The sequence below is a fragment of the Rhipicephalus microplus genome, chromosome 6 (genome assembly GCF_043290135.1).
Source record: "Rhipicephalus microplus isolate Deutch F79 chromosome 6, USDA_Rmic, whole genome shotgun sequence".
Lineage (NCBI taxonomy): Eukaryota > Metazoa > Arthropoda > Arachnida > Ixodida > Ixodidae > Rhipicephalus > Rhipicephalus microplus.
In genome coordinates this window covers 69,354,271-69,642,628 of record NC_134705.1, presented here as the reverse complement: position 1 = coordinate 69,642,628, position 288,358 = coordinate 69,354,271, and the positions used below count along the sequence as shown (strand labels likewise).

The following is a 288,358-nucleotide window of genomic DNA, read 5'->3' as shown; positions in this document are numbered from 1 at the left end:
CCGACCCACAACATGCTCACGCTGGTGTGTTAAAAACATATCACTGGATCCGCCAGCGTTACTACTGGCGTGGTATGTACACTTTTGTACAAAAATACATTCGGTCTTGTTCATTATGCCAACGACGAAAGACAGCTGCCCATTCACCCGGATCATTACAGCCTCTACCGTGTCCGGCGCGCCCTTTCGACCGCATTGGTATCAATCTATATGGTCCCCTTCCTTACACTGCCACTGGAAATCGATAGATCATTGTCGCTGTCGACCATCTGATGAGGTATGCTGAAACAGCTCCACTACCTACGGCAGGTGCACGTGACGTAGCCAATTTCGTTTTGCGACGCTTCGTACTGCGTCACGGGGCACCAAGTGAACTACTAAGTGATCGAGGGCGTGTCTTTTTATCCAAAGCTGTACAACTTCTTCAGGCATGCCGCACGGTGCATCGCACCTCTACAGCCTACCACCCGCAGACCAACGGTCTAACTGAGCGCTTCAACCAAACGCTAGGAGACATGCTCGCCATGTATGTCAATTCTGACCAATCAAACTGGGATGTCATTCTCCCATTTGTGACCTATGCGTACAACACCACGACGCAGTCAACGACAGGCTTCTCGCCTTTCTTTCTTCTATATGGGCGTGAGCCATGCTCCACCCTTGACACCATTTTGCCGTATCGTCCCGACGTCTCAGAGTTCAGCCCTCTTTCTGAAATTTTGCACCACGCTGAAGAGTGTCGTCAGTTGGCCCGATCATTCACCTCGGACAAGCAAGCATTCGAAAAAGACCGCCACGACCGCGACCAGCAAGTCGAGACTTTTGCCGTGGGCTCACTTGTCTGGCTCCGACTGCCCTTCCACTCCCCAGGTCTGTCCGCTAAGTTTGCCCCCAAGTTTCACGGTCCTTATCGCGTCGTCGAACGTCGATCTCCTGTCACATACGTGATCGAGCCGGGCACTCCATCTACAGACAGGCGATGCCTTGGTCGTGAGACTGTCCACGTGAGTCGTCTCAAGCCATATCACGACCCACTCGTAATCTCGTCACCTTGACTTGCCAGGATGGCTCGTCTTCGTCGCCGGGGTATTGTAGAGAGGAAGAAGAATATGTGCCGCAGTGGGTCACGCCTTTAGCAAGAGGAGCCGAGCGCGAGCTGTTCCCCCGAGCGTTGTGTTTCCTGCGTCGGTTGCTGCCGCCCGCTTTCCACATCAATAGACCTGATGTGCAAGTACTACTTGTGCCAATAAACCCCGTTTCACACGAATAATCCCAACAACAACGTCTTCTCCTCGCTAGAGAGCCAAGGAGGCAGCAAAGTCCACAAGGTTCCTAAATGAGACCTCCCACCTAGGGTGGAGGTGGAACCTACACCGCTACACCATTTAAAAAAATGAACGTTTGTTCCTCCTCCTCCACCGTTCTGATTTACCCTTCCGTTTCTGTAATCATACTTTTTAACTAAAGGCTCTCCCAATAAAAAAAAACTTCGGCAAATCCCACGTACTTGGGCATTGACGCTATGCGAAGCATGCGGAGGAAAAGTGACCGTGTTGCAATTTTTTTATTGAGCGACACGTTATGAAATGACACTAAATATATGTACAAATGTTGCACGCACAGACATATGTTGAAGAGTTGCAGATGTTTATATAACCAATTGTTTGCACTTGCGCAATGAAGTCAACTGGAACATGCGTATTAGCAGCAGCAGATGCTGACATGCAGCTCTGATGCTGGCGAGAATGCTGGCCCTGGACACTGCTACAGAAATCAACTTCGGCGCATGGCAAATAACCACAATTAACGTTAACTCGACGTTACGGCTGTATCAAAGGAGTACATATGTAATGTTTATAAAACTGGGTAGACAGCACTGCAACCACTATTGTCGTTTAATGAATATTAGCGTCTATTTGAAAAGCAGTTCCAAAACCTGGCGTAGCTCTGTGGTAGAATGTTTCAGTTCCACGCAGAATGCTTGAGTTCGACTCGTGCTGGGACCCTGAAATTTAATATTTGCATTTGTCGAGAGATCAACGCTGCCTATGTGTGGTTTTTCTTAACACTGACATTTATTCTATGCCATCATTGGGTCGACGCTGCCAATGTCGGGTTTTGCTTAACGCTCACGCGTTAAAATATCCCTTGTGTGTTCTCGTCGTTCCTGGGTAGATCCTAATGCTAATCACCTACTGCACACACCCGCACACCAGCGGCACATACCCGTGGGTATGTGCCACTGTATGGCGAGAAGTTTTTGACGACGTGCGCGACGGGATTGTGACATTATTCATGCATTTACCAGCGCGTCATACTCGTTAAAACATCTTACCCTCCCATGCTGATTTTGGTTCACGCCAAGTAAAGGGGGTGGCCATGAGAGCACCGAAACGTAAGCGGCTAGATAGATAGATAGATAGATAGATAGATAGATAGATAGATAGATAGATAGATAGATAGATAGATAGATAGATAGATAGATAGATAGATAGATAGATAGATAGATAGATAGATAGATAGATAGATAGATAGATAGATAGATAGATAGATAGATAGATAGATAGATAGATACGCTCAATGTTGCCGAAGTTCGCTAAGAAATGCTTCGCATTTAATAAGCCTTTCCTTTCAAATCACACCACACTTCAGATGAGCTTACTCCGTGATCAGTGGTGGTTTGCGCGAACCACTTCTTCCTTTCTGGATATAATCGATTGCGCGCGCAGGCCCCCTTGTGGCGAATCTAAAGTGAACTACTGCTGCATCAGCAATCACAGTAACGCTAATATTTGCTGCGTTATAGCTGGCCAGGAAAACACGTTTCTGGCGACGGGAGTTTGACATTGAGTGGTCTGTTTTTCCCATTGCGCCTACGTTTCTTTTGCCGAATCAACGTGCCGTTACTGCGTGGCGAAATGAAAGCGCCTCAGAGAAATGTTCAGCGCCATAGCCTCTTCATTTCGTCGTATTTATGCAACTATTGCTATAAATACCCTTTATATATATATATATATATATATATATATATATATATATATATATATATTTGTTTATTTAGATATGCATTTATGCATTATGTACTACGGTGCCAGTCAACGCATCAATATTCAGTGCATTCATGACTCGATTTATGGAACAGTAGTTTACATAAATTGCTTCATTTTGTTGTTGCTATAGCCTTTCTTTTGATTTATCGTAGGAAATCGTCAGATATGAGCGGGATATGAGGGTTTCGGTCTTACAATGAAAGTGCTGGTTTTCAGAAACGGTCTGACAAACAAATCGTCTCATGCTCTGTGCATGTGGGATCTTACAAACAAAAAAGTCGACGTGGTCAAAACCTAATGAGATCTCTGGACAAAAGTCTCTCATGTGAAATTAAGACACGAGAATTATCGCCTTAAGCAAGCACGTGTGTAACGCACTGTACATATTTACAATAATTGATACAGCCTGTGACATTTGAATAAGTACTGCAGCTGCAGTTTGCGACTCTTTTTTAGATCGCATTCAGCGATATGAAAAGTTAAACTGCATGTAGTTGTATAGCCTAGCACACGACCAGCACTAAATACAAATTTTGGGCACTCCTCAAGTGGTTCACATGCGTTTGATATAGTGTGAATAAGAGTGGAACTCTTGAGTAGGTGCATTTTCTTATCTGATACAACATATCTTTGCGCAGGCTAAGAAAACAAAGAATACCCACAGCATGGCACTTCCTTTCATCTGAATGCTTTTCCCGGAAACAAATCGTTTATCAACACTGCATTAAGATTTTTGTTGGGTAGATTAACTATCTTTTGTATTCAATATATTGTTGCGTGGTTAAAACATTGAGTGAACCGCAAGTCACAGTACAGCTCACACACGAACGTCAAATTCTTCCCTTCTTTCTACCTACATGCCTTTCTGGCTATCTCCGACTACGCAGTGTTAATGTACATGAAACTACGCAACACAACTTCGGCGGCAAAAGCTCCAATCCAGCGCATCTACAGAACCGCCGTAGAAGGAGGCTGGTAAGACTTGAGCCTTGAGACGAAGATGACGTCACGGGAAAGGAGAGATAACGGGGTTGTGGAGTTGTTCGGGACATTCTTGTGCCTAAAGTCTGTGACCGGTACAAACACGCAGTATAGGTCCTGGAATTGAGAAAGCTTCTCAAATAGTCCGGCACATCACGATGGGGACGAGAGAAGCAGCTAGTTTCTAGTCGTCGTCATTAATCTAGGATAGCACATTGTCAATCCGCTCAGGAATGTTGATCACGTTTTTTACAGGTGTATGTCACGCTACGGAAAAAACACTACCATCATGATGAACACTCAAAATTGCGAAGTCATTAGCAGTTCTTGTGAAATCTTTAGGCACTTCACCATGCACGTTCCCCTTAGTTAGCAATATAATGCTGCCGGCTTTTTTATTGCGTCGATTCACATAATGTGGAACATAATCACATAATTGCGGCACTTCAATGTTGCAATACTACGTTTCGTACGGCGGTACGATATGAAATGCAAAACCAAAAGAAGACAGCAGCATGTTCTAATTGTGTCTTCATTCTTTGTGAATAGCAGGTTCAAATACAAGAAACGCGTGCATATAAAATTCTCTTGAGACAAAGTATTTTGCGAACGCCGCTAGGTGTGAATAGTCTATCAGTAGTGTGTCAAAGCTGCAATAGGGGCGATGTCTGATTCACAGGTGAAACACATGCATATTTTCAAGGTATATAATGACACATATGCTAAGTACACGTGAGCTGACACCTTTCCCACGCAAAATGTTGCCGTCTCGTGTCCATACGTACTTCCACTGCCTTTCTTTCTTGCAGCTGGCCTGCAGAGGTTCTTTGGTGTGGGGCACAAGTGCTCACTAATGGAAGTGGAAGTGCAACCAACGTGAGCCAGATCAGTGAAAAAGGCTCGCGCTATCCGCACCTCTTCATTCATCCCATATTACGGCAAGGTGCCTTTTTGGCGTTGCATAAGTGGTTGCCAGACTGCCGCTTAATCTGACTGCGAATTTTTTTTTCTGTATTTGTGGCTTCTCCGTGAGAATTTGGTGCCATCCGCGGTGCATTTCGCGAACGAGCGACGCTGGCCGTTTTAATTAACGGAATGAACCGCGCCTAGCAGTAGTCAAGCGTGGCGCTGCTGCGCAGTTAAGAGGCCAATTCAATTAACGGAATGAACCGCGCCTAGCAGAAGTCGAGCGTGGCAGTGCTGTGCAATTAAGAGGTTGTTTTAATTAACGGAATGAACCACGCCTAGCAGAAGTCTAGGCGCGTTCTCTTGCTGTGTGCACAGCTGTGCGATTAAGATATCGGGTCTCAGTATTAGGAATGACGGGGAAAACTGAATGGAGTCGCAGGAGTTGATGTGCTGCCCCCCTCCCTCCTTACTTCATTTCGTTAATTAAATTGGCCTCCTAATTGCACGGCAGCGCCACACTCTACTTCTGCTAGGCTTGGTTCACTTCGTTTTTTAAAACGGAATTAAAATGGCCTCTTAATTGCACGGCAGCACCACGCTCGACTTCTGCTAGGCTCGCTTCATTTCGTTAATTAAAACGGCCAGCGTCGCTCATGCACTCGCAAAATGAACCCGGATGGCACCAAACTCTTACGGAGAAGCCACAACTACACAAGAAAATTTTTTAGCCAAATTTAGCGGCAGTCTGGCAACAACCACCCTAAAGTCTGACAACTGACTTATGCAACGCCAAAAGGAACCTTGCCCATATTACTTCGTACGCAAAGGAAACTGAACGACAGCATTCGAACATCCACAATACTGTCGCGCTACACAGTGGCAACCATGAACGTCATTGCCACAAACGGGTTCACCTACAAGACTGTCGAGCTTCTCTAAGGCTGCTGAAAAATTTTCATTTTCTACAAGTGGTATACCTTTATTTTCGATGCATTTGTTTCTCGAATACCGTTCTTGGGTCGTCGCCCTCTCTTCTAAGTCACCCATCTGCAGTCCTAGTTCTCGACATCTGGTTGCCACAGAAGTATTTCCCTTCTTTAGAGAGGTGTTTTCGTTTTCAGTTGTCGAATAGCGTGTCGCTATACCATCAAAGATAATACTGAAACAGTCAGTAAACTGTTTAATATCTTTGAATTTTTTCGGAATTCTGTTCGATGGTGGTTTGCGTGTCACGCATTTTTTGTCGAATATTTCTAATGAACTTTGTAATTTCGAAGGCGCCTTCTTGTCTGGCAGTAGCGGCTGAGAAAAAGTTCAAGCAGGGGATATATAACTTTGCAAAGACCTGGGTTACGCTGAGGGTATGTAACGTTGCCGGTGCCGCCACCATGGCTGCCAAAATGCCAATCAGTTTAAAGATGCAGTTCTTTCAAAGTGAGAAGGTGTGCTGCTTCGAGGTCACGGGGAGTGACGGCACTCAGAAAGCTACTCCAACGGCACTAAATTTTGCCAAAACAACGAGAATGGTATCATGTGGCAAAGCGGGAAAGATTCCGTACAGAGGCATTCCTGATACTTTCAAGTGGTGGCCATAAGTCTCCGCTCGGGGAAACAGGCAAAAACCTACCTGTACGATGGTCATAGTAAATGTCTGTACCACCGCCGCGGCAGAATCTGGAACTATAGAAACTATATAAAACCCTAAGACTAGTCATCTTATTGTTATATTTTTTACGGTCAAAAGGATACTGAAAAAATAGTAGTGTTACTTCTCTATGCTCAGCAGGTCGTGGGATCAAATCCCGGCTGCGGCGGCTGCATTTTTGATGGAGGCGGAAACGCCGTAGGCCCGTGTGCTCAGATTTGGGTGCACGTTAAAGAACCGCAGGTCTTTCAAATATCCGGAGCCCTCCACTACGGCGTCTCTCATAATCATATGGTGGTTTTGGGACGTTAAACCCCACAAATCATTTAATCTCTTAGCTCAAGGCAGTGTGTCATTCTTGTGGTTATAATAAATACAAATAAACTGAACTACGTGTGTTCCAGTGACATGCTGAAGGCTGCGGGATAAGTATAGACGCAGCGCCTATCGTAAACTAGGATGATTAGATATCGTTTTCATTGTACGGGCTCTGTAGGCTTTTTTTGTCTACTTCCTCTTAGGCACGGCTTTGAGCTCTTTTGTAGTAGAGTACCAAGTACTATAAATTGTTAACCACTCTTTCTAAACACACAGGACGGCGTCAACAGAGCCTCATCAAGTGTGAGGCCCTCAGGCCGGTGATATGCCCTACTATTGCCACGTTCCATTTCCCAAGTTTTTGTTATCATCCCAAAACACCACACGATTCTCAGCGCAAACCGCGCCTGCAGTTTTCTAGAAGGTTCCGGACTGTAGTAGATCATTTCGATAAGATCACACCCACTGTGCGAACAGTACAGATTGTTCTAGAACCTACGCCACCGCCAGCGATAACGCTAGAACATTCGACGGTAAAAGTATAAATGCCGACGCGCTTCGCCGCCTGTCAGTTGTTGATCGAAGGCCGACGCTCCGTTCGCCGCTATCAGTCCGAGACTGCTATCTGTGCGAGACTGCTGCTGTAATTGGACTTTCAGTTTACCGGGCACAGGTTCGCCCAAATAAACAGTTAAATCCTAACACGAAGTCTCCTGTCTTCGGCCACGTCACGACCCCGTGACACTATTGTAGAGTATCTTACTCTAAATTGTTCCCCAATTTTTCTGAACACACAGCTCTCCCATAGTATAGAGTACCAAATACTCTAAATAGTTCAGTATTTTTGCTACACACATTGTGACAATGAAGCAATTGCATTTGTCTATCTTTTCTCACGGCCTCATTGAGTGTGAAGCCAGCGAAACAACTTTATGCTCTCGCGTCGTAGACTACCTAGTACTCTCAATCGGTAACCAGTTTTCGTAAGCAGACTATACACCGTTGCTTTAACGTTAACAATAGATCAATTATTAGTAAGGTGTGGCGTTGGGAACGCTTTTTGCTCTACCGTAGTAGAGTTCAAAGTACTCTAATTTGTTCATTAGTTTTTCTAAACACATGAATTGTTGCTTTCACGTTATCAATATTACATGTCATACCAGGACACCTCTGATATGTACGTTCCACCCTTGGCTTTGATCATCGTCCTCTCGTCCCTGTTCATCTACTAGAGAGAGAAATAAATAAAAGGAAAAGACAAGGAGGTTAACCTAGACTAACTGGTTTGCTACCCTGTACGGGGGTGGGGAAAAGAGTCGGAAAGAAGATAGATATAGAGAGATATAAAATAAATTAGAAAAAAAACCACACACGCACACATTCAGGAAGTTCCGATCACAGTCGTTTGGACAGGCGGGTTGAACGCAAGAAGCGCAGGAGTGCCTTCACAGCCTTCTTCTGCGACATAAAGTCCTGTCGGCAGCGCAGGATTCTTTCTTCCGAAAGAGGCTGGTTGTCCAGTTCATCTAGTGCCTTGCAGAGTGACTGTCTCTGCGAGCAGTATTGTGGGCATTCACACAGAATATGCCAAGTTGTTTCATCACTGCCACAATGGTCGCATGCAGCAGTGTCTGCCATTCATATGCGGAACGCGTACGCATTGGTAAAAGCGACGCCCAACCATAATCTGCGCAGCATAGTAGCGTCTCATCGGCGTAATTACGGAGGAATTCGAAGACTGAGAGTTGGGTCTAAAGTACCTAACCATGCATGGATAAAATGTGACTCGTTTCATTGTGACGGGGTGCACTTGCGAGCAAGCATGCGGAGTTTCCGTGCAGCGTGAGTTCTGGAAAGCGGAATTGATATTTCATCGCTTTTAGTATGGGCAGAACGGGCAGCTCGATCGGCCCGTTCATTGCCAATTATTCCACAATGACTTGGAAGCCATTGAAAGGCTATTTTATGACCTTTCTCACTGAATTGGTGAGTCTTTTCTGCAATCTCAAATACCAGCTGTTCGTATGGGCCATGGCGTAAAAGTGATAGAAGGGATTGCAGTGCCACCTTTGAGTCACTGAAAATTGTCAATTTTTGTGGCTGTTGATCGCTGATGAATTGCAATGCGGCACGAAGAGCTGTGAGCTCTGCTCCCGTTGATGTCGTAAGGTGGGAGGTCTTGAATTTTCTTGTCGTGTCCTTTATCGGCATAACAAATGATGCCGTTGAACTCTTCTGTAAAACAGAGCCGTCGGTGTATACGTGTATACATCCTTGATACGTCTCGTATAACAAGAGATAACAAGAGCGGAGCAAGCTGTCTAAGAGCAGGTGACGACATATCTGCTTTTTTCTGGATGCCAGCTCTGGATGCCTGATGTTAGCCTGAGTCAGGCACCAAGGAGGAGTCGAAGGCCTGGCGGCGGGTGTGAAGCATGTTGGCAAAAAATCGCGATATGTGGTGACCGTTTGGCAAAATGAGAAAGTGGTCTGTCTGCTGGTAAAGAAGCTAGGTGGTGGCAGGGTGTCCGAGCAATATGCCTTATATGTGTCCTGAGTGCATCAACGTCAATATGTGTCGTGATGAGCTGGTCACCGGCGATAGCTATAGTAGCCATTGTCGACGCACTACGTGGCAAGCCGTTGCAAATCCGGAGTGCCTGGGACTGAACACTCTGTAGCGTTCGAAGGCTTGTTTTGCTTGCATTGTTCAATGCCGGTAAACTGTACCGCAGGAAACCAAGAAAAAGTACTCCGTACAGCTGTAGCATTGCACTGGGAGACATTCCCCAAGTATTCCCTGCAAAGAATTTCAGTATATTACAGATGTTCATTAACCGTTTCTTCATGTACGAAACGTGATCGCTCCATGATAGATTCCTGTCAATTATGACGACCAAAAACTTGTGCGATCGAACGTATGGTACAGTTTGACCATTGATGCTTATAGTGTACTTATCCATAGGCTTTCGTGTAAAAGCTACGAGAGCGCATTTCTCGGAACAAATTTCCAAGCCTCGATTTCGGCGGTAGCGTAGTGTTTCAGTGGCAGCTTTTTGAATTCTCCCTCGTAACTGCAGGCGTGTTACAGCCGCTGCCCAAAGGCAAATATCTTCTGCGTACATTGATAGCCTGACCGTGCTTGGCAGATGCTCAGTGAGAGCAATTAACGTAAGATTGAACAACACAGGGCTGAGTACGCCACCCTGGGGGACGCCACGGTGGCTGTAATGTGGAGAGGTTGGACCGTCTTCAGTGCTCACAAAGAAGGATCGCATTCGCAAATAACTACGTATCCAGCGATACATCCGACCACCTACTCCTATATCTTCGAGAGCGGTGAGAACAGCTTCATGTGTAACGTTGTCATACGCCCCTTTGACGTCTAGGAACAAAGATGCGCAGAGACGCTTACGGCCTTTCTCGTGTTGGACATAAGTGACCAGGTCGACTACGTTGTCAATCGGTGCTCGACCACGCCGAAAACCTGCCAAGGCATCTGGGTAGATGTTATTACACTCCAAGAACCACTCCAGGCGTCCCAGGATCATCTTCTCCATAACTTTGCCTGCACAACTGGCCAATGTGATCGAACGATAAGATGAGAGCTCCAACGGTGACTTGCCTGGCTTCAGAAGTGGAACTAGGCGACTTGTCTTCCAGCTTGTCGGGAGCGTTCCATCTTGCCAGGATTTGTTGTACAGCTCCAAAAGGAGGATTCTCGCGCGTTCACCCAGATGACGCAAGGCCCTATAAGAAATTCTATCGGGCCCTGGTGCCGACGTGCGTCCACACAAAGCTAGTGCTGCTCTGAGCTTAACGATGGAAAAAGGCATATCCATGCTGGAATCGAGTGTTTGTGGACAGTTAGTCGAAGGCAATAGGCTTTTGGGCACTGCGACTGGCCCAGATACTCTGGCACAGAAGTCTTCTGCCGCGTCAATGCCGCGTCTCTGTTCAGAAAGTTCGAGAGCCCTGAATGGTGACCACTGAGTGGGTTTTGTGCGGAGACCTCGTACCGTCTTCCAGAATTGGGATAAAGGTTCTCGTGGGTCAATTGACTCACAAAAAGCAGTCCAACGTTGTGACTCGAGTTCATTTATCCGGCGCTGAATCTTCTTTTGTATACGTCGAGCAATCCGTAAGTCTTCTAATACCCCCGTGCGTCGGTATCTTCGTTCAGCACGCCGTCGGATTGCTTGAAGTCGTTCTAGCTCGATGTCCAATTCCGTTACTTTGGGAAAGCAGGTGAGGGTACACGTAGTATCGTGTATTGTGCTTTTAATTATCTCCTCTATGTCGAGGGATATGTCTGCTTCACATTGCTCTTCCATGCGAGACTGCAATTTCAACCAGTTCACTCTCTTCGATTTTGACAATCCTTCGATTTTGACGTAAGTGGGAATGTGGTCACTTCCATGCGTTTCTAAGTCTGGAAACCACTCAGCATGCCTGACGAGGCCTCGGGAGACAAAGGCCAGGTCAAGGCAGCTGCTATGCCGTGAACCACGTAGGAACGTTGGACTGCCATCATTCAGCAAGAAAAGTTGGTTGTCGGAGGCGAAGGTCCCCAACTTTCTCCCTTTAACATTGGTTTTCGAACTTCCCCAGATTCTATGATGGGCGTTGAAGTCGCCAATTTTAATGCATGGGTGAGAAGTTGCTGACAGGATACCTTGTAGTCTTGTATGGTCGAAACGGCTTGACGGAGAGAGGTAGGCACCCACAACCGTGATGGTGTCTCCTTTTCACTGTTATACTTACATATTGATTGTCGTCGTGGGGTGACACCGGATGATGAATGTAGGTGAGGTCGCGGCGAATGAACATCAGAACTTTGCTATTATCCGCAGTTGTAGACGACATGAATGACTCATAACCAGAAAGTCTGATTTCTTTCTGCAAATTTGGCTCGCAGATGACAATGATGGGGAACCTATTGCTGTACACGAACCGACGGAAATCGGTGATGCGTGACCTCAGTCTCCGAGCATTCCATTGAATAATCGCTGCCTTTCGGACCTCTTTTCTGAAAGACAGTGGTTGGTGAGCCATTATTTACTCAAGCGCTGCGAGTACTGGACTCAAAGCGTCCAGTAATTGCAATGCACTTCTTGCTGATGGTGTGTGCATGTTGCTTAACAACAAGCGGATGGCGTTAATTAAGGGTCGCAAAAGAGCTATCACTTGCTGATCTGTGTTCCGCAAGTCCTCCATTGCAGCAGCTTGCTCTGAAGAAGACGGCTTCGGCTGCGGCTCTTCTGAGCGTTGTGTACGCGTAAGTGGAGGCCACTCTTCTGTAGAGACTGGTCTGCCCTTTAGCTCTTTTCTACCGTCTGTGTTTGCCGTGCTGTAAACTGCAGCTGGCGATCTTTCCTGATGCGTCAACTTATTGTCTGAAGTTGGCGCTGTCCGACGGGAAGAGCTTCGACGGTGACGTTGTCTTCGCCGGATTTTCTCAGCAGCTTCTTTGTGGGTTGAGCTTTCTCGTACAATTCGCTTCAAAATAGAAAATTATTTCTTTATGTGCGGACATTCTTTCGAAGAAGCCTTGTGAGCACCCTGACAGTTAGGACACTTCAGTGTGGTAGCGCTACAGTTGTCTTCCGCGTGTGGTTTAGCGCACCGGGGGCACGCTGCGGAGTTCCTGCAAACACCCTTTACATGGCCGATCTTCTGACAATTGAAGCATTGCAGGGGTTTAGGAATGAACGGTCGAACTTGTTGACGAAAGTGGCCAACCTTCACGTATGCGGGAAGACAGTCGCCTTTGAACGTTACTCTCACACAGCGTGTGTTACCAAGCCGTCCAACGCTGACAATGACGTTGTCTTGACTCGCTGGTTTTATAAGTTTTGGAAGGTCTGCGTTTGGGATTTCCGTGTTTATGTCGTAAATGACTCCTGATGTGGTGGCACCATCGGCTGGTATGATGGACATAACTGCAATGTTTCCCAGTTGTGTTACTTGTTGCAGCGTGCTGAGCGCACTCGGGTGCAGCACATCGACAGCCAGGATGTTTCTTCTTGTATTAAGCCGTACGTCTTTAATCTCGTTCGGCACAGTGTTCTCAAAATAGAGCGAAAGCGCTTCCCTGTTCAGAACACGCAGACTTTCGGTAGCGTTCTTTGGCACAAACAGGATGGAATGGGGCCATCGCTGGGGCGCCGTTTTCACGGTGACTGTACTTGACACCGGTGATGAATTGATGATCCGTCGCTTGGCCTTGCGGTGCAGGACAGGTTGAAAGCCGTCGCCTGAGCACTCGTCGCAAGATGCGGAGTACAGCTCAGTGTCATCGCTCTCATTGGATGTGTTTCCTCGCTTCCTCGGGGTAGTGGCCGCGGTCGAACCGGAGTCGGACGTCAGCTCGTGAGGTTCTACATTCATTACCGCAACGTACGGGGCAATACACCCTACAACTGCAGCGAAATGTCCAGAAAAGCACCGAGACGAGCGAGATGTGTTCTACAAAGAATCACTTCGTCTTCCTCCCTGTTCATCCACTAAACTTGCGTCATTGCGATAGGCTTAAAACGTAGTCGCACCAACACTTATCAGTTAAGCGAGTGTGCGGTGCGCCGTCACGTTAATGATCACGTGGATTAAAACTTTATTTCTCTCAAAATAGGGCAACTAATCTAAAGGTTGGTCACGCTCAGTAGAGATGGTCGGCTGGGATCCCTCTGGAATTCTTGCAGCATCCAGTGCGCGTGAGGTTACCCGGCGTTGTTGTGCCCTCTCGGTGGTGCTTTAGGAGCTGGCCGATACTGCGACCAAGTTGTGCATCAGCCTGCGTGCGGTCATACCAAGTTTTCTGATGCGAGCTTGGCAGAGAGAGGGGCGAGAATGAGTTGAGCTCTCCATTACTCTCTCGTTTCTGCCGGCGGCAGCGTAAAGTTGTAGGCGATACCCCTGTGCATTGCCTGAAATACTGAGCTATGCGAGGCATCGGTTCTAAAATGAAAGCACTTTATAGGGCCACAATTGTCTTTCATGCGCTGTCTGAAGCTGCATGGTCATGTTGTGGCCAGCACAGACCTAAAACAAGGCTCACAATACTGGAAACTACTGCAATATAAGCTAACCAGGTTTAGAATGTTATGAACTGCAAAAATAAGAAAAAGTTCAGTACTATATTTTGCCTAAGCTTATTAAAAGCTCCTCTGAAATGGCTATCTGACACCCGATCTGTGCACTAAAAAACACCCCTACCACTGCAAGCGCTCGATTGTCAAGGCGATCACTGGGCTTCACATACCAAGCACTTCCTCAGGCCATACTGTGGTGGACCTGCGTTATTGGGAAGCAGAAGTTGTTTTATAATTTGTCGAAACTGCGTGGGTAGTGAGTACTGACATTACTATCGACTACGTCGTCATTTTTCCACGGTTGAAAAGGCAGGAGCAAACGGATCCGCAAACGAAAATTCGGTCTCGTCTCACCCTTGCGCGCCAGAGAGAGTGTCAGCTCCCTCTCCCAGGCAACAGGTACAACCATCTACTAAGTCATTCCAGGTTCCGGAATACCTAGAAGTGTGGCAGCTTGGGCTAGTTGGTATGGCATGACAATAGTTATAGCGCGAGAACAAAACGACGACACAGAGTGTGATCTTTCGTGTCCTCCTTGTCTCTGTGTCTTCGTTTTATTCTCGCGCTATAACTATCATCGTCCGGAATACCGTCTACGCAGCCTGCACCGCTGTGGTGATGGCTTCTCTGCATTTTTTTAGTCTGCACTGCTCATTTACCGTACTGTTTGACATTAGTAAAACAGGTACTCATCAAGCGTTTGAGATTCCTCCACGTCTGAAATGTCATCGTTCTGCTCGGCGTACGGCTGTGTGAACATCAGCAGCCATGGCGATTCCGTATTTCACCGCTTCCCAAAGGAGAAGAGGCTTGCCGCAAAGTGAGTTGCAGCCGTGAATAGAAAGAACTTTGTGCCCACGGTGCACAACACAATCTGTTACAACCAAGTTCGGGACGCGGACTATCAGCGGAGCTTCTCGACACTGATATCTATTGGAATTCTGGTGACTGGCGCCTTTACATCAGTGTTCTTGCACAGATCCGCGTCACTACGGCCGAGAGCAGCTTTCGCCAAAAGAAGGAAAACTGGGGTAGGTTATCGAAGGTGTTGACTTCTAATAAGCGATGCCTGCTGAATTGCGTTGAATACTTGTGCAACTCATTCACACTTATGCTTCTAGTTAATTTGTACCGCGAACGTGCGTCTCATGCTAGCGAGCGATTTTTATCGCCATCGTCTTATGAGGAATTGCAGTCGCTTCTGGGCTATCATTGATCCTCTTGCTACCTTCTCTGCGTTCTTCTGATATCTTTACTTACTGATTCATTCCTCAGCACCAAAGGCGCCGAGATGACGGGGGGAAGGGCAGATATCAGCACCACTGTATTGATTTTTTTTTGAAATTTGTGTCTCTATTTTGTCTCTATATATATATTACAATATACACCCTGTCGAGTTTTCCTCTTTCCGGTGCTGGTTTGGTGAACATGCTACTTCCCACACGATATATCTGCGGCTATGATGACGTCGCAAGCTTCATCTCAATAGTATCGGCCGCATTTCAGTTTGGCGAAGTGCACACAAAAGCCTCGTGTGCATTGGTTTGGTGGAAAGTACAGCCTCTCGCAATAAGTTTTCTTCACTGAGCGCAAATTTTGCAGATAAACCTATTTGTGTAAAATAACGGTGAAGTGGTGTACTGTACAGACTGTTAGGCTACTTTCGGGGTACGTCAACAGGAGAATTAAAGTCTGCCTTGTTTACTGAAGCTATATTTAAACTATGTACATAGCACTGAGTTGAAATTTCGTGTTTCGTTACTGCAGGTTCCGGATGAAGCACTGGGAACCAGCCACAATATCACAGAGCATGCAATCGATGTCATTAACAACACTGCTGAGGATGAGGCCTCTTTTACTAAACCAGACGTGATTCAGCATGTGCTATCTCCTGCTGTACTTGACCCCTTGGAGAGCACCGTGGCATACAATGATACTAAGTTCGCAGGCAAGGCTACTGACGTACTGGTGCAGACAAGAAACAAATCTGCGCAAGCTAGCTTCAGAACAAGTGTCGCATCACACTCCATGCAATCTCAGTCCCTTTGCACTGCTCTTGGTATGTTACATATGCAGGTGATTCGTTGCAAAGCTCTCAACATTTTGCAGTGAGCAAATGCATGTGTAAGAGCACAATGCTTACGTGTGTGATATGTGTGGGCACACAGCGTACATTCTGTTGTAATTTCCAGTTTTAAAGCATGGTCCTTTGTTATGCCTGATTGCCTAAAATTTATTTGATTGCCTGAAGGGATGAAAACTGCGTGACCAAGCAAAATCACTGAAGCCGACATTTCAACAAGCGATTGATTGATATGTGGAGTTTAACGTACCGAAACAGCCCTATAGGTATGAAAGACGCGACATTTGAGCAAGCGGTCTTGTCGACTACAAGGCTGCTAGTCAAAACAGTCAAGCTATGAAGCAACGACACCCCTTGTTCAAAAGGTTTCCATCTCCCCAAGCTTCCATGTTCCTTTCAACTGTTGCCTTTTTTGCATTTCATCGCTTCAGTTAGTCTTGCCACGTTGTTACATGTATTCAGAACTTTCTTCGAGTGCAAGTTGGCAGCCCCATCAAAGAAGTAGTGACAGAAGCGCAAATGGCATCGCCAGTCCACTGTGGTTGTAATCATCAAATTATGATTGACGAAGCTGCACTTATATAACACAGTGATGATGATTACAGCCCCGTTTAATACCAGCATGACGAGTACGCGAATATTTTCACAGTACCTTTCTGGGTGGATTACGCGCATCACTCATTGTTCCTTATAATTATTGACAATTACTCTGTGCGCCAATGTTAAAAGCGACAGAAAAGAAGTTTGCTTCGTTGACTTTTCGTGTAAGCTTTTTCGCGTTGTCTACGGTCTCTGCAGGAACACCAATCCGAATTTACGATCAGCCAGCACAGAGCAGTCTCAAAGCAATCGAGTGTTTTTGTGCAAGATGAGCACTTGAGAAAGCTCCTTGCTGTTTGCCACACATGCCTAACCTCTTGCAAGCAGTAGGGCATCGATCTCAGTAGAATAGTTGTAAACGTATACACGAAATGTTTTTCTTGGCACCATTTGGCAGAACCAAGATGCATATCGGCAGCAATCTTTGTTGAACGTAAAGCTGTGTGTCGTCTTGTTTTCAGTGAACAACCCAACATCTTGTTTGAGAATGCTGACCTCCATTGGTGTTCGAGTTGTGAGTGAACTTCTTTCACGCTTCAGAAAAGGTGTTGACGGCCAGCAAATGTCTACGTAAGCAAACTGTGCTACTGTTGATCTAGTTTCTTGAAAGATAAATACACAATCTATTGTAGGTATAGGTTTGGACAGCTCAGCAGCAACTCTTGCTCCAGCGAATTCGTGGAACGCCTCTTACTCTGGCTGGGGGTGGATGAGCATATTCCTCAAGATAAAGTGTCAAGTTTGGCACATACACACTGCTCAACATGGAGAAGAAGAGATCACTCATTTTTAAGGGGTGCAGGTTCGCCGAAACTGTACCAAGTTTGTGTCTTAGAAAAAGCCAGAAAAAATCTGCCTGTTGTACAGACAAACTAATGTTTTAAACGCTGCTGCTTAAAGCTTCAAGTTCACAGCCTAAAGTATTATCCTGTACTTCAGGAAACTCATATTGACACTACTGCAGCAGTTATATAACATTATTATAAACATTAACACAATTTAAGAGTAAATGTACGAAATGAGATACCACAGAGAAAATTATCGCTGAAAGCTGTTAATAATTTTCATAATTGTGGAACAAATGATAAACGAGTGAGGTTATTATGACGAGAGCTCACCAGTCAACATGTGAAAAGTAATTTGGCAAAATATGTTATTGCTTGCCATAGAAAACAAATTAGGAGCACATATTAGGTACAAATATTCCGCTCTATATATCAAACGCTCAGCCCAGCACCCCAAGCATAACACATACGAGACTATACCAACTAAACCCTCAACTCGAACTTCGACCTCCATCCAGGCTTCGTCAACGTGAAGCTTCGCTTCTTTGCCATCTTTGGTTGGGGGTTGCCTTCACAAAAGCATATAGAACCCTTATCGGATTTACCGACAATGCGGAATGCGACCTCTGCTGCACCAAAAAAGACATCGACCATCTGATATGTCATTGCCCTCGATTTGCCTCTGAAAGACAGAAGCTTTCGGACGCATTGCGACGATCGGCCACTCTCTGTGCAGTTGCTACTGAAACACCGTCATCGCTTTTAGTCGGCTCAAAAAACAATCAAAGCTGTCTTGTGCTTTTTGAGGACTACAGGCCTACGTGACCATCTTTAACTTTTGTGTAGTGCCACCATTGCATACGCGCCAGCCGATTGACTGACAATCCTCTTTTTCTTTTTCTCTTTCTTTCTCTCCTCTTTCCTCTCTCTCTCATCTTCATGCCCCCTTCCCATTTCCTCAGCGTAGGGTAGCAAACCGGGCATGTGCCTGGTTAACCTCCCTGCCTTCCCTCTTGTTGTTCATCCCCCCAGCACCTTACACGTGATGAAGCTATTACCACAGGCCATAGCCACATGACTTGTAATGTGCCAAAGAATATGATAATTGCTGAACATATTCAGAGGTACATCAATGTGATAGCACTCTTGTGCAAGAAAGTTGTGCTTGAGTGTCAGGTACAAATCTTGTCATAATTCATGTATTATTGAATTCTAGTTCTTCGGCATGCACTATTCCATTTCCACTCAAATGAAGTGTTAGACTGCTGCCGCATGAAGCTGCAAGGTTTAAAAATGGGCCGTATCCTTCCTTGACTGCTGAGACGTCATCATTGCCACCATCGTGACAGACCGACATGCACAGATCATTTTTTTTTGAAAAAGAGAGGCCTGGCATCACCCATGAATGAGATGCCTAGGTCGACTGGCAGATCATGGGAGAGGCCTTTGTCTGGCAGTGGACGTAGTTAGGATGATGATGATTATGATGATGATGGTGGTGGTGGTGGTGGTGGTGGTGGTGGTGGTGATGATGATGATGTGGAAACGAAAGAAGGCCTGTACGGATGTTACTCATATAGTAACAATAGGGTGTATTATCTCTTTTTATAATTGTGACATCTTGCATATGCTGCACAATGGCGATAGTTGTACCTGCTATCATACACAAGCATGCGAGCATTTTACGTTATACAATTATTTTCTTTCGAATAAACATAGCAGTAAAACTGTTGAAGATCACTTCCTAAAAAACCAGCAATGTTTAGCAAAGGGAAGAAGTTTCATGCACCATTCTGCAGAATGTAGCTGCAAAAAAACCTGAATGAATTTATCTCAAAGCTTAAAAACTCAAAGCAAGTTTATCCAACTGTGAAGCACTCATTATAACACATAATGCGTTTATTCATGTCGTGAGCCTTTACCTGTGTGCAAAGTGAAAAGCAAGCTCATCATTCCTAATCTCGCATGTCAGTGTCATCACATAAGTTCATTCTTTGCAAGCTAGAGACAATAAGTACCACAAATTTGAGAAACAATAGTCACAATAGCATAGTGCAGATCACGAGCTGTTTTGTACGTGTTATAAACGCTCCAGATGCGGGTAGGTTTTGTCCGTGTAATTATCATAAGCGAATTGGGGTTCTGTCGGTGGTCTTTTTAAAAACTTTTTGAAGTAAGCAAGCTCCATAAATAAAAACGTACCACCATATAGCTACTTTTTAAAAGTTAAATTCAAGAACGGTGCCTGTTTTCGGTACCAACTGTTCGCGTGTATTACCACAAATGCCTCTTGTAAAATTTTTATAGATATGGTTCATTATACCCGCATGATCAGTTCCTTGCGAAAACCGCACTAGAATGTCAAGGAACCTACCAGAATACTTCAGAATCTTCAGATAGGCTCGAGGGCGAAAACACGAACAGTGGAATTTGTTGAGGAAGTTATGCGGCCACCAGCGCTAACGGTTAAATGTGAATGCCCCATGCATAAATGCCAACGTGCCTTACCGCAGATCATATAAAGTTCGCCGCTATCAGCGTATGGCATGGATTGCTTGGAGATCGACTTGTCGCTTCCCAGGTGCTAATTCGCCCAAACAAAAATCTTCGGCTGGAATTCATTGATCGATGCGTTCGTGAAATGGTGACCTCGTGACAATGCACACATGTCATTGTGAGGTATAGACAACCACATTGAGAGCAACACAAAATACTTAGTGTTAACTATGAGACCAGGAGTACAATGTCACACGGAATCACCTTCCAGACTTATTGAAATGAAGCGTAAGCGCACTCTGCTAATGATCTGCGGTGCAGCTGTAAGGCTTGCGCTGTATGTTCACTGAGCAGCCTATCTCGCGTTCACATATGATTTGTTCTTCCACGCGCGTGTTTGTGGCTCCACGCCCCTTCTAACTGCCGCTTTATTTACAGCTGCCTTGCATTTTAGCTATACATTCACCTCTATAGTATCAGTTCGGAGCAACCTCGGTTCGAAGCCGTGGTCTTCGCAAACTTGGAGCCACCGGACTCGTCACACGATTATTTTTACATGATTAATATAGTTTCATAGAATGTTGCAGTGTTGAAAATATACAATTTGGTTTGATTTCATTAATCTTTGACAGCTTTCGGCTATCACATAGCAGCCCGTGTACAGCGCCTTAGAACGTTTAAAATTTGCGCTAAACACACGTTTTCACTAAACAAATTTTATTAAAGCAAAATTACCGTGTGGTGCCTCGTGGAAAGCGAAACATTGCTGTTGGTGTCCCGTGACATCGGGGACTATTGCCTAGAAAAGGTGACGACAAAGGTACGCAAGATCACGTCGCAGGTCTCCAAAAACTTGACACGCCATCGTCACGTAACGTCGTATCATGGCGTCATCACATCGCATCGTACATTGGTCCAAAATGCTGTGATCTCAAAGGCAGGGCGAAACCAGCCCGAGTGCCTCAGTTCTTGGAGCCAGTGCAAAAGCTCGTTTGGGGCAGAAAGCCTTCATAGGAACAAGCGTGTTTGTGTTAGTAGGAGGAAGTTTGTATTTAGGCTATTCCACCACCAAAGGTGGCGGGTCAGAACCAATACACCAAGGCTTCTACTTATTCTGGGACACTAAGGCTGTGTTCCAATACTCAACGTAGACGGCTGAATAGACAACTAAATGGACGGTGGTCATCTTAAGTCCCATCCTAAATCTCACGCAGCCGGCAAGGTAGACAGGTTCATGAAGAGTGCATCGTAGACAAATACGATGCAGGCTACTTTGCTGTTTAAACAAGTTGGCGGCTAAGCGAATCAATAACTAAACTTTCAAACTTAGAAATCGGATCTTACCGGTATGATCGTCCGCACACAAGGAGACGCTCCTTCAGACGCTTGATGTGAGTAACGTTTATTTTTTTTTACATTTTGGTGCGGGGGCTGCATATGTCATTCACTCGGTTGTCTGAACAGTGATTTCATAGGGAAACGGGATGATTTTCGACAATTGCCCACATTTCTAAATTGCGCGAGCATATTGCCACAAGGCAGTAGTGGGATTGGGGCATAAAGCGGTAGAGGGTCTCTGGCTGAAAAAAGAAGACTACGAAGTGGATAGAGACTGGTTTCAGCCCGCCAGTGCGCCAGGCATTGTCATAGCGTGTAATCGTTGTAAATATCTGTAAATATACGTTTTCTTGTAAGATTATTGGTGGACGTGCGGGGTACGCCTACCTGGCTTTTCCGGCAAACCAACACGGAACTTCGGAGTGGTCGCCACCTTCATTTTCCTGCAATGGCTCAACAGGCCCACCCACAAGAGCAACAGCAGCCGCAGCTGCAGCAGCAGCAGCACCAGCACCAGCACCAGCAGCACCAGCACCAGCAGCAGCAGCACCAGCTGCCTCCTCTGATTCTCCTGCCTCCACGAGACCCCGGAACCTTCTCGGGCACAGGCAAGGACAAGGTGAATGTTGAAGATTGGGTCGCTTTGTACGAGCGCGTGAGCGAATACTATAGGTGGGACCCTACGTTGATGCTGGCCAACGTTGTATTTTACTTGCGGGATACGGCGCTCACCTGGTATGAGACGCATGAGTCGGAGTTGACCAGCTGGCACGTTTGCAAATCGAAGCTTCTCGAGTTATTCAGCAGGCCATTTGGGCGACAGCAGGCCGCGAGGAAAGACCTGGAATGTCGCGTGCAGACATCGACAGAATCATATGTATCCTACATACAGGACGTATTGGGCCTCTGTCGAAAGGTGGACGAGAACATGAGCGAAACTGACAAAATCGCTCACATATTGAAGGGAATTGCCGATGACGCCTTCAATTTGTTCATCGTTAAAGATTGCGCCACCGTCGACGCGGTTGTGAAGGAGTGTCAGCGCTTTGAGCACGCCAAGAACCGTTGCATAACCCGCCAGTTTGCGCGTCTGCCTAATACTGCAGCCACTTCGACCTGTGAAGACAGCCCCAACTTCACGCAAGCTACATCGTCCGAAAATGTCACCCGAATCGTTCGTCGTGAACTCGAAGCAATGGCTCCTGCAGCCATCGCCTGTGACGGTCCTCAAGACAACGCATCCACCGTCTCCCTCATCCAAGCCGTCGTTCGCCAAGAAATAGCAAATCTCGGCATCACACCTGTTTGCGCCGTTCGCACCACCGAGAGCTCGGCTTCTGTTAACCAGATTCCGGTGTACCCTTCACGCTACACTTCCCGCTACCGGAACCCTGCTGAATGGAGAACGTCGGATGATAGACCGATCTGCTTTCACTGCTCTCGCGCCGGCCACATTGCACGCTACTGTCGCAATCGTTGGTCATCCAATTCATCTTGGAACACTGGGACATGGCGTCGCTTTGAAGGCAGTTCTCGCCGCTTTTCCACTCCGTACGATCTACAGCCTGCTCCTACTAACGTTCAGGGCCGAAGGTTCAGCCGGTCACCATCACCCCAAGGCCGCCGATCTCTCTCGCCGATGATTTCTCGATCCAGGTCCCCTGCACGACCTGGGCCCTCAACCTCGGGAAACTAGACCATGCAGCTCCCGGAGGTGACGCTGCATTAACGACCCATTCTGCAAATCTTCTGTTGACGATTCCTACACGCCGCAATATTTTGGACCTTTTGGTGGATGACGTTACCGTTACAGCCCTCATAGACACTGGTGCACAAATTTCAGTCATGAGCGCTGCTCTCTGTATTAAACTGCGGAAAGTGATCACGCCGCCTATTAAGTGTGCAGTAATGCTTGCCGATGGGAGCACATCTGCCGTTCTCGGCATGTGTACCTCTCACGTGTGTATTGCTGGGCGCCAGACCGTCGTATTGTTCACCGTGCTTGAGCAGTGCCCACATGACGTGATTCTTGGCCTCCACTTTCTCTCTGCGCACTCCGCCCTTATCGACTGCTCGACGGGTCTTCTTCAGTTGGAACTGCCTTTTGACGCCGCTGTTGCCCATGACGCTCAAAGTCGCCTTTGTGCCACCGAGTTCCTGCATCTTCCGCCGCAAGCCGCGACTTACGTGCAGCTCGTGTGTGATCCGCCTGTGCGCGATGGTGAATATGTCGTTTCACCTATTACCGACGTTGTGCTAAAGCACTCCATTGCTGTCCCGCACACCGTGGTGAGAGTATGCCACAATCAAACCCATCTGTCTCTTTTGAACTTTGGTTTATCCACGCATGTGCTGCCTGCTGGTATTAAACTAGGCGTCATGTCGTCGTTGCAAGAGTTTGATATTTCTGAACTGTCGGCTCAGCAACCTACTCCGCACGTCAACTTGCTCACTGCGCCCAACCTGTCAAGCATTGACATTGCCAAAATGATAGCGCCAGATCTTTCGCCCTCCGAAGCACAAGACCTCCACCGTCTGTTGACATCCTATGCGGACATATTCGATCTTGACAACCGCCCTTTAGGCCAGACATCAGTTGTGACCCATCACATCAACACCGGCGATGCCAACCCAATTCATCGCCGCCCTTACCGCGTCTCCGCTGCCGAATGCTCTGTCATCCAGAAAGAGGTCGAGAAAATGCTCGCCAAAGGCGTCGTCGAACACTCATCTAGTCCTTGGGCATCCCCGGTCGTGCTTGTCAAGAAGAAGGACAACACATGGCGGTTTTGCGTCGACTATAGACATCTCAACAAGGTCACTAAGAAGGACGTTTACCCTTTACCAAGAATAAATGACGCCCTTGACTGCCTTCATGGCGCAAAGTTTTTCTCGTCCATTGACCTTCGATCTGGTTATTGGCAGATCGCTGTTGACCCACGGGACCGAGAAAAAACAGCATTTGTAACCCCCGATGGGTTATACCAATTTAAAGTAATGCCGTTTGGGCTTTGTAATGCGCCGGCCACATTTGAGCGCATGATGGACTCCCTTCTGCGCGGCTTCAAATGGTCCACTTGCTTATGCTACTTAGATGATATAATTGTTTTTTCACCGACGTTCGCAAGCCATCTAGAGCGACTGTCCAGTATTCTCCAAGTATTTCGCAACGCTGGTCTCCAGCTGAACTCCTCCAAATGCCGTTTCGGCCGTCGCGAAATAACTGTACTTGGTCACCTTGTTAACGCATCTGGGGTACAGCCCAATCCGGACAAAATTCGCGCATTGACTCAATTTCCCGTGCCCTCTTCTCATAAGGATGTCCGGAGATTCCTTGGTTTGTGCTCCTATTTCCGCTGCTTCATCCGAAATTTCGCCGATATTGCGCGGCCTCTCACCGAGTTTCTTAAAAAATACGTCCCATTTACTTGGAATTCGCCTCAGAGTGCTGCATTTTCGGCGCTCATTGCAGCCCTCACGACTACGCCAATATTAGCCCACTTCGATCAGACTGCCCCGACAGAAGTTCGTACGGACGCGAGTGGCCACGGAATTGGTGCTGTTTTAGCTCAGCGTCAGCATGGACGTGACTGTGTCATTGCCTACGCCAGCCGCCTTTTATCCCCTGCCGAGAGGAACTATTCCATCACCGAAAGAGAGTGTCTTGCTCTTGTTTGGGCTGTCGCTAAATTTCGCCCGTACCTCTTCGGCCGCAGTTTTACTGTTGTAACTGATCATCATGCACTCTGCTGGCTTTCCTCGCTAAAGGATCCCACGGGACGTCTCGGTCGTTGGTCTCTACGCCTCCAAGAATACACCTTCTTGGTCGTCTATAAATCTGGTCACCTCCATCAAGACGCCGACTGCCTGTCACGGTATCCAGTGGATCCACCAGACGCCACAGAGAGAGCTACGGAGGCTTGCGTCTTATCAATATCAGACTTTCTTGATATCGCTTCTGAGCAACGCCGCGACCCGGATTTACTTCCCATCATAGAAAGCCTGAGTTCCGCTACTCCACCCACTTCCCTGAACTTGTATTTCCTTCATGAAGGAGTTCTCTACCGCCACAACATGCGCCCTAATGGTCCTGACCGCCTTCTCGTCGTGCCTTCCCATCTGCGTGTAGATGTTCTCCGACAGCTTCACGATGAACCTGCCGCTGGTCACCTGGGAGTCACCCGCACTTATGATCGCGTCCGGCGCCGTTTCTTCTGGCCACGCCTATATCGCTCTGTGCAAAAGTATGTCACCAGCTGCGACCTTTGTCAACGTCGAAAACGACCAACATCGCTTCCAGCTGGCCTTCTTAACCCTATTGAGATCCCTGTTGAACCATTCTACCGCGTAGGGCTCGACCTTCTCGGGCCATTTCCCACTTCTGCATCCGGGAACAAATGGGTTGCCATGGCGACCGACTACGCGACACGTTACGCGATCGCCCGCGCTCTTCCAACCAGCTGCGCTACCGATGTCGCCAACTTTCTGCTACATGACATCATATTGCATCCCGGCGCTCCTCGACAGCTCGTTACTGATCAAGGCCGATACTTTTTATCTCGCGTCGTCCAGGATATCGTACGTTCCTGTTCCACAACCACAAGTTCACAACGGCATACCATCCACAAACTAATGGACTTACAGAGCGCCTGAATCGCACTATCACGGACATGTTGTCAATGTATGTTTCTCCAGACCACCGTGACTGGGACGCAACGTTACCCTACGTCACCTTCGCTTACAACTCCTCCAGACATGACACCGCAGGCTATTCCCCGTTCTACCTTCTTTATGGACGGGAACCCTCTCTGCCTCTTGATACACTCCTTCCCGCTGGTTCAAGCTCCCCTGTCACATACGTCCGCGATGCCATAGAGCGAGCCGACGCAGCACGACAGATTGCCCGAGAACTACTCATGCTTTCTCAAGCCTCTCAGAAAGATCGATACGATCGTCACCACCACGAAGTTTCGTATGCACCAGGTTCTCTCGTACTCTTGTGGACCCCATGTCGTCACATCGGCCTCTCAGAAAAACTTTTATTTCGCTATGACGGACCATACAAAGTCCTTCGCAAGATCACCAACCTCACCTACGAGATACAGCGAGTTGTCGACGAAGCGCACTCAATGCCACCACCATCCACTGTTGTGCACGTCGTCAGACTGAAGCCTTATGTGTCACCCAACACTCCCCTTTCGTGACAAGCGCCGGGTCGGCGCTTTAACGCCGCAGGGTAGTGCCACAAGGCAGTAGTGGGATTGGGGCATAAAGCGGTAGAGGGTCCCTGGCTGAAAGAAGAAGACTACGAAGTGGATAGAGACTGGTTCCAGCCCGCCAGTGCGCCAGGCATTGTCATCGCGTGTAATCGTTGTAAATATCTGTAAATATACGTTTTCTTGTAAGAATATTTTTGAAGCCCAAACACGTGCTCTGGGTGATATCAGAAAAAAAGAGAACGAAGTTTGGCTAGGATCATTATTACCCGGAACCTTCCAGAGCGCGAATGAAAGACACAGTACGACTCGAGTGATAATAGAGAGTTTTAGTACTGCGGAATGGTGCTACGTACGCATCACGCAAGCCCCTTGCGTAACGTGGCGTCGTTTGCCACTAATCGGCTTTTAGTACGCCGTAGTACCCGCGTATGTAACGAGCGTGAAGCGTGTTGCGTCATCTGGTATATCAAAATAGAAGTACTTGTTGTTGACAGCCAATGTGAGCCAATCCAAGTGTTATAATCAGATTATGGCCATATTTTAAGCCACAGAGCCGGTCGGTGCTTGCCTTCGATGCCGCCATTTTGCAAAACGAAGTCTCGCGCTGTCGCGAACTTGTTCGAGAGCGGCGCGATCACCTCATACGTACGCACGCACGCATCTCATGCGTGCGTACGTAGCAGCTGCGCACGTAACACGATACGTGCGCGTTGCGGTCTGCGCATGCGCACTACGCAGAACGTGGCGTCCTTACGTACGCAACGCCACCACGTACGCAGCGTACGCAGTACTAAAACTCTCTATTTAGACCAGCTTTTACTGTATTAAATTTATAAATTATATTTGATTTAGGCTGTTCACGTTTCCTTGTACTGAAGAAACCGCTTTGTAAAAGTGTACTCTTGATGGAATCAAATGAGTGGTTTCCGGAGTTGATATGCCGAGACAAAGGCTGTTCCGCAAGCGAATGAACATGTGAACGCTGGGTATTGAAGTGGATGCAGAAGACCATGTCAGTTTGTCTTATGTATTCCGCACACGAGGAGTTTTATTACATTAGAGCTCTCGCAGTTGAGGTTTGAGTGAATGAAGTACTTGAAACTGCATTCTGTGCTTTCAGCAACATTCGTTGCATTTATGTGTTTAATCCCCATGCAGAGGGCCTTCCCGCATGGAAACAAGTTTGGTTCTTACACCTCAGCATATGCCTGGGGCACCATAGAGATATACTAATATGTCCACTTGCCATTTTTTAATTATTTTTATGTATTTTTTCCAGCAGAACTCCTCTTGATGTCTATATATATGCATGGGTTCTTTGGCCACTCGTTTTTGTGTGCACCTTTTTTCTCTATTCTTTTTTGAACAAAATACAAGTGTTACGCGTTCGTGTGACAGTGGGCACGTGTTCGTGTGACCAATTATCAGTATGAACCCTGCACCCCTTCAACTTTTACAAAAAAATTTTCTCTCTCTTTCTCTCTCTCTCTCTCTCTCAGCTCGGCAACGACATAAAAGCCTATAGAAGCCTAGTAAATTGTGTCTGATAAAGATCGGTCTTTGATCGAAACGTCACAAATAAACATAGTTTTTTCCTATTTTTACAGCAACCAACGCCACACTCCTCTTCACAGTCGCTATATATATATATATATATATATATTGTGAGCATTGTTTATGCGTTCCATCTTTTTATCTGTACATACTCATCATCACTATTCAAGCTTAGGTTGTGGGGCACATACTCGAGTCAGTAAAGAAGAGTCTTGAGGGTACTGGACGCCATCTTACAAGTGGTGGAGAGTTCTGCCCGATTCCTGCGTCCTCTCGTGCTCTCGGACAACCCCAGCGTCTTCTATAACACATCCCTGGAGCTCCGTTCAGGCCGCCGATTAAACGACCTGGGTTCGGTAATGTCGCAAGCCGACCAGCCCTGCGCAACAGCTGCGCCACCGCTCCCCCCGCCAAGAAACCCTTCTCACCTGTACACCAGCCCTCAAAAGGATCGTCCGTTGTTCGCAGGGTTCCGGGTGAGGACGTGGAAGACTGGCTCGAGGAGTATGACCGCGTGAGTGCCATCAACAACTGGGATGAGCCGGCGAAACTCACCCACGTTGCATTCTACTTGAGCGGCGTCGCAAAAACCTGGTTTTTAAACCACGCTACAGGTTTTTTGACATGACCCGCCTTTACGCGCCAGCTCCGCCAGATTTTCGCCAACCCGTCGGTGCGCTCGGATATCGCCAAGAAAAGGCTTGGTGCACGTGTTCAACGCCCCGGCGAGTCTTACACTTCTTACATTGAAGATGTTCTCGCCCTTTGCCGCCGCATCGACAACCATATGGCGGAAAACGACCATGTGCGCCACCTGCTAAAAGGCATTGCGACTGTCGCTTTTAATGCGCTTGTGGTGCAGGATCCCCAGACCGTAGCCGATGTTGTAGCTACCTGTCAGCGCCTCGAGGAGCTTCAAACCACTCGGGTGCAACCTGATATGCCTGATCTCAGCTCGAGTCATGACACAACAGAGCTGCGTGCATTGATCCGCTCTATCATCCGTGAGGAACTTCATGCACAGGCTTCACCTCACCCCCTTGATATCCGAACGACGCCACCTGCTACTAGTTTACGCGACGTCGTGAGGGAGGAACTGGCATTGATCACAGGCACACCAGTTCCGAGCTCGCATCCCGTGCCCGTGCCAAGTTATGCTCACGTTGCTGCAACGACGCCTGCACCCCACCAAAGCCTGGCATCGATGACTGTCACACCTGTTCCGAGCTCATATCCTATGGCCATGCCAACTTATGCTCAAGTTGCTGCTAGGACACCTGCACCCCAGCAAAGCCCAATGCAGCTACCAGCGGCCGAATCGCATGCATGGTTCGCTCAACCCACTCGCACCACGACCATCTTCTCAGCCTTACAACGACTGGCGCACTTCGCGGCCGACTTGCTTCTATTGCGGCATCCATGGTCACATTTCAAAGTTTTGCCGATGCCGTCAGCGAGACGAAAGACGAAGCTAAGATAACTTTGAACGGGACGACTTCTACCCCACTGGACCACCCTATCGCCGACTGTATCAGAACAGCACACGTCGGTCGAAGTCTCCGCCGAATTTTGGCTCAGTTGGCAGTTCCCGTTTTTCACGTTGTCGCTCACCTTCACCGATGCGGCGTTCCTCTTCTCCTCTCCGACCTTCTACTTCAATTCCTGACCGCCAACTGGAAAACTAAACAGTGCAGCTTCGGGAGGGAAAGCTGCATATTTCGAACTGCGTCAAACTCCTCCGGACCACCCATCGAATGTTTTATTAGTGTACGTTGAAGGTATACAGGCAGAGGCACTGGTAGACACAGGCGCATCACTTTCCGTAATTCGTGCAGACTTTTGTGCCCGCTTGAAAAACGTTATAACGCCATACGATGGCCCTCCCCTTCGTTGCGAAGATGGAGTCCCTATTCAGCCTTCAAGTGTTTGCACAGTCCACGTTTTCATAGACGGCATCCTTCACCACATTCAGTTTCTTGTACTTCCTTGGTGCACTTGCACAGTAATTTTAAGATGGGACTTTCTTTCTTCGGCATCAGCTTTCATATCGTGTCGTCAGCGAGTAATTGAAATGTCAGCTACTGAGAGTTCATCCGATGTCGATCCATACAGCTTCCGTTTCGTTGCTGCCGCTGATTGTTTCATTTCGCCAGGAGATGAACAAATTCTCACGATCACTTCGGATACTATAGTTAACGGTGGCGTGTTCATAGCCCCATCTGTTCGCTCGAAACCTGCGGGGCTTACCATAACACCCGGCCTTGTGCGGTTTAACGACTGTAAAGCATTGGTCACCGCCTTGAACCCAACTTCATTGCCAGTGATGCTGCCCCAAAGCACTGCTGTGAGCTGCTTCGCTGACAGCGAGCCTTTCTCGCTGGTTCCCCTTCACACAGAATCAATGCCTTTGTCTGCTACAACTGATATGAAGGCTACCACTGTTGCTTTAAATGACACCATAAGTCATCACCTCACTGCCGAGCACAAGAGAGACCTCTTAGACCTTCTCCAAAAGCACAGCCTTTTGTTTGACGTGCATTCCAAAGTTCTAGGATGCACCTCCGTTCCAGAGCACAGCATCGAAACCGAAGGCAGCTCCATTGTACGCCGCCGCCCATACCGTCTGTCTTCGGCGGAACGGCAAATCATTGAGGAAAACGTCACCGACATGCTCAAACGGGATATTATTCGACCTTCATCCAGCTCTTGGTCGTCTTCTGTGGTGTTGGTCCGGAAAAAGGAAGGCTCTGTCCGCTTATGTGTTGATTATAGAGCACTCAATGAGATCACGAAAAAAGACGTATATCCGTTGCCACGCATAGATGATGCCCTGGACTCCCCACAAGGCGCAGAATATTTCTCCAGCCTCGACCTCCGATCCGGGTATTGGCAAATATTTATGCGCGCAGAAGACAAGGAGAAACAGCGTTTGCGACGCCTGACGGGCTTTATGAATTTAACCTCATGACTTTTGGCTTATACAACGCTCCAGCAACATTCGAGCGCGTGATAGATACCGTCTTACGTGGTCACAAATGGAAAACCTGTTTATGTTACTTAGACAACATCGTAATTTATTCTTCTACTTTTCCTCAGCACCTTAAGCGTTTGGACGAAGTTCTAACGTGCATTTCGAACGCTGGTCTACAGCTCAATACAAAGAAGTGCCACTTCGCCAGCACAAGCATCAAAGTATTGGGTCACCTTGTCAGCAAAGATGGCGTTCGACCCGACCCCGACAAGGTTGCTGTCGTAATTAGTTTTCCACGTCCGGGCAATCAAAAACAACTGCGAAGTTTCGTGGGCCTGGCGTCTTCCTTCCGCCGCTTCATCCGTCACTATGCTGCCATTGCGGGGCCGTTACACAAGATTCTGACGTCAGGAACGGCTTTCACGTGGACTGACGAGTGCGAGTGTGCTTTCTAAGCCCTTAAGCGTGCTCTGACATCAGACCCCATCCTCCGTCACTTCGATGAGAGTGCACCCACTTTCCTGCACACAGATGCCAGTGGCCTCGGAATCGGTGCTGTCCTCATCCAGCGCGATGAAACATCACGTGAGCGAGTAGCCGCGTAGGCCAGCCGCGCACTAACACCTGCGGAGCAGAACTACTCGATAACAGAGCAGGAATGTCTCGCTGTCGTTTGGGTCATCCAGAAATTTCAACCTTATCTCTATGAACGCCACTTCCTTGTGATCACGGACCACCATGCCCTATGCTGGTTATCCTCGCTGAAGAATTTGTCTGGGCGCCTCGGTCGCTGGATACTGCGTTTGCAAGAGTACATCTTTGACGTTGTGTACAGGTCTGGAAAACAGCATCAGGATGCTGACGCTCTCTCTGGCTGCCCTCTGCCACTTTCATCTCCAACCACGAATCCTCAATGCCCCTCAGGTGATCAAGCGGCTTCCTCTTCACCCACGTTATCACCCCTGGCAGTTGCTGGGTCACTATCTTTAAACAGCAGCGCTCAGTTTGCCGCGTGCCAACGGGACGACCCCTACTGTAACCGCATCATCGGATACTTGAATGGCTCGTCTTCTCCACCTAATGCCAGACTACGTCGTCAGCTACGGCAGTTCAAGCTAGAGAACAACGTCCTGCAGCGCTATACTTACAATGCGGATGGGCATCGGTGGTTGCCAGTACTTCCCCGTTCGCTGCGAAAACAAGTTCTCGAAGCATTGCACGACGACCCATCAGCTGGACACTTAGGATTCCAAAAGACCTACAACCGCGTTACGAGCCGTTTCTTCTGGCCTAGTCTTTCTACCTTTATGGCTAATTATGTCGCTTCTTGCACACTTTGTCAACGCCGGAAACGACCAACTTCAGCTCCTGCTGGCCTCTTACAACCTATTCCATGTCCCGATACACCTTTTGTCGTTGTCGGAATAGACCTCGTCGGGCCACTTCCCGTAACGCCAGCGGGCCACCGCTGGATCGCCACAGCTGTCTACCACCTCACACGATACGCGGAGATTGCTTCTCTACTAACTAGCTCTGCATCAGACGTTGCCGCCTTCTTTTTAGAAGCCATTGTGTTGCGTCATGGTGCACCTCGCGCGTTGTTGAGTGACCGGGGCAAGGCCTTCCTGTCCACAATTCTCGATGAAATCCTAGAAACTTGTGGCACAGCTCATAAGAACACATCCGCTTACCACCCGCAGACAAATGGCCTGACAGAGCGATTCCACCGGACTCTAATCGACATGATATCCATGTACATTGGACCGAACCACGATAACTGGGACAAAATCTTGCCGTTCGTTATATTTGCACACAACACCGCTGTTCAACGAACCACCGGGTATTCACCTTTCTTCCTCGTCTATGGTCCTGCACCGACATTCACCATTGACACCTCTTTCTTCAACGTAATGACAAAAACGTTCACGACTACGCCAGAACATTTCGTTTTCAGGCTCGCTGAGGCACGGCAACGTGCTTAACTCAACGCGGAGGCCAGTCAACAAGACCGCAAGCACCGCTATGACAGCTTTCGTCGAGACGTCACTTTCCGTCCTGGAGATGAAGTATTACTTTGGACGCCTGTTCGCACTCCAGGATTGTGTGAAAAGTTTTAGTCACGCTTTCTCGAACCTTACGTGTTTTCTGAACCGACATCTCCTGTCAATTACCTTGTCACTCCGGTCGAGGGTTCTTCGGACCGTCTTTACCGTGCCTTCGAGATAGTCCACGTTTCACGTCTTAAACCCTTTGTTCGCCGTACATTTTCCGTCCAAGTCTCGGCCGGGCCGGCCGCTCAAGTGCGCGGGGAAAATAAGTGTGAGCATTGTTTATGCGTCCCATCTTTTTATCTGTACATACTCATCATCACTAGTCAAGCTTAGGTTGTGGGGCACATACTCGAGTCAATAAAGAAGAGTCTTGAGGGTACTGGACGCCATCTTACAGTGTATATATATATATATATGTATATATATATATATATATATATATATATATATATATATATATATATATGGAGCCATCTATATCCGGGTGCTCTCGTGATCACACCCTACACTTGGTGTGAACAAAAATAAGTATAGGAGGGTAAGATGGTGTCACGAATATGAGCATGACAAGAATATAGCCGCAATCCTGTCGCGTGCGTCATCAAATCCTTTTCGCCACACGTGTGGCACGTACCGCGGGCGGGTATGTGGCACATGTGATAGACAGTTTATATCTACTCAGGAACAGCAAGAACAGGCATAAATATTTTTAACGGGTGAGCGTTAAGAAAAAACTGACATCCGCAACGTCGATTCAACGAATGCAAAAAAAAACAAATGTCAGAGTCGCAGAAGGAATCGAACCTCAGCATTGCACGTAGCAATCGAGTATTTTACATCGAGCAACACACCTTCTCGGAATTTTTCTTTTCAAATAAACCCTAATGCTTGAGAAAGATCAATTGCGGTTGAAGTGCTGGATATGCAATCTTATAAACATTACATGATTGCTTCTATGATACAGCACTCGTGTCACGTTAACATCAGTTTTAGTTTGGTGCCATCCACTGAAGTTATGTGCAGCAGTGTCGAGAGCTACTACCCTTGCGAGCACCAGCGCTTCATATCAGTGCACTGCGTCTAGTGTTGCTAATATCTATGTAGCTGCTAGCATTGTTACGTAAATGTAAACAACTGGTTATATAAAACTTATGCGGCTGTTTAACGTCTGTGTGTGCATTTGCATATATTTTAGAGCATCTTTGTAACGTTTCACTCAATAAAAAATCACAACACGATCCCCTTCCATCTGCATGCTTTGCATGACATCCCCAAGGTGCGGGACATCTCCCGAATTTCCTTTTTTCAAGGGGACGCCTAAGGGGCCTGCGTTCAAACTCTTTTGATTACGCGCCCATCTCACTGCTTGTGTGGCGCCTACATGACACAATTGTCATGTGTCCCCGCGTAAGCTAAAGTCTTAATCCTTGTAGTAAATCATTTTGTACGTTTCCAAGCTTCACCTAGAAATGATGCAAGTTTGGTGGCATTGGAACAGAAATTCATAGAGCATAGGCACGAAAAATTCTTCATTTTTATAATACTGTAAGATTGGTAAGTTGCTAACAATGCTAACTCCAGTACGAATTCTAAACGCTTTGTTTTGCTTTCGTTTCGCCCATTATAAACATTGCCTTCTCTGGAAATATTCGTCCCACCGCCATTTCCTAAATTTTTTGCAAACTAAAATGTTGCTATTTTTTAAGCTTTCAATTGAGGAACGAGCGTCTGCACCACATCTTCTGTCAGTCAGAGGGGATCCCTTTTATTGCATAACTCAAGCATAGTTTTAAACAAACGCCTCAAGATCAGTAGCAAATACATGATGGCAGTACGGTCAGCTAAATAGTTTCAATCAATCAATAATCAATGAGTGAGTCAATCAACCAAACAATAAATGAATAAATCAATAGGAACAATATTTCCACTAAATTCACGTTGACTCTCTTACGACTTAAGCGAATTGTTGGGAAGCGTTTGCGACCTATCATTTCTTGTGAGATATCCGCGTTTGCTGCTGCGATGCTACACACACGTGTTCACTGAGCAGCGATCCTGATGCGTGCGCACATGTGATTGTGGCGTCACATGTGTTCTCACAACCATTTTGTTCACCGCTGCTTTGACGCTCTCCGTAATCTCTCGCTGCGATGGGGCACGTAGTACCAGGCATGGTAGCAAGTGGCAACAAACTTGACGTCCGTGATTTTCTGGTGCCATGCAGGTCTCGCCAACGGTACCCGGTCCTCAAACTACTCCGACGGTCTCACAGTTTCTTCACTCTTTCTTCAGTCGTACACATTCTTCCGTTTCTTCATTCTTTCACTCGCAATCTCTTAACTCGGAAGAGTCGATCTATAGGCGTTTTTTAGGGGCAAAGCTTTTTATAGCGACACCCGTTCGTCCCTCGTAGCCATTGTATTGTGTAACAAGTATAACATTTTCACCTCCAAGGTGGTGCCGGTGAGAGATTTCTTCCGTGCGTTGTTGAACAATAAAAAATAGTGCTTAATGTACATGCAAATGGCTGCTAATGCAGAATGAAAGACGGGAGCATTCGGCTTTTAGTTAACGCGCACGCTGTGATCCCCAGTAGCAGTCATTTGGCGTGTACATTGAGCACTATCTGACAAGAAAGGGTTGCTACGTTATACTCGCTGGGTGTAACCTCCTTTGTTTTACAAAGGTTTAGCGAGCATTGAGCAGCAGTGCCATGAATACAATGAACTAGTATATACCATGAACTCGAGGTGGTTAAAGGTGGGAAGTAGATACGAAGCGCGAGCCGTAAGAAAGTAAAAGCCGAATTCTCCTGCCTCTCATTTCCCATTAGCTGCCATTGTCATGTACATTGAACACTATCTAACAGGGAAAGGTTTCTACGTTATACTTGCTGGGCGTAACCTCCTTGGGTTTAGAAAGGTTTAGGCAGCGTTGGGCCGCAGTGCCATGAATACAGTGAACTAGTATATACCATGAACTCGATGTGGTTAAAGGTGGGAAGTAGACCTGTAAGAAAGTGTGCGTGTGCCACCTCTCGTTTAGTCCTTGGAATGTCCGCTGGATGGCGGAGCTTCTATATGGGGAATATAGCATGAAAAGATGCGAGATTGTGGTACTTGGAGTGTTGAATAGGTGGACGAACAAACACACAGACAGATGCATAGATGGACGCATGAACGGACGCAGGGGCGGATGCATCGACGAACGCAGGGAACAGACGCACGCATGGACGGGTTGATGGACGCATGGAAGGTCACACAGATGGACGCATGGACGGACGGAAGCAAGAAGGAATGGACGGACGAATGCTTCGCCCCACTCTCCATCATTCACTCCGTGGATATGCTGCCATTTTTTTTTCCTTTTTGCGGCGCCTGCACCGGGTTCATTTTTTTACATGCCTATTTTCTTTATTTTCTTTTGAATACCATCTCACGACCACTATAAGGAGCTCAGCCGTGTCATCTTAACCAGCAGACAGCAATTAGCTTATTTTTCTTTTCCTTTAAAGAGAACCTCTACTGTACCCTTGATTATATCCCTAGAAACCGTTGCTGATTTAGGTCTTGGTCTTATGCATGCTGGGAATCTCTATTTTTTAGTAGCTTTTACATTAAAAGGGTCTCTGCAAATTACGTTGCGTTACTTTCTATAACCAATATGTTGTGCATTCTTCAAGTTTTAAACAAACGAAAACGGATCAATTTGTGCATGCAGCAGTGACATTTTGGATGCTGCTAGAAAAGACATAGTCGGAGTACATTCTTAGCGCTTTGATAGCATAAAAATCGAGTTGCACAAGTGCACTTATTTGTCTTCATATTTAGGTTGATCCAACGAGACGGCTTTATGCTCTCCCGTAGTAGAATACTAACTACTCTAAATCGTTAACCCTTTTTTCTGAATAAAATCATTTACCCACGTGACCCATTCCCTGTAGCTTCAGTTGTGAGTTATATGCATTTGTTATTCTGTTCATCTGATTTCTGCTGTTTGCTGTATGTGACAATTAGTTTTTGTGTTGTGGTGATGTTATGTACAATTGTGAAAATGTGAATGTATTCCTGAGTACTGATTCGTCCCGTATAACCTATGCTCTATACATAATATAAATACATTTTTCTTAACACTCATTTTCCAATCGCTGTGCACGTATAGAAATGCGAAGCATCAAATTTTTAGTTTGGACAAAGCTTTCGTTTCGCCTGACCTAGAGGCGCTTGACTCCGATGATTGCATTGCCCAAGGCATAAAGTTGAACGTTCTCTTTCTAAAATGCATAAAACGCGGACGCATTTATATGTGCGTACTCTAGGAAGCGCGCTCACGGTGACCTAGAATAGGTCATCACACTCACGACCAAACTTGTCAATGGCAAAACATTCCATTTCAAAATGTTTTCAAAGGTCGCAGGTACTCTGTCTCTCAGCGACAAGCTATCTTTTTGTTTGTTTTACTTTCGTCTCATTCATGAATACCACAAGTTAGTTTTTCAATATTTTTTTCGCATTACTGCCTGTTAGTTCTCATTTCTATTTTGTCTCTAACAAATGGAATCCCGCCCTTGAAATTTTCTCATCGTGCCTTGCAAATTATCAGTCACTTATTACAGTGCTCAATTAAAGGGCGCTTTTTGGGTCCTCGTGTTTCAGATGAGTAGGCGAATACTCCAACTAATTTGCGCGTACTCGTTTTTGCGAGCTTGGAAACGTGAGGAAGCATGAGCGCTTCCAGCACTTGGTCTTTGCCGCCTCTCAGGCGTCTCAGCACGGAGTTGTCGGGAAAACCCTTGTGCATATCGTGACCTACTACGCTTTGTGAGGCATTGGTTTTAAGTGCAGAACACGTAAGGGACGTAATTTGTCTTCCATTCATTTCGTGTGACATGATCACAATTACAATAAAGTGCTGAATAGACGCCATAGCCCCATGACAAGGCTAGGTACGTGTGAATCCTTATTAAAACTTGTGGACAGACTCCAATGCATTTTATAATTAACATGCGCCACTGTCTCGCCGATCGACCAAATGATCATCTCTCCCTTAGCCGGCTCTGCATCAGTGCCAACATGGCAGGCGAGGAGCTGCATCACTACGCTCTGCATGTAATGGAAAAAGAAGGTGACGTGACTCGCTGTGGATGACACTTATGTCCACTGCCGTAACAAGCAGGAAATCATTAATGCCCAGCAAAAGGTAGCGCAGATGCCGCACACTGAGTTTGTTTATTTGCCTAACAACGACCGATTGAGCACGGGTAACCATCCATACTGACCTCAAACTTTGGCCTCATCTGCACTTTAGTTTAAAAAGTCGCAGCTTTGCCACATACGAGAAGCAGTGAACGTGATAGCAATAAATTGGAAGGTCACGCGCCGAATGGAAAGCAGATTAAAACGTGCCCCGCATTTCTCACGCACAAATGACGCACGAAACGTACTCATAGGTGCATATGCACGCGAATAAGCGTCTCAGTTGTTACTTCGCTGTGTCTAAAAAGCGCGCACTTTTCGCAAACGGAGACTGCAATGATTGCAGTGACCTTTGTGCGCCCAGCAACTACAACAGAATTGTTCCAGGTAAAGCCCGAGGCAAGCCAAGACGTGCAATCTTCCTTTCTTCCCCACCACGAGATAAGGGCGCACGAAGGAGCGTCGCTCGCCTCCTTTAAGTGGGCAAAAGTACGCGTGGGAGATTAGAGTGCGCGCCACCGCGCGATGGTGCGACGCGCGCTCATTGCGCCATCTTGCTAATAATGCTTAAAACAGCATAGTCCCCCCCCCCGAGATGCCCGTGAGCAGCGCTAAGTGGTAGATATAAACAGCTTGCCGTTTGAACGGTGAAGGACGTTCTCCTCGGTGGCTCAGTGATTACGCATCGCACTCATGATTGAGAGGACCCAAGTTAGATCCCGCACGCCGGAGTCTTTTTCTGCTTATTTTTTCTTTCTTGCATTTTCATATATATATATATATATATATATATATATATATATATATATAGATATAGATATGTATACATACGTGGTGAGTGAGGTTCGGTGAGTGACGCTATATAATTCCTATCGCAATAACAGCACCGTGGGAACTTTATGAACGGGAATCGCTGGGTGCTCGTGAGATGCGTTTTGTCAGTGGTGAAGCTATCATACGTTTCGTGAAACGAAATTCACATTCTGTAAACCTTGAAGCTGGTGTCGAGAGTGTTTCAAGAAAGCTTCTTCAGGCGCACAGAAAAGAAATAACAAGTGATAAAATGTCGTATCTTCCACTAGTGAAGCAAGGCTTGAAATAACGGTAAAGCAGGGCAGCTTTCCATGTTCCTCTTTTTTTTACGCGTTTCCTCTAGTTTCTAGTCTGTCTTTCTCTTTGCTTTCCTTCTTTTTTGTCTTAGTTTTTTTTACAATAATTCTTTGTATCTATCTCTGTTTATACTTCTCTCTTTCTTCACTTTTCTTTTTTTCTGTACTCCTAGCCGGATCTTACCTCTTTCTTTAGCTTTCTTTACTTATTTCTTCCTCTTTTACTGTTTCTATATCGTTGTGTTGCGATATGTGGCTTTCACTCGCTTTTGACCAGTTTTTTCTCTTTTTCTCTCTGCCGATTTCTTTCTGAGATTTTCTTGTTTATTTTTCCTCTTGCCTAATTTTTTCTTTGTGCCTCATTCTATTTACCTGCCTCTGTTTGTTCGTACGCTTTATTATAACGGGTGATTTTCTGTATTTTCCTGTCTTACTCTCTGTCTATTTTTTACAACCTTTCTTTTTACAATTTTTTCGCATTTTTCCTCGCTATTTCTGTTTCCTTATATCTGTTTATTTCTCTTTTTATCTCTCTTTGCTCATTCTAACCCGACAACCTGAGTTGTTGCATCTCCCATGCCAGACAAATATGCGCAGTAGGTGATCATGCGCAGGGAACACGCCTTCATAGAGCTAAGAAAACGGTGGAGATGACGAAGAACCCGCAGGTCGTGGGATGAAACCCCGGCTGCGGCGGCTGCATTTCCTATGGAGGCTGAAATTTTGTAGGCCCGTGTGCTCAGATATGGGTGCACGTTAGAGAACCCCGGGTGGTCAAAATTTCTGGAGCCCTCCACTATGGCGTCTCTCATACTGATATGGTGGTTTTCGGGCGTTTAACCCCACATATTAATCGAGATGATGAAGAGAGCGCGTTCCGACTGAGTCATTGCTTTGCACGCGCTTGAAAGATAGATGCCATTCATGATGACGTGACGACATAATCAAAATTATAACGGTTCTGAAAAGAACCTACCATAACCTCCTCATCCAATGACCTACTGTGGCTTCTCCTCCACCACCAATAAGTTCTAACCGATATTTATTTAGACACGAAGACGCCATATGTGCGGTCGCTTCACTCATGAAATGTTTACTGTGCATGCTTACAAACTGGGCAATCAGTGTCTATCCTATTTCTATAGCTGTGCTTTTTCTCTCTCTCCTTCTTTTCGAGCTAACCATCCCAGGCTTCGTTAAACGCTCACAAAAACTGGGCGACCCAGGAAAAACACTTAAGATCACGCAAACATTTTTTGTACTAGTGTGATGAATATGCTTTCAGACATAAAATAAACAGAGTTAAAAAAGGTGACACACGCAATGGGGACAAGGGCGTAACAAAAGCTAGCCAGCGTCGTCTTTTGTTCCCGTCTTCGTGCGCTTGGCGGTTTCATAATGTCCATGTACTAACTACCAAGAACCTGGCCACGCAAACCCGATATGCTTACCTCAGGCAGTTTCGTAAATGGTGCTCTAGTAAAATGAACATTGATCAGTCGCAGGATCAGAACGGTTACCCTTACAATGTCCGATGCTACAGTTGCACAGTTTGCACACACAGGCCGCTTGTGAAATGAGGTGGCCTGTATAACCAGAAATTGTAGTGGTCCCACACATTTCTTTGTATAGGCATGTTACTGTGCATGTAGCTATGCTCTCTTTCTTTTTTTCTTCGCTTTCCGCTTTTCTCTAACTCTGTCTTTTTTTCTCAATTTTTTCGCTATCTCTGTTTTTGTCATTCTCTCGCGCATATTAACGGTATCATATTGTCTACAAATGCTTATTCGGCGAGTGTGTCTAGATAGACGAGTGGCTATGAGGATCAGCTCAAAACCATGGGTACCCAAGCTCGAATACCGTCTCTCAAAGCAACGCTGTCTCTTGTCATTTATTTCTTATTGTCCTTTTTGTCCTTTCTCTTCTCCATTCCTCCTTCTATACTTCCTCCTGTGTGTTTTTAAGCGACGCATAGTGGCACCATCATCAAGTGACCTTTGCGCATATGATACAGGCCAACTCATCACCTTAACAGCTTCACTGTATTAAAAACATATGTTTATGAAATATTTCCTTGCAGTTATACCATTGATGCACGGGCATGTAGTACTGCAATCACCTGAAGTTCCCGTTTGCAACGCTGCATTGCTTATATATATGGTGAACAGCGATGCCGACGTTCAGGCCAGCTGAATTGCCTAGTCTTCGAGTTCGAAGTTATGCCGAGCGTCGCCCCAACGCGTCTCAAAGAAATCCGTGTTGTTCTTAATGAAAAGCCACGTAGTGTGTGGGCATTTCCTTAGAATATGTGTCGCACGAGCGTATTCGGGTTTATACGGGATACAGCCTATGACTGTGGTAGATGTCGTTGAAATGCACTGGGTTTCTAAAAATTCGCGTTTGTAGACGTCTCTAGTCTCCTTCTTGTGACCTATCTACTTTATTAAGGGGCTGTGGGTGTATTCGTTTTTTTTCCTTTAGCGTGCTGAAATGTTGTGTAAGGTGAGAATTTTATCCTTATCATCCTCAGTTGTATCGGTCCCACTGGGGTCATGAGATGGGGTGTTCCCAGCCACGGGTGGCGAATTTCCGCGTAGCAACGTTAGCCTTCTCATTTAGGTTCAGGAAGAGGGTTTTCCGGTCTTCTTCACCTTCTCCCATGTGCGTCTGGATCCATTAGAATTACCCAGCTTTAAAGACCCCGTTCTTCAAGTCTCCTGCCTCTCTGTCTACGGTCCTGGTGACTTCACTAGATAACAACCTTCTTGTTGGTTTCGAATTGCCCGTTTAGAGTCGCTAGGAATTCGAGACTTTGTGACATGTCCTGAGTATGGCTACTACTTCGCCACTTCCTCCACGGCTTCTCAGTGCCTGGTTTTTTCTGAGGTGGTCGATCATATCATTCCGTTTCGTGCCGATCACCATGGTCGTAAAAGCTTCCTTGCCGGCGCCCCTCACCGTATCCTCTAGTAAGGAGTTTTCATTCTTGACCTTGTTTTTATAACTGATTTCTTGCGGCATTTCCTTCTTGACACGTTTTGGATCGGGTGCATGGTTTTAAATGCGAATCATTTATTAGCGAACTTCAGTCACTTTGAGCGTATCTATCTAGCCGCTTACGTTTGGGTGCTCTCTTGGTCACCACCTTGACTTGGCGTGTGCCAAAATTAGCATTGGAGGGTAACATGGTTTCACGAATATGGCGTGCTGGTCAAGACATGGATATATATCACAATGCCATCACGTACGTCGTCAAGCACTCCCCGCCAGACAGTGGCACATACCCATGGGCGAGTATGTGCCGCTGGTATGTGGGTATGTGCCACAGGCGATTGACACTTAGTATCTACCCAGGAACGAAGCGAACACACTTGGACAACTTTAACGCGTGAGCGTTAAGCAATACCAGACATCGGTGGCGTTGATCCAACGAAGGCATAGAATAAATGTCAGTGTTAAGGAAAACCTCAAATAGGCAGCGTTGAGCCCCCAACGAATGCAAATAATAAATTTCAAGGTCCCAGCGGGAATCGAACCCACAAATTCTGCGCGGCAGCCAAGCATTCTACCACAGAGCTTTGCCAGGTCTCTTAACAACTTTTCAAAACGACTCTAATCTTCGTGAAACGTCATTAGTGGTTGCAGTGCTGGCTACCCAATTTTATAAACATTACATATGTACTCCTTTGATACAGCCGTCACGTCGGGTTAGCGTCAATTGTGGTTAGGTGCCATACGCTGAAGTTGAGTCGTGTAGCAGTGTCCAGGGACAGCATCTACGCGAGCATCAGCGCTTCATATCAGCTTCTGGTGTTGCTAATACGCATGTTCCAGTTGACAACGTTGCGGAAGTGCAAACAACGGGTTATATAAACATCTGCATCTTCTCAGCATATGTCTGTGCGTGCAACATGTGGGCATATATTTAGCGTCATTTCATAACGTGTCAATCAATAAAAGAATTACAACACGGTTACCATCCCTGCACATGCTTCGCAAAACGTCAATTTCCAGGTACGTGGGATCTGTCGAATTTGTTTTGGAACATATCAGTGACAATTTTGCTCATACACGTGAATGCAGAGCTTCCGTGAGCCCCTCATTCTGTGGTAGTTTATGTACAAATGTATGTGGTTACGCGGTTCGACATGGTGTGGCCACCCAACTGTAGCAATCTTTCGTTGTTGGTGTACGTTGGAAGACCAAGGGCTCATTTGTAGGCCACCTTTGTGACTGCATCTATGCTTTTCCGCTTTGTTACAATGGACGAAGGCCGGTATACGTACGTGATATGGCTTATTAGCCAACATTGAGCGCAAATAAAACGTTTTTTTCCTTGATGAAGTTCATGCTATTGGTGAAGCTTTGGATCAATGTCATCACTACCATGACATTGCTATATAATTTCGTCCATCGTCTCATCGTTAGAACATTTGGCCTGGAGGCAAAGCTCTATAGGATTCGTATATGTCACGCAATCAAGATCATCATTCCACTCTTGGGGGTCAGGGCCCTTCTTTTGATGTGAAAGTCGGAGGTTCTCTTGGCTGGCCTCCCAGCTTCCTGTATCGGCACAGAAAGAGCTCCAACTACTCGCTAGAGCCCTATAGCCTCATGTAAGGTACTTCGCTTTCTACTACCTCGGCCACCTCCTCGAGTCTTGCCTTCATTTGCCTACCGTTGTTGTTCTATCTATACCCCTACGTCTGGGTGCCCTCGTGATAAACCCTTTGACTTCATGTAAACAAAAATTTGTTCGGGAGGATAAGGTGGTTTGGCGAATATCACTCGCTGATCATGACATGGACAATGCACGATCCCGTCGCGTACTTTGCCTTATGCTAGAGGTGTTGCATATACTTGCGGGCGGGTAAGCGCCACAGAGGATGGACAGTTTATATTTGTCCAGAGACAGCGACGACAACATGGGTAATTTGGACGCGTGTGCGTTAAGAAAAGCTGATATCAGCGGTGTTTACCAGATGAATGAAAAGAATAAATGTCAGAATTCTAGCAGGAATCGAGCCCAAGCATACTGTGTGCAATGAGGTATTCCACCACAAAATAACTCATGGTCTGAGAACTACTTTTTAGACAGACTCCCAATGTTTATGGAAATGTCAATTGTGCTAGTAGGGTTCAATGTGCTATTTTATAAACATTTCATATGTACTCCCATGATGAAACCGTCATATCGGGTATTGTACTTAAGCGCAATTACACGCAGTTGATTTTTATAGCAGTGTGCATGACTACTATTCTCGCAAGTGGAAGCGCTATGCATTAGTGTACAGCTTCTGGTGCTGCTAATATCCACTTTGCTGCTGGCAGCATTACGCAAGTGTAAACAACTGGTTACATATAAGCTATGCGCCTGTTTAACAGGCGCTAAATGCAACTTTAAGTCGACGTTGATTGTTGAAACAGTGGTACAAAACCTTGTAGTGTTACTTTTGTGTCAAGGATGTGCTTATTTTGAAATAAAATCATGTTTAATGGCCCGCAACGGGGTAGCACACTTAAAATTACGTCCCTCAAAGGGAACGTGTCACGCCACTGTTGAATCGCACAACGTTGCCCGGCTTTACTGCATGGTCGCCGACATCAGTACCAGCCGAACAAAAGCAGAGGGAGCCATAGCAGCAAAGCAACACCATCCAATGAACTATATTCTGTCTTGGCCTTCAAGATAGCAGACCAGCTTGGTTCAACTGGGCCCCTCTAGATGGTACGATCTGTCCATTTGAAACATTCGAAAATTGAACTTTTGAGCCACTCGCGCCATTCTCCATGGTAACGTCCGGCGGTTCTTTTTTTCATGAATCAAACAGGAGCGAATAAGCAGAATTTTATTACATCTCTTGACGCGTGGAAGGTTCTTTATTTAGTGCAGCTAGTTGTATCACTAGTGCTTAAATGTAGGTGGTAAGACTGACGTACTCAGGATCGATTTGCGAGTGTTTTAGACACCATGCACGCGTTCTCGTGCATTCACTATAATTTCTCCGTAAGTAGGGCACTTCTGCTGAAAATATTGTCGTTTTAGACATTGCGATAAGACTGATATTTCATCATTATCATCATCATCATTAGCCTGACTACGTTCATTGCAGGACAAAGGCATCTGCCATGTTCCGCCAGTTAACCCGGTCTTGTGCTCTCTGCTGCCACTTTATACAAGCGAACCTCTTAATCTCATCTGCCCACCTAAAATTCTGTCTCCCCCTAACCAACTTGCGTTCTTTGGGAATCCAGTCAGTTACCTTTAATGACCAGTGCTCATCCTGCCTACGTGCTACATGCCCAGCCCATGTCTGTTTGCTCTTTTTTACTTCAACTGTGACATCCTTAACCCTTGTTTGTTCCCTGATCCACTCTGCTCTCTTCTTGTCTCTTAGGGTTACACCTCTCCTTTTTCTTTCCATCGCTAGCGGCGTCGTCCTCAATTTAAGCTAAACTCTTTTTGCAAGTATCCAGGTAAGCTTTCATAGGTAAGCTCCATGGGTAAGCTTTCAGTGTCACGTAAATTCTTACTTGACCTTAGTTTTAGATGTGAAGCACTTCTTAGCGAACTTCGGCGACTTTGAACGTATCCATCTATCTATCTTTCTATCTATCTATCTATCTATCTATTTATCTATCTATCTATCTATCTATCTATCTATCTATCTAATTAGCCACCTACGACTTTTAGCTTTCCCAGCTGTCTCGATAACGGTATCGATACCAAACTTGGTATGGAATATCATGACTGCACGACGACCATATTTGACTAGCTATAACATGAAAATCATGACATGTATCTCATGAATGTCATGATTTATATATCATGTTCCTGCAGCTCTTGCGGTGGTTTCGTTCACATTACATGTTGTAAGCTGGTATGCTATGACTTCATTGCATGGCGCCGGCAAGCGAAACACGCTAACATCAAAATCAAGACTCGCGTGTCGTGTAACAACATGACTACATACCATGCTTATGATGCGCTAGTGGTCGTTTCGCTACCTTCACTTACACCAAGTTTGGTCTTACGGAATGTTAATGAATGACGAAGGTATGGGACTGGTAAAAACATAATAAACATGAGATGCGTGCGATGTAACAATATGACTACATGCTACGCTCATGTTGCGCTCGCGGCCGTCACGCTAGCTTCACATTTACCAAATTCGATATTAGGGGACGCGAACGGACGACATAGGTAAATGACACATCCAAACATGATAACCACGACATGTGTGTTATGTAACAACATGCATACATGCCACACTCATGAAGCGCTCGCGGCTGTTTCGCTAGCTTCACATAGGCCAAATTAGGTATTACGTGACGCAAATGGATGACGAAGGTATGTGAAATATGCAAACATGATAATCAAGAGATGCGGGTCATGTGAGAACATGACTACATGCCACAGTCAAGACGCCAATACATTTCGACTTGACCCGGTGCGCGTGCGCGCCGGCGTTCGCTTCGTCGCGTCACGCTGGCATTGCCACGCCAGGCCCAGGCCCTACCATATACTCGCAGACGTGCGACCCACTGCGTTGCTTTGACGCGTGCGCGTTTCAGCGCTTGCGGCGTCCCTCCGTTACGAAAATAGGCAGATGCAGTGCTGTCTGGGTAACGCATTGGCACGAAACGCAGCCTGTCGCATTTCGCACCAGTTGCCGCCGGGTGGCGCAGACGGACGCTCATCGCGTCGGTCACGCCTTACGTCAGGTTATAGAGCGTTCGAGATTTGCTAACATAGCGTCGCTGTGCAGAGCGCGCCCGCGCGTCAGCGTTACGTGGGAGTATATTGGGGCCTTCATGAGGCGCTCGCTGTAGTTTTTCTGGCACCATATATACCAAACTTGGTGTTACGTGACGTCACTGGATGACGAAGTATATGACTGGTGCAACGATGATAATCCTGCCACGCGTGTCATGTAAGAACATGACGACATACCACGCTCATAGCGTGCTCGCGGCCATTTCGCTACCTCAACGTATACTAAATTTGGTATCACGTGACTACAATAGATGACGAAGGTAAACGACACATGCAAATATGATAATCATGACACAGGAGTCATGTACTGCATAATTTACTTCCACCTCGTTACATTGTGCTGATTTTGATGTGACATATCAACCTTTCTCATTCGTGCTTCGCATATCATCGATTCCTACTGTACGAGGGATCTGTCATTTTTTTCCTTTAACATGTTTCAGTGCGTGCATTTCTACATATCTTTATCGCCGCTGGGTAACGTATCGCTCAATAACAAATTACAACACAGTCACCTTTCGCACGCATGCTTCACATAACGTCAACTCCCAAGGTACAAGGTATTGGTGGAATTTTCTTTATTTATGTTAGTTGTATCTTTCTCAGTTTTTCTGTCAAAGACAAGACAATAATTTTTCAATCATATCCAACGACGTCGATGCAGACACCAGCGCCGGAAATTCTGCGAAACGGGCTTTTTGACGCTGTTGTGTTAAAACCAGGCGATGCACAGAGGAATTGCAATGCTTTCTTTAAGAAGAGGCTTTCAGAAGAAGGCAGAGGAGGGTTGACTAAGAAGAAAAAAAAATAAAAGCTGGCTCTCTCTTTCGAGTGCTTTTGGGTGAATGCGTAAAGCACACTCTCTCTTTTATTCACTTATGATATGGATTGTGGATGTGCAGACAAAAGAACATGATAAAAATTATAGAGAAAGAGCTGACTGCAATTATTTCCCCACAAACAACGGATATCTCGCCTCTTGATGACGAGCGGCTCTATATGCTGTTCTTAACTAGAACTATATATTTGCAATATTTTTACAATCCATAACACATTTATAATTTACAGGTTCATTTTTGAAGTCTTGATTGTGATTTACTGAAGGGGCCATGAAAAACAGTAAGCTAGAGTAGTTTACACATCCAACTGTGAAAATGATACTAAAAATGATTGATTGGAGATTTTTCGGCAAAATTGGAGTACATTGGCATGAAAAAAATAGGAATCAATTGCAAACACTGCATAGTCCCACAGTCAAAGACTAGTATTGGGGCCATTTACAAACAAGCCATTGCGAATTCTGTTCACCAGTGACATTTAAATAAAAAACGACATGATAAAAATTCATACTCAGAATTGAGAGGAGCCAAGTTCGATTCCGCAAGCCGGAGTCTTTTTCTAAGTTTATTCTTGCATTTTCATATATATAGATACGTATAAATATACGGTGAGTGACGCTGACGTCGATGCCGGTGGCACAATCTAGCCGAGGGTAACCATATAGTTGCTATCGTATTAAAAAGAATCCGAATACGGTGACTGGAAAGTCGCGTTAGGCACTAGCTTGTTCTCATTTGAAAGTTGCCTATCAATACTTGTGGTGCTTTGGCACACCAAGCCTAAGACTGGATATGTCCTGAGGCTAAATAAAACAAATGAAGCGATCTTATAATAATGCACGTTATAAAACAGCAACTTATTGTGTTAAATCAATAAATGAGTATACTTCCATTTTCAAGCCATGTAAGATATTCAAGATGCGTGCTGTTGTTGAAACGTTTGGACACAGCATCGTGCATAACACAGTGCAGCAGTCCAACTGATGTTAATCATAAAGGCTGAGAGATGTACAATATTAATATACTGCATTTTAAGGCCCGAGACTCTTTGCAGAAAAGGTTGTTATGAGGACAAACAGGTGGGCCTGAACTCTTGCTCGTCCACCAGAAATGTCTAGTCTTTCTGAAAAAGAAAGGCCTGAAATAAAGGAGTGTTAGGCTTCCTACATTTTTATAATGGAATGCACTGCATAAGACTAACTTAACTTCTCATACTGCGAACTTTAAAAAAAAGTCACAATAAAAACTCGAGATGCTGCCTTGTGAAATTTGCTACAAGTGCGCAACATACTTTCACTCCTTTAAAAAGTAGACACACGTAGCAACATTATACAGAAAGGCAGAACTCATTGACCATCTATGTTTTCCATTCCATGCTTGGATTCACAGCAGAAGAACAAGGTACGATGGCTCAAGTGCAATGTTACTTGTTGTATTCTTGAAGCAACACCTACAAGAGAATGATTCATCCTCAACATTTACTGCAAGCTAAACTAAATAGCTTATGTAAAAATTTGGAACAGATAAGAAAACATTTAAATATACACTTATCACGCATGCCACACTGCACAGTCTCGATTGTTTAAGGTAGGTCACCATCTTGCAAAACCCATTTTTCTGAAAAAGAACTATTTTTTTATTTAAAATATTCGCAATTCTAGCCTATTGAAGAACAATTAGGGAAAAATTGATAACGTAATCTTGAGCAGTTCGAAAGTTATGGCCATTTTTTCGACCCTCTTGGTTGCACTCGAAACCAAAACTCACTATTTTCAATTCTACAATGGCTGCCATATCATCACAGATGATTCTTTGTGTTCTTTATGGTTGGCTTAGAGCTTACATGTATCATATTGCCACACCTTCGACTGAAGCACCGAGTCGTTCAACCGCAATGTTCCCCTAAACAAACATTAGGATCAGGTGATTGAAAGTTATTTTGCATTATCAGTTCTGCTATAATTGTCGGCAAAGTATCCTCTCTAGATCCAATTACGTATAAGTTTAAGCTTTACACTTCACATATCACGAAAAAAAGTCACAATATCCATGGAATGGTGATGCGTGGGACGACTAAACTTTGAAGGTTTTTTTTTTGGTAAATCATGAATCTATCCGCCGGCTCCGTTCGTGCGTCTGTCTGTCTGTCTGTCTGTCTGTCTGTCTGTCTGTCTGTCTGTCTGTCTGTCTGTCTGTCTGTCTGTCTGTCTGTCTGTCTGTCTGTATATTCATCCGTCCGTTCATCGCTCCGTGTGTCCCTCGGTCCGTTCGTCCATCAGTCCGTGAGTTGTTCATCCATCCGTCCGTGTGTCTGTCTGTCTGTCTGTCTGTCTGTCTGTCTGTCTGTCTGTCTGTCTGTCTGTCTGTCTGTCTGTCTGTCTGTCTGTCTGTATATTCATCCGTCCGTCCATCGCTCCGTGTGTCCCTTTGTCCGTTCGTGCATCAGTACGTGTGTTGTTCATCCATCCGTCCGTGTTTCTGTCTGTCTGTCTATCCATCTTTTGTCTGTCTGTCTGTCTGTCTGTCCGTCCGTCCGTCCGTCCGTCTGTCTGTCTGTATATTCATCCGTCCGTCCATTGCTCCGTGTGTCTCTTTGTCCGTTCATGCATCAGTACGTGTGTTGTTCATCCGTCCGTCCGTGTGTCTGTCTGTCTGTCCATCCTTCTATTTGTCTGTCTATCTGTCTGTCTGTCGGTCCCTTTGTCCGTTCGTGCATCAGTACGTGTGTTGTTCATCCATCCGTCCGTGTGTCTGTCTGTCTGTCCATCCTTCTTTTTGTCTGTCTGTCTGTGTGTCTGTCTGTCTGTCTGTCTGTCTGTCTGTATATTCATCCGTCCGTCCATCACTCCGTGTGTCCCTTTGTCCGTTCGTGCATCAGTACGTGTGTTGTTCATCCGTCCGTCCGTTTGTCTGTCTGTCTGTCCATCCCTCTTTTTGTCTGCCTGTCTGTGTATCTGTCTGTCTGTCTGTCTGTCTGTATATTCATCCGTCTGTCCATCGCTCCGTGTGTCCCTTTGTCCATTCGTGCATCAGTACGTGTGTTGTTCATCGGTCCGTCCATGTGTCTGTCTCTCTGTCCATCCTTCTTTTTGTCTGTCTGTCTGTCTGTCTGTCTGTCTGTCTGTCTGTCTGTCTGTCTGTCTGTCTGTCTGTCTGTCTGTCTGTCTGTATATTCATCCGTCCGTCCATCGCTCCGTGTGTCCCTCGGTCCGTTCGTCCATCAGTCCGTGTGTTGTTCATCCGTCCATCCGTGTGTCTGCCTGTCTGTCCATTCTTCTTTTTGTCTGTCTGTCTGTCTGTCTGTCTGTCTGTCTGTCCGTCTGTCTGTCTGTCTATCCATCCATCTGTCCATCGCTCCGTGTGTCCCTCTGTCCGTTCGTCCATCAGTCCGTGTGTTGTTCATCCATCCGTCCGTCCGTCTGTCTGTCTATATATTCATCCGTCCGTCCATCGCTCCGTGTGTCCCTTTGTCCGTTCGTGCATCAGTACGTGTGTTGTTCATCGGTCCGTCCGTGTGTCTGTCTGTCTGTCCATCCTTCTTTTTGTCTGTCTGTCTGTCTGTCTGTCTGTCTGTCTGTCTATTCATTCGTCCGTCCATCGCTCCGTGTGTCCCTCGGTCCGTTCGTCCATCAGTCCGTGTGTTGTTCATCCGTCCGTCCGTGTGTCTGCCTGTCTGTCCGTCCGTCTTTATGTCTGTCCATCTGTATTTCTGTCATCTGTCTGTCTGTCTGCCTGTCTATCCGTCCGCCTGATGTCTGTTTGTGTCTGTCCGTCCATCCGTCTGTCCATTTAGCAAACACTTCAAGTACAGCCATCTCGCATCTTATCATATATTCACCATATACGAGTGCCACCATCCAGTGGATATTCCGAAGACTAGAACGAGAGGTGGCTACTTCATATAGGAGACGGACGGCCCAGGCCTTGAAGAGCTTCGCCCCTAAAAACAGTGTTCCGGCTCTTGATACGAGCGGTGGGTATTATTGTTTTAGGACGTAAAAACATTCATTGGGTACGACACCGCCACGTGATTATTTAATAATGTGATTGAATATTTGTATATAGGCGAATATGTACGCATATTCCACGCCTATACGTGGTGATTTCAGACATTAGGACATAAAACAGAATTTATGCGGCGTATGGATAGTGTTTTTCTATATATATTTTGTTGACTCGTGACCACGAAGAGCAATTGTAATGCTTCGCACAGTTCTTTAACGCATTTAGTTGCTTCCCTGCTTTGTCGACTTCACGTTCAGACAGCATACGAGTTTCCTATTGCTCAACCTACATTTGGGAATGAACAAAATGACAGATAGCCATGTAATAAATCGAACGCTGGTATTTCTTATCACGAAATACATAGTCCGACAATATCACCAGTCAATGAAAGTGAACGAGCAGGAAGAAAATCATTCAAGTGTTGCAATCCCACCGACGTTATGTTAGCTGCTTCAAAGCTCGACCGAAGTAGAATCGCTTGGCACGTATGTCATGGTACTATTACAAAATCTCACGTCTTCGTTGATACTGAAGAGTGAACCGTATTGCAATAGCAATCGTGGTTGCGCCATCGTTATTGTAGTACCTGCTAACTCCAAGTAGCCTCGAGTATGTGAATGGTTTTTTTCTCCCTATTCTATTGAGTGAAGGTGACGCTTTTGGCTACGGTCACCGCAATTGTCACGTTTATTAAGCAGCCATGTACATTATTTGGGACAATTTACCAGAGTGTATGTTTGAACAAGCTTTTCTAAAACCTTAAATTGAGCACAAATACAGGAAACAGTCATGCACACACACACACACACACACACACACACACACACACACACACACACACACACACACACACACACACAGGCATCAAACATGCACGTGTGGGCTCAAGTGTGTCATGTGCATGTGTTTGCGCCCAAATTAAAGATTTAGAAATTATCTACTAACTAGAGGAACAGCAAGTTATGTTCCAAGAAGTTCCTTCCATCTTAGCAGAGTGCGCGAAACAAATATTGAAGTACAGTAGGAAGACTCAAGGACACAGCGCACACCAGGCGTCTTGCTTTCCTACTTCATTCAAAAGGGTGTCTTTTTTTTATACTTCAATTTTTTTGCGCACTCAGTTAGGACGAATTACCAAATCGCCCAGCAGTCCGTGCTTCTGGCGTATTCCACAAAGATTCGCACTTATGGGCATACGTATATAGGTAGTCTATTATACTGCACAAGGATTATTTATCTGGGCCCTAACGTACTAAAACTACCATATAACTATGAAAGACGTCGTTAAGGAGGGCTCCGAAAATTTGACAACCTGGGGCTATTTGACGTGCACCCAAATCTCAGCACACGGGCCTACAGCATTTTTGTCTACATCGAAAATTCAGCCACCGCAGCCGGGATTCAATCCCGTGAACAGCGGGTCAGCAGCCGAGTAACTTAGCCACTAGATCACCGCAATGGGGCAAACCGCACAAGTATGGGCGAAAAAATAATTGCAGCCCCCACGTACAGTAGGAATCGACGATATGCGAAGCACGAATAAGAAATGTTCTTATGCCACATTAAAATCAGCACAACGTAACGAGGTGGAGGTAAATTATGCCGTACACGACTTCTGTGTCATCATTATCATGTTTGGATGTGTCGTTTACCTTCGTCATCTATTGGAGTCACGTGATACCAAATTTAGTATATGTTGAGGTAGCGAAATGGCCGCGAACACGCTATGAGCGTGGTATGCCGTCATGTTCTTACATGACACGCGTGCCAGGAATATCATGTTTGCACCAGTCATATACTTCGTCATCCAGTGCCGTCACGTAACACCAAGTTTGGTATAGGTGGGGCTAGCTAAACTGCTGCGAGCACATCATGAAGGCCCCAATATACTCCCACGTAACGCTGACGGGCGGGCACGCTCTGCACAGCGACGCTATGTTAGCGAAACTCGAGCGCTCTATAGTCTCACGTCAGGCGCGACCGACGCGGCGAGCGTCCGTTCGCGCCACCCGATGGCAACTGATGCGAAATGCAACATGCTGCATTTCGTGCCAATGCGTTACCCAGGCAGCACTGCGTCTGCCTATTTTCGTAACGGAGGGACGCCGCAAGCGCTGAAACGCGCATGCGTCAAAGTAACGCAGTGGGTCGCACGTCTGCGAGTATATGGCAGGGCCTGGGCCTGGCGTGGCAACGCCAGCGTGACGCGACGAAACGAACGCCGGCGCGCACGCGCACCGGGTCAAGTCGCAATGTATTGGCGCCTTGACTGTGGCATGTAGTCATGTTCTCACATGCCACGCATCTCCTGATGATCATGTTTGCATCTTTCACATACCTTCGCCATCCATTTGCGTCACGTAATACCTAATTTGGCCTATGTGAAGCTAGCGAAACAGCCGCGAGCGCTTCATGAGTGTGGCATGTATGCATGTTGTTACATAACACACATGTTGTGGTTATCATGTTTGGATGTGTTATTTACCTATGTCGTCCGTTCGCGTCCCTAATATCAAATTCCCTAATATCAAAATACCATGAGCGTAGCATGTAGTATATTATTGTTACATGGCACGCACCTCATGTTTATCATGTTTGCACCAATGCCATATCTTCGTGATTCATTAACATCCCGTAAGACCAAAGTTTGTGTAAGTGAAGCTAGCGAAACAACCACCAGCGCATCATGATCGTGCCATGTAGTCATGTTGTTACATGACACGCATGTCATGATTATTATGTTTGCATCAGTCATTCCTTCGCCATCCATACACGTACCGTAATACTTAATAGAGAGTTTTAGTGCTGCGTACGCTGCGTACGTGGCGGCGTTGCGTACGTAAGGACGCCACGTTCTGCATAGTGCGCCTGCGCAGACCACAGCGCGCACGTATCACATTACGTACGCAGCCGCTACTCATGCGTGCGTGCGTACGTATGAGGTGATCGCGCCGCTCTCGAACAAGTTCGCGACAGCGCGAGACTTCGTTTTGCAAAATGGTGACATCGAAGGCAAGCACCGACCGGCTCTGTGGCTTAAAATATGGCCATAATCTGGCTATAACTTAGAAGTGTGGCAGCTTGGGCTAGTTGGTATGGCAAGACGATAGTTATAGTGATAGTTATAGTTTTCGCGCTATAACTATCGTCTGGCTATAGCACTTGGATTGGCTCACATTGGCTGTCAACAGCACGTGCTTCTATTTTGATCTACCATATGTCGCAACACAATTCACGCTCGTTACGTACGCGGGTACAACGGCGTACTAAAAGCCGATTAGTGGCAAACGACGCCACGTAACGCAAGGCGCTTGCGTGATGCGTACGTAGCAACATTCCGCAGTACTAAAGCTCTCTAATTTCGTATATGTGACGCTAGCGAAACGGCCACGAGCGCATCATGAGCGTGGCTTGTATTCATGTTGTTACATGACACGCGTCATGATTTTCATGTTAGCGTGTGTCACTTGCGTTCGCCATGCAATCAGGCCACAGCATATCAGTTTTGCAACATTTAATGTGAACGAAACCACCGCAATAGGAGCAGAAGCATGACATGTAAATCATGACATCCATGACATATATCAGGATTTTTTGTTAAGACAACTCAAATATGGTCGACGTGCAGTCATGTTATTCCATACCAAGTTTGGTATCGATACCTTTACCCAAAGGGCTAGGAGAGCTAATAGATAGATAGATAGATAGATAGATAGATAGATAGATAGATAGATAGATAGATAGATAGATAGATAGATAGATAGATAGATAGATAGATAGATAGATAGATAGATAGATAGATAGATAGACAGACAGACAGACAGACAGACAGACAGACAGACAGACAGACAGACAGACAGACAGACAGACAGACAGACAGACAGATAGATAGATAGATAGATAGATAGATAGATAGATAGATAGATAGATAGATAGATAGATAGATAGATAGATAGATAGATAGATAGATAGATAGATAGATAGATAGATAGATAGATAGATAGATAGATACGCTCGAAGTCGCCGGAGGCCACCAAAAATGTTTCGCATTTAAAAATGGCAGCATATCCACGGTGTGAAGGATGGAGAGTGAGGCGAAGCATCCGTCCGTCCATTCGTTCTTGCTTCCGTCCGTCCATGCGTCCGTCTTTGTGGCCATCCGTGCATCCTTCCACCCGTCCATCCGTGCCTCTGTTCGTGCGTCCACACATCCATCCGTGCGTCCGTCTCTGCGTTCGTCCACGCATCCTCCTCTGCGTCCATCCATGCGTGCATCCGCGCGTGCAGCCATCCTTGCGTCCATCCATGCACCTGTCTCTGGGTCCGTTTGTCCATCTAGTCAACACTCCAAGTACCACCATCTCGCATCTCTTCATCATAGATTCCGCATATAGAAGCACCGCCATCCAGCGGACATTCCAAGGACTAAACGAGAGGTGGCACACGCCCACTTTCTTACAGCTTGCACTTCTTATCTACTTCCCACCTTTAACCACCTCGAGTTCATGGTATATATTAGTTCACTGTATTCATGGCACTGCGGCCCAACGCTCGCTAAACCTTTCTAAAACCAAAGATGTTACGCTCAGCGTGTACAACCTAGTAACCCTTTCTTGTCAGATAGTGCTCAATGTACATGTTAATGGCTGATAATTGGGATCGAGATACAGGAGAATTCGGCTTTTAGTTAACGCGCATGCTGCGAATTTTTTATTGTTCAACAACGCACAAAAGATATCTCCCACCGGCGCCACCTTGCAGCTCAAAGCGGAAGACTGGTTACGCACTACGACTGCAACGAGGGACGAGCGGGTGTCACTTTAAGTAGCTTCGCCCCTAAAAATGTCGAGGCACGCACAGCAAGAAGTACGATAGAGTGGAATGCCATGCTACTGTTGTTGTGGCTCACGTGGCTGAACAATGCATGCGATGAGCGTTACTTTCTGGAATGCGTCGAAGAAAAAAGAGCGAAGGAAAGAAGAGGCTCCGAGTGGTGACCGTATTTAATCTCCTGCAAGCCGTTTCGTGTAAACAGTACACCGTGCACTGGGCAATGTAACCTCTATTGTTACGTGAGGACGCTCGATATTGTAAACGGGTACTAAAGATTACTTCCGTAACATTTACTTTGAAAGTGAACTTGATCATGTTTAGTAGAGGTTAATTTTGTGAAGGTTACTAGATAACATATATTTTAATGGTATACAAATTTTTGAGACTGTGCTCCTTTTGTAAAAGTTACCATGCTTAGATTGTACTGTGCCCCGCGGAAATGGGGCAGAGTGGACGCTGACGCGTCCGCTTCTTTATCTCACGGTGGAGCCAATCATACGCCTTGCCTGGCTTTGGGCTTTCGACGAATTCATTCTGTTGTAATTACCGGGCACACAAAGGTCAGTGCCGTCGTTGCACAGTGTGCGTTTGCGAAAAGGGCACGCTTTTCAGTTACAGAAAAGTAACAACTGAGACGCTTTTTGGCATGTACTTGAGATTGGGTTTCGTGCGTCATTTGTGCGTGAGAAACGCGGGGAACGTTTAGATCTACGCAGACGACATCACGCTGGAGTCAACGGGAGGAAGTGACTGCCAGATCGAGGCAGCCCTGCAAGATACCATCGTCGCCATAGAAAAACTCCTACAACCATCCGGACTCAAATGTTCACCAACCAAGTCAGAACTGCTAGTGATCTCACAGCTACGTGTGCGACGCCCGAGAACGCCGCCTATCAACGTGGTAACCCAAGATTAAACGGCGATACCACACGTGCCGACGCTCATAGTTTTGGGTCTACACCTCCAGAATCTGAACCGCAACAGCGTGATGGTACAGATGCAAAGCTCTCGCTGGTCACCCGCTTACTCAAGAAGGTGGCCACGCGGTATGATAGAAGGGCATGAGAGAAAGTGGTCTACTACGACTCAGCCAGTAGGTTTCGGTCAGCCACATCTCTTACATAGCTTCGTTCCACGATTGGGACGCAGCGGAGAAGATCAAGATCGACGCGATGATCAGAAAGACGTACAAGACGGCCCTGGACCTACACCAATTCACCCCCCTCCAACACGGAACGCATGCTTGCGTTGGCAGTTCACAACACGATGGAAGAGGTCGAAGAAGCCCATGGTTCATTATCACCACCTGTCCCATAATAGTACGGGAAGAAAATACTACAATGCATCTGAATCAACGCGCCTGAGATGATCTCTGGGGTAGCAAAGAAGCTACCTCGGGACGTTCTCCAAAGACTGATGATACCACCCTTACTGAAGCACATGCACCCGCAAGTACACCAAGAAAGAAGAATGGCGAGAGCCACGGCCCCCACAAAGGGACATTCCGGCACTACGCGCCCGTATTACTTGGACGTGGCGAAGTACCCCCACTGGCTAAACATGCACGCATCAGCAGTAATCCTGCCAGACACTAAAGTGCTCACAACGTCGGGAAGCATACGATGCAAGACGCCCACGCACGTCGAAGAGTTTGCACTCGCACTTGTTCCAGCATTCCCGGGTAACTTCACGGTCCTCAGCGACTCGAAGCTTGCAATAGTCAACTTTGCAACAAACATCGTCCTTGGAACCACCGAAAGAGTACGCTTAAAGATAGCAAGTCCAGAAACCAACCTTACAATCAAATGGTTTCCTGCGCACACTGGGGAGCTGGACGAGGGCCCAAACCGCAAACAGGAGGCAGATACGGAGGCAGACGTGCTAACTAGCCACTTGTATTTGTCGACACATTCCTCGAATCACGAACGACCCTATGGTGAAGACGAAGGCTGTTTTATCACAGCCTACGGTGACGTTCTTAAGTTGTACAGAATGAGCAGACGCCTCTACCCACCACCTCACCGAGACCTACAACGCAGCGAAGCAGCCATATTATGGCAGTTGCAAGCACAAGCCATATGGATCCCCATCTGGACAAAGCTCGTCTGCCTGGTGGTATACTCCACAGATATATTCCAACACTGTAAGAAGGCGTGGGTTATACAAAGACACCTCCTCTGGAACTGTGCGACACCGCCGGATAACCAAGAAGAAGCAATGCCAACTGCCGCCAGCAGCAAAATCATGAACCAAAAGCCATGCAACCACAGAGACGTTGTCCAGCACGTGCTTGGCGTTCTGGAACGCAGGCGACCGAAAGCGGCCCCTTCAGGGGTTTGGCGTGAGTAGGTTGCCGCTCCGGGATGTCCGAGCCCGCTTGAGTCTTGCTTTACTTCTCCTACCTCTTCCCCTTTTTTGCCGGATCAACAGTAAAGTTGGTTCTCTCACTTACTCTATTTGCTTGCCTTTCTGCGTGTGACCTTCCAATTTGTTGCTATCGCGCTCATTGCTTCGCCTTCACGGCAAAGCTGAGATTTTCTTTGTCGCACGATGTCGCGCTTCGGCACTGGCAGTGGTGACATCCACGGCAATACTGTACATGATCGCACCTCACACCTCATGCCGCATGCTCGCCTCTCGTGATGGCCCAGGAGGACACCAGCGAAACTGTCACTCCCCTCCCCATCTCTTGCCTCAGAAGGCCGCTGCAGACGATAAAAAGGAAAGAATCACAGCATATCCATGGAGTGAATCATGAGTGGTACGAAGCGTCAATTCGTTCATATTTCTGTGTGTGCATTCGTCCGCCTGTCTGTTTGCCTGTCTGTCTGTTCATGCGTCCGTCCATTCGTTTGTCCGTCTATCTACCCTCCAGGTACCGCTATCTCACATTTTTTCATCATATATTCGCCATACAAGTACCGTCATCCAGCGGATATATTAAGGACTTAACAAGAGGTGGCTACTACTACAAACATGGAACTTGAGTCCCATGGCGTAAGGAGCTTCGCCCATAAAACAACTGCTCACACTGCACAACCACTCACTGGCCACCCCGTGTATCAAGGCACTGAATCACGCGTTAGGAATTCACGTCCTTACTTGGCTATCGCTGACAATGAAGGCAACGCTTCTTCTTCATTCAATAAAAAAGAATCATAAAGACGAAATAACAATTAGGCATTTCCAAACTATACCCAATTGCGCAACATTTTTTGAATAACTTGTCCGAGGAAGTAGTAAACTCTGGGTCTTTGCCTTCGTTTACAGAATATATTGTGAATAATACTTTTTCTTGGTGTATGTGGCCTGTATGTATGTGTATATGTGTGTATATATAAGTATAAATGTGTAGATGTGTGCATACTGCCGAGTGCTATGTCTTTCGACTTGTTATTTTCCTGTGTATTAGTTTTTCAGCTGTGCCAAGATATGCTGTGCATTTCTATTTACTTTCTGTTTATCTTTTTGTATTCACTCCTGCATGGGCACGTGAAACGCCTGCAGTGTCTGTGAATAAATATAATAAGTAAAAATAAATTCGCGCGATACCCCACCACTCTTAAGCGCATTTAATCGAGTTCCCCCAATGGAAAAAATGTGGGTGGCATTTTTTTTACGCGACAGCGAGCTCGGTTTTGGTGGAAGCATCCTTGACAGTGGGTAGAAATTCTAGATAAGTGCGAACAGAGAAGGGAGCTATAGGCGAGTTTGGCCTTAGAAGTTCGGGATGGTGGAAGCCGACGAATAAATAATTCAAAATGAGCATTTTGATCATTGCTTGTTAACTAGTGGTTTCGAATGGGTAAGCTGTGCGTATTGTTTTGACTATACTGGCACTCAAACTCTAATAATAAGAGCCCCTCGGTCCTTGCACAGGTCGGTCCAGAAGTGCTACCGGCACAAATGCTTGCGATAAATTGCTTAAGATATACGAGCAGAGCGAGGTGGCAGATTACGCGACCACAAAATAACCAAACTGATATGGAAAGTCATCGAAACACTACAGGCGTTCACCACGCGGTAGTCAAAACGGAGTGTGAAGTAGCGTTGGTAGTGCTACAGCAGATTACAGTACGGGTGAACATAATCACGTGCATTTACGGCCCCACATTCTTCGGGCATGTCAATGATTTTGGTCGTGACACGTTGACGAGGCAAGTTTCGTCGTTCCTTCATCGAGAATCGAGATCTCTGCGGGATTTCTAGCAGGAACAGTGGCTGATCGCCACCATTGTTCCACTTCACGGTGGTATGCGCCCGAAAACTATTGCCTCCCTTTCCTGTCATCTTGTCTCTCTTCCACACCAAAAGACTGCGGGTCGACGTTCTCGGCCTGTGACAGGCCTCTCTATAGAGCATTCAGCACAGGGTTCAACGGGCCTGTGTCGCCAAGACCCAAAACATTTCCTCCCGCAAGATTTTCTTATTGAATAAAATTTTATTTTACCATAAAATGAGCCTCTTATATTTATTATTTTTCAAACCGAAAGGTTTACTCACCTAGTTGAGCGAGTTTCGCTGTTAGTCACAGCGTGACCTTGAAGCGAAGAACCAGTACTGCGTGACAAGCCGCGCGAAATTAGTAGTGGAGTTGCAAATGTGCACGAGGCTACAGTAAACGCGTTGCCCGTTTTGTACAGGGCCGTCCACTTTTAGTACGAACACGGCACCTAGTGGCTTCCCTCCGAAGGGGCGCCAGCGCTAGCGGTGCGGCCGCGCATCGAAGCTGAGTAACACAGGCACACAAGAGCCTAGAGGCGAGGCTTCGTTTCGGTTAAAAGGATGGGAGCGCACCGTGCCTGTTTTTTCATGAAGCAAACTTAAAGCACCTGAGAAGCGCGAAAACAGAACGACGACAAAGGGACAAAAAGGAGACGAGTGCTATACTTCCAACTGAGTTTATTCACAGAGCGCGAAAACATATAGAGGAAACAGTAAACCATCGCAGAAAAATCATGTGGCACAAAAAGCGATGCATGAGTGAGGGACAAAACACGCAAGCAAAGAAAAAGGCAAAGAAGAATTCATAAGGAAACGAAACAGAAAATTAAAAATGATAGTACAAGTACTATAACCAGTTGCACGCACCAATACCTTCGAGATACCTTAGTTCCTTCTCGGACAGAGAAAGCCCCGCCGCGGTGGTCTGATGGCTAAGGTACTCGGCTGCTCACCCACAGGTCGCGGGATTGAATCCCGGCTGCGGCGGCTGCATTTTCAATGGAGGCAGAAATGTTGTAGGCCCGTGTGCTTAGATTTGGGTGCACGTTAAAGAACCCCAGGTAATCAAAATTTCTGCAGCCCTCCACTACGGCGTTTCTCATAATCATGTAATAGTTTGGGACGTTAAACCCCACATATCAGTCAATCAATCGGTCAGAGAAAGGCATGCTTGCTAATACATGACACCTGTTCACGTGATATCTGCGCGCCCTCAACGATAAGTCAAGTGCGCTCATCCCTGTGCTTATACAGCATCACTGTGTCCTTGATAAGGAGAACAGTTTCACTCAGTGCAGTGCTGAGCAAGAAAACCATCTTTCCCGTTTTAACTTAGCGTGTTCCCCCAGTCGATAGTTGAGACACCTTGCGGTTGTTCCAACAAAGCAGGCGCCACAGGAAAGGGCGGTCCTATAGACGACTCCCCGATAACATGCCACATATCTGTTCCTATGCTTAACTTTACATTGAGTTGATGATCGTCTCCTTGTTGTCCATTTGTTGTCGTTTTGTGTTCGCATTATATATACCGTCTAGTCATACCAACTAGCCCAAACTGCCACATTTCTAACGCACCTGAGAAACTATCAAACTTGCAGGAAAGCAGGCTTAGCTCAGCGCAACGTGTTATGTATAGTCACCATATGTGAGACGTGCGTGATCCCTCTTGTTTAAGTACCAGAATACCGGTTTAGTGTATACATTGTCGCAAACTCTTGAGTATTGGTTTTGCGTTGTTTTTGGTGCTTTAGTCCGTGAAATAATTTCGCCACTGAGCGGTGCTCTGAGAAGTTTCTATTACCTGGAAATATTCACCATGGCCTGAAATTACGTGCAGAATGGTTTTTGTGATTCGCCCGCAGTTAGACACGGCCGCGAAAAACTTGTATCTGCCGACTAATTTTAGCTGAGCTGTCGACCAGTAAGCCTCCGCAGCAGGGCATTCTGGCAGCTCTGCACACTATTCAAGTATTGAAATTCATAAATCTAAAGCATTTTGTTTTTGTCTGTTTTTTTCTGAAGCATTAGATTGCTGTACAGTTCAAAAAAAACGTAAAGAAAATTCGAGACAGTAGCATCCGAAGTTCATTGCTTGTGTTCTGCGTTTTCCAAAACTAGCAGCTATCAGTCATGAGTAGGACCCCCTCCAGCTTCAATAACCGCAATCATTCTATTGGGGATGCTGCTGTATAGGGACCGACAAATGTTGGTGTTGGCCTTGATTTGCTCCCACTCCTCCTGGGCAATGCCCAAAGTGCATCCGGTGAGACTTCACGAATTCGGCGGTGGGCCAGTGCAAACTTAATGTTTTCCCACACATTTTCAATGATGTTTAAGCCAGGTGACTGTGGAGGCCACTCAAAAACTGCCACGTCGTGACTCTTTAGATATGGAGCATTTTTAAATTATTTATAGGATAATGATCATGCTGGAGTATGAAATCTTTTTTCTGGAAATGGACCCCCAGCGAGATATGAGAGCAGCACATCGTCTAAGAGCCCACAGAGGGCGTCTGCCGTGAAACGACTTTCAATTCTGACAAGGAGCCCTAGTCTTTGAGCGGTAACACCGTGATGCAAGGCCAGCCGATCAAAATACTCTCAGTATAACAACATCTCGAGACTTGAGCTTATACCGCTTTTTGGTCAGGCAGACGGCAGAGGTAACTGGAGAAACATGTCATCACTGTATCCTTATCGCCAGGAGATTAGAATGTGTGATGAACATTCAAACCGCGACCGACCCATGCACTCAGGGTGATCTTGGAAGACCCGAGTGACGGAACAGTGCAACTTTTTGGTCGAGATTTTTTTTTTTCGTAAACGTGTACACACAATCAAAGTAAAAAAAAAGTGGCAGATCCCACGTACAGCGGGAATCGACGATATGCGAAGCACGAAGGAGGAAGGTTAATATGCCATTTTAATATCAGCACAACGTTACGGAGCGGAGGTAAATTATGCCGTACATGACTGCCATATCATGATTATCATATTTGGACTGGTCATTTACCTTCGTCTTCTATTCACGTCACCTAATACGAAACTTGGTATATGCTGAGCTAAAAAAAATGGCCGCGAGCGCACTGTGAGCGTAGCATGTAGTCATGTTTTACATCACACGTGATAACCATGTCTGGACGTATCGTTTACATTTGTCGTCCATTCCCCTCACTTAATACCAAATTCGGTATATGTGGAACTAGTGAAACGGCCACGAGCCCGCTATACGCGCAGAATGTCGTCACGCTTTACATAACGCGCATATAATGCATGATTATCATATTTGGGCGTGTCATTCACCTTCTTCGTCAATTCACATCACGTGATGAGTGAGTGAGTGAGAACAAGTTTATTATGGTCCAGTGCAGACTCTCAGGTTGCCACGCGTCACCCGGCTACTCCCACGTGGGGACCGGCAGGTCTAGCCTGACTGCCCTGTCGCGGGCACACTGGACGGCCAGGATTTGGTCCAGAAGTTCTGGGCTGTGCAGAAGCGCACCCACTCGGGTTTGCTATAAGTCAGTTGAAGCTACCCGCACTCCCAGAGCATGTGTGCCAATGTAGCGATCTGCCCGCAAGCGGCGCAGGTGGCATTGGGGAATTTGTGAGGATAAATTGTGTTGAGGTATGCTAACGACGGGTACGAATGGGTTTGAAGTAAGCGCAACGAGACGGCCTGTGCTCTATTGAGTTTTGATTGTGGAATTGGGAATGCCCGCCTCACCATGTAGTAATACTTGGTAATCTCGTTGCTTGTAGCAGGTGTGTCTTTATCTCCCGCATCGTCGGCACTAGAGCTGTCGCACAGGTCGAGAGCAGCGCAGTCAGTGAGCGCGCGCGATGCTGTGTGGGCCGACTCGTTTGGGTTTACGACGTTTACGGAGCCGACATGCGCGGGGAACCAATATAGGTGTGAGGGACAATCGTATCGCTGGTGCAGCTGTTCAACATCCTGGCTGCCTGTGTTGATATGCGGCCTTTTTGAAATGCTCTGACTGCGGGTTTGGAGTCCCTGTACACCTCTTCGCACCGGCTGTTTAGCAAAGCCAGTGCGATGGCCGCTTGTTCGGCCACCTGGGGGTTCGCGTTGCGTACCGTGGTGCAGTTCGCAGTCGAGCCCATCTGGTCCACGACCACCACTGCGAACTTTTTGTCGTATCGATATGCTTCAGCGTCAAAGAAACTTGCATTCTGTAAATCTGGAGCTAGCGAAACAGCCACGAGCGCATCATGAGCGTGGTACGTTGTCATGTTCTTACTTAGCACGTTTGTCATGATTATCATGCTTGCACCAGCCATATACCTTCGTCATCCATTTACGTCACATAACGCCAAAATTGGTACATGTCGAGCTAGTGAAACGGCCGCGAGCACATCATAAAGGGTCAAATCTACTCCACCGTAACGTTGACGTGCGTGCACGCTGGGCGCTGCGAAGCTATTCTAGCAAAACAAGGCACGACCGGCACGACCAGCATCCGTCGGCGCGGCCCGGCGGCAAACGGCGCGAAATGCAACATGCTGCATTTCGCGCCGGTAACAATACCCAGCTCTACCAAGACAGTACTGCACGGAGGAAGGAAAGGTAGGAGAGGGCATGCTCAGCCGGCGTGCCGCGTGAAAAGTGTGGCGGAAATGACATCACGGCGGCCATATTCACTGGGCACAATGGCGGCGTTGCTATAGTTACGTGCATAGAGTTTCTCAAAAGTGTATTGAGAAACTCTATGGTTACGTGTTGCGCAGTGGAGCTGGTCTAGCAGTGAGCGGCCGTGGCTGGCGGCGGCATGTGTGCCTCCCCAAATCTCGTGTTGAGCATCGGCGGACAATATTCGTGCTTTGCGCCGCGTTATTGGTTACGCATTGTTTACCTGGCAGTTACTGTACTCTTAGCCACGTTTACAAATCATTTTGTTCATCACGGTGTTTTAACAGTGCGTAGAACGAGTGCATATCCAAGTGTCGTGCGGCGGATGACGCGGATGAAGCAATTATAGTGTTCAGCGAAATTGCGTTGGGCACCATGACGAAGCTGAACGACGACGAACGCCTTGCAAGTCAGTGACGGTTGAGCCGTGCTCCTGCTTGTGACAACTGACGACGCTGTTGAGCCCAGCAAGACGTCATGAGGACCATGCGCACATACGTAGTTTCATCTTGTGTGTGTACAGTAACAACTTGCATGTGCGTATTAAAACACCTCTTCTGTTCCTCTTTGTACACTCTCCACCAGCATTGCATGTAATCTCAACGTAACAGCAACTGCGTTCAACTGTCACTTGCATCATGCTCAAAGTTACCACAGTCGCAGAATGCTGACGCCGGTGAGTTTTACGTGGAAGACGGACACAGTGGCCAGACGCTGCGTCGGCCGCGTGGCGGAATGCAACCGTAGAAGGCGCAAGACCGATCGTGTTGTCTGTATAGTTGCTGAATTAATAACGTGAAAACACTCGCCGTTGTCAGTGCATCTAGCGTTCTCTTGTACTTTCTTCGTTGTCGGTGAGCCGTTACTCCCTGTTATTACTCGGACGAAATGATTTCGCGGAAGGTGTCCCGCTGGCTCAGAGTGGTGAGCCCGTTTCATTAGTTTTGGATCGTCGCGAAACACGCACTGCACAGCCCATGTGCTTTTCGAGCCGGAGAGAGTCGCGCCTTCTGCTTTACATACGGATGTAAACAAGAGAGGAAAATTTGCCCAGTCAATATGGCCGAATTCCGGCTTCATCGCGGCTTCACAACGAGTGACGTCAGAGCCTCTCCTACCTTTCCTTCCTCCGTGCAGTACTGCGTCTGCCTATCTTCCCAATGAAGGGACACCGGGCGCGCTCAAACGCGCATAGCGCGGTGCGCGCCTGCGAGTTTATGGCAGGCAGATCGGAGCCTGGCGTGGTGCTGCCGGCGTGACGAGACGAAACGAACGCCGGCACGCACGCGCACTGGGTCACGTCGAAGTGTATTGGTGCCTTGCGTGTGGTATGTAGTAATGTTCTTACATCACACGCATCTCACGATAATCATGTTTGCATCCGTCACATACATTCGTCATTCATTCGCGTGACATTGTACCAATTTTGGCTTATGAGAATCTAGCAAAACGACCGCGAATGCATCATGAGTGTGGCATGTAGTCATGTTATTACATGACCCGTATGTCATGATTTTCATGTTTGGACGTGTCATTTACTTGTGTCGTCCGTTCGCGGAGAATTTGGTACATGTGAAGCTAGCGAAACGGCCACGAGTACATCATGAGCGTAGCATGTAGTCATGTTGTTACATTACACGCATCTCATGGATATCACGTTTGCCCCAGTCACATACTTTGTCATTCATTGGCGTCCAGTAATACCGAATTTGGTATAAGTGAAGCTAGCAAAATGGCCACGAACGCATCATGAGCGTGGGATGTAGTGATTTTGTTACATGACACGCATCTCATGATTATCATGTGTCCACCTGTCACATACTTTTTTCATCCATTCAGCTTTCTTAATACCAAATGTGATATATGCGAAGCTAGTGAAATGGCCGCAAGCACATCATAAGTGTGACATGTAGTCATGTTGTTGCATGAAACACATGTTACATGACAGGCATGTCATGATTTTCATGTTAGGGTGTGTCGCATGGGTTCGCTATGCAGTCATTTCATACCATACCAGTTTTACAACATGTCATGTGGACGAAACCACCGCAAGAGTAGCAAGACCACGAAATGTAAATCATGACATTCATGATATACGTGTCATGGTTTTCATGTTATGACAAGTCACTTATACTCGTCATACAGTCATGTTAAGCATACCAAGTTTGGTATCGATACCATTACCGAAACGGCCAGGAGAGCTAAAAGTCGTAAGTGGCTGGATAGATAGATAGATAGATAGATAGATAGATAGATAGATAGATAGATAGATAGATAGATAGATAGATAGATAGATAGATAGATAGATAGATAGACAGACAGATAGACAGACAGACAGACAGACAGACAGACAGACAGACAGACAGACAGACAGACAGACAGACAGATAGATAGATAGATAGATAGATAGATAGATAGATAGATAGATAGATAGATAGATAGATAGATAGATAGATAGATAGATAGATAGATAGATAGATAGATAGATAGATAGATAGATAGATAGATAGACAGACAGACAGACAGACAGACAGACAGACAGACAGACAGACAGACAGATAGATAGATAGATAGATAGATAGATAGATAGATAGATAGATAGATAGATAGATAGATAGATAGATAGATAGATAGATAGATAGATAGATAGATAGATAGATAGATAGATAGATAGATAGATAGATAGATAGATAGATAGATAGATACGCTCGAAGTCACGGAAGTTCCTTAAACAAATGCGTTGCATTTTATAAGAAAAAAAATTGGCAGATCCCACGTACAGTGGGAATCAATGATATGCGAAGGATAAATTAGAAATGTTGATATGCCACTTTAAAATCTCCACAACGTTACGAGGTGGAGGTAAACGATGCCGAACACGACTTCCGTGTCATGATTATCATATTTGTATGTGTCGTTTACCTTTGTCATCTATACACGTCACGTGATACCAAATTTTGTATATGTGCAGCTAGCGAAACGGCCGCGAGCACGCTATGAGTGTGGCATGTTTCCCTGTTCTTACATGACACGCGTGTCAGGATTATCATCTTTGCGCCAGTCATATATTGCGTCAGCCATTGACGTCCCATAACACAGAATTTGGTATATGTGGAGCTAGCAAAATGGCCGCAAGCGTATCATGAAGGATCCGATATAGTCCAATGTATAAATGTAGCATTGACGCGCGCGCACACTGGGCACAGCGACGCTACGTTAGCAAAACGCGAACATTCTTGAGTCTGACGCCTGGTACGACCAGCGTCCGTCGGCGCGGCCCGGCGGCAACCAGTGCGAAATGCGACATGATGCATTTCGCGCCGATGCCATAGTGTAACAATACTCTATGCCGATGCATTACCCAGACAACACTGCGTCTGCAATTTTTCGTGACGGAGGGACGCCAGCCGCTCTGAAACGCGCATGCGTAAAAGCAACGCAGCCCGGCGCGCGCCTGTGAGTATATGGCAGGACCACCGCCGGGTGTGGACACGTCGGCGTGACGCGACGAAATGAACGCCGGCGAGCAAGCGCGCCGCGTCATGTCGATATGCATTGGCGCCTTGACTGTACATGTAGTCATGTTCTCACATGACACGCATCTCTTGATTATCATGTTTGCACCAGTCACATACCTTCGTCATCCATTGGTGTCACGTAATACCAAATTTGGTATAGGTGAAGCTAGCGAAACGGGAGCGAGCGCATCAGGAGTGTGGCGTGTAGCCATGTTGGTAAATGACACGCATGTCGTGATTATCGTGTTTGGATGTGTCATTTACCTATGTCGTCTGTTCGCGTCACGTATTACTGATTTTAGTACATGTGAAGCTAGTGGAACGGCCGCGAGCGCATCATGAGCGTAGCATGTAGTCGTCTTGTTACTAGCCTGTCTGGATTATGTACATAATAAAGCTTTCTACTACTACTACTGCTACTACTACTACTACTACTACTAGTACTACTGTGACTACCACTACTACTACAACTACATGATACGCATCTCATGTTTATCATGTTTTCACCAGTATCATACCTTCGTCATCCATTCACGTACCGTAATACTAATTTTGGTATAAATGAAGCTAGCGAAACGGCCGCCAGCGCATCATGAGCGTGGCATGTAGTCATGTTGTTACATGAGACGCATGTCATGATTTTCTTGTTAGGGTCTATCGCTTATGTTTGCCATGCAATCATGTCATACCATATCAGTTTCGCAACATGTCATGTGAACGAAACCACCGCAAGAGCTGCAGGACCATGAAATGTAAATTATGACATTCATGACACACATGTCATAATTTTCATGTTTTGACCTAGTCAATATAAGGGGGTAGAAAAGAAAAGCTGCCGGAAGATGCAAGCCTCAAAAAATGACAAGCTCTTATCCATCAGTTAGGCATTTAAGTAGTGACCAGAGCATCACTACACGCGGGTTCGGAAGGGCAGGACTGTTTGAAAATAAGACCAGATGCTGTCCAGATGCTGCCTGCAATAAAATCTAACCTCAAGAAGCTTGGTTTGTCCCTTTTTGCTCGTCTTTGCTTTTCTTCGAGCGTAATATACAGGCTCGAGGAGGGGAAAGAGCGTGTTGGTTTAATATGATCAAGTGACTTTCTGATTCTTCGAATTATGCTAAGCACTTATAAGGTTTTTAAGCAGTCCATTGTACGGATTGGTTCGCAGGAAGTAAACTTGCTGCAGGAAATTATATTGTAACGCGGCCTGAAAGAGCGAGAAAGAAGAGGAGGCAGGACGCTCTCGAGCGATGGTGATTCGGCAGTGACGGTTCAGCGCTGGCATTTTCAGTGTAAGTGAACCCATCACATCCGTAACAGCTTCCCAAATTTGGACGTCTTCCGTCACGAGCAACAGCGTGACCCTTCGCTGAAACCAATGATCGATGTGGCTCTAGATCTAAACGCGCCCTGCCATTCGTGATTCATGACGCCCTACTATATCGCAAGACTGACTCCATCCATGGCGCCACACTACTCCTCGTCGTGCCAGAATGTCTGCGTCTTGCGCTATTCCAAGCCATGCACGATAACATCACATCTGGGCACCTTGGATTTGCCCAAACGCTTCATCGTATCCGACAACGTTTTTACTAGCCTCGACTCTGGAAGACCACAAAGCGCTACGTCGCAAGTTGTGATGTCTGCCAACGCCACAAACAACATACCACGCCATTGGCCAGCCCACTGCAACCGGTTAAGCCACCTACATCACCATTCGAAAATGTCGGCATAGATTTACTGGGTCCTTTCTCCAAGTCCACCACCGGCCACCACTGGATTATTGTGTGCGTTACCTGGCACGGTATACTGAAACGATGGCGGTTGCTTCAGCCACATCATCTGATGTGCCGTGGTTTCTTCTGCACTCAATTATACTCCGTCATGGGGCCCCTCGTGTGGTGCTAAGTGATCGCGGCCGTGAGTTTACCGCTGACGTTGTCGAAGAGTTGCTACGGCTTTTTGGATGCCAGTATCGGCTTTCCACGCCTTACCATCCTCAGACCAACGGCCTCACTGAGCGCACAAATCGTATCATCATCAACATGCTTTCAATGTACGTCGCAGCGGACGACAAGAACTGGGATTCCGTTCTACCATTTGTTACATACGCCTTTAATACCCCGAGACACGAGTTCACGTGTTATACGCCTTTCTTTTTTCTCTATGCTCGCCATCTCCAAAGTTTTCTGACACCATACTTCATTTTTCGACGAACGAAAACGCCAGTGTCGCGCAGACTTTATGTCGCGCCAAAGAAGCTCATCAACTTGCTCGGCATCGAACTCTTTCAGCCCACGCTCGCGCGAAAGACTCTTACGACGCAAAACAACCGCCCGTGACTTTCGCTCCGGGTGATTTGGTCTGGCTGTGGACGCCCGTTCAAAAGAAGGGACTTTGCCAGAAGCTTCTTTCCAAGTACTCAGGACAATTCGTCATTACTCAGTGGTTGAGTGATGTCACGTTGTTGCGAAGTGACAGCTCAGAACCGGCGTTCGCGTAAGACGCAAATTGTGCACAATGCCCGATTGAAACCCTACAACAACCGATCGTTTCTACTTGCTCAGCGAGTAGAACCGATCGTCTTGCCCGGAGGAAAATGTAACGCGGACTGAAAGGGCGAGAAAAAAGTGGAGGTAGGATGCTCTGGAGCCATCGATGGGGATTCGGCAGTGAAGGTTGATAACTGGAATTTTCAGTGTAAATAAACCCATCACATCCGTAACAATAATACGGACAAAAGCAATATAAAGGGTATGCGTAACAGGCTAGCGGAGATATGCGGTTTACCGAGAACATAGAAATTCATACAATAAAACCTAGATAGGAATCTGTCGCTAGTGTCTGCACGGTCTCCTTTAGCGGCGCTTGTACCCTCATGGGAATTGTGGGAAGTACAGGCCTGAGACTCGTGACGCTTGTTTGCTGAGTGTAAAACAAAGTGATCTAAAGTGATGTCTAATTGAAACTTGCTTCATTTTTTATTGTGAAGCCTTTCTGGGCAAACTTCGGTGACTTTGAGCACATCTATCAATTTATCTATCTATCTATCTAGCCGCCTATGACGTTTAGCTCTCCTGGCCGTTTGGATACCAAACTTGGTATGATATAGCATGACTGTATGATGAACATAACTGACTTGTCATAACAAGAAAATCATTACATGGATGTCATAAATGTCATGAATTACATGTCATGGTCTTGCTGCTGTTGCAGTGGTTTCATTCACACGATATGTTGCAAAAATGGTATGGTATGACATGATTGCATGGCGAGCACAAGCGACAGATCTTAACATCAAAATTATGACATGCGCATCTGTAACAGCATGACTACACGCCACACTCATGATGCGCTCGTGGCCGTTTCGCTGCTTTCACACATGCCAAAATTTGGTATTACGCAACGTGAATGAATGACGAAGGTATGTGAATGGTGCAGACATGATAATCATGAAATGCGTGTCACGTAACAACATGCATACTACATGCGACAGCCAAGGCGCCAATACACTTCGACGTGAGCCGGCACGCGTGCGCCCCGGCGTTCACTTTGTCGCGTTACGCCGGCGATGCCACGCCAGCCGCCGATATCCCCCTAGTAGAGATCAATGGATCTTCTCACTTACCTTTATTGTGGGTCTGCATGCCATATACTCGCAGGGGCGTTCTCAATGTCACCATCAGGGTCGGGATCAGCCTGGGCGGCACCCGAATGGCCAGCTGCAAGGCGTTCAGTTCAAGATCACGGCTTCACACCCGGGGAGGACGCCTGCAGTTGCATCGAAAGGCATCTGGGCTGAGCGAGTGCGCAACGGCGCGCCAGAGGTGATGACAGGTAAGCTGCCAGAGCATGATAGAATTGCGCAGCTAGAGCAAGAAAACGCGAGACTTACAAAATCGAATGAGAGGCTATCAGCTGAGTTAAAGGAAATAAAAATTCTTCTCACTAAGCTAACCAGCGCGCAATCTTCACAGCCAATGCCTCAGCCAGTTGATGTCCCTGTGGCTGAAAACGTGGGGGACTCGAGAACCACAAAAAAGAGGGCAGTCATGGCAGAACACGTGGAAGCCAACCAAACGACCATGTCAGATATGAAAGAGGTCTTTGACACGCTCAGCAAAGTAGTAGCTAATCTTAGCGAGCAGATGGGTAGGCTACAATCAAGCGTGGCGGCACTGGAAGAGCATATGACTTTGCGCATTACAAAGGTCGAAGCATACCTGCACAACACAGCAAGGCCTCCTCATGCACCAAACTCACCCCTTCGGCCACCAATACTAGTGGTACCAAACCTGTCGACAGGTGCAGCATCAGGCACTGGCCGCCCATGTAATAACCATGATGGCGGCGCTACGTGAAGCATTCCGTATCTGGCAATGGAACTGTAGAGCTTACCTTAAAAAAATGGTGACCCTACAGCAGCATATCAGGAGCAGCCAAGAAAATCCTCATATTATATTATTACAAGAGACCCTTTCACCGCAAACAACGTTGCCTGGATTCCGGCCTGTAATAAGGGACACTGAAAGGAGGGGGGTCTGCACCTTTGTATGCAACAAACTAACGCACGTTACCCACGACCTCAAGATAGAAGCAGGCCGGTTGGAACACGTTATGGTAGAGATCGTGCCAGGTACCAGCAAGCGTCAGAGCATTTTCATTCGTAATATATACAGCAGTCCAAAGGAACAAAAGCAAGGGTTCTAGACGGTTCTAAAGAAAGCTGTTAATATCGCCGGGGAATGTCCACTCGTCATAGCAGGTGATTTCAACGCCCCTCATCATACATGGGGTTACAAGTACAACACTGGGAAAAGAAATTGACTTTGGCAAAATGTCAGTGAACTTGACCTCACCCTAATCACAGACCCCAGCCTACCAACAAGGCTTGGTACATCTTGCTGCAGGGATTCCACCCCGGACCTTACATTTGTAAGGAACATCAAAAAGGCCCAGTGGATGAACCTTGCTGTAGACCTAGGGAGTGACCACTGTATTCTTGCCACTACCTTCTCCGTGGAGCGTAAAAAGCAGAGAGAATTCCACTTCACAGACTGGGATAAGTTCAGGAAGATAAGGACGGAAAGGGAACAAGATAGCCACAGACAAGGCTTGGAGCAGTGGGTCAAACAGATTAAAGATGACATCAAATCCGTCTCTTCCACCATTACCACAAATTTTCCGGTTGGAAAAATGGATAGCCGGCTCACTCATCTTCTTGAGGCAAAGCAAGCACTACTGAACCGTTAGAAGCGTCAGCGCCTGAACCGAAGACTGAGGAAGAAGATAGCTAAGGTAAACAGATCAGTCGAGGAACATTGTCCACAATATCGAGGCAGCAATGGGACAAAATCTGCTACTCCGTCGATGGTCAGATGCGCAATGGCAAGACATGGAATATGTTAAAGCATCTCCTCAACGAAAACACCACCAAAACAAATCAAAAGCATGTTATCGCTCGAATTTTGCATAAAGAGATAGGGCACACTACAGAACAGCAAGTTGTAAAGCGGCTCGTGCATAAGTACCTCCCAATCAAAAAAGGATTGGCACCACCAAGTAGACAGTACCAGGGTAGGCCCAATCCAGCTCTTGAGGGCGACATTAACATCGAGGAGATCAGAACAGCCTTGCATGATCTCAACGGCAGGTCGGCCCCTGGCCCGGACGGTATATCAAACAAGGCCCTTCGTAACCTTGATGACGATTCAATTGAAACCCTGAAGGATGTGATCAATGCAGCATGGAAAGAAGGCAGGGTGCCAGAGCAGTGGAACCTGGCCAGCACGATCCTTATTCCTAAGCCAGGAAAGCCCCCTAACTTGGACAACTTGAGGCCAATATCCTTGACATCATGTGTCGGCAAGGTTTCAGAACATGCCATACTGCACAGGATAAACAAGTACTTGGAAGATAACGGCATATATGCACACAATATGGTTGGATTCAGGGCAGGGCTATCTACACAAGATGCATTGAAGCTTATCAAACACCAGGTCATCGACAATGAAACCAGAGACGTAAGAGCCATTCTGTGCCTAGATCTAGAAAAAGCGTTTGACAACATCCACCACTCATTCATACTCGAAGCAATTTCCAAGCTTGGTCTGGGAAAGCCTTCTATGACTACGTATGGTCCTTTCTTACAGATCGAAAAGCCGTGATGAAGATTGCAGATATCGAGACAGCAGCAATCGAACTAGAAGCAAGGGGCACGCCGTAAGGGGCAGTGATTTCACCAATGCGGTTCAACATTGCCATGATTGGACTGTCAAAGAAATTATCGAGCATTGAAAGATTGAAGCACAGCATCTACGCAGATGACATTACTATCTGGTGCACAGGTGAAAGCGAAGGGTAGATTGACAGCGCTCTGCAAGAGGCGATTGATACCGTAGAAGAGTACCTTCGTCCTTCCGGGCTCAAGTGCTTCTCGAGTAAGTCAGAAGTTTTACTGTATAGGACTGCACGCCGGGGACCGAATCCCAGGGGATGGAAGCCGTCAAACCAGATAGACATCCCCCTCCGTACAAATCAAGGGGATGCCATCCAGAGGGTCGACTCTATCAAAGTCCTGGGCATGCTGATAGAGTCTACCGGCGCCAACAGCAAATCTATAGCCAAGTTAACTTGGAAAACAGACAGTGCGGAGCACCTCATACGCAGAGTGGCCAACAAAAGAAATGGGATCAAGGAAGACAACCTCATCAGGTTGATGCATGAGTTTGTTCTAAGCCACTTCACGTACGAGGCAGCAATGCACAACTGGTCAAGAGCAGAGTCCGAGACACTGAATGTGCTTCTCAGGAAAGTTATCAAGAAGGTCCTGAGCCTACCCATACATACCAGCACCGAGAGTCTGCTTGAGCTTGACATTCACAACACGCTCGAAGAAATAGCAGAAGCCCGAGAGAGAGCACAGTTTGCAAGGTTATCTACAACAAGGTCGGGGAGAATGATCCTGCAGGAGCTGGGCCAACACCCAATGGCAATCAGACGCAATTACAATGATATCCCCGAAAACATCAGGGCGAATATCACGGTGTCTGCTATACCAAGAAACATGCATCCAGAACACAACGTCGGAAGAAGAGTAGCGAGGGCCATGACTATACTTCGTCAAGTCTCAAACGAGGAACGAGGGGTCGTATTTGTTGACGCGGCTTTCTACGCCAATGGGAAAGCGTTTGTGGCAGTGGTGGTCGATGGGGCTGGCCATGTCGTCAACTCAGCGATGGTCAGGACAAAAGACCCAATCATTGCGGAACAGATGGCCATCGCCTTAGCCCTCAAGATGGAGATCATTGAAGTCGTCTACCGTGATTCCATGGCAGCACTACGGTCGTTCGCCAAGGGGACGGTCTCTGAACAAACGCTGAGAATACTGCAAGGCAAGAACATAACGCATCATCTTCTGAGTTGGTTCCCAGCTCACCTTGGGCAAATCAACGATTCCCCTCCCAATCTCAATGAAGCAGCACACGAGGCGGCGCGAGAACTCTCCAACCGCGCCTCCCCGGGGATGCGTTCTACCGGTGAAGGGGATAACCGGGAAATTCTTACAACATATAACGAGCTCACTAAACATTTCTACCTGTCTAGAAGGATTTTCCCTCCACCTCACAAAAATCTAACCCGGCCCCAAGCACTTACATTAAGGCTTTTGCAAACGCGGATGCACCCCACTTTGAAAATGTTACACATCATGTACCCTGGCCTATACCCAAGTAATTTTTGTCCACATTGTGGGGAAATAGCTTCATTAGGACACATGCTCTGGCAGTGCACCAAATTCGCTCATATATCGAACATCACCTCTGCCAGATGGGAGGCGGCAATCCGCAGCTCGTCCTTGGCAGATCAGCTCTGGGCTGTCCACCAAGCCCGCGAGGCGGCTGAGGAGCTTGGCATCTCAGTCCCCACTTGGGAGCTGCCCGCAACACAGTGATCTGTGTTTTGGAGGACCAAATAAAAGTTTATCCAATCCAATCCAATCGCAGGGAATCCAATCCAATCGCTGGATTTCATTCACCCAGCTGGGTGAATGAAAACGACTATTCTCTTCTGAGGTTCCAACAGTGATTGATTGCTTACTTGTTTGCTTGATTGACTGACTCGTCTTTACATATTTATTGCGTAACACGCGATAGGAGGTGAAAGGAAAGCCTATTCAAGAATTACCTGAAGTATATGCATTTGGTTCAGTTTGGATGTATACACTTTATTATGAATCATTCAAACACAACATGTAATTTTAATAATGTTTGGCGGAGCGATGAACGGGGTTATTTGACGGTGGTCCGTGATTTCTGGAGGCGCTGCGAATTACGAGGCGACAACGACACAGGGGCTGCAGGACTGGTGGTGCGCGCAGACTCACAATTACAGTTAATTCGTATCTTGTGAAGGCACGTGCCATATTTTTGCATTACCTTTGTTTTTTTTTTGCTTGTCTTTTCACTATGTCCCGCTCTTTAGCTCATTCATTCTATCTAATTGTTAAATAAAATTTGACACTTCACCAGATGCGAATGAACCAGTTGTGAGTATGCGCGCCGGCTGTCCTGTAGTCCTTGCCTCTTCCACGTCTCGTACACGATCCGCCACGCCAGAATAAATCATAAATCTGAATAAACCACCCAAAATCACATCCTTACTTCCTACCTTGCACAGAATGTTATGCATATGCATACATGTTATTCACAACAGCGTGACGCCCCAACACAACACTACATTACAACTTCAGCATTAAAATAGTATAATTTTATGTATACACTACAGTTACGCGCAAGTCAAATTGTTTACGATTGCGTCCATTTCGCATACACGTAAATTTATTACGAACCATTTGCCGACAGTAACCTGTAAGACAGTGTGGAAAACACCATGACCAGAGTATGAAGTTGGGCACGTTGGTAAAGCCTAACCGATCACATGGTGCAAATTTAATACCTCGCAAATAACAAGAGAAGCGACGCCCCGCCGTGGTGGTCTAGTGGCTAAGGTACTCGGCTGCTGATCCGCAGGTCGCAGGATCGAATCCTGGCTGCGGCGGCTGCATTCCCGATGTAGGCGTAAATGTTGTTGGCTCGTGTGCTCAGATTTGGGTGCACGTTAAAGAACCCCAGGTGGTCAAAATTTCCGGAGCCCTCCACTACGGTGTCTCTCACAATCATATGGTGGTTTTAGGACGTTATAGACCCCACATATCAATCAAATCAACAAGAGAAGGGACGAGGGGTGATGCACTCGTGTTTCTCCTTGCTCATGTCATGTGCCAATTTTCTGCGCTACGTGATCAGTTATCCGGAATAATCCGCGTTTCAATAGTGACCATTTTTGTATTTTTTGCACACTAATTCTTAAACCCACCCTCCTGATTTCCCCATCCGATTCTGAAATCATGCTCGTAAGCCAGGCTGTCCTAATTAGAAGAAGCTATCGTTTCAAATGACACCACATTGCATTTGAGCCTATAGCTGCTCGTCTTCTGTAGCAGCTCACGCGAACCACTTCTTCCTTTCCGGATTTCATTAATTGCGCGCGCAGAGCTCCCTGCGGTGAATCTAGAGGGAGTTGCTGCTGCGTCAGCCATGAGTCAGTAACGTTGTCTGCCGCGTGAGCTGGCCAGGGAAACACTCCTCTGGCGACGGGAGTTGGGGGTCTGCTTTTCACGTGGTGCCTTATTTAGTTTTGCCTAAGAAATGCCCAGTGATAGCGTGGCGAACTGGAAAAGCCACGGAGCAATGCATGTACACCGGCGTTGCCCCGCCTTTCATTTTGTTTGCTTGTCTTTATTTGTTTATTTATTTGTAGTTATTTCTTTTGTGCTCCTCGAAAACAAGCTCTATTACTAGCGAAGGCAACAACATTCAGTAAATTCTAGATTTAGGAGTTTATACTGTCACGCGGTCGTGACGCTGACGAAGGCAGAGATGGCTTGTCCGAAATGAAACTTTATTTGGCTGAACTTGTGGCCGGTGAACCGACAGTCAGATCACAACAATAAACACTGGCACTGAGAGCGGCGAATAGAGTGTCGGCCGTCGATCAACTGACAAGCGGTGACGCGCGTCGGCTTTTAAACATCTGCTTGCAAATAAGGCAGCGTTATCGCTAGTGGCTACGTAGGTTCCAGAAGAATCGGTAATGTTCACGTCGCGCACGTAATCTTGACAAAACGATGCACTAGGATTGAGAAGCTTCTAGAACACTAAGTCGCGGCTTGCGCCGCCAGTCTCTTACAGTCTCTGTGGGCGTCAACCGAAAAAAGCAAGAGCGAAAATAAGGAACGCTCGTGGCAAGGCCCTCTCTACTAAAGCATCTTTAGTGGCGCTGTATGAAAGTACTGGGCAAGGCTGTTACAATGTTGTCCGGCCTGTGCAGCGTTTTTACATAGACACCTTTGTCTGCCTTTTTTTATGGACAGAAATAAAGATTTGATCAGATTCGACAACGGGACGCCTTCTTTACGTCCACAGTCAGAATCAGCTAATGTTATCTGTTGCAAATGATTCTTTCATGACATATTTTGCCAGTGGTACTCTTCTGTGTCAGCTGCAGAACTTGTCACAAACACAATAAAACGGCGGAGATTAGCTCAATCGGCGCTAAGATTAATGTTGCGGCGTGAAACCGCCTGGTTAACAGTAAAGGAAAGTTACGAACGACAAGCCTTTCTATTACAGCGGGCCCCATCTGCACCAAAATTCCTTCGCTTTTGACGCACGCATCCAGAGGAGATCACACCACCTAAACCCCTCCAATATATACAAGTGCGAAATTAGCGCTCGTCATCTCGATTAATAAATAGGCGGCTCGGGTATACAGAGGCGCGTACTGCCGCCGCCCGAGCGACGGCAATCAACGCTCGATACGACCGCGCCAATACCAAGTACGCACTACACATAAAATGAAGGGAGCGGCAGACAAAGAGAAAACAAGCGGGAAACAAAATGAGGGGGGCTCTTGTCCCTGTTCGGGATGCAGACGACGCCACCATCAGAGAGTGGTTACGTCACCGGCGCCGGTGGCACGACGTCACAGACGTCCCGCGTGGCTAGCCCAACCGGTAGTCGAGTTGACTGGCCACGCGGTTTGAACGAGCCAATGAGCGCGCGCCCGTAGCAGACGGCGCCGCATTGAACGGGTGACGGCGACGGTGGCTCACCCACTTTTTCCCTATTGCACTGTTTGTTTTATCCCGTATCGACTGGCCGGCCCGAGAGTGCAGATGTTCGCTTTCGGGACAGTATGTGAAGCGTGTCCTTCGGGTCGCCACATCCCGAGGGTCGGTCGTGTTTGACCGTTGCACGGTTTGCCTGCCGCAAAAGTGACCCACGATGCCAGCTACGTTGAACGGTGCAGCCGCGACGTTATTCCTCCTAGCGTCGTTAACGGCGTGCTACTGCAAAGGTGAGGCGCGAGATTTCTCATTCTCGGGTCTCTGTGTCCTCGTCCGCTCAGCCCCGACTATAGCGGTTCGCCCCGCGTACGTCGAGCGCGCGCTGCCGCGACTGCGCCGGGGTCCCGCGATATGCGCTCTATAGCGCTGGGCATGCTTTCAATGAAGGGCGTGGACTCAGGCGGTGACAGCGCGAATGTGCGCCTAAGCGGTTGCGGGGGCCCTCTGTTTAGCATCGACGCCTCATCGAGTTTGTACGCCACGTTTACACGTTAATACATTTCACTCCACTCTGGCCCCACGAAGAAAGAAAACGAAAAGGCTGTGAGGTAATGAAGTTATTTGTTTTATTGCACACTGTCTATCTATATCAGTAACCAAATCTGTTTCTCAAGCTAAATAATACCTGGAATAATTCTAACTTGTCGAATAGGCTCCGAACAAAATTTTCGTGTTAAATATTTCCGTGCATAACAAAAACTATAGCCACAGAGTCACACTGTGACACACATCTGACAATGAAGTGCAAAAAATTATGTATCACTTACTCATTTGGAACTGTTAAATGTAATAATTTTTGTGGTTTGATAGCAAAAAACACGGAACTTTTAGATTTGGAACCTCCTTCGCTAGATAATTATTTCGCTATCATATTTATTGTTGCGAAAAAAAGAGGTTCTACCTGTGAACACGATTTTACTCACTAAACTGATTTTTTAATGAACCGCAAAGTTCTTCATTAGCTAATTGTTTCGTCAGGCACTTATGGGTAAAGCACCTTAGGGTTTAGGACTTTCGGCGTGCCATGTCGTCATCATGTTAGATCCTCAACAGTTATGCGCCACAAAAATCAGACTGATTCTACTACTCGCCACCTATACGCTAATAATTATTAAGGCAACAGTTTCCACAAAACGTGATTGATAGAAAAATCAAATAAGACTTAACTGCATCATTTGCAGATCTTTTTTTCTTACTTGATCTTAAAATAGATTTCCAATGCCAAGTTTTTTTTTCTTGTAAAGTATACTTCTTAGGATGCTCTGGTCTATAACATGAAGACAACTTGCGGCAATATCACTGATTGATGCTTGGTTGATATGTGGGGTTTAAGGTTTCAAAACCACCATATGATTATGAGAGATGCTGTAGTGGAGGGCTCCGGAAATTTTGACCACCTGGGGTTCTTTAACGTGCACCCAAATCTGAGCACACGGGCCTACAACGTTTCCGCCTCCATCGCAAATGCAACCGCCGCAGCCGGGATTCGATCCCACGACCTGCGGGTCAGCAGCCGAGTACCTTAGCAACTAGACCACCGCGGCGGGGCAGCGGCAATATCACTATTAATTATCAACGAAAAACTGAATGAGAAGAAAAAGAAGCACTTCAGGGTGAGCGACATACCAACGCAGTTCCCTGACGACGTCAGTAGAGCCAGAACACTCTTCCCTATTTGCCTGGATTAGGGCTTGGAACCACTAGGGCCTCGTCAAAGAAATGTATCCCAAAACATTGTGGCGAATTACCGTGGTCAGGTCCTTATTATTTTTCCTTCTTTTTCTTCTGTATCTCACTGCCCATAAGCCGTAATCCCGCTATGGGAAACACAACCGTACACTGCATGCGCCACCGCCCCCCAAGTTTCACGTTTAAAAAGCTGAAACACCCTTTGTTACAGCCTTCGCCCTTCTGTAATTTTCGCTAAACTCTTCCCCAATAAATCGTGACACAATAGTATCGCAAATAGTTCAACAGACAATGCCACTGGAGCCAATAAGGCGTCGACGAAGTCTCTCTCGTCATTGGGTTCTGACGAGAATAAATCCTTTTGTCGAAGTAATTGACTCCGGTGACATTCCTTGTTGAACCATTTCTTATCACTCCAATCATTCGTCTCCCATGGACGTTGGTCTTTTTTTTAGATCACTCTTATGCCAACTAAGACTGGGCTCTGTGCTGGTGCGTGAACAATTACACCATCAAGTGCGTGTGGACAGTTATAGTTGTGCACAGCTTCGGCTCCTGCGAAACACTTCAGACCTCAAAGTGCACTGTCCCGCATTCGCTACGCAGCGGGATTTGCTGATTAAGGAATATAATTTCCTGGGACCTAAGTGCATGGCCCTAGACGATTACCTCTTTCTGAGAACTTGGGCTACCCGATGCGACCAGGTCCATCGAGCTCTCCTTATTTTATGGACCCAACAGATATGGCCACCCGTTTGTAGTTGGATTTTCATTTTTTTGCTTATACTTGTCCAAGCCTTCGTCATTTTTTCTTTACTTCCCTCCCTTGTTTACTCTTCCTTCACTCTCATCTTCGTTTACTCTGTTTCTTCCCTCCTCCCTAAAGAGTGGGCAGGTGTTGTGCCCTTTCATGTGGCAGCTGCCAGCTTGCTCTCTCCCTTTTGCCTCGCCGCCCTTGTGTATCCGTGTATATAAATCAAAGGAATATTCACAGTAAGTATTCGCATCTAGCATTAGTAGACGACTTGCACTGATGGCACTCCAATAGCCAGGTCGGAGCACCAGTTTGTCGGCACGTGAACGTTGTGGTGTAACGTTAGTGTTATTAGTACACCGCACGCCGGTTCTATTGCTACAAATGCACAAAGGCCAAACGACGTTGCGGTTATGTTGTAATTACAATAATGCGGTCTAGTCTCTATGTGATTGTAGTGCTTTAACGTCATCTAAGCCACCGTGTTAGAGTCATGTTTTGCGTCCGTAACGTCACGTGCAAACTATCAATTGAGAGCAGTTACGATGTGCGTTCGCGAAATCAAAACATACATGTCACACATGATCCAAACCAGTATGTTATACATAATCAGCGGTGTTCTCCACGTCACACGTGATCGTGGGGAATGCGGTGGCAGTAAAAAAAGAAGTTCAATAAATGTTTGCTTTTATTGTTGGCAAAATAAGTCTGCATTCCAGCTTGCTAGCTGAGTATCTGGAACAGACGGAAATAACTGGCGCAGAGTGAATGAAATAATGAAATAAACATTTACAGTCCCGAAACAGTGTTCCTGAGCTCATCAGCTCGGGGTGACTTTAGGTGGGAAGGTTTCTCATTCCAGTAATCCTATGGCTGCAATCGCCCTCCGGGCCCTGGAGACGAGTCCTCGATTGTCGTCTACGTACCGTGCGGCTATTCTGGCCTCGGGATGGACACGTGCGCTCTTTGCGGACTTGGTACTACAATCTTCGTGGCGTCATGAGCACTCGAATATTAGGAGTGTCAGTGTGTCTGGCACGTCGCATGTTGGGCGTATAGCGTTGGGTGGATTTTATATGCAGTACGATGCTGAGTGTATACGTGTTACTTTGCAGTCTTCGAAATGTTGTGGCTTCTTCTTTTGTCAGCCTGGAGTGAGGTGACGGGTACACCCTGTGAGCTATGCGATAGAGTTCAAGTATGGCGTTATATATCGGTGTTACGGTCTCTACTTCTGCAGCAGCGCTAGCTAACGGCGGGTCGAGCGAAGCGCTGAGGGAGGGCCGGTTGACGTGAGTGTGGGCCGCCACGTGAGCCATTTCACTTTCCTCAAGCCCCTTGTGTCCTGGCACCCATCCAACGCAGGTGTGAGGAAGCGAAGTTTGGTCTTTCTTTGAATTTGGGGAGCTTCAGGGGATATTCCACCACTCGTGTAAGTGTCGACAGCGGATCGTGAATCTTTGAAGACTAGGATCGCGTTCGTACAAGTCGTAGTGGCAAAGGCAATCGCTGGTTCCTCCACAGCCTCGCAGCTCCGCACCCGGGCGGTGGCAGATGACAGCTCTTTTCTTTCTGTGTCGACCGCACTTATATCGTAGGCATTTTTTCGCGATTATTTAGCCGCATTGACGTGGAGAACGTCTGGGCCATCCTGGTGTCTTCTGTGGGTGGTGTCGACAAGAGTGATTTGTCTTTCACGGTGGTACTCGAGATGCAAATAACGCGGCACTTGGGTGATGCTGCATGATTCCAAGAGGTATGGCGGTGTTTTCTCTTAGCGGTCGGCCTCGCACATGTCGCGCTCGCCGTAGCCCAGAGGCTCAAGGACCGATCTGCCCGTCGACGTGATCAAGCTTCAATCTCTCGAGTTGGCTTGTCCATTGCGCTTCGACCAGCTCTTGCGAGGTGACGTGTATCCCCATTATGATGAGTGTGGTTGTAGACGCAATCAGAAGTAGCCCCGTGATGAGCTTGGTACCTTCGCGGAAGAGCACTTTCAGTTTGTAGATTTCAGATATCTTGAGATATCTACGAAACCCCGTAGATATCTACGTGGTTCCGTAGGGGATTCGGCTGGGTAGAAAAGCCTGCACAACTCTTACTGTATCGTGTTCCTTCACGCCACTGCGTCGGTTGGCGACTTTCCTTACGAGGTGCCCGAGCTGGAAGACCGTGCGTTGAAGTCTAGGAAGCGCGGCAGCTGCTGATCCGTCGTGGTGCAGGTGAAAGCTGAGTACTCGAAGTGAGGCGGCCTTCGAGATTTGAACCCCGTGTAGGGTGACGCATGGGTCTGGCGCTTCGCAGGTTGGACGTCCTTCTCGTGTGCCAGCCTGGAGTACCAGTACTTTCAATTTTTCATTGACCTCGACAGCTTCCTGAAGGCAGTTTTCTTGTTCTTGCTTCGCGTCCCCAGCGTAATATCGGCCGCGTAGGTGTCATGACGTAAGCCTTCTTTTTCAGAAGCTTGGGAAGCATAAGGAGCTCCACGGTGAATTGTAGTGGAGACACGACTGAGTCTTAAGGTGTGACCTTGTTCGGCAGCTCGAATTTTGTGCTCCCTATGTCGTATATCTTAACAATAGCCGTACCACTGGTGAGAAAGGTTCGAACATAGCCATAAATCTTGGAAGCGCAGAAGGTGTCGTCGAGATTTTGCAGGATTCATTTAGGGCTAACATTGTCGAATGCCCTCTTGACACCGATGGCAGCAACGAACGACTTGCTGTTCTAGCTCAGATCTTCCATGAGGAGTAGGAGGACGTCTTGTCTAGAAAGCCGCTGGCAAAATTCAAACACGGTGTCCTGGAAGTACCAGTTGTCCACGAGGGTCGACGTGAGCTGGTCATGGATCATACGTTCAAAAACTTGCCGACGCACGCAGTGAGTGAAATGTGTCTTAGGTTGTCAACATTTCATGACTTGAATCATGATAACCTCCGAATGCTTCCACGCGGCCGGAAGTTCTCCTTTGTCCCAGCAGTCATTGTAGTACCGTAGGAGGGCAGTGATAGCCTGATTAGGTAGCTGCCGGAGGTGGTGGTGCTCAGCGTACCTTGCAGCTTATCGCAGAAGTGGCACCAGTTGTGTCTCGATGGCGGTTCAGCATAGTGTTGCCACTGTCCTGTCAATAAGAAATTTTTTTCCTGAGTTTTTTGTTGAGTTTTTGCCTCTTCTATCTCTTCAGTAAAGCTCTTATGGCCTCCGAAAGGTGGCGTAAGTGGGAGTCTATTGCGGGATAGTATTCGGTAAGACGAATTACTTTGGCGCACCATTGGGCGATATCCAGAACCTTTGTGAGCCAAGCGTCAATGAGCGCTATTGCATCGTCATCGTCGAGCTCGTTTCTGGAGGTCTTCCAATCTGTCAGTCTTGCTGTGCCTGTTTTGGTGAGTCGTTTTTCATATTCAATTTTGAGCTAAATTATATTGTGATCACTACCAAGCGTATCGAGGAAACAGGTCTATCCCGCCTTTTTGACGTCTCGTGTGAAGGTCAGGTCGGGGTGGTACTTCTCGAGATGCTGTTTCGCCCTCTTGTGAACTGGAGCGGATAATTAAGTAATGTGAAGCCATGCTGCTAAGCGTAGTCGTGAACGCTCATGCCTTTCGTGGTGGTGAGCCCCAAGCAGTGTGAGGTGCACTGAAGTCTCCTACGACCACCAGCCCGTGACCTGTCGTGCGTTTCCTGAGTTCGCGGATGAAGTGATCTTTAGTGCAGCGGCGATGGCTTTCCGTGTATAATGGTGGTTCTTGGTGTCAGGGCGATAGTGTTGTATCCTGCGAGCCGTATTTCTTAAGTATTGTTCTCTTGCAAAGTGATGAGGTCGGGATGGTTTACGTTTATATATTCTTGTAGATTCACCAGCCGGGGTCTGTATGAACTACAGTTCCACTGCCAAGTGCGAAAAGTAGGTTGCGGTGTAGAAATAGTATGGTTAGACCATAATATTTCTTGTATGTTTTTCTTCTCACCATTGGTAGAGATTGACTGACAAAGTTTTATCCCTCTGTTAGCTTGGTTTCTTTCTGTCATGGCAGTCTTCAAGTTTCGCGTGACTAATGCAATTGTTATTGACATGAACCACGAAAATGGTTACCTGCGACTTGAGCTTGTTCATTTGGGCTGTATGAGTGTTCATCCTACGGCTGAGCGTCGTGAACGTCTCACTAATTTGGGCGGTAATGGGCTTCAACTTCGCCGTGACGAGTGCTTCGAGCGTCCACTCGACTGCTGCTGTGCTTTTTGGCTCTACTATCGCCATGAGCGGCCATCCTACAGGGTCGGTGACTATTGTTTCGATGGCAGAGAGTAATTAGCCCCCAAGACAGCTTCACTATCTCGTGTGGTGAGAAAATTGCAATATTTGTTTTGGTAACTGAAAGTAATGAGTAATCAAATTTTTATCGCTTACAGCCCACTTTTCAGTTTAAAGAATAAATGTTCATAAAACACACCAGCGGGTACCTTACGGTGGACGGAGCCCTGCAGCTGGCCGCAGGGGCGCAGAGATTGTCACCAAGGCTCTCAACTGCAGGCCCAAGGCAACGGAGCGGCTGCATAGCAAGCTCAAAAAGATTTCCCGCGCACAAATGCTCATGGTTTAAAGTGCGCTACCCATTACACAGAACACATCCATATGTTAAAGCTTCAATTACGCAAGCCAGTTTCAACATTCCGGTTATATTGTAGTAATTCACAATTCAAACTTCCCGAGTAAAATCAGAAATCGAAAAGTACGCACTAGGTGTTTGAAGTACTAATTAGAAGAAGGATATTGCTATCATGTTGAACTCCTAAAGGCGAAGGTTAAGAATCCGCCAATGTTTTACCTCCCATCTCGCCAGCTCTATTCATGTTCTTTACTGGTGTCACAACACTGCCACAGCAAGTGTCCGATGTTTAGGTAATTATGGCTTGTAAACGGTAACGCTGTGATATTACGAATAAAAAGCCGCCCGCAACTTCCGACCGGAGGGAACTCGAGGAAATGTGTCGCAGAAGAGAGGGGGGGGGGAGATGTATCATGTGAATGTTGTGTAATTGGGTATGGCTTGTGAATGTTTCATTCTTATTTCGCCTTTATTATTCATATTTGTTGAATGAAGGAGAAGCGCTGCCTTCAACTAGGGGTAGGACGTTGATGTTGTGTTGTGCCCCACTATAGTGGTTGAAGGTACTGTTGCTTTTATCGCATTTACTTGAGTCAAGAAAAGCGTCAAGAAAAGGGCAAGTAAAGACGCCCTTGACAAGCTTCCGAATGCGCGATTCAGTGCATACGTTATAGTGTTCATACCTACATATACTGGGTGGCCAGTAAACGATTGTGGAGCGCTAGCTGTCGTTTTTTTTTTTACTAACAGACGCTGTTTGTTTCGGCCTTCCGTGGTGAAAGAGGAGGAGGGGAGCAACAGTTTGCACGAGCATACGGCACGAAACCCTTGAAGCGAGCATGCGAGGCGGGCGGGGGAGCGGGAGGGGACAGTACCGCTGACGCCGAATCTGTGACATGGTGCGACTACGGAATGATCCGCATTGGAAAGCGACAATCGAACCTGGGACCCCTCACTCGTGAGTCAAACACGTTCACCACAAGCCATGAAAACACCAATTGACGAGCGAGGTTCTGGATGGCAAAAAAAAAGGGGGGGGGGGGGGGGACAGGGTGGATATTGATTACAAGCAAGAACGCCGTTCACGAGAAGTCCTTGGAAGTTCCATGTACGAATGTGATAGCGATCCGAGGTTTATTAATTGCGCCTTCTTTTCAGAATTTACTTTACTGTTTGCTCTTCAACTGCAAATACACAATTTTACATGATAATATTGGAAAAATAATGTGGGACTGTTGCTTCCACGCAAGCTAGTTTGGTTGTAAACAGAGACAGTGTTAATTATTTTGGTATGCTGGGCCGCGTCGGCTTATAATAATCTTCTAGTTCTTAATCTAGTTATTGAGAAGCTTGGAAGCCCGTAAAGAAGAGATTATATTATGGTGTAGTGTTGATCTTTAATACTCTTCAAAAATAAGAATTTTTTCCGAGGCTTTTACCACTAGCGTAACTAGTCGGATTTAGCTTTAAACCAGTAATTAGTAGTACAAATCTTTAAAAAGACATTACTTGGATATTGTTACGCCTTTCTTTATATTTTGCCCGCGGCTGCTCGAAGGCGTCACCTTATTAAATTTCTATGCATTATTAGTATATCCTTTGAACGATACTTGCAGAAATCGTGCTTCGTAGCAGCTCTCGTGGCGCAACTGATTCAGAGTCCACTTATGAATGTGAAGGTCGAGTTGTGAACGCAGGCGTTTTTGGCATAAATGGTTCCTCAAAAAATGCAATAAATGAAATATTAAGTCTGGGGGTTTTATTTCACAAAACCACGATTAGAATATGAGAGACTCCGTAGTCGAAGGCTCTGGAAATATTCGACCACCTGCGGTTCTTTAACGCGCACCCAAATCTAAGCACAAGGACCTGTAGCCTTTCGCCTTCATATATGCGGCCACTAAGGCCGGGATTGGGTCCCGCACCATAAACGTTAGAACGCCTTGTGGGTATGGCCTGTACATTAAACCTGTGATGCCTATGTTTAAGGTAATGGCTGAGGTACATCAGACAACGTGGATGGAATTGATTGTTTAGTTATGTAGTTAGTTAGTTAGTTAGTTAGTTAGTTAGTTAGTTAGTTAGTTAGTTAGTTAGTTAGTTAGTTAGTTAGATAGATAGATAGATAGATAGATAGATAGATAGATAGATAGATAGATAGATAGATAGATAGATAGATAGATAGATAGATAGATAGATAGATAGATAGATAGATAGATAGATAGATAGATAGATAGATAGATAGATAGATAGATAGATAGATAGATAGATAGATAGATAGATAGATAGATAGATAGTTACTAAGTTGGTAGTTACTAAGTTACTAAGATAGTTACTAAGTTACTCTGCTGGCAGAGCTTCCAAGAAAAGTCAAGATCGATTAATCACTACGGAAAAAACCTTGTCAGGCGGCTACGTTGTTCTTGTTGACGTAGTTGATATATAATCTATTTGTGTCAACTCTGTCAACTGTTGAAGTTTCGTTCATGTACCTATTTATCACGTGTTGTTTTCCATTTTTGATATGTAACTTGTCCTCCCCTCTGCAATGTGAAAACCCTGTCGGTAAAATAAATAAATAAAACCAAATGAATACAGCAGTGGGCGTTACGGAGCCGACAGGGACAGGTGATATTTGAGATGATAAGGAAATTTCGGATCAGATTACAAGCAAAAGGTGGAGCTGTGTGAGCCTCGTACTGTGTTGTAATGGTGATCGATTACGCTGTCAATGCACTTAGGGAGCGCTGCGAAAGACGGCAAAAACGTTAGGTGGCGCAACTAAATTATGAAACTTAGAGGGACACCTCGCAGCCAGCTCACATGAAAAATGCAAGTGGGGATCGATGGGACGAATCTATCTCCACTGGAGTACCAATACACTCTACCCATTACACGCATTACAACCTTCTTGACAACGGCATCCCCTGAAGCGCCGCGATCTTAACAAATTGAAAATATTCTTTTGTCGTATCCGCCAAGCCTCTTTTTTTGCATATAAACGTGCTTTCGCACTACTCGTCTTCTAAATATCACCATATTGTACAAAAGAGAAACAGAAAAGTCTACTTAAACTCGCAATACCAATAATAATACTGGATGATTCTTTGGGAACTTACGTATCTGATTGGGCTCTAGTTTTCTCACAAACTATCCCAATTCAGTGTGGTTCGCAGCAACGCAATTATAAAGGATGGTGGTTTAATTTCCCGTCCCATCGTTGATGTCCCACGCGGCTCAAGAAAGAATAAACAAGGAACAATTGAAAAATTAGGGGAACCTAAAGCTCCGTTTTTAAGAGTTGAACGTGACAGCGATATGCTGTTTCTAGTGCGTACTTCAAACACTTAGTGCATGAATCATCGAATTCGCTATGCCCCTACTGTACGTGTACCGGCTTCAAACCACGAATTCTTTATGATAATGGCATGTTCTGACACCCGCTGAAAATGGGCGTTTGTACCAAGCACTATTACCACAATATTTCATGTTGCGTTGTGAAGCATGTAAAAGGGGCACGTGTAATTGTAAAGCGTGATAGCTACTTTCACTGCGTTTCGAAATAGATGAACTTTTTGTCAGTTTTTTTCCCCGCGTGGCCGTGTGGTAGAACGTCCCTTTGCCACGCAAACGACCCGGGTTCGATGCCCTCTCAGACTGAAGCGACGCTGGTTGGCTCCCCACTGTTACCCAGGGCTTTTATCCTTTATTTTGTTTGCATCGTCCTCGATTGCTCGGTCACGCGTATAAGGTGATTTTTCGCTCACAACCAACGACGCCGGAATTTCTGTGAGACGAGCTCTTTAATGCTATCGCGCTAAAACGCGAAATGCTATACCAGGGATGGCTAGTCTGGCGCAGTAATGGGACAGCGTTGGCGACACACGGCGGCTGTGGAAGTTGCAAACGCTGGGTCAAATATTTTTCTCACAATTATGAAACTGCCAAATGACTCGAAAAAATAAAGCATAATCTCCACCCACAACTATGGTTCCCGTGTTAATGTTTGTAAAAGATATGCCACCTTTTAAATTACTCGTGTTGCCCTCGACACCAGAAAGCTGTCTTTCGCGTATAGTTTACTCGAGATCAGGGTACACTGGAAATCGCTCAACCTTTCGAGACAGGCGATCCGCGCCGGCTCGTTTTATTGTTTCATAAACACACATTTATCGACTCATAGCAGCGATCTCCTATTGTTACCTACTTGTATCTATCTACATACGATGCTGGCCGCTGAAAATTATGTCTTATTCATTGATGACAACTCCGAACACCCCTCTTTGTTACAAGCATCGTTTCATTCTTATCATGCGTCAATAAACAAAAGCTCTTGCATATTCATTGATTAGGGCATCCACTCTCTCTGTACGTACCGATCGAACTCTATGCGTTTAATCACCTCGTTACACGCATCTCTTTGTTGGCGTCTAGGGCACGAGTGAAGATTGCCTGAATTATTCCCCAATTTTACGCTTCAACCCACATTGTCATTATGACCCGGAAATATCTTTTCAGCCGGAACGATGCTCGTGAAAACAAATTTGAACGTGAAAGTCGGAGATGAGCTACAATCATCATCCTAAAGAGCCTCGCTTCGTTCTGTTTCTCATGTAATGACGGCCCATTTGCATAATAAAGTGATATGAATGTTTGGGGGTGTGCCTTTGCGGATGTTTCACACGAATAAGTAATTACGCTGTACAAAAGGCAGCGGGGCGCCATTCCTGCACGAGTATATTGCGTCGTGAGGGTGCCGACGATGGTAAACAGAGCAGAAAATCAGTTGGCACGATTTCAGGGGCCGACACACGAACCGCACAAACAAACTGTATCAACCAAGTGCAAAGTTAGGATAAAAACAATGATTGTGCTCTATGAAAAACATCAAGATGATGAAAAGTAATATTATAGAGACTGTATTTTTTAATGGTAGAATATGTGAAAAAACAGGTGGGTGCTTGAAAATGGTCCATTCTCTCGAGTTCACTTGCCCACAATTCTAAGAGTTAACATAGTTGAGAAGCACAGAGAAGAATATGATGACATGATCAACTTGTAAAGAAATAACAGATTCGAGTGATTTCGTCAGCAGCAAAGGAACGACAATAATATTATTTATTAATTAATCATTCGATCAATCATATATTAATTGTGCACTGGAACAACCATGAGGTCTTAGTGCAGACGCATGCGTAAATTAAATGATAAAAATAAACAATGCAATAAAGACATTCTCTAAAAAATCTAAGAAAAACACTGTAAACACAAGAAAAGCACAACATATCATCCCGTGAATTCTAGATTATACAGAATTAACAGGTCAGCGCGACTTCGTCGGCAGTGAAACGATAGTAATGATAATATTCTGACAGTGTTAGAGGAAGATCTATGGTTATTGATAGCAATACGGTGGTTGTAAATGCTTTTGAATTTTCGGGGGCTGGCTCAAAGGCGTCACAGCCACATTTGGCGGTGCCATTCCAGATCACAGATACATACTCAACTTGAGGAATACATATTGTGATGTACACTTTCTGGGAGGCTGTAGGAGAACTGAATTCTCAAAATATTTTGAAAACATAGCCGAGAAAACCGTGTGGCAGTACGCATACTGTGAGCAGAAAAATTAGGCACGCAATAAAAAAAAACACACACCAAGATCACTGAAATCCTAAACCTCAGTTAGCGACACGGTATTGACCAAGCATGAAAATGACACGATGGGTGTGTTTTTTAATATACTCATGAACTTGGTTTTTGAGGTATTCAGGGGAAGCTTATTGTTATAATAATAATAATAATAATAATATTAATAATAATAATAATAATAATATTAATTCGGCAGATCCCACGTACCTCGGAATCGACGTTATGCGAAACATGCGGAGGGAAGGTGACAGTGTTGCAACTTCTTTATTGAGCGACACATCATGGAATGACGCTAAATGTATGTACAAATGTTGCACGCACAGACATATATGAAGAGTTGCAGATGTTCGCAACCAGTTGTTTGCACTTGCGCAACGATGCCAACAGCCCCGCCACGGTGGTCTAGTGGCTAAGGTACTCGGCTGCTGACCCGCAGGGCGCGGGTTCGAATCCCGGCTGCGGCGGCTGCATTTCCGATGGAGGCGGAAATGTTGTAGGCCCGTGTGCTCAGATTTGGGTGCACGTTAAAGAACCCCAGGTGGTCTAAATTTCCGGAGCCCTCCACTACGGCGTCTCTCATAATCATATTGTGGTTTTGGGACGTTAAACCCCACATATCAATCAATCAATCAACGATGCCAACAGGAACATGCGTATTAGCAACACAAAAAGCTGATACGAAGCGCTGATGGTCGCGAGGATACTGGCCCTGGACACTGCTACATAAATCAGATTCAGCGCAGGACAAGTAACCACAATTGACGTTAACCCGACGTGACGGCTAGGAGTGCATATGCAGTGTTTAAAAACTTGGGTAGCCAGCACTGCAACCCCTATTGGTGTTTCACGAAGGTGACCGCCTATTTGAAAAAGTAGTTCCGAGACCTGGCGTAGCTCTATGGTAGAATGCTTGACTGCCACGCAGAATGCTTGGGTTCAATTCCTGCTGGGACCCTGTAATTTATTCATTGAATTTATCGGGTCGGCGCTGACGATATCGGGTAGTTCTTAGCGCTCACACGTTAAAATTGCCCACGTTTGTTCTTATCGTTCTCGGGTAGATATTGTGCGAGTCACTTGTGGCACATACTCGCATACCAGCGGCACATATCCGCCCATGGGTATGTGCCACTGTCGGGCCAGAAGTGTTTGACGACGTACGCGACTGAATTGTTACATTATTCATGTTTGAAGAGCGCATTATATTCGTCAAACCATCTCACCCTCCCATGCTGATTTTGGTTCGCGCCAAGTGAAGGGGGTGACGACGAGAGCACCCAAATGTAAGCGGATAGATAGATAGATAGATAGATAGATAGATAGATAGATAGATAGATAGATATGCTCAAAGTCGCCGAACTTCGCTAAGAAATGCTTCGCATTAATAATAATATTAACAAGAAGAAGAAAAATATTAACGCAGTCTTGTAACGAATGGTAGTGATTTGCCTTCATTAGATTTGTGGCGTTTAACGTCCCAAAACCACCATATGATTATGAGAGACGCCGTAGTGGACGGCTCCGGAAATTTCGACCACCTGGGGTTCTTTAACGTGCACCCAAATCTGAGTACACGGGCCTACAACATTTCCGCCTCCATCGGAAATGCAGCCGCCGCAGCCGGGATTTGAACCCGCGACCTGCGGGTCAGCAGCCAAGTACCTTAGCCACTAGACCACCGCGGCGGGGCGATTTGCCTTGAGGTCTTCGCACTGGCGCATCAGTTAGATATAGCATGCAGAATTCATAGTTCACAATTAGCTGCACAACATAGACAGCTCTAAAAAAACTTGGCAAATTAAACCTTAGCCAGCCGGAAATATAAAATCATAAACAATAGCGTATAGCAAAAGATCATTGACATTGGTAAAAAAACGGAGTCCTAAGAACGGTACATACCAACCGCATGAGTTATAGCGTGACAGCCATAAAAAGCGCGTGGAACGGCCCTAAGGGCCGTTCCACGCGCTTTTCGCACAGCTGCAACGGCTTTGCAATTAGAGACTTTGCAAGACTAGATATATAGATGGCACGTGCTATCTGCCAACGCACTTCTCGCGACCCCCGCCACACGCAAGCGGGGGACGAATAAGCCAATTGGTGACGCTCTTTCACCCCCTGCTTGGGAGCGGCAGGTGTGCCGGCACGTGCGTTGCGGCTGGGCGTCTAGCGCATGGAACGACCCTTAAAAGTCGTAACGCATTCCCTACATCCCTCTTTAAAGGGGCACTCCCCAGGTTTGACAATTTTAATCTGACAAGCTCAATGCGTAGACGAGGCGGTCATGATCACGTCTGCCAACATTTGCAACGCTACCCGCCGTGCAAATGGGTCAAATTTCAAGATAAACGCTGATCCTCCTCCCTTCTGCCATTGTGCGTCGAGAGAACGAGGGCATGACGTGCGCGTATGAATTACCCTACGTACACGGCAATGCAGTGACCTTGGTCCTCTACGCTGACGACTCTGCTCTGACGTTGCAGACAGTGGCATGTGAAATGGCGAAAATTATTTAACACGGTGTGTATGGAATTGGTTGCTTGAAGAGATTAATAAAGCTCTAGATAAATAATTAAACGCAATATGGAATGTGAGCGTCTCTTTGTCATTTTTCTCCCGTGAATTGCAACGAGATGCGGGACTAATGTGTCGGCGTTTCACATGCGTTCGTGTGCCCACGGTCAGTGCGTCTTTGCGTCTTTATCGGGTGATCTTGAGCGATGACAATGGTTTCAGCCGTTGAAGCACTGCGGGGTAATCCAAGGCATATCTTAAGTGCTTGGGCTTGGATGCTCTGAATTGAGCGCAGGTTGGTCTTGCCGGCGTTAGTTATTGCAGGTAAGTTGTATCGTAAGAATCCGATAAACAGCACTCTGTACAGTTGTAGCATGGATGGTAAGGGCACTCCCCGATTCTTTCCTGCAAGGAATTTGAACATGTGGCATGTTGCCATCAGCCGCTTCTTCACATAGTTCACTAGTGAAGTACACCACAGGTTTCTGTCTATTATGACTCCCAAGAACCTGTGGCTTCTGCTGAACCATATGTATTCTTCATTAATCGATATGCTGTAAGCAGACATTGGTTTCCGCGTGAATGCCCCGCCGCAGTGGTCTAGTGGCTAAGGTACTCGGCTGCTGACCCGCAGGGCGCGAGTTCAAATCCCGGCTGCGGCGGCTGCATTTCCGATGGAGGCGGAAATGTTGTAGGCCCGTGTACTCAGATTTGGGTGCACGTTAAAGAACCCCAGGTGGTCTAAATTTTCGGAGCCCTCCACTACGGCGTCTCTCATAATCATATAGTGGTTTTGGGACGTTAAACCCCACATATCTATCTATCTATCTATCTATCTATCTATCTATCTATCTATCTATCTATCTATCTATCTATCTATCTGTTTCCGCGTGAACGCTACTACTGCACATTTCCCGCACGACACCTCGAGGCCTTGTTTACGAACGTAGCATGACGTCGTTCTAGCAGCCTTCTGAATGCGGGCGCGAAGCTGAGGCCTTGTCACACCTGATGTCCAAATGCAGATGTCATCAGCGTAGACAGAAAGTTCTACCGTGCTAGCTAGGTGCCCGACTAATCAAATGAGAGTTAGATTGCAATGTGTAGGGCTTAGCACTCCTCTCTGAGGAACTCCTCGGCTGCTGTAATAATCAGGTGTTGGGCCATTTGCTGTCATCACGTAAAATGATCTCAGCTGTAAGTAGCTGTACACCCACATATATATCTTGCCACTAAGACCTACTGTTTCCAAAGCACTAAGGATGGCTTTATGGGTGACATTGTCGTAAGCCCCCTTAACGTCTAGAAACAGGGCGGCGCACAGTCTCTTGCAGTCTTTCTGGTGTTGAACATATTGCTACGGGGCGCCACAAATGAACATTCTAGAAAAGAGGACGATGTTTAGCGCGAGCTCGTGCAGACCGGGCTCCATATTGTATGCCTGCCTGTTTACCAGAAGTAAAGGCATTTTTCAGACGCCTTCTCCCCGTAACATTTTGGTGGAGAGTGCGGGTCTTCCCACAGTCAACACCACGACGATTCTACGCAGCGGACGTTCCTTGGCTGCCTGTGCCATGCCTGATCAAGACGAACACGAGGATTCTTCGGAGACTACCCCAACCGTGCTTCGTCCAACTACGCAGCAACCAACAGCACCGCATCCAGCTGCTACTAACCGCACCGTCGTCCTGACTCAACCGCCTGACCCAGGCACATTTTCGGGCAGTGACAGTACTGACGTGGAGGAATGGCTCCAGCTGTACGAAAGGGTGAGCGCTGTTTATCCGACGCTCATGTTGGCCAATATTATTTTCTACCTTGACGGTACAGCTAAAGTTTGGTTTTCCAACCACGAGGAAGATATCACGAGTTGGGACATCTGTAAGCAGAAACTCATCGATCTCTTCGGCAAGCCCATCGGGCGTCGTCGTGCTGCGCAGAAAGAACTAGCGTCCCGACTCCAGTCTGGCACCGAGTCGTACGTCACATACATACAGCATGTGCTCGCCCTCTGCCGGAAGGTTGATGACAAGATGCCGGAATCTGAAAAGGTCGCGCACATCCTCAAAGGAATCACCGATGACGCTTTCAATCTCCTCGTATATCGAAACTCATCGACCATAGACGACGTTATTAATGAATGCTGACGCTTCGAAGACGCGAAAAGTCGCCGTATCACTCCACACTTTTCGCGTCTTCCCAACACGGCTGCAACATCAACCTGCGAGGACGCCCGTTTGGCACCAGCCCCTGCTGCTTCCGACAATATCGTGCGCATCGTGCGCCACGAAATCGAGGCAGCATCTCCTCTGTCTGACCAAGTCCAGGCTCCTGACGACTCTCGCACCACGATTTCTTTAATCAAGAGTGTCGTACGCCAGGAACTCGCCAACGCCGGACTTCAGACGCTATGCCCCGTTAACCGACCTGACTACCGACTGCCCAGTACACCTAATATGTCCCGCGGACTGAACAACCGCCCACGTTACCGGAACCCGGCAGAATGGCGAACTTCCGATGACAGGCCGATCTGCTTCAACTGTGGACGAGTGGGCCATATTTTACGTCATTGCCGCACTTCCTGGGGTTGGTAGCCATGGTCGCATTATGCCAACACCCGACGCCCACCTGCTGGCTCTCGGATGCCGATCTACACGGCACAAGATGATGCTTCGCCATCCAGGCCCGCCCAACCAAGCCGCTCTCCGTCGCCCTCTGGACGCATGTCCCGCTCAACTAGCCGACGTCGCTCCCCCTCGCCCTCCTACCACCAGTCCTCGGAAAACTGACGGGCGCAGCTCCTAGAGGTGAGCCTGCTTCGACGACCCGACCCAAAATTCCTCTACACACGATACCCGGACACAACAACTTGAATAAAGTAAATGTTGACGGTACTTCTGTGGCAGCACTCATTGACACCGGCGCTCACATATCAGTCATGAACTCCAGCCTTTGTGCTCGACTCAAGAAAGTGCTCACTCCTGCTCCGATCACTCTTGTCCGAGTAGCTGATGGTGCAACACCAGCGGTAACCGGGATGTGTGCCACCCGTGTCACTGTTGCTGGACGTCATACCACTGTTCTGTTTTACGTACTGGACCACTGCCCACATGACATCATATTGGGACTCGATTTTCTGTCAGAGCATTCCGCCCTAATTGACTGTTCTGCTGGTGTTGTTCAGCTCGTCCTACCACACGCCGTTGACCCTCCTGATCTTGCGCCGCCAAAGCTATGCTCCGCCGACTTTGTCCGCCTATCTTGTCGAGCTGTGACGTATATCGACGTCTCTTCTGATCCACCTGTGGCTGACGGCGATTATGTCATTTCACCTAATCCTACAGTACTCTGTTCGCTCAATGTTGCGTTCCCCCACACCATCATCACAATGAAGAACAACGTGGCATGTCTCCCTATTGTGAATTTCGGACTTTGCTCTGAAGTGCTGCCACGAGGAATATCCCTTGCAACCCTTGCCCCGGCCGGCGACTACGACATATCGGCCTTAATAGAGGATACACCGTCATCTGCAAGTATTCAGTCGCGCAGTACACTAGACTGCATAACTGGAATGATTGCCTCTGATCTCCCGGCCGAGCATGTGTCTGCGCTTCGTGGCCTTCTTGCGTCGTATCAAGACGTCTTTGATCTCTGCGACCGACCCCTAGGTCAAACGACCGTCGTAAAACATCGGATCAACACCGGTGATGCAAATTCACTACACCGGCGACCCTATCGAGTTTCCTCCACCGAGCGCCACGTGATCCAGCAAGAAGTCGACAAGATGCTTGCCCGAGACATCATTGAACCTTCTTCAAGTCCTTGGGCTTCGCCCGTTGTGCTTGTGAGAAAGAAGGATAACAGCTGGCGCTTCTGTGTCGACTACAGAAATCTTAACAAGGTTACAAAAAAAGACGTTAATCCTCTGCCGCGGATAGACGACGCTCTTGACTGCCTTAGTGGCGCAAATTATTTCTCTTCTATCGACCTTCGTTCCGGGTACTGGCAGATATCAGTTGATGATCTGGACAGTGAAAAGACGGCATTTATAACTCCCGACAGGCTCTATCAGTTCAAAGTAATGCCGTTCGGTTTATGCAATGCCCCGGCTACATTCGAACGAATAATGGACGCTCTTCTTCACGGTTTCAAGTGGTCAATCTGCTTATGCTACCTTGATGACGTCATTGTTTTTTCGCCAACTTTCGAAACTCACCTCGAGCGTCTCTCAACAATTCTTTCGGTTTTCCGCAAAGCAGGGCTCCAACTAAACTCGTCGAAATGTCACTTCGGCCGCCGGCAGCTCACTGTCCTTGGACACCTTATCGATTCTTCTGGTGTTCGTCCCGATCCTGAGAAAATCCGTGCCGTCAAAGATTTCCCTGTGCCTACCTCTGCGAACGATGTTCGAAGCTTTGTGGGCCTTTGTTCTTACCTTCGTAGATTTGCGCGGAATTTTGCTGACGTCGCACGACCGCTCACGGAACTACTAAAAAAATGTGACTTTTGTGTGGGGACCTGAACAAACCAGAGCATTCGTTGAACTGACGAGTAGACTTACGACGCCACCGATTCTCGGCCACTTTGATATATGCGCTCCAACGGAAGTGCGTACCGACGCCAGCGGCCACGGCATCGGAGCCATTTTGGCACAACGACAGAATGGCTGCGAGCGCGTTATTGCATACGCTAGCCGTCTTTTATCGCCAGCAGAGCGAAATTACTCCATCACAGAACGCGAATGCCTCGCACTCGTCTGGGCAGTGGCTAAATTTCAGCCGTATTTGTATGGACGCCCGTTCACGGTTGTCACTGATCACCACGCCTTATGCTGGTTGTCGTCCTTAAAGGATCCTAGTGGACGTCTCGGCCGGTGGGCTCTATGGCTACAGGAATATTCCTACACGGTTGTCTACAAATCAGGTCGCCACCATGACGATGCTGATTGCTTGTCGCGTCATTCAGTAGTCCCAGCAGACCTTTCTGAGAGCGATGAGTCTACTTTCGTTTTGGCACTTTCCGCGTTTAGCAACATCGGAGATCAGCAACGCCGTGATCCTCACCTCAGAGATATAATCCTTCGGCTTAGTGGTCCCACAACTCCTCCGTCTCTCCGTATGTTCCTGCTCCAAGATGGCGTCTTATATCGCTACAGCATGCATCCTTACGGACCTGAGCTGCTGTTGGTCATACCACAACATATTCGTCAGACTGTCCTTGCACAGTTGCATGATATTCCGACAGCTGGTCACCTGGGAGTTTCAAGAACTTATGACCGCGTTCGACGTCGCTTCTTTTGGCCCGGTATTTACCGATCCGTCTGCCGTTACGTCGCCTCATGCAAATCCTGTCAACACCGCAAAAAACCAGCAACCCTTAAAGCGGGACGCCTTCAACCCATTCAGATCCCATCCGAACCATTTTATAGGGTAGGTGTTGACTTACTAGGACCGTTTCCTTTATCGGCGAGCGGAAACAAGTGGATAGCAGTCGCCACGGATTACACCACTCGGTATGCCATCATACGGGCCCTTCCTACCAGTTGTGCGACCGACGTCGCTGACTTTCTTCTAGAAGACGTCATATTACACCACGGCGCTCCTCGGCAACTGCTTACCGATCGGGGTCGCTACTTTTTATCACAAGTTATTCAAGACATATTGCACTCTTGCGCTACAAAGCACAAGTTCACAACGGCGTATCATCCTCAAACCAACGGGCTCACGGAGCGGCTAAATAGAACCATCACGGACATGCTCGCCATGTACGTTTCTTCCGACCATCGTGACTGGGACTTCACCCTTCCATTTGTAACATTTGCCTATAATACGTCTCGGCATGACACTGCAGGTTTCTCGCCATTTTTCCTCCTGTACGGACGAGAACCTACGTCGCCTTTCGACACGCTCCTTCCTGCCGTTGGCCACACGTCAGAATATGCCCGCGATGTGATTTCTAGAGCTCTAGAGGCACGTGAGATTGCTCGCCAGCGTCTGAGCGATTCGCAGGAACGACAACGAAAGGTCTACAACGCGTGCCATCGTGATGTTCACTTCAGTCAAGGTGACACAGTCCTTCTCTGGACGCCGTCGCGGCGAGTTGGCCTGTGCGAAAAGCTGACTTCACCGTACTCAGGTCCGTACCGTGTTGTGCGCCAAGTCACCGACGTGACATATGAAATTGAACCTCTTAACGCCACCAGCGCGCGATCGTGTTCTGACGTTATTCACGTGACTCGGCTGAAACGATTTTACTCAGACCAGCCAAGCACCGAGACGGTGCCTTCGCCGCCGGGGGGGGTGATGCTACGGGGCGCCACAAATGAACATTCTAGAAAAGAGGACGATGTTTAGCGCGAGCTCGCGCAGACCGGGCTCCATATTGTATGCCTGCCTGTTTACCAAAAGTAAAGGCATTTTTCAGACGCCTTCTCCCCGTAACAATATGTAACCAGATCAACAGCGTTGTCTATTGACGAATGGCCGTGCCTGAATCCAGTCATGGATACTGGATAGATTTCGTAGTGCTCTAAATACCACTCCATTCGTGTTAGAATCATTCGTTCCATTGTTTTTCCCGCACAACTGGCAAGCGCGATAGGACGGTATGAGGCAATATCCAAAGGAGATTTACCAGCCTTCAGAAGTGGAATGAGGCGACTTGACTTCTATGTCTGGGGAACCGTACCAGTCTGCCAGGAGTCGTTGTATAGGCGTAAGAATGTCTTCCGAGCTTGGTCTCTAAAATTACAAAGGGCACGACAGGTAATGCCGTCAGGTCCGGGTGCTGAAGAACGTCTGCACAGTGCTTGTGTCGCCTCTAGCTCATTCATAGAAAACTGGCATTCCATACGGGGATCCCTTGAGGGCGGTGGGTTGTCAATTGTTCCCATTCTTGATACCGTAAAATTGGAATCACCGGCAATTCTTCTACAGAAGAATTCTTCGACCTCGATCTCTCTACAGTGTAGGTGAAGTGCCAGACATGTAAACGGGTGTCGCTGACCCAAGGTTGTGCTAAGACCCCGGACAGTTCGCCATATCAGTGATAGGGGCTTTCGCGGATCCATCAACTCGCAGAAGGATGTCCAACGTCGCCAAGCCAGTTTGTTCATGTGCCGCGGCATTTTCTTTTGAATGCGTCTAGTCAGCCTGAAATCATCCATGTGCTTTGTCCGTGAGTGCCTTCGTTCTGCACGACAGCGTATTGGGCGAAGTTTCTCGAGCTCGATGTCGAAATCGGTGTGCTTGTGACAAGTCAAAAGTGAATGCGTGGTATTCTGCAGGACATCCTTTATCGAGTCCTCTAGGTTATATGATGAGCCGTCGGTACAGCATTCTTCCATTAACATTTTGAATTTCGGCCAATCGGTGTATTTGAGGCCTCTTGAGAACTTGGAGCTGGTGAAACCTTCTATCCGCAGGTAAGTTGGTATATGGTCGCTGCCCCGCGTTTCGAGATCTGAAAACGAGTGCCCTTTCCTGGTAATTGAGTGAGAAACCAATGTAAGGTCCAGACAGTTGCTATAGGCTGATCTGCGTAAATATGTAGGGCTTCCTTCATGATAAACGCAGAGTTCGTACTCCGAGGCTAAGGACACCAATTTTCTTCCTCTAGAGTTGACCCTGGAGCTTTCCCATAGAAAATGGTAAGCATTAAAGTCGCCAGTGATCACCCATGGCCTTGGAGTCAATGTCAGAATACCGCGTAAGCGCTCGCAGACAAATCGGTTGCCTCGCTGACCGTGTCGCTCGACGCGTTGCCACGCTTCCTAGGCGACGAAGCTCGGCGCGACGGTTGCAGGCCTGGAACACTCTCAGGTGTGTCCTGAAGCATCACCGCAAAGGAGGGAGCGACAGCCCCTAGGATTTGCAGGAAAACAAAATTAAAATACTGAGACACGGGCGCAAGCGTTCTGTGAGAGAATCACTTCGTCATCGTCCCCCACTCTTCTTGATGCAGAAGCACAGTGTGGGAGCTGACTAGTCGGTATGCTATGACGTTAAAGATTCAGCTCAAAACAATTATACAGCAGATAAAGAAACGACGAGAGCAAGCCCTGACTTCCAACTTTGCATTTATTGAATGAACATGCAGATAGCACCTTACCTATGTGATCACAATCATAAGCACCGGACTCAAAAACAAACTAAACCCAAAAATCCTCGTCAGTGTCATTGTCGTTTCTTTGTCTTATGCGCCCCTATTTGCGTTGAAGATTTAGCACTGGGTGATGAGGGTAGTTAGGGTTGGAGAAGCGATACTGAAGTATTGAAATCTTTTCGAAGAACGATCTCGATCATTTAGCTGTTTCATGTATCACTGCTGTTCCAAACAACCCATACGTAGTCGAGCATTAGAGGGCAGACACTTGTATACAGATTTGGAAGTAAACAACAGGTCTCTTTAAAATGTCTGGTTAACCAAAGAACACTTTTATGGCATAGTGGAGCTCGTTGAGGGAAAAGATCTGACGTGAGGAGTGTAGGTGGGTGAAAAAAAAATGTTGGCGGAAACGCCAAGATGACCGAAGGGGGGGGGGGGGAGTGAGATTAACTTGAAAAGCGTCTGGCTGACTACCCTTCGCTGACAGAGTGCAAAAGTAAGACACGGAGATGAGAGCTACATGCAAGGATATGTGCGCTGCCACACCACTTAGAGTTGGTCACACAAGCCGTTGTCTACAACAAGCAAAATATTCCTTTACTAACTTGCAGGTCCACAAACCTGGGGGACGTTTTTATTGAGGAAAGTGCGCGAAAAGAATGGCGCGCCTTCCACTGGAGGCGCAATGCCAAAGAGACAGCCAAGCATATATGGGCAGCAATGTAGTACCCTAGGTTCTGGCTTTTCCTGTTTTGCCAAGATTAGCAATTTTGCCTTTCTTTTCTTTATTCACTTCTTTCTCCTCTATTCTGTTTGTTATTTCTACATCTTTTTTCTGTTTATTTCGATTGATTTATTCCTTTTACCTGATGTTTACTTATTTATTTTTATTGCAATAACCACAGTGCATTTTGGCAGTACAGTAACGGGGGGGGGGATACTAATATAGCCAATCAAAAGCAGGTCGTTGAACAAATGTACAGCTGCAAGCAGCCAAAATCACAAAAACGTATAAGACAGCAAAACAAATTCAGAATGGTAGACACAAGGAAATACCTTCTCTTCTTCCTTCATCACTCTCTTTCTGTCCATGTTTATCTCGAGCTTACTTTCTTTAGTTCTATTCTGACCCTACTTTCAGGTCTCCTTCTTTTTGTCACTCCCTTTTTGCAGTTCTTTCTTTCTTTTTCATTGTTTATTTGCTTCGTTTTATGCTCTACCCCCTTGCTTTCTCTCCTACTCACGCCTCTTTCGTTTCCCACTCTCGTGCTACTTCTCCCCCATTTCCTTTACCTTTTCCCTCTAACTTTCTTGGTTTTTTCTTCTTTTATTTCTTTCCTTTTTTTGAATGAATAAAGAATCACTCATCACGGTGAACCAGTGGTCTTGGCATTCGGCTGCTGAACCAGAGATCGCGGTCGCACTTCGGTGGAGGCAAAATGCCAGAGGCCCATGTACTGTGCACTGCCAGTGCACGTTAAGGAACACCAGATGGTCTAATTTTCGGCAGCCCTCTACTACTGCCTCTCCTGTACCCATATCTTGGTTTCGAGGCGTAAAAGCCCAGATATTAGTACACTATACTGTAGAAGGCTGTGCTATGCTCTCTTACTAAGCCTAGACAGCCGAGTCATTAAGACGCTCGACTTCTGGATGAGGGTACATGGTCTCGAATACCGCTTAGTGAAGATTTTTTCTTTCGGAAACTATTTGTCTCCACTCATTTTTTTCATCCATCAGTGTCATTACAAGCCACTCCATGGCGGTGAAAAGAGGGCATTGCTCAAGTTCGGTGCCACATACCCCTACATCCTGATGATAGTTTTGCCACAAGGTCAATACCACGGCTAGTTTAAAGAGCTTGGCAAAAAAAAAAAGACCGATAGTGTAGTAATCACCATGTGCTAACGGTATTTCTCGTCGATATCAACGTTTTCGGGATTGGTGCCACAGACCTCGCACACTAAACTGCTAGAGGGAATGATTTATTGATTGATTGGTTGGCTGGTATATTGATTGATTGATTGATTGATTGATTGATTGATTGATTGATTGATTGATTGATTGATTGATTGATTGAACAACTTTATTCAACAATATGAGAAGACAAGAAGGACGAAATTCAGGGCTCGTTTTCTGTGTTCCACCCAAGTTAATGAGAACGAATTGACAACGATGCAAATGAAAGTATAGGGGATAATATTAGTATTTGAAGTGTCAGTGGAAAAAAGAAACATGAGTGAAAAGATAACTTGCCACAGGCGGGCACCGAACGTGCGATCTTCGAAGAACGAGGCCTATGCTCTACCACTGTGCTCATCCACCTAGGTGGCACTTGTCAGCCCTCTCCATTTCTTGCGTGTACTTGTGTGTCTGTGTATACAAGTCAGTAGACAATAATAGGAAAGGATCAATGATAATATACTTTTGTTACTTTTCTGCTTTCGTGCAGGTGCCCAAGAACAGTCTCTACTTGGCAAGGTGGAACTCGCCGATACCGACAACGCGACAACAGCAGGAGTCGACAGAGCCGTGACGGTATGTAAGCGGAATTGCTTGAAGGCGGTTTGTCAGCTTTATAACGACGAAAAAATAAAGGTGAGGGGGGGGGAGCGTAAAGGAAAAATAAGTTCGGAAAAATATTTTTCTATATATAAAAACGTGTTTTACGGTATCATCCACGTGGGCTAATAATGTAGCCTGTTTTTAAGCTCTGTTAGTTGTGGCATTTGTGATGGTGCAGACCTGGCAGTTCCTAACGAAATTACATAAATTAGGTCGTATTTTAGTCTAATTCAATGAAGTACTTTTGTACACTGTTTCTTCACAATCTAATGGCTGCTTCATATTAGCAATTTTAAAAACCTACTAATGGACTAACCTGTTACTTTTTAGTAGTTCATATACCAAGTATGCTTTGCTTATGGCATGAAACACATACAAAAAAGGGGGACCAAGGACAAGTTAATCTGAGTGCCAAACCACAAATATGAGAACGAGGCAGGCCAATAAAACAGCCACGTAGCATTTGCAATCGGAAGCGTTCAAGTTGCTTGAACACATATTGTTTAAGTAATGTCAGAGTATTTTCGTCATTTTCAGAAGTAACAGTAAAATAATGTCTTTACTTCGAGACAGCAGTAGTTTGTATTTTACTTTAAATACGTTTAAAATCATTTTTGTAAAGTATTTATTCACGTAAATAATTAGGTTTCTAGCAGCAATTTTGCCATTTCTGGTATGGTTGCGCTAACAAGGCATCACCACGACACCATTGAAGTCAATTAGACGGCGTTGGATCTTCTATTACGGTACGCGGCTGCGCTGCATAAGTGTATGCGACGGCCTCCATGGAGCTTTGGGCCTCTTTTAAAGCCTTGATTCTTAGTAGACACCATAGTTAGAGAAGCTCGGGGCGATTATTTCTAAGCAATAGTTGGAGCATCGTGCAACGTTTTAACTCTTCCGGGAGGCTCCCGGGTCTCTAGGTAGGTTTCATTTATTCTGGTTCAGGAGTTTGATGAGCGAAGCATCTTCGGGTGTAGTCTTGTGGGCTTGTCATGTCGTCATCACAGCTACGCGCCACTTTTCACCGCCGGTCGATACTGTGCTATCAGGTAAATGTTCTTCATTACTGTCTGAACATTATGTTTCGCTTAGTAGCGGCGTCGGAAACCACGGTGGAATTTACCACAGCGCTTAAAATCCCTGAGACAAACGTGCGTTTCTACGGCAAGGTAATCTATTGGAAGTACCCTTTTTTGATCAAGATTGGCGCACGAGAAGTACAAAAAAAAAGAAACCAAAAGGAAGTGCATGACACAAGCGCTGTCTAAAAACTGAAAGTTTAGTGGTAGAAACGTGTCATATATATGCAAACACGAAGCCATAATAAAGCCTTGACACCCCCCCCCCCCCCCACGAAGCACGTAATCAAGTATGTTGTTGATACGAAATCTCAGCATCTGTGAGAGCGATTTTAGGTTGGCTCACGCACCTGCCTACAGCTTTTATGATTTCATGCGCTTCAGCAATTTCTCGCGTGCGCTGGTCAGTATGCCTCATTAACACAGTGGCTTTGTCAAGCACAGCTGCGCAGCCGCACTGCCGGCAATGGAGAGCAAGATGCGAGGATGGTGCACCTTGAGCTCTCCCTTAGATGGACGTTGAGGCAACGTCCCGTCTGCCCAACGCAGGTTGTGTTCCAATAATCACCATAGACGGCTAAATAAACAGCTAAATAAACGGCGGCCATCTTTATTCCCATTCCAATTCTCACGTAGCAGGAAAAGTAGAGATCTTCGAGAAAACCGCATCGTAGACAAATACGACGCAGGCTACTTTGCCGTCTAACGAAGATGGCGACTCAGCAAATCGCTGAGATAGACCGGATCTCGCCGGAATGGCCGTCTGCACACAAGCAGACGGTTCTCTAGACACTCAATCGGAGTAACGTTAAATTTTTTTCAGATTTTAACAGGAAGTAATCCAGAAAATATAGCTGTTTCGTTTGTTTATTTTTGACTTTTTCTTCTCAATGCGAGGTGGCGACTCGTCGCGTAAAAGCCGTCCATACGTGTTCCAATTTTCGGACAGCATGGGTTCGGTGTTGTCTTCTAAGCAGTCAGCGCAGACTGTCTACGTGCTGTCTAAGAATTGGAACTCAGCTGTACATGCACCCATAGAGTTTCCTAAATATACACTTAGAGAGAACTCTGGCGCTTGTGTCTATGGAAGCTGCAACCCACCGCGCTTCAGCAAGCGTGGGAATGGTGACAAGTGCACGGATTTGTCTAATTCTCGTACTTCTTGCTTCGTGTGTGGTCGTGTGGCTTGCAGTTATTTTTTCACGAAACAAAAATCAGTAGATGTTCAGCGGTTGCGCTTCACCACCTTATTCTTTTAGGCTTACCATTTGAAAACGTGTACGAAGTTCACAAGCGGTCATTCTTTCCTTTAAGGCAAAACCGAAACACAGCAATAAACGAAGCTGCAAGTGTGATTAACCGCACGCATGTACAAAGACTAGGCGAATCTATGTATTACCCATCACTCTCATGGTCTCTGAACGATCGCAGCGCCGGCGTCCCCTCTAGTTAATTTTAGAAAACTCTATGCATGTACCCAATGTCCATGCCCACAGCGCTTGTGTGTTGCACTTGATTGTGCTTTTCTGTTTGGGGGGAAGGGGGATTGTGATTTTGATGAGTAAGGTCCAACTAATCCAATTTGCTACTTTGCTCTTTCTTTACACATGACTGCAAAGTGATGATACGTTAGTGTGCTGGGGGGGGGGGGGGGGGGGGGGAATCAGACAACAGAACAAAAGGGTGTTGCTGCGGAAAACACCAGCGCGCACTCTGCATGCCTCGCACCTCTCCAGGATCCACGTAAGGGGAGCAGAAACGCCCGTTCCTACATGCCCCTTCGTCACACTTTTTTTTTACAGGCACCACACTTCCTTTAGTAACACGCGACACCGATCGATATGCACCTATGTGCCCCAACAGCAGGTGTTCTCAAACTTCCTTCCCATGTTTGTCATGGCGTCGCGCACTTCTCAATGTAGAGGCGCCCTTTTGCGAATTTATTAACCGCGACATCAATATTCATGCGGTGGAGTTTGTCTTGACACGCGTGCATGAACAGACCTAGGACTTGCTTGCTGTCTTTTTTGACGAAGATGTCCAGTTTCTCCGTGTCAATCGCTGGTAAATTCCACGTGTGGCGTCACCTCCGTTGCTCTATACGAATCATTGAACAATGTAAACATAACAACCAAAACGATTGTTGGGTTTGAACGCCTCAAAATTACCTTGTGATTATGAGAAAATCGTGGAGGGCTCCAGAAACTTGTACCACCTGTGGTTCGCTAACGCACTTCTGAATCTAAGCAAACGGGCCTCGAGCATTTTCGCCTTCATCGGAAAGGCGGCCGCTTTGGTCGTGATTCAATCCCGTGACCTTTGAGTCAGCATTTCGGTGCCATAAGCACTAAGCCACGATGGCGGATAGAATGCAAACTCTGTCTTTCGCTTGTATGCGGAGGTTTCTCTTCCTTACTCGTCAGATCATGTGTCAAACCTCTTTCAATTAGGGCTTCATGCTGAGTGTCTATGTTTTACGGCTAAGACGTAGTAGGCTCCTTCTTGCTCCATGGATGTACAACTGGCAGCGCGCCCACCGTGGCAATATTGAGGTAAAAAGGGAGCTGGAAAACGTGGTCCTTCGTCCTTTTGCGGGTGGTACGCTACTGCTACAATGCTTTAATATGAAGTGTCCCGATAATGTGAAGTTTTCTATTGTGAGGGGCATGAGGTGCCTGAATGTTCACCGCCTACATCAAACTTTCACCGTTTTCATAGTGAGCTGCCCGTTTTGCCGTTTGCTTTCGGAAGAACGCAATCGGCCCGATTCTTTCCAGGCGCCATCAGCTCAGTTGTGAGCTCTCGGAAACAGGTTTCACTTTCGAGCTGAGAGAGAGACCGATATCCGACGACATTCCAGTCACGTGGTTTCTCTGATTGCTTGGGGAGACGCCGGTGGGCCCCGCTTTCCCCGTTTCTAATCTCTAGAGAATATATATACATTACGGTGCCGGGAACCAAGTTCAGAGAGGGTTAGTAGTAATCACGTCGAACGTTGCTGCTGTTCGCACGTGTCCCTTAAAAAGGAGAGCGTCAATGCAGAAAAGTCCGTGTGGATTTTGTTGTTACTCTCCCTGTAGAAAATGGCAGGGTGAAGCTTATTGTCACTTTAGTGATTTTTTTTATCTTCGTGCGTCTCCACCGTAGCGGTTCACGATATCTCAGCCCACTGGAGACGTCTGGGCCGACAAATACGTGCTGACGATCACCGCGACTTCCGTGCTTTCCATCACACCATTCCCCTGATACACGCTTACACACGCAGGTAGAAAACTGAAGCGTAACATTGGTTCCTAATGAGGTCTCCGGTCTTTCGTGAAGAATGGAGAAACTGGGCGAAAACTTTTTGTACCTTGATCATAGAGTACAAACCGTATTACCACGCACACAAAGGAACAAAAGAACTAACTGAAAAGGCACACAGAGGCGGGAAACAAATAAGCACAGTAACTCATCTCCGCATGCGCAGGCATTTTTGCGCCACTTCCCAAACCCACACGCGTGAGGTTGCATAGGATGGAGCACTGTTTAGCAATTTCATGTGTTCTTTGTGTAAGATAATCGATGACTGGTACACACCTTACCTCATCTTATGTAGAATAAAGAATGGCTGCCCCAGTGTTCATTCGCTCTAATATATGTGACTTTCTTTTTTTACCAAAGAGTAACGGCTTGTCTTCACAAAAAGGTCTTATGCTAAAGAACTTTCATAAGAGAGTATCATACGTTTGACCTACTATTAGAAAAGCCGGATGAACATGGGTAAAACGAACATCTGAAAGATAAATTTTGTTAATTTGGCCACAGTTGCATATCCTCAACCGGCTTCTTGGAGTAGTCGACAAAGGAAGTGACGCGAAACTTGGCATGTTAGTACATTTTATCACGGTGATGGTCGTGGTGCAGTACAGCACACATGAACAGAAGGACCAGCTCCGTGCCGTCTCGTCATCTTGTTGGTTCCTCTTTTAGCGCGCGACCATCTTCACGAGGAAAGAGGAGCGCTGCCCAGGGGCGCTCAAGATGCAGGTAGGCAATTAGTCAGCTTACGATGGACTCTCATGGCTCAAGGTAACACTAATAGCAGATCTCCCGAGGGGCACTCATGTGGCAGTATAGATGAACTGAGTCGCAGGGTGAAAAGGGCATGTCTGGAACAAGGTGTGTGCATACCATATATACAGCTGTGTGAGTCGTTCTAGTACTCGGGGGTGTCTTTATGACCCTGTACCAAATCATACAACGAGCCTATGTATAAAATCTATGATTTTGATTTGCACAGAATGGACTGCTCCTGAGGATGACGGTCACTGAGGCGAATAACTCAATTATTTCCATGTGCATAATGAAACGCAGTCGCTATCTCAAAAAGCACAGCGAGGAAAGTTGCTAGTTGTTCGTATATATATATATATATATATATATATATATATATATATATATATATATATATATATATATATATATATATATATATATATATATATATATATATATATATATATATATATATATATATATATATATATATATATATATATATATATATATGTGTGACGCTATGATGAATGGGCGACGTGGCCTGGCTCATACCCCATGTTTATTCTATTCTGAATTCTTCCTCCTCTGCCTCTACTACTAACTCCTAACCATCGCTACCTTCTTACGTTACAGGATTCCCCTTCCCTCCGAAAGAAGTCGCGTCAAATGAACATAAATGAAAACTGAACATGCACGGCTTAGACCTGTACACTGTCAAAAAAAGAAGATCATTGCAAGTCCGAGGAAGTTTCCGTTAACACACTATAGCTTCACAGGAGAGGACAGCAATCCGGGGTATAAAGTACAGCTCTGGAGGGCGAGGCTGGCTGTTGCGCTCTGGACAACATAAGCATGCTTTGAGCGTGAAATCAGATGGAAACACAGCCGGTATTCTTGCGATGAATGAACGTGGTGTGATGGCCTTGAACCATTGGCTGGATGATTTGCGCAGGGGTCGTGCTATTTGTCTTGATTGGAACCCATGGGTCGCCACCCGTTTGCGTGCTTGTTGACCGAGGCTGGTGTGGTGATTTCTGCGTTCTTGCGGAATACAGGGTATGGTTTGGCGCCTTTCTCGACGTTGTATGTCGTGTTGCCCGAGTCTTGATCTCAACTGGCGAAAGCTTACTCGACGTCCCTTGGGAAAATATCCTGGATTCGATGCTTTCTTTGTTTCGAGTGAGAAATCTTGAATATGTCGTTGGTTTGGTTGACAAGTTTGTAAACGGCTTTCCATAAACCACGTGTGTTCTTCCAAAGATGATTCCATTCATCGTCGTCCTTGTTCGTATAGCCCTTGGAATCTCTGTTGTTCTTGGACTTGCTGGCATTGATGATGTTGCTGCGAAAAGACCTGAGGTGGCAGCCCTTTTTCACCATGACACTGACTTTCTGGGCAATTGAATGTGGTGTCGAGTGGGCAGGTAGTAGTCTCTAGGCTGTTGTGCTGCATTTTGGGTAATGAAGGTAATGCTTCAGAGTTGATAGATACATCATCAGGGGCTTCTTCTTCGCTGTTCGCTGCGAGTGGTTCTTGCGCCTGAATCTGGATGGTAGGTTCAGGGCTTGGCTGAGTATTCTCCGAGCTCCGCAGCTCTATCCCGACCATTGTGAGCGTGCTAGATGTGAGGTGGGCGTTGTGAGCGACGAAAGAGCCAAGTGACGGAAAACCAGGAGGTAGCCCAATTGTGCTAGATGGAAAGTAAGCTGATCCAATGTGTGGAGACTGATTTTCACTCTTTGAGTCGTCATGGCGTTGTTCGGCATTTTCCTCATGTGTCAGCTGGTCTACCATGAACAAGGCGTCCTTATGACACGAATAGTAACCGTTAGGAGCCCTTGAAGAGCTGCGTCGTAGAAAACCAGGTGATGGACCATGTATGTGAGACGAAGCATGAAAGGCATCAGTGGGGTGAGCGACGTCTCGTGTTGCATGTTGAAGCGATGACTTGGGAAATGCTGACTTTCGCACAGAAGGGATGCGCGCTTGACGGTTAGCTTTTTCCCAATATACGCATGGCCTTCTGTAAGTAAACTCATGTGCCACTTCGTCTTGAGGCAGTTGTTGACTCGCGTTGGGCTTTCGAATGCTTGAGGACTGCTTCGGGAATTGACGATAGTGTGCGGTTTTCTCCAGATGGTCGGCAATAAGTAGGTCTTGTTCATAGTCGTTAAAACGAGTGAACATCTCTTCTTTGATCTTTTGCCACGACTCGTCATTTTCAAAGACGTGGGTGAGGTAAAACTTAAATGCCTAATGCTCACCGGAGATGTAGTCAGTGAAGTTGATGATCATCTCCCGTTCCGACCAAGATGCAGCGGAGGCGTGGACCTCGAATAGGTTGAACCAGTCCTGTACGGGTCCGTCGTCCGCTGATCCGGTGTACTTGGGGATGTCGAGGTCAGCCGATGGTTCTGTCATGGTGCCGGTCATTGTCCTTCTAGGCGATGATACGGTAGTCAATGTATGGTCAGGGTGTCTTCTGGGGAACTGCGTCGATGATGAGTGACTGATGAAGGGGCAGGCAGGTCTCCATCCTGTCGACTCGTGTGACGCTATGATGAATGGGCGACGTGGCCTGGCTCATACCCCATGTTTATTTGTTTATTCTATTCTGACTTCTTCCTCCTCTGCCTCTACTATATATATATATATATATGTATATATACAAAAGAATAACTTAGGTTGCCGCAAGGTCATAAGTATCAAAGTAGATATGCTTGATATGCTTTCACATAACAACTGTTCATTCAGCCAACGTTCCGACGGCAGCCCCACCTTTTATGCCTTGAAAAAGACGGGGCTCCCGTTGAAGCAGCGGCTGAATGGGTCTCGTACTGGCAGATTTGGTGCCTTAGGTTGTGTACCAGGGACTATTGGTCAGCTGCCAGCTCGTAATAAGTTTACATGCTACGTGACAACACACAGGCTCAAAAAAGAGTGTGCCACACTCGCTGCCATGGCTACAGATGGCACTGACTCACACTCCTGCGTTTAAATTCACATATATACCCAATACAGTGGATGGGAGGATAGCCCCAATGCTAGAGCATCGAACGCGTTATTAGAAGGTCGCAGGTTCGTTGCATGCCCACGGCAAGTTATCTTTTCACCCACTTATCTTTCTTCACGTTTACCTTACAATTTGGTCTAATTGCCTCCCCTATACTGCCCTTGGCATTCCTGCCTGATATATATATATATATATATATATATATATATATATATATATATATATATATATATATATATATACATATATATATATATATATATATATATATTATGCATTATTATATATATATATGTATTATATATATATATATATATATATATATATATATATATATATATACATATATATATATATATATATATATATATGTATTAGGAAGTTGTAAGCCTTAGGCTTACAACTTCCTAGAAAAGCTCTTTTTTGCCCCACACCGAACTGCCAGAGCCAGGTGGCGCCGTCTGGTCGGGAAGAATGCGTGAGTGAAAGGCAGCATACACAGACCGCTGACATCAGAAAGCTGAAGGGGAGAAAGGGGAGAGAGATGAAGGGGGAAGTGGAAGGAAGAGTGGAAGGGGGGCGCCCAAGGGGAATCCACCCTATATTCTTTTTCTCTTTTTTTTCTTTTTTTTCCTTTTATTTTCCTTTCCTTCTTTCTTTTTTTCTGTCTTTTTCCTCTTTCCTTTCCCTCTGATTCGAGATTGTATAAAGCTGAGCACCAACAAACCGTACCTTTAATCCTGATGAAGGCCGGACTCTAGGCCGAAACGTCGAAATAAACCACGTTGTGAACACTCACGGAGAATCTATTAGGACCATATGCAATGCGACGGCCACTCAACCACCACGCCTGCCTATATATATATATATATATATATATATATATATATATATATATATATATATATATATATATATATATATATATATATATATGTGTGTGTGTGTGTGTGTGTGTGTGTGTGTGTGTGTGTGTGTGTGTGTGTGTGTGTGTGTGTGTGTGTGTGTGTGTGTGTGTGTGTTTCAAGGAACTGCACTTTGTCCTTGGCACCATTCGAAAACTCCTGGGTAGATCCGAAGCAGTGGCGAATGAAGCCCCTAATACTTCCAGCGGGTCGATATTTCGTGACGCCGTCAAAAGGCCAACGTAGACTAGATAGTTATGCTGGCACAGAGGGACGTCGTTTTTTGGATTTTTTTCTCTGTTCATTTGTTTCCTGTGTTTTCTCATTTTGGTGTGTGATATGACTGGTATCAACAGTAAACACAGAAGACAAATGTAGCAACGGGCTTCCCATTCTTCGTGTTTCCTGCCATGTCGCGTCCTGTGCAAAGACCACATTTCCAACAGAGCCTTGCTTTGTCATATGCTTTGGTTGTGGGAATTCCTACACACACGTGACAAGGTTTTCTTTTCTTTTTTTCCCCTGTTACCAACACGTTGGATACCGTCGGCTCCATTTCACAGCTTTATTATCGTTGCGATATCTCGGGCTGCGTATTCTCCCCAGCGTAGTTATGTAGCTGCAGCGTTTCGAGCTCTCGACTGTTGCGTGCCTTTCTTCTATCTCGCGATGGCACTGCCTAAACGGAGCTTTCCAACTGCGCCACTGGCAGTGGACCCGCCACCGGTGCAGTCGTAAAGCCAGCTAATTCAATTCGATTTATGCGCCCGGAGCCTCTTTTATGACTCCCAGGCCCAGTAATTCCGGGGTGCGTGCGTAGAGTTGGCCAAGCCCCTCCCCCCCGCCCCCCACACACACACAGATATGGCTGGCGCGTTGCGCCACCTCTCGGCAGCGCTCTCTGCGAAGCAGTGAGGCGAACAAGTGAAGAGCCATGCTATAAGATTAAGTGATTAAGTGATTATAAGATTAAGTGATTAAGTGAAAGCTATCTAAAAAAACGTTGGGTACTTTATACGGAGTGCACTTGCCAACTCCGGAAAGTCTGCAGGTGTTATATTCGTTGTTGCCGGGTCATGTCTCACACTGACGAGGCTCTTCCAATTCTCCAATGGTAGAACTTCATGCGTTGTCTGTCGTTCCAAGCATAGAGTTTTCTAAAATTACTAGAGGGGACCGTGGCGCTGCAAATGTTCAGCCACTATGGGAATGGCTAGTAGTACATGGATTTGTCTGTAATCTTCGTACCTGCGGGCTCCGAACCCACTTGTGACTTTCCTTATTGTTGCATTCGGTTTTGTCTCGAATGAAATAATGGACGTTGCAAACTTCGTGAGCAAATCAAATCGGCGAGCCTGAAACTGTCAAAGTGGTGAAGTGTAACCGCAGATCTTTTGCTGAACTTCGTCTTGCGGCTAAATGAATTCAGGCCCCAGGAAGAAAAAACAAAGCCGAAGAACGAAGATTAGACAAATCCGTGTAGTATACCCATCATTCCTATGCTGGCTAAGCGCCATGCATTGCAGCTCCCATAGACACCAGCGTCAGAGTTCTCCCTAGTTTACTTATAGCTAACTCTATGGTTCCAAAGTCACAAACTTCACAGTTCTTTTATTTAGGTCAAAGTGTAAGGCAGGGTTGCACAACTAGTTTCATAGAACGGAGCAATTAGAGAGTTCGAAACACTCCTTACTGTGTTTTTTTTTTCATTATGATTACAAGAGGTTACTATTTTGCAATGATTATGTAACAGTAAACACGTCTTAAGGCTCCTATAAAAAAACATGGGGTAAATTACACGGGGTATCCTAAAAAAAGATCAGTCATCAAGGGTACCTAACTGATTTCGCAGAGTAAGCAAGCGGGTTAGGGGGAGACAGAACGTTAGGTGGGCAGATGAGATTAAGGGTCATAGGTTCATGAATATGCAATAAAGTAAAGGGACATGTTTCGATTTCAGAATTTCGTGCTTAACGCCTCGCCGCGGTGGTCCAGTGGCTAAGGTACTCGGCTGCTGGCCCGCACGTCACGGGATCGAATATCGGCTGCGCCGGCTGCATTTCCGATGGAGGCGGACATGTTGTAGGCTTGTGTGCTCAGATTTGTGCGCAGGTTAAAGAACCCCAGGTGGTGAAAATTTCCGGAGCCTTCCACTACTACGCCTCTCATAATCGTATGGTGGTTTTAGAACATTAAACCTTACATATCAATCAATTTTGTGCTTATATTTTGAATCCGTCTTGGTAGGAAGCGCACAACGTTTACACAAAAATACGGAACAAGATACATAAGCGCTTGTGTCTCTTTTCTAATGCTCTCGTGTAAAAGTTGTTCCCTTGTCACCAAGATGAATGAATACGAACTTGCCTGATATAATTGTTTATTTTTTATAAACTTTGTATTCGTAACGTCAGCTTGACGTTATCAAGTTCAAATCGGTGAGCTTTTTTCGCATTTTGGTCATTTTGACTAAATGTGTTCTTCAACTTTGTCATAAGTGTCTGGTTCCGCTTGAGCACGTGCGCCCCTGTTTGCCGGCTCGTGTCTTCACTCCGTTCTTTTGGCGCCCCACCCGTTTGCCTCACCGTTCCAGCTATATAAAGCTTTGTAATAAAGTTTCGTAGTAAATAAAAGTGTCCCATGCAGGGAACGTGATTTCTGTGTATGAATGAAAAATTATTTAGGCCCTGACTGGGGAACCTCTATTCACTACAAACCTTCATTTAGTTGAATAAGTGATGAAAACGGGTGTGACGCTGAAATTGCGAGGTGAATACACGAGCCTACAAACATGGCCACGCGTGCTCGTCGGTTTTCGCCTTCACTTTGTCTCCTTCCTGCTCGCGCCACACCTACTTTCCATATATAGAGAACCAAGTATAGCTCAGCAACAGGCCCCGTTAGCTGAATAGGTGTGCGTAGCAGTGTCAGATTGATTTACTAGCCGGCCCGCATAGCTACCTCGCCAGGAAGACACCATAGAATCTAGCGCGAGAGCATTTTCGATGGAGGTGAGATGCTCGAAGCTCGTGTACTCTGATTAAGGTGTACGTTAAAGAACCCCAGGTTAGTCACCATCCCAGCTAATTGAAACACCCATAGCCCTCCTCTAGAGCGTCTCTGAAAACCAAATGGTGAGTTTGGGGACGTTAAACCCTTACAATTATTATTATTATTATTATTATTATTATTATTATTATTATTATTATTATTATTATTATTATTATTATTATTATTATTATTATTATTATTATTATTATGTGCACTCCGTCATGCGTTTTAGGCTTTAACGTATCATTTCAGCTTGCCAGGCATCTTTGGGTGGCCGAAATTGTTTTTTTTTTTGCGTCGTTCACTGGTGAAGGCGACTAGCAAAGTCACGTGCGCTGTAACTCCCTCCCATTCTGCGCATAGCAAATGCGATTACACGTGCTTTGTCTTGTTTCGTCCGATTATAGCAGCTACGACGAGTGTTGTAAGAGTGCACACAAAAATCAAACGATAGCACCATCACTTGATATTTCGTGCTGTTGTGTTCCTGCAGTACAACCTCCATAACGCGACCTCTATAACGCGAAACGAAATAAAAACTAACTATATAAAAACATCCAGCCCAAATGAGATATGAACCCGGGTCCCCAGTGTTCCAGGCCAGTACTTTACCACTGAGCCACACCGCTGCCTGAACCTTCGTTGCGAACTGACTTCAGGTCGAGGAAGGAAGCGCGGTGATATAGTGACAAAGCGTTTTAGGACAGTGAAGGAACAACCAGGCGTTATGCAATGCGGATTGTGCAATGAGCGGGTTGATGATCGATATGTAGGGTTTAACGTCCCAACACCACTAATGATCATGAAAGACGCCGTAGTGGTGGGCTCCGGAAATTTCAACCACCTGGGATTCCTTAACGTACACCCTAATCTGAGCACACGGGTCCTCAACATTTCTGCCTCCATCGGAAATGCAGCCTCCGCCGCCGGGATTCGATCCTGCGGCCTGCGGGTCAGCAGCCGAGTACCTTAGCAATACTTTTTTGCAGACTAGTTGTTCATACATAAAAAATTGAATTGCTGCACAAACTTGAAGGAAAACAAGGGAGACAGGAAAGAGCGCACTTTCCTGTCTCCCTTGTTTTCCTTCAAGTTTGTGCAGCAATTCAATTTTTCAAGTGTGTACCTTAGCCACTAGACCACCATGGCGGGGCTAATGAGCGAATCGTCGTAACCTACAACTTTTACAAAAGCTTCACTCATAATTCTTCATTGGCGTCAGGCACAGAACAAAACAATTGTTGCACACAATTTCTTGGAAGTTTGTAGCGGGTACCATGCTCCTGCGACGAGTGATGAAGGATGGCGAAGGAAATGCCTCCCGATTCCCTACTACCAAACAGTCACGATGGTTTATGACGTAGTAGGTACCCTGAAAGTTTCCTTGTTGCAGTTACCCAACGAGTGTTTAAAAAGGCTCCAGGAAGGCCACTCTTCAAGCTTTCGTTGTCAAGATGCTGCGCGTTCCGCGCAGGTCTGGCGTTTTATTTTCTTCCATTGTTCAGTTCATTTCTAGGATGGCATACACTATAACCCGTCCATCGGGCGTTCGCCATGCCGGCCTCTTATACGAGAACGTCCATCTTCAACCTTTTGGCCATTCAGTGAGCCACAGCCGAGAGAAGCGATGCGCAGTCGTACTCTGACTGTTAAGACAATCACGCACGTTCCGTGGCAACGCGGCCGTCAATGCTAGGACGTGCGCGCGCGCTCAGTACATGCTCTGGAAGCGACGCTTCGGGATGCGCCACCGTGTACGTGACTTGGCTCACGTGCTCCTCCGAACGTACGCGCAAGAACACGTTTTTCAGCTCATTTTGCCTCTCTTCTCCTACAGCAAGAACGACGTACATGGGGCACCGATCGAAGTCTGTCTGTGTTCTCACTAACTTTTTCGCGCTAATGACTTTTATATGAAGACTCATATCTTAATGCACTCTTTCGCAGTTTGGAACTAGTGACGAATGGGGATTGTGAGCTTAGGCTGTTTCTTCGCATGCCATCACAACTTATTTGCACTATCTTGTTAGTGCTAGGTTAGTGCTTGGGCTAACACAAAGAATGGTAAAAAAATGAGGGAGCATCACGTGGTTCTGCGATCCTCGGTAAGCCAACTTCCTCGGACCAGTGCGCGATGCGTCGTGCGTAGGCTCCCGCAGCAACCTCAGCAAATGCAACCGAAAGTGAGATGACCAATAGCAGTGCTTGTCTATCACGTGACCACGTCTTTTTTCTTCGTTAAATTCTTTCTGAATTGTAGACTGCAACGTTGAAACGTGACGCTCCCTCATAGTGTTTTCATTCCTCGATGTAGCTAAGCGACGAAAAAACAAGGCTGATGTCAGGGCAAAGATGACTTAATGATGGGTGTAACATTGCGTACTATTAGCTAACGTTGGCCTAATGATGGCTGACGTTGAACAAATTGGCTAATTGACCGCGAATGTATTATTATGCTGGTTAACCAGATAACCAGTCTGCAACAGCAACATTGTCTCTTTTCAACCGGAGTAGAATTACTCATTAGTCTGTTGTACTTGTGAGCGGTCGCACTATAGTTCCGGTACTTCTCGGGCTCGAACACTTGTCGTCCGATTCCTGCCGCCATGAGAACTGAGGCAATTAAAGCCGTTTTCTATAGTCATTAGTCAATTGTCATACGTGGGACTTTATCATTTTGTATAAGAACAACGCTTTGTGTGAAATAAACTAGTTGCGAGAAGCAATTGTTGTCTGTATTTTTTGTTCATTGGTGCCTCGTCTCCCTGTGCTGCTTCACAAGTAAATGTAAGTGATCCAAACGTACCCGAAATCATCCTGGTCAGAAGGCTCTCATAATCGAATATTTTGCATAGGAGAATCTTGACTTACATGACATCCTATATAAACTGTAAATACTTTTGTCAGGTTCGCTTGCACATTTTTATATTTGCTTATTCTTTCTTTTATACTTCTTTTCTTACTTCTCTTGCGAAATCCTTTAGTTCCCATACCAATACAGAGCAGCATGCCAGCGGTATATAGACGCCGACAACGAACACTATTTTTCTAATAAAGAGTGGCTCTGCTCATCAAAGAAAGACATTAAAAGACACAATTGTGGGTGTTTTGCTAAGTGCCGGAGCCTACGTGCGTTGCATAGACAGCAAAATTCTCTTAGTTCTGCCCAAATCATTTTGCAGCGAAGATGGCTTGGTGACACCAAAACCTGCTCCTCCAATATACGCGATAACTCCTAAGCGCTCGGCGAGCCTATGAGAGGCGTATCGGGAAGAGAACTGATGGCAGAACGATTCAAGAACCAGGAGGCCAAGACAAAAAAATACAATAAACCAAGATAATGTATGGTTGTGGTAATAGCCACCGTGAGCAATATGTGCTATAGATTACGCGAGCGTGTCACAAATAGCCTACCTTGAAATTAACTAATCAGCAATGACTAGTGAGGCAAAGGTTGAAATGCAAGGCAAGAGTGCGAAGGCTTGCCATCTATAGTGCGAAATAGCACTTTGTGTGTGTGTGGGGGGGGGGGGGGGGTGAGTGTGAGTGTGTGTGTGTGTGTGCGTGTGCGTGTGTGTGTGTGTGTGTGCGTGTGTGTGTGTGTTTTGCAAGCCGTTGCGTACAGCCGTTGTAAACATTCGGCAGCGTCACCTGAACTTGTTTGACTAATGACAGATGTTAAGTGCTGGGGCTTGTTGCCCAGATACTACTTCGATATGCTTGGATAGGATGTCGGAATGTATCGCTATAGCATCTCGGCAACAGATCCCAAAGCCACGTTGCACTGGCGTCAATGAAATCGTTTCAGGTCATGCCGCGCAGTTATCGAGTTATATGTACTCCCACGTTTCGTGTTCAGACGCGTTCTGCAGAGCAACAGGAAATCGTCACCCTTTCCATTTGGACATTTTTTTTAATGGAGGCGAAAATGACCGTTTTCCGTATACTTAGATTTATGAGCACGTTAAAGCATCCCAGGTAGTCGAAATTTCTGGAGCCCTCGACTAAGGCCTATCTCATAAAGATGTCGTGGTTTTCTAACGTCAAACCCTAGCAATTACATTGTATTACAGCATCAATGAAATTAGACTTTGAGACTATTTGCCACACTCTCGGGCGCTCCCTCTCGCGCTTTCCGCGGTACTTCAGGTGAGAATCAAATGTGAATGTTGCGATGCCAGCTAGTTAAGAGCTTTTCAGTCAATATGTCTGTGGAACAACAAAATAAGGTTTAATACTTGACATTTCTGTGAAGGATAACACAGAGCACCATGTGTTTTCCCGAGACCCCATGGTACGTAGAAAGATGGTACCAATCTACTAAGGAGACCAACCCGCCTCGGTGGTCTACTCGCTGAGGGGCTGGACTGCGGAAACGCAGGTCACGGGATCGAATCCCGGCGGCCGCGGTATCATCTTTGATCGAGACCCGCGTGCCTATAGATTTTAGGCGCACGTTAAATAACCCAAGATGGTGAAACTTTCCACAGCCCTCCACTTTGGCGTCATCGTAATCATATATTTTGGTTTTAGGAAGTTGAACACCTACAATTATTAGTGTACTACGAAAGTCAAGGTCTCTGTATTCTGGCCATTTTAACGAAACATGTTCCGCTGCTTCAAACGCACCACATTTGTGACAGCACTGGTCGATGTTGCAACCAGGGCGGCACGAGCAGTCAATTGGGGAATAACGAAAAAAAATGCTGTTACTATGGCCATTCAATATATTGGTAGAGGACGAAGTTCAAAAAGAAACACGTTGTCATCCATTTTTGTTTGTTTTTTTCATGCTGCCGCTGCTAGCGTTCGCGTGCAACTGCATCAGTCTCTAAGGTTACAAAACCTGTCAAGCTTTTTTGTATATGTCGTATCCCGTAGCAACAGCGTAGAATAGATTCCATTAATTATACTTTTTGGCGGTGTGGGGGAAGGAAATAGGTTTTTTCGCTTAGTTTTGCCCTCTTTCGACGTCATTTGTCGAAGTTTTACCGACGATACCAAAACCCACGCGTGGTATTGATTCATTGCCGAGGATTATCTATTCCAGATATTTAATAAACGTGTGCTGTCTATACCTGTACTAGAGAAGCTATAGGCGTACTGGTTAGCGTTCCCGTTCCAGTATCACGCTATGCATGGTGGAGGTGTATGCTGCTAGGCACAACACTTCGTCTAGGAAAGCAAACAAAGTTTACAAGCACTCGCCTCTTCGCTTATGGAAATTGGCAGTCGCTGTCGATCGTTTACACCATCTTCATGTTCTGATGTTTTGTTTTCCTCTGGGAGAGCGAATAACGTTAAAACTCTGCACTTCTGGTTAGTTCATTGATCGCTGCTCTACTTTGGAAAGTAACCTACTTTACATGTTATAAGCTGCCAAGCAGTGGCTTTTTATACGTATACAAATAAAGCACTTAATATGTGCGAAAAATAATATAAGTTTAAACAAAATTATATTTTTGGTTTCGTATTTCAATGGCGGTTGCTTTCGTGAACGCGCGCGCGTGACAATGATTAGGCGTGTTTAGCTTTGCGAAAACAATGTCGTCTATTACATTGCGCTGTCATGTGGTAAGGTTTATGTGAGGCGAACGGAGTTCTGCCTCAACCCACACCGGCGCGAGCACTATAGCACTTTAAAGGAAGCGCCGTTCTCCCATTTCTCTGCCCGCTGTGCCGCCTGCGGTTGCACCCGAGAATTTTCCCGCACGACCACCGTTTACTCCCACACTGAATCTCGCATAAGAGAGATGGCTGGAGCCTTTGCTATCTGCAAAAATAGTGACACGTATGTTAGCATACCGTCAAGAATATGCGTCAGTCGTGTGGAGTCTTTATCAAGGCAGCCTGAAAACAAAATTGGAAAAAGTTTAACGTCATGCCTCCTGCTTCGTATGCACAAATTACCACCAGTTAGATTCTGTCATGCAGATGTTGGAGTCCTGTGAACTGGAATCACTTGACGCATGAAGTAAAAATAACCGGTTGAAAGCTCTTTTCAAAATACTGCAAGAACAACTAGAAATTACCAAAATATGTACTTAAAAGTGCCAGGAAAACAAAGCAGTCGGATTAATCACGACTGCGTTTTGGTACCCTACTCTTGTCGGAAGGATGTGTTTCGTTATTCTTTTTTTTCCAGCTGCGATTGAGCTTTGGAATGCGTTGCCATGTGTTGTAGTAAATGCAAGCGATCTTTGCCAATTCGAAAAATTGTTGGACTTGTCTTTGAGTGATGAAGCTGCCACATGATAAGCCTGCATGTTTCCTTGGTATGAGTTTTTTTTTGTTTTTTTTTTCCTCCCAGCTTTGTTTGAGCCTTGTAATGCGTAGCCAGGCATTGCTGTAAATGCAGGCAGCGTTTGCCGATTTGAGAAACCAATTTGATAAAGTGTTACACATGCAATAATTGATTGCGCTACCTTCTGAAGTAGATGCATAATGTTTGGTGTGTATTTGGTTGTACCCTCCCTGTAAGAGCTCTCAACAGAGGGCTGACAGTATTAGGAAATAAATCAATAAATATTGCATTACTTAATTGTAAGCTGACATATTTGGAAAAATGTTAACGAAGCTACATGTATAGTTGTCGTCACGTGAATAGGTTGAGCATGCGTGTTTAGTTCTTCTTTTTCCCCTGTGCTTTTCTATTTCAATATAGTAAAGCAACCAGTTGTCAGCCAGTGCTCGTGTTGTTTAGTCTTCCGTCGTGATTCGTCTCTGCGCTGTTCCAATAAAAACACAACCCAACTAGCCCAACTCTTCCTTTTGCTGGGCTAGAACAGATTAGACGGACGTATACTACTTGTATATGGATGTGACGTCACGGCAGAACAGACAGACTTGCCGAAGGAAGAAGCTGCCATTTATTCTTTATTCTCGGGACACTATGAATAATACCGATGCCACAAAGTCTCCTTCAATCGTGATAAAGGACGATTTGGCTTATGCTCGATCAGGACCACGTGTTCCAACACGGAGTAATATATGTGGCCAAGTCAACAAAAAATGACAAGGCTTTAAAGGGGCCTTCTAACACTTTTCACTACTTCATAGTTATACTTGCTGTTCTAGCTGATTGCGCACACTGGTGGTTTAAAAGATAAGTGCCGCAGGAATGGCAGCTATAGGGAAACGCAGTCAAAATTATTCAACATAGAGATATCAAAATACAATGAAATGGTCCTTACCTTCAACTCGATTTTCGCGGGCTCACCCTACCGTGTTTCCCTCGCCCTTTGACGTCGCAAGACTGCCCAATGAAATGAACTGAATGTCCTACTGTACAGGGAGCTCACACGACATATTGACTGTTACGTCCAGCGTATTAAGGACGCCGTTGCGATGGTCACAAACCATGTGGTACTTGAAGAGGGAACTACACGTGCGAAACGAGTCAGCTTGCGAACGCTTCTATAATGTTTTGTAGCTTTACTGATTTTTCTTTTTGTCATTACGTATATATCAACGCTCTTACTTTTTTCCTTTAGTTTTTTTTTTCAAATAACGGTACCAGGAGCGTCACCGGTGCGTTTCCTCTGGCACATGGCGTATGGCGCTATCCTTGACCAGCCTTGAAGTTTTCAAGCTGGAAAAGTTGGAGAGCTTCATTCTTTGTCGCTTTGAGTGAAAAACCATGATAACGAAAAAATAACTTCAATAGTAATCCCTATTCTGATGCAATGCCACGGTGACAATTAACGTTACAATGATCCAATCATATGGCGGCAACCTTCCGGCGTCATATCCACTCGCAGTAGTTCTGGCGAGCGCCACTACGAGTTATGCAGTCGGTACTGATGTTTTAAAGCGTTAGAAGGCCCCCTTAACAACTCAGACAGGCGTTTATTAGCGTCCGCATGAGGCTGAAACGTAACAGATGGCTTCTCGTTCTCTTCTTTCAACAAGCTCACGAGCTCACTGGCACGCTGGCGCCAAGCCCGTCGCTTTCTTCTTTCAGGCTGAACGCGGGAAATCGAACACATTCCCGCCGGCGCGATGATGTCTCGTCTACACGCTAAAACTCTTTCGGTGTTGAATTCTCTACACAGAAGTCCTCTGTGTGTGTTCCTGCTTCCGTTTTCTAGATGCAGCCTTAGGTGCCAGCCTTCTGTTCCGACTGAATCTTCCGTTGCTGCAGCTTCTCCCGCCACTTAACCCAGAGGCAGATGCCTTTTTTTCCTGCTAGTTCACTGATGAAGGCAAAAGGGTCAAGGGAGCTATCAGCAGGAGCTGCATCTTCTGTTTCAACCGCAGCCACCTCTTGCCAAAACGAGCTAGTGTTGTCCTCAGGTTTTAGTTTTCTGTCCTTGGAAGACAATACGGAAGCTTTGGCATCGATGTTCTCAGTATATGAAACACGTCCGTCTTCTTGTCTGAGCAGCAAGATACGCTCTCTGATCCGCTGATCACAGAACACTCTCTGAATCACAGCCAATCTTGTGTTCGTGCTGCCTGGGAAAGACTCTGTGCACGGCCATCTGGGTTCGCCATCTGTGTATCTCTTCCTGCCGTCTCCTTCTGAAAGCAATCAACGCCATGTACTTGCTGCTGCTTTCTTTTCTGCTACTCAACTCTCCAACAGCTGCATCTTGAGTTGCAGGGGGAAGATGAGGCCGAGTTCTTTCCCCGACTCACGCAACCGCTAGCGCAACTCGTCCAACTCCTGACTCAATCTCTGTACTTGGGACTCCCTATTTCTCCTTCAGGTCTTTCTGTAAAGCGTTGCTCCTGGCTACCGCAAGCTTACATTTGAAGTTTTAATAATGAAGTCATTCATCATCAGTAAATATACGTTGAAGTTTCCTCACCATGCTGGCATGAACACTGTGTTTCGACTTGAAAGCAGTCTGCTCATTTCGTAACTTCAATGGTGACTCGGCCACCTTCAATTCCAAGGTAGTCAATGTTTGGTCACGTTTCGCTCTTATGAATTCACCGGTCAGTCTGAGGTCTTCACGAGACTTTCGTCTTAGCTTTTCTGGGTCACACATACTGGACACATGACGACCTCGGCATTCTGGGCATGCGATTCTACGCTTGAAATCCTTTGCTTGATGACCTTTAGTAGTGCATCGACAGCCCCTCATGTCGGCGGGGAGAAGCTTCTTCTTCTCTGATAGTGGCAAGCCCGAGCTGCATGCATGATTCCGTCAAACGCTGCTTCCATTTACAGAAATGGCAGCTTAAACTTGTAGGAGCAACACGAACTTGACAGTGAAGCACTGGTTGTGGTCGCGTCGTGAAAGTGAGGCGGATCAATGATTTCTGGAATAAGCCACCTCATCAAATCATTTCCGCTGCCTAAAGTCGCTCCTCTCGAGGCTCTGCATTTTAATGCACACAGTCTGCAGAAGGCGATCTATTTCCGTGGTATGCTGAACTTGAACGTTGTCGATGGTGGACCCTGCAGGTTCTGTTGCGCAAGATCCGTGGTAGGCAACGATGATGTAATGTAGCGAAGCCTTTAGCAAAAGGTCGCATAACATTGTCGAGAAAGGCGACCTACTAATGCCAAGAGCATCCAATTCACGGGTATTGACCAACACTTGGTCGTAGAGCTTGCGGAGTTGTACTACTGCCTTAGAAGACCGTACAGGAGTGAGCCTTCGCAGCCTCGAAAAGTACTCTTGTTCCAAGCACTCCTTGTCACCGAAACGTACGTTCAAAAACGCTAAGGCGTCTTATAGCACGCTTCAGTGGTAAGTAACCCCGCAGTAGCTACCACAGCATTTTTTTTGCAAAAACAACCTCAGCTAGATAAATTTTTCGCTAGTTGTTAAATTGCCGTTGGGGTTAATGACCAGGTCTAATTGTTCTCAGAATGTGTTCCACGTGCACAAGTCACCTGCGAATGGTTCAAGTGTCAACTTCGGCAACTTGACTTCTGATCTGTCTGCACGTATTATGGATGCCGGCACGTCGCGAACTTCGATTGGCGATGACATAGCAAATGTTTCGCTCTCCTGTCATCGTTTGCTCTGGGGCTTGGCAAATATGCGGGTAGCGTTGTCCTCTTATGTGATTCTTATGTGATTCCTAAAGAGAGAAGAAGAGAAAAGTGAGCCCCGTAACTGTCTGCATCAGAGTGCGACACCTCAACAGTAGCTCTTGAGGGATGTGCGGTAAAGAGGGATTAAAAAAATAGGATTAAAAGGTAAACAGATAAAGCAAGGAGAGAGCGAGGCGCAGGGACAGCGAACGACAGAAAACTACGGAAGAGGAGATAAGAAACATGGACACGGTCGCAGGAGTCCGAGGACGGGGCACCACTCGGCGAGAGCTCTTGTCGACGTCAGGAGATGACGTAGGGGGAGCCAAGTTGTTGGCCAGAGCAGCGCTGTTGTCAAAGATCTAGGGGGGGGGGGGGCACAACCGGTCGGCACGAAATCTAGTGAGCGAGTCGACGTTGTTCTCATATTCAATTACGGTGGAACACTCTGCTTCGAATGCTCCGTCACTTATATGGCTCTCGGTCTTTTTATGAATCTTGTTCAGCTCCTCGTTATTACTTTTGAGCCTCTCGAGAATCGCGTTGATCTGTCGCAGTGTCGTGTCATCATTGTCAAGTATATGGCACTTGCCTCTTGCGTTAGCTTGATGTTCTGGGCCCTTCAAGTGATTTCTTTTCTTGTTGAGCTTGTCTATAGCGGTCAGCTCTTCGGTAAGCCTCCGCAGTTCGCGGCTGTTGTTTCATTCGGTAGTCACCAGTGATGTCCCTTGGCAGTAGCTCCCCGCTGTCACCCTCCCGGATTTAACAGCACCAAGTATAAAATATGTGGCCAACTGAACAAACGACACGGCTTTAGTAACTCAGTCAGACGTTATTAGCGTCCGCATGAGCCCAGAATGTAACAGATGGCTTCTCGGCCTCTTTTTCCAACAAGCTCATGAGCTCTCTGGTACGCTGGCGCCAAGCTCGTCGCTTTCTTCTTTCAGGCTGAACGCGATAAATTCAACAACGGTATTTCTCAATTTCAATCAGGCCTAATGTGGATCAACAAGATCGCGTCATCTGGGTCCCAGATTGCGATTTGAGAGCGGGGCGCGCCGTCCGAACATTTTGTACTTCGCACTCGAACGATTGTGCTTGAACGATTGCGAAAAAGAGGAATATGAAAGAGGAAGAAGTAATGAAAGAGAAAGACATACAAAGGACGCTATTTTGTGCCTTCTGTCACGGGGGCACAGCTCATCGCCTTAAGAGATGGGGAGGGGGGAAGTAATTACAATAGAAATTATAGAAGAAAGAAAAAAATTGAAATACCTGGTAAGAGGAAGCCCTGTCAGTGCAGTCAATAGAACAAAGCGAAAATGTTCGTCTCTAAAGCGGCGAGGTCAGCAGAAGTCGAAGAAGCCTCGGAGGGCATGCGTCTTTGAGCGCGCGGGAAAAAGGATTTTTTCACCGTTGTCGCGGTCAGACCAAGCAGGCGATAACGACTCACCATCACGCAACGCTCTGTGGCCAGGCTTGAGCAAGATAAAATAATATTGTTACGGAAGAGAGACGCCGCATCGACGAGGCTATGGATGAAATATATTTCAGACCAGCAGCAGCAGTGGCGTGACCGGTAGACCAGACACAGAGCGGAGACCACCCTTCGTCTTTCTCGTCAGGCACACACGCGCGTCACCTCCTAGAATCTCAATTTGCATGCATGTAGCATAATCCCCGGCGGCAGAAGTGCCATTTCGGCGCATCTCAATTTCCACGTCACTAGGAGAGTGGTGGGACCCCAGGTGGTCTAAATTTCCGGAGCCCTCCACTACGGCGTCTCTCATAATCATATAGTGGTTTTGGGACGTTAAACCCCACATATCAATCAATCAATCAAGGAGAGTGGTGGGGCTTCAAGCGTGCAACATGTACAATATAGGTAGCCTGTTCGGCACATGAAGGCGATGGGGCTACAGTACCAATTTTATATGTCACAGGAATAACAACACGAAAGACTCGGTATGGACCTGTGTAGCGATTAGGCAGTTTTTCTGACAAGCCAACTTGACGGGTCGGAGACGAGAGCAGGACCAAAGAATTGGGCGGAAAGTGTACGTTGCGGTGTCGTTGGTCATACAAACGCCGTTGCTTCTCTTGAGAGGTCAGAAGGCTAGTACGGGTGATTTTGCGTGCGTGAGCGGCCCGAGTGATAGCGTCCATGGTATTTTCACTGGTCGGTCCCGCAGGGGACGGTATGACGGTGTCTAGAGGCAATGTTTTTTCTCGGCCAAACAGCAGAAAAAGAGGAGAGTAACCGGCAGTGTCATGGCGCGAAGAATTATAGGCAAATGTGACGTGCAGCAATGCAAGATCCCAGTTGGTGTGGTTGTAAGAAACATACTTAGCGAGCATGTCTGTAAGAGTTCGATTTAGACGCTCCATGAGTACATTGGTTTGCAGATGGTATGACGTAGTCAGCTTGTGTCTCGTTTGACAGGACTGCAAGATGTCGGCCATCGCCTTAGACAAAAAGGTGTGGCCACGGTCTGTAAGCAGCTGCCGTGGGGCTCCGTGTTGCAAAATCACGTCCTTGAGGAGGAAGTCGGCGACGTCTGTGGCGCAGCTTGTTGGAAGAGCTCATGTGATGGCACAACGCGTGACGTAGTCAGTGGCCACAACTATCCACTTGTTACCCGAGGAAGACAAGTGGAGATGGCCAAGTACGTCCAAGCCAACGCGAGAGAATGGTTCTGACAGAATGTCAAGTGGTTGAAGGCGTCCGGCGGGAAGTGTCGATGGCATTTTGTGGCACTGACATTTCTCACACGCTGCAACGTTTCTTCTGACTGAGCGTGCAAGCCCTGGCCAGAAGAAGCGTCGGCGTATTCGGTCGTAAGTACGTGAGACACCAAGGTGACCAGCAGTCGGAAGGTCATGAAGTTCATTTAGAACTTCCGAGTGAAGGTGTTTCGGAATGACAAGCAGCAGGGCCGGTCCATCCGGCTCGAAGTTGTGGCAGTATAATACACCATCGTGGAGCACGAATGAGTGATGGGACTGATTCGAAGATGGTGATTCGAGGCGCTCAGTGATAACACGCAAGGACGCATCACGGCGCTGCTCGTCACCAATGCATGTCATTTGCGAAAGAGAAAAGACGCAAGGGCCGGTGTCGGTGTCAAGTATAGTGCTCGACTCAGCAACCGGGTAGCGGGACAGATAGTCTGCGTCCTGATGTAGGCGTCCGGACTTGTACGTCACCATGTAGGTATACTCTTGCAGTCATAGAGCAAAGCGCCCGAGCCAGCCAGTAGGATCCTTCAGTGACGTAAGCCAACATAGCGCATGATGGTTAGTTATTACAGAGAAATTTGTGCCATATAAATATGGGCGGAACTTCGAGGCGGCCCAAACAATAGCGAGACACTCACACTCTGTAATGGAATAGTTGCGCTCAGCAGCTGTGAGGAGGCGGCTAGCGTAAACGACTACTAGGTCGTGTCCCCGTTGGCGTTGGGCTAGGACGCCTCCAATCCCGTGACCACTAGCATCGGTTCGGACTTCTGTCGGAGCGGATGAGCCAAAGTGAGCCAATATAGGTGGAGTCGTCAGAAGCGTGATTAGATGAGAAAAAGCAGCAGCTTTTTCGGTACCCCATGTAAACGTGACGTCTTTCTTCAGAAGCTCAGTGAGAGGTCGAGCGATGGTTGCGAAACCTTTCACAAACCTTCTAAAGTAGGAACAAAGTCCTACAAAACTCCGGACGTCTTTAACTGACCGGGGTACAGGAAAACTGGTGACTGCACGAATTTTCTGTGAGTCCGGCTGCACACCAGATGCGTCGACAAGGTGACCCAACACTGTAGTTTGCCGGCGTCCGAAGTGGCACTTCGACGAGTTTAATTGAAGGCCTGCAGTGCGGAATATGTCGAGAATAGCTGACGAGCGCTGAAGGTGGGTCTCAAATTTTGGGGAATATACAACAACATTGTCAAGATAACAGAGACATGTTGAATATTTGAACCCTTGTAGCATAGAATTCATCATGCGCTCGAACGTGGCTGGGGCGTTGCATAGTCCAAACGACATAACCTTGAACTGATATAGGCCACCTGGAGTTACAAATGCAGTCTTCTCTTCGTCTTTTTCGTCGACAGCAATCTGCCAGTAGCCGGAACGTAGGTCTATTGAAGAAAAGTATTGTGAACCATGGAGACAATCGAGAGCGTCATTGATGCGGGGTAAAGGGTAAACGTCCTTTTTCGTAATTCTATTCAGATGGCGGTAATCCACGTAGAAGCGCCACGTGTTATCTTTCTTTTTAACGAGCACAACGGGGGACGCCCAAGGGCTCGTAGAGAGTTCACTGATTCCCTTGGCTAACATCTTGGTGACTTCTTGTTGAGTTACTTTACGCTCGGTGGCAGACACCCAGTATGGTCGCCGATGAATGGGATGAGAATCACCTGTGTTAATGCGGTGCTTGATGAGTGAAGTCTGGCCGAGTGGACTGCTGTCTATGTCGAATATGTCGCGGTATCAAGCCAGAAGGTGGCAGAGCGCGGCTGATTTCTCAGGTTCGAGGTCCGGGGCGATCATGGAGCGTAATGTTGCATGCAGGCACGTGGCATCCTGCGAGAGGTGTGGGTGATCGGGACATACGTGCGCCGCAAAACAGGTGACGTGGTCGTCAATTAAGGGTCTTAGCATGGCGACGGATAATCCTTGAGGTAGCACTTGTTTTATAAAACCGAAATTTATAACAAGTAAATATGTTCGGTTAGAGGCCATTGTTACGATGGAGTGTGGGACAGTAATGTCACGCGCCAGGAGAACATCAGGAAGAGGCGTCACGATATAATTACCATCGGGCACGGGAGAAGGTGTTGCCAGTTCAACGAATGTGAGAGCTTTAGGTGGTATCCGGAAGAAGTCAGTGGTGCACAGGCTGTTCGGGAGTTCAGGGTGAGAATTCAGAAGAAGAGGAAGTTCTAAGCACAGAGTGCCGGCGGAAGAGTCAACCAGGGCAGAATGCGTTGATAAGAAGTCCATCCCGAAGATGACGTCATGAGGGCAATAGTCGAGCACGGTAAATAAAAGAGGAACATGATGGACGGCAAGGCTAATACGAGTGGTACACATTCCAATGACGGCTACAGTTCCACCATCGGCGATACTGACGGCTTCTGTTGCGGCAGTCGTGAGTACTTTTTTGAGACGGCGACACAGACGAGCACTCATTATAGGCACCTGAGCTCCAGTGTTAACTAAAGCCGTCAAAGAAAGACCGCCCACATGCACTTCCAGCAAGTTCTTATTAGTAGGTAGCGTCACCGGAGGATTTGGGTCAGTTGCACTTGACGCAGCACTACCTCCAGGAGCTGCATAATCTAAATTTCCATCCGGGAAGATCCATAGTTAGTCGGCAATGGATAGCGGCGGTGTTGGGGTGACGGAGAACGGCGGTGTGACGGTGACGGCGAACACGTGGTAGAGCGGCTGTTAGGTGTGTCGTAAGCAGGATACTCACGGCTGGGCGAATACCGACGGGGGTCCGCGTATGACCTAGGAGAAGAAGAAAATTGGCTCCAACGGGGGGGGGGGGGGGCGTCCAAGTGCTGCGGCAGTAGCGGGAGACATGGCCAACTCGGTGACAGCGGAAGCAGATTGGCTTGTCGTCTGCCGTTCTCCACTTCATCGGATTGCGGGATATGGGCAGCGTACGGGTCGTGGCGTGGTGCATTTATTGGCATCGGTCTGTAGTCCGGTCGGGAGGCGGAGCAGGCGACAGGAAAACCAAGGTTAGCAATTTCTTGCCGCACGACTGCCCGAATAACTGACACCACAGGAGGTATTTGCACGGTGCCCTGGTCGAGTGTAAGTGCAAGAAACGGTGCCGGACGGGCCGCCTCAAGCTCGCGCTGAACGATGCGTGTGATGTTCTCGTGCAAGTGTGGTGCGGCACCGAGATCGGTACAGGTTGACGTGACAGCTGTGTTAGGGAGCCGTGAAAATTGAGGCCTAACTCAGCGGTTTTTGGCCATTTCGAAGCGGCGGCATTCCTTACTTATGATATCGACGGTCGTGACGTTCTTGTACACGAGCAAGTTGAAAGCGTCGTCCACGACGCCCTTCAGTATGTGGCCCAACTTGTCACACTCGGAAATTTGCTCGTCCACTTTGCGGCACAACGCGAGCACGTCCTGTGTGTACGAGACATACGATTCGATTGATGACTGTACTCGGTTGGCGAGTTCTTGTCGGGCGGCCGTTTGTCGACCGGACGGGTCCCCAAAGATGCCACGTAGTCGGTCCTTGAAGATGTCTCAGCTGGTGAGCTTGGCCTCATGAGCGTCGAACCATACACGCGGGGTGCCATCCAAGTAAAAGATTACGTTGGCGAGCATCATGGTTGGGTCCCAGCGTTTCGTCGTCGCCGCACCTTCGGCAGGCAGGCGATGAATAGCGACCTGCGGAATACATGCGAGCCGTAAGCCAGGCGATGTCGGTACGCAGGCGAACCAACAAACGTCGCTCGAAGCCCCGCCGCGGTGGTCTAGTAGCTGAGGTATTCGGCTGCTGACCCGCAGGTCGCGGGATCGAATCTAGGCTGCGGCGGCTGCATTTCCGATGGAGGCAGAAATGTTGTAGGCCCGTGTGCTCAGATTTGGGTGCACGTTAAAGAACCCCAGGTGGTCAAAATTTCCAGAGCCCTCCACTACGGCGTCTCTCATAATCATATGGTGGTTTTGAGACGTTAAACCCCACATATCAATCGTATCAATCAAACGTCGCTCGAATCTGTCCAGGCCGGTCTCCCGAAGGTATGGTGGAGGCTTGCCGCTTGCCCCCCGCATGTCAGGGTGGTTCGGTTGTAGCAGCAGCCGCAATCGTTTCCGTGGTAATTCGGCTGAGCTACGACCTTGGCGACTGGAGTGTAGGAGTGGTGTGCAGCCTTAGCAGCGGCGTCGGCTTTCTGATTGCCAGCTCTGCTAACGTGCGAGGGAAGCCAGTGGAGGGACAGGCGCACCCCGCTATCTCCGATGGTGGTCAGTTTGGCGCGAAGCAACGCCACAGTGATATTTCCTTGGTCTGGCTGAAGCACTGGCTGGTCGGGAGTCTTACAGAATCGACATGGGCAGCTAGCGTTATGGTAGCGAGCCAGTTGGCTGCCGAGTGAAGGCTGGCCAATTAGGCTGCACTAGAGTTGGTGTGGAAAGAAAGACGGTACTGGATGGTTGTGCCAGTCGACGGTATGACGCAGGCAGCCGCTGCCGAGAGGGGGTTCTCCTGAACGGACCCGTCCGTGAACACCAAGAGGTGCCCTCGCAGCCTATTATGAAGTTTTGCCACAGCTGCCTGATGGAGCTCGTTTATCGGTGTCCGCCTTTTGCTGAGGGTTTCCGGCCCTAGTTGTACGTCCATAGGCTGCTGGTGTGGTGGCGGGGGCTGGACTGGACAGGAAGCCTCGATATCCAGCTCGTCATAGGAAGCGCTGACCTGCGCCAACCATGTCAATTGTGCACTCCACAGTCTATAAAGGCGATCTATGATGGCAGTCTATGATTGCCCCTATGAAGGCGATCTATGTGGTGCAGTGCCTGTCACAGCATTAAGAGTGTCAGAGGCCAGGTCTGGGCCTCCGCCTGTGTTACGCTTAAGGGTCACTGGCGCGGAAATCTTATGAAGCGCCGAATTGTCATGCGGTGTTGCCCCTCCAGCTGCTCCTTGCGTTGTGAGGCCAGCTGCATGAGGGGCAGTGGGTAACATTGCAGCGCAGCGCCGTTGATGCCTCCTCGAAGAGCCAAAAGGCCAGCTGCAAGGTGTACCTTTGGCTTCTGCTCATCAGCTTACAGCATCATCGACCCTGGTAGCCTTGAAGGCGGCGATTTTAACAGCTGGTATCTAGGTGAGGTGGTGGTTGATCCTTAGCCACAGTTAAGTACGTCACTACCTAGCTCCACGGGATCGGCAGGTCACCCAGCACAAGCTACCGAATTGCCCTCCACACCGCGCCTCGGGGGTGAACCAGCAGCGCCTCCGTCTGACTTCCTTCAGTCTGACTGCCTTCAAGTAAAAAATAACACCATTCAGGGAGGGTTCCAGGGAGCGCCTGATGACCGTGAGCTACCACCTAGGCCCCTTAAACAAGTGCCACATCGTCTGCACACAAGAAGCACTGCGTGGGAGAGCGCTTGTCAACAGGTATCGCAGCCCGAAGCCCCGCTAGCATCAGGACCCTGTGTAACACCAGCTGTCATTGGCCGTGGATCGCTAGAGCGCGCATCAAACTCTACTTCAGAGTTTCCGTCCAGTCAGAAAGGCACTGATGAAGGTACGAAGGCAGTTCCAAGTGTGTCCACGATTCCGAGTGTGTCCAAGGCACTTTCTACGACTATATTAGGCAGGCTGTCAGAAGCACTCTGGACATCCTACAAGGCGAGGATGGTCACATCGCCGTTGCTTTTGGCCTCCTCCAGGGTAAAGGCGATGTCCGCGATCGAGTCTGCTGTGCAGTGGTGGTGCCGGCAGCCTGTCTGCTGTTCTCGTAGGAACTTCTTCGCTCCCGCAATGCAATATAAACGTTCCAGTGCTATGGCTTTGGCGAGCTTGCAAGCAGCAGAGGTGAGAGAGACGGGCCTGTAGGACGCAATGGTGGCTCAAGAATGGCCAGGTTTTTGGACCGACACCACCAGGTCTCAGTTGGGTACCGCTTTGCCGTATGGTATTGAAAGTCCTCAATAGATGTCGTCGCGCGGCCACATCAAGTTTGCATAACATCTTGTATGGTATGCCATTGGCACCAGGGGCACTACGGTGCTTGGTTCTGGCTAGAGGATCATTCCGTTCGTGTTCCAGAATGAGCTTCTGACAACGAGAAGCAGTCTGGCTCGCCATCGAGGCAGGGTGGTGGCCTTGCGGCGGCTTGGGAGCAGGCGCAGTGGCGGAGGCTGCAGGATGGGCTGGTGGCCATTCTGTGAAGCGTTCTGCCAGCTGCTCTGCCAGTTCTCGTTCACTAATGCCGAACTGAATGACCACAGCGAGAACGGGTTGCTGCACATTTGGTCCGATGACGAGGGATCGTAGAAGGCGCCATGCTTTCGCGCCACCTCTTTATTTTCTTGGCTCAAAGAGCGGCAGATACCCGGCCAGCTTTTTCACCTGTGATGGTTGGCATGTCGCCGGCGTGCCGCATCCACATGGTTGAGAAGTGTACGATTTGCTGAGTCCTGGCCTTTTAGGTACCATTTCTCACTACTGCACCTCGCAGCCCGTAAGTTCAGGTGGTGTAGAACTGGCACCAGATTGTGCGCTGGCACCTTGATTTGAATGGCTGCCACCTGCGCTGCCGCTGTTACCAGATTTAGGAAATCCTGATCCTCTGGGACATCTTGAAGCTGCCTTCGGAACGCCCGCCATTCGACTGTACTGCAAAGCCTCTTCCTTGGGACCACAGGCGAGATTACAATCACCAGGTGGTCTGAACCCCAACAGTCCGGCTGCGTTGCCCAATCTTACCAGTCTTTTTCACTGGCCATAGTGACATCGATAACGGAGCATGACGGTTGACCTGTCCGACGAACGAAAGTAACGGATCCAGTGTTCAAAACTTGCAGGTCTAGTTGATGAATAACGTCCAGCAGAATCCCTTCCTCGAGAGCAACAGGTGTGACTCCTCGCATGGTGTGATGAGTAGAGAGTCCCCACATAGGAGAGAGTCACTTACAAACGTAGGCGTGAGCTTTGGAAGCGGGGTGGCATCTCACCGCTGTCCAGGTCGCACACACACAAATGCCACTGTCGTGTTCACACCGCGCAGCCGCACCCTCACACCACAACACTCGAGTGCGCCCACAGTGACATCGGCCATGTTAATATGCACACGTGGCAGTTCACGTCACACTTACACTGCACAACGTGGTCGACCTAAAACATGTGCAATCGCCATGCACGGCACGTCTTGGCACGAGTGTAGAACACACGACGTGGCACTGTGGTAGCCGATGTATCCGGGAAGTAGCAAGTCAGTCACTGCTATGTACACTTCCTGCTAAGCAAGCATATCAAACTTGCTCTGCAGGAAATGTAAGGAAATGTCTGCATGCCACCGCCGTAACGAATGAGCGTTCCATTGAAGCACACAAGAGCGGCGGCAGCGGCGGTGGTTTCCTGCAGCATGCAGATAAGTGTCAGCCATGGCGGCTGGTATGAGGGTGCACGCCACCTGCCTGAAAGCAGATGGGGCACAGCTCGTTTTCAGGAGGCTGCAGGTCCGCAACTGTTCTTAACAGGAGCCTCAAGTTCACGTTCTCCTGGTTCACATTGAGGTGAGAGAGTGCCTTCGTGGTTCAGCCAAGCTTGGTAAAGCATGGTTGCTTGGGACGAGCAGACGTCCCCCTGTACTGTGCACCAGATGAGCATGGGTGGGTCTAGCTGACTGCCACGTCGTATGTAGCTCCCACCGCAGCAGCGTAGCCTTTGCCTGTGGTCTGCTTTAGCTGAGGACCAACCGTCCCACTAGGGCTTGGCCGCAAAGCTGCTTGAGCCTCGCGATGAGGCATGTAGGTGGGAGTTGACGCCCTGGTGATGGCCGGGCGCCGCTCTCTTTGCCGTAGCTGGCAGTGCGAGTCAAGTGAATGTGGTTTGCCGCAATGCAGGCCTCTTACTTTGCTGGTACAGTTTGCGTTTATTGGATGTTGGCCACCGCACCGCAGGCACCATTCTGGTCCTCTGGAGTGGAAGTTAAATGTTCAAAGCGTCCACGTCACAGGCACTGAATAGGGTGAGGTCGGGAGGGCCTCAATTCGAACACCATGCTAAAAAGGCGGACCCAAGCAGGAGGAACGGGCGAAGCAAACCGCAAGACTAGTGAGATGTTTTGTCGCCTGGCAGCAATCACTGGCCCGTCGGACGTCACGGCAGCCAGGAGGGCCTCATAGGTGTAGTCACTGTCAACGCCATGCATCACACCACTGCTTTGTGAACGGTCATCAGAATGGTGGGCAGTCACGGGTATTCCTGCGAGCTCCGAAGTGGCTAGAGGTTATCCACCCATTCTGCAGTATATGCGTCTGCTTTTGCAATGTTATTTTTCGTATTTAGTCGCACCTACTTGACTATGGGCAGCGCGGAGAGGGCTTGTGCAATGGCGAGGCGGGAGGTGCGGTGAAAGGAAGCCATTTGCCGGTCGAAAGAGAACTGTGCCTTACTTTAGCGACAATGCAGAGGGCATCATGATGTGTGCAGCGGCCGGTAACCCTGCAGAAGTGGCCCGAGTCGCTGTGGGCGCATTGGCAGGCCCGGGGACAACGTGGGTAGGCGTAGCCATAGGTGCAGTGGCAAAAGGAATGCCAGTGTGCGCATCGGATCCAGGAGATGTCAACGCTCGCTGACGGTGCTTTTGCGACTTGGAGATACTCGTTAGTACTCAGACTCGTTAGTACCATCGGTCTCGCCTGTGACGGAGTGCTCATCAGAAAGCGCATCACTTGATGGTGTGGTAGGTGGCGCACCGTTGAGACGTTCAGTTTCTACGGCTTGTTTCTTCCGCAGGCACCCTCGTCATTGCTGCCCGACTCTATAGGACGTGAGCGCTTTGGCGCAGACTTAATGTTCATGTCGGCGAGTTCAGGCTCGGCGTCTAATGGCAGTGGTAAGTCCTGTGGGTCGGTGATGTGTGTTCACGGTAAGCTCATCGCAGTGCATCATTCAACACAATCCGCCATGAGTGAGGAAGAAGTCGGGAGCTCACCAACTAAGCCCAGAACCCCGGCTTTGGCTATAAGCGCCGCCACAGTAAACTCAGATGTTGTGGGGCTAATGATGGGGCAAGAAGCCACCGAGGAGGTCAGGCCCCTTGCAGTTGCCTCGGCGTCGGCGGCAGGCACGGGTTAGCGAAAGGTTGCATGTTTCTCGCTGATGACCTTGCACAGTAGCTGCGCCTGTTCATGACGCAACCGTGCCGCACTGGCACTGGCGATGCGGTTGCACATCATGCGGATGCACGCGACACTCGCCGAACGCCTGTGCGACGATGTGCGAGCCAGAGAACGCGACGGGAGTTCGAATGGCGTAGCCCAAGGATGGTGGAGAATCCTCAGCCATGGTAGTCGTGAAGACAGCTGCCACAGAGACGCGCTGGTCAAGACGCTGTCGCAACACTCAGGTCACCAAAAGGGGTGACAGGATTGAAAATGCAATATCCGCGAGGAGCACTTTCGTCGACGAAACTCGACCGTTTGCGAAAGCTCTTCCTCGGCTTATCCGTGAACTGATCCCTTCCGTGGGAAGAGGCATCTCGACAGTCGTGGCCAGGTGGTTAAGACTTGAAATTCATTGGGGTCTCCACGCGCAGGCTCCAAGCCTGTCGACTGCGGATCTCTTTTTTTTAGTAACGTAAGAAATGTTCACTTTGCTTCATTTGCACTAATTCCTCTACCGTAATAACCTTAAGTACACCAAAAATCTATTCTGGAAAATACCGGAGGTTCAACAAACGCAATCAACAAGACAGGCACGCCAATTTTTTTTCAAAGGTGCTCATTTGTTCATCAATGTCACATTGCCGTTATTAAAGGCTACTTTCAAAAGGTACACTTACAGTGAGGCAATTTCAACGTCGGTATTTTTGTTGCAGAGTGTGTGTGTGGGGGGGGGGGGGGGGCGCGCGTATATACAGTGCCGTTTATTCTGTTTTTTTTTTGCCTTGCTAACTCTTTGGCTATGGCTCACCAATATAGCCATTAAAACACCACATTGAAGAAATAGGAATGACCAATGTACCGTTTCTGAGGATAAGCATGACCGCTAATTCCAAGCCTGCCATCTTCAAAAAAGCAGTATGTCATTTATTCTGTAAATCCAGTTTCAACTTCAGCGCCATGACAGAAGTATAGCAGATAATTGGGTCCCCGTTGCATCATGGATGCTACATAATTCATTGATCGCGTCTAGTGCAGCAGGTTCAGTGTCATATTGCCTCGTTCATAAGATAGCGAGAACTATTCTATATGGTATCATTAGAGATAGATGACATTATTTGCGAGAAAACCACATGCGCGTTGCTTATTAAAATAGCCCGCCACATGCGCACATGCACACATGCGCTCGTGCACGTCATCATGATCAGGGAATGTTGGTTCTTGTCATATGCAAACATCTATACGGAAGCGTCGGGCAGCCGTGGCCGAGCGGTTAAGGCGATGGACTCGAAATCCATTGGGGTCTCCCCGCACAGGTTTGAATCCTGTCGGCTGCGAATGCATTTTTTTCGTTTTCAGACACCTAGAACTTTTAATTTTTGACGTAGTAAGATTTATTTTTACATATGTCTAAAACTTTTTGCACCCACAAGGCAGGATATCTGGTATAGATTATGAAGTTGTAGTTCACAATTTTTTATGTTTTTCGAAAGCCGTACACTCGCTCACAGTTGCTTCAGTTTTTACACATGTGCTCTCGCAAACACATCGACAATCCTTCTTGAATTGACTCTATTTTGTATTGATCTGTTTGGACATGTATACAGTCCACTTATTCGAGATTGTATAGACTGTCATATATCGAATGTCAGAGCTGGACGTAGCAGAATAGTTATATTGCGGTTGCATGCTATATAACACATTTTTCCACGATCAGCGCCATCAAAGCTCTCTACAGCTCACGTGGTCCTGCAGCATTACAACCGAGATCAGCCCATGCTTGATCATGTGACTATTTTGTGTGATGACGACATCCTGTCACGTCGTGATGATGTCATATGACTCCACAATTTTTTCGTGCGCTGCGACGTTACGATGGCGTCATCGCGTGACACGACTTCGTTTCGATCCAGTTCTAATCCGGCCGGCTGTAACTCATCCCGGTGATTTAGTGACCAAGGCACTCGGCTGCTGGCCCGCAGGCCATGATCAAGACCCGACCGTTTCGGTCGCATTTTCAAGGGAGACGAAGACAATTGAGGCCCTTGTCCTCACATTTGCTTGCGCATTAAGGAACTATATGGGGTGTGAATTACCGGAGCTCTCCACGAAGGCGCCTCTAAAATTCATATGGCTTTTTCAGGGCGTTGACCACCAGAAATTATTACTATTAATCCAGCTGGCTGCGCAGAGTTTTTATATATAATTATATTTCAGTTGTTCTCACCTTAAAGGCCACAGGTTAGCAATTGTTGCAGTCACAGGGTAAAAATACAACGTTTGTAATTTGCTATTCGGGCGAAATTCATCAAACGTGAAGACAGGACCAGGACAAAAGAATGAGCTCCAAACTATGAATGTCTGTTCACCGAAAAGGTTGCACAGCAAGAAAACATCCAAGAATGCGCAGATGTGTGAAAGGGTGACTTCGAACATATCATTGAACCTGTCTATCTAAAAAACGCCAGCCGGCGGGGAAAGCACCACACAGTTTCCGCTATAGGTGGAAGAGCGCTATTTGTGAAAGCCGTTGCGAATACCCTTTGGGTTACCAATACGAGAACGCTAGCCAGGTACCCTCTACTCCCCTAATAAATTCAGTGGCTGATGACAATGAAGAATTATGAGTGAATCCTTTATGATGGGTTGGAACCATTCAACGATCCGCTTGTAATGCAAAGAACCCTTTTCAAGAGTGTAAGGCTAGCTTTCCTGCTATGCAGTGTGAACAACTAATGGAGGCTGGTCACTTGCTGCAAACAGCCTCATTTGATTGATTTGATTTGTGGGGTTTAACGTCCCAAAACCACCATGTGATTATGAGAGACGCCGTAGTGGAGGGCTCCGGAAATTTTGACCACCTGGGGTTCTTTACGTGCACCCAAATGTGAGCACACGGGCCTACGACATTTCCGCCTGCATCGGAAATGCAGCCGCCGCAGCCGGGATATGAACCCGCGACCTGCAGGTCAGCAGGCGAGTACCTTAACCACTAGACCACCGCGGCGGGGCCTCCAAACAGCCTGTTGAAACTTAGAAGTGTGGCAGTATTGGCTAGTTGGTATGACATGACGATGGTTATAGCGCGAGAACCGAACGACGACAAAGACACCAGAAGGACACGAGCGCTCGTGTCCTTCTTGTCGCTTTGTCGTCGTGCTGTTGTCATGCTATAACTATCGCCAAGTCTGTTTAAGCTTTGGAATGCCTACTCTATTACGTTAAAAATAGAGAGTCCACTCTCTTGATATAAACATGCATAGTAGACAAGCCCCAAGCCGTTCAACTATAGTACCGAGTCTCCGCTAAACAGGTCTAAACCTCCTTGGTCTCCACTTAAAGCACGGCAAGTGCCGCAATTACTCGAGCAAGTATGCAGCGCTGAGAAGTGCACTTGCGGATTATGAAAAGCATCTATTCATTCTGGGTGATGCCTCGTTACACTATTCGCAATCTGTGACGTCTGTTTGTTCTTTTACTCTTCTACCAGGTTTTATTGCTTCTATGAACGAGGCTCCTTCCAGGTGTAGCGCTTGTGTAGTGTTTTTGTGTGCACGAGATTGAGGCCCGCTATTTCAATAACTACTCCTGTGTGGTACCAAGGCGTTCCAATGGAATATTACCTTGACAGTGAACTGTCTTGGTGGCGTCACGCCGCTGAACTCCGCGAGAAAGCTCAACAACTGTTAAAATGTTTTCACTGATCACGTTCTGCCAGACTCACATTTTGTTACATATTACCGGTCAATAAACTCTGGTACATTTTCAAGTTTCACTTCATAACGTTTCGCACAACAGAAAACATGAGAACACAGTCACCTTTCATCCGCAAACTCAGCATAACACCGATTCTCAAGGTATGTGGGATCTGCCGAATCGTCATGCTGTGTTCTAGTGTGGTTCTTCTTGGGAGTGAACAAGTGGAACTAAGCTTTTCAGATGGGTTCGCTTTGGTGGGCTTGGTCACTGTCATTTGTATCACAGTGAGTGTATCAACCAGTTAATGTTCTTCCGAAATATTCGAACGTGATTCACACGCACTTTTATAGCGCTTATGCTTGGGGAAGTGTCGCCAGACTATGTGGTGGCATCTGGGGTGGCATCTGTTCATCTGTCACGCGATTAAGCCATCTCGTTTAAATTTCAAGCACTTGCTGAATGCCCAGCATTGTGGAATTCATTGCTGCTTTCATACTTGTGAACATTGGCGATCAAAAAGCAAATATTACGCATATCTCAGGCGCAACATCTACGTAGGTATTAGATGGTGTGTTCCTTTGCTAGAAGTTACATCGGTGCGTAATTCTAAAAGCCTATTGTCTGTTAAGCTGCGCTGAAAATGTGACGCTATGCAAGAAAAGGCCTTCTGTCGACGATACAGTGTTGCCACCTGGCAGTGGTCCTGTGTTCTCCAGAAGCCCATGTTTTCCAAGCCACTGCCAGATAGCGTCCATATCACATCCAGCTTCATATCTCGCTCGGATGTGACAAGGACTCGCGTATTACGGCCAGTAGAATTCAATCTTCTTTGACATTTGCAGTGAAGAACGCACATGCGCGGCCAATATTTTTTTCTTTCTACTAAGTCGTTGTGCTGACCCTCATAAACGCGTTCCACCATAGGAGTTGATGAGGAAGATTTCCACCGCAGCGCCACGATTCAGCCCAACTCACCGCATTCAACAACTAAGAAAAAAAGACGTGCTTCGCCGTGGATGTGTAAATAACAACAAAACGACGACGTGCTTCCAACTGCCACCTGCCTTTCTTAGTACTCTTTCTTTTGGGGGGTCAAAAATTGCAAGTGAACATGTCCTCAGGCTCAGGAAGTTTCCCCTAAAATACTAAGGGGAACTCGGGTGCTCCGATTGTTCAGCCACGGCGAGAGTGATGGGTAGTACACTGGTTCGCTTTTGTTCCCGCTTGCGGCTTCAACCGAAGTTGTGGCTTCCTTTATTCGTGTGTTTTCACGTTTGCTATACCGAGAGCAATTAGTCATTGCAAACTTTGCGAATAGATTTAAATTGTTGAGCATTGAAGGTTAAGGTTGAGTGGAACTGTTGAAAATTTGCGGATCTTCATGTTCTCCAGGCCTCCAGGATCTTCAGCGTCTCCAGGCCATGGAAAGGCAAAGAGAGCTTGAATAACAAAGTTTAGGCACATTCGCTAACTACCAATTATTCCCATGGTGGCTGAAGCGCCATGCGTTGCAGCTGCCATAGACACAAGCACTAGAGTTCCATCTAGTGTATTTATAGAAACTGTTATGCTCCGACTGCAACGTCAGGCGTCCTCGGCCACCATGATGGTAAACAACCTGCATGGCCATCGCTTTGCGCTTTGAACAACGACTGCACAGGGTAAATGGAGCAAAGGTACGAGGCCGATTTCACTTGCCCTGACCCAATCAAGTGATCGCCTACGTCGATACCATCTCACGAAACCTAGAAATCTTTTTACACGTCCCGTGGCTTCACGACGCCTCTGAGATCGGCCCACCATTGACCGAGCGACGGTGTCACGCATAGGTTTTCATACAAGAACCCCTAAAGAGGAGTCTGGCGCTGCGATCGTGAACTTCCATGAGAACTATGGGAAGTACAGGCTTCGTATTGGATAGGGTTAGCTGGCGAACGGTCTGCAGTAATTTTTCTACAGTTTCAGTTTTGTTCTTCACGCAGCGCGGGTAGTAGGGTGCGGCGAAGAGCGTTGAAGCACTGCCTTTGCTATTCGAAGAGGCTGAAGACCACTAGGTCTCTTGATTAGCTGCGACGTTGGAGCTTTACGAGTCGTATTTCACAGCTCAAACGAAGCGTCGTCCACTCACCGCTGCGTATAGATGTAGCGTCTCGTGCCAGTGCTGGGTATTGCATAACGTCATGTTTTTTCACGAGACTGTTTTGCCTAAACTCGTTTAAATTGACTGCATAACTGCGACGAAGCTAAATGGACTCAGCGTCACACTCTGCTAACTCGACTTCACAACAAAACCAGAGGTGCGTCGGTGGCAGGTCACTGAGACAAACGCACCTAGCGTCGGAGAAGAAGAAACGATGAGTGTCTCTCACTTGATACCGTGTACCGTTATTTTCATAAATATATAATACATACTTTTGAGAGAAAAACAAGCATGTTTGTTTTCAAGAGTTGGAAAAATTAATTTATAAAACCTTGATGCTAAATATGAAACGCAATGGCAGAGCGACGCATACCCTTATAACTAAGTTTGCGCAGGTTTCACTTTTGCCGCCTGGACACAATTTTTTTTCGCAATAAAGTTTGCATACAAATAAATGAAGTGAAGTTCAATTAGACATAGGTTCATATCACTTTGTTTCACACTCGGAAAAGAAGCGTCGCGAATCTGAAGAATCTTATCCATCCGAACCAGATTCAAAGCATGTATACTTTTCATGATTCGCAGGGGGGTACAAGCGCCGCTGATGTAGCCTGCGTAGACACTAGCGCAAGATTCCCCTCTAGGTATTATTGTATGAAACCCTATGGTGTCATCTGATGGCGTCTAGTGACGTCGCTGATTTTAGCAATATCTGTCGTCATGGTGATGTGATTGCGTGGTGACCTTTCAGGGGCGAAGCTCCTTAAAGCGGCATTCGTTCGTCCCTTGTAGTCGTAGTCGTAGTGTGTAACAAGTGTTACATTCTGACCTCCAAGGCGGTACATGTGAGAGATTTCTTCTGTGCGTTGTTGAACAATAAAGAATTTGCAGCGTGCGCATTAACTAAAAGCTGAATGCTCCTGTCTCTCATTCCTCATTAGCAGCCATTGGCATGCACATTGAGCACTATCTCACAAGAAAAGGTTGCTACGTTATACTCGCTGGGTGTAACCTCCTTAGTCTTCGAAAGGTTTAGCGAGCGTTGAGCCGCAGTGCCGTGAATACAATGAACTAGTATATACCATGAACTCGAGGTGGTTAAAGGTGGGAAGTAGATACGAAGCTCAAGCCGTAAGAAAGTAAAAGCCGAATTCTCCTGTCTCTCATTTTCCATTAGCAGCCATTGGCATGTACATTGAGCACTATCTGACAGGAAAAGGTTGCTACGTTATACTCGCTGGGCGTAAGCTCCTTGGTTTTAGAAAGGTTTAGCGAGCGTTGAGCCGCAGTGCCATGAATACAGTGAACTAGTATATACCATGAATGAATGAATGAACAACTTTATTTATCCCTTGTTAAAGGGAAGGGGGCAACAGGAAAGGGTGTGGTGGGGATGAACTACTTGAAGTAGTCCTCCTCTACCCTCTCAGCCCACTCCAGGATGGCCTCCTGGATAGCGGGCCTCGAGCTGCGCAAGGCAGCCTCCCACTGCTCCTCACTAGAAATTAGGCGTTTCAGGAATGGGGGAAGAGGGTGCTTAGGGCAGCGCCACATGATGTGGTTCAAGTCTGCTGTGGAGGAGGCACAAAATTTACATGAGGGGGAAGGATAACAGGATGGATGAATGCGGTGTAGGAGGTAAGGCGAAAGAAAGGTGCGAGTCTGCAGCTGTCGCCACAGAATTTCGCACCTGCGTGAAGATTTGCGCGTGAGTGGCGGGAAGGTTAATCGCTCTAAACGGTAGTGTGTGCAAATATCGTGGAATGAAATAAGGCGATCCCGCGCTGTAAATGGCGCCTCATTCGTAGCGAATTGCGACACATCGGATGCGTGTGCCCGGACTGTGAATCCTCGGGCACTCGCATGAGCCGCCTCGTTTCCGGCAAGGCCCGCATGCGCGGGAGTCCAGATTAGTGCTACAAGTCGATCAAGGGGATGATGCAAAAGTAGGGAAAGGGCTGGCTTAGAAACCCTGCCCGCTCCGAAATTATATATAGCTGTTTTGGAGTCACTGATTATAACGGATGAACTAGGTATTGTCAGGGCCAGGGCTATGGCCGCCTCTTCCGCTTCCTCCGAAGAAGAAGCAAGAACGGAGGCGGCCGCAGCGACCTGGCCGTGAGAGTTGATTACCGATATTGCATAATGATGCCTGTTTCCGTAATCGGCGGCGTCAACATAGAGCACATCATTGGAGGAGGAGAATTGTTTTTTGAGGGCCCTCGCGCGCTGCATCCTGCGCTGTTTCTGGTGCTCAGGGTGCATGTTTTTTGGAAGTGGTGGAATGTATAGGTTCTCGTGTATGTGGTGTGGAATGGTGTACTTGACCTTAGTGATGGATGCCGGAGTGACAGAAAGGGTTTGTAGAATGTGTCGGCCTGTCACGGTGTTAGAAAGTCTGTTATACTGAGATGCAATATGGGCTTCTCCTAGTTCAGCAAGGGTGTTGAAGGTGCCAGTACGCATAAGCCTTTCAGTGGAGGTCCGTATAGGCACCCCTAAAGCGAACTTATACGCTTTGCGTAAAAGGATGTCTATCTGGTCGGATTCTGATTTAAGAAAGTGTAGGTAAGGCGTTGTAAAAGTTATTTTACTGATAACGAAGGCTTGGACCAAGCGGAGGAGTTCGGCCTCCTTTAGTCCGCCATGTTTATTACTGACCCGACCCAAAAGTCGCAAGGTATGATCAACGGTGGTGTGAAGTGTCTTTAGTGTGTATGTGTTGAGCCGATTGCTTTGAATGTGTAAACCGAGCACGCGGATCCTATCCACTCGAGTAACTGGTACGTCATCTAGAATTACCTGTATATTGGATATGTGTTTTTCGCCCCCTCTGTGAGATGGTAGGAGAAGTAGCTGAGATTTCTGTGGGGAACATGAAAGATTCATAGACCCTGTAAGTGCCACAACCGTATTTGCCGCAGCTTGCAGGGTGTCTTGAATCTCTCCATCGGAGCCGCCAGTCATCCAAAGAGTGATGTCGTCGGCGTAGAGTGAAAACTTGAGGTCAGGGATAGATCTCAATGCTTGCGCCAACGGCATCATAGAGACATTAAAAAGAAACGGTGACAGCACAGACCCTTGGGGCGTGCCGTAACTTCCCAAAGCGTAAGACTGAGATTGATCTGCGCCTATGTGTATGGTTGCGGTACGGTTGGCTAAAAAAGTAGCTATATAGTTATATGTCTTTGCGCCAACCCCTATGAGATTAAGCTCGCGGAGGATGGCGGAATGAGCAACGTTGTTGAAAGCTCCATGGATGTCCAGACTCAAGATTGCTTGCGTATCTAGGCTGCTGTTGGGTGTAATGATATCATGCTTCAGTCGAAGCATGACATCTTGACATGACAGAGATTTTCGAAAACCCACCATTTCTGGTGGATAAACATTGTTGTCTTCCATGTATTTATTCAGACGGTTGAGTATAACGTGTTCAAGCGTTTTACCAAGACAAGAAGTTAGTGAAATAGGCCTGAGATTGGAAGTGTTCACTGGTTTGTTTTGCTTTGGAATGAAAATTACCCTGGCATCCTTCCAGGAACTTGGAAGGGTGCCAGTGTCAAAGCAGTGATTGAAATAATCTGTGATTGCCGTGACGGAGTTGTCGTCCAGATTGCGAAGTACTTTGTTGTTAATGTGGTCTGGGCCTGGTGCTGACGTTGTGCGCAGAGTGGCCATAGCATGCCGAACCTCTGCTTCCGTGATAGCGGCGCTCAATAACTCGTTGGGCTTTCCAGTGTACTTTGGTGTGTTATACTTCTGAGCAGGAGGCAGATGTTTATCGCGGAGGTCGTCGAAGAGTCCGTTTAGATCGTTTTTGTGAGCATATACAAGTTTCTTTATGCTCTGGTTTTGATGTGTGCGTGATGTGGTAGGGTCTAAGAGGTGGCGCAGTAGTTGCCATGTGCGTTTGCTGTCAAGGTTTCCTTGCATGCTGTCACACACCTGGCCCCATTGCTGGCAGGCCAGTTGTGTGGCGTACTCCTGGATCTGCAGGTCAAGCTTGGCTATTCGGAGTTTTAGCTTTCGGTTGTGCCGTCCTTTTTTCCATCTCTTCAAGAGAGACTGTTTGGCTTCCCACATATGTAAAAGCTTGGCATCAACCGTGGTGAGGGGGGTTTCGGGGGGCAAAGTTGTAGTATGCACCCCAGCATCTGAGTGAAGTTGCTTCACCCATTCTGAGATGTCTTGGATGTTTCTGGGAGCTGATATCTGGCGGGCCTCTCGAAATTTGTCCCAATTGGTGTGACTGATTGGCTTAGGTGCGAAGGGTTTGTGCTTGAAATGTACTGTAGTAGTAATGATGTAGTGATCACTACCGAGATTAACTTGCAAGTTGCTCCATGTAACGTGCTGAATTCTGCGTGTAAGGGTAAGATCGGGAGAGGTATCTCTCGATACGCTGTTTCCTAGCCTGGTTGGTGCATCGACGTCATTATGTAGCGTGAGTCTGTGGTCTTGTATGTGTATCCACAGGGCTCTGCCCTTAGGAGTAGAAACAGTGTGACCCCACAACGGGTTGGGTGCATTGAAATCACCAAGAATTAAAAGGGGATGGTCTTTGGCAGCGGAAATGGCTTGAGTAAAAAGGGAGTCAAAGCGGTGATGTTTGTCTCGAGGGCGGCTGTAGACATTCAGAAGGTAAAGAGCAGATGTGTTATTCTTATGAGGAATAATCTCCAAAAAATCATGCTCTATATCGACGCCGTCGAAGTGGGAGTGATTTGCAGTGAGGTGTTTTTGAGTAAGAATTGCCGTATCAGGCCGGGACAGCTTTTTAGTTTGGTGGACATTATAACCTGGGAAGCTGACTGGCCCGTGAGTTTCTTGGAGGGCAATGACTTCGGGTAGATTAGAACGGGAGGCAAGGAACTGTTGCAGATGTGCTTTCTTTTTTCGGAACCCCCTACAGTTCCATTGCCAAACCTGAAGCTCGGAGCGAGTCGGGTTATTGGCCATTGTTAAGCGAAGCTGGTGCTGAGGTGGAAAGTGGTGCTATGCTAGGATTATTGGCACTAACTTCAGCTATCCAACTTGTAGTTTGTTGGATATGAGCTTGCACAAGGTCCATAAATTTGGCGAGTGCCTCATGTTTGGCTGCGTAATCTGCACTGAGTTTTTCAACTGCGGTGAGTATATTATGAAATTTAGTTTCTAATGCGGTTATTCTGTCATTATAATTTAAAACTGTCTCCTCCAGGGATTCTTCTGATCGTGGAGTGCTCGGAGTTTTACGTTTGCTGGGGGGAGGGAGAAGTGGTTCGCGTTGAGCACAGGGGCTAGTGTCCATGGGCAAATGTGCAGAGGGTTCAGGTGGGGCTGATGAATGGCACATGGAAGAGGCGGAATGAGAGGGAGGGGCTTGGGTGGTTGATGCGGAAGGAGGACGAGAATCAATTTGAGTGGTAGTAGCGGATAAGTGAAAAGACTCGAGTTGTAATTTAAGCCTCTGAATTTCAGCTTTTAGGGTTGCATTTTCTTTAAAGAGGGTGGAGTCGTTGTTACTGGTGTGATTTGAGGAGCAGCTAGAAGAGGCTGACTTAGCCCAGCCTACCTGGTGTGAGTTGACCGAAGAGTTGTTGAGAGCAGGGCTTGGTGATAGGGCTGGCCAGGCGCCGTCTTGCGTCGTTGAATCGGAGCGACGACCGCGATCTTTACTTTTGCTGGCACTGGAGCGTCGCCCGCGTTCTTTGCTTTTGCTTCGACTTTTCCGCCCGCGTTCCTTGCTTTTGCTTCGACTTTTCCGCTGGCTTGAACCGTGAGTTTGTTCGCGACTAGGAGATCGGTGGATGGGTGGGTCTTGCTTTTCCATGGACCGTGTAGGGCGCGGCTTAAATCGTTGTCTACACAGCGATGAACCTGTTTCATGGTTTCCATTGCACACAACACAAACATGGTCACACTCGTGGTCCATAGGTGCATCTTTTAGTCCACATTTGGGACAAAGTGTGTCACTGGTGTTGGTGCAGACGTCTTGGCGATGACCAATCTGACGGCACCGTGTGCAGGCTTCAACCTTTTGCCTGAAGGGACGACATCGAAGTGCACAGCCGTCGTAGTGGACGTAGTAAGGAACGATTTTGCCTTGGAATATGATTAGAATGGTTTCAGTGCTGCCCAGGCGTCGTGCACCTCCGATAGTCAGCTTTGGGTTGCATCGGCGGAGGGTCGAGATGATTTCGTCTTCCGAGTAATCGGAAGGCAGGAGAACGGTTCCTCTGCAGGTATCGACGGGATCAGCGACATGGGTGGCGACTTCATGAGGGGTGCCGTTGAAGTTCAAGAGCCGTATGCCATGGTAGAGGTCGGCACGATCCAGGTCTGGTGTGCTAATCAGAACGGTATGGTTGATGGAGTTGACGCGTATTTGGTCAGAACTGGTGCGGTCAGAGATTGGGAGACCCGCCGCCTTGAGGATTATTTGTCTGAGGACGCATGGATGTATCACAGCACAGTTTAAACCTCCACGGACTCTTAATATGATTTTGTAATCACTGCGCGGCAGTGGTGGGGGCTTCGGTGCTGCTCTTGATTGGCGCTCCTGAGCCACTGCATGGCTTGGTGGTGACGAAGGATGCTGGCGTTGTCTTGTGAGGCTCTCGTGGATCGCGCGCCAGGAACGCGCACCATCGACGCCGGCTGCGTCGCGCCCTGTTCCAGCGCTCATGCTAGGGAGAGGTAGGCCTAGCAGCGATACTGCTAGCCGACAGCCCTAAAAGGGCTGCGGCTTGCGTAAAAAACGTCTTAGTATTGAAAAAGTATCACAGGAAGCGTCGGTAACACTCACATATAGGTCCAGTCAAGTATTCGGGGCGTTTGGAGTGATCAGTTAGCCACAAGAGGAAAATTTGCAGGAGCCAAAGTCACATGCGACCGCTCACCTCCGCGCCCACTCCGCAAAAAGCCAGTATATACCATGAACTCGAAATGGTTAAAGGTGGGAAGTAGACACGAAGCGCAAGCCATAAGAAAGTGTGCGTGTGCCACCTTTCGTTTAGTCCTTGGAATGTCCGCTGGATTGCGGTGCGTCTATATGGGGAATATACTATGAAAAGATGCGAGATGGTGGTACTTGGAGTGTTGAATAGATGGACGAACGGACACACAGACACATGCATGGATAGACGCATGAACGGACGCAGGGGCGGATGCATGGACGAACGCAGGGATGGACGCACGAACAGACGCACGCGCGGACGGACGGATGGACGCATAGACGGTCACACAGACGGACGCATGGACGGGCGGAAGCAAGAAAGAATGGACGGACGAATGCTTCGCCCCACTCTCCATCATTCACTCCGTGGATAAGCTGCCAATTTTTTTACTCCGCGAAAATGGGTAAATTCAACTGGAAGTCGCAAGCGCCCTGCGCCTTGAAACAGTGCCAGCTTTGGGCGTGCCAACGGACGCCGGTCGCGTCAGTTGCGCCTCGCGTCAGAGCAACACCACCTAGACTATTCACAAGGCCCGTTCATACCCCTCTCTCCAAACGGCATACGTCACGCTGGTTGTCCGATGTTATGACCGGCACAGCAAGGAGTTGGCTTGCAAGGGACGCTCATCGGCGTAACGGTCAAACGCTGTCCGCGTCCTGCAGGAATGCGGGAGGCGTCTGTGTGCGCCGCAGGAAATGCACATCAGCGTCGCTGGGACACACAGTCGGCGTCTAGCGCGTGCACGGACGGCTATAAAAGGAGCGTGTCGGGAGTGCGCTGTGCTCTCTCTCTGGACTTCGCTGGCCCGCTCGTCTCGAGTGTGCTCTGGGCCCTTGTGATGGAAAGGCGCGTCTGTACGCTCTCGTTGCAATGTACTTCTCTTGCAAATATGTAAATTAAACGCATCTTCTACTTGTTCGTGAGACGCGTCGCAAGAGTCGTCCTTCGTCGGATCCTGGGTGGCAACCTCAACCCCTCCCCTGACATATCACCGACTGTCCAGTGGTCGAGGACGCGTCGCTCAGGTGGTGGTGTTGGTCACCCCGCGCACTTTTTTACCCCGAACGGCGGACAAGCCACGACAGGTTTGCCTTTCATTGCTACCTGCTTCGCTGGTTAGACTGCGTTAGGCTTGGTGCTGCATCGCACTGCTCTGAGTCTTCGTCCGTTCCCACTTGTCCTATTTTATTGATGTTGTATTTGTGAGTATGTGATTACACATCGATCAGTGCGACATGGGACGTTGTTGTGTTCCCGGGTGCCGCGGCAATTACGACAGTGGTCCCAAAGTGCGGGTTTTCACATTCCCCAGGGATGAAGCTCGGAAGAAGTCTTGGATAAAAGTCATTCCGCGAAAGGATTTCACACCAAGCATACACTCCAAGGTGAGAAACTGCTGAAGTTTGTTGTCTTACCGGCTCTATCCCATTACTGGTGTTCTAGCTTTGTTACTGTTGAACGGAGCGAGTATCGTGAGTGGTGATGGTAGTTTTGTCGCGCTTCAGGTAGGGCAGTGCGGTAAAATAGAACAGAAATACTCAGGCTCGTGTCAAAGTTCCCATTAGCCCGTTTCGTATGAAAGTAATGAAGTCACTGTTATGCTTGGCGCAGGTCTGTGAACTCCACTTCCTCGAGGCTGACTTCATCACAAAGCTGTCACATTTCGACGCAGCGTCGGGACGGACATTTGACAGTCGACAGCGAGAGGGTGCGCCTAGTGTCACATGCTATACCATCGGTGTTTCCGAACTGTCCGTCCTACCTGAGCACGAATCGCAATCGTCGAGAATCTCCTGTCTCGAAACGAGCTCGAATGGAAGACGAGGCCTTGAGCAAAGCGATTAAGGACTCTATATGCGCAAAAAAAAGCGAAGAGGAGAGAAATGCTGTGTCCTCTTTCGAACACTTAAGAGGCAAGCTTTCTGCTGTATGCAGTAATGATTTCTGGACCATCAAGGCCAACGATCGTTGTGTGATGTTTCTCCACGTCGAAGATAATCCTTCACCGCACGTGAGGTTTTCCGTCACTGTGCTTGCTGATCTCTCACTTGAAGTCTCAGCAGGTATGATCAAGCTGGTTTCATTACTTTGCAGAGGCGCAGTTCCAGACGCAGTGCGCGACATCCGGACGTTGTCCTCACTGCTCCAGCAGCTGGAAAACCACATGACTGAGACGCCTGAAGTAGCAAGTTCATCGAAAACAGCGTCAGTGTTGCAGCATATCGGCTCCTTATTGGATGAACTGTCCCAAGACAGTGACCCGACCGAAGAACACAGTGCTTTGTTTCGTTTGCTAAATGAGCAAATATCTCTCGCACTCGCTGCCCCCATTCGTCGCTACAGTGCTGATACATTAGTGTTTTCTAGCATCCTGCACTCCATATTCCCGCACGCCTATAACTTTGCCAGATCAGCCTCGACGTTGACTTTACCCCATCTTTCAACCCTGCGCCGCGTTTGTTCCAAGTACGGAGGCGATCCACTGAAGGAGCAAAACGAAGCGAACTTCCTCTCCTACATTCTAGAAAGAGTGAAGTGCATGCAGCCGCACGAAAAGACGGTGACGCTAATGGTTGATGAAATTCATATCAAGCCATACTTTGATTATAAAGGGGGCAGCATAGTTGGATCTGCAGCCAATTCTCAAGAGGCAGCCACAACCGCTCATGTTTGCATGCTTCAGTCGCTCTTGTCATCAAACAAAGATGTGCTTCACATTCTTCCTGTTGCTAAAATGACCGCCGAAATTCTACATGAGTTCTGCAAGAAAGTAATTTTAGAAGTGGAATCTATGGGCCTCAGGGTCATTGCTGTAATTATTGACAACAATTCCCTCAACCGAAAAATGATGTCGTTTTTCTCAGAAAAACAGGAAGTAAGCATTGTATATCCTCATCCAGCCGACAACAATCGGCCTCTGTTTTATGTCGTAGACCCTGTGCACATACTGAAATGCATCAGGAACAACTGGATGAATCAAAAAAACGAAGGAATATGCTTTTACTTTCCTGAAGTGAGCCTGTAAGGAATATTGCCCGACGGGCCGCCCAGAATGAAAGCAGCATCATTTGAAGCCGTACGGCAGCTGTATGCATTGGAGCAGACATCGCTTCTCAAGCTTGGCTACAAGCTAAATTCCAAGGCAATCAATCCGACACCTATGGAGAGACAAAATGTAAAGTTAGTGTTAATTGTCATTATTCCGTTTGTATCAAACGCACTTGAGACGCGTGGCGATGCCCTTGAAACCACATGTGCCAGTTCAACAGCTCTCTTCATAAACATCATATCGACGTGGTGGAAAATTGTCAACGTGAAGACCCCTTCGAAAGGTCGCCGACTGAACGACACCCTTCAAAATCCAATGAATTCTACGGCGGATCAACAGCTGGTTTTCCTTAGTGGCATGGTAGACTGGCTGGATGCTTGGAGCAGCGTCAACATGAGCCGTGGCTGCTTGACAAGGGAAACACATTCTGCGTTGAGACTCACTTGCTACTCCCTTGTTGAGCTGTTGCGGTACTGTTTAGAAGAACTGAAGTTCAAGTAAGTCTTGCTGGGAAAATTTCAAACTGACACTCTTGAAGATCGCTTCGGTCGCTACCGTCAGCTTGCTGGTACACAATATCATGTTTCCGTGAGGCAGCTTCTGGAGTCTGAAAAGAAAATTCGTCTGCAAAAGCTGCTGATGCTTCCGCAGCCAGACATCAGCAGCGAAAGTGACACAGAAGTATCGCAACATAACTTCTCTGTTCACATCTCAAATGATGAAATTTCCAACCCAAAGCATGACATGGAGGTCGTTGCTTATATCGCTAGATATTGTGCTCATTCAGCTCTGAAGAAGCTGTCATGCGCATTTTGCAGCAGCGTGCTCGTCCTGGAGAGCAGGAACATAGATGTGGAAGGTAACACAATGATTGACAACTTGTCAAGAGGAAGCTTAAAGTTTCCGCAGCCATGTACTGTGCACATGGTGCTGGTGACAACGCTTGTTCTCGAAAAGCTCACCAAGAGAGAAAATGCAAAGGCGTTCCTCGCGTCGAACAACCAACGTTGCATTGTAAGCTCCATTACCACATCACTGCTAGGAGATGTTGAGCTAGAGACTTGTGAAAATGGCCATACCTCTGAGACTATCGTGCGGCATGTAGTGCGTGTTGCAACAAATGTCGCTCTGAACAACTTTTGTAGACTTCGAAATGACACCATCCAAAGCACCGCACAAAAAAGGCAGCTGACAGAAAAATCAAAACCTTGAACAAGAAATGAGGTAGGATGGTTTTAGCCTTTCGTCCTAATGAAACCACTTCTACAAATGCATTTCTGACTAATACAGTTTGATCACTAAAGTGTATAGGCAGGCGTAAACAAATGCAGACCGCTTAGGAACAAAAAAAGAACAAAAAAAGAAACACCGGCTTTCAATGAGTGCCCACAGCAGATATAACGAGAACGAGTGGCGACGACGGCCGGGGTGCAGGTGGGCAACTAGGGTGACGTCACGCTCTCCCTGGAGGGGCCTTGTCAATAGTCTAGGCGGTGTTGGTCAGAGCCCACGTTTTGCTAGCGTAGCGTCGCTGTGCCCAGCGTGCCCACTCAAGCAAAAAGAGAGACGCGCGCATCGCGTTCCATTTTGACCCTGTCATTTTCTCCAGAGGAAGGGCGTGTGTTCCATTAGTAGATTCCCTTGTGTTGCCCTCCGCCAGATTGGAGTTCTCCGGCGCAGAGTTCGTTGGCCACTCCAAATCCGCCAATCAATGACACCACCAGTCGAACTGGCACTACTTTAGTTTGGAAAAAATGTTTAGGAATTTTGAGTACTTGGCACTCTACAACGGGAAAACCACGAGCCTATACACTGCTTAAAGAGCCACTCACCAGGCCCCATACCAAATTTTAGTTAGTGGAATTTGTTGGGTGTCCGATGGAAACATTTTGCCACAAAAATTTTTTGAATTGGTTCATCACGAGGGGAGAAAACGGGTTTTTTTGAAGCGGCGCGAAACGAGGGTGAGAGGGGGCGAGCTCGAAACCGTTGCCGCTCCTCCGCGTAGCCTTCAGAGGCTAAATCTCTTCCCCACCCTCTCCGGCATCTGCCTAAGAAGTCACGTGCGCGTGACGTGCCGAAACAAGTCCAACCCCCGACCACGCGAGTGGTGTTGCTTTGTCGACAAGCGTTATCTTGTGGTCTTCTGCCTATTTCTGCGGGATGGTTTGGAAACGCTGGCTTAGACGCGGTAGAATAGATGAACAAAAAATGAGTGCGCGAACGCGTTGGAACGTTCCACGGCGGTCATCTGTTCGATGCGCTTACCACTGGTACATGAACACACGCGAAACGGCGACACATTAGCCCCGCATCTCGTTGCAATTTACGGGAGAAAATTGAAAAAAATACGCTCATACTGTCTTATTGTATTTCATTATTTATCTACAGTTTTATTATACTTTTCAAGCAACGAATTACACAAACTACGCAGGCCATGTTAAATAATTCTCGCCATGTCACTTGCCACTCTTTGCAACGTCAGAGCAGAGTCGTCTACGTAGAGGACCAACGTCACTGCATTGCCGTGTACGTAGGGCCATTCGTACGCGCACGTCATGCCCTCATTCCCTGGGCGCGCGCCGGTATAAGGGAGGGGGAGCAGCGTTCACCTTGAAATTTGACCTATTTCTGCGGCGCGTAGCGTTGCAAATTTCGGCAGACGTGATCATGACCGCTTAGTGTACGCATTGCACCTGTCTGCCCAAAATTGTCAAACCTGGTGAATGGTCCAAGAAGTTGACGGAGGGGCACTGCTCACGGAGTTATAGCGGGTCGCCTTCAATATTATAGTACCTGCCCTTCAATAATCAGACAGCTACAAGGCTTCCTTTCGTGCACATATTTAGACTAATAATGTCCGACTCACTGATCAACAAAATATTTTAATGTAGTTTTGGCTGCTGCGTATGACCCTTATGTTAGGATCTGCAATATTCTAGACATGAAAGATCTAGCGCACTGCAATTGACTTCCGAGTTTGAGCAATCCCCGCTCTGAAGCAGCTTCGGGTCATACGAAACCCCACATAGTGATTGATATACGTGGTGTGCGTGCTAACCGCAGCCATGCTATAATAAAGACAATAGTCTTTTGACGATGGTTGTCTTTCTAGGGACACTTCCACGAAAAAATTGCCAGATCCCGCGTACACTGAGAATAGATGAATGCAAAGCATGAATGAGAAATGTTGATATGTCACTTTGAAGCCTCTGTGAACCAATTTTGTAGCAAAGAATTAGAAATCAGTCTTGACGCAATGGATATAAAAAGGGCTCATCGTTTAGGTAAATATAATGCTAACAAAAACCGACCAGTCATCATTGAATTTGCACACTTTAAGGTTAGGGAGAACGTACTGTCGAGTGGGCGCAAGCTAAAAGGTTCGAACTATCGCATATCGGAGGACTATTCACCTAACACACTTAAAGCCAGAAAACTTCTCGGTGAGTTTGGAAGGGCACAGCAGCAACCTTACAAACTCCGTCACGTTAAGCTTATCATTGGCAACAAAACTTTCATTTACGATCATAAGACTAACAAAGTCGTTCTGCGTCCGTTAAACACATAGGCCCCAGCCGTACTATTCCAACCAGGAAATCATTCTCCTTTTTTATGCTAATATTAGAAGCATTATTCCGAAAGCTGATGGCTTACAAAATCTAATTAGCTCTTCAGAGTCAGATTTGTTCATAATAACCGAAACTTGGCTTAACCCTTCAATAGCAGACTCAGAGCTGCTACAATATTTCCCGGACTTCAACATTTTTCGACGTGACCGCACTCACAAACGTGGAGGTGGAGTGCTGATAGGCAGTCATAAAAGCCTTCAATGTACAGAAATTCGTGTGTCCTCATGCTTAGAACTCACGTTCATTCTCTGCAATGCTTCTTATCCCCCACGATAATTGGAGTTTGTTACTGCCCTCCCGGTCTTGACCCCCTTTTTGTACCGAATTTCCACGTGGCTATTCACTCTGTAACTAAAGCTTTCCGTCATTATCCGATACTTCACTTCGGTGATTTTAATTTTCCAGCAATTTCGTGGAATAATCTGGCAAGCACAGCCGCCAAACACGGTCCTGAAAGCGATTTCGTCAACTCATGCCTAACATTTGGACTAACGCAACTCGTCACTCAACCCACACGTCAAAATTCTACCTCCTCCAACACCCTAGATCTTATCCTCACTTCCGAGCCTAACAAGGTTTCCAAGATGACGTTCTTGCCTGGCTTAAGTGACCATTCAGTGATTCATGGTACCCACCTCTGCCAACTAACACGCTCGTCTAAAATAACAAAAACGATAACATTGTATAACAAAGGAAACTATTCCGCCCTAAACAATGAGTTTGCAGAATTCGCTACTTGCCTGCTAGCCGATTTTTCGCAGCGCTCTGTCGAGACTAATTGGTTGCTCTTCAAAAATAAAATCCATGACCTGTTCATAAAATACGTGCCCACCATTACCGTCACCGAAAAAAAGACGTCCCCATGGTTCACAGCTACACTAAAACGACTCAATAATAAAAAGAAAAGACTTTTTAGATCAGCAAAACGATCTAATAACATTTCTGCATGGAACAACTACTACGCTGCAGAAAAAGCATTTAGCACGCATGCTATGAAAGAAAAACGTTCTTTTTACTCACAGACTTTGCCGGCCATGCTGACCAATAATCCGAAGAAATTTTGGAGCGTTATCAACCCTCGAAATTCCCAACCACTGGCACTGTTTGATAATCCTAACCTTCCGATCCCCGACGATGAAGCCACCGAACAACTTAATCATTTTTTCTCTTCCATGTTCACTATCGAACCTAACGGCAACTTACCTTCATTCCATCCTCGTGATTACAACATGATGCCGGACATCACGTTTTCTCAACAGGGCATTGCTAAATTAATCGACTCATTAAAGCTTACATCTTATTGTGGCGCCGATGGCATCAACGCTAAAATGTTAAAGAACACACAACCCATTGTCAGTGTGATATTATGCCATATTTTTCAGCAATCACTGTCTTCAGGAGTGGTGCCGGAAGACTGGAAAGTGGGTAAGATTGTTCCAGTCCCTAAAAAGGGCCCTCCATCCCAGCCTAGCAGCTATCGTCCCATCTCGCTCACTAGAATTTGCTCTAAACTAATGGAACATGTGATCTACTCAAACACCATCAAGTTCTTAAACCGCCACAACTTCTTTCATCATAGTCAACATGGGTTTCGCTCAGGATTATCCTGCGACACACAACTTACTTCATTCTACAATGACATCAGTTCTAGCGTTGACCTAAATATACCCACCGATGCCCTCTTTTTAGACTTTGAAAAAGCATTTGACAAAGTTCCGCATCAACGGCTACTCCTCAAGCTTTCTTGCTTAAACACTAATACATCGACGTTCAACTGGATTCGTAGTTTTCTGACTAATCGGCAACAATTTGTGTACGCTGACAACCATTCATCTAACCATCTTCCCGTAATCTCTGGCGTCCCACAGGGCACAGTACTCGGACCCCTACTTTTCTTAATTTATATAAATGACCTCCCAGCTAACATTGCATCAAATATTCGCCTGTTTGCAGATGATTGCGTCGTGTACCGTCCAATAAAAAACCCTACCGATATTACTATACTTCAAAACGACCTTAACCTTATTGAATCCTAGTGTAACGACCGGATAATGTCTTTAAACGTAAATAAGACATCGCTAATATCATTTCGAGGTATACTAAATAAATAAATAAATAAATAAATCAGCACTGCGTTAAGAGGTGGAAGTAAAATGATGCCGTACATGACTTTCATGTCATGATTATCATGTTTGAGTGTGTCGTTTACCTTCGTCATCTATTCACCTGACATAATACCAAATTAGGTATATGTGGCGCTAGAAAAACGGCCCCGACTGCATCATGAAGGGCCCAATATACTCTAATGTAGCGTTGACGCGCGCGCACGCTGGGCACAGCGACGCTACATTAGCAAAACGCGAGCATTTAGAGTCTGACGCCCGGCGCGACCAGCGTCCGTCGGCGCAGCCCGACGCCAACCGGCGCGAAATGTGACATGCTGCAGTGGTGGTGGTGGTAGTGGTTACAATGAAGAGTAAAAAGGCACCTAATTTCTGTCTGCCTTCAGGCGACATGGCGCAGTGCCTTATAGGGGTGGGGGGAAGGAGGGATAAAAAGAATAGAAGGAAAATAGACGGAGAAGAAGCCAGCCAAGCGAGAGAAAAAACAAGGAGATAGGAAAGTGGGGATCCGGTCGAAGCAGTCCAAGGGCGGGGCGCCACAATGCGAGAGCTGCACGGCTTCAGGAGACCGCGGAGGGCGAACCGTCGGCGGGAGCTACGCTGAAGTCGGAGATCGCGAGGGCACAACCGTCCAGCTTGAAATCCTGCGAGCGAATCCATGCTGCAGTTCACCCCGATGCGTTACTTACAGAACACTGCGCCTCCCTCTTTCCGTGACGGAGGGGCGCCGGACGCGCTGAAACGCGCATGCGTCAAAGCAACGCAGCGCGGCGGCGTGCGAGTAAATGGCAGGACCGGCGCCTGGCGTGGCAATGCCGGCGTGACGCGACGAAATGAACGCCGGCGAGCACACGCACCGCGTCCCGTTGAAATGTATTGTCGTCTGACTATGGCATGTAGTCATGTTCTCACATGCACGCATCTCATAATTATCATGTTTGCACCAGTCACACCTTCGTCATCCATTGGCGTCGCGTAATATTGAGTTTGGTATATGTGAAGCTAGCGAAACGGCCGCGAGCGCCTCATGAGCGTAGCATGTAGTCCTGTTGTTACATGACACGCATCTCATGTTTATCATGTTTACACCAGTATCATACCTTTGTCATCCACTCACGTCCCGTAATACCAAATTTGGTATATATGGGATGATCGCACTGCTCGCATCACTGCTCGTTTCGCACTTTATTGCTCGCATCATACACTGCTCGCATCACAATGCAAGCAGTGCAACAGGGTAAAGCGGGACGACCACATTTAAAGCGTGAGTGCCCAACTAGAGTTACTGTATATGCTACCTAGAGGTAGCATATACAGGAACGCTATGCCCAACGCGCCCTTAGCGCAATCAGGCTACTGATGAAGAAAACGCGCTGAAGCCTCCGAGCTCTGAAAACTTACAATGGTACATTGTGTGTATAAATTGTTTCTCATTAACATTCTGTGGAACGTAACTCTTTGGTCGAGTAGTTTGCGCCACTCGCTTTCGACTGGGAGGTCGCTGGTTGGATGTGCCTTACCTAAACTTTCGGTTCTCACTTTTGTCTTTGAAATTTGTCTACATATATTTTACGACGTCATGTACGCGACGGAAATACGTCAATGGAGCCGTGGTAGACTCTGGCATTAAATACTTTCATGTAGAAAAAGGTGGGGGGAGGAGCATGGTCCAGCATGAACTCTGCGATGAGAAATCGAACACAAAGGCAATAAACCATTTCCTAAATTCAATTTGGATGCATGCCGGGTATCATCGTTTTCTTTTATTTGCAGAAGCGAAAACTTTCAGTAGCCGCTCAAGTTGTTGTGCTAGAGGGCACGAAAGCATCTACGAATAGTCGATATCTTGGCCACGACCGGTCACAAGTGGGTGCGTTTCACGTTCGTAAATCCTAGCGGGTAAAACACCCTCTTTACTCGGTCAAGGACGCTGTTTTTGCAGTCAACAGCATAATGTACGTGGACGCGTCTGTGGCCCAGGCGAAGCTTTGCAATTGTATACTTTTATCGATTCTATGCTCGCAAATCACTTTCAGCGCGAAGCGCCAAGAGCCGCTACCGTCATAGACGCGACGGATGCGGTTTTATAGTACATGATCCTCAGCGTGATTTTATAAAAAGAACAGTATACAACTGAAATACCAACCACGTATGCAACGTAATTTAGGAGAAGGGTCATAGGTGTTTCGTATAGTTTCAAATCGCAGTTTTGCTTTCAAACAGCCACTCTTGCTAATGGCTGTAAGGTTTTCAGCGTCACTTTCAAGATGGCTATTGCGATAAGAAACTCACTTGCGCTGATGGCATCACTTGAACACTTCTTTTCCGGTTTTCGCCTATGTGAAACAGAGCATTTGACAATGCACTGCTGTCTTCGTTCCCTTCTGCTCGACTAATGCAGATAGATCCCCAACGAACACGCACTCATGTTCGATAATAAGCTTCGACGTTAACTCGCTGCAACCAGTCGTCGTTCATTGGAGCAGCAAAATGTGAAATCGACACCAGAATATCAAAAAACTAGAAGCAGCAAAAACGAAAACCAGGCACTGCTGAAAATAACAATCAGAGCCCTCTACAACATCATAACCATGCTTTTTCGTGTTTTTCTTTATGCAACATAGTATATAAAAGCTTTCGTTCGCGGACAACAGAGTAGTAAAATAATCACAACATATTCAATGAGTGAATGATGATGAGTGGGACGAAACGTTCATCCTTCGGTCCGTGTAGCCAACTGTTCGCGCGTCCATCCGTTCACCCGTCCGTCCGTGCTTCTATTCGTGCTTCCCTCCGTCCATCCCTATTTCAGTCCGTGCATGCTTTCGTTCAATCTTCTGTCTGTCCATCCGTCCCTGCTTCCGTCCATTCGTTAGCTCATCATTCATTATGTCCATCCGTTCGTCGGTGCGTCTGTCTGTCCTTGAGTCCGCCTATTTATCTGTCCACCCATGCTTCCGTCCGTCTGTCTTTCCGCAGTGCTTCCTTCCATCCATTATTCTGCCCGTCCGTCTGCCTGTTCATTTATTCATCAATGCGTCTATGCGTCCGTCTGTCCATCCGTCCGTAAGTCAGATAGACAGACAGGCACACTGACGGACAGACGTACGGACGGCCACTTCTCCCGACTCGTCATCATTCATTCCGTAGATATGCTGTGATTTTTTAAACATTGGCCATGCTCAAATTTCTGCAGGATATAAGTCGGCAGTTGCACTGTCGGGTGTCTGTGCGTACGTGTAGTGTATCTTCTCTGTTCTTTCGTTGTAAAAATTTTTTTGCTGGTGCACATGAATATAGCCGTTAAAATAGCGCAGTAAAGTAGGAATGACGAATTCGTCTTTGTTCACGATGAGTGTGTGCGCTCGTTCTAAGCCTTTTGCATAAAACAGCAGCGTGTCAGCTTTTAATAAACACAGTTGCAAGTTCAGTACTGCTTGTGTTACTTCACATTAAAATGGCCCACCTGACACTGACTGCTCATACACACAAAAACACCTCCAAATCATCATCATCATCATGGTCAGGGGGAATTAGTTCCTGTCATCTGCAGGCACGTCTGCAAAAGAGCAGGTGACGACTTTCAATAAAACTGGCCACGGGGAGATGGCCGCTGAAAGTTAAAAAGAAACCAGCCAGAAAGCAGCATGACATCTTTCAGTAAACCCAGTTGTGAAGTTAAGTGCCGTGCGCGTTTCTCCTTAAAATAGCCGGCCCGATACAAATTTTTCATCCACACATGCACACATCTCGTGTTCACCACTGGGCTGTTTCCTCAGAGAATGAAAAACGCTAAAGTAACGGTTATATATAAGGATGGGGACAAAAGAAATTTAGGAAACTACAGACCAATTTCGATTTTACCAGTTTTCTCTAAGGGGTGTGAAAAACTTATTTTTATACGGTTATCAAATTTCTTTATAAACACAACATTATTACACCGTCACAGTTTGGTTTTCAGTCAGGCCTCTCAACCGAAAGTGCCTTACTATACCAAAAGGAATTGATTCTAAGAATTATAGAAGCAAAAAAAACTTACCCTATAGGAATATTTCTAGATTTCTCGAAAGCTTTCGATAGAATAAACCATGATATTTTGCTAGAAAAACTACACTGTTATGGAGTTCGCGGTACCGTTTTGGCTTTAATAAGAAGCTACTTATCTAATAGGAAACAATGTGTATCAATCAATCGAGAGCTATCATCATCCATGAAAGTTAAGAATGGCGTACCTCAAGGTAGCATTTTGGGACCCCTATTATTTAATATTTTTATCAACGATATTGTACGTATTGACAGCTCTGTAGAATATGTAATCTACGCGGACGATACTAGTATATTTTTTTTCTGAAGAAACGGCTGATGACCTCATTGTTTGTGCTAATGAAATACTAAATAAAATATATGCCTGGACTGTGGCAAATTCTCTACACATTAATTGCTCTAAAAGCAAGGCTGTACTGTTCCGTGCAAAAGCCAGGTCTTTTGAAACGTCTCACAAGCTAATACTTAATAACGTTGAAATTAAACTTTGTCAAACAGTTAAAACTCTCGGTGTCCATTTTCACGAACACATGGCATGGAATTACCATGCAGAACAAATTAGTCACAAACTTTGTAAAGTTCTAGGTGTGTTGCGTCGATGCCAGAACATACTACTTGTGAAACAAAAATATTAGTGTACAATGCTCTTTTTTCATCACATTTACACTATTGTCATCTGGTCTGGTCTACAGGCTCTAAAGCATCTCTAAAGAACCTGGTCGTGTTACAAAAAAAAATGCCTTGCGGTGCATTGAAGGTGTATCCTATAACGCACACACTGCTTCAATATTTCCAAAATATAGAATTTTAAGAATTACCTGTTATTACGAATACCAGCTTCTGTCAGCTTTTAAATCAGAAATACGCAGAGGAAGTATCTTTTTACGCACCTTGGCCACCTTGCAACCAAATCCTGCCAGTCGCGTTACTCGCTGTACGGAGACTTGGCACGTACCTTGTCCTCGCACAAACTATGGATTTGAAACACAACGTTACCGCCTTCCAAGTGTGAAGAACAAATGGAAACTAACAACTGATAATCTTCGTATATTGTCTAAAACTGAAATGTTAAATCGGATGTGCTGATTGTGTTGTAAATGAATGTTGGGTGATTTCTGTAATGGTTATTCAGTTTTTATTCTTTCATGCATTGCTTTGTTATGGATATTTTGTATGTATTTTAGAGTTGTGATTCTATTATTTGCTGTCATGGGCCACATGCGTGTTTCTTTTTGTATTGTCGCTTTCCACTGCCTGAAAGTTTTGTAATATTTTGTAAATTTGTAGTTTAGATTATTTTTCTGGGTGAAGGGGCCAGTCAAGCTGTGAAATGCAGCTTTTTTCCCTTCGCACCAAACCACGTATACAGTGTATTTTCGTGTACTTGTCACGTGGTTGAATAAACCCAAACTCAAACTCAAACATACACATCATCATCATCATCATCCCCACCACCACCACCAGGGGTGTTGGTTCTAGCGATGTCAAACATGTCTTCAAGAAAGGCAGTGACGCCCATCTCAATATCGGGTGACTGAAGGATAACCACTGATTGTAAAAAATGAAAACAAACGACATATGCAGTCATTTCTGAAAGGGGAACGCCCTGAACTTCTGAAAGGTACCATGACGTTTGTAAGAAGGTGCTAAACCTAGAAATTTAAAAAAAAAACGTGTTTTCGAAGCAGTATGCCTTGATTCTTTATCACTTGCTAAGGATACATAAAAGGATAATCAATAATCTAGAGGGTATATCTAACTCTATAGTTGATCGCCTTATAGCGAAGCACTCTGAAACAGTTGCCGACTCATGTTTGCCACGGCGTGGCGAGTCTTCCGGCGGGCAGCCGTGGTCGAGTGCTACATATCGCAACATCATCAGCGTATGCGAGTAGTTTGACCTCTGAAGATTGTACTCTAAACCCATTAATGATGTCATTCTGCAATATCGACCGACATAAAGTTTCAATATAGATGCAAAACAACAGTGGACTAACAGGGCAACCTTGACGCTCTGAGCGCTCAATTCTAATATGTAGCACTACCTATGTCGGTATTGAAGAATCAATCAGAGTTTATAAATCTTTCGCCGAAGTTACAGGAAGCCACATAAACTGGGGTAAATGCCTCGGCTTCTGGCATAGATATTGGCCTTCAACACCAGAATTGTTTGCAGCAATTAAATGGACAAGAACGCCAGTTAAATATCTCGGAGTACCGCTCGAGTCATACAAAAGTTTTGACGAATATTGGACACAGCAAACGAAAGAAATTAAAGAAAAAGCGAATAGGTGGAATGCAACTTATCTGTCCATGTTTGCTAGGGCTACTGCATGCAACTGGTTTTTTGTGTCTAAGCTGTGGTATGTGATGCAAGTGTTGTACTGTTCCCGGGTCAATGTGCAAAAATTACATCGGGTGTTTGCAATATTTGTGTGGGGGTCTAACTGGGAAAGGTGCAGTCGCACGAATTTGTGTAGACGAGTGAAGTGTGGAGGCCTTGGGCTAGGACATTTGTTTATCAAGCAGTTAGTAAATAGGTTTTTCTTTTTTCGTGAGACAAGAGATCCTTTCCTACTAACAGTATGTCAAACAAGACTAAGTAGACTGTTGCCCTAGTTTGTTGTGAGCACCCATGTTACCCCAGGGCCTGTGCAAGGATACACGAAAGAAGTAGTGGCCAGCGTGCGGTTTTTGTGTGTTCGTTTTTCAACTGACTACCTGTGGTCTGTTGGAAAGAAAAACTGTACAAAGATTTATGTGACACAATGCTCCCCGTCCCACTGTACAGAGCGCTACATACAGCACGCAAGGGTCAGAACGTACTTAAACGAGTTTAAAAAATGCCAGCAGCTCCAAGTGCGAAAACGTTCTTTTTCAAATTACACACTGGAACACTTCCTGTAAGAACCTTCCTAGAGGAGCGTGGGTTTTATATGCCTTGGGGATCTCACTGTCTAATCTGTAAGAAACCGGAAACTATCGACCATGTTTTCCTGTACTGTTGGGAATGAGTTTATTTTTGGGACGTATTACAAAGGACAATCAAAAAAGAGTTTCCGTTAGACCCTCATGGGATCAGGTATTTGGCAATAGAGAATGAGGATGGATTACCTTTCGATTTTATCATGATGACTGCCTTGCACAGTATATGGCGCTCTAGAATGGCTGGATTTCATTGCGACCCAGACATAAGACCAGCAAGAGAGTATTTTAAGGAAAGCATCTCAAGATTATTTGAGGTAGTAAGAACAGACGAATGTGTACCTTTATGGGTAGAAAGGGTAGAAGCCCTACTGACCATGAAGGAATTCTAGGACGTGATGTGTTATAGTTATGCTTGACGGGCTTAGTTATTTTTAAGTTTTTTGTAATGTTCGTAGTGAATTGTAGTATATCTTAGTAACCCGTTTGTGAAGTATACCGGAAATAAAGGGAAAGAAAGGGGCAGCCGTGGCCGAGCGGTTAAGGCGATGGACTCGAAATCCATTGGGGTCTCCCCGCGCAGGTTCGAATCCTGCCGGCTGCGATATATTTTTATTTTCTTTATTTTTTTCAAAAGACCTGTGAATTGTTCGCACATTTAGGGTTATCTTGTTTCTGCCCAAAATTCGTGCGCCCACGCTTCAGGATGTGTGGCCATTATTATTATACAGCTCCAAGTCACAGCTTTATTTTTTTATTTTTCCGGCGGCTATGAATTCGCTTATGGTTGCTTCGTTTTTCCCACATGCACTGTCTCAAACGCATCAACAACCCTTTTAAATGAATGGCTGCGTTCAGTAAGGTATGTTTCACGCATGCACACTATCTATTTTCCATTCTATGGACTGTCGTATACCGAATATCACCAGAATGCAGCATGCATAATTATTTGCGGTTGTATGCTCTTTGAAGTCAATTACGAGAATACGCCTCACAAAAACTCAGGCGAAACGAGCAAAGTAAGTATTAGAGCAAGTATAACGTTTTAAACCGGGAAGTGAACTGCCGTTTATTTTGTTCCCCAACTTCGTTTTTCTTTTCATCTAAAGCTCACTTTTGCCTTGCAGGAGGGGAAGATTCGGTTTGCGAATTGATTAAAATTGTTTTAAAAACGATATGTGGGGTTTAACGTCCCAAAACCACTATATGATTATGAGAGACGCCGTAGTGGAGGGCTCCGGAAATTTAGACCACCTGGGGTTCTTTAACGTGCACCCAAATCTGAGCACACGGGCCTAGAACATTTCCGCCTCCACCGGAAATGCAGCCGCCGCAGCTGGGATTCGAACCCGCGCCCTGCGGGTCAGCAGCCGAGTACCTTAGCCACTGGACCACCGCGGCGGGGCTGTTTAAAAAAAACGAGAAATAAAAAAAAAGATAAGGGAGGGGAGCAGTCGGAAAAATCAGCATGACTTAAAACCTGTATTTAAAAAAAGAACCTCTGTTGAAATGTACACCTAAAGGATGGTTCCAACACTTTAAGATGCCGGTTTTTTATCTGTGGCCATTGTAGACTGATTGCTTGTTATAGTTTCAGTATGCCTAATATTATCGATGTCAAAAAATTCAAGCAGCACCGCTTCGCGGACACTGATCAAACAGCGATGGTGGTCGCCATTCTTTTGTCAGGCTGACGCGTTTCTTCACTTTGTGCACGTGTAGAGGCATGTCATCGCCACCCCCATTGTCGCCGCCGCCGTGATCAGCGCCCACAAGCGGTGATGAAAATACTGGTAGGCTCATGGCAGGTGGACCATCGCAGGTCACCACTTGGCAGCATTGGCATCGCTGAAGAGTGGCTGGCCTCGCGCCCGTTTTTAATTGGGATTGATGCCAATAATAAATAATTAGTATGAATGTTTATTTCGTGCATCTGTTTCATCTGTAACACCAAATCTTCACCAGGGGATCAATAACTAAGCTTCAGCGCAAAAAACGTGACGAGGGTCTCGTTCATGTCACTGCTCCTTCAAGTGTTAAGCGCCCCTCCCGCCTAGTGCGAGGTTCGAGTAGCAATCCGTTTTCTTCAAAACATTAGAGCCCGTGGTAATTTATAGGCAAATGAATGTGGTTTATGGTGAATAGTGCATGCCTATTCAGCACGTCTGCAATAAATCAGATATATGCAGCGTCTCCTCGTTGCAGTAAGGCAACAAATGGAAGTTGTTGGGCTCTTCGCCACGGGAGAGGAAACGTGGGTGTTTCATTACACCCTGGAAACAAAACAACGATCTCGTCAGTGGCGTCACTGGTTCACCGCCACCGCCCCGTCTCTCAAGAGCGACAATGAAGTCCAAGCAGAGCTCACAAGCTTCCTCAACGGCTTTGCGGGGCTTTTTCGACATAAAAATATGAAAGCTGGAGCACCATCTTCAAAAGGGCATCAAAAAATAGACAACAGTGTGTGCTTTTCAACGATTTATCAATTAATAACAATAAACAATGTTTTCTATTCGTAGAAACTACGAGAGCTTTACTTTGGTACATTTCTCATATTTTAATCGTGCAATGCAATCACCACATTGATGCCTACTGTATCGACGCTTCAGTGAGCTTCGTGGTAGCACATGTGAAAGACAGGGCATAAGCATAGACGCACGAACACACGAAGCACCAAATTCCAACATTGTTTTAATTTTCGGAAGCAGGGTGCGCTCATAGACTTCGTTCACGTGTCATTTTATTGTCTGGTCTTTTATGTGCGCACAAGAAAAGTTACTGAAGATAGGTCACCAATAAGCCCGCATCACATCCCTCGTGTAAAGACGCGTAAGGGCGCTCTCATTATCTATTACAGGTGGATATGATGGTGAGCAGCACATGGCTTTGATTGGGTAAGTGTAACGTTAGAAGATATCAAGGAAATGCACCAAGAAAGAGATTGTTGGCCTTCCCTCTTTTGCCCTCTTTTACCTGGAACGTCAATTATAAACTGTTGCAAGAAAAAATTTGTAAAAAATTGGCCCCGTACCTGCGTGTTACACTGCGAATTTCGTTTAAAGACGATAGTCTTGCGTTTGGAGAGAGTGAACAAAACGTTTATCTGATGTTTTGCGCAAGAAAATCGGTGAATGGTATTCTGGAGGCGCTGCCTTAGAGTGCCTTGAGCGTGCAGCGGAGGTGAACGAGCGCATCAAGTCACGTCACACGTAAGGCATGAGTGCCATCTGGCAGTTATCTTGGAAAGCGAAGCGCGCGCGCAATGTGCACGCCCGTCTTGGAGGCGATAAGGTGTAGAACGCAGAGCGACGGGTAGGTGCCGCCACCGCGTCATCTTAGCAAAGCGATGGAAACACTTGCCTTTCGTGCAAGCGTTGCATGGTCAGCGCAGCGTAATAAACGCTAAGGTCATTAAAATTGCTTATGTATGCATTGTATAGTAAAAGGTATACATACAAAATATTGACGCGTTGTTATGGTGTCTCAGACATGCGCAATAATTGCTTTTTAATTGACAATCCCACAAGTATGAACGCTAAACCTTGAGCAATATTGGGGGGCGCTGCAGATAGGGTCGGCCGTTTGAAGTATTGGCCGGTCACTCCGGTGCAATTAGAGGGCCGCGAGGGAAAGGTCAACGTCCGCGTCCGATTCTAGCCCGTTCGAAGAGCACCTCGCCCGAGCACAAGCGCCACGCAGCAACCACGCTGGTGGACGACTATTCGTCATCTACCACTGTGGAGGACTCTGAGATGGACGCACGAAGCCTGGCTCCGTGCGACCTCTGCAAGTCTTGGTCGCGTGCGACTGTTCCGAACTTTCGGACACGTCGTACCCGTCCACACCGGTCTCTCCCGTCGCGGGAGAGTCCGTAGCTTAGCTCGCGATTGGCATATCGCCGTTCCCTTCCCTTCGCCCTTCTGTTCGCCTCTTTCGCGCAACTCGCACACTTTTTCTTATCTCTAACTATGGCTTTTCTTTCTCTTACTATCGCTTCCTTCAACTGTCGCGGCCTCTCTCGCGCCGTGAAACAGAACGCAGTTATCGAGCTAGCTTGTGCTAGAAAGGTAGATATCCTCGTACTACAGGAGACTTACGTCCATCGACTACGTCAGATAAGGTCCTTCGACGCGACGTTTGGCACCAGGTCCTACTGGGGTATTGGCACGAGCGGTTCGCGGGGCGTGGCTATCGTTTTCATGCTGCGCTTTACGGGTTTCGTGCTGCGCTACTTCAGGCACTCGGACGGCCGTCTAATGTCGATGGATCTCGATTCTAGCATTCGCATCGTAAACGTGTACACTCCAAACGACTTCCACTCGCAGAAAGATTTCTTTGCCGCATTGGATAACCACCTAATTGGCCCCTCTCGAGTTGTACTAGTGGGAGATTTCAATTGCGTGCTAGATCGTATTGACCGTCCAACGTTCAGAGGCACCCCTCCGAAATGGACAGATGGGCGTGGCGAAGGCGTACTGCACGAGCTGGTCGACGAGCTGGGGCTGATCGGTGCTTGGCGCGCTCTTCGGCTGGCCCAGTCAGGAATGACTTGGTTGGCAGGAGCGCGCGGAGCAGGATCGACCGCTTTTACGTCTCGCCGTCACTGGCTCCCAGTATGCATTCCTCGTGGTTAGTCTCCTCGGCTTTAAGTGACCATTGCCTCCTTATTTTAAAGGCTCGCCGGCACAGACATCGCAGCTCAGGGTAAGCGGCCGTGGAGCCTCAACGCCCGGCTTTTAAACGCCAGAGAAATACTCGTCGACGTGGCGCGTTTAATACAACGCAAGGTACACTCAACACCAGAGCTAGACGGCGACAAGTGGGACGAAGTGAAGGCTGATGCCGCGGAGTGCTTTCGGTCATGGGGCAAGCGCCGAGCGTGGGAGGAACACGCGGATATTAGAATTATCTCTGGTGTGATCCTCCTGCTGTCTCGGCCAGAGTCCACCGGCCCCGGCATCCCGTCCGCGTTGGCTACGCTTCGTAAAGAGCTAGGAAAAGCACTCCAGTGACGTTGGGATGGCCTCAAGGCCGTCGCTCGCGCTGAGAGATGGGAAATGGAGGCATGGGATAGTCGAACCATTTTTCGGCGACACCTAGCTAGGGCAGACACGCCTCTGACGTCCTTCATCAATTCAGAGACAGGTAGCTTAGTGGAAACGCCGGACAGGGTACTTGAGGTGGCAAAGCGGTTCTACGAGAACCTTTACGCTGAGCCAACTCCGCCCTCGGCCGACTTTCCGTTCGTAAAAAACGATCAGGTATTCGAGCTCTGCGACTCCCTCATCGTGGAGGAGGATCTCCACGCGGCCTTAGTGACTATGAAGCGTAGTCGTAGCCCGGGCACCGACGGTTTGACGGTGGAATTTTACGTCAAACTGTGGGAAGTGCTCGGGAAGCCTTTCACCGCTCTGGTGAATAGGCTGCTGCGTGAAGGGACGCTGTCAACGACTCAGAGGAAGGGGCTGATCACTCTACTTTGTAAGGACGTGTCGAGACGCACCGACCATCGGGCGCGGCGCTCCATTACGCTACTCAAATGCGACTACAAGCTCATAGGCAAATGCCTGTCTGTTAGGCTCACTCCAGTACTCAGTACTGTTTTGGGACCATACCAGGCATGCTGCGTTAAAGGACGATCCTGCCAATTACACGGCTTCGCGATTAGAGACTTCATTGAATAGGCGAATGCACGGGACATCCCGGGTATTCTATGCTCATTCAAATCAGGAAAAGTCGTTCGACAGAATAAGCCATCACTTCATCTTCCAAGTTTTAAACGAGACAGGATTTAGTGACAGGTTGGTTCGCATGATTAGAGCTCTGTATACTCGGCCGACGTCTGCTGTCATCATACAGGATCGCGTCTCGGAGTCGTTCGACGTGTGCAGGGGGGTCAGGCAGGGCGACTCACTCTCGCCTGCCCTGTACGTGCTCGCATTCGAACCGCTTGTGCTGCGACTCTCTGGCGACAGCCGACTTTGTCAGTTCCCCCTTCCACCGGGTGCCCCTCCCGTCATGCTCTTTGCCTACGCGGACGACTTGTCTATCGTAGTCCAAAACGAGGCAACGGTTTGCACCGTCTTGTAAGTTTCAGACGAGTACTGCGAGGCGAGCGGCGCACACGTTAATCGGTCGAAAAGTGCAGTAATGTATTGAAACTCAGCTCCAAGTAGCGCGCAGCCCGTGCACGGCTTACCCGTGAAGGCGAGGCTGCGCATCCTAGGTTTCCACTTCGAACCGCGAGGCCTGACTCCTGAAAACTGGCGGGTAGCGGAAGAGGAGCTTGAAGTCAGAATCAGAGAGTTCGCCAAACTCTCTTGTCCGCTGACTGCAAGAGTAACGAACGCAAGATCGTTGCTCTTCTCGATTTTAACTTACGTGGCTAGTGCTATGCTGGTCGTGAGTCGAACCAAGAATCGCTCGGAACAGACTCTCTTCGAGTTTTTATGGAGACGTTCATGTATTTACGTGGGGCGCCTGGTTCTGAAGCTGCCCAGAGATCTGGGAGGACTCGGAGTCCCCGACTTGAGGCTAATGGCCAGAGCGCTTCACGTCAGATGGACCCGCGTAGCGTTAGACTCGGTCATGACGCTCACTCGAAGCTTCACTTCGTTCTTCCTTAGCACGCGCTTACGGCAGTTCTCGGCGGGCACCCTCTCTCACTGCGTGCCCCATGCGGGAACCCCGTCAGATTTTACGCGAGCGCGGCTAGGACACTCGCGGAGATTCAGCGCGTCGATCCAGAGTGTGACGTAGTTGAGATGCAACTCCAAGATTTAGTCGGCCTCATAACCCCGCCTCTACCCGAGCGCTACAAGGTGTTTGACCTGTCCTGGCACGAGCCGAACTGGCACCTCATCACTGCCAGCTTTCTCGACGCCAAGCGTGCTTTGTTTATGTACCGCCTGGCAAGGAGTGTCTGCCAATAATGTACAGACCCTTCACACCAAACATCCAGCACGGTGTTTGTCAATTCTGTCACAGTCGAGAGGACGCGGTTCACATCTTTCACAAGTGTACCCTTCCACAAGCCCTATCCCGAAAGATAGCCGACTTATTTCAGCTCCCGGGAGTTCCATATCCCACGGTCCGTTATTTAAATCCGCTCCCGTCTCACGCGGTCAACTAGTTCGTGCTTCCTCTCGTCGAGTGCCTATACCAAATTTGGTTGGCGCGATGCGAGGCCGTTTACCGGGGGAGACTGCCGGGCCCTTCAGGAAGTGGTCGCAAAATTGCGGAAGGAGGTCTGGTTCCATCTCTTTCATGAGCGGTATCGCCTAGGCGCGAAGAAGTTTCTCGAAACCTGGCAGCGACCGGCAGTGATCTATAGCGAGTCTAAAGGGCAACTAACCATCCAGCTATGAAGGCGGAACATCTAGCAGCACGATTTGTCGAGGCATCACTCGCCTGCATGTCTTGTTTGGACCCGTCCTCTAACCAAGGGTGGGACCCCTACCGGGTTGAACGTAACTGGATGATGAGGGGTTGATGAGTGACATGTACTCTGGGACACGGCGCTTTCGTGTGCCAACTCCCCTTCCTTTCTGATGACGGTAGGGTCTGCGTCGTATAACGGGACGGTTTCAAACTCTCCCATATGATCATATAGTAGAGTACCTGTAGCACTTTATCATTACCCACTTTTTCTAAACCCACAATAACGCGTAGGGTCCGGCAGGGATGTCCATTGTCTCCTGTGCTATTTGTCCTCAGCCTTGAGTCTTATTTGCGTGCTGTTGACGTGAATTCACGCGTCAGGGGTCTTGCGCTTCCTGGTAGCAGTGTCGTGAATGTCACAGTTTTCGCTGACGATATAACCCTATACCTTTCAGATGAAGATAGCCTTTCACGCAGCCTGCGTGTGTTTGCCCAGTATGTAGATATTTCAGGTGCAGCGTTGAACATCTCCAAATCCCGGTATTTCTTCATTGGCTTTCCAAACTCCATTCTTAGCGCCAGTTTTCCTACTCAGCCGGCTGCGTGCTTTGTATTTTAGGTGTTTTATACAACCACTACGGTATTCGCGAATTCGTTTGGTTAAACGCTCTCGAAGAACTAAGATTGAAAATTCAGCGTGCACGGGATTTTGACTTCCCGCTTCTTGAGCGGAGGTACCTTGCGCAGACTGTATTCTGCGGTCGCATTTGGTATCTTTCTCACGTCGTGCAAACATCTTTACGTATCGTGCGATTACTGCAGTCTGCTTTGTGTTCCTTTTTTTTGGTCAAGCGGCACGGAGTTGGTCTGTCGTGCGGCACTGGGACAGCAGTGTTCTCAGGGAGGTTTTGCTTTCGCTTCAGTGTCCATACGCTGTCGGCTGCTGGCACTGAGCTTCCTTTTGCGCCTAGTACAAGAGGAGGAATCTCCCGCACGAGCGCTTGCATATTACTTTCTGGGTATTCACCTTCGGCATTTGATGCCCAATGTGCACCTTGACAGGGGGCCGCAGTCAATAACACTTCCTGCGTTTTATGCAACATCTGTTGCATTTTTTCGCCATGTCTAGTCGACCTGTCTTAGCATAGATTTCTTCACCAACCACATAGATAGTTGAGACAACTGCTGCTTTTTTGCTTTCGTTGATCCCACCAGCCCGCAGTGCTCGCTCTAGACGGGTGTTTTGGAGCACGTTAATTGCTTTTTTTTCTACCTGGACACCTCCGGGACTTCATGTGGCGCCTGGGAGGGGGTGTGCTTCCCACTCTCGACAACCCCGAAAGGTGGAAAATGGTCTAGTCAGCAACATATCTGCACTGCTCCCTTCGGGAAACAAATCAGCATTTTCTTAGGCATTGTGTCATTGCTCACATTTTTTTTTTTTTGAGAGCCGTAGATGCCAGATTTCGCTACCTCAGAGTAAATCGCTTCATTTCTTCTGGGCGTTGTTCGCGAGGCCGCTTCACTTGTCTTCTCATTGTTGCCGGCTCTTTCTGCCTCTGGTGCAACCGCTGCGAGGCTGTCGCAGCAGACCACCGCCGCCGTGTACTCTACCCGATCCTAGAGCGATTGTACTCGGAGCTGCTGTCTGTTTTGTTGGAGGAGCTCTTCTTCCTCAGTGAAGAGGAATTTCTTCAGCACTGGTCTTGTCCTTTCGTGTCGGTCTGTGATGGACGAGTGAAACTTGTCTTTCGGCCAGCCTGGTATTGGTAGGCTGATGCGTCGATGTGCCGGCAGAAATGGCATGCTAACATGTAAATGTGCAAAATGTACAATGGTAGGCGGATGTGTCGATGCGCCGGCAGAAATGGCGTGCCAACTTGTAAATATGCAAAATGTGCATATTCTTGTTTTATTTGTGTCTCTCGTTTACCTTGAAATATTTTTGTGGTTGTGTTTCTGTGAACCATCGAATGTACATGTTCTTTCAATGTCATCTCATCGCCATGTTCATGTAAATGACGTCTGTTTTGTCATCATCGTTAGTGTATGTCCTGCAGTACTTCTTGATGCCATTTGCATCGTTTCTATGTTAGATATAGAGAAAAAAAGTAATTGTAATTCGAACAATGAGAGCGCAGCATGCCTTCTGAGCATTCTGCTGCTTCGCACGCGAGGGATTGTTCTCGCACGATGGCGCAAGGTCTTCTTCGGCTACAATGCGGGAGCCGGTTCCTTCACTTGCAGCAACACATGCGGGCAGTCGTGGCCGAGTGGTTAAGGCGATGGACTAGAAATCCATTGGGGTCTCCCCGCACAGGTTCGAATCCTGTCGACTGCGATCATTTTTTTTCTTCAGTAAATATATTTCTTTTCTTTATGTATTTATTTATTTATTGCATATTAGTTCCTAAAGAGCAGTCAACAGGCTTCAACACTTTTTTTACACCCCAATCGCTCTAAACCAGGTCTTAACAAAGAGTAATAAAGTAAACGTCGCGGATCACCGAGTTGACGTCACTGCGCATGGAAGGAGGGTGATCACGCACTGTAAAAATGCACGAGCTTTTCCTACGCCTTTCGGAGACTGTCGACTAGCCCTTTAAAGCGTTAGAAATCTGTTCGGCAAAATCCTACATGTGGGAAACATGTGATCTAAAAGACCCCTGAACAGAGAGACAATCTCGTTTGCATTTCTAAAGGAGCTCTTGTTTTCGTCAATGGCAGCTCCCCATCCTCGGAGCTATGCTTTGTTTGGTTTATTTTTCGATGTTCCTATAGCATTTTCGGGCCTGTGTGCGTCTACGAAGTGAAGTTTTGGCGTATAATCGTTTTACCGATTCTGTTGAAAGGACACAATCAAATAGGCATTAAAGTAGTAGCACAATAAAACATTGATTGTGACGATCAGCATGCGCGCTCGTTTTAAGGCATTGCTGAAAAAGGGCAGCATGTCATTTTTGAATAAAGCCAGTAGCGAATTAAGCGCAGCGTATGCTGCGTATTTAATAGACCACCCGATACAAGCGGCTCATGCACACGTGTACGCAATATATTAATTATTGAGGGTGCAATTTTTAAATAATAATTGTTGTGGTTTAACGTACGGGAACTACGATGTTAATATACGAGACGCCGTAGTGGAGGTGTTAGAAAATTTTGACCACCTGGGGTTCCTTAACGTGCACCTGATTCAATTTACACTGGCGCTTAGCATTTACGCCTCCATTGAAAATGCGGCCGCCGCGGTGTAAGTTCTTGTCATCGGCGAAAGTGTCTGCAAAACATCCAGTGACGCGCATGCCTCATTTTAAAAGCTGTGGACGGGGGGGGGGGGGGGGGGGGCCGTTTGTGAAAAATAAAACGATGAAAAAGAAAGAAAGAGAAAAAAAACAATTACTCTTGAGGAAAAAGCACTTAACTTCTGAAAGCCCCATGATGTTTGTGAGAAGTATACCTAAATCTTGAAATAGAAAAAAATTTCTGTGAAGCAGTATGTCGTGATTGTATATATATCTCTTGCTTAAATAATACTTCATCTGACAAGACATAAATCAATGACAAAATGATTCTTTCTCTGTTTCCATTCATTTGTTCTCATATGAAGTGCATGAAACGAGGAAGCTTGGACATGTGAATAAGGAAAACACGCAACCTCCACTGTTTAGGTTGATCTGGCCGATAAAGGAGCAGAAAGCAAATCAAATGATATTGACAGTGCTTGTGGGTTCCGGCACAGTTCTTTTTTTTTTTTTTGCTGTAAACTGCTCAAACCAGTTTTTTCCACTTCCTAGGCACACAGGTAACCAGTTAATAGTTCATGCGCTCAAGAAGCTATCCCTAAATACTGACCGGAAATAAGCCTGTGAGGACAGTGCCTCTTAGGGTTCACATTCGTGTTTTTTTTTTCGGGAACTTGTATAAGGCTGCGCGCTTTTTCTGCAATGTTTTTTCTTTTTACATTGTCCGGCTACCTCCCTTCTTTACAAACATCCAAGTCAAGTGCTTCATTGGCCGCAAGAGCGTTTTCTGGCTTTATTTGAAGGGGCACCGGCGAATACACAGAGCAGCACATTCGGCGTCCGTTACAGGAACCGATTGGATTTATCAGAATACTTGTAATTTGCACGCATGATTGAACCAAAAGATTTGGAAACAGTTTTTATCAAAATGTCGTTACCCGGGCGACGCGGAACTAGGGCTATGCCCTTTGCTTCTCCACCTACTCCGTAGATTAGCGCTCTGTTCATGCTCAAACGCAAAATAATTAAAATAATCAATGGAAACTAGACTACTTGTTATATTTTTCTTGTTGAAGTTTTTATAAATACGGTGCACCGAAATTCGCAGAATATGGGCAGGCGACTGCGAATCAGGTTTCACGAAAGCGCATCAATTTACGCACAACTGGCACATGACCAATTTTGTTGAACACCGCCATACACCACCAGTAACTCATCAAAAGTGCGAAAACCTTAGAAAATCGTAACATACTTCGTAAGAGATGATGATTTGTGGGGTTTAACGTCTCAAAACCACCATATGATTATGAGAGAAGCCGTAGTGGAGGGCTGCGGAAATTTTGACCCCCTGGGGTTCTTTAACGTGCACTCAAATCTGAGCGACATTTCCGCCTCCACCAGAAATGCAGCCGCCGCAGCCGGGATTCGATCCCGCGACCTGCGGGTCAGCAGCCGAGTACCTTAGCCACTAGACCACCGCGGCGGGGCTCGTAAGAGACCCTTCTACATTAACTTGCTTATATAAAATAATCAGGTTTCCCCTGCGAAATGGTCGCAGTACGCGTGATCGGACGATGACAATGAAATTCACACATTTACACTTCTATGTAAGTAGTCTTGAGCCCATGCCAAATTGTTTTCAGGCGTCGTTGCTTCATTCGGTGTGCCCATGTCGATTTGAAAAGTAGAATACTGCTCGCTCGTTAAAGGAAGCACTTTTCCACCTTAGTAAATCTAGGTATCATCAAAGCTCACTTGAAATTCATTGGGGTTTTCGCGCACAGCTGCGAATCCTGTCGGCTGCGTAGACCTTCTTTATATGATTTTTTGTGGAAGAGGAGTAAGAGAAAATAACTTTATTAAAAGTCCACCGAAATGACTTTTTATATATGAAAAAAAAAATGTGCCTAGCATTATGTGAAAATAGCAGCATTCAATCACCCATTTAGGTCGCAGACATAAGTAGTTAAAATTGAGGCCAACGCAGATGATGTCACAGTTTGTTTCAAAGATAAAGAAAGTGTTGGTGAACTGGCGAAAGTGCTTTGTTTTTTCGTACGGACACTGCCCATCAAGACCAAAAGCCTTTGACAATCTTAGGTGGAGGATGACACCTGTCGAATATCTAGGGGTACCAAGAACACAAGAAAGAAAATAAAAACTATTGGCAGGAACAGACAAGGAATGTTCAAATGAACGCGGGTATATAGGCCGCATGGTAGTCGTCTATAAGTTGTTTTTTTTTTTTTTGAGATCTACGGACTGCGATTTGCTCTTTGTCTGAAAACTGTGGTACATCACTCAGTTATTTCATTGTTCACGGGCTAATATACAAAAAATTTTATTCTGTATTCACAGTCTTTGTGTGTACCTCGAGTTAGGAGCATCGCAGCTGATTCAATATGTTTAGACTAATAAACAAGGGGGCTTGGGTCTGCCACATCTTTTCAGAGGACGAATAATAAACAGGTTCTTCTTTTACCGTAACGTGAGCGATCCTTTCATACGTATAGTGGGCCAGTTGAGGCTAATGAGGGCTTTACTTGATTAATGTTATAAAGTCATAAAGTTAACCTCCAAGAATGAAGGAGAGGCCGCGGACAAAAATGGGACCGCCTGTGGAAACGGCCAGCCCGTTCGTCCCGTGGAAACATCGGCGAGCCCGTCTTTCGAAAGACGAGCCCACCGATTTTTCCACGGTGTTTCTATTTTCGTCAATCGCCTTTCCTCCATCCTAAGAGGTTAACTTTGATTGGTTTAGCTGAATAAACGCAATTTCGATTATCTTTTCAGACAACTTGCTGATCACATTTCTCCAACCCGCGTGATTCCACACAACAGATTTGTCGCGTCTTCATAGTTATTACGCAAATGTAGGTAAGAATAGAAAAAAATATAAACATTTTTGCTAAAAAAAAGAATTCGCAGTCGACAGGATTCGAACCTGTGCGGGGAGACCCCAATGGATTTCTAGTCCATCGCCTTAACCACTCGGCCACGACTGCCCGCATGTGTTGCTGCAAGTGAAGGAACCGGCTCCCGCATTGTAGCCGAAGAAGACCTTGCGCCATCGTGCGAGAACAATCCCTCGCGTGCGAAGCAGCAGAATGCTCAGAAAGCATGCTGCGCTCTCATTGTTCGAATTACAATTACTTTTTTTCTCCACACCTATAACGTAGAAGCAATGCGATTGGCATCAGCAAGGATGGCTCTGTAAAGGTATAATTTAATTAAACATATGCTCGAATTCCTCTAACCTGCAAAAAAATGTAGACTGCCAATATTCCAAGGAAGAAATTCAATTCATGCGCTATTATATCCATAATTATAAAGCCTATCGGTGACTCTGTCATGTTCCTAAACAGAAAAAAAACAGATTAAAAAAACCACAAATTCCTGCTCAACTAGGCCTTTTTTGGTTCATGATATTGTGAGAGAAAGATAGAGGAAATGAAAAAAAGTGTTTCGCACCCACGACCAGATACAAGCACCGTTCAGAGCGAATCTGTACGCCCAATTTATATGGCCGCTTACTCAAACGACGTCGTGCGACAATCTTTTTTAACGATGGAGCAAGGCTTGAACGAGAGCTTCAGGAAATGAAGAAAAGTTTTTACCGGTTGCGAACATTGTTGCTGTTGTGCTCCTAACAATTTTCGTGATAAGTTCTTTGATTTTATAGAGTAGAATTGCTTTTTTAAAGTTTTTCTGTCTATTTCAGAGTCCGTTTGTTCATTTGCTTAAATGTTTTTTCACTTATTTACCAAAACCTCACATGCACAATTCTGAAACTTGTCGCCTGCTGTACGAGGCGTGGAAACAATTTTATTTATGAAGAACTCTGTTCTTACACTTTTTACTCGTTGTTTATACCATTTATGAATGTATTTTATGGTACGGAATTGTTCATCTACATTATCGTTTCAAAGGGAAGATTGCAGGTGAAGCTGACGCCTTGACCTGCCCAAGACATCACAGATCCGTTCGACAACAGGTAGAAGACGTTTACAATTGCGGGCTGCTGCCACGCGTTCAGGTACACTTCATTGCAAGAAATCTCAAAAGAATCTCGTAGATAACACCTTAGGCACAACGTTGGAAAGGTTTTGCTAGCCTCTTTCTGTAAAACGGACACGTTAGACCTTCCGGGCGTTGTGCTGACGATCTCGTCTACGAGATTGTCATGGGCTGTGGCTAGTCCTATACATAGTACATATGAGGAAGCGTGTTAGGGATCGCCTGAGGGAGAATTCTGATAGTAAGGAAAAAACTGATACTGCTCATATTCCGAGACACCTCTAAGTAATGCTCATGTGCGTCACGTTTTGTGCAAGTTAAAGTTATTGGCAAAAGCAGAAATCAAATGGCCGGGGAACTGTCAGAAGCGTAGCGTTCCACATCAGGAAGTCCGCTTCTGTCAATGACACATCACTTGTTCTATACGGATCTGAGTTAGCCTTTTTTTTTTTTTCACGTTTGGCGTCACTCTTACACTCATCTTCTCATCCTCAGAAATTTTCTTGGTTTGCAGCCTTCGCTGCCAATAAACAGAACTTTGGTGCTTAATTCTCCATACTTCTAATTATTCTATCTTCCTGTTTCAAGCATTGCGCTAGAAATAACATGTTTCACAAACAAAATTGATGAGTTTCGCCACCGCGACCAATACGTGAGATAATCTCCGGCATGTAACACTTAAAATAAGGTACCAAAGAAGTAATGCGGAGCCGGCAGGACTCAGTCTATTTGAGCGAGTAGCGCTGCCTAGCTTGCCTCACCAGGCGCAGTGAATACTCTAAGAAGCACGCGCACCGGCTATCAGAGCCACGTGTTGCACAGTAGTGGTGCGCGGCGCCCACTCGCTCTTTTCAGAAGGGCCTGCCTGCGTGCTGTCCGGGACAGATGTGCCTTGGCTGCCACAAAGCACCGAGGCTGTTAGCCAACCGCGCTTGCCGATATACCGCTTCCCGAATTCATGGTTGCTGCGTAGCTGTCTCGTTCACGGGTTGACACTGCCATATGCCGTGTTTAGTGAAATAAATGTTTAGTTTGACGTGAAACTGCTGTCGTCCTTGCTTTACCTACGGACGGGATGCCATAAGCTCGATACCCATATTCAAATGGTGTTTTGTGAAATCCCGTCATAAAGCCCCGCCATAAAGAGTGCAGCCCTGAGGACGTCCAACGGGGATTCCTTCTTGTTTGTTCTCTGCAGTACGTACATCCCATAAACACAATCCCTCCCAGCGTTGTAAAAAAAAAAACACGTGGACGATAGTATGTGGCTCATCACAAAAGAAAGCCGCTCCTCTAGATACACCTTGACATGCAATGTACCAGTGTGTCGCCTGAAAAAGGAAGGACTCTGTGGCAACAGTCCTTTGCATTCTTTCAACCATTTTTAGCACATCCTGCCCTTAGCCTAAACTGAACGTAGCCCTGTACATAGAAAGAGGTAAAATTTCATCGAACACATCTCCGTATGGCTTTTACGCGTCACTGAAAACAGGCACTCACTACAAAATCTCACCACTCATTAATCAGTTTTCATTAGCTACAATGCGTCACTCGACCCCTTCTGCGCAGGTCGCCATACCGGCAGTAGTGGCCGAGTGGTTGAGTTGATGGACTAGAAATCCCTTGCGATCTACCCGCACAAATTCAAATCCTGTTGACTGCTAATTTTTTTATCAAAAGTTTTTATTTTCTTCTTACCTTTTTTCGTGTAATAATCCTGAAGACGTGACAAATCTATTGTGTGCAATCACGCAAGTTGGAGAAATATCATCAGCAAGTTGTCTGAACAGATCATCGAAATAGCGTTACTGCAGCTAAACCAAAATTAACCTCCAAGAATGGAGGAGGGGCGATTGACGAAAATGGGAACACCTATGGAAACATCGGCGAGCCCGGCTTTGGAAAGACAGGCTCGCCGATGTTTCTACGAGTAAAACGGGCTCGCCATTTCCACAGACCGCCGCGGTGGTCTCGTAGCTGAGGTACTGGGCTGCTGACCCGCAGGTCGCTGGATCGAATCCCGGCTGGGGCGGCTGCTTTTGTAGCGTTAGCTACACTGGCCTTGCTGAGCCGATTTCGCGTGGCACTGCTCTGTGCATGCGCAATGATACTCCGCCGCCGCGGCGCGCGGCTCGCCGCCGGTGTGCGCGCGATTCGATGCACTGCGCAGACGATCAGTGGTGTCACGCACCGGAGCCGGCACCTCCCTCGCACTCGGCCGCGGCCGGTGTGCGCTTTCCAGAGGAGTGTCGTCATAGCCTTGGTAGACATATGGACGCCGACGCGCGCGCCTTCCCTGTGCAGTCGCCATCTGACACTGCGCTGGAGCCGCTTGATAGCGCCCCTGACTGGCGTTTGCCACAGTGGTATAGCCACGGAGAAGGAGAGTGCAAATGCTGCTCAACGGTGCAGTAGAGCGGAGAAGCTTAACTCATCGGATCCCGAAGTAGTTGCCCGGCAAAATAAATATTCATGTGACGCATAATACGTATATCCTGTGTGTGTCATTGGAGCAGCTGTAAGCATGATATCTGGAAAGCTTAGAATAATCAGCTGAACCTTTGCTGACGCTACGTATATCCTGGCATAGCTGAGCTAAGCCACTGCCATTTTTCGATGGAAGTGAAAATGCTGTAGGCCCGTGTTTTCAGATTTGGGCGCACGTTAAAGGACCCCAGGTGGTCGAAATTTCCGTAACCCTCTACTACGGCGCCTCTCATAATCATATGGTGGTTTTGCGACGTTAAACCCCACATATCAGAATCCACAGGTGGTCCTATTGTTTTCCATGCCCTCTCCGCCATCATTGGAAGTTATTTGATTGGCGTAGCTGCACTAACACAATTTCAATTATCATACTTGCATTTGGGATGTGCGCTCGTCTGCGGAGCGTATGTCGCCTTTGTCTTCTCTTTTTACCGATTCTTAGTTATGCGTTTACACTCTGGTTAGGTCACGTTGAAGTAGCCATCACTATAGCACATTAAAATAGGCATCACGATCTTTCGCGCTCGTTTGAGGGAGTACTGACAAAACTCCGAGGCGCCCCATGGTGTCCTCTATCAGCCTTTTCTCAACGCACCTCCAACGAGACAGAAGACCCTTTGGGGGGTTGCGCTTAGCCCATGCGTTATCACCCTTTGCACCTGGATAATTCATTCTGCCCATTTTCAGACGCTTTAATCCGCCATGTGACTGCCACACATTTATTGTGGGCTTGCACGCGTCTACAATTAAGCCGTCGTCGTTACTTCCGTGCAACAGGCCTAAAGCCTAGATGACCACCCGACTTTGAACACCGGATTCATGGACCTCACCCCCTCTCATTACTTGGCTTTATGCACGAACCAAATTTTCATGAGTGTTTTTTAATTGAACATTATTATGCCGAAGGGTAGACTTTCGAGAACAAGTACGGAATATCTGGCTTTTAAAGGGCCCCTAAACCACCAGCAGACGCTTGCGTTTTGCTCTACGTGCGTTTTCTCTGTCGAGAACAGCCGTCATCACGTCAAGAGCAACGAACGCCGACCGATTATCCCGCTTTCTTGCGTTTTTACCTCGGATGTTGAAGAAGGGCACTCGGACAGTTGGACTGGCAAACCAAGGAAGGCTGCCTAGCGAGCGAAAGAGCGAAACGAGCAAACGTATGTTACCTCGTGAGCGTTCGCTGTATATGCTCCTGCCGTAGTTTCGACCTCGGTTTGGTTTAGAAGCCCTTGGACATTTTCGCCACCCTGTATGTGCAAGTCAACTAACTGCACACGCCCCAGCACAGTGGACTCTTTCATGAGTGAACACAGTCCTAAATACAGTTGAGTGGGATTGCGAAAGACGCGTTCGGCATGCAGCCTAAGTCACAGGAATCGCTGTCCATGTCTCCGAACGACGATTAGCTCGTCGTTGTTTTCGTGCATCACACGTGACCGACACCGAAGTGAGAGTTATTGCGAGTATGCGGTGAACGGCACTCTTACCGTGACGTCAGGCTCTCTCGATGGCCAAGTCGCAGATTTAAAGTAGCGGTATAAAAAGTATATTAAATACGTTGCCAAACATTAGGAAACATTGCCGCATGGCATCTTACTACAATTGACGTTAACCTGACATTGCGGCTGTATCATAGGACTACATATGCAAAGTTTATGAAATTGGATAGTCAGCATAGCAATTCTAACAGACGTTTCACTAACAGCATAGGGGTCACTTCAAAATTAGAGCAAAGACCCCAAAATATTTAAACTCATGTCAGTAGTCCTTGTAAAAAAATCATTTTTCTTAAAAACACAGCATGCCATTTTTCAGTAAACACAATTCCAATTGTATATTCAGCGCTGTGTATGTTACTTCTTAAAATATCCCGCCCAATACAAACTTCTCCGCCACACACACACACAAACACATATATCATCATCTTCTTCTTCTTCTTCTTCTTCTTCTTCTTCTTCTTCTTCTTCTTCTTCTTCTTCTTCTTCTTCTTCTTCTTCTTCTTCTTCTTCTTCTTCTTCTTCTTCTTCTTCATAACCATCTTCAAGAGGAGTTTGTTCTCATCGGCAAAGGAGCCGGCGATGGCCATCCATCATCTTGAGTGATGGGGACGAGAGGAGGGTGATTTAACGTACAAAAAAACAATAAATGTAGGCATGCATGAATGAAAGGAAAGCCTGAATTCATAAAAGGCATGACATTTTCGTAAAAAGAGGTTAAACTTTGGAATAAATCACAGTACTGCCGAAGCAGTCTGTTGGGATTCTGTATCCTTTGTTATTACATACGTTAAAAAAATATCGATAAGCTCAGAGTCGGAAGCTGACCCGCAGGTCAAAGAATCGAATCCCGGCTGCGGTGACTGCATTTTCGATGGAGGCGGAAATGCTGTAGGCCCGTGTGCTCAGATTTGGGTGCACGTTAAAGAACTCCAGGTGGTCAAAATTTCCGGAGCCCTCCACTACGGCGTCTCTCATAATCATATGGTGGTTTTGGAACGTTAAACCCCACGTATCAAATCAGATCATCCCAGCGGCCCATCTTAATCGATAGATCACGTTATAGCAAAGTAGTGCTGTACAACAGCGCACTGAGCCCACTAACGGCAGCCGTGGGCGAGTGGTTACGGCGATGGACTCGAAATCCATTGGGGTCTCCCCGCACAGGTTCGAGTCCTGTCGGCTGCGTTTTGCTCTTTTTATTTTTTTGAACTTGTTAAAGTGGGAATTGTTGATGCAATAAGCGTTATTTTTTCTGTGAAATTCATCCATCCACGAATCAGGGTGTGCAGCCTACGTTTTGTACTCGCAGTTTACAAGTCGTGTTGCTGGCTGTTACGAGGGCTGAACATACGCTTATGATTCCTTTATTTTCACACATCACTAACACACTTAAATGAACGACTTCCTCTTGAGAAGGTGTGTTTAGCCATGCATAGTGTATATCATTTTCTAATTGTATGAGAGTCCCACGACAAATATCGAAATATAACGCAGCAAGAATAGTCCCTCGTGTTTTTACGCTATACAACTTATTCCCGAGAATATGCCTCTTGGTAACTCATGCAAAGTGAAGCAAAGCTATAGGGAATAAAAATCGGCAGATCCCACGTACCTTTCACAATCGACGTTCACGAAGCATCCGTAGGAAAGCTGATCATGCGGTATTTTTTTAATAATTGACACGTCAAGAAATGACGCTAAATATTTGCAGAATGTTGCACGCACAGGCATAAGTACAAGAGTTGCAGATGTTTATATAACCAGTTGTTTTCACTTGCGCAATGATGTCAACACAACTATGTGTATTAGCAAAACCAGAAGCTATCAGCTGTCAGGAAGCGCTTTTGCTCGTAAGGTTGGTAATACTGAACACTGCTACATAAATCGACTTCTGCGCATGTGGTCTTGCATGCACCCACTTAAGAAGACTTCAAGAAGTAGGTCATCATTTTCGTCCCAGTCGACTTTATTGTCTTACAATCATCCCCCTCTTTCTCCCTACCTATTGCTTCATTTAACGTGACTTCTAATTGCCTTAAGATCAAAGGCATCGCTACCCTTTGCAACTCACGCGGCCTTGCAGTATTACCTCCGAGATCAACCATCATTTGACCCAGCGACTGCGCAGCGTGACGTCATGATAACGTCATAATCACTACACAATTTATTCGCGACATCTCACGTAACGTGGAGGCCACCGCATGGTGATGACTTTTTGCCTGACTTCTTTATGATGCTGACAATAATGACGACTACCTTTAGTGTTTATTGAGAGGTATATGGCTTTCGCCTGAAAAATTCACGGAAAAACATGAGAATCACTGCAGTCGACTCGTAGAAGCATGTCATTCGCTGCGCTCGCGCGGTGAGGTGAATAAAATAAATGTGAAAACTTTGTCGTGCTGCAATGAAACTCCTAGCAATGAAATCCTTAGCAGTTCATTGTCACTCCGCACTTGAAATAAAACTCATTGTTTTCACTGTGCCTGGTGATGGAAATCAACCAACGCCATTCATACGTGCATGAGAAATTTTCGAGAGACAATCTCATTGAAAGCGTTGTTATAATTATGGAGATTTTCAGAGCCCATCCTGATTCACCCGACTGCGCCACATGACTTGACAAGCTTTGCGACATCGAAGACTTCTAGACTAGACAGCGTAGCATCGGTGTGTCCCTAATCTATTTTTTTTTCTCTCGCGATCCTATTTTAAATTTTGCACCGGACAAGTAATAAAAAAAGTTGTGGCCAAGTGGTTAAAACGATGGACTTCCATTTCATTGGTATCTCACAGCACAGATTGAAATCCTGCCGGCTGCACTTATATTTTTTCTGATCTTAATTTTTTTTCAATGATTTTAATGTTAGCCACCGGAGGTTATCTCTTGTTGTGGTCAGAGTGTCAGAACAAAACATTTTTGTTGGCGAAACGTGGCATTTCTCGCGCAATGGTCAAACATGGATATCAGGCAGTTAATTGAGAAAAATATGAACGTCAAACAACGAGCATTTTGTTGATAGCATAAGCTGCAAACAAAGAATTCTGCTGAGTATGCGCAGATGCGTGAAGAAGTGACGCCATAGATGTCATCACGAGAACTGGATATTAAACAAGGATACCTCGGATACATATAGCACAATCGATGTTAGCACTGACACGGTCGGACTTATTCTTTCTAATGTCAAACGCTTCTGACAGTTTCCTTATGGTTTGTTTTTTGCTCTTGCCAATAATCTTAGCTTGCGCAAGATGTGGCACACATGATAATGACTGAATATGCGCCGGTGTACAGATGCGCATCACCAATTCTTCTAATGCTACTGGCGTGGTTTCTAAAGCTGCCATCCTGTTTGTCCAACGTAAGACTGGCCACAGCTCAGGAAAATTTTGTATAGGAGACACCTTCAGAACGCCTGAGGGCTTTCACGTGCACTTTCAGCAATGAGTGGCCCGCTAAACAATTCGGGCGCTTGTGCCGACGGTGACGTCTACGATATTCCCTGAGCTTTCTTCCCGCGTAGTGCATGTGGACGCGTTTCAGTGGCCTGCCATTGTATCCGTGTTTTTGCGTGCTGCACGTGCCGCCCAATTAATTTGTAAAATCTTGAAGCAACTCATGGTCTCATTTTTCTTCGAAATCGTCAATCTAAATCCGTTTGATATGCTATGTCACAACTCATTACACAAACTGTGTTTGCTATTTGTATCGACTGGGGACTTGTAGAGAGCGAGGTACACTGATAACAGAAAGAGCGAAGTACTTGCAAAGAGCGAGGTATCTGCATAACAGAAACGCCTTCGCTCAACTGCGTTTCCAAGCGTACTGCTTCATATGGCCACAATTTTGAAGGCACTACCACATTCGACGAGTCTTCGGACGTGCCGCTTCCCGCAACCCTCCTCATCAAACGTATAATATTTGTTTGCTCGGTGGGGACCTAACTAAAAACGAGTTCGCACTTTATTCCCATCCTGATATTTTATTCTATTTTTGCAAGAACAGAGCGTGAAGAACTTCACAGAAAATATTACCTAATTACACCATCTATGAAAATGATTACTTAGCACACACTAACTAACATTTTACTTCGCTCTTATTGTTGTTATATAATATCGAGTGCCTTGAGGTGGCGTTGCATTACCTTACCGCAGTTACACACACATCTTCATAGGTGGCGTCTGAAAGGGTCAAGACAGTAACCTAGATGAAGAATTAAGCGAATTCCCGGAGTAAAATGCAAGCTTTCCGATTTATACGTGGTATAGAAACAACCACTAGAAATCGTGGCATCTCAGTTTTTATTGACATTATTTCCACATCAGGTACAACATCCCACATATGTATTAAGGGTGCATTGGAACTTCTACTTGATAATACGAAAAATGATAGTGATTCAGCAAGCGGACTGTGCAATGAATGATTAAGCTTTTAGGAACAGGTGCTGAGTGAAATGGCAGAATTCACCACGAAAGTGCCTTAAAGCACTGAGAGCAAGAACGTGAACAAAAAAATGTGAATTGTTCTCTTCTTTTCTTCGGGCCTTTGTTCTCGCCCTACTTCACGACAGAAACAAAAATGCAGCACAACGCCATTTGCGTAAGAGGCGACACAAACTGAATGACTCTGACCCGGCTTCATATCTTGTCTTGTGTGCCGATTAATTTCATATCTTCTCTAAAGCGAGAACATTTATGAGTTCCGCAAGATTTGTTTGAAACGTTAAACGGCGTCCTATAGAACTTTACCGTCGTCCCAAAATCACGCGTGAATACAATTTTTTTCTTAAAACATTCGCTATAAACCATTTAATGTAAGTTAGAAGATGTTGAAATTATTTTGAAGCCTTCATAAAGCAATCAGTGTTACATCGACGTTCGCATGGTATTAATCATTGTATATTCGTGAAACTATGTAATTGTAATTTGAACAATGAGAGCACAACGCGCTGTCTAAGCATCATGCTTCGCACTCCACCGATTGTACTTGTGCGATTGCGAAAGCTCTTCTTCAGCTACAATGCGTGACCTGATCCCTTCACATGCAAGGTGACGTGCGGGCAGTCGTGGCCGAGTGGTTGATTGATTGATTTGTGGGGTTTAACGTCCCAAAACCACCATTTGATTATGAGAGACGCCGTAGTGGAGGGCTCCGGAAATTTTGACCACCTGGGGTTCTTTAACGTGCACCCAAATCTGAGTACACGGGCCTACAACATTTCCGCCTCCATCGGAAATGCAGCCGCCGCAGCCGGGAATCGAACCCGCGACCTGCGGGGCCGAGTGGTTGAGGCGATGTACTAGTAATACATTAGGCTGCGCACAGTCGACAGGATTTTTCCTTTTTTTTTGGGGGGGGGGAGGGGGGGCAATCCTAATATTATTGTACTTTTATGTCATTCTCCTTATATCTCGAATAACTGTTTTGTGGAATCCGGCATGATGGACAAATGCCCTCTAAAAGGTGCCTGAAAAACAAAAAAAGAGTGTGGAGTTATTTGAGGCACGGTCCTATTTCCGTCATTATCATCTCGCCATCATTGCAGGTTAGTTTCGGAAGTTTTAGCTACAGTGAAGCAATTTCGCTGTCATTACTTGGTCCATCGGGTGCTTGTGCGTTGGTGGAGCGATGTTTTTTTTTTTTTTTTGCTTTCTAGTTTCACTGATTCTTTAGTTATAGAACACGCTAAAACAGCCATTAAAATAACACACTAAATCAAGAATTACGAACACGTCGTATTCGAGTATCAGCATGCGCGTTTGTTTTAAGGCTTTTGCTTTGAAAAGCAGCATGCTATTTTTTTTTTCAATAAAACTTGTTGCAAGTTCAGCACCTTGTCTACCACTTCTTAATGAAATTGCCCGCGCGATACGAACTGCTCAGCCACTCATGCATTGAGCACAAACGCACACAGATTAGCACACATATGGATGTATATGTAACGTCATCATGATCACCAATCATCATCATCATATCTGAGCCGCCGTGCCTCTTGCGCAGCTAATGCGAAGCTCGAGGCGTGATCGACCCGTAGAACGAGATCACGCACGTGGCGGTTTCAACGCTGGCAGCTCCCTAACCGCCACTTGGCTTTCCAAACAAAGGGGCGGGGCCGGCACTGCCACGTCGATCACCTTCACGTCTTCTATCTGCTTTTCGCTAACATACATACATCGTCGTCGTCGTCTCCATCTTAATCAATATCGTCATCAGGGCTAGTTGATTGTTTTCACGGGCAAAAGATCTGGTGACGCCCATCCATCATTTTGAAAACCCGCGATGGAATAAGGGCCGTTGAATGTAAAAAAAACTAAACAAGAAAAAACAGGCGACAAATGAAAGTATTTGAAAGAGTGGAAAGGTGTGCTTCTCGAAGGCACCATGATGTTTTACGGAGGTGCTATATCCAGCAACAGAGAAAAGTGCTTCTGATGTATGTCGGGATTCGGTAGCTTCTGTTTAACAGCAACGTTATTAAAATTGATCATCTAGAGGTGGCAGCTTACCCTGTCGTTGATCGAGATACAGTCAGGCCCTGAGCAATGATTGCTGACTCGGCTTCAACGCGGCACGGAGTGTTCGCCACCCGGCAGTTGTGGCCAAGCGGTCAGGGCGATGGACTAGAATTTCGTTGGGGTTTTCCCGCACAGGTTCGAATCTTGTCGACTGCGTTGACCATATTTTTATGTTTTTATTGCGATAGCAATTATATAGACATTTTCGGTTGGATTTTGCCGCTGACCTCAACGTAGGCGTCGGCGTCCTGTACCGTATATGTATACGTATATATGTGTACGTATATATATATATATATATATATATATATATATATATATATATATATATATGGCCTCGGCACTAGAAACGCCAGAGGAGAGCAACTAGTAGAATTCGCAGAACGCAATAATTTGCGGATTTTGAATACTTTCTACCGAAAACGAGAAAATCGCAAGTGGACATGGAGGAGCCCTAATGGCGAAAATAAGAACGAAATAGACTTTATAATGACTGCACACCCAGGAATCGTGCAGGATGTGGAAGTGGTTGGCAAGGCACGATGCAGTGACCATAGAGTTATACGGTATCGAATTCGCCTAGACTTGAAGAAGGAACGACAGAAACTGATACGCAAGAAGCCAATCAATGAACTATCACTGAGAGGGAAAGTACAGGAATTCAGAGTGTCGCTGCAGAACAGGTACTCGGCTCTTAGTGAGAAAACCAACCTTAGCGTAGATACAATGAATGATAATCTAACGAGTATCATTACGGAGTGTGCAGTGGAAGTTGGAGGCAGGGTAGTTAGACAGGACACTGGCAAGCTTTCCCAGGAAACGAAGAACCTAATTAAGAAGCGTCAAAGCATGAAAGTGTCAAGTACAACAGACAAAATAGAACTGGCAGAGCTTTCAAAGTTGATCAATAGGCGTAAAGTATGCGATGTAAGAAGGTATAACATGGAGAGAATTGAACACGCTCTGAAAAACGGAAGAAGCGTCAAAGCAGTGAAGAGGAAACTTGGGATAGGCAAAAGTCGGATGTATGCACTAAGGGACAAAGAAGGCAAAATAACTACCAATATGGATAGGATAGTTAAAATAGCGGAGGAGTTTTACAGAGATTTGTACAGTAGCCGAGACAACCACGACCTTAATACTATACGAACTAGCAGTAACCCAGATGACACCCCACCAGTAATGATAGAAGTCAGAAAAGCTTTGGAGAGCATGCAAAGAGGCAAAGCTGCTGGTGAGGATCAGGTAACATCAGATCTGCTGAAAGATGGAGGACAGATTGTGTTAGAAAAACTAGCCACCCTGTTTACGAGGTGTCTCCTGACGGGAAGGGTACCAGAGTCTTGGAAGAACACTAACATCATCTTAATACATAAGAAAGGAGATAACAAGGACTTGAAGAATTACAGGCCGATCAGCTTGCTCTCTGTAGTATACAAGCTATTTACAAAGGTAATTGCTAACAGAGTAAAGAAAACATTAGAATTCAATCAACCAAAGGAACAAGCAGGATTTCGAACAGGCTACTCAACAATTGATCACATTCATACTATCAATCAGGTAATAGAGAAATGCTCAGAGTATAACCAACCACTATACATAGCCTTCATAGATTACGAGAAGGCGTTTGATTCAGTAGAAATATCAGCCGTCATGCAGACACTGCGGAATCAGGGCGTAGATGAAGTATATATAAACATTCTGGAAGACATCTACAGGGGATCAACTGCTACCATAGTGCTTCATAAAGAAAGCAACAGAATACCAATCAAGAAGGGTGTAAGGCAGGGGGACACAATCTCCCCAATGCTATTTACCGCGTGCTTACAGGAGGTTTTCAGAAGCCTAGAATGGGAACAGTTAGGGATAAGAGTTAATGGAGAATACCTTAGTAACCTGCGCTTCGCCGATGACATTGCATTGCTGAGTAACTCAGGGGACGAATTGCAACTCATGATTACGGAGTTAGACAAGGAGAGCAGAAAGGTGGGTCTTAAAATGAATCTGCAGAAAATGTAAGTAATGTACAACAACCTCGGAAAGGAGCAGCGCTTCGAGATAGGTAATAGTGCACTTGAAGTTGTAAAAGGCTATGTCTACTTAGGGCAGGTAATAACCGCAGAGCCTAACCACGAGATTGAAGTAACTAGAAGAATAAGAATGGGGTGGAGTACATTCGGCAAGCACTCTCAAATTATGGCAGGTAGATTGCCACTATCCCTCAAGAGGAAGGTATATAACAGCTGTATCTTGCCGGTACTTAGCTACGGAGTAGAAACCTGGAGACTTACAAAGAGGGTTCAGCTTAAATTGAGGACGACGCAGCGAGCAATGGAAAGGAAAATGGTAGGTGTAACCTTAAGAGACAAGAAGAGAGCAGAGTGGATTAGGGGACAAACGGGGGTTAAGGATATCATAGTTGAAATAAAAAAGAGGAAATGGACATGGGCCAGGCATGTAGCGCGTATACAGGATAACCGATGGTTATTAAGGGTAACTAACTGGATTCCCAGAGAAGGGAAGCGGGTTAGGGAGAGACAGAAGGTTAGGTGGGCAGACGAGATTAAGAAGTTTGCGGGTATAAATTGGCAGCAGCAAGCACAGGACCGGGTTAACTGGCGGAACATGGGAGAGGCCTTTGTCCTGCAGTGGACGTAGTCAGGCTGATGATATATATATATATATATATATATATATATATATATATATATATATATATATATATATATATATGGCCCTCAGCGTCGCGAATGCTAGGCGTTAACAAGCGAGCTACCGAGAGGCCCTTCCTTCGACGTCGAAACGGCAAGCTATCTATATTTACCACTTACCGCTACTGGTGGGCATCTCGATGGGGAGCTAGTGTGTTTTCAGCATTATTAGCAAGATGGCGCAATGCGCGTGCGGCGGCTATCATCTCTCACGCGTACGGTGGCCCGCGGAGTGGAGGTGATTGGACGTTATCTCGCGCGCCCTTATCTCCCGGTGGGGAGGATTATACGTCTTGGCTGGCGTTCGGCTTGCACTGGAACGATTTTGTTGTAGTTACATGGCGCACAAAGGTCACTGCAATTATCGCACAGCCTCTATTTGCGAAAAGGGCGTGCTTTCCAGACAGAAATGTAACAACTGAGACACTTTTTCGCGTGCATCCGTACCTGTGAGCACGTTTCGTGTGTCATTTGTGCGTGAGAAACGCAGGGCACGTTTCGATCTGCTTGCCATTGAGCGCGTGACCTTCCAATTCGTTGCTATCGCGTTCATTGCTTCGCCTTTGCGGCAAAGCTGTCACTTTTTATTATTTCTTGAAACACCGAAACACTCATTTGTGAAAGCAACGACTGTCATTTCACATCTATCTTGCCTTCATGCACCTGCGCATCGGGATGTATGATATAGAATGAGTAATTGCAGTCCACTTTTTTTTTTTTTTGCTATTAGGGCTGCACATTCGCGTAAACTTGGCTAATTTTCTCACACTCGCTCTTCCGAACACACAAGTAGCCTTATCAAGTGAATGAATTGTCTTGTAAGGGTGTATTCAGGCATGCGCGCTCTTAGTCTATTTGTGATCGTACAAACTGACATAATTTAATGTCAGAACAGGACGCAGCAGAAGTAGTCCTCTCTAGTTATATGGTAAATAGCTCAATTTCGAATAGATGCCTCATGGCAGCTCTGGCATAATGAAGCAAAATAAATAAATCATAGCAAACAAAACGTTTTAAGCCTGGAAGTAAGCTGACACTTTTTCTTTCTACTTTACATCGTTTTATTTCTGTTCTTTTAAACTAGAATTCCTTTTTTTTACGTGAGAGAGATGGGTTTGCCATTCGAAAAAGGTGCTTTAAACAAAAACAACAAAGATAAAACACTACAACCTAATGTAAGTAAAAGCGAGCACTCACGAATTGAAACATGACCTATACTTTTAAAAAGAAAAAAAAAGAGGCGTTTAACTTTACATCTTAAAGGGCCCTCAAGTACTATCGAAGCATCCAATTTTTATTTGTGGTTCGCATATACTTATAACTTGAAATAATCTCAGCACAAGTCTAAACGCTGATATCAAATGATTTAATGTGTTTGTCATGCAATAAATCACTACATTCATGCCAACCGCATCAACGCGTACAGTGACGCTGTCCTAACTATCCCGGGCAAAAGTCACGGAAAAGAGCGCTGGCCTTTGATTGGATCAATGTGCTGTTAAAATTGATCGAGGTAATGCGTCAGAAAATAAATTATTATTGGGGCTTTTGGTTTTTATTGCTTTTTCATTGAACGTTAAATTGACTATAAGAACGCCGTTTTAACAAAAGGAGAATAGGAAAAAAGGTCGGGCTGGTACCTGCTTTTTCAGCTTTAGAATAAATTTCTTTTTAGTCGAATGTATTGACCCATCCATCTTCCTGAACCCCATCCGAAGCCATTCTTCACGTAGCGTTGTCTGCCACTGCCCCCGGAGACCATAAGCGTCGCAGCTAAATATATTTACCCCTCACATGGCCTTGCGGCATTACTTTCGAGATCGAAGCACGTACCTTGTAGTGTGATAGTGTCATGCAGTGACATCACGATGACGCTATAACGACTTCACACTTTTTTCGTGGCCTGTGACGTCACAATGAGGCCATCGTATGATGACAATTTGTCTAACTTCGTGTCGATGCTGACGCAACCCATGAAAACTTTTCGGGTTTTATAAGATATCTAAGGCTTTCGACAATGAAATGGGCCAAATAACCGGAGGTGTCCTACAGTACACTAGCAGAAGCGTGTCGTTCGCCGCAGTCACACATAACCGCCGCTGTGGTGTGTTACCAGTAGCACATCCTTAGCCACCTTCACAAAACTAGTAGAAAGCGACTTGATAGCCTCGCAAACATAATATGGTGCTATGTCATCTTTCTTGTTATTTAAGTGAAGTGTCAATATGATTGTGCTTTGACAGATGTGTTTATATGTTTTTTGTCGTTGTTTTATTAATTTTTTCTTATTATTTTTCCCTTTCTATTGACTGTACTTAATCATTGCCTTAGATTGTTCACCTGTTATAATCCCTCTGGGATTGACAGTATGTATAAATAATAAATAAATAAATAAATATGCTCGGCTGCTGACCCGGACGTCACTGGTTCGGTTCCGGCTGCGGTGGTATCATTTCGATTGAGGCGAAAGGGTAGAGGCCCATGTGCTCTGCGACGTAGGTGCACGTCACAAAGGACGCCAGATGGTCAAAATTGTCGGAGCGCTACACTACAGCGTCTCACATAATGGTGGTTATGTGAGACGGTTAATATGAGGCGTTAAACCAGAGATATTTGCATTATTACCGTGGTCGCACTACGTGAAGAAAATAGAACGAAAAGCATTGTTTTGTCACAAACAATGAAGTCTCTAGCGCTACATTATCGCATCGCACTTGACATAACAGCTGTTCTGTTCACGCTGCCTAGCCAAGCAAGCCAGCCAATGCTTACTGCTTCAGCTGCATCTGTAGGCGTGCAGTCGTGGCCGAGTGGTTAAGGCGATGGACTTGAAATCCATTGGAATCTTCCCGCGCAGGTTCGAATCCTGCCGGCTGCGCGTCAATTTTTTGTTATCTCCCTTCAATTGTTCTGGCTTTTACCGCCAAAGATTATCGCTTGTTGCGGTCATAATATCGCAACGAACCATTTTTAGTTTAACTTTTAGTTCCATTCGAGTCTGAAGAAATGTCGCATTATTTTAGCGATCTGTGTTGGTTCACGACAGTTTTTTTTGTGTGTGTACAAAATATTTGTAATTAAAGTAACGATTAAAAAGCGGCAGATCACAAATAAAAATTTCTCATGAGTGAACTCTCTGAGAGGCTCGATGCTTTGCGTCGAGGGAGTACGCACGATCACGGAAGCAGCACGCTGTGGAATGTAATCTCCGATATGCGAAACCGCTGCCCTGATAAAACAATCTCAAGCACCGACAAAGCCCACTCTACAGTGGCCTCTGTGAGTGGCACACCAAAGTCTGCTTGCAATAATTTAAACAGCTCCGGTTGTCCTAGTTCTCGTTCCTCGCTCGAATTCGAGAAACTTTTACATTTGAATGCCTGTCTGAAATACGAGCTGATACTGTTTGGTAATCGCAGAAAGAGTAGATGTTCACAAATCACAAATTATTCAGGCCCCTAATTGCAAGCGATTTACAAAACTGTGGTGACGTGGAAGTGTTCATTAGCACGCTGCTAACACTTCTGATTCTACCACAGTAGCGAAACTGTGGTGACGTGGAAGTGTTCATTAGTAGGCTGCTAGAACACTTCTGATTCTACCAGAGTAGCAAAACACTTGCGATTCCACCAGGACACGCAAGTTTAGACGCTGAATACCAACAACTTCGCGCGATTTGTTGAAGAGCCGAGCGCCGATATCGTCGTACAGGCGGCGTGGACGAGTATATAGAAGCGCGAAAGATTTTCTCGGCGATGCGCAGAAAGCTTGATAAACTTTGAGAGAAGAAATGGAGTGAGTTTTGTGAATCTTTAAGCCCTTATTATATAGTCTCAAAAGTATGGCAATTATTTCGTTCTCTGAAATCTCCAGTAACTCATACTCATCCTTTCTAGGCGATAGTATTGGGAACTTATTTGACTGAAGAGATCATGGCTGAAGAATTTTGCGCTTTGTTAACACTACCAACAGAAGTAGTGTCCACAAATCTGTTCATTTCAAAAGAGCATGCTTTGAAGCGACTAATAAAAGAGTCACTTACTGAAGAGCACTCATCCCTATACGTAGAATTCAGCCTCGCTGAACTGCAGTCTACCTTACGTAACGTCCAACAAAAAACTTCCTCCGGCCAAGATAATGTCACTTACATCATTTTGCGTAACCTTGGACTTTATAGAAGTACTGCACTCCTCGACATACATAATACCAGCTGGAAAAGTGCGTCGCTGCCACTTTCCTGGAAGGTGGCAAAAGTCGTTCCGATTCTTAAATTCGGTAAACACACCAACGTGCTGTCGTCCTTTCCACTAGGAGGCTTAATTAACCAGATTGGCAAAGTCATAGAGAAAATGGTGCAACAGCGACTGCAGTGGTGGATCGACATCAGTGATGAATTTCCTTACCAATTACCTAGGTTTTTGTCCACGTCGCAGTGCTTTTGACTCTGTATTAGACCTTGTCACTCATGTGGAGCTCGAGAACACATACGGAAAAAATTACAATTGCAGCTTTCCTAGACATTAGGCGTGCCTTAGACACAGTCAGCCAAGTACAAGTTTTTGTACGGATTATATAGTCTATGAAGGGACGCTTACTTTAGTGAATTTCTGATTTTCTGACTGGCCGAACTGTATTCACGGTGACAAGCACTGGCAGCAGCATGCCACGTGGCCTGAAAGCAGATGTACCTTAAGGAAGTGTATTAAGCCTCATACTACCTAACATAGTAACGCACCAACTGCCAACTCTCTTACCATCATCAGTACACATTTCAATGTACGCAGACGATATCTGCCTCTGTTCGTCAGGGCATGAATGCCGGGAAGTAGACGATCTGCTTCAAGAAAGCACCGCTATAACAGTGGGCTTTTTGACGGAATGTGGCATGGATGTTTCAGCAGAGACATCTGTGATGTTACCTTTTACTAGAAGACGTCATGACCTGCTCAGCCCCTCGGTCAACCAGACTGCAATACCTGTTGTGCGCAAGCATCGTTTCCTTCGCATAACATTGGACCGTATACTAAGCTGGGGACCTCATATTCCCAACATTGAGGAGTGGGTCAACCGGACACAGAATGTCCTCCGATGTTTTACAGGAACGAAATGTGGGGGGGTCACATCAGAATCACTTCTGAAGGTTCATAAAGCTTTTGTTCGACAAGCTGTTGCATATGCATTACCAGTGATGCAAAATATGGCTCAGACAAATTAGCGTAAACTAAACGACATCGTAGCCCGCAGTCTTCGTATTTGCCTTGGCTTACCGCGCTTAACTCTCATGGCCTCGTAATCGCAGAAGCGAGAGAATCACCAATTCAAGTTCTTCGCACTCAAGAACTCTGCCGCCACTTCCTCCGCTTATCGCAAAGGCATTATGCCCATCCTCTTTGTGAAAAACCTATTCAAAGAAACGAGTTAATTGGCCACACTGTGCAAGCTTATGAGGCGGCACTTCAACAAGAGCAATATTTGTTGAGTCCAAATATCAATTTTTCTCCTTGGCAGCTTGCATCACCTCCAGTCACTTTGGACATCAAAGGGATAGAACAAAATTCTTGATACACTACCTTGAAGCCAGATTTCCAACGCTTCAACAAATGTGCAACTACAAGACCGTTTGACATTTGTTTTCAGTAATGGCTCCACAATGGACGAAAGCTTGACTGCGGCTTTTCATACACCCGCCTATAAAATAGAAAAATATTTCAGACTGTGTCGAAACAGCAGCGAAGCTTGTTGCAATATTACAAGCTTCAAAATTTATTGTTGAAATCCAGCAAAGGCAAAACTGAGTAATATATTCGGACTGCAAAGGAGCGAAGCATATGATTAAGAATTATTATTTTAATATAGATGATAGCATCATATATAAAATATTAAAAACAATTACCATCGGATATCTGGATGGCCAGAAGATAAGTTTTCAGTAGCTTCCAAGTCACGTAGGAGTGATAGAAAACGGGTTTGCTGGCAAATTAGCCACTGTAGCACACAAAAACGTTCACTTAACACCAGCGCTGCCCGTTTATTTCTCAGAAAGCAAGAAGGTTCTTTCTGAACTGTGCCACAAATTATGCAAGGACGCTTGGTTTGACGAGAATACAAAGAATTCACTCTTACATCAAATTGATCCATTCCTGCGATTTTCACCTAATCAAAAGATCGATAAACCACTTGACACACTACTGCACCGTCTACGATTAATTGTTTCCTACACACCTCACTTTTTATGCCGCATAAAAAGAAGAACGTCCTCGCACTGCGACCACTGCGATCATGTTGATGCGTCAGAGGAGCATATTCTTTCAGAATGTCCGCAATACGATCATCAATTCACTGAACTGAGGGATCGCTTGAACCGACTGGACACACGACCATTTACGATAAGAAAAATACTTTGACCATGACCTTGTCCGGATAATTAAAGTCGCACGATGAGCGCTCATCCCAATTAAAGTCGCGCGATGTGCGCCCATCCCTAAGTTCCTCTTATTCCTTGCCGCTATTTGTTCGGACCCTACTCGCAATGTGATCCCGATATAATACCTGGACTATGACAATACATATTGTGCTCATACATGCATTAAAAGCCCTATAACGTATAAGGCACGTACCTCTTATTAGTTTTTTTCTATTTTATTCTTAATTTTTCTTTTTGTGTGTTCATAATTTGCATTCTGTTATGATGTTGAGATGGGCGGCTCTAACGTAGCCTACCTTCCCTGGTTTTGCCAAATGTAAATAAAGAAACTATTCTTTGATATATGCATTGGGGCTCACGTTGCATGACCCCGCTTGTTCCGAATCGTCAGCTATTTCCGTTAAATTGATGAGTGATGAAACGTATTTCGATTTTACTCCAGACGAAATGTTACATAAAGTCATTGCAGTAAGAGTTGTTGTTGTTGTTGTTGTTGTTGTTGTTGTTGTTGTTGTTGTTGTTGTTGTTGTTGTTGTTGTTGTTGTTGTTGTTGTTGTTGTTGTTGTTGTTGTTGTTGTTGTTGTTGTTGTTGTTGTTGTTGTTGTTGTCGTCGTCGTCGTCGTCGTCGTCGTCGTCGTCGTCGTTTTCTGGTTCGATTCAAATTTCGGGGGCACTTAGGGCGCGGGCATGGACGAAGGAAAAGTCAACCCGTATTGAAACCCGCCGTGTTGGTTGAACACATGATCTTTTGAGTCTAGATCACGCAAGAAATGGGATTTGGTGAGAGTTCAGGGTATGGTGCCCAGTAGATTTTAACCAAGGACCAGCCAGCTCACGGAGGAGGTTCAAAAAAAAAACAGAACGTCATCGAGTGTATTAAAACCTACCGAACGCTCTTCCCGTGTTGGGCCGACTTAGTGGGGCTTCCTTCGTGTGATGTAATGCTCCCGCCTTTCTTAATCCTTTCTCCATGTAACCCCCACTGGCGCTGTTTTTTGTTATAGGGCGCCTTGATGCCTGAGCGGGCAACAAGGCACCTTGGAACAAACGGCGTCTTCAGGGGGGGGTACGAGGGAGTGGTGGCTGGTGTTCCCTCAAGAACAAACATAATGAACACACAACTCATAGGTTTCCCGCCCCCCTGAAGGAACTCAGTTGTTGTTAGTTCTCCCACTCCAATAAGGAAATCTCGGCGAAATCCCAGCCTAAAACACGTCAAGGGCCTGAAACACGTGTCCACAAGGAAAGAAGTGTGCGACTTTGCCAAATGATAGTCGCATCTTTTTCTCGCCAATTGCGACTAATGACGCTTTGACAGAAATAAAGACGTTGAAAAGAATAACTACCATTTGTTAGGGTAAGCTAGGAGACGGGACTGGTCTCAAGCCACTTTTTTTTTGCGAGGCATAACATGCCGTCAGCTTGTGTTAAAACATCACCACGGACAAGATCTCTACATTTCAGAGTCGGCGTCCACCTATGCAGCCGTAAAATACCCGCTGATTAAAATATCAGCTCCAGCACAAATTTATATGCGCAGGCTTCCATCGTCCCTTTGTTGCCTTCATTTTCTATCGTCCAGATTTGAGTCATTCTGAAAAAGTCGGTATCGATATAATCGTGACGGCTAATTTGCTTCAAAAATAACCCATGCATGATATATAAAACAATCATTCTTTTTTAATTGTCATGTTAGGTGACATATCGTTCAAACTCGCCGGATTCAGTTTCGAGACGGCGGCACGCTCGCTGAAGTGAGTTTCAGACCCCTGTCCTAGCGTCAGCGCTCCTGGCGGCCACTGCATGAAACACCTCCTTTTGGAATGAGAGAGACTCATCTTTCGGCGATAACGAAACCGCATGAGCGCACATTTCAAGAGTTCGTTGAAAGGCATGTTATTCGGGAGGCTTCCAAAATGCATAACTCCAAATACTGGCGCTTTAAATATCGTTCCCATGAGTTGCAAACTTTAAACAGTGGCAAACGATGACATTATGTTTTCCAGGTCCAAAGGGGGTCGTCTTAAAAAATTAAAACTTGCAAATTCCCTGGAGGCGCAAGTGTTCGCGTTTTGTTTCAGCCGGTCATTGTGTCCACGAGTAAAGAAAAACACATTCGTATATGAGGTTTTCTACAACGCAGTTACGTTTTTGATAACAATATCTGGATATAACCCACCGTCATGGGTGATTACCATGACATTATAATGGAAAATGACAGGTGTAACCTTACGAAAAAATAACACAGCAGAGTGGGTCAGAAGACAAACAGACGTCTGGTCTGAATGAAAGAAAAAACTTGATTTTTGTACTGCAGGACGCGCTTATATATCTCGTAGCGAGCGTCACCCACGTAAGGAATGGTAGGGAATACCTGACAGCCCCTTCGTGGGCCTGCTGGATGGCCCTTTGCGGGTCGGCGGGAAGTGAGCTTTTAAAGAATTTCGCCCAATTTTTTTAGGTAGAGTTGATATGAGCGTTTCTACACTCCCAGAGCATGCCAAGGCCCGACTAGACTGCACCTACACTTGCTAAATTGCAAGCGCGCAGGTGTAGCCTAGCCAAGCCGTGAGCATGTGTACGAGTGTCGCCGTGTGCCCGCAGCAGGGGCACGTGTCGCTGGAGTACGCGTCGGAATAGAAAACGTGGTCAAGAGAAAATCAACATTAGCAGAGCGTATAGGCAAGATAGTTAGTAGTTATAGATTGTTTAATTATTTTGTGGAGTTTAACGTCCCAAAAACCACCATATGATGAGAGACGCCGTAGTGGAGGGCTTCGAAAATTTCGACCACCTGGGGTTCTTTAACGTGCACCCTAATCTGAGCACACGGGCCTACAACATTTACGCCTCTATCGAAACTGCAGACGCCACAGCCGGGATAGGATCCCACAATCTACGGGTCAGGAGCCGAGTACCTTAGCCACTATAAACCACCCCGGCGGAGTAACTCTACAGTCCTGATCAAAAGTTCTCAGGTCATGCTTCTGTAGAAATACCTATAGGATAGTGGCGCAGGAACTTTTGACACCCCCTGTACATCTGCTGCGAGTTTCAAGAAAATGCAAACGTGTAGGAAGTTAGGTAAAAGCCTTCAAAGAAAAAATTTTGCATGTGTTTATATACATGCACGTATACAAACGCACACATGACATTGTACAAAGTATGACTGAAAACTCCCCTCCTCTGAAAATAGAATGCTGTCTGGTGTAATGCTCGACACTATCGCACTCGTCGTGTCTGCAGCGTAGTCGTTCAATCGAGAACGCTACACGCGTCGTTCGGCACACAAATATATCACAATCTAGAAGGATATGATCGACATATTACGCCCTTTCGGCGCTTTTCACGTCGGTCACACATATCGGTATGCACGGTGTGGTATCCTGTCTGATACTCTATTATCAACGTCGCCTTCTGCAGTTCTACTTAAACCACTCGATGTACTTCTATGTGGAGCCACAGATCAGCACTCCGGCTCTATATATAGTCTAAATATGCTGCGACCCCACCCCACCCCAAACTGCTCTGTCATGAGTTCCTCCCTGCGGCACCCCATCAATCTCACCTATACCATAGTCGTGCACACACAGACAGCGGGGATAAAATATGCACGGCTCTCAGACGGCTGCGACGATGACGATCGATAAGGGGCCTCTCTCGTTCAACGCATACAGACGCGCGCGTAGTGGAAGACCCACAGAAACATCGAGTAGAATGACACGAGTAGCCTAATTGTTTTGGGGCATGCTATATATATATATATATATATATACATATATATATATATATATATATATATATATATATATATATATATATATATATATATATATATATATATATATATATATATATATATATGACTTTGACAAAGGCTGGTCCACCAGCCGAAACGTCGGTCAGAATATACCTTGCAAAACCAACGTGCGTCGTACTCTATTTTTCCTTATTCTACTGGGGCCAGCGTCACTTCCTTGCTGCAACTATATATATATATATATATATATATATATATATATATATATATATATATATATATATATATATATATATAATCCAGTAGATCCTCCGTGAGCGGTCACAACGTGGTTTATTTCGACGTTTCGGCCTAGAGTCTGGCCTTCATCAGGATTAAAGATACAGTTTGTCGGTGCTCAGCTTTATACAATCTCAAATCAGAGGGCAAGGAAAGAGGAAAAAAAGACAGAAAAGAAAAAAAGGAAAAAAAGAAAAAAGGGAAAGAAAAAGAAGAAAACGAGAAGAAGAAGAGAAAAATAATATACGGTGGACGCCCCTCGGGTGCCCCCCTTCCACTCTTCCCTCCACTTCCCCCCTCCACTCTTCCCTCTACTTCCCCCTTCATCTCTCTCCCCCTTCTCCCCTTCACCTTTCTGATGTCAGCGGTCTGTGTATGTTTCCGTTCACTAACGCATTCCTCCCGATCAGACGGCCCCTCCTGGCACTGGCGGTTCGGTGTGGGGCAAAAAAGAGCTTTTCAGGAAGTCCCAAGCCTTTAACTACTCGGAGTCCCGTAAACAATTCGTCGTAGAAGGAGGGGTGCCGCGTATTGTGGCAGAGGCTGGTAAGCGGGCATTTTAGGAAGTTCTAAGCCTTTCACTACTCCGCGCCCTGTCAACATTTCGTCGTAAAAAGAGGGTTGCCGCGTATTGCGGTAGGCTGTGCAAGCGGGTGCAATGCGAATTCCTTGCCCGCTTCTGGATTACGCGTGTAGTGGGGGCCTCCCGGCTGTGCACAGGGTTGCTGTTGGGCATGTCATGCATGGCATAATTGATTGGGTAGTAAAATAAAACAGAAAACAGACGACAGCTGCATTTAGGAAGAGTAGTTACACTTGGAATTGTTTTGGGTTGTCCAGTGCCCTTCGCAGCTGTGCCGTGAACTCAGTTACTATTTTCCTTGTTGCCGTTATTGTTTTCTAATGCTTTTATTGCTGCAAGTGTACCAGGATTCTCAATTATTCCTCTATCGAGGGTGTTAAATCGGTGGATAAGGTATAACTTTCGTTGTTCACGTTCTCGATTTGATTTAAATCCCGTCTCTAAGAGCGTTACTGATAGTTTGTCGAATGCATGGTCGGGAAGGTTGAGATGTTTTGATAGAGGTAGACTTGGGGCTGATTTCGCATGGGCTCTGTGATTATTAAAGCGAATCCTAAATGGTGTTTCTGTTTGTCTGATGTACTGCATACCACACACGTTGCATTCGAGTAGGTATACCACATTAGAGGAATCGCATATTAGGTTTCCTCGTATGTTAATCGAAAACTTGGATTGCGTGCTGGTTGCTTTGTCTGTTTCTCGCATCACCTTACATACAAGACATCGTGGCTTTAAACAAGGGCGGCATGAATTATTGGGGGGTGATGTGTTAATTTAGGAGTGAACAAGGGTGTCTTTGAGGTTACGTGGTCGTCGGTAAACGACGCCTGGAGCGGATGGGAATGCGCGTTTCAGACGTTCACTTTGTTCCAGAATGTTGTTATGTCGTTTAAGGATTTTGTTTACATTGGGAAGTTTGTGCTGTAAGTCAAGCAGAGGTTTGTTCGTTGTGGGTCTTCTCGTGGTGGTCGCTTCATAAGTAAGTCTCCACGCTTTAGTTTTCTCGCTTTTTGAACAGCGTCATTATTTACATGTGGGGGGTATTTTTGTTTCTCGAGCATAAGTTCTAGCCTCTGTGAGCTCGTGTCAAAGTCAGCGTCTCTAGAGCAGATTAGCTTAAATCGGTGAGCCTGGCTGTATGGAATACTGTTTTTACAGTGGCGTGGGTGATCGCTTTGGCAATGGAGGTATTGTTGTCGATCCGTTGGTTTGCGATATAGGGTTGTAGAGAGCTTCTCTTCTTCTATCGTTATGGTAACATCAAGAAAATTTACGGTAACTTGCGAGTATGTGTGTGTGAAGTGTATGTTCGGATGTACAGCATTGTAAGTGTCAATAAAGCTGAGAAGTTCGTCCTCGCTGTGGGTCCAAATATATATATATATATATATATATATATATATATATATATATATATATATATATATATATATATATATATATATATATATATATATATATATATATATATATATATATATATATATATACGACAGCCTCGGGTGGATGCAACGCGGCCACGTCTCGTGTGTATCTATACCACGATCGACCTGTGTTGTGATAGTTAAACATTGAGGAGCGCTGTGCCTCGTACGAATGTTACCGCGGAATGGTTATTGTGTGTTAGTGTACACATTGCAGGTTGCCACGATGATAACTAGAATTGCAAGTACGTAGCAGGTATTGTTGCTATGCAGTAATGTGCATCTATAAATATTAGGGTCCGTAAAGCTTAGCTTTTAGGAATTGAAAGCGATAGCGAAATTCTGTTCATAGTGCGTACTTCAATCACTTAGTGCATGAAACCTTTTCGAACTTGCTCTGTACCCACTACGTGGCATTAGGGGAACAGGCGTAGAATAGCATACGTGTGCCTTTTGTAGTGGTTTACCGCCTTTGAACAAGGAAGTCATTGTGATAATCACATGTTCTGTCGCCGGACGGCAATGGGCGCTTGTACCACGCATTCTTACGGCAATATTTCATGTTGTATTATCAAGCATGTATACAGGACGCGTGTGTTATACAGCGAAAGCTGTTATGAGATCACTTTTCGGGTCACGCTCAGTTGTTGTTGTCCGGCGCCGCCACCGCCGCAGGTGTCTGTAACCACATCGCGAAATTTAAAAAAAGAAACCTAGAACCAGTGGCACAATGGGGCTCAAATCCGGGTCCACTGCGTTCCAGCCCAGTATTCTACCACTGAGCTACACCTGTGCTTGCGACTTGTAGTCAGACTTGCCTCAGGCAGGCTTGATGTCGGGAAAGCAATCGCGTTAAAATGACTTACAAAGCATTTTGCAACAGCGAGAGAACAACCACTCGTCGCGCAATGCAAATAGCGTAACGAGTGGGCCGTCCAATGCTGCTACCAATCACAAAAGCTTGTTCTTGTTCCCCTAATAACTGTGGCGCATACTCACTTCAGCTGAAATTCCTCATCGTCGTCAGCCACTGCATAAGAAATTCGCACAAAATTCCTTGCAAGTGTTTAGTGGATACTACGCTTCTCGGAACAATGACAAAAAATAGCATAGCGAATGGCACCTACTACTCAAAAGCTTATTATTAATGCCGTAGTGGGGATCAAGCAAGTGTGCTTGCAGTAGTTACCCAAGGAGTGTTTTGAAAAGGCTTTGAAACGCCGCTCTTCTAGCTTTCGCTGTGACTGTGCTGCGCGTGTACCGCGCAGGCCTGGCGTTTTTTAAAGCACGTGTTACTTTCACTGCACTACAAAGCAGAAGTTTTTTTTTCCACAGGTGAAAGCAGAGGCGTGGCCGTGCTGGTGATAATGTAATTCATTAAAGAAAAAAAAAGCAGAGGCGTGGCCATGTGGTAGAACATCCGCTTGCCGCGCGCACCACCGGAGTTCGATGCCCACTCGGACCAAAATGACGCAGGTTTGACCCCCCCTGTGACTAAGAGTGTTTTTCTTTTTTAACCTGTCTAATTTCCATCGTCCCCGGTTTTTCGCTCGAAACAAACGACGCTGACACCAACGCCGGCATTTATGCGAAACCAGCTCTTTTACGCTGTAGCGTTGAAATATACGGGTAAAAGCAGGAAACACAAATACTATCATTCGGTAATCATAAACACCACCTCACTTGGCAATATATTGCCAATAATACGTAGATTGTATATTTGAATCAAATAACAGCGTTAATACAAAATTTTACTGGTGGTCTTAAGAACCAGAGTATCGAGCCCGTTAGTACTTTTTTTATTCATATTGTTTATTCAGTATCGATTCCTGTACAGGAAAAAGCGTACGTGGGCATCGACGTTGTGCGAAGCATGCGGAGGGAAGGTGACCTAGTTGCAGTTTTTTCATTGAGCGACACGTCATGAAATGACACTAAGCATATGAAGAAATGTTGCACGCACAAACGTATGCTGAAGAGTTGCAGATGTTTATATAACCAGTTGTTTGCACTTGCGCAACGATGTCAACTGGAACACGCGTATTAGCAATACCAGAAGCTGATATGAAGCACTGATGCTCGCGAAGATGCTGGCCCTGGACACTGCTACATAAATCAACCTCAGCGCACAGGCACTTAACCACAATTGACGTTAACCCGACGTGACGGCTGTATCAAAGGAGTACATATGCACTCTTTTGGTTAGGCAGCGCAGCTACCGCTGTTAACGTTTCACGAAGATTAGTGCCTATTTGAAAGATAGTTCCGAGACCTGGCGTAGCTCTGTGGTATAATGCTTGACTGTTAACTCAGAATGCTTGGGTTCAATTCCTGCTGGGGCCCTGAAATTAATAATTTGCAATCGTCGGTGGTCAACGCTACATATGTCAGGTTTTTCTTAACACTGACATTTATTATATGGCCAATTCTATGGCTAACTTTATGGACATAGAATGAATTCTATGAACAACACTATGGATTCTATGGACATTATTCTATGGCCAACGCACATGGCCAATTTTAACGCCCACGTGTTAAAATTGCCCATGTGTGTTCTGGTACTTCCTGGGTAGATACTAAGTGTTAATCACCTGTGGCACATGCTCGCATACCAGGGGCACATATCCACCCATGGGTATGTGCCACTGTCTGGCTGGAAGTGTTTGACGACGTACGTGACGGGATTGTGACATTATTCATGTCTTGACCAGTGCGTCATTATTGTCAAACCATCTTACCCTGCCATGCTACTTTCGATTCACGCCAAATTAAGGGATGGACAACGAGAGCACCCAAACGTAAGCGGCTAGATAGAGAGATAGATAGAGACACTCAAAGTCGCCGAAGTTCGCTAAGAAATGCTTCGCATTTAAAACGCCAGGCCTGCGCGGAAGGCGCAGCACAGTCACAGAGAAAGCTAGATGAGCGGCCTTTCAGAGCCTTTTCTAAACACTCATTGGGTAACTGTTGCAAGCACACTTGCTTGATACCCACTAGGGCACCATTAATAAAAGCTTTAAGGCAGTACGCCAGCATTCGCTATGCTATTTTTCGTAATTCTTCTGAGAAGCATGGTAAGCTATTACGAGAAATTTTGTGCCAATTCCTCGTGCAGTGGCTGACGACGATGAGTAATTACCCCTGAAATGGGTATGTGCCGCAGTTAATATCTGAACAAGAACAAGATTTTGCAATGGGTTGGAGCATTGGAGGACCCACTCGTAAGACTATTCGCATTGTGCGACGACTGCTTGTTCTTTCGCTGTTGTAAACCGCTTTATAAGTCATATTAAGGCGGTTGCTTTCCCCACATGAAACCTACTTAAGCCAAGTTTGCCGGCAAGTCCCAAGCGTGAACCGGCGTTGCTCAGTCAATTAAGAAAAAAAAACCGCCGTGGCTCAGTAGTAGAATATGGGCTGACACCCAGCGGACCCGGGTTCGAGCCCCACTGTGTCATTGGTGCTAGGTTTTTTCGCTAATTTTGCGTAATGTGGTTATAGAAGCCGGCGGTGGTGGTGGCAGTGGCGGACAACTACGGTGCGGTGCGAGACCCGAGTAGTGATCTCACAACACCTTTCGGTGTAAAACACTCACAGCATATTCACGAGGTGAATGATGACGAGTGCGTCGAAGCACAGACGGACGGACAAACACACACAGAGAGACAGGCAGGCGGGCGCACGCAACGCAAGGACGCACAAACAGACGGACGCAATGATGCACACCCGTACGGGCGCATGAACGGATGGACGCATGAAAGCATGGATAGACTGACGGAAGCTTCCCCCTACTCATCATCATTCACACCAAGGATATGCTGTGACACCATTTTTATTGACATGCAATGCAGTGCATCTGGCTACTACGACGACAACAACGACACGGGACATACGATTCACGGCGTAAGGAGATTCGACCCTAACAATCAGATACCACATGCGACTATATATATGAGATCATACTGAAGCGACAAGACAACAGAAAATATCGCTGTTGTCACGAGCATCACTCTAAGAGAAGGACAGATTCCCGTTTCCTTACTTTACGACGAATGCGCCGAGAAGCTGTTCTTTCCAGGGATATACTTCTGCCATCCGGGAAAAATCCCAAGTTCACATGCCACGCCATTCTCCAAAGCTACAGCGAGATATGGTGCTCGAACTTTTGAGGCGGGGAACCGACTCACACGTGTTTGGGAAAGTAATCCAGTTCATCATCGTCAAGAAGGCCCACACCAACGATGTTAGGAATACCATTATTCGTGAAAAACTAGAGAGCAGTGACTTCGTGAGATATGCGCTTGACCTAGACATTGCGTTCAATCGTTTAGTCCCGAACACAGTCAGTTGCTTCCGGAAACGCAAGAAGGAGGCGTTCACACTGACAAGGCAACTTGGCACGCCGACGATATTTTTAACTTCGTCTGCCTCTGAAGTTCATTGGGACCGCTTAATTGCGTTGCTCGAATGCATCAGGGTACACGGCGATGACACTCAGCGCTGGTCCAAGCAGAAGATGGCGTTCTTAAATCGCATCAAACTTTGGAACAATGATCATGCAGTACTACAAGCTATCAAGGCAAACCAGACCACTCCCACACCCAGAACTAAACAAAGCTGAACAAATCACTTGGCGGCGGCTTCAAACGAACTCATTCCCTTCCCTGTACATATACAGACACATATACCCAGCCTTATTTACATCTACGTGCACCCTTTGCAAGATAGAGGCCGCAACCTTAGACCACATAATCTGGGGATGCAGCAAGAACCCTCCCCCACCAAACCTCCTCGGACAGTCACCTTCAAGTGAGGCCTGGGAGAGAATCCTCACAACTATAAGCCTGGACACCCAGCTCCGGGTCATCAAACGCGCTGACAAGGTGGCGACCAGGCATGACCTGACAGCCCTCGTCACTTAGGAAACCGTCAGCTGCCTTAATAAAGTTGTTTATTACTGATGTGGCTTGTACGACCTACATCGACAAGCTTCTCAGCGTCCCCCTCAACATCATCAAAGACCGCTGTAGTTCACCGTTCAAATTACAGCGATCATTGGGAAAAGCTTCAATACACCATCAGGATTATTTCCCTCTTTCACACGGGGGCACCACGTTGAAGATTTGCTGGTTAAAGGCCAGCCAATTTTTCGAGATCAATGAATCTCATTGAAATTACTGGGTACGTTCATTTGCGTGTTTGCGTCATTCATACCAAATTGCAATCTTGATAGTTTTGCAGATTCTTTTCAAATGAATTTTAAAGCTTGCCTTTAAACGATCGCGTCACCTGCCAGAATTAATGACAACATGGTGTGTGTGACGTGGATTTTTTCTGGCGGCAGTGGCGGAATTGATGTGCCCTCTGCATCGTCTGCTTGTCTGCTATGGACTGTGTGGGTTCGGCGGTCGCTTCCTTGGTTGAGCGTACGATTTACTTTTCGTGTTGATGGGTGTGCGATAGGTGGATAGTGGTGTTGCGTTATGGGCTGCACATGATTTGCTATATATTCACCATAACAACGTAAGCGTTTTAGCCGATCACCGTAGCCACGAACTTGGACGGTATGGACAGGTACTTCCATCTGGCGGCGTTAATGCGCAGTCAGACAGGTTTGGGGAAAGTATTACGTCACACGTAAGAGCGCGCTCAGTTGGGTTTTGGTTTCAGTATTGTGGTTTTTCACTAATTAAAATATTTTCGAATTTGTTGAGCATTTCACCTATCGGGCGCCTGACAAGAGTATCTCAGGAACATGAAATCACCATTATCCTGAAATGGTAAAAAAATAGAAACGTCGGATTTGCCTTTAACCATCTTTACAGAGTGCTAATGATATTTTTTGGGGCCTGCTCGCCAAGCTTTTTATGTTTGGGGAAAGTCCATTGGTATGTTCGCTAGTGCAATGTACGCACTACGCGACCACCGTAACTTTCACGAGGTAGAGAAATGCCCACTATTCCACTATACCATACTATGCTATGTCATTCTCCTGATAAGCGAGGTACCCATTATACACACCTAAGGCATTATGTACACTTTGTGCTGTTAAGAAGGCTCGTTGACAGGTAGACCCCGAAGTTAGAGCCCGCGAAGCTGAGGCGGCGCACAAGCAGCGGCAAGCGAACCAGCACAACGTTAGGAGGCGGATGTAAATTATGCCGTACATGACTGCATCAAGTTTGGACGTGTCATATACCTTTGTCTTCTATTCAGGTCATATGACACCAAACTTGGTATATGTGGAGTGAGTGAAACGGCCGCGAACGCACTAGGAGCGTAGACTGTAGTCATGTTTTACATGACACGCATGTCATGAGTATCATGTTTGGACGTGTCATTTACCTTTTTCGTCTATTTACGTCACGTGATACCAAATTTGGCATATGTGGAGCTAGCGAAACAGCCGCGAGCGCGCTACAAGCGTAGCATGCAGTCGTGGTTTACATGACACACATGTCATGAGTATCATCTTTGGACGTGTCATTTACTTTTATCGTCTATTCACGTCACGTGATACCGAATTTGGTATATGTGGAGCTAGCGAAACGGCCGCGAGCATGCTAAGAGCATAGCGTGTAGTCTTGTTTCACGTGACATGCATGTCATGAGTATCATGTTTGGACGTGTCATTTACCTTCGTCGTTCATTCACGTCAAGTAATAAAAATTTGATATATGTGAAGGTAGCGAAATGGCCGCGAGCGCATCATGAACGTGGTATGTAGTCATGGTCTTACATGACAAGCATGCCATGAATATCATGCTTGCGCCAATCATATACCTTCTTCATCTCATGACGTCACGCAACACCAAATTTGGTATAGTTGGACTTAGCGGAATGGCCACGAGCGCGCTATGAGCGTAGCATGTAGTCATGTTTTACATAACACCCATGTTATGATTATCCTTTTCGGGGCGTGTCATTTACCTTCGTCATCCGTTCGAGTTACGTAATACCAAATTTGGTATATTTGACGCTATCGAAACGACTGCGAGTGCACCATGACCGTGGCGTGTAGTCATGTTCTTGTATGACACGCTTCTTATGATTATCATGTTTCCACAAGTGATATACCTTCGTCATCCACCTATGCCCTGTTCTACCCAAATTTGGTATATGTGAAACAAGTGAAACGACTGCGAGCGCAGCAATGAGCGTGGGATGTAGTCATGTTGTTACATGACACGCATCTGCTGATTATCATGCTTGCACCAGTCATATACCTTCGTCATTCATTCACGTACCGTAATGCCAAATTTGGTATATGTGATGCTAGCGAAATGGCTGCAAGTGCATCATGGGCGTGGCATGTAGTCATGTTGTTACATGACACGCATGTTATGATTTATTGTTAAGGTCTGTCACTTGTGTTCGCCATGCAATCATGCCATACCATACCAGTTTTGCAACATGTCATGTGAACGAAACCATCGCAAGAGTTGCAGGACCATGGAATGTAAATCACGACGTTGATGACATACAAGTCATGATTTTCATGTTATGACTAGTCAAAAATGTTCTTCATACAGTCATGTTATGCCATACCAAGTTTGGTATTGATACCATTATCTAAACGGCCAGGAGAGCCTAAAGTCGTAGGCACATAGATAGATAGATAGATAGATAGATAGATAGATAGATAGATAGATAGATAGATAGATAGATAGATAGATAGATAGATAGATAGATAGATAGATAGATAGATAGATAGATAGATAGATAGATAGATAGATAGATAGATAGATAGATAGATAGATAGATAGATAGATAGATAGATAGATAGATAGATAGATAGATAGATAGATAGATAGATAGATAGATAGATAGATAGATAGATACGCTCAAAGTCGCAGAAGTTCGCTAAGAAATGCTTCCCGTATAAAACACGAGATGGAAAAGTTTGTAACGGAGCACCGAACTAGCGACCTCTCACTTTGCAGCTCGTGACACTACGCGGTGGAGAGCGCGTTGTCAAGCTTGCTAGCGGCAAGCTCTTTATATACACCATATACCCACAGAACACCTATCAGAACACCTACCACAGAACACCTACAACTATCAGAGCTTCTCAATTTCACCGTGTTTTCGTCATCCATAGCGAGATGGCACAACGGGCTCACGTTCGGAGCCTCTCTTTGAGCGCGCACCTCCAAGGGCATGGTCTCTCTGAGTGCGCGCGTGCCTATCAATCAGACTTGTGATTCAGGAGCGTACGAAGGTCACTTAGCTAGCTACCGCGGCTGCGTTTACGAAAGGAGCACGCTGCTCACATACCATTAAGTAAGAACTGTGACAGTTCGCGATCGTGCTGTGTATGCTTGTGCGTTCGTTTTGTGCGTCTTTCCTCCTGTTTCGGCGTTGTGCGTTAAGTTTCGAGCTGAGACAGTTGTTCCTCCACGCTCGTGCTGTGTATGCTCATTCCGTGCGTGCTTTGTGCATGAGGTGCGCGCTGGTAAGTTGAGAGCTGCTTGCCCTTCTTCGCATGAAATTGCAATTTGTTGCTGCAGTATCCCTTCATTCACCCTTGTAGCGAAACAATGAAAATAAACGCTCAACTAACTCGTTCAAGACTTGTGTCACTTTCGTGTTACACCGTTTCTTAAAAAGAGGGATCAGCGATATTTCTTTTGGAATCCGTTCAGTACGAGCGCAATTAAAAATATTTGCCGCACGCTGCAATCGCATTCTATCTTCTCTTGTCCCGACGAAAGTGCTGAAAGCTAAGCAGGGAGCAATGGCACGGGCGAAGAAAATACGTGATGTGCGTTTCGTGACATTGTCCCCTTTTTTTTCTTTTTTCTTCGAATACGGAACTTTTCCAATGTGATCGCGCACGAACGCGCGGACAAGTCGCGGCCTCGTGCGGTGGTCCTTTTAAGGACTGAGCGCGCCATGCTCAAATCGGCCGATGGTCTATAGAACGGCTGTGACGAGTGATTTTTGAGCTTCTTCTGTCATTTGCCGACAAAAGAGAAAGCGATCTTCATCTGACTTTGAGGACCTATTTTCAAGTCCAGACCACGTGCTTCGCTATAATATTTCGCTCACGTGTTCTCGGAAGTCTCTAGTACCGATCGGCAGCGTTTTCTGACCATACTGAAAAAGTGCTGCAGGGTCCTTTTACTTTGAGCACAAGGTAGTGAGAAATATACCCTTCCACTGATTAACTGAACAAAGCATTTCAATACAACAATTTGGAGACTTCTGATAAACGAGCGCGATACGTAGACAAGCACAGGAAAAACACGGGCAAACGCTTCTCCGTGTCTCAGCTCTCCCTCTCCACGTATCGCGCTCGTATTTTAAACCATCATCAATCATCACTTCACCAAATCAATATTTTAATGATGTTTAGAGACCTCGTGAAATATACTATAGAACCAGAGCTCTTCCGGCTGTTATCACCCGCGGTATAACTTGGATCACACCCCTTTACTCAACCGGACCGTAGCTGGCTGGTTGAACGCCCGTCACTGATCGTTTCCTAGAGTGAATTAATTTATTACTTGACTCGATGAATCTTTTCAGATTCATAGGTGCCCAAAAAATAAATATACATAAGGTGGGGTAGAATGCGTAAATAAGAAACATCATAGGGCATCATAACTCGGGCTATATGGAAGCAAGAGGAGGACACACGAGGAGGAGCTGTCAGATAGTATTTTATTGTGTGACGTTGCCAGTAGAGGCCTTGTTGGGCTACTGTGCTTACTAGTAGCATTCAGACTTGAGGACACATTTTTCATGGTCCTTTGTTCTGCAATAGTTTTCTTTGCAAAAACATCCCATGATGGCAAGCTGCAATGTGCAAACCTTTCGTTTGCGACGATTGGCGCAGCGGCACTCGTTACGTGCTCCCGGGTTGCATTTTATGGTTTCATTTGTTGAGCAGCGAATATTGGAATCTGTAAATACATGGAGGACATATAATATACAAGCCTAGCCAACTGGCAATAGATAACATTGCTTTCGCACTTAACAGACATTGGAGTACCTTTAGTGACATTCTCGAAAATTATGACTTGGAGCTGCAGTTTACCGCTACATGTAAGTGTTCTCAAATACCGGCTTCGTCGCCTGGAATAGGATTACTCATCAACTTGACTTAATATCCCCCATACGAATAAAGCAAGTTTTCGTGCAAAGGTGCGGCGCAACGAGAAATACTCGAGGCGTACGAGGCCCGTGTCACGTGTGAACACTATATCATATCATATAGATATCAGGTGTGAACACTATAACAGGAAACCTTTCACGCAATGTAATGTATACTTCCTTATCAACCAAATTCCTGGAACATTTCCGTCATTCGTAAAGGCTAGCAATAGTTTTCTACAGGATATATTGAACTTTAGCATTCCAGATAATTCAATCCTCGTAGCCCTCGAAGTCACCTCATTTCACACTAACATTCCGCATGCCGATAGGATTTCAGCAGTCATTAACGCGTACAAAGATGGTCGTTCCGAAAATTCCGTAGAGAAAGAAACCCTGGGATCGCTGCTGAAGCTTATCCTTCAACTTAACAACTTCGAATTCAATAATAGCCATTACGTTCAGGTTAGCGGTACTTCTATGGGAACTCGAATAGGCTCGAACAGTGCCTCCTCCATTTTTTCAGTGCCCGGGCAAATGGTCTCTTCAGGCCGTCGAGTGCGCGCCCCGCCTCCACTCACCGATGCCGCATGGTGGCGCTGCGCGAGTAGACTGACGTTTGGTCTGACGCCCGGTAATGTGGTCGTGTGCATGAGATCAGAAGTTCAAGCAAGATTAGAAATTAAGCAACGTGGAATAGGTAGGCTTGTCTTAGGAGCTCACGGGAATACACCAAATCAGGGAGTACAAGGTGATATGGGATGGACATCATTTGAGAACAGGGAAGCTAGCAGCAAGATAAAATTTGAGAAGCGATTGAGAGAAATGGGGGTGGAGCGTTGGGCTAGGAAGGTTTTCAGCTACTTGTACATGAAGAATGTCAATACAAACTGGAGGAAGCGAACCAGGAAGTTGACTGGTAAATACTTAGAAAACAGCAGGTGGCGAAACCGAAAAGAACTATCGGTTAAGAAGAAAGTGAAGAAAACGGAGACTGACATGTGGAGAATGGGCATGATTAAGAAGTCCGCACTAGAGATCTATTGAACTTTTAAGCAGGAAATGGCCAAGGAAAGGATCTATGATAATACTCGGGGTAGTTCTCTACTGTTTGAGGCCAGGACGGGAGTACTGCGAACCAAGACATATCGGGCCAAATACGAAGGGGTAGACACAGTATGCAGTGCGTGTGGAGAGGAAGAAGAAACTGCCGAACACTTAATAATGTTCTGTAAAGGGCTTCACCCTATAGTTCAGGATGATGGCGCAGAGTTTTTCAAAGCACTGGGGTTTAGGGACAGGAAGGGCAAAATAGACTTCAAGCGGGTAGAATTAACTAGAAGGAGGTTATCTGATTGGTGGCTAAAGTCAAGGCACGAGTGAAAATTAAAATTTTCACTCGTGCCTTGACTTTAGCCAAGCCACAGCCCGATCTAAAGGTTATAGCCATATCAGTCAATCAATCAATCAATCAATCAATCAAAATTCTGTGCGTGTGGAAAGGAGGAGGAAACGGCTGAACGTTTTATAATGTTCTGTAAAGGGCTTCATTGTATAGTCGAATATAATGGCGCTGAATTTTTCAAAGCATTGGGGTTTAGGGACAGTGAAGGCAAAATAGACTTTAAACTGGTAGAAATAACCAAAAGGAGGCTGACTGATTGGTGGGTACAGTCGAAGCGCGAGTGAAATTCAATCTTTAACCACACAGTGATAGTACTTAACTTCATGGCTAGGTGGCGTGAGGCACCGCCCGATCTAAAGGACACAGCTTAGTACATCCATCCATCCATTCAAAATGCTAGCGCTGAACGGCCGCGCGTACCAGGAAGCTCGCGAATTCGTGTCTCTATGCAAGTAATTAGCAGTAGTTCTTCTTGACGGCTTTCACGGATGCAGTGAGGATGGAAAGTAACAAGAACACATGGACGTGCTGTTTTCACCGGGTTCTGTCAGGCCGTGCTACTGGTTCGATATATACGTCCGAGTTTTATAGCATTCGCGTTTTATTTTCTCTTTCAAGCTATTGCAACCCCATTATTTGCATGCCTCAGTTTATAATATTGCTGTGTGCCACTCTGCATATTTGAAGAAAAAAATCAGATTGTCTTTTTTTTTTGTTTCTGATTCGTTACAAAAAAACTCGCCGGTCCCCTTGTTGATTCAGCTGAGACGACTGAAAGGCAAAAACTATCCTTGTTTGTTTTTTTTTTCGGTTCAATGCACTGAATGTTTCCTACTTCCTTCTGGAATCTTTCTGTGCCCAACATGGTTTCTTTACTGCCTCAAGGATTGGAGACAAAGCTAGCTTCCTGCCCCTCAGCTGGTTATGCACTGCTCTCATGATCGGCCCATTTCAGCCAAGCTAAGATGCTATATGATGCCGTCAAGTTATGCGACCTTTCGATACTTCACAAACATTTAGATATGTGACGTCATATTATTATGTTTTCACGTTGATTGATATGTGGGGTTTAACGTCCCAAAACCACCATATGATTATGAGAGACGCCGTAGTGGAGGGCTCCGGAAATTTCGACCACCTGGGGTTCTTTAACGTGCACCCAAATCTGAGTACACGGGCCTACAACATTTCCGCCTCCATCGGAAATCCAGCCGCCGCAGCCGGGATTTGAACCCGCGACCTGCGGGTCAGCAGCCGAATACCTTAGCCACTAGACCACCGCGGCGGGGCTATGTTTTCACGTAATGATGGTTTGTTGCATCACTCGTGTTCACGCCGCCGACGCGAGAAGACGCCGGACGCTGCCGTCAATTTTCGGATTGGATAGGCTTCAGAGCAATTCAGACAAAGACAAATGGAGACACACAGAACACAGAAGAGCGCCCGTTTGTGTTCTGTGTGTCTCTGTTTGTATTTGTCTAAAGTGCGCTGAAGCCTATCCAATTGTGTACCAACTCGCCCAAGTCAAAGTGCTTTTGGATCAATTTTCCCTTTTGATTTAGCATTTAAAGCTATCGCTTTAATGCCCTGTACCGCTGTAGCTCGGTGAAATTGCAGCTTCCACTGGTGTTTGGGGGAGCGTGCTTGCAGTATTCAGGCAGAGCAATGGGTCTCCTAATGAATCTTCGTACAGCACTCTAATATGTAGACGTCATTTACAACCCGACTATTTTATATGTCATAAGTATTGGTGGCTGAGGACTATAGCTATACCTGTCACGCTTACCAAAATGGCAATTGGTGTCACTAAACGGGAGTGCGCTGCATCCGAACAGTCAACAAATGAGTCTATCAGTAACAACACTGCCTCGCAACTACTGCCGTGTGCAACGCTAACATTACGCCTTGAAGGCCCGTGGGCCTTCAAGGCGTGGGCCTAGCCATTCGGCCTCTACTCTGCTGGCTACCGAATTAAGATGCCAGAGGGAAAGAGAAAGAAACAAAGCTGAGCAGCCCAATATGAACGCTACAATAATCTGCCTACGAATACACAGACAAGCTCAAGCAACTGACCACAGGCCGCAATTTCCGTGCCTTTCACCTTGGCTCAAGTTGAGACTCAGCATTAGACTTCAGACTTTAACAGCACCTGTTCTAAATATAGGCAATGATCGCAGAAATCATGCAGCATAGAGAGCTGTTTTTGTTTATTTCACAACCATTTCATTGTTTAAGCTCTCAAATGATGAAATCACCTGCCATGGTTTCTCATTTTCTGACACTTGCTATGTCTTGGTGGCAACTGACCACAGGCCGCAATTTTCAAGTCTTTCACGTTGGCTCAAGTTGAGACTCGGCATTAGACTTCAGACTTTAACAGCACGTGTTGAAAACATAGACAGGGATTGCAGAAATCATGCCGCATAGAGAGCTGTTTTTGTTCATTTCACAATGATTTCATTGATTAAAAGCTCTCAAATGGTGAAATCACCTGCCATAGTTCCTTGTTTTCTGACACTTGCTTTTTCTCGGTGGCAACACATGTAATGCTTTGTGAAGAGAACGGATGATGACCTATATCTCTGGAAGCAGTCTAGTGGCATTTAGTGTTATTTAGTGCATGAACTCCAGGCTTGCGCATAATGTGCTGCGCCACTAGAGAGTAGCAATCATCGGGGAACATTAGGCACCCAAGCTTTTAATATTAGCTCCTGGCAAAGGCTTCTCTGAAAAATCGACTTTAGTAAAAGTTAGTAAAAAAAAAACAACTCACAGTAAACCAAACGCCACGATGACAAAACGATTTTTTGCGGATCACTAGCATGAGCTATATGGTATCGGCCTAGCAGACGACGCGCGAGCGCCTCGATAAAGTAGTCGGAAGCGACACATGCTTTTGAAATGAGCTGGGTGTCCAAAACAACAAGTGCTTCACGATTCTCGTTTCCAAGTTTCCACTACATCTTAAACAATGCGAATACAGCTAAAGATTTGGCAGCATATCCACGGAGTGAATGATGGAGAGTGGGGCGAAGCATTCGTCCGTCCATTCGTTCTTGCTTCCGTCCGTCCTTGCGTCCGTCTGTGTGACCGTCCTTGCGTTCGTCCATGCATCCGCTCCTGCGTCCGTTCATGCGTCCATCCATGCATCTGTCTGTGCGTCCGTTCGTCCATCTATTCAACACTCCAAGTACCACCATTTCACATCTTTTCGTCATATATTGCCCATATAGAAGCACCGCCATCCAGCGGACATGCCAAGGACTAAACGAGAGGTGGCACACACACACTTTCTTAAGGCTTGCGCTTCGTATTTACTTCCCACCTTTAACCACCTCGAGTTCATGGTATATACTAGTTCATTGTATTCATGGCACTGCGGCTCAACGCTCGCTAAACCTTTCTAAAACCAAGGAGGTTACACCCAGCGAGTATAACGTAGCAACCCTTTCTTGTAAGATAGTGCTCAATGTACATGCCAATGGCTGCTAATGGGGATCGCAGCGTGCGCGTTACTAAAAGCCGAATGCTCCTGTCTCTCATTCCCCATTAGCAGCCATTGGCATGTACATTGAGCCCAATTTTTTATTGTTCAACAACGCACAGAAGAAATCTCTCATTGGCACCATCTTGGAGGTCAAAATGCTATACTTGTTACACACTACAATGACTACGAGGGACGAACGGGTGCCGCTATAAGGAGCTTCGCCCCTAAAATCGAGCCATATAGCAGCTTCAAATTCAGTCGCGGCATTCGTTTGCGCAAGAGACGACGTGGCGGCATCTCTACTTTCGCTGCGGCGCCTGGTGGCGAAGCTCCACACTAGCACCAATGGCCGCTTCCCATTGAAATCCGCTCCTTCGGCAGGGCACTGAAAAAAATTGATGAGCCGCAGGCTCGAATTATGCTAATATATTTATGGGTATTTTGGAGAATAATTTCTAATCTAGCAGTGACATAAGGCCTTTCTTATATAAGCGATTCATTGACGATATATTTTGGATTTGGACCATCGGGATGGAAAGCCTTTTGAAATTTATGGATGCTAATATATTTATGGGTATTTTGGAGAATAATTTCTAATCTGGCAGTGACATAAGGCCTTTCTTATATAAGCGATTCATTGATGATATATTTTGGATTTGGACCATCGGGGTGGAAAGCCTTTTGAAATTTATGGATGCGTTTAGTAAGTGCTATGCTTCAATCAACCTGTCGCATAAGTACTCGTTGCTGTCAATAAACTTTCTAGACATCACTGCGTCGATATGCCAAAGAAAACTGCTTACTAAACTGTACAGCAAAGTTACTGATAAAAACCCGCTTCTACATTTCAAGAGAAGTTATGTACGACAATGCAAGAGCACAAATCCTTAAGGTCAGGCCCACCGCTTTAAACGAATGCGCTGGAACCTCGAAGATTTCATTGCTGATTGCAAACAACTTAAAGCATCTCTTACAAAGCGACAGTACCCATCGGCTTTAATTTATGACGCTATAGAGAGAGCAGATAAATTGGATAGAGCAGAAATTCTGAGCGGGAAGCGTCATCTCGAAAAACATAATAGCACATATCTTGCACTAATCCTCTAAGCCTCGGCACCAAAGATACACTCCATATTGAAACGCGAATATAATATCCTCGCCCAAAGTGGTTGTCTAAACAGTATTTTTCCTGAACCACTTCTCGCGGTATACCGACGATCTAAGAATCTCCAGGATTCATTAACGTCATCAAAAGTAAATGAGCACAAAATAACTGGTTGTGCACCTTGCAAAAAGCACGTTGCTAAGTGTGCGCACATATGCAACCGACACAGAAAGCCATTAGCACGTTTTCAGACATTCGTGGTTCGTTAAATTGTGATAGTTCCAACGTTATATATATGCTTGAATGTACCGTCTGCAAAGAACAGTACATTGGTCAAACGAAAACTTCATTTCAGTTGCGCTTAAATAGACATAGAACGCATGCCAATCAGCTTCCTTGCCTACCATTATCAAAATACATTCGGTTTTCGGGACATTCGCTTGAATATATTCGGGCCACTACGCTTGAGTCAGACTTTCGTTCGCATCACGATCGGGAGGCCCGCGAGTCTTACCGAATCTTTAAGTTTAACACCGTCTTATCTGGTAATAACGAAAGCACAGGGACACTTACGAGCGTTCCCTCTAAGCACAATCAGTCATAATCTGGTTCTCTTGGGATAGGCAGCTTTGGTTCTAATATCGTGCATGTTTCCTCTAAGGTTACTTTGGTAATCGCCCATTATCTTCGATATCTATTGTACCAGACTACGCGCTGACGTACTGCGTTGTATCATAATCAGTGTTTGTGCTGTGTATTCTCGATATTTTTTTCAACTTGTTCTTGCGCGTGTTGCTGTTGTATTAAGCATAACGTGTTGGAAGGGCGATTGAGGTGAAGCTAAAAAGAAAAGAAGAATTGTTTGAAAATAGAATTTCTTTTTTAATTGAATTTTATTGGTCACACTTTTTACAAAAAATTTGCATACACTGCGTGGACCCGTAGCCATAGGCTAGTTTGGGTTCCAAAAAAAAAGATTTTATAAAGGCACTTCGGAAAAGTGTAACTAAAAAAGTTATACAATATCAATAAAGAATTAACTAAAGTTTTTACAATCTAATGTAATAAAGAATCGACAAAGAAACATTACAGTGCATGAAATAACCGCACTAAACCGTTACAATGTACGAGAGAACGAAAACGAAATAAACACCAACTTACATATTGAAATCAAGACAGTCATCAGACTAATTATGATAGGACATTAATAAATCAGTACATTCTTCTAAGTAGTGTTTTTCTAGTGCCTTAGTGAAATTGGAACACATTTTTATTTTTCAAAAGGAATGACATTTCAGATTTTAATACCAACAAACTGTAAAAGCCGTTCACCATATACGTTGTTAGTTCATGGAATATTCCATTTACCAAAGGTTAGTTGTCTAGTAAAACGAGAAGGGGTGGAAAACATCGACACATGAAAAGGGTGGTTGTAATTAATAACTGTGTGCACGCATCTGGCTAGTTTTAATTTGCTGTTATCTAATGGTGTGTGCCAGTTTATTGTTTGCGATCTCAAACTGTTTGCAATATAACGCTAGCATCTGACTGCGTTGCTACAAAAAGTTAGGCTAAGCGCATATGTTATGTTCTTCCCCCCCCCCTTTTTTTTTGCCTCAATGTGACGTACAATCTAATAATACTGCCACACCAATATTGTATAATGCCATATCAACTGTGTGTGCAATCTATCTTAATGTTTCTTATCTGGCTTTACTGACGTGAGTAACAAATGCGGGCGCATGAATCTATGTTGCATGTGAGTGACTGTGTTTCATTTGTGAATCTTGATATCGATAACCCCCGAAACATGTCTCATTTAGGCGTGCTGATAAGGAAACCTACCTGATTGTACTTGTTACTTTGACAAAGTCTGGCTTACCAGACGAAACGTTCGTGAAAGTATGCAGTGTCACACGTCAAGATCTTTTTTTTTTTTCGAGTGAAATAAGTCTTATGAGATTACATGAAAAGCTCATGATCAAGAAAAAGGCTGATCTCGTTGGCAGCTGGGGCCATAAGGAACGTGTGTGAAGTTTATGCCAATTTTTCTTTTCTGCTTCTAAGTTTACTTGCTCGTGAAAGTGACAAAGCAAGTGCCGTGAGCCTCCACAACAAACTGATAATTTTTGTTTCTTTTGGAGCCTAAGCATGGTCTACCATTCAGTGCGATTGCAGCATTGTTTGGCATTCATGAGACAACTGCATCCAGAATCTGTTTCATGATTCTTGGTACAGCGGCATGTCCAACAAGGCGCGGGATATTTAAGCCACCCTTGCATCTAATACGAGGCGAAATGACAAAATGTTTTAAAGCAAATTACCTCACATGCACTTCATGGTGGACTACAGAAATCAGAACGGAGACACCTTCAGAAGTTCGCCAACAGCACATGCTGTTCTCGACTAACAATAATGAATTTATCTTGAAGCTTTTAGTTGCAATATAGGATAATCTGGTCTAATTGCTTTCAAATCAAAATAATTTGGTGGACACTGCTCGGATACACAAATAACCTTTGTCAGTAAGTAGTGTTCTCGATATTGTTCAGACAGGTGACGTGATTTTAGCTCCCAATCATTTTCCAGGGACTCGAGCACGTGTTGCAGAAAAAAATGCAGTGATTAATTATCATTCCTCTATTTTTAGTGGGTAAGCAGCCGTATTCTCAACAGCAAGTTGATATTCATATAGAGCGGGTTATGCAGCGTGTTAAAACTCATGGCATATTGCAACATCGCGTTGCTGTATCGCTTATCCAGCCACGAGTGACATTTTTAACTTGGGCTGCGTCTTAGCGAGTCTGCAAAGGCCTGCGATTCAGAACAACAAAACTGACAAGCAAGACTTATGCTGTTTTGATATATCTTTCTCTTCTACAAGAGCACTTTCCTTTAAATGTGTTTTTTTTTTTCAGTTCTAGTATGACGCCTCATCATTGCGCTACATTTCTTAGAGGTTGTTTGCGCAAGGCTGCTGTGACTTTTCTGGTCCTGCTTGCTCGAACGTTTTGTTAGGCGCTGTTATTAAAGTCTTCATGCTTCAAGTACTGCTGAATCTGACTAACTTTTGTATGCTTATTTGTTGTTCATGTCTTTCTATGCACGACTTTACTAACTTCTTGATGTTACATTGTGTTCCAGTCTTGGGCCTTTCTAATAGAGTATTGGGTATCCAATAGAGTAGATGGCATGTCCACTGCTATTTGTGTAATGGGGTGAACGTTATAGAGGCGCATAGAACATTTGTGCTTGAAATGCTTAATCATACGTCTCTTGTGACGTACCAAAAATGTATTATTTAGCTTCGAAAGTATGAGACGGTAAAAAAATTGCTTTGGTATAACATAAATTAGCGTGACTAGCTACAGCAATGCCGGTTCAGTAGGATCACAAGTGATGAAATATTTCACTCTTTTGCCTCTGCACTCATGGCAAAGGGCAGAACACGTTTTCAACGAATATTGATTTCATAGAATTCCTGATTATTACAGAGACTAGGTACAGCAATGGAGGTTCAGTAGGATCAGAAGTGATGAAATATTTCACTCTTTTGCCTCTGAAGTCATGGCAAAGGGCTGATCACGTTTTCAACGAATATTGATTTCATATAATTCCTGATTATACAGAAAGTTTTAAAATGTAGCTTCAAAGCTACAACGAGCCAATTGTTTGGCTCGAGTGAAATACACTGACATACACTGACATGACTAGCTGCAATACAAATGACTGAATGAGATGAAAAGCAATGGAATTATGCAATATTTCCACTTCACACTGCGTACTTCAAGTCGAGTGTTCACGCACCTAGCTTCATAGCTTGACCACCACGCATATAAGTGCGAGTAATAGATAAATATTGTTGTTTGTAAGGCAAAGAACTATTCTATCTCTATGATGGGCGTTTTTGGAGCACTGTACAAAAATGGCAAGCTTATCACAGGCATTGGTATTTGGATCCGTTCAATGTGAATGCCAGGAGTAAAAAAAAATTGAGTAGGTGCACATTTAGGTTGTGCTCTTGAGGTGGACTCCTTGTGCAAATGAGGCCCAGTTCACACTCTGCAGCACATCGGGCCTGTGTAGTGTCTCGATAAATGATCATGCATTTGACACTTGTAACACTGTGTAGCTGGCCCAATATATTCGGCGACTGGGTAACTACAAATACAAAGCGTAACTCGTTTAAGTAACAGTGAATTCTTGCTGAATCTCAAAATGACAAATTCATAACTGGCCTCTTTCATTTCTTCTTTTTCGGGTGTGAAAGTGGTGAGCCTCCTCGCAGAAACGACACCCTGATCCCGTAGATAGTCTAGTAGTTCTTCATTTGAGTAGCTAAATGGGATATCTTATATTTGCGTATAGTTCACCCTGTATGAATACAGGACTCGGAACTCTACAGCCACACCAGCCAGTTCAGTAACTGTGAGCCAATGACTTGCAGTGGGCAGGGTTCACACTGTAACCACCAGGCTTCCATTTTTGTTAAGGCGATGGTAAAGAACTTTCTCTTGAGCCGACGTTACAACTGCTGATGCCCAATGTTGGCGTTCTCTTTACATAAGCATCCTCCTCCCTCAGTAGATCGGAAGACGACAGGAACGCCAGTACTTTTTTTTTTCTTTTAAGACACAACCATCAATGACGCCTGGTTCATATCCTCTCTGTTTTTATCCGAAGTATCGGAGCTCTTTCGTTCATCGCGTCATCGCTTGTTTACAGTGACATAGTTTTTGTTCCCGCTACAGAGGTTGCAGGAGTAGTACTTGGCACTTGCGGCCGTAGATGCGGCATCGAGTGCATCTGGTGGTGATTTTTCGTGTCGTGGTGGGTACGCCGCAGCGTGTTCAGAAGTCCGCTTGACGAGTTTTTGCGGAAGTACGGGATCCTCCAGGTCGTCACGGATGGAGTACGAAGCCCAGAAGAGTGATTGCAGCAGTCAGACAGAGAACTCATAGAGACAGAAAATAGGAACTAGCCTAGCAGAGCCGATGCATTAGAACGTATTATTCTTCTAAATAAAAGTTATCCAATTTCTTATCGTCGAAAAGACCGTATCATTCCGCACCAGCGATGTTGCGAGCACCATCACTCGTCAACAACTGTAGAGAGCGTTGACTTCGTGAGAGGCACGTGTGACCTAGACATGGTGTCCATGTGTCGAGTCCCAACCACGGTCCACTGCTGGCAGGAATACAAGAACGAGGAGTTTGCACTTTGTCTGCTTCCGAAGTTCACAGAGACCGCTTAATTGCGATGATTCAAATCGTCAGGGTACACAGTGACGACACTCAATACCGGTTCGTGCGGAAGATGACGTTTCTCGGTTGTGTCGAACTTTGGAAAGATGATGATTGAAAAATTGCGCTACAGTTACTGAGAAAAACTGTTATGAAACAGACACCAAATGAAGTGTACACTACAAGTGGAAATTATCACAAGGCAAAAAAATTACAGGAGATACGACTCTGGTCTGGGGACTTTCGCAGTCACCAATTTCGGACAGTGCCCGTTACCGGACCAGCAATCATGTGTTATTGCAGCGAATCACAACAGTCTAAGGAGCCCAGCATCAGTACCGATTTGAGGCGTGGAACCGGCATTGCTATGGCTGCGTCGTTCATGAACTTCTTGCTTATGGTGAAGGTTATTTACATTGATAATGCTTTTTTTCGTTTGCATACTTGTAGCATTGCTGGTTCCACCCCATGTTTCTTTATGCGTGCATGTGACAGTAAGCGTGCGAGCTATGTTGGGTACTGTAACAGACATCGTTTCGCTATTTTGCATTGCCGAGCATTCTATGTTTTACAGCTTTTGTTATTATGCGGTGACGTCGAGAGTAATCCGGGCCCATCTGATGTGATTCTTAAGGAATTTCAAAGTGGACAAAAGGAAATTAAAAATAGACTAGCTAAAATTGAAAATGGCCAAGCCACGAACAGTCAAATAATTATCAACCATAGCGAGCGAATGAGTAAGCTCGAGTTAAAATTTGATACCTTAGAACAGTTTCAAAGAACTGTTGAAGGCTGGGAGACCAAATCAGAAGTGCTACAAGCAGGAATTAAATCTCTACAAGCTAAGATTGATGACCTAAAAAACAGATCACAATCTTGCAATTCGGTTTTCTATGGAATAGATGACAACAATCCGAACGAGACGTACGAATCATGCGAAAAGCACATCTCGCCAGCCAAGCTGGCCTTGGTTTGCGAGGAATTCGAATAGGAAAAGTCCATAGATTGAGCAAGTCTATCGGAGGAAAAAAATGGCCCCTAATTGTGAAATTTCTTGCAAGTAACGACAAACATGTTATTCTAAACAATTAAGAAAACTGAAGGGTACTCCGGTGGGCGTATCGAATAATTTTTCACAAAACGTGCGAAGGGAAAGAAAGGAGTTGTGAAATTTTGCGAAGGTAAACAGTAAAGATAGCGAGAGAGCATACCTGAAATACGACACTCTTTATCTCAACAACGTTAAATACATATTTTACGAATCACTAGGGCAAGTTGTGTGTCACCCATGACACGTAACATCTATGGAGTAACTCTCAATTTACTTTTGAATTGCAGAAGTATTAAAAACAAAGACAATGAAGTTTACAGCCTACTGGATATGACTAGGCCCGGCGTATTGCTTGGCACAGAGTCATGGCTTAACAAAGATATTGCTGACTGTGAAGTGTTCCCCAAAGACTACGTCTGCTACAGTAAGCGCCGCAACAACCGCGGATGCGGTGTCATGTCGATAAAACCATTTGCTCTCGAGAGATTGATGTAAAGGGCATATAAAGTGAATCTGTATGGGCGCAGCTGAGGCTCAAGCAGGGGAAAGTGATCATAATATGCTCATTTTATCGCCCTCCGGGCAGCTCTATGGGAGCACTTCAGGATCTATCTAATGCTCTCGAAAGAATGGACACTCATTGTCCCTTCTTGGATGGGGACTTTAACCTACCTGGAATCGATTGGTCACGATTGTGTACTGCACGTTCGGGAAAAGACGCGGAAAATAATGCAATGCTGAACATTTGCTCGTCATTTTCGTCACGTCAATGCGTATCAGAACCAACTCGCGGGAACAATATACTAGATTTATTCCTTATTAACATGCCTTCAAGTATTCTATATGTACACGTAATAACTGGAATAAGTGACCACAGTGGTGTGGTATGTGAAACAAATATACAATATGCAAAAGCGCCAAGTAGTGGCTGCAAGTTGATGTATAGTTATTCAAAAGACGACAAAAGTGCCATCTCTATAGCACTCGATGATTATTATGACGTATTTGAAACGTTGGTTGGAACAAAAACTGTACATGAACAGTGTAAAATATTTAAAAAGAAGTTGTTGGGGCTGCGTAGGCAATACGTGCCATCGTGGACAATGACAATTCGCCGCAGCAAAAGTAAGCCGTGGTGTACTAAAGAAGTCAGCATGGCCACTATGCGCACGAAACATGTCTGGGCTGCATATACGGCACACCCGTCACCCTCAACAAGAGACAAGTTGAACCGCGTGACAGCGGATATGAAGACTTTGGTGAAACAAGCTAAAGATATATTTTTCTCTACTTTTCATATAAGGCTGAAAGATCAGCATAAAGAGTTCTAGAGTGTTATCGAAAGCAATAAAAAAGATGAGATAGCTATACCTGCCTTGTTGCACGATGTCAATATTGTTCGTGATAGCTACGCTAAGGAGGAGTGCTCTAACTAATTTTTTGGCTCAGTGTTTGTGTGCTGTGACACCATGGATGACATGCTAGTACCCCGCTATGATAGATTATGCTCAGTACGAATGGATGACATCATCTTTTTCAGCATGGAATTGAAGTACTTCTAAACAATATAGATAAGGCAAAGGCAGAAGGACCAGACGACTTGTCGCCGCAACTGCCTTCCTTGCGCACCCGAGCAGTCTCAAGGTGCTTGTGTATTTTATTTCAGAAATCACTCGATGAAGGTGTATTGTCCAGCGATTAAAAAATGGCTAGCGGAGTTGCGGTGCACAAGTCGGGTCCTCGCAACAACGTTCAGAATGACAGGCTAATTTCACTCACTAGCATTGTGTATAAATTATTTGAACATGTCTTGTTCACTAACAATATGACCCACCTAAATGCGCACTTATTACTGACCCCCCAACAGCATTTATTCCGTAGCGGTTACTCTTCTGTGATGCAACTAACAGAACTGGTACATGAAATATCAAGCGCTCTTGATAACGGACTGGTAGTAGACGCGGTCTTCATAGATTTCAAGAACGTTTTTGATCTCGTTCCCCACTCCCAGTTGATTGAAAAACTAGACTGGTATAACATAAACACATCAGTTATTACTTGGACCAAACATTACCTACGTACACATAGTCAGAGGGCTATTGTCAACAACGCAAGCTGTCACGAGGTTGAAGTGACATTTGTAGCTGCGCACGGTTCTGTTCTTGGCCCTTTGTTTTTTTTTTGCATGATATCAGTAATGGTCTCTCGTCTTCTGTGCGATTATTCGCAGATGGATCAGTGTTATACAGAATAAACCGTGGTCCAAGTGATTGCGCTTCATTGCAAGACAACTTGGACAGGTTTTTTAATTGGTGCGACGTTTGGAAAATGCACTTAAATTGTGATAAGGTGTTAAAGATGCTATTTACGAGAAATCAGATAACGAACGAGTTTAATTCTAACCTAAATGGCAACCACATTACGTCAAGGAGAGAATCTAAGTATTTAGGAGTATTCTTAACAGAAACGTTCTCTTGGGCTTGTCATATCCGATATATAACAGCTGAAGCCTGTAAAGTGTTAGGCTTCTTGTGTCGGAACGCAAACGATTCCCGGTAGAACAAAACAAATCATATATCAAATGAGCGTCCGGCCTATAATCGAGTATGCTTGCTCAGTTTGGAATCCGTGGTTAAAGCTAGACACCAAGGCACTAGAAAGGGTGCAAAATTTAGCCGTTAGATTTGTTCTCAATAATTAAAGATGGTACTGGAACATAGCCCTTGCAAAAGAGAGTTTAGGGTGGAAACTCTGGAAATGTGCCGGAAAAAGTTAAGATTGAAAATGTTTCACACCATATTTCATCCCAAAACAGGTATAGTAAGAGGTAAGTACATATTTCGACCGCATTACATCTCAACGCGACTTGAACATTCTAAAGAATACCACTGCAGAACTGAGCGGTTCAGAAACACATTTTTTCTCCGCACAGTTTCGCGATGGAATCATCTTACTAATGATGTTGCAATCATCACCTGTAACTCTGCCTTCTACTTCTTGCTATGATGTTATGCGCCCTTAAATTTTTGTCATCATTATTCTTGAGTCTGGAGCCCAATGATTGATACATTTTATGCAACGAAACCTGTAAATATGTATTTATTATTATATGTATTGTGTAACCCCTTCTTTGTAATGCTTTTCTCACTTATGTTCGCCATGCAGTCATGCCTTGCCATACTAGTTTTGCGATATGTTCTGTTAACGAAACCACTGCAGGAGGAGCAAGAGCATGACATGTAAATTATGACATTCATTCCATGGATGTCGTGATTTTCATGTTAGGACTAGTCACCTATGCTCGTCGTACAGTCATGCTATGTCACACCGATATTGGTATAGATCCCATTATCCAAATGGCCAGGAGAGCTAGAAGTTGTAGGCGGCTACATAGATAGATAGATAGATAGATAGATAGATAGATAGATAGATAGATAGATAGATAGATAGATAGATAGATAGATAGATAGATAGATAGATAGATAGATAGATAGATAGATAGATAGATAGATAGATAGATAGATAGATAGATAGATAGATAGATAGATAGATAGATAGATAGATAGATAGATAGATAGATAGATAGATAGATAGATAGATAGATAGATAGATAGATAGATAGATAGATAGATAGATAGATAGATAGATAGATAGATACGCTCAAAGTCGCTGAAGTTCGCTAAGAAATGCTTCGCATTTAAAAGCAATGTTCATACACATGAACTTTGTGTTATCCCTTTTCGTGAGCATGGACAGTGGAGCAGAATATGTTTCGGACTGTGCTGCATGTTACTTACTTAAAAAAATGCGTACTACTATTATGTAGCATTAGGTATTTCTCGTTCATCTGTGGTTTATCTGAAAATTATAAAAAAAACATTATGAAGTTTGAATTTTCTTTGGAGAAAATAAATAGGTGCACTCTTTCTTGCTGCCCTAACACACTAGTTCCAAAAATAACTTACAGCATGCATCAAGCTTTCTACGTCATCTGCACCGATGCACAACTACGTCAATGCTAAATAAGTCATACAAATAATTGGTCTCATTCCTTCAGAATGTGAATGAACCATCACAGTTAAAGCTCTCTTCAATGATGTAGCTGTATATTGAGACTTCTCGTTAAAAGCACTGAAGTACGCACATAAAATTTCCGTGTTGCAATTAATTACACCAGATACACCACCTTTTTGGCATATACAAACACCAAGGAACGTTTTGATGTATTGAGTTTAAAGTTTTATGGTGTTGTGTCATTCTTGGAAATTACCACAAGACCCTTGTAATACATAACTTAGGTGTAATAATTTAGTCTATTTGCATATCTTCAAACAACAATATCATGGACTTTTTAGCTTCAGGGATAAGTAAACAAGCTCATCAGCATGCTCAGACCTCGTTGCATGTGTACCTCATCATGGCCGTAAACATATTCAAAATGAAATTTGAGGTAAAAACTCCATTAGAAATCATATCTACTGCCGATTTACCCTCTTAAAAACTCTATTTCACAAAATAATAAATACACAGAAAGAAATTTTCGGTGTTATTTAATTATTGATTTAAAATAACACAATCACCACAATTCTAGCCAAAAAAAAAACGCTTGATAAGCAAAACAACGCGGAAAAATAAACTTTAGTGGTGACGCAACCTAAAAATTCCAGCACTCATTGCTCTGATGTCGTAGATTTTTATGACTAGTACTAGTGTCAATATAAGTTATAATCGGTAAACGTTGAGTAGATTAGGTTTCACCGAACTTATTCGAGCAAGTACCAAGTTTCACCGATTGTAATCGAGCCAATGTCCACAATATATCAAAAATGCATTTTGAAATTCATCCCGCCAAGGGTTTACAAATTTCCTGGTCAAATTTAAAACGTAAAATTTATCTTGATTTTCTCCTTTATGAAATTGCATAAGATGGTGAAACTATAAGGACATCGGTGTTTTCAAAGTTCGATTTCTGAATCTAAACATTTTTGTTTTTTTTTTAGTCTTCCTTTATTGACAGATTCTACTTCATCCGGTGTCTGATTTACACATCTTTTGGTGACGTTATTATTATTATTTTTGTTTGACTGGTGTGGTGCACGCCACTAAAAAAGTACACATACCCAATTTTTCGTCTATCGTAGATTTTTCACCGTTCTCTTTGTACTCCTCGAATGACTTTCCTGTTGTTGACGGACGCTAAAACTGAAAAGCATAGTTCTATACTTACACGGGGTACTAACAACACATCCATTTGGCCCTTAGCATATAACTGCGTGTAACAAAATGGAGGAAATTGACCATATCATCTCTGCGCCTCGCATCAAGTTATCGAGCTCTCGAAGAGGCTATGTACACTAAAAATATGCTTAATATCCCCAGCAGAGCTCATCGCATAAAAAAATATTTTTTTCGGCACAATAAGCTTAGGAATAATTTTAATTTCAAATGTTTCAATGGCAAATGCACTGCTTCTTTTAAATCTACGTGCACGAACAAGCATGACCCTATGAGCTTGCTAAAGTAGGCGTAAAATGAGCTTGTTGCAGCTGCACTCCATCATTCTATACACTCTTTGTAGCAACAATAGGGAGTTTTAGAATAAAGTTTGCTGACGCTATGGAAGTTGCGGGCGTAGCGGCGCCATATGAGTTTTAGAATTGCGTTTGCTCCCCCTAGAGACAAGTCTAGGGACTTTCGCGCCGACCTCAAACCCAAATGCACGGAAGCTACACGCAACACTTCACGGGTCTTGCGGGCCACGATTGCCGCACGCTGTTTCGGATTTTCTTCGCGCGAGCCGCGAACACGAACGGTAACTCGCGTTATGAATCATGCGCAGTGGCAGCGACCGATTCGCAAGGGTTCGCGGTGCGCTATTCTATATCTCTTTATTAAGATTTAGATGAGTATGCCGGAGTCCTATGAACCAGATTCCAGAAAATTACACTGTCTCTCCGAAGGAAACCCTGATGGGATGCGAAGCAGCAGCGTTGCGCACGGGTGTCGTCACGAGTTGAACGGCGCTCGCGTGGATGCTGCGGTGAGCGCTGGAAGCTTCGTTTATAGCGATGGCAGTCGTAAGTCTTGTAGGTGACACATACAGACATGTTTCAGCGCGTACGTTAGGCGTGCATCAACTTAATCGCGCGTGAATCGACGAGTCGGTGGTGTAGCGTGCGGCGGTCACGGCAGGTGTTGTGGTGGAACGGACGAGGCGGCAGCTGCGGGTGCCGCGGCGAGCGCGTGGTAGGCAAGGGAGAGAGTTACGTCAGCGCGCACTGCGAGGGAAGCGAGACGTCAACGCACAGTAGCGGCGTGATCTACTTGGCACCACGCCAGCACCTCCGGTACATGGCGCGTTCATACGGAGGGACAGCGTTACACAGGCAGCTCACGCATCTTAAGAGACAAAACGTGGTAGGTGAGCTCTTGAGAGAGAGAGAAATAAATAGAGAGAAAAGGCAGGGAGGTTAACCAAGCTTGGCTCGGTTGGCTACCCTACACTTGGGGTGGGGGAAAAGGAGAATAATAGAACGGAAAGAGATATAAAAGAAGAGGAGTAAGAAAGAGAAGCATGAATAGTCAGCTCGAGACTACACAGCACGGTCTCGCACAGTTCTTTCACAAGCGGTCGTGAAGTCTGGTGGTCCTTAAAAAGTACAAGAGGGTTTTCGTGGCTTTGCGCGTATGGGAAGCCGTCGGCCAAGGTCCCAGAATCTTCTCTTCTGTAAGCGGCCGTGAATCCAGCTGACAGAGCTTGGCTTCCATAATACGTCGTTCGGTCTGGTATGCTGGGCAATGACATAGAATGTGCTCAAGCGTTTCCTCGCAGGCGCAGATGTTGCATGCCGAAGTGCTCGCCATTCCAAGGATACGAGAGTATAAATTCGTAAATGCCACGCCCAACCTCATGCGACACAGTAAAGTTTCAGCGCATCGTGGGAGCCCGGAAGGAAAACGAAGTTGGAAGTTTGGGTCGATCGAATACAGGTGCGTGTTAGAGAAACCCTGCGTATTCCATTGTAGGAGAGATATACGGCGAGCAAGTGATTGTAGTAGCCTTGCAGCGTCCGTTCTCAAGAGTGGTATGGGCGTGCGCTGGTCTTGGTCATGAGCCGATCGAGGAGCTTCATCCGCACGGTCATTGTCGACGATTGCGCAATGACTAGGCAACCACTAAAATACAATATCGTGACCTTCCTTGAGCGCTTCGTGGTAGTCGTGCCTTATCTGATATACTGATTGTTCGTGTAACCCGTGCTGCATAAGAAACCGTAGTGACTGTAAGGCTGACCTGGAGTCGCAAAAGATGGCCCATTCGTTAGGTTGCTGCCGAAGAATGTACTTTACTGCACCTTGAAGTGCTGCGAGCTCTGCTGCTGTCGACGTCGTGGTGTGAGAAAACTTGTACTGAAGCAACACATTCTCAGATAGAACAATCACTGCTCCTGTAGAGCTGTTGGAATTAGTGTAGCCATCGGTGTAAACATGTATGCGGTCGAAGTACCTTTCGTCCAACAGACGCAAAGTCAATTGCTTCAGGGCTAGCGTTGACATGCGTGCCTTCTTAAAGATTCCAGGAACTGATAAGCGCACGTCAGGTTGACGAAGACTCCATGGCGCAGTTGCTGGATGCATCGCAAGTTTGAAGCCAGGCGGTAGTATGTCCTGATGTTTTGTCACGATACCGCGGAATGGGGCCTCAGAGCTGTCACTGAGCTTCAAGTATTCACACAAGAAAAAAGAATTCACAGCCACTTGATTGTGACATAGAGCCGCAAGTAAATTAATATCAATCTGTCAGAAAGAAGGCTTCTTAGATTCCGTAAAAAATCTGTTTTGCAGCTAAGAAGTAGTCTTTCTGGGAAACCTGTATAGATTAACTTAAGTCTTTTCAAACAGTAGTTGCCACTTTCCGTTTCTTAACCCTCCTAACACCTTCCTAGTATTCTACAGAAGTCATTTTGCAAAATAATCACATACTCAGCCGCCAGTGCGAGCTTTTTAGACATCCATCGAGAGCATTCACACTGCCAGAAAATTGCAGTATTTATTTTGAGTACTTCGTTTTTTTTAAATTGCATATCAGTTCTGCAGAAGCATTGAATACAAATGAGAATACGAGTATGGGGCAAATGGTGATCCACAATGTTGCAGGGTGGCATGAAGCTACTAATTTACTTTATATTGTCTTGTTTCTGTCACATGCAGGATTAACTGCGTGGATTTCACTGTTACAACTTTTTTGTTGCCTTCATGTCTTGCCGACGATAAAACTTTAGCAGCAAGCATTCTGTAGCTATGCAGAAACACAAGCCTACTGCTGTTGTCAAATGTTCTTCATTCTTGAAAACTTTCTTCTATAGGACTCACGTTTCACTCGTCACAAGAATTCAGCATGTAGGTACTACTTACTTTTAGCGTTTTAAAACAATTCAATAGCATCTAAGGATCGTTGTCCATGATATGTTCTTTGTACTAATAGTTGTCTCTAGCTACCTTATGATTACACGTTTACGCCCACCGTGATAGAGTTAGTCTTCAAGTTATGAAAAGTGCTAATCCGAGATTATCCCCCACTGTGTATATTACCGACTGCGTAGTCCCCACCTTTGTACTCCTGTAAAATTCTTTTTTTTTTTGTAGGGTACTGTTAGGCTATGTCGAACTATCGGTGACGTATCCTGCAGGTACAGGTGGATTGCGGGGTCCCTTCATTGAAATTAAAGTAAAAGGTAGCACTCCACCCTTACAAACATAAACAAGTTGCAGCAGCCACTACAATGGAAGAACTATCCAGACCATAGCCACATAACAAGAAAGATTAGCTTGCCCACCCCAACCCTGCGGCAGTGGGGGAGCGGGAGAGCTTCTCCACTAACTGCATCCCCCCTTCCACAGTTGCGCCTTGCTCCGCCTCTCTAGGCGCGAACCTCCTCAAGGCCGAGGCTTGTCCGTGGGCAGATGGCGTGTGCCGTAGCCATGTTGACAAGGACGATGACGGACAACGAAGGCTTGTGCAGTATATGACACTACATCCAACAACCACCAGGGCAACGTACACAGACCTTGTCTTTGACAATTTCAGGCTAGATCTAATACCACAGAGCAGTAATAACGAAGGCAAAACAAAATTCACAACTCAACACAACATCACGTATGACCAATAAACATTGAACCATACACAACGTTGCCCCTCATGTACATGAGTGAGTGGTCAGTGTCACGGGTGGTTACGGTAACACCAAACTATCACATTGCTTCGCCCATACATCATTGTTTACTTCCTGGATATACCTGGATTTTTTGTTGATATTGGAGAAAAAGGTACGAAAAATGTTACTAGAGCTGAGTAAATTAGTTCTAGCCTGGATGAAGCTAAGTTCACTTGTCGAAACGTCGACAGAGCACACAACCCTTGTTTACTTGTTTTCTTGCAGGTAGGAACAGATGTATTCCTATGACTATCGCGCCAACAAAGCAAATCAAAGCATATTCTTTATACCTTTGAAACTATAGTAAATTTATCAACGGCATGATCCCCCCCCCCCCCCGTTCGAATAATGTTCTTTAAAAATATCGTGCAATGGTTTTGTTTACTTGTGTATAAAGGCCAGCTCAACTCGTCTGCATCCTTCACAGTAAATTATTATCCGCAATTACGGTATTTCCTAAGGCAAAATATGAACACAACTTAACGTGTGTTTTTGTTTGCTGGTCCATATACTGACGTAAACAAATTCAAAGTGTCGTATATGAACATGCAGACTACACTATTTCCTAATTTATTTTTTAATTCTTTAGTATTCTTTAAGGCCACCACAATTTGTGCGCCCAGCTTTTTCGTCCATCTATGCATCTAATACTACGTGATCACGCTCACAGTAAAGTGCTCAACACAGGCTGTACCAGGGCTAACAGTGCTGAAACCGAAGTTTCATTTAACGAACATAATCTAAAATATTAAATCCAAATACATTTTCTGCGTACGGCATACCGAGGACCTATTTATATCTATCATCTATCTATCTATCTATCTATCTATCTATCTATCTATCTATCTATCTATCTATCTTTCTTTCTGTCTATCTATCTGTCTATCTATCTATCTATCTATCTAGTTGTCTGTCTGTCTGTCTGTCTGTCTGTCCGTCCGTCCGTCCGTCCGTCCGTCCGTCCGTCCGTCCGTCTGTCTGTCTGTCTGTCTGTCTGTCTGTCTGTCTGTCTGTCTGTCTGTCTGTCTGTCTGTCTGTCTGCCAATGTGTCTAGCCTCCTAAGTGTGGGCGCTGTCGTGGTCACCTCCTTAACTTCCGCTGGACCAAAAATATTTATCGGGTTGAGAAGTTTCGATGACGACTGTCCGGTCATGACATGGATCATGTGGAAATCTTTTCGCGTACGACGTGAAATCTTTTCCTGCAGACACGCGTGGCGCATGCCTGTATACCAGAAGCCCTGGTTTGCGGGAATGCGCCACAAGTGTTCCACTGTTCCCATTAAACCGAGGAGCGGCGAGAACAGACATTGGTAATTTATATGACAGCGTTATGAAAAACCGGCTTCGGCAGCGTGGATCTGAGTAATGCGTAGAGTATATGTTAGAGTCCTGGTAGGAATCGAACGCAAGCATTTTGCATCACAAACAAGTATTTGACAACAGAGCCAGGCCAGGTCTCCCACTCTTTTGAAAAACGACCATGCGCAGGCTTAGTGTTCGTAAAACGTCAATTGTGATTCGTGTGCTCACTATCGAATTTAATGAACATTGCATACATATTCCTCTGGTAAGCTGTCACGATGGGTTAACGTCATATGTAGTTAGGGGCCATCCCACTGAAGTTTATTCGTGTAAAACCCTCTAGATACCATCATCGCGAGCACAAGTGCTACATATCACCTTAAAACTTCTGGCGTTGCTATAATCATGTCCATGTTGACGTTAACGAGCAAAAAATGTCAACGACAGGTTATATAAAACATAGGCGACTGGGGAACTAATGTTTGTGCGTACAATATTCGCGCGCATCTCTGGCGTGATTCCTTAATTTAAACTCAATAACAAAATTAGAAGTCACCTTTTTTCTTCGTGCTTCGCATAACATCGATTTGCATGTACGTGATATCTGCCGAATTTTTTTGTTGTTTGCTTTCTGTCAATTTACTGTTCTAATAGATAATAATTTAAACGTTCTTTTACGTGTTTCATAAAACATAGGCTTTTAATATTCAATATTCCTATGTTCATAATGGTTGTCTTGAACTCTCAAAATCGGGTACGGGAAGTTACATCTGAGATGCCTTGATAGATATCTGAAAGGACATGCATAGTTCCTGCAAAAGCAAGAACTACGTATCTTAACATTTTCGCATGTATGCGTTTCCGTATAATCTGTTCACCCTTCACAACAGGCCCGCCTCAGAAACAGTGACTTCCAGGCCTCGTATTTTAGTTGGATGCTCCGAAATTTTCTGCTGACATTGCAAAAGATGGTGTACTTGTCCTTAGACTATCCACAGTTTGCTAGCACGCAATCCTGCAGATTTATTAGATTAAAGCGCTTTCACATCTCGGCCTCACGAAAATGTAACCTCTACGGCCGGTAATTACGCGAAGATTGGCAATGAGGAGTTGTAGATACCATTCCAGTGTAATTGACCAAAACTTTAAGAGAACTTTTAATATTATATTGCTCTACCTCTTCACCGTTACTTGTTAATAGTCGCTTATTCAATTTTCGGTTGGTATGCGACTGACTTTTTCTACATTTATTGTTCGTTCACCACAGTGGACTTTGGTACTCACTACCGCCACCTGCAAAGGTACTTCCATATGTTTCATAACCTTCATGTGGATATCCCATATTCTAAGGAAGGCTACTTGTGGATGTGGCTATATAATTCATCATTACAAGTACATAAACACATGGAAACACGTGCTACACTAGTTCAATCTCTTAAATGTCATTTTGCAGTATTGTTATTTGGGCATATGTATGCTTTATATATGGCCACTTCTACATATGTTACGGCAAACAAGAGGAGCAATATAAAAAAAGTCACAGCGTTGCCGCAAGGGCGAAGCAATGAACGCGATATTAGCAAATTGGAGAGTGACGCGCCGAATGGCAATCATATTGAGACGTGCCCCGCTTTTCTCACGCACAAATGACGCACGAAACGTACCCACAAGTACAGATGAAGGCGAATAAGCGTCTTAGTTGTTACTTCGCTGTGCCTGGAAAGCGTGCCCTTTTCGCAAACGGAGACTGTGCAACGATTACAGTGACCTTTGTGCACCCGGTAACTACAACAGAAACGTTCTAGTGAAAGCCCAACGCTAGCCAAGACGTAGGATTGTCCCCCACCATGAGATGGGAGCGCGCGAGCGAGCGTATAGACCTTCTCCACTCTGAGGAGCTAAGTACGCGTGGAAGACGAGAACTCGCGCCGCCGCGCACTCATTGTGCCATTTTGCTGCTAATGCTGAAAACGCGATATTTTTGGTCAGAATGTTTTTTTTTTGTTACTTGCGTTTTCCTATACATAGATAAGTATACATATACGGTGAGCGATGGCGATGCCGACGCCGGCGGCAAGATCCAGCGGAGAGTGTCCATATAATTGCTTTCGCAATAAAATTCTTCCACCCCAGCATGACTCCATTGGTTTGGAGTCACGTTTCATTAGTTTGCTCCAGGTGGCTAAATTTATTCCTCGAGTACACGTTTAGAAAGAAGCCGCATTTACACGTCAGAAGGCGGCTGTCCAAAAGCGTGCATCTATGAGTGTACGCCCCAGACTCACGTCATGGGCCGGGTAGTGAATAACCACCGCCGCCAGAAGGTATAACCGATGACATGAGCAAGACTATTTTTCTCTCTGCCTTATACTTTCGTATGTTTTATCTTATTTAGGTGTCGTTATAAAGCTATTGTGATTATACGCGTCGAATGAGTATATGCTACACCTAGCACAGCAAACACGCATAAACGACCATCCTGCGCTTTCTTGCATTATCCGAGCAAACTAACAAAAATGTTCAATACATTAAGCTTTTTATATGCTATCTTTGTGTGCCATTTGCTTCATGCAAAAGACAGAACAATAAAAAAATTGCGTTTTTGCAACAAGCTGGGCAGCTTTTTGTAATAACAAACGTGTAATCGAAACAGTTGAGGAAACGAGCTGGCGACAGAGACACAATTGTCATAGGTATAATTAACATTCGGCATTCGCACCCTATACAAATCAATAAAAGTAATTAAAAGCAATAAAAAAATACAGCACCTTGATTTACAAAGAAGCGCAGTGCATCTCAATTTCCTGGAATGCTGCAATTTAAGTTCAGTACTGGCGTGATCCAGAAAAATATAACGAAAGTTTGACAATACTCAGAATAATACGAACCGTATACGACTTTTGAAACATGGTAGCAATGATAACAAAACCTGTGTGCTTTAAACATGTATCTCCAGAGAATATTTATGAAACGGCAGTGAATCTACGCAAAGTGAAACGCGCCAATACAACATCACACATTCTGCAGGCATGCACATTTAAGTCAGGCTTTGAAACAGGAAAGTTTCCGCCAGGAAGTGGCAGATGCACTCACCTGCACCGAAGTTTTTTATCGCAACTGCTCTTGCTATGCTGGCTGTAGCACGACCAAGTGAAGGAAAAGTGAATATGGCGGGATGTATACACTACGGCTCACTTTGAAAGGGGACGCTGCAATGAGCACTATTTATATTGCCATCCCTCTCACAGCAAGTTAAGAAGAAAATAATGTTCGCATACGGCACTAGTTTATGAAAAGGATCGAGTGGTAACTGTCAAATTTCAGTCGTAATATGCAAATCTGAGCCATTTTGCTTCTGCAAGAAAGTGAAATCAAAATACGCTGTGCACCCAAGCATTCCCTTCAACAATTTTGAGCCACCCATAAATGTCAATACGCGTTGTGACGCGGGAAACGTTTTTAGAGGTACTCTAAGCCGACGCAGTGACAGTGGTAAACGTTACAATGGTTTAAGAATTGCTGCCAGTGATTAACGCAATATTTAGTTCACCATGGTGGAGCAGTGATTATGTCGCTCAGCTGCTAACTCGAAGGTGACGGGACAGCAGCCGAGTGGCATTACTAATGTTCCTCCACGGCGGTCGCCTTACGATCGTTTAAAGATGCTAGAGGCTGGTATGGATTCATGTTTTAAGCAAGGTGATCAATGCAAATACAAAATGAGCAGCAATGAAAATACAACAAGCATGAAGGCTGAAAATATTTATCTCGTAGTCCGGTCACTCGTTCTTCGAAGGCAGTTTCATTCATTAATGACTCTTGGGAGATGAGAAAACCTGGATACGTTGTGATATATTTGGTTAGGGTGTAATGCTGTTGGTGTCGGGTTGGCCTGCTAGTTAAAATTGTTATATACTTTGCTGGATGTAAGGCTAGTTTATAATTTAAAAAGTGATAAAAAAGTTATAATTTAGACTTCTTTTCGCCTTTGGCTTACATTAGATGCTCGTCACTGGTGGTACGAAATTAGAAAGTCAGTCTAACGCGAAACGTTTGCTGAACATAAGTTGCGAGCATTACTCACACGCATCCCCTTGTTATGTCAACATACTCATCATCATCAGTGTGACCAGCGTTGTGGGGAAGAGTCTCGGAGAGCAAAGAAAGTGTGTTGCTGCCTAAACGTTCCCTTACAATATATTTGTGGCAGAAAAAAACTCATGTATTTGGATCTAGTTAATTTGGAAAACCGGATAATGCGTTATCCTTCCCTGGTTCCGGCAAGCGTAAGCGTTGTTCAATGATATACATGGCCTAATAGCCGGTTGAGTCAGATGATCCTCGGTGCGCGCTGTCCGCGAAGCGCCGCACATGTGTGGCGCAAAAGAGCGATACCAGTGTTATCAGACAATCGTAACGAGGGTGCGCTGCCGGGATAACTATCCTCATCAATTAGTGCTTTTGTCCACACGTGTATCCGGCACACAGCCACACTCAGCAGTGTCGTTTTAACTCGATGCAGTGTTTGCAATGTCCCAAACATTGCCGGAGCTGTTCAAGATCTTCCAGCCATGGCCGACCTAATTTCTGGCATAAAACTCATTTGTTACATCATGATGAACGAACTATAAGTTTCAAGCCATTTTACCTGCGAAATAACTATCGTCACGCGTGTGTGGTGGTAGTAGTAATGGCGGCTGTGCGTAAGAAGGGAGGGGTCTATTACGTGTCGGGCAAAGTCTAGCGCCGGGCTCGCATTGTCAAACAATTCGCAGAAAGACGAAAATTGCCGCTTATGCATTGCCCCTAAGCGAATAGGTTCGAGATAAACGTATTCTTTAGAAAAAAAAATGAAATTGTGCGCATGTAACACACATTTAGGTATTGTTTTCTTGGTGCTTTCTACAATTGCGCCTTTTGTTGTGTTTATAACGGATAATAGATTTTCGACAATTTAGAGTGTGATGCACTTTGCTATAAGGGTGAAATAAGCTGCCCCAGTTTCACTCTGCGACAATTAGACAGAGCAGGTGGACAGCTGCCGGTTTTGTGCAACGGCGTTTTGGGGCGTTTTTTTTTTTTCGGGGTTCTGTGAAATCCGAACTGACGGGGTTTTACTGGACACTGTTTTACGAGTAGAAACCGCACTGTTGCCATGAGGCTCACCGTGTCGTACACTCTCAGAAATACAAAGAATTACCTGCTAATATTTTCGGTGAATCATGACTTTCTGCAATTATTTTTTGGGGTCACACATCAACTCTATCCTGGAGATCATCGTACTCAGAGTCGTGGGAGGCATCAACTCTCGGTGGAAAGTTAAAGTTTACTTCAAAGCACTTATGCATTTCTTAGTCTGCATGGAAAAAAGAATCTTTTCCAGAGTACCTCAGTTCGTTCGTTCACTCGATAGGAAATGACAATTAAGGACAAGTAACTCTTAGGCTACTAAAGCAGTCTGAGCTGTAAAGTATAATTATTTTATGCGCAATGCAAACGTAGAAAATAATTCATATACCTGTAACGAGGGCAGTGGGCATGGAGCTCGAGTATAGAAGAGGAAGAAGACTTGCTGTGATCGCAGGCTTGCGTTCTGTTAGCCCTTGCGCTAAATAAAGCTCTCCTTCGCCGAGTCAACACCTGCTTGTCCAACAACCCGTTACAAGTGGTGGAAGTGCTGGGTACATCTGGTCCTCACCCTGGAACTTCGCAGCCGCACACTCCAACGACCTCCTACAATGACTGATCCGGGGCCATCTCATGCTGCTACTCCAGATCTCGCACCTGTGCCTGTCTTCTGCGCTGGCGCTCTCCGGCAGCGCGACCCCCCCATATTTGGTGGCACAGAGGACCAAGATGTGGACAACTGGATTGCCGAGTATGAACTGGTGAGCGCCGTCAATAAGTGGAACGCAGCCGATAAGCTCACAAATGTGAGTTTTTACCTGACCGACGTGGCAAAACTATGGTACAGAAATCATCAAAGTGATTTCAGTACCTGGTCGGAATTGGCAAAAACCCTCGCGGAAGTCTTTGGCCGTCCTGCTGTCCGCCGCCTTCGTGCTGAACAGCGCTTGCGAGGCAGAGTACAGAGAGCAGATGAAACTTTCACCAGCTACATCGAAGATGTGCTGTTTCTCTGCAAGCTCGTCGATTCGACTCTGCACGAGGCAGGCAAGATAAAGAACATCATGAAAGGAATCGACGATGGTGCATTCCAAATGCTGGCTGCGAAGAGTCCCCAGACGGTCGCCGAGGTGATTCAGCTCTGCCAAAGCTATGATGAACTGCGTAGGCAGCGCGCTTCTACACGTTGCGCTGCTCAAGACACCGCGGACATCTCATCCCTCGACTATCGCCGTGACACCGCCGACCACTCTGCGTTGATGCCAGCCATAAAGCAATTCATACGCGAGGAGGTCGCCCGGCAGCTATCTATAATCACAAGAACTACCGAGCCGATGGCACCCTTGTCGCCTTCGCTTCGCCAGGTCATTCAATCGCAAGTTGCCGAAGCATTGCCGCCAGCTCAGGCTCCACCAACTGTTACCGCACCACTAACGTATGCAGCCGCAGTTGCTCGGCCACGTGCGCCAGCGTCTCCTACCATCTACGAAGCTACTCGCCACGTTTATTCGTCGACGCCACCTTCCCGCTCGCTGACCGTCCCGTCTCCGGCTGTATATGAAACAGGTCAGAACGTTTATACGACGCCGCCGCCTGCACGACCATTTACGGTACCTTATTCAGCGAACAGTGCCCCTATCGTCAGCCAATGGCGCACTCCGGATAATCGGCCGATATGTTTTTCATGTGGCATCCCAGGCCACGTAGCTCGTCACTGCCGTCGTCGCAGCTTCCCTTCTCACGACATTGCAGGGGCCTCACATTACATGCCCACCATGCCCACTCAGCCGCGATATCCCGTTCCTGCCGATCCACCTCTAGACGTACGTCCTGGTCGCCGACCATCCGGCTCAAGTCGTTCACCTTCTCCTCGTCGTCGATCTATTTCTCCGGTGTTACGTCGCAACAGCCCACCGCGAGGGGAAAACTGACGGGCGCAGTTCCGGAGGCAAGAACTGCGTTGGCAGCGAAAATTTCAAGACCTAACTGCTGTCCCCCGAACGAAATCGAACTCTATATTGATGGCATTAAGGTGCACGGACTTGTCGACACTGGAGCTGCCGTATCTGTAATTAGCGAGAAACTGTGCCGAAACTTGAAGAAAGTGACCACACAACTTGCCGACCTATCTTTGCAGACAGCTACGTCCCATCATATTCAGCCTTCAGCTTTGTGCACTGCACGAGTCGTCATTCAAGGTGCGATGTACGTCGTCACATTTGTAGTTTTATTCCGTTCTTCGCATGACGTTATCCTTGGGTGGGACTTTCTTTCGTCAAATTCGGCTTTGGTCGACTGTGCTCGTTCTGAACTCGCGTTATCTGTGCCGTGCTATGACCCCGACGACGGTACTTCGTGTAGAGTGTTTGCTGCTTCTGACGTTGACATTGCGCCTTTCTCGGCTGTTGTTGTCTCGGTGTCATGTGCCTCCCCTCCGAAATCGCCTGTGTTGTTTATGCCATCGGTCCCATCTGCGTGCCGTCGAAATATCATGGTTCCGTTTGCCGTCGTCATTTTTCGCAATGGTCACGCTGCCATTTATGTGTGCAATCCCTCAGACAGCCCGTCATCCCTACTTCGTGGAGAATGCCTGGGAAGCTACGAACCTTGCGAGTGCATTCTTCCGGCTACTATACCCGATTCAACGGTTTCGCTCCCAATTTGTGCTGTCACTCCTACCAACGCGGCTAATGATGCTCTGGACGTATTCTCGGATGCCATCGACTCTGAGCTCCCACCAACTCAGCGCGAAGAGATTATAAATCTTCTTCTCCGCTTTCGTTCTTCATTCGATTGTGACCAGTCAGGCTTAAGCCGAACCTCTGCGGTCGTTCACCGTATTGACACCGGTCAACAAGCCCCGCTAAGGCAGCGTCCGTACCGTGTGTCATCTGCTGAACGCCGTGTCATCGACGAACAAGTGGACGACATGATGAAACGGGGCATCATCGAGCCCTCCAACAGTCCCTGGGCTTCACCGGTTGTTCTCGTCAAGAAAAAGGACGGATCCATCCGGTTTTGCGTTGACTACCGCCGACTCAACAAGATAACGCGCAAAGACGTATACCCTCTGCCGCGCATCGATGATGCTTTGGACTGCCTACAAGGAGCAGAATTCTTTTCTTCGTTAGATTTACGCTCCGGCTACTGGCAGGTGCCCATGGCAGAGGGTGACCGCCCGAAGACAGCCTTTGTAACACCGGATGGACTATATGAATTCACCGTTATGCCCTTTGGCCTCTGCAATGCGCCTGCCACTTTCGAAAGGATGATGGATACCGTCTTGCGAGGTCTGAAATGGAAAACGTGCCTCTGTTATTTGGATGACATTGTGGTATTTTCAAGCGACTTTGCGACCCATCTCAGCCGCCTCGAGCAAGTTCTTACGTGCCTTTCCACGGCGAGACTTCAACTTAACTTGAAGAAATGCCACTTCGGTGCTCGCAAGCTTGTAATTCTCGGCCATGTGGTTTCTAAGGACGGCATTCTCCCGGACCCTACGAAACTTAATGCAGTCGCGGCGTTCCCAAAGCCAACCACCATCAAAGAGCTTCGAAGCTTCATCGGCCTATGCTCTTACTTCCGGCGCTACGTCCGCAATTTCGCCTCCATTATCGCCCCCTTGACCAATCTTCTTGCCGGAAGTTCTGATTTGTCAGCGTGGTCACAGACGTGTGATGATGCATTTCAGGAACTCCGACGGCTCCTCACCACGCCTCCCATACTCCGACATTTCGATCCGTCTGCTCCAACGGAGCTTCATACGGACGCTAGTGGTGTCGGGCTAGGGGCCATACTGGCCCAACGCAAGGAGGGCTTTGACGAGTACGTCGTTGCCTATGCCAGCCGCACCCTCAGTAAAGCCGAGAAGAATTACAGTGTAACTGAAAAGGAGTGCCTCGCCATTATTTGGGCAATCGGAAAATTTCGGCCTTATTTATACGGACGTCCGTTTGATATTGTAACAGACCACCATGCCCTTTGCTGGTTATCTTCACTAAAAGATCCTAATGGTCGGCTCGCTCGTTGGGCATTGCGGTTACAGGAGTTCAATATCCGTGTTGTCTACCGTTCTGGCCGGAAGCATTCCGACGCCGATGCCCTGTCACGTTCGCCATTGGCTTCAGAGCCTGTCGGCTCGCCTATCTCCACTAGTGCTGCCTTGGCCATAAGCATTTCGGACATGCCTTCCGAGCAACTCAAAGATGCTTGGATATCTTCTCTTTTGGACTTTCTCTCAAACCGGACACCCGCTCCAGTTTCCAGGACGCTTCGCCGTCAAGCAGGACACTTCGCTATTCGGGATAACCTGCTTTACCGCCGAAACTACAGCTCGATCGGCCGTAAGTGGTTGCTCGTCATCCCCCGACATCTGCGCTCTGACATCTGTGCCACGTTCCACGATGATCCGCAATGTGGCCACGCTGGTGTGTTAAAAACTTACACCCGCTTGCAGCTGCGGTACTACTGGCGCGGTATGTACCGTTTCGTTCGCCGTTACGTAAGGTCTTGCCTTACGTGCCAGCGACGCAAAATGCCCACTCAACATGCCACAGGTCCCTTGCAACCGTTGCCATGTCCAGCACGAGCTTTCGATCGTGTCGGAATCGACCTTTACGGTCCGCTACCCTATACTTCGAGTAGCAACCGCTGGGTCATTGTCGCTATCGACCACCTAACGCGGTACGCTGAAACAGCTGCGTTACCTTCTGCTACCGCAAAAGACGTTGCGTGTTTTATACTGCAAAACCTGGTTTTAAGGCATGGAGCACCTCGGGAGTTACTATGCGACCGCGGCCGCGTTTTTCTCTCCGATGCCATCAAAGCGTTGTTGAGCGAGTGTCGCATCATACACCACACTACCACAGCCTATCACCCGCAAACTAATGGGATGACAGAGCGTTTTAATCGTACACTTGGGGATATGCTGGCCAAGTACGCTTCATCCGACCAGTCAAATTGGGATAGCATACTCCCTTTTGTGACATATGCTTACAACACTGCAACGCAAAGCACCACTGGATTTTCGCCTTTTTTCCTTCTTTATGGACGCGAGCCATCATCAACAATGGATACCATTCTTCCTTATCGACCGGACCCTTCAGAGATGACTACCATTTCTCGAGCAGCAGCACACGCTGAAGAATGTCGGTAGCTTGCTCGTGCGTTCACGTCACATGACCAGACGCGCCAAAAACATCGCCACGACGCGTCAACCACGCATATGAGCTTTGCTCCGAACTCACTTGTGTGGTTATGGATTCCTTCTACTCCTCTAGGACTCTCCCACAAGCTTTCGTCCAGGTACCATGGCCCTTATCGAGTTGTATGCCAAACATCCCCTGTCAACTACCTTGTCGAGCCGCTGGATGCATCTCCGGACAAGCGCCGTCGGGGAAAAGAAATCGTACACATCTCTCGGCTCAAGCCATACCATGACCCTTCTGTGTACACCTGTCCTTAGGTCGCCAGGATGGCTCCCTCATCGGCCGGGGGTGATTGTAACGAGGGCAGTGGGCATGGAGCTCGAGTATAGAAGAGGAAGAAGACTTGCTGTGATCGCAGGCTTGCGTTCTGTTAGCCCTTGCGCTAAATAAAGCTCTCCTTCGCCGAGTCAACACCTGCTTGTCCAACAACCCGTTACATACCGAAGACCTCTTGGCGAGTTCTCTCAGTCTAACAAAAAAAAAACAAAAGGGGCGGGGCGAAAGAAACGCTCCTTTTGCCAAGCTAGACGCGACATTAATCAAAAATAACATACACTCATACCAGGAATATCAAAAGCGATGTCATATATAGTAATTTTGATACGAAATGTTAAAAAACAAAACCGGACGAAAAGGTAACTTACCGCTGGCAAATGTTGAACACCTGCGACCTTCGAATAGCACCTCCGATGCTCTATTAACCGCCCCGCCGCGGTGGTCTAGTGGCTAAGGTACTCGGCTGCTGACCCGCAGGGCGCGGGTTCGAATCCAGGCTGCGGCGGCTGCATTTCCGATGGAGGCGGAAATGTCGTAGGCCCGTGTGCTCAGATTTGGTTGCACGTTAAAGAGCCCCAGGTGGTCTAAATTTCCGGAGCCCTCCACTACGGCGTCTCTCATAATCATATAGTGGTTTTGGGACGTTAAACCCCACATATCAATCAATGCTCTATTAACTGAGCTACAGAGGCGGTCAATCCGCCCCCATTTTATGGCGTATATATATATTGTTGCACGAAGGCACACAGGGAAACAAGGCGTATTTGCAATGTTCACACACAACCTCCAAGCATATGCCAAGGTGGATGATGATGATGATGGTGGTGATGATGATGATGATGATGGTGGTGGTGGTGGTGGTGATGATGATGATTATAATGATGAACCTCTTGCATTGCTGGCAGTCACCTACTGAGGGGGATGGGCCAAGAACCGGGGGGCAGGATCTTTAACGTAATTGGTAAGGTGTTTAAAAGCATCCAAAAGAGTTTTATTAAAAAAACAAAACAAGCCAAAAATATTGCATGAAAATGCTACACGAGCTAGCAGTCAAGCAATCAGTTACTTTCGGACCCAAAACCATTAATAACAATAGACTAACAATGACAATAACAAGGTAATCTTTTTGTTTCCTGTACTCACACATAATGGAGGAGAAAAACATTTAAAATCACGTCGTCTTCTTTGGCACCTCTCTAGTTTATGGTCTTATGTAAATATGTACGCGTATATCCGAAGGTTGCAGGTTCGCTCTATGGCCACGGCAAGTGATCTTTTCGTGCTCTTTGCTTTCTTCACATTTATATTGCATCCCCTATACTTTCATTAGCTTTTTTTTTGCTGGTTCTAATTTTTGTTGTGTGTAAAAAGAAGAACGTATATACTGGCTTATGTGCTTCCTTTTACTTTTTATTTGTGCAGACGCCGGAACCCAGGAATGACACAAGGATTGAAGTGACGTCACAAGCTAGCAGTCTGCGAGATGGCGGCACATCCGGCGTGACATCATTGTCTTCGGGATGGGACACAGCCTACAAGTTGCTGTACGAAACGTTCAGCTATCCGGAGGCGGTAAGTTGGGTGCCTTTATGTCACGTCATTGCGCACCATAAGGTCACTTTGGGTCTAATTAATTGAGAAAAGAAAACCAGTTGCAAGTTCAATGAGTACTCTGTCGTTTATATTGTCCTTGTTTTTTGCGGTGAAAAGCGTCGAGTTATCGTGCTGACTGCAGAGGCATCATAACTTTTACGTAACACGTAACGTTCCCCAATACACTCTGAGACACAGCGCTTTTTGCAAAGCACATAATTTACTTTCAAAAAACTGGCAGCATATCCACAGAGTGAATGATGGATAGTGGGGCAAAGTAACCGTCCGTCCATTAGTTCTTGCTTCCGTCCATCCATGCTTGCGTCTGTGTGACCGCCCGTGCGTCCATCCGCCCGTTCGTGCGTGCGTCTGTTCGTGCGTCCGCACGTTGATCTGTGCGTCCGTCCCTGCTTTCGTCCATGCATCCGCTCCTGCGTCCGTCCGTGCGTCCATCCATCGTTGCAGCCATCCGTGCGTCCGCCCATACATCTGTCTGTGTGTCTGTTCATCCACCTATTCAACACTCCAAATACCACCATCTCGCGTCTTTTCATCATACATTCCCCATATAGAAGCACTGCCATCCAGCGGACATTCGAAGGACTAAACGAGAGGTGGCACACGCACACTTTCTTACGGCTTGCGCTTCGGGTCTACTTCCCACCTTCAACCACCTCGAGTTCATGGTATACCGGGTGTTCAAAATTAAGCTTTATGATTTTTTTAAAATTAGGCGCTCGAAGGCACGTGAGAACCACTTGTGCAAATAAGTTAAGCGGCCAGGGGGACAGAAAGTTAGATGATAATTATCGCTGTCAGCAGCCCAATTAACTAAAATTTAATAATTAACTTTTTACTGGCTGCGGTAAGTTGGCATGTTTATATTGAAAAAATGTAGGCAGTGGTGTTTGTACACAGTTTCAGTTGGAAGATTTTTTCTAGCACGCCTGTGTTCCGAGATATCCGGCTCCAAAGTTTAATTGTCTTTCGCACGATTACGCATGCAAGAGGGTGAGGGTCCGCGCAAAGCTCCTCCCTAAAGTGACGCATCTGTTGCGTGTGGTGTTTAGTGTGTGAAGAGGGTGGAAGCGTAGGCATAGGTGATAGCAATTACCCTTGCCCTCTTCGGCCGGCGAAATCAAAATGTGACAGCGCGGTGCGCCATGAGCCTTACGCATGATCCTGATGAACGCGATAACAGGAGACCATTTTTCGCGACGTTTTTTCGTGACTTTAGATCACACTGAGACATCTTCTTGTGAACGCGTTAGCAGGACCGTCCTGCACTAGGGTGCCTCCGGTTAGAGCACAGCGTCTCTGCATTGAAGGTCTACCAAGGAAATCCACGTGGAGTCCTTTCGAGCTAATATGGCTGCTTCTGGCGTGAGGTATTCTACCAAAGTAAAAGTAGACGTGGTGCTTGCAATGGCTGAAATGAATGGCAACGCTTCGTTAGCAATGGAGCTTTACGCGTCTCGCCACCCACACCGTCCCCTTCCAACAAGGCCCACTTTCACAAACCTGTTTCGACGCTTCTGCACAACAGGCTCTGTCCACCTTCCGAGACGGACCAGGAAGGCAATCGTCGATGAAGACTTTGAAATCGACGTTGTCGCGTGCGTAACCTCGATGCCAGAGCTCAGCATCCGACAGATTGCCGATCAGTGCGGTCGCAGCATCGGAACAGTCACAAATGTTTTAAGAAAGCACAAGTTCCATCCATATCACGTTTACCTTCATCAGGACCTAAATGAGGCGGACTTTGAAAGGCGAGTTGACTTCTGCAATTGGGGCCTCATCAAAACTGATCAAGAAAATGACTTTTTGCACAGAATAATTTGGACTGATGAAGCTCGGTTTTGCCGAAATGGAAGTGTTAATCTTCACAACGCCCATTATTGGGCACAAGAAAACCCACACTGGCTGAGGCAGCACAAGCATCAAGTTCGCTGGAGTGTGAATGTGTGGTGCGGCATACTCGGGGACAGGATCATCGGACCTCACTTTTTTGAGGACAACTTGAACGGAAAGATGTACACAGAAGAAATATTAGGTGTTGTCATTGATGATCTTGTCTGCAGTCTTTCCCTGAATGACCTGCGCCAAGTATGGTTTCAGCACGATGGAGCACCACCACATTTTTCTACCAGGGCGAAGAACTGGTTGGACAGACGTTTTCCACAACAGTGGATTGGGCGCGCAGGAGCGATGTTTTGGCCACCAAGATCACCTGACCTTTCTCCGCTCGACTTTTTCCTTTGGGGCTACGTTAAAGATCGAGTTTACGTAACAGAGCCCAGCGATGTTAATGACATGAAGGACAGGATAACATCTGCCTGTGCGAGTATTCCTGCAGAAGTACTGCGCCGAGTCATCGAGTCGACGCGACAGCGGTTCATGCTTTGCGTTGCTGCCGAAGGCAGGCATTTTGAACACTTTTTGGGGCATTGACGTCTTGAGAGGTGAAGAGTTTCGATGAGATTTGTGCATGACCGAAATATGCTTATGTAGCAGCAGGAAATATGCGTTAGCAAGGATAAAACTGTTTCAGTTATTATTGGTGGAGTTGTTGCTCTTGTTTCAATAAAAGTTACAGTACTCGGACATCAGCAGTCACGCTATTCGCGTAGCCCAGGCAACGACCACGCATGCTTCTCTAGTGATTATTACGCACGCGCACTGGCATCCAGATTCTCCGCTCGCACCATTATCTCGGCATGGTATCTGCCACTATCGTTAGAGGCTCTGCAGTTGCGTGTTACGACACTGGTTGCAAGCGTTCTTCGATTTTTGATTTCGACGGCCGAAGAGGGCAAGGGTAATTGCTATCACCTATGCCTACGCTTCCACCCTCTTCACACACTAAACACCACACGCAACAGATGCGTCACTTTAGGGAGGAGCTTTGCGCGGACCCTCACCCTCTTGCATGCGTAATCGTGCGAAAGACAATTAAACTTTGGAGCCGGATATCTCGGAACACAGGCGTGCTAGAAAAAATCTTCCAACTGAAACTGTGTACAAACACCACTGCCTACATTTTTTCAATATAAACATGCCAACTTACCGCAGCCAGTAAAAAGTTAATTATTAAATTTTAGTTAATTGGGCTGCTGACAGCGATAATTATCATCTAACTTTCTGTCCCCCTGGCCGCTTAACTTATTTGCACAAGTGGTTCTCACGTGCCTTCGAGCGCCTAATTTTAAAAAAATCATAAAGCTTAATTTTGAACACCCGGTATACTAATTCACTGTATTCATGGCACTGCGGCCCAACGCTCGCTAAACCTTTCTAAAACCAAGGAGGTGACGCCCAGCGAGTATAACGTAGCAACCCTTTCTTGTCTCTTGTGCGTTGTTGAACAATAAAAATTCGCAGCGTGCGCGTTAACTAAAAGCCGAATTCTCCTCTCTCACATTCCCCCTTAGCAGCCATTGGAATGTACATTGAGCACTATCTTTTATTGTTCAATAACACACAGAAGAAATCTCTCAACGGCACCACCTTGGAGGTCAAAATGTTATACTTGTTACACACTACTACAACAGGTACGAGGGATGAACAGGTGCTGCTATAAGGAGCTTCACCCCTAAGATTGCTCGACGAAAATATGGCGCAAGCGGGTAGGCTTAGCAATGTGGGACCCAAAATCATGTGTATAAATTGGCCAGCCCTAGGAAGGCGTGCTATGTGAGCGAGAAACTAAGGCAAAAAAAGTAGAGGTTCTCATTAGCCGTGAAAAGCTTAAACGACGAAACCAATTTACATTATGGGCTTAATGTTGCCGTATCAGCGCATGCTAGGTCTTTTCTTGGCGTTGACCAACGTAGACAATGTGGTGTGAAACCACAGCCTGTGAGAGACCACGCGAGAAAGTCCGAACTCCATCGATAGAAATAACGTCCAAGGCGCCCCCGGTGGAAGCACGGGCCTTTCGTCACTCGTGCTCAGCTCGCGCGGCGGTTAAACTCGGCACGGTGGCTGTCCGTCGGTGGGCGCGGCTGATCAGCAACGGCGCGGAAAGTTGCTCGCGGACGCCTGACGTTTCACCTTTAGGATTAAGAAATTCGCTCCTAAAAAAATCTACAAACGATGACGCCTGCTTGGAAAGGCATTCTTCTTCTATATGGTTACCACACGCACATACACATCATTTCACAAACTGATTTACACGAACATGTCGCCGGTAAACTCATCTCTATATCGATCACCCTCATTGACCAGAACAGCGCGTCACCGTAGAGAAGATGCATTAGCACCTTCCTTCGCAAGAACGAACACGCGTAACAATTCTTTGCTCCCTCGTGCGAGAACCAAACAGAATTATATAATCAAATGAATATCACAATCTTCGCTATTAGTGATCTGTTTCATAGCGTTGTGTCAAACAGACTGGCTCTATTTCTGTGATATTGTCTTTTGTTCTCCTTGTTATTTTTTTCGAAACGTGTTTACTGCTGTACCATTTCTATTGTTTTCCCTGCCTGAACTACAAGTCCGGATTATTTGATATAGAATTATAATAAATAAATATATTGTGTTGCAGTTGCGAGTACCGCAGTTCAACCAGCTCTCAGAATTGTCGTACAGGAACGTATACATAAGCGATAATTGTGACATGTGGGAGCTGTGGTACTGTGACATTGTTCACTTAAAGCAAAAAATATCGCTCCACAAATTCAGGAAGTCCCGGCGTCATGTGCACGCATATATTTGATTACAATGCTTGAAAATTGAGACACAACAATTATTTATTTATTTATTTATTTATTTATTTATTTATTTATTTATTTATTTATTTATCATTCATTTATTCAATCATTTACTATCGTTACGATAACAAAGTACCATGCCCGAAAACAACTCCGCGTGCTAACAAACATTTCCTTAATACTTGAGCTGCTTGTGGTAAATTGACTGCACACACACACACACACACACACGTGCACACATGCACACACGTGCACATCATTCATTCATTCATTCATTCATTCATTCATACATACATACATACATACATACATACATACATACATACATACTTACATACATACATACATACATACATACATACATACATACATACATACATACATACATACATACATACATACATACATACATACATACATACATACATACATACATACATACATACATACATACATACATACATACATACATACAAAGAACTCACTCTGAGAACGTTTATTGCAAGGTCATCTATAGCAGGCAATATCATTTTCCGAGTAGCCCCTTCGTGAATCATGCAATAACGTAAAATCTGCGCAATCGCTTTTTAATTTACAAGTAACCGCAGCGTCTGCAGCACAATGTTTCAGTACAAATAATGAATGCAGATTGTCATACAATGAAGCCTTTGAACGCAAAGGGAAAAAGCTCTGCGATATACGCAACATACAATATAGAGGGCTACGTGAAAGGATAGGAGCTCTATTGTGGCGGAACTGCTTCGTTGTGCCTTTTAGTGGCGGCACGGCTCTCGACGAGTGAGGACCCTTAAGGAAGCGAAATCTGATCGTTCACGCAGAAGGAGCTGGAGGCCCTGCTGCCACTGCCGAGTACCTACCTGACCCGGAAGCAGCGGAGAGACCGGAAAGGCGATCACGGCGAGCCCAGGAAGAAAGAGCAACAGCGACAGCACGCCGCCAGGGAACTCACGTACAGGCACGTCTCTCCGTCTAGTGCAACGCTGAAATGCTTTCGGAAAAAGGAAGTAAAAGTGGCGTATAGGCATAAAAACAGCGTTCGAGTGAAAGAACGAGAACGAAAAAGACAATTCGGTTTCTTTTCGTCGAAGTTCGCGGAGGAAGTAGCGAATGGCGGGGCGACTGACTTTTCACGAAAGTTTTAAGATTGCTCTTGGGAATCGGGGCAGATTGGATGCTCTTTTGTTTCCTTTCTTTCTTTATGACCTTATATGCCCTTTTATGTTAGAAAGAAAAAAGAACTCTAGAAATTCGCTCGAACTGGCAACGTTCTACGCCTTGACTTTTTTGTTATTGTTTCTGGAGGCTGACATTGGCTCGAACGCTTCTTCTCCGATATCCCATTTATCGTGAAAGGAAGCGAAGTGCTCTTTACGAAGCTAACGCGACCCCTAATGGTTGTCAGTGCAGGTTGTCAGTGTCAAACGACGCATTAACAACAAATACCTTGATAGCTTCTTTATTGATCGCTTATTTATTATCAGCTTCATCGTTTGTTCGGTGTCTTATATCGCTGTACACGTGTGCCGGCAGAAAGCTGGCAATAATTAAGACGTGTATAAAGTTTTAAGTGAGCCCCACGGCGTGCAGTAGAGCACCAAGAAAGCTTTCTTTCGCGTGCGCGTGAAAGGAGACACCTTGGCGACACGTCTTGTCACATTGAAGTGATGAATAATTGTGTAACAAATCAACTATCGTTAATTTAGCGTTCGTTGGCTCATTCTGAAAACAAAAGGCCAGGGTTCTTTGTTTTTCACTTAGGGCCGGAGTCACAGCGTCGCTACCTCAGTGCAGGGGCGTACCAACGCTTTCGCGACTGAAGGGGCAACCAACCTACCTCACACGTGAGGCGGGACATAATATATGTAACCAACCATGAGCAGGAATCGAACCTACGACCTTCGAATAACGCGTTCGATGCTCTAAGCACTGAGCTATCACAGCGGCCTTCCCCCCAGCCCACCCACTTTTTGGGTTTATATGTGAATTTAAACGTGGGAGTGTCAGTCGGCGCCATCTGTAGCCAAGCGGCGAGTGTGGAACACCATTTTATAAGCCTGTGTGGCGTCACGTAGCACGTGAACTTATTACGAGCGGGCAGCGGACCATTAGTCCCTCGTATACAACCTAATGACACCAAGTCTGTCAGTCTAAGACCCTTGTTAATCAATAAGGGAAAGAGGGGTACACCTATGGGCTCGTTTTTTCCGTGTTTTGACACAATTTTAATGAGATCTAACAGACAATAATGCCAAGGAATGTATAGGGGAAGTTATTAGAACAAATGTAATGTAAATAATAAGAAAAAAGTGGGTGAAAAAATAACCAGACGTGAGCAGGAATCGAACCTACGACCTTCGAATAACGCGTTCATTTCTGATTTATAAGCTTTTCGATACAGGCGAAAATGCTGAAGCACGTGTGCTCAGATTTGGGTGCACGTTAAAGAACCCCAGGGGGTGTAAGTTTCTCGAGCATTTCACTACGGCGTCTCTCATAATCATAAGGTAGTTTTGGGACGTTAAACCCCACATATCAATCAATCAACTCACCACCATTCAGTCAGCATGTGCATACAGTAACCACTACCCACTCCACGCAACAGAACCGTCTGAAATGAAACAGGCTTGAGTAGGCACCGATGACTTTGCACACGGCACGAATATTCCTGGAGTTGCCCCAAAGAACGGTTGCTTTACTCCACAAGAAGGAAAATGCCGCTCCGTGCGGTGCCGTGTGCAGTCTTTTGCGCACATTTCGTCTTTTGGAGGAGCAAAGAGCCCTTTTCATGGTAACTGCACAGTTACGCTGGAAAGCGTTTTGGAGTGTTTGTGCGCGTGTACATCTCTGAGCTCATCCTTGCTGAGAGAGAGAGAACTTAGCAGAGCTGCGCGTGTGTTCTTTTCTGTCAGAGTTGTATTTTGAGCTGTGAAAGGCAGTTCCCGTTGAATGAAAACTAACTAGCCCAACTCCTAATTAGGCCTTCATCGTGAAAAAAGCTACGACCTTTCACCTTCTCCCTGGTCCGGCGGGTCAAGCTGTGGGGTAAGCTTAGAAGCTGAGCTTCCCAATGTACTCGAGTCCACTGCTTTATTCTTCGCCACCTTGCAAACTGCTGCCATCACTCCTACAGTTACCGTTAAGCAAGGCTGGTCAAATTTCTCAGAGACTAAAGCGCAAACCTATTTGTGGCGCTTGTAGTCAGACAGGACTAAAGCATTTAAAAATATTCGTCACAATCATCGGCTCACAGCAGCTTCAACAAAGTAGCCAAGACGTTATTCAGTTTTTATGAAAGAAAGCAATTTTCCTGAAGCAGCAAGTGCATTGACTGGCCCATAAAACGATTGCTCCGTTCCCATCCATAACAAATCAAGTACAAGGCTACGGTAGCCCGCTTTCCAGTGCTACATTACAATGTGTGAAAGAGTCGCGTAGGCAGCCTGCGCCACAAAGAACATTCAAGGACAATCGTCAATACAGGCATTTAGAAAATATTTTACTATATTAAAACATTCCCTCGGGACATTTTCATTTCCTCGTAACAATACAATCGAGTGATTACTGTGGTGATGGAAAACTTCGCCTTAATTGTTGGTTTCCCCAGCGTGCAGCTGACAATGACCACTGTCAAAGGTGGGGGGGGGGGGTCTCAGCCCCCTCAACATTTCTCAGTGGGGGGGGGGGGGAGCTCACGTTCTGTTTGTTCCCTCAGCTGATACGCCTATGCTTAGTGCCACGTCACGAATCGCACGTGTAGTGAATCCCGAAGTGTGGCATGAGTTCCGCGGAAAATGCAGCTGGAAGAGACGAGACATCTTGTGCACGTCGCTCGAGCCCACATTTCGACAGGCAGAGTCGTCTTGGTCGGGGCAGCAAGTCTGATTGCCGAAGCGTCTCAAGAGACACCCATTGTTCAGGGATCTCTTGAAGTGCAGAGGGGTCGGGCTGTCTAAATCTGTCGTATGCTGTGATCGCTTGTCGTAACGCGGGCAAAATTAGGTACAGCACAGCCAAAATTGCCCAGTGACAATTCTCTTCAAGCGCCTTGATGATTAAATGAATTGTGGAGCGATTCAGGAGCACGCGCGTACAAATTGAAAAAGAAAAAGGAAGAAATCTGTAGCAAGCCTGAAATAGAAGCAAAGAGAAAGAAGAGGAAAGTAGGAACAAAAGTAATAAGAGCAACGAAGAGACGAATGTACGTAAAGAGAGAGGAAGAAATAAGAGATTAGGAGAGGAGGAAACACGGGTAAATCCAAAGAGCAACAAAAGGTGACCCAGGTTTGCATTTCCACCAGGCTTTGCATGCACCTTTGCGCGAAGCTGCTTAAGCTTTACATTGCTACAGTATATTCTAACATTTCCAGCCACACTTCTCTGATGAAGGTCTGAAATACTGAATTTATACTAGCATTCCGGGGCACGTAAAGCGAGATATTTGTTTTTACCAATAAATATTTGTGATATATGCCCTCGCCGATGGCTCAAATTCTAGCATGTTGCAGAAGCGTGTAGCTGCAGTGCGCTTTATCTGTGGGAACTTGAGAGAAAGCTCGCCGATCGACTTTTTCTTACTTACAATTTCTGGCTCACTTAGCGCCTCATGGAGGTGGCGTTGCCACTTGTATTTCTTTCTTGCCCGTTTTCTGGCTTACCAAATATCTTCTCGCTGCAAGAAAGGCCTTCATTCTTTCTCCGTCCCGTTTTTTTTTTTTTTTTTTTTTTGCTCTGTTCCCCTCAGCATCATGTACCAAAGGGCTATTCATGAACCCTTCTACTTCAAAAAAAAGAGTTTATTTTTATTTATTTTGGCATCTCCTTAAGTAACTTTTTTTTCTTTTTGCGTCTTCTGCACTACTTTTCTGAATACTGATCAATGCACCTCAGTATTGGGGTTAATTACTGCATGAATTGTTCCCCGCAATTTTTTGGAATCCTGCACGTACGTCCGGAGTTGTGAGAATTTGTCGCGCTCGTTAAGATCTTTCTCCTTCCTTTTGTTCCGTCAAAAATGCTGGAAAATACTTTGCAGGTGATGACGAAAAAGAAAGAAACCATGTCATGCGCGCGTCGTGGCATCGAGCCAGCCTAATAAAAAGCAATCGCTCTCCTCCGGTGCGATTCTGGTGCGCACCATAGTGTTGCTACTGAGTGATGTTAGCTCGTTATAAAGCACTGCCCCCACCCACACCCCGCGTGTGGCGGCACCCCCTGGCAACCCCAACAAATTTAAATGCTGCTCTTGGGGCATGTCACATATCGGCCAGAACCAGCAATATGTTGTATATGAGGAATAATCGGTCGTATTGGGCGCAAGGCCCACCACTGGAAGAGCGCGCGCTGCAATCGCGGTGATGTGCAGGGTTGGATCACGTGGTCTCGCCTCGCTCTGGCGAAAGGAAGCAGGCGGTTGGATTCGTTGTTTTTAAATTCGACTTCACGGTGTTTTCACTTTTGAACAGCGTTATTTTGCTCGGAGTTCATGTGTACGGACTTCTACAGACTAAACAATTCGTAAAGTTGCAGTAAAGATTACCAGCGGTACGCCACAGCCCGCTACATACGCGATGCCACTGTCACGGCCGCTGGTAAGGCCACCATCACCTCTCTCTTTCTGCGAAGTGGTTGTTATTTCAAAACCATGGGGTCAAAATGAGCACCGACCATGATTGTTCACATAAAAACAGAACGTTTCAGTTACCGCACGGGAGCCTAGTTTACAAAAAAAAATGAATATGCAAACATTCCAATTGTGTATATTTAAAATACGACGTAGATGTGTACATGTGAGGGAAGTTGCCGTCAATACATTTCATAATGTGCGCCGTCGTCTTAATTGTGAGAGAGTTAAGATAAAGCCCGGAAGTCCAGTCATTTCCCGTCATTTTCGTTAACCTAAAGCTATTCCGGTGTGTTTCGAGGCTCGTTGCTTCTGCGTGTTCGGCCAGCGCATTCGATGGAACCTTCTTTCTTGCATCATACATGTGCCGCTCCAGTCTGGTAAAGGTACTTCTCTCGCCAAAGTAACTTTTACCACAGTTTGGGCCACCCCCCCCCCCCCGACCCCCGGGCAGAGGTCCCCGGTTGTCTGTTTACATGTTTATGCCCGAGCAGATTGGTTTTCGTCCGCCAGTGGCGCGGGGCATAGTTTCCTAAAATTAACTAGAGGAGACTCTGGTGCTGCGATCGTTCAGTGACCATGGGAATGATGGGTAGTACATGGATTTGCTTTGTCGTCATACTTGCGGGCGGTAAATCGCACTTGTGGCTTTGTTTATTGCTGTGTTTCGGTTTTGTTTCAAAAGAAAGAACAAACCTTTTTGAACTTTGTGCCCCAATTTAAAAAGGTAAGACTAAAAGAATATAAAGTGGTGAAGTGCAACTACGGAAAATTTGCTGATTTTTGTTTCGTGAGAAGACAGCTCCAAGCCACACGAACGCACAAGGAGCCAGAAGTACGAAAATTAGACGAATCCATTTACTACTCATCATTCCCATGCACGCTGAAGTGATGTGCGTTGCAGTATCCATTGATACTAGCGCCAGAGTTCTCTCGAGTGTATATTTATGAAACTATTGCGGGACGGCGTGGCACACCAAGGTTGTGCCCCCCCCCCCCCTTTTTTTAGATGCGGAGCATCTAATACTCGAGGCTTGTAGTGCGGCGCCGTCCGCAAGCTTCCTCCTCCTTCTTCCATCATCTGTGCATCCCTTCCTCCTCTACACACCGCGCGCGCTTCACTCCTCCACCATCTGTGCACCCTTCCTCCTCTACACACCGCGTGCGCTTCTCCTCTTCACGAACATTCGCTAGCTGTATAATGTAGCGCGCATGCGCCGTCACGCTTCGAGAACATCGGCAGCTGACGCGCGCGCATGCGCCGTCGCGCTTCGAGAACATCGGCAGCTGACACGCGCGCATGCGCCGTTGCGCTTCTCCCCCTTCTCGAACATTCGACAGCTGACAGTGCATGCGCCGTCGCGCTGTATATATACTCAAGGTCGGTGCTCACTCGCTCAGTTGCCGCTCGTCGGTTGGTTTGTACGGCGCGTCGACGTCCGAGGTCGCAATGATCGACGTCCCTTCGACCAGCGCCGGCCAAAGTGTTGGCGGAACCGCAACCAAGTCGTCGTCCGAAGACAAGGCAGCGCGGAGAAGAGCTCGCGACGCCGAACGTAAACGTCGGCGTCGAGCGGAAGATGCTCAACTTAGAGAACGTGAAGCCGCTGAGAGACGTCAGCGTCGAGCAGCAGCACCGGATTCGGCCGCTTTGAAACGTAAGCGTCGACAAGAGGACCCGGCGCAGTAACTACTGCAACATCGACCGTTCATGCTAGTTGGCGACTTCAACGTCGACGTCATCAAGGACGATTGGATAGTCGAATACATGGCGTCGCGACACTCGCTGAAACGCGCAACGCAGGACGACTGCAAACACCACCAGCCGACCACCATTCGCGGAACCTGCATCGACCACGTCTTTGCAAATTTCGACCTACGACCGCTGCAACCCGATCCACTCACTCTTCACTTTACCGACCAAAAAGCCATCGTGCTCAAAGTTCGTCGCAATAAATAAACACCGCCCTTTCGCATACGTGTCGTACGTGTTCACTCATTTAACACCCCTCCTACAACCACGTTAACCAATTTAGCCAGCGACCCAAGTAAGTCGCAATTTAACACCCCATTTCACAACCACGTTAACCAATTTAGCCATCGACCCAAGTAAGTCGCACTTTAACACCCCGTTAACCAATTATATGCTCCGCATCCTCCTCAGTGTTCCCCCGAGGGAAGCTGCCGGCAATTTTTTTCGAAGTTTTTTTTTCGCAACGCAAAATAACAGTCGACGACATCTTCCTGCCGGGCCCCGTAATTCTAATCAAGGTGGTGCCCCCTCCGGTAGAAGTTTCTCCCTACACCCCTGCCGTCCGCGACTTCAGCTCACATGGTTCCTTGCTTATACCATATCAAGAAAGCTGTGAAAAAATCTGAAGACTGGCTTCCTTACTGAAACACGGAATGGCCACATGGGATGGAGCCAAAGGCGTTGTTGAAGTCGAGCAACGCCGCAAACTGGTCGGCGCCTCCCGATCGGGCGATGTCTAGCCTGCGCTGGAGAATGTATTTAAGCTCGAACACGCCGTCGTGTGGAAGGAAGCCCTTCTGGCATTTCGACAGCACGGTGTGCTCGATCATTCAGGCCTGGAGCCGGGCTGCAAGGCACTTGGCGTAGAGCTTCGCTGCCGTGCAGACGAGGGCTATGGGCTGCCAGTTGGAAGGGACCTGGGGGTCTCCTCTCTTGAAGATGAGGACGATGCGAGTCGTCCTCCAAGAGTCTGGCGTGCGTCGGTGGTATAGGCAGGTGTTGAAGAGCGCCTTCAGGAACCGCGCCTCCGGGTCGACCGTCCGCCAATGGTGGTAGGTCGAACGGTCCGCGCCGGGGGCCGTGCTCTCCAACTTTTGCAGACGCCCGAACACCTCGTCCGGTGTGAAGTTGGTCGTGTAAACTCCCACCGGAGCCGGATCTCTTCCCAGTAGTAGGGTAGAGTCGGCCTGGCGGGCGGACCACGTGCGCCCCCAATGTTCTTGCAGATCCTGCAGCGGAATGGCGCACGTCTGAGGCGGTCCCTCCAGGATGAGCCTCACTGCGCGGCGACGGTTGCGGCAGTACAGCCGCTGAATGTCGACCGCGTTCGAACAGTCGGGCTGGCAACGCTGGCGACCAGGACGCACCGGTGGGAGACGCACCGCCGCGACAGCCAAGGCGACGGCCTGCGTCCAAGCTTCCTCGCATTGAGGCCAGGACTCGTCAGAGGGCGGGTCCCACAACAAGGGGCGGAGCAGGCGTGCCTGGTCCTCGAGGAGGCGCGTGTGATCCGGTGGTATCCGGAGGGTCACATTGTCAGACTCGGGCTGCTCCGGAACTTCGTCGCGTTCGTCAGCAACCACCGCGGCCTCGTCCACGGATGCGGGCGGCGACGGGGAGGAGGCCGGAGACACTGGGGACCCAGGTAAAACAACCGGGGACGACCCGGCATCGAGCGGCGGCGTAGACATCGCGACGTCGTCGGAGAGCGCGTGGTCGTCATCGTTCGGAAGAGACGCGGCATCTCCAACGGGCGAAGCCGCCGACGAGCCGCGCAAGGCGGGAGCCTCGCCATGCGACGACGACGAAGGCCCGAGGTCGTAAGGAACCAGGACTTGCCTGGTGGACGACGAGGGTCGTTGCGGCAACGCAGAATTCGGCCACCGTGGTGACCCGGGGACGGGCGAATCCACGGGAACGCCGGCAGGCGGCGGGACCCAATGCGTGACGGCCAGGAAGACGTGACGACTCCGGCGTCGCGCATGGGCTGCTCGGAAGAGACCGGGCTTGAGGCAGGGGATGGTGCCGGCGAACCGGGGACAGCGGCTGAGCCCACGTACGTCGACAAACCACTGGTAGACTCGTACACGAAGGCAGCCGGTTCGCCGATTGACGCGGGCGAAGAGGCCCCCGACCCAGCGGCCGGAGACGACGAGGGTCACACAGAATGTGCGGCATTAGAAGGCGCTAGGCCTCTGAGGCATCGCGAAGCCCGGGACGCTGCAGGCGGCGAGGAACCCGAGGACGACGAAGAAGTGGTGGTAGAGCTGCTGACGTGACGCACATGCCGGGCAGGCGCGCGCGCACGAGCGGCGGCAGAAGGCCCAGCCTGGTCGATGTGGCATCGCAGGTGGTTGGCCAGGGACGTAAAAGTTTCGACACAGTCGAGGCACCAATACATTTCGACGTGACGCGGAACGCGTGCTTGCCGGCGTTCATTTCGTCGCATCACACCGACGTTGCCACGCCAAGTGCGGGTCCTGCTATATACTGGTAGGCACGCGCCGCGCTGCGCATGTGCTTTGCTTTGATGCATGCGCTTTCAGTGCGTCCGGCATCCCTTCGTCACGAGAACAGGGAGACGCAGTGTTGTCTGGGTAACGCATCAGCGCGAATTTCGCGCCGTTTGCCGTCTGGCCGCGCCGACAGACGCTGGTCACGCCGGTCGCGCCTGGCGTTGTGCAATAAAGTGCTCGCGTTTTGCTAACGTAGCGTCGCTGTGCCCAGCGTGCGCGCGCGTCAGCGCTACATCGGAGGATATTGGGCCCTCATGATGCGCTCGCAGCCGTTTTCCTAGCTACACATATACCAAATTTGGTGTAACGTGACGTCAATGGATGACAAATATATTACTGGTGCAAACATGATAATCCTGACACACATGTCATGTAAGAACATGACATCATACCACGCTAATAGCGTGCTCGCGGGCGTTTCGCTAGCTGCCCACACACTAAATTTGGTATCACGTGACGTAGATAGATGAAGAAGGTAAGCGACACATACAAACATGCTAATCATGACACGGAAGTCATCTAAAGCATCATTTACATTCACCTCGTAAGGTTGTGCTCATTTCAAAGTGACTAATTAATCTTTCTTATTAGTGCTTTGCATATCATCGATTCCCACTATACATGAGATCTGCCATTTTTTTATGCGAAGCATTTCTTAGCAAACTTCGGCGACTTTGAGCGTATCTATCTATCTATCTATCTATCTATCTATCTATCTATCTATCTATCTATCTATCTATCTATCTATCTATCTATCTATCTATCTATCTATCTATCTAGCTCCTTAAGACTTTTAGCTCTCCTGGTCGTTTCAATAATGGTATCGATACCGAACTTGGTATGGAATAACATGACTTTATGAAGAACATATTTGACTAGTCAGAACTTGAAAATCGTGACATGTATGTCATGATTTACATTTCATAGTCTTGTAGCTCTTGCGGTGCTTTCGTACACATGGCTTGTTGCAAAACTGATATGGTTTGCATGATTGAATGGCGAACACAAGCGACAGACTAACATGAAAATCATGGCATGCGTGTCATCTAACATCACTACATGCCACGCTCATGATGCGCTCGCGGCCATTTCGCTAGCGTCACATATACCAAATTTTGTATTACAGTACGTGAATGGATGGCGAAGGTATGTAAGTGGTGCAAACACGATAAACATGGCATGTCTGTCATGTGTCGACATGAGTACAAGCCACGCTCATGATGCACTGGCGGCCGTTTCGCTAGCTTCACATGTATCGAACTCGGTATTACCATACACGGACGTACGACATAGGTAAATCACACAGCTACACATGATAATCACGACATGCGTGGCATTTAACAACATGACTATACGTGCCACACTGATGATGCGCTCACGGCCGTTCTGCTAGCTTCACGTGTACCAAACTCGGTATTATGCGACGCCAATGAATTGCGAAGCTACGTGACTGGTGCAAACATGATAATCTTGAGATGTGTGTCACGTGAGAACATGACTACAAGCCACAGTCAAGGCATAGAGAAAGAAGAACACAAGAGAGGACACTCTGCGAAACCTGGCCTCAGGAAGAGCGTCACGATTACGTAATCAACTAGTGCTCTCATCAAACGTCAGAGAGCGCAAGCGCAAAAACAAAAATGTTATAATCAATGCAACAGAATTGTTTTCAAAAAATAATAACTATACGCCCAAACTAGGTATGTTCTTTATACATAAAACAATTTATTCAACACACCTTACGCGATTATTTTTCTTCAGCCGTACTGTCATAAACATCATCCACCCAGCGACAAGCCCATGCATGACTGACAGCGAGAAGCTTTCGTCGCTTTCGTCAACGTCGGCTGCGTCGGCGTTTTCAAGCGTGAGATAACAGGTGAGGCACGTTTTCAAGCGAAGCTTGTTGAATGACATGTTGTTGGTCTTGTTCGGTCATTTTTTTTTCAGAAAGCGGTTACACCTGTGCGAATAAGACACCATGCAACAAACATAGAAAGATGCACACACACACGTTGCGCTTCGTGTGTGCAAGTTTGTTTCTTACGTGGCGTCTCATTCACGCAGTTGTAACCTTTTTCTGTAGCTTGTAAGGACGGGGAGGTTCGCTAAAAAGAAAGTTTGCGGCTCTATGCGGCGGCTGGACGGGAACATTGTGCAACGTATGCAGTATAGCATAGGCGGCACGGCGTCAAGCCGAGGCGACGCGTGCTGCGTCTGCCATGGACGCGAGCATCTGTACCTTTCATCAGTGAAAGCTGGCACTGTTGATAATTCCAAAAATCACAAATTACTTGTTTCCTTGTTGGTGCCTTCTCTTTTCTTCCACGTTCTACCAATTTATGCGTTTGAAAGAGTTGTTTAAGTTTCCCCATGCTACAAGCTTTGTAACTTGTACCAACTGCACATATATGCAGATTTTCTGAGCGTCGCTTCAAATAGTGACTGTGACATGACTGCAGAAGCTGCACTGCAAGGTGTGGATGAGCTTCATTTTGTGTTATTTTAAGCCTCTTACTGACACATTGTCGTAATTTCATTTCTTCAGGACCTGCGGTAGAGGCTTTAAAAAGCGGCTCCCACACATTGAGGTGCCCCGATAAACAGGGTGCGTTCAGTGTCGCGATTTCTTTTTTTTTACCCAAATTGACTGTTGACCAAACCTCTGCAGGTGGCAGCTCCTTTGTAGCTGGTGAAAGAATTTCTGCTCACTTCGTCTTGCCGGAGAAAACCTTAACCAGTCGTTCAGCTGTCACAAAAAGAACTTGTGTGACCGGTAAGTTGTATGTTCACTTCAACACCAGAGTGGATTGATATTGAGACTTCCGCAGGCCGCTCGCAAGATTGTTCCGGCAGCACTGTCCGAGGCACTGAACAAGCTTCACAAGACCCTCCAGAAGATGTCTCCGCCAACAGCTCCACGTCTGAGTGCCCTAGAGAAAATGGTGACTATGCTTTTATTGCAGCTGTTTTTAATGTGCTATTTTATGTTTAGGACATTCTGAGGAAACTATCCTCAAAAGGACACTACGTGTGCACTTACAAAATGTAAGGGTGGGCTCTCAGTGGTTTTCATTTTTTTTTGTGCATTGTCAACATTGTGAATGGTTTGTTTTTAGGTAGTGGAATCGAAAACTTTGCACCACAGAAAGTTGTGCACCTTCGGTCTGAAAGAGCGAGGAAAGTGCTCGTATGGGATTAGTTGTTCTTCACTTTTACATCCATTTTTTTGTTTATTGCAGTGCGTTCCTGTGTGCCGAAAGAGCGAGGAAAGTGCTCGTATGGGATTAGTTGTTCTTCACTTTTACATCCATTTTTTTGTTTATTGCAGTGCGTTCCTGTGTGCCAGCGACAATGTCTCCATCAATGAAGTACAAGCAAACCATTAAACATCTGCAAGCCAAAGTAGCAGCACAGCGGAAAACTATCAAAAGACTGCGGAGACAGCCTCACCAAACTAACCACTCGTTCGTTGCATACATTGTTTTGGTTACCCGCTATGAGGAGTAGGGACACTGTGTATTCGCTCGAAGTGATTTGCATAACCTCAAAAAGAATGTTGGGTATCCTGTCTATTTTCGTAGCAAATGCGGGCGAACTGTACACTTTACTGTGGGTCGCTTGGTCACTGTGTATGCTTTAACTCTCCAGCTCAAGTAATATATCGATAACAAAACCGCTTGTTGAAATGTCTTCGAGCGGGTAAGGAACACAGTATGAAGTAGGCACAGTTCACGTTATCACGCTTTTTGTATTTTAGCTTCTCATCAACCTCCTCATCTCGCCCATCAAAATTTTCAAAAGAATACCCAAACTTGTAGCGTTTGATGGGGCTGCGGACGCTGCCATTTTATTTTTATATAGCTTGTGAGTGATAACGTACGATGTAGAGCCTTTGTGAAAAATAATGAGCCAAAGTGGTTTCCTTCTGCTATTTATTAGCCCTGTAATACCGCTCTCGTAACACCAATTAAGGTCCACAATTCTGGATAAGTGATGACTACAATCTATTTTAGCTCGCAAGCATCACAACAACACCCAGACGCAAATCACTTGGGATCTTAAGTTTTTGATGATAAGAAGAGCCACAAGACCTGCCAGTGTTGTAGCATAAAGTTTGTCTTTCACGTAGTGAGCAAGCTGCAAAGCCCTACCTTTCTGAGGACAAGCAGGCATCAAGTCTGCTTTTTTTTTTATTTTGGGCTAGCTGTTCTTAAGCACAGCCAGCACACTGCAGCTTTGCCTTTCTGCTATATTGTGTCGTGTGGTTTCTGTGCACTCTTTTTTTCTATGCATTATTTTGGTTAACCCCAGGCGTTATTCGCGACTTCATTGCTGTGTATATGTCACTTCTTCCTTCTTCTTCAGCATTGTGCGCTGTGTTTTTGCCATAGATCCTTACTTACCCACGGGCCCGGTGTGGCATACTTCACCAGCTTCTCGGCTTCTGCCAACTCTAGCGATGTGTGCGTTGTCTGTGTTCTCTCTGTATTTGTTACAATATTTGTTACAATTTATTTGTAAGGCGAGATGCATTTGTTGTCTACCTTTGTCATATTGTGCTTTTTATATTCTCAGACTCTACCTTGCCTTTGAATAAAACATTGCGGATACTCTGTCTCTTTGACTGATATATACATTGATCCCTTGTTCCAAAAGAACAAGTGATCAACAAGTGAACAAAATAACAAGAACAAGCGCGATGAATAAAATCGTACTGAATTATCACTACCTGCATCTCTCTTTATTATAACTTAATCGAAATAAAAAAATAAAAATAAAAATTCAAAATTTGCGCCAGTGAAACCGAAACAGGAAGCGCACGCCACTTGCTCTCACCAACCACCAGGTGTGCTAGGGTCGATTGGGCCGCTGGGGTCTACGGGAGTGTCCACTCTTCACCTTTCTTTATTTCTCTATGGTCAAGGCGCCAATACATTTCCATTCAACGTGACGCGGTGCGCGTGCTTGCCGGCGTTCGTTTCGTCGCGTCACACCGACGTTGCCACGCCAGGTGCCGGTCCTGCTATATACTCGTAGGCACGCGCCCCACTGCGTTGCTTTGACGCATGCGCTTTCAGTGCGTCAGGCGTCCCTTCGCCACGAATAGAGGGAGACGTAGTGTTGTCTGGGGAACGCAGTGGCGCGAAATGCAGTATGACGCATTTGCTGTCAGTTGCCGTCGGGCCGCGCCGAAGGACGCTGGTCGCGCCTGGCGTCAGGCTATAGAGTGCTCGCATTTCGCTAACGTCGCATCGATGTGCCCAGCGTGCACGAGCGTCAACGCTACATCGGAGTATATTGGGTCATTTATGATGCGCTGGCGGCCGTTTTGCTAACTCTACATATGCCAAATTTTTGTTACGTGACGTCAATTGATGACGAAATATATGACTGGTGCAAACATGATAATCCTGACACGCGTCTAGGATTGTCGCGCTTGCAGGTATAGTTTCTTTGCGAGTCGCTGTTTATGGCTTCAAAAAAATTAGCGCTGTCCTCCAAGTTTATCCAGTACTGTATATTCCTCGGTCACAACGCAAGACACGTGTTTTGAACGCAAGAAATAAGTACCTCGCGCCGGTTCACCACAATCTACACCATCCTAACAAGCGTCACCATGTGACAGCTTTGGAGCACGGCTACATGGCGCCGCTGGAATGAACGAATAGAAAGCAAACTTTGTCACTTTTGTCGTAGACTGAAGTGACTACGAAAGAGCAGAAGAGCACAGTGACGGCACATAGTACACTTTAATAACAAATTATAAAATAAAACTTCTTTCTTCAAAAAACAGTTTAAAGCGTGTATTTGCATTGATCGTATGCATTTTCGCATTTTGTAAAACAGGGCTAGACACAAGAATATCAAGGTTCATTTTATTAGTGCACAATTCATCATTATGGCGCCATGCAGAAATGATTAACACAATACGAGCTTCAGCCTTCTTGTACAATCTCCGATCGTGTTCTTTTTTATTTCCACCTGCCCAGTTTGCCGGTCACTTCGGTCTTCATAAAATGTTGAAATAATGTCAAAGACCCAGCCCAAAACTAAATTTCTCCCCTCAGTGCAAAATTAAAGTACGCTATGGTGAAATGTGGTAACATGGAGAGCTCCGATGATAAGCAACTATCACAATGCGTTTCAACAATAATATTTTGAATGGAAAAAAATGCATCGTTCATATGATGATAATGTGCGCAACGGAAGTTAAGCTACAGCACACAACTTTTACAAGGGTGTTGTCAACAAAAGCATACAAATATTTTCCAAAAAACTGAGCATCATGAATAAAACATAAAAAACGAGAAACAGCTCTCAGGTCTTCAATGTCTTCAGCTTTCGCTCATTATTGGCATTACGCAATTTGTCGTTTTTTGTGCGGCTCAAGTTTTTCAGCAGTGTATTCGTTGCAGCACTGACAACATGCTCAATTACTTCCTGTGCAGAATTACCAGAATCACACGCATCTATAGATGTCCGCATAGTCTGCAAGGGTAGAGAACACAAGGCTTACAAGAGCGTCTTTCTGCGTAGGAATGCTGCGAAATCACGCAGAGTACTCTGGCGCCCTGAGCTTGTCTAATATAATTTCAGTAAACAGCACAGCGTTAACTACAACTGCTCGTGGAAACTTCAGCCCACCCCTCGACATCTTCCTGATTAAGGCACTCTCAGCGTCATCTAGGTCGACGTCTTGCATCGCAAGGTTTTTCCTGCAAGATCCTCATGCCTATTTCTTTAAAGCTGCATGGGCACAATAGCCGGCAACGTATGCCACCGCAGAAAGCCTTGACGCTTTTTTTTTTTCTGAATGTCAGAATCAGTCACAGCGACATCAAAGGGGCCGTGAACTGACGGCATACCTGTCCTCCATGTATTCGCACTCGGTGCTGGTAGCTTGTCTAAATCTGGCTGGTCCGAAACCTTCTGCAAACGCAGTTTGTTTTCAGATTTATATATACCTTATACCGGTGTCACACGGGCACTTTTAATCGCGATCAGTGTCGATCCGGATTCACCACGATCCAGATTAGGTGCTGCTGCACGGTCACTTTTAATCACGGTCAGGCATGATCGGGATCAAGACTATCGCGATCTGCGCATCGCGATATGCCCGAAAGATTGCGATTTTGCTGCTGTCTGCACCCCCAAGCTGAGCTCGTTGAAAGCACAATAAACAAGAAAATCAAGCATAGTTCGATACAAATGCTTTAAAACAGCCAGATATTTATAAAAAAAGAAAATTTTAAACTGTTTCAATTAAAACAATATCTAAAGTATTGCATATTTTAGGATTCGCAACGACCGCATGTAGTTACGGCAGAAGCAGACGGCAAGCAGTCGACCGTTGCCTTCAGCGTTTAGCTGAACTCTCGCTCTGTCAGAGCTGTTAGACCACCTAGACGCAAACTAATAATGAGTGTCGCAAGCCTTTTGACTAGACGTCGCATCGTACGCGAACTTTGTGGTCGAATGAAAAGATCTTTACAGCAATCGACCGCTACCAGGAGCGACTGGAACAGACCTGAGGCGCAAGAAGTTAAATCTCGCGTACAACGAGATTTACGCGTCGCTGCGACTACACGGCTACGAGCGGGGGCCATCAGAAAAAAAAAAGCGAAGGTTAAGAATCTCACCCAACAATAGAGGTATAAGTGCTAGGAAAATTTTATCGAGTGATGGATTCATGAAATTACTATTGCAGTGGCCAGCAAAGCTTTTGACGTTCCCGCAGTTCTTGCAGGTATAACATTGATGATAAAGGGCTCTAAAGGCATGCCGTACGTCGAGTATTCTCAGTGGCATGCTTTATGGCACGCAAATGCCACCTGGGGCATTTCATCTGACCTAAGCTCGAATGGGATTAGCTTGGGCCGTATAGCAGCGGTCATAATGTTGATCCCGATCAGGAGAACACATTCTGATCGCCCTGATCGCGATTAAAGTGCCAGTGCGACACCGGTATTATTTACACGTGGTAATTCACACTCGACAGTTGCCAATACTTTCCGAAGCGATCTTCTAAGCAGTCTGTTTGAAATTTGCCTAAGAGAACGTACTCAAAATGAAGCTCTCCCAGGCAGTATATGGCTAGTTCGTGCAAAGCGTGGGTAGTATGGCTGAAAGCTGCGTGCGTTTCAAGTGTAAGGCGGCCATTGTCATGTCTGAGGTTTTCCCAGTGATCAAGCCACTCAAGTATTTTTTTGCAGGAACTCGAGCTGTGGACACAAAGATGATTCCATTGGCCCTTGCAAATGATCTCGCAATCACTGTCATTTTCTTGGCGGCTTACGATAACAATGTTCCACCGAGTCAATATGGTGTCAATGTACTCAGATGTTTCCTTAGCATGCTGGAACGTTGCGGTACTGAGAGCAGCAACAGTAGATGGGTTAAAAACCTTTAGTGTAATTAACGCCATGTCATTCCATGTTGGAGCGGTTCAGCACTTTCAAAGTGAGAATTGACACTAACTTCAAGAGTTAATACTTTTTAGCTTCGTGCAACTCGCACATTATCTTAAAAGATGCTGCAAGTATATTTGGTTCAGCCTCATTACTTTTTGGTTCAGAAAAGTACACGCATTTTCGAATGTTTCGTTGATTGAGTTTAGTACAGTTTAGTATCTGAACTGAGTCCACCACGAAAAACAGGGGTCACGATGAGTCAGCATGGTGCTGGTAAACAATGCTGACACTTGCGGTCTTAGCGAAGAAGGAAATAGCTTTTCTGTTTATGGAATTATTGTCTGAGATCAATGCGATTATTCTGAAACCAGATGCCTCGAAATCAAGAATAAGCTTTCGAAGGAAGTCATGTAGTGCCTTAGCATCAATTTGCTCCACAGGAAGAGTGTGTACAACATCCTTGTTTGAAGAATGAAGAGTCTGTATCATTAATACGTGGGCAGTCTTTGCCGCAGCGCCAGTTACAAAGCCAGCCTTGCAGTCAAAAAAAGACTGCAGATGAACCTCATCAAGCATCAATGTCACAGTCTTTTCGTGCTCTTTAAGTGTGCTTACAATTCGCTTGGCATACAGAAAGCTCACTTCTTGCTGCTCCTTTATGGGATTAATATCGTACGATGAACACAGTCTTCTGATAGTATCAGGATGCGGCATCTTAAGCTTCATGGAATTTCTCAAGAATCTGTATGCATGAGGGAAATGGTGAACAAAAGGCTAGGAAAAACCAACAAATATGTGGGATAAATGCTGGCATTAATTATTCAAAACGAGATCAACTTGACTCTTCAAGAATTTGAGCACCTCCAAATGCCATTCTCGCAGCTCGCATGCAAAATGTTCGCCGCTTACTTGCTCTAATAACGTCGACATCAATCTCAGTAGATGATGAGCTTTCTCAGAAGGTGCCGCACTGATGTCCTGACCAGCCTGTTCGATGATCTCTAGCACTCTCTTCAAATCTCTTAAGTCACATTTCTTTTCAGGAACTAGCACATTATCAGAATTTTTCACGACCGTTTTAGCAAAAAAAATACTTCAATGCGATGTTCAGTAGACACGATCACCAAAGTGCGGATGGTTCGAGCAGAATGGAGAGCCAAGTCCAAAAAAGTAAACCCTGGAGCCCTTGTGGATGACAGTCCAGAAATCTGAATGCTCAAATCCTGGCAAGGCGTTGAGCAATTCCACAAAACTACTGAGCTTATTTTTGGTTTCCTCTACTACTTGCATTTGCAGCTAAAGCATTAGTGCATTGTGCAAACAAGCGGCTTCCAATCGCGTTCTTGGCACATCCGGTGCCTCCCGAACGCATGGTTGCGGACGCGATAAGTAGGCAGTGCAGTTGGGAAACCAGCTGGACACGTCAGTTTGCTTCAGACGACTGCTCTTTAGAGTGAATCATAAGAGTATAATACCATAATACGCTAGCGTTACTAGGGGTAAGAGAACGAAAAAAAGAGCAAGAAAGAAAGGAAGAAAAAAGGTTGAGAGATAGAAACGCGGGAAAACAAAGAAAGATAGAAGGAAACGGAGAGTTAAAGAGCGTAGCATAGTCTGTATAGCATATAACATGGTGAGCAGGCGGGAACGGGACGGTGGGAATAGCGAAAAGAACACAGAGGATGAAACATAGCATATTATTGTATAGTACATAGTATAGTAAGTGATATGGGCAAGGGAAATGTGGGTAAGAGAAAGAAGGAGGCGAACGCTACCACATTCACTCTTTCTGCTCAGTGTTCGCAGTTTGTACCAGTGCGCAGCTGCCCCAATAATTTTGTGCGTCTTTCGATTAATTATTTTTCTATGTTTTTTTTTTACTTCGATGACGTGCTAGCTATTGCTGACTTGAAACCACCAACTCAAGCACGCTTTTTTTCGCGCTTTCTCGCTTATAATGTGTGGCTTCACATGCTGAGACTGTAGTTCAATGAAGCGAGTGTCTGTGCTATTCGCAGGACGGTGAGCAGTGATGAAGGCAGTGGTGGCCACGCGATCGACCACAAGGACGACGCCTACGACGAAGGCGGCGATCCGGGCAGCAGCGAAAGCAGCAGCCAGAGTGAAGAGGAAGAGGCGGTCGGGCGAGTGTTTGGCGATCCACTCGAGGACGACAACGATGACGAGGCGGAAATGAGTGACGACGACAGCGACGAGGTCGTCAAGCAGAAGACTTCATCCTCCACGCCCTCGCCGTCGCCCTCGAGGGCTCACCGACGCACCGAGCGGTCGCTGCCCGTGACCGGAACGCTGCTTCCGCCTCCTCGCCGGCCGTGGAAAGAGCATGGGAAGGTGAGTGTGTTTAGAGCTAGACTTTACTTCTTTTTGTTTTCATTTTTTTGTTTAATGTGAAGAGAGATGACGCAGCGTGGCCTTACAACACTTTGTCGCCAGGGAAGGTCGCCAGAGAAGGTGTACACAACGAACCATTATCGCCTTTTTTTTTCTTAGCATCACCTTATTGTATTTTCATGCACATAAACGCTCACTTATTTCTAAGAGAAATCATGAGGAACCGCGCGCCAGAACAACGACGCCGCTTTTAGCCGGTACAGAGGCTAAAACTGTAGTCGTCATGCCGCAGAATGCCGCAGAAAGAAGTCCTGTACAAACTATATGCTTATACACAGTGTTGTAAGTCTTCCCAAATGAAATTTATACTAACAAAGGGACATAGGAACCCAATAGTGTGATGGAAAAAAACGTAATATTCTATATTTATATTTTACATAAAATTTTATTCTGAGGAAAGAATGACTTCAAATGAAGCATTCATATCGAAAATGATTCGCAAAAACATGCCAGCCTTCAGCAATATTATAGTTGCCTACGTTAACCAGAGCTGCGCCTGATGGCACATAACATCATGGCACATTGTAAAATCATTTCTCTAAGAGACTTCAAAGAGAAAATGGGATTTCATCATGAACATTCTCCGCAGATAAAACATCAGAGATCTTCCAAGAAACTTGCAGTAATTCTGACTGAACACTTAACACAACGTATGTGGAGATTATGTTGTGATAAACAAATGCTTAAATAACATGGTTCTGAGAAAAAGGTTTGCAACTTTGCAATATAAATTTTTCTTTCCTTTTTAATTGCAGCAAAAATTGTGTGTCCCTATTATAAATAATAAAGTACTAAATTACCTTACCTTGTATTAGTGCATTGTGTTTGCATAATCTTTACCTTTATCCCTTTAGTTTTTTATACTGGTTACATCCTTTATTGGTTGTATGAATGTACTGTTGTCATCCCCCCCCCCCTATGTGATGCCTGTTTTTGGGCTCTTAGTGTGAAGAAAGGAATTATGGTGTACTGCTGAGCAAGACATTAAAAAAGATGATCACATTGGGATATCGAGGCCGATGAGAGTGTTGTAATACGCCAGTGACTTACGAATCATTCAAGTGCTTTAGGCTGCAATGTGCATACAATGCGTGTATGAGTGCGCCAATGCATTATATAGCATGGCCACTTAGATGCCTGTTGCTTTCACCTACATACACTAACAGCACTTTTATAAAACCCCTTACGTCCTCAAAACTACACATAAAGATATATAGCATATATAATTAACGGGATTACCTTTTGATACGAGGCAAACAATCCTGAGGCCAATGAAATCTCTCGGAGAGTTTCTGTTAGCAATTCGTCCTTATACCTACACTTGCGAAAATTCTTTCACTAAGAAATGATCAGCAATTTTTCAGTAATGTTAGCTTATACTAGGTGCATCAGCTGTCTCTAGCCAGAATTCAAAAATATGTCGACGCACTCCATTATGCCCCAACCAAGTGCATGTTGCCTACTTTTGCTTAGAGTAAATCATACAATATTTGTGTGTTTTTCATAGCCTAATTAAACCTAATTATTTAACTAATTTTCGAAACGAGGCTGGACAAAAAATTTCTGTGATGGTTTTGTAGATTGGTTTGCAATATCGCCAATCAGACATTTGCAAACTTTAAAGCTATTATTTGCTATTATTTTTCTGCCTACTACAAATTCTTGCAAGCTACAAAAAACATGTGACATGTCAGCATGCATAAATATGTACACAAGGATTGCAGACAAACACTCATACAATAGCTGGACCATTTTCACATTTTGCAGACTAATGATGGCTCTCGTTAAATGCCTTTAAATTGCCTGCAATATCTTCGTGAACATACACCTGCAAAGTCTAGCACAACGACAATGCTTTAGACATGTACATGGATGGCATAGCATCAACATCTGAAAAGGCTTTAGTATATTTTTTATCGATCAGGGTGCTGGGCTAGAACTCATTCACGTACCGTACAAGTGTACATGATAACAACCTTGACTTCTGCTATTCCTACATGATTTAACTGAAGTCCCACCCTCTTTCTGCGATGCTCCGCAGGACTACGAATGGCAAGATGATAAAACTCTAATGCCTCGATTCAACGGAAATTGCATTGCGGTTCAACTGCGTAACGTGGATATTACTGTATGATACGCAATTTCTTTGTAATAAGGTTCTACAGCATTTCCTTGTTAAGTGCAGGCTATATATTCAAAATTTTATGTGCTGCGTGTTTATTGTACTTTTCTCAATGCATATGACTAATCCTTTATATAATGCCCTTTCTTGGCACCCAGACCATATTACAGAAAGGGCGATACAGACAGAGTGAGTATACAGTTTTGTAGAAGACCACAGCGGCACATCCGGTTCCATCATAGGCGGAAGCACCGACTTGACCTGGGGAGGTCTTCGGCTCCCCTGGGCTTCACTTCCTCATGACTTTTGTTATGTCACATCTCTTCCTCTCATCTTCTTTTTTGCAGGATTTCGGCCTGCTAGTTCCCGAGGACCGTTGGTCAAAGCATGTGGCGGCCAAGCGACGCGAGGCTCAACTCATCCGCCGTAACCTTCAGGACCAGCTGAGGATGAAGGCGCTGCAGTGGAGGCAGAAGGAAAACCACTTTCATCAGCGCTACAAGCCAGCGATTCCAGCTGGAACCATCTAACCACTCGCACATGTGTGTGCTTAAACTTTGAACTGATCCCAAGTACACCCGAAAGGGTGCCAAAACGGTGCTGCTGATACCCTTAACAGCAGCACACAACCAAACTCAATGATTTTGCATCTTTACTAACGCATTTTTGTTACAAGACCGTAATCATGACCACTTGTGTTGGGCCTGCCCTTTCTTTGCTGCAGCATTTTTGTGTTCCCCTTCAATCAAAGTACTACACTGCTGCTTGCCATAGCAGTGCTATGAGATTCTAAGCTCCAACTCGACGCGTTTTGTTTTTTCACTAAGTGTAGAACCATCATCACTTGAGTGAAGGAGATGCTGCCTTTCAGATGTACCGACAATTCCAAAGATTCCAAGATGCTTGATAGGCGTAAATCTCCAGGGCTTGCAAGTGAACACTGACCACAGTTGGTATCAAAAACATGATGCCGGAAATGTTGGGCATTCTTATAAACGTGCACTGATCATTTCAGCCCCATGCAGAAGAGATACCTGCTGTATGTATACCAAGGTTGAGCATTCAATGAAGGATTGATGAAGACAATGGATGTTAGCATACGGATGATGGCGAAGCATTTGCTGCTGAGGGAGCAGCACGAAAAAGGCTGAAGAAAGGCAGTTTTACCAGATAGTCTTGTAGCGTGAAAAAAACAGCAACCATCAGTAACATGTGGTGATGCTTATTATGACCATTGTTCATAGCACGAGGAGCTTGCACTGTAGTACTTTCCTCAACACCAATAAAGACTAGCATAGCGGTATCATTGTAATGCACTTCCCAATAGAATGCCTGGCAGCCTTCAAGCCATGTTTTATTATGTAGCTTAATGTTAACAGTATACCATAAAGTATACAGAGTGAACCTCATGGCAATTTTTCTTTCACGAAAACATACAGTGGAATCGGCTGCTGGACAGCCTTCGAAGCATACCACCAAGTGATTCGAGTGCACCAGATGAAATATTCCATAATTCAGAGCACAATCTCAATCACACAGACGGTGACAGATCATGATGGATCAAGACATGCCCCATCTTGATCGGTCGCCGTCTGTGTGATTCTTTGCCCTACTGTTCTGAACTATGCACTACCAACTAGTCTCTCAGTTTGTCCTTTTGATTAAGTATCTCTCTTCGATGCTATAATTAGTCCAAATAGCGCACTGTGTACAATACGGTGGGACATGACGAGTCTTGATTACATCCAGGGTGCCCACGAAAAGTCGTAGTGCTTTTGGGTACTCTCCTGCACATAGAGCTGTTGAGGTCAACCTCGAACCCGAATCTGCTTCCATGCTACTTTTTGTACTATATTTCCTTAGTTTTGATGCTAGAGGGCCAATGTATATACTCCAAGACTAGTGCTCTCCATTTAAAAGTGTCATTCTCTGCTGCACGAGTGGTACCCAAAAATTCAAAGCCTACCTAAAACTCATGGTATTGCGTTTAAGTGCTGGTTCCTATCATTCCATTCTTGGGGATATGTACGTGCATCTCAGTATGACTTGAACAAAAAAAGAGCAGTTCTTTTGTTGTGCTACATAGAATGCAACCATGGTTACTTCTGAGCAAAGAGGTACCCACAAAATGTTATCGCACTGCATGTGACCGTGCGCTTGTAGAACGAACAGCTTTTGTTATTCCCAACCATTGCTTTGCTCACCAACACTTAGTATAACAATGTTTTATTCTTATCAGTATATATGCCAGCAACTAGTCCACACGTTCTCTTGGTGAATTCCTATTCCTTTTTGTCAATATCTTGACTTGATTATCCTTTGAAATACTCACCCTCTGATGTAGACCTCCGAGGTCATGACATATTCTCAGCAGAAAAATTTATTTTTTGGAGTTTGTGAAGTTAAATTACCACTGCTTGTTGATGTCCAGATTCTGCTGGGCAATAGTAAGAATACAGACAGGAGAAGAGTTTGTACCACTCTGTGACACAGTGCAGGCAGTGGTTAAGTGTGGAATCACTGCCTAAATTCCCACTAATACTTGTGAGAACAACAGCTGCTGCCAATCATGAATTTACAATTACGACAATATGAACTATGAAGTGCAAGTAGGCTGGGCTAAACACATTATATATTGGGGCGTGTCAATAAATGTGAATGGGGAAAACAGTAAGCGGTTCACCCGACCACTATACATGGTTGCAAACAGCAAGATAACTTGTTTAAAACACACGCACTAGCCTGAAAAGAGCATGAGCTGTGAGAAATAGGTGTGCTCTTGCAGTGTCCATAAAGTGGGCATGATCAAAACGTTTTCTCACCAGACCAAATTTCATTGTAAGTGGTTGAAAACTATAAGATGTCAGCTCCACACCTGTTTTGTTAAATCTTCACCCCCTTCTAATTGTCTGCAATTAAGCAGGTGATTAAAATTGCAGCTTTCAGTGTTGGCAATGTCAATCAAAATTGAAAACCTGTCATTACAGCACACATGCCAAAAGGCATGAACCTCATACTACACGATGGATACCACACATCACTGAATTCACAGTGGATGTATTACGTTTTTTATTTATATCGCTCAACTGTCTGTGAAATGCGTTCTGTACTCCCTCACATTCAAGTTGGCCAGGCTTCAAGCTTCTACAGTGCGATAAAAATATGCAAGTATGTTACCAAGCATGAAAGCAAAGCAAAATGGACATTTGGAGCGTCTTGTTTATATCACTTGTTGGCTTTCCAGAACGAATAGTGTGACCTAATAACATGTATGGGCTTGTGCTTGAAAGGTGGTTTGCAAGCATCCACCTGAAGAAGGCACCACGGCCATGATTTGTTGGAAATGCCTATAGCTATGGTACTGACCTCTGAGAGCATCGGCTTGACATAGCTACTTCTTGGTGTTCTACAGCTTGACGCTGTGTTGCGTGGAACTCGTGGCCTCCAGTCTGGGCCGGCTGTATGCATTTGTGGCATCCACATTGTATGCACTCCACGAAACCAGAAAACTAGACTTAATTACATTGGAAGATTGGTTAGTCTGACTACGGGAGGGAGGTGCGTTGTTGCTTCACCTGCCATTCACACTTATACTACATTGTTTTAACGAAGCACTGTTCCAATGCTAAATGTATAAGTGAGGCAGAAGCAAAGGCGGATGCACTTCAACTTGACCGATTGTCAATATGTTAGCACCTGCGATAGCCTCAGTTTAAGGATTTTTCAAACGTAAAGGTGATATTCCCGAAATGTGACTCACTCAAGCAAACCGAGTGCTCCATTGTTCATACGGTGGTCAGCAGTAAGCCAGCTGGCATCGCTCTTCCAATGTCAAGCAGAAATCGCGTTTCACTCTTTGTTGTGCGATCAGATTTAACAACACTGCCTCCCTTTCCTCATCAATCAAACTGTCGATTTAGCTAAACATGAAAAACTGTCAGTGGCACACATAGCACATGCAAACTGAATGCATTGTGTCGGTGAACAATCAAAGTGCTCGTTTCTGCAACGACTCAGCTCAGCTCTGTGCTAGAATTGTTCTTTGGCAGAAAGGCTTAGGATTGTGACACCTGCATTGCCATGGAGTTAGATATGACAGGAGCACCGACTCTACTCATGTGGCAGACACGCGTTCTGCAACGCATATTCCTACTTCACAGCACGCTCACCACACGGCATGATGAATAAAAACAAGCTGTGGGAGAAATGCTAGTGCTTGGAGATACAAATAACACATGAGTCTGTAAGTGGGCTCTCTGTCGTCGCTACAGCAATGGCGCGCAGTTCTGCTTTTCCGCGTTCTCACGTCTGCTTGCCCATCCACTTTGCTGTCTGCTCTGCGCCGCCATCACCCCTGGCTTTCATCATCCGCAGCACGTGTACACGAATGAAGGTTGTTAAATGATTTCCGCATGTCTTATAGAGATGGCACTAAGGGAAGTGAAAGCACTAAATGAAGTGAATGATAGATAGGGGGGTATAAGGGAAGAAGAAAGCATTTGCAGAAGCACGAAGGGGAGTGGAGGGAGAGAGCAAAATAATGAGCTAGACCCCTTTTGCCGTGTTGCATGGTTAGCCTCGAGCGAATCTCGAGCAAATAGTTAGTCTCGAGAATAAGATTTTTTTCTATTTACTACCTTTTAGCGACCAATAAAAAGCACCACATTATATGCAGCTTAATTACCAATATTGCTGTCACTGTTCCAGCTACTCTAGGGCATTTAAATGATGAAACAAGATGTTAATAGTGTGCCCTACACAGGCGCTGCTGTATAACTAGTGTAGGGCCATGGCTGATGCTTCAGCCCGTTTACAATAAGTGTCAGTACGTTTTATTGAGTGGCAGCACTCACCTACAGAGCGTGCTGTAAAAGAAGGCATATGTGCAGCGGTGTGAACATTACAAAGGGGAACAAAGAATTTATTCTCAAGCAAAATTTAGTCATGATGTCTGTAGACTCCTCGTCAAATGTGAATATGCTCTAAATAGCTCCTCTGCTGAACATTTAGTTTCATAAAACTTTAATTTTCGATGTAGACACTTAGCCATTGCAGTCTTGTGCATGTAAAGATGATCTCTGTTGTGTTGTTCATGGTGGTACTGCTGACAATGCATTCGCATTATGAATGCGGGGACTCTTGCTAGATGGAGCAGATAGGAAAAAAACTTGCCTATGCACATGTTTGCCTTAATGACACTAAATATGTGGGTCATTTGCGCACAGGCTAAACACAGTGTAGGGAAAGTGTTGGTACATTGTGTATGCGCAAGTTCGATCATGTTGAGTACGTGTACACATATAAATGCAACATCAGAACAAAAGATAGGTACATAACAACGTGCCAAGTCGCATGTTCTGGTGTTTCGTGTATTGTCGGCTAAAGATGACTATGATGTATTCTTTGCACAGTTGAAAGATCACCAATGAAGCAGAGCACTTTTCCTTGCAACTGTTGACGCATTTCGACATGAAACAAAGCTTGGATTTCAGTGCCAGAACATTTTTTTTTCGACGTTACAGGGAGACCCTTAACAATAGTGAACCGCCTGACACACTTTGCATCAGCACTCATTTTTTCGGATGACACAATTTGCGACAGATGTAACTTCAGTGAGCTCATTTCACGACTCCCACAGCATTTTATACCGCATGATACCAGAAGGCACTAATAGTCGGCCAAGTTGAAAGCCCGTGAACTAACTAACGGCTGCACACTCCCACCGCAAGTGATGGAGCTGATTATGCAAACTACGCACGATGAGCATCAGGCATAGGGTTAATCTGGTGCAATACCTAACACACTAGTACTCGCTGTTTCGTCAGCTGGTAGTGCATCAGAACCTTGTAGCATGCCCCCAACATTAGCCGCACACATAACGCATGCATGTAACACTCCGAATTATAGATGCAACATGACATCAGTCCCGATGAAAGGGGCGTGGCCCCGTCAATAACTGCGGCCGAAATCGGTGGTTGTGATCTGTAGAAGCTCCCGCGCCCCTGGAATTACAGGACTACTGTATACGCTTCATTGTCACATTATTTGCGTGCAGTACGTGCAAGTTGCAAGCACATTTGCATCGGCTTGCCTCCCAAACTATCACTGTATTTTGGCTATTCAGTCTTGCATCAATGCTTTGTACTGCCAACTGTACAAGAGAAAAAAAATGCAAGAAGCAATAAAAAACTATTCTGCCTCTGAATATTCTGTAGCCTGAATGTCTTGCATACACGCTTTAAACACAAGCGCTCGATGCCACCACCAAATGGAATCAGTAAATGTAACAACATAAATCACTGTAGCGGCAACGAACATAGGTGAGCAATGATGTCAGTTGTAGAAAGAAGAGCAATTGACGAAGACGATGCGATCTGTTCTTCTCTCGTTGCCTTTAAATTTCTTTTGTCCACATTACCACAAAGTCAAAACTTCTTGTGTAGAGAAAAACAAAAATGCTAATCAATGACTTTTTTTAGCCCCTGTTTAGGCATATACGTGCAAAGTTGCTTTGTGAACGAAG

The 288,358-nt window shown here is 46.1% G+C and overlaps 1 protein-coding gene, 2 long non-coding RNA genes and 7 other non-coding genes across 10 annotated transcripts; 9 read left to right on the top strand and 1 right to left on the bottom strand.

Moving 5' to 3' along the window:
• Nucleotides 1-80,473: 80,473 nt before the first annotated feature.
• On the top strand, nucleotides 80,474-288,040 carry LOC119168632 (uncharacterized). The gene is made up of 6 exons (XM_075866047.1): nucleotides 80,474-80,662; nucleotides 106,210-106,295; nucleotides 254,092-254,241; nucleotides 259,817-259,953; nucleotides 279,320-279,653; nucleotides 282,183-288,040. Exons 1-6 carry the CDS (start codon nucleotides 80,590-80,592, stop codon nucleotides 282,363-282,365), a joined length of 963 nt encoding a protein of 320 aa, XP_075722162.1. The 5' UTR covers nucleotides 80,474-80,589; the 3' UTR covers nucleotides 282,366-288,040.
• On the top strand, nucleotides 141,532-141,613 carry TRNAS-CGA (transfer RNA serine (anticodon CGA)). The gene has a single exon. It is a non-coding gene; the product is annotated as a tRNA-Ser (tRNA).
• On the top strand, nucleotides 169,349-169,430 carry TRNAS-CGA (transfer RNA serine (anticodon CGA)). Its single transcript has one exon. It is a non-coding gene; the product is annotated as a tRNA-Ser (tRNA).
• On the top strand, nucleotides 178,466-178,547 carry TRNAS-AGA (transfer RNA serine (anticodon AGA)). Its single transcript has one exon. It is a non-coding gene; the product is annotated as a tRNA-Ser (tRNA).
• TRNAS-AGA (transfer RNA serine (anticodon AGA)) lies at nucleotides 182,372-182,453 on the bottom strand. The gene has a single exon. It is a non-coding gene; the product is annotated as a tRNA-Ser (tRNA).
• TRNAS-CGA (transfer RNA serine (anticodon CGA)) lies at nucleotides 188,558-188,639 on the top strand. The gene has a single exon. It is a non-coding gene; the product is annotated as a tRNA-Ser (tRNA).
• TRNAS-AGA (transfer RNA serine (anticodon AGA)) lies at nucleotides 194,045-194,126 on the top strand. Its single transcript has one exon. It is a non-coding gene; the product is annotated as a tRNA-Ser (tRNA).
• Nucleotides 199,478-199,559, top strand: TRNAS-UGA (transfer RNA serine (anticodon UGA)). The gene has a single exon. It is a non-coding gene; the product is annotated as a tRNA-Ser (tRNA).
• On the top strand, nucleotides 270,678-271,486 carry LOC142765301 (uncharacterized). The gene is made up of 3 exons (XR_012884157.1): nucleotides 270,678-270,766; nucleotides 271,305-271,364; nucleotides 271,436-271,486. It is a non-coding gene; the product is annotated as an uncharacterized LOC142765301 (long non-coding RNA).
• Nucleotides 271,577-273,505, top strand: LOC142765300 (uncharacterized). Its single transcript, XR_012884156.1, has 2 exons — nucleotides 271,577-271,832; nucleotides 272,219-273,505. It is a non-coding gene; the product is annotated as an uncharacterized LOC142765300 (long non-coding RNA).
• Nucleotides 288,041-288,358: the final 318 nt, after the last annotated feature.

Coding starts and splice junctions, on each gene's coding strand:
- LOC119168632 (XM_075866047.1), top strand. CDS start 80,590: ATGCCAGCTACGTTGAACGGTGCAGCCGCGACGTTATTCCTCCTAGCG. Junction 80,663..106,209: donor AACGGCGTGCTACTGCAAAG/GTGAGGCGCGAG, acceptor GCTTTCGTGCAG/GTGCCCAAGAACAGTCTCTA. Junction 259,954..279,319: donor GCCAGGGAACTCACGTACAG/GCACGTCTCTCC, acceptor TGCTATTCGCAG/GACGGTGAGCAGTGATGAAG.